Raw genomic sequence first — 288,358 nt, 5'->3', positions numbered from 1 at the left:
GATGGATGCGTTATGTAGGATGTGATGGATACGTTATGTAGGATGTGATGGATACGTTATGTAGGATGTGATGGATACGTTATGTGGGATGTGATGGATACGTTATGTGGGATGTCATGGATATGTTATGTGGGATGTGATGGATATGTTATGTGGGATGTGATGGATGTGTTATGTGATGGATACGTTATGTGATGGATACGTTATGTGATGGATGCGTTATGTGGGTTGTGATGGATATGTTATGTGGGATGTGATGGTTATGTGGGATGTGATGGATATGTTATGTGGGATGTGATGGATATGTTATGTGATGGATATGTTATGTGGGATGTGATGGATACGTTATGTGGGATGTGATGGATATGTTATGTGATGGATTTGTTATGTGGGATGTGATGGATATGTTATGTGGGATGTGATGGATGCATTATGTGATGGATACGTTATGTGGGATGTGATGGATATGTTATGTGATGGATATGTTATGTGGGATGTGATGGATACGTTATGTGGGATGTGATGGATACGTTATGTGATGGATTTGTTATGTGGGATGTGATGGATATGTTATGTGGGATGTGATTGATGCGTTATGTGATGGATACGTTATGTGGGATGTGATGGATGCGTTATGTGATGGATACGTTATATAGGATGTGATGGATATGTTATGTGGTATGTGATGGATGCGTTATGTAGGATGTGATGGATATGTTATGTGGGATGTGATTGATGCGTTATGTGATGGATACGTTATATAGGATGTGATGGATATGTTATGTGGGATGTGATGGATGCGTTATGTGGGATGTGATGGATACGTTATGTGGGATGTGACGGATGCGTTATGTGATGGATATGTTATGTGGGATGTGACGGATATGTTATGTGATGGATACGTTATGTGGGATGTGATGGATATGTTATGTGGGATGTGATTGATACGTTATGTGGGATGTGATGGATGCATTATGTGATGGATACGTTATGTGGGATGTGATGGATGAATTATGTGATGGATACGTTATGTGGGATGTGATGGATGAATTATGTGATGGATATGTTATGTGGGATGTGATGGATATGTTATGTGGGATGTGATGGATATGTTATGGATATGTTATGTGGGATGTGATGGATATGTTATGTGATGGATACGTTATGTGGGATGTGATGGATGCATTATGTGATGGATATGTTATGTGGGATGTGATGGAGACATTATGTGATGGATTAGTTACAGTTGAAGTCGAAAGTTTACATACACTTAGGTTGGAGTCATTAAAACCCGTTTTTCAACCACTCCACACAATTATTGTTAACTTCTTGAGAATACAGGGGGTGCTGTTTCGCATTAGCATAATTGCCTCTACAGACTAAACTGCCTCTTATTCAATTATTGCTGTTACTATATGCATATAACCATATAGCATTGGATAGAAAACAAGCTATGGTTTCTAAAACCGTTCCAATTGAGTCTCTGAGTCAAACACAGATCATTTCACAGCACTTTCCCTGAGCCAGAAAAAGATTGCAAGATGTGTATGCTCACTTCAAAGCTCTGCCTATATATGGTCACGCGACCTATGACCCGAATGACACTTCCTTCTTCTTCCTCTGGGTGTCTGGAAGACGTCAGAGGAGAAATTTTTTGTTTATCTTGTACTGACGTGAAATAAGATCTATTTCTTTAGCGTGACCGACAACTTCCGGTTTCTGAGATGCGCGTTTTCAGAGGTGGCATTGTCTTTTGTTATGCTGACGTTACGGATGAAAACTATCTCCGTGTCGAAGTTTGTTTGATACATGTGACCATATCACCGTAATGTATGTTTTTTCAATATAGTTTAATCAGATTATTAGAATTTTTTCGGGAGTTTTGCCGTGTTCCGTTCTTTGAGTTTTTTAACTTTGGACATGGACCGTGCCAGTCGACCAGTACCCAGGCTAAATGAAGAGGGGAAGTTGCCATTGTGAATGGATTGAACGACTCATCAGGACTAAGGACACCTTGATCAACATTCTGATGAAAGACCAGCAATAGTAAGACCCAATTTACGATGTTATTTCATATATCTGTCGTGCATGTGAACTGGTCGCGCGCGTCCAGCTGGTTTTGGCTGGCCTGGTTATGCTAATTAGCTAGTTATGCTAATTTCGCTATAAAACATTTAAAAAATCTGAAATATTGTTTGGATTCACCAGATGTTGGGCTTTCAATGTCTGTACGCTGTGTATTTTTTCTGAAATGTTTTAAGACAAGTAATTAGTTATATAACGTTGGTCTCTGTAATTGTTCTAGCTGCATCAGCACTATATCAGATTGCAGCTGCAATGTAGAACTGTGATTTATACCTGAAAAATGCACATTTAAAAAAAAAAAACTATGCTATACCATAAATATGTTATCAGACTGTCATCTTAAGAATTTTTTTGTTGGTTAGTGGCTATCAATATCTTAGTTTAGCCGAATTGGTGATAGCACCTGATGGAGTAAGAAACTGTTGGAGTAAGAAAATGGTGTCATTTTGCTAACGTGTTTAGCTAATAGATTTACATATTGTGTCTTCCCTGTAAAACATTTAAAAAATCTGAAATGGTGGTTTTATTCACAAGATCTGTGTCTTTCATTGGGTGTCTTGGACTTGTGATTTAATGATATTTAGATGCTACTATTTAATTGTGACGCTATGCTAGCGATGCTAATCAGTGTGGGGGGTGTGGGGGGTGCTCCCGGATCCGGGTTAGGTACTCTGTAGAGGTTTTAACAAACTATGGTTTTGACAAGTCGGTTAGGACATCTACTTTGTGCATGACAAGTCATTTTTCCAACAATTGTTTACAGACAGATTATTTAACTTATAATTCACTGTATCACAATTCCACTTGGTCAGAAGTTTACATACTAAGTTAACTATGCCTTTTAAACAGCTTGGAAAATTCCAGAAAATGATGTCATGGCTTTAGAAGCTTCTGATAGGCTAATTAACATAATTTGAGTCCATTGGAGGTGTACCTGTGGATGTATTTCAAGGCCTACCTTCAAACTCAGTGCATCTTTGCTTGACATCATGGGATAATCTAAAGAAATCAGCCAAGACCTTAGAAAAAAAATTGTAGGCCTCCACAAGTCTGGTTCATCCTTGGGAGCAATTTCTAAACGCCTGAAGGTACCACGTTCATCTGTACAAACAATAGTACGCAAGTATAAACACCACGGGACCACGCAGCCGTCATACCGCTCAGGAAGGAGACGCGTTCTGTCTCCTAGAGATGAACGTACTTTGGTGCAAAAAGTGCAAATCAATCCCAGAACAACAGCAAAGGACCTTGTGAAGATGCTGGAGGAAACAGGTACAAAAGTATCTACAGTGGGGAGAACAAGTATTTGATACACTGCCGATTTTGCAGGTTTTCCTACTTACAAAGCATGTAGAGGTCTGTCATTTTTATCATAGGTACACTTCAACTGTGAGAGATGGAATCTAAAACAAAAATCCAAAATCCCATTGTATGATTTTTAAGTAATTAATTTGCATTTTAAAAGTGCCAGGCACTTTTGGAACTTGTTCTATTGGTCCCGTCGCAACAGGCAAACTCAATCGAGCACAGATATAGGATTTGAAATGATTTTGAATAGTAAGGAACCCAAGTCTACTCTCTATTGCCTATCCATTACATCATGTTTGATTTGTGTTTTTGATGGGCATCAAATAACCTTGGAGGGAACAATGTCACAGAGGTCGATGTACTTCATTGAAACTGAATGACCTCAGAGACAAGCCCTTTTAACCAAAGGGGGAGCGAAAAGAGAAGCCCTTTTAACCAAAGGGGGAGTGAAAAGAGAAGCCCTTTTAACCAAAGGGGGAGTGAAAAGAGAAGCCCTATTCACCAAAGGGGGAGTGAAAAGAGAAGCCATATTCACCAAAGGGGGAGTGAAAAGAGAAGCCCTATTCACCAAAGGGGGAGTGAAAAGAGAAGCCCTTTTCACTAAAGGGGGAGTGAAAAGAGAAGCCCTATTCACCAAAGGGGGAGTGAAAAGAGAAGCCCTATTCACCAAAGGCAGACTCGTTACGATTAATTAAATAAACCATCCCCACCAACAGTATACACATACAGAGCACTCACATGTTCAGCTTGAATTGTTCTGCCTAGTCCTACTGTCTATCCCAGAATGAATTGTTCTGCCTAGTCCTACTGTCTATCCCAGAATGAATTGTTCTGCCTAGTCCTACTGTCTATCCCAGAATGAATTGTTCTGCCTAGTCCTACTGTCTATCCCAGAATGAATTGTTCTGCCTAGTCCTACTGTATAACCCAGAATGAATTGTTCTGCCTAGTCCTACTGTCTATCCCAGAATGAATTGTTCTGCCTAGTCCTACTGTATAACCCAGAATGAATTGTTCTGCCTAGTCCTACTGTATAACCCAGAATGAATTGTTCTGCCTAGTCCTACTGTCTATCCCAGAATGAATTGTTCTAACTAGTCCTACTGTCTATCCCAGAATGAATTGTTCTGCCTAGTCCTACTGTCTATCCCAGAATGAATTGTTCTGCCTAGTCCTACTGTCTATCCCAGAATGAATTGTTCTGCCTAGTCCTACTGTATAACCCAGAATGAATTGTTCTGCCTAGTCCTACTGTCTATCCCAGAATGAATTGTTCTGCCTAGTCCTACTGTATAACACAGAATGAATTGTTCTGCCTAGTCCTACTGTATAACCCAGAATGAATTGTTCTGCCTAGTCCTACTGTATAACCCAGAATGAATTGTTCTGCCTAGTCCTACTGTCTATCCCAGAATGAATTGTTCTGCCTAGTCCTACTGTATAACCCAGAATGAATTGTTCTGCCTAGTCCTACTGTATAACCCAGAATGAATTGTTCTGCCTAGTCCTACTGTATAACCCAGAATGAATTGTTCTGCCTAGTCCTACTGTATAACCCAGAATGAATTGTTCTGCCTAGTCCTACTGTCTATCCCAGAATGAATTGTTCTGCCTAGTCCTACTGTATAACCCAGAATGAATTGTTCTGCCTAGTCCTACTGTATAACCCATAATGAATTGGTCTGCCTAGTCCTACTGTATAACCCAGAATGAATTGTTCTGCCTAGTCCTACTGTATAACCCAGAATGAATTGTTCTGCCTAGTCCTACTGTCTATCCCAGAATGAATTGTTCTGCCTAGTCCTACTGTATAACCCAGGTTGAATTGTTCTGCCTAGTCCTACTGTATAACCCATAATGAATTGTTCTGCCTAGTCCTACTGTATAACCCAGAATGAATTGTTCTGCCTAGTCCTACTGTCTATCCCAGAATGAATTGTTCTGCCTAGTCCTACTGTCTATCCCAGAATGAATTGTTCTGCCTAGTCCTACTGTCTATCCCAGAATGAATTGTTCTGCCTAGTCCTACTGTATAACCCAGAATGAATTGTTCTGCCTAGTCCTACTGTATAACCCAGAATGAATTGTTCTGCCTAGTCCTACTGTATAACCCAGAATGAATTGTTCTGCCTAGTCCTACTGTCTATCCCAGAATGAATTGTTCTGCCTAGTCCTACTGTATAACCCAGAATGAATTGTTCTGCCTAGTCCTACTGTATAACCCAGAATGAATTGTTCTGCCTAGTCCTACTGTATAACCCAGAATGAATTGTTCTGCCTAGTCCTACTGTATAACCCAGAATGAATTGTTCTGCCTAGTCCTACTGTCTATCCCAGAATGAATTGTTCTGCCTAGTCCTACTGTATAACCCAGAATGAATTGTTCTGCCTAGTCCTACTGTATAACCCATAATGAATTGGTCTGCCTAGTCCTACTGTATAACCCAGAATGAATTGTTCTGCCTAGTCCTACTGTATAACCCAGAATGAATTGTTCTGCCTAGTCCTACTGTCTATCCCAGAATGAATTGTTCTGCCTAGTCCTACTGTATAACCCAGGTTGAATTGTTCTGCCTAGTCCTACTGTATAACCCAGGTTGAATTGTTCTGCCTAGTCCTACTGTATAACCCAGAATGAATTGTTCTGCCTAGTCCTACTGTCTATCCCAGAATGAATTGTTCTGCCTAGTCCTACTGTCTATCCCAGAATGAATTGTTCTGCCTAGTCCTACTGTCTATCCCAGAATGAATTGTTCTGCCTAGTCCTACTGTATAACCCAGAATGAATTGTTCTGCCTAGTCCTACTGTATAACCCAGAATGAATTGTTCTGCCTAGTCCTACTGTCTATCCCAGAATGAATTGTTCTGCCTAGTCCTACTGTATAACCCAGAATGAATTGTTCTGCCTAGTCCTACAGTATAACCCATAATGAATTGTTCTGCCTAGTCCTACTGTATAACCCAGAATGAATTGTTCTGCCTAGTCCTACTGTATAACCCAGAATGAATTGTTCTGCCTAGTCCTACTGTATAACCCAGAATGAATTGTTCTGCCTAGTCCTACTGTCTATCCCAGAATGAATTGTTCTGCCTAGTCCTACTGTCTATCCCAGAATGAATTGTTCTGCCTAGTCCTACTGTCTATCCCAGGTTGAATTGTTCTGCCTAGTCCTACTGTATAACCCAGAATGAATTGTTCTGCCTAGTCCTACTGTATAACCCAGAATGAATTGTTCTGCCTAGTCCTACTGTATAACCCAGAATGAATTGTTCTGCCTAGTCCTACTGTCTATCCCAGAATGAATTGTTCTGCCTAGTCCTACTGTATAACCCAGAATGAATTGTTCTGCCTAGTCCTACTGTCTATCCCAGGTTGAATTGTTCTGCCTAGTCCTACTGTATAACCCAGAATGAATTGTTCTGCCTAGTCCTACTGTATAACCCAGAATGAATTGTTCTGCCTAGTCCTACTGTATAACCCATAATGAATTGTTCTGCCTAGTCCTACTGTATAACCCAGAATGAATTGTTCTGCCTAGTCCTACTGTATAACCCATAATGAATTGGTCTGCCTAGTCCTACTGTATAACCCAGAATGAATTGTTCTGCCCAGTCCTACTGTATATCCCAGAATGAATTGTTCTGCCTAGTCCTACTGTATAACCCAGAATGAATTGTTCTGCCTAGTCCTACTGTCTATCCCAGAATGAATTGTTCTGCCTAGTCCTACTGTCTATCCCAGAATGAATTGTTCTGCCTAGTCCTACTGTATAACCCATAATGAATTGTTCTGCCTAGTCCTACTGTATAACCCATAATGAATTGTTCTGCCTAGTCCTACTGTATAACCCAGAATGAATTGTTCTGCCTAGTCCTACTGTCTATCCCAGAATGAATTGTTCTGCCTAGTCCTACTGTCTATCCCAGAATGAATTGTTCTGCCTAGTCCTACTGTCTATCCCAGAATGAATTGTTCTGCCTAGTCCTACTGTATAACCCAGAATGAATTGTTCTGCCTAGTCCTACTGTCTATCCCAGAATGAATTGTTCTGCCTAGTCCTACTGTATAACCCAGAATGAATTGTTCTGCCTAGTCCTACTGTATAACCCAGAATGAATTGTTCTGCCTAGTCCTACTGTCTATCCCAGAATGAATTGTTCTGCCTAGTCCTACTGTATAACCCAGAATGAATTGTTCTGCCTAGTCCTACTGTATAACCCAGAATGAATTGTTCTGCCTAGTCCTACTGTATAACCCATAATGAATTGGTCTGCCTAGTCCTACTGTATAACCCAGAATGAATTGTTCTGCCTAGTCCTACTGTATAACCCAGAATGAATTGTTCTGCCTAGTCCTACTGTCTATCCCAGAATGAATTGTTCTGCCTAGTCCTACTGTATAACCCAGAATGAATTGTTCTGCCTAGTCCTACTGTATAACCCAGAATGAATTGTTCTGCCTAGTCCTACTGTCTATCCCAGAATGAATTGTTCTGCCTAGTCCTACTGTATAACCCAGAATGAATTGTTCTGCCTAGTCCTACAGTATAACCCATAATGAATTGTTCTGCCTAGTCCTTCTGTATAACCCAGAATGAATTGTTCTGCCTAGTCCTACTGTATAACCCAGAATGAATTGTTCTGCCTAGTCCTACTGTATAACCCAGAATGAATTGTTCTGCCTAGTCCTACTGTCTATCCCAGAATGAATTGTTCTGCCTAGTCCTACTGTCTATCCCAGAATGAATTGTTCTGCCTAGTCCTACTGTCTATCCCAGAATGAATTGTTCTGCCTAGTCCTACTGTATAACCCAGAATGAATTGTTCTGCCCAGTCCTACTGTATAACCCAGAATGAATTGTTCTGCCTAGTCCTACTGTCTATCCCAGAATGAATTGTTCTGCCTAGTCCTACTGTATAACCCAGAATGAATTGTTCTGCCTAGTCCTACTGTATAACCCAGAATGAATTGTTCTGCCTAGTCCTACTGTCTATCCCAGAATGAATTGTTCTGCCTAGTCCTACTGTCTATCCCAGAATGAATTGTTCTGCCTAGTCCTACTGTCTATCCCAGAATGAATTGTTCTGCCTAGTCCTACTGTATATCCCAGAATGAATTGTTCTGCCTAGTCCTACTGTCTATCCCAGAATGAATTGTTCTGCCTAGTCCTACTGTATAACCCATAATGAATTGTTCTGCCTAGTCCTACTGTCTATCCCAGAATGAATTGTTCTGCCTAGTCCTACTGTATAACCCAGAATGAATTGTTCTGCCTAGTCCTACTGTCTATCCCAGAATGAATTGTTCTGCCTAGTCCTACTGTATAACCCAGAATGAATTGTTCTGCCTAGTCCTACAGTATAACCCATAATGAATTGTTCTGCCTAGTCCTACTGTATAACCCATAATGAATTGTTCTGCCTAGTCCTACTGCATAACCCATAATGAATTGGTCTGCCTAGTCCTACTGTATAACCCAGGTTGAATTGTTCTGCCTAGTCCTACTGTATAACCCATAATGAATTGTTCTGCCTAGTCCTACTGTATAACCCATAATGAATTGTTCTGCCTAGTCCTACTGTATAACCCATAATGAATTGGTCTGCCTAGTCCTACTGTATAACCCAGGTTGAATTGTTCTGCCTAGTCCTACTGTATAACCCACAATGAATTGTTCTGCCTAGTCCTACTGTATAACCCAGAATGAATTGTTCTGCCTAGTCCTACTGTATAACCCAGAATGAATTGTTCTGCCTAGTCCTACTGTATAACCCAGAATGAATTGTTCTGCCTAGTCCTACTGTATAACCCAGAATGAATTGTTCTGCCTAGTCCTACTGTATAACCCAGAATGAATTGTTCTGCCTAGTCCTATTGTATAACCCAGAGGAGAAGCAAAATGTTTTTTTATATCACATTGTGAGGAAGATATCTTTGCACAGTAACTGCCTTCAACAAGTACAATGTGTATAATTAGACCCTAATTAACAGCTATAGTCCCAAAGCAAAATATGCTAAATATGTGTCATCACATTCAAAAGCATCTATACAGGTCAGATTATACAGCATTAATAATCTATTCTATACAGGTCAGATTATACAGCACTAACAATCTATTTTATACAGGTCAGATTATACAGCATTAATAATCTATTCTATACAGGTCAGATTATACAGCACTAATAATCTATTTCATACAGGTCAGATTATACAGCATTAATAATCTATTCTATACAGGTCAGATTATACAGCATTAACAATCTATTTTATACAGGTCAGATTATACAGCATTAATAATCTATTCCATACAGGTCAGATTATACAGCATTAATAATCTATTCTATACAGGTCAGATTATACAGCATTAATAATCTATTCTATACAGGTCAGATTATACAGCAGTAGCAATCTATTTTATACAGGTCAGATTATACAGCATTAATAATCTATTCTATACAGGTCAGATTATACAGCATTAATAATCTATTCTATACAGGTCAGATTATACAGCATTAATAATCTATTCTATACAGGTCAGATTATACAGCACTAATAATCTATTTCATACAGGTCAGATTATACAGCACTAATAAACAGCAGACTCCTACAGGGATAAAAGAAGCGAAGAGAAGAAGTTGACAGAAATAACAATAGACAACTCTAATGTGTTGTCAGCTGATATACTGGGTCCAGATGAAACGTGTCAGGTTGTTGTCGAGATGGAGCGGTGAGGAGCGACCAGGACTGGCTCGACGCCCACGCTTTATCTTTCAATCCACGGCTTCCTTCAAAATTATTTCTGCCGCTTTTCAAAAGTCACACGAAAAAGCTTCTAAAATTAAATCAGGCGGAACGTAGCGAGGCTAAAACAAGTGAAATAACAAGCTGGTTTGATATCTCAAAAGACAGTGAAAGGTTTTGTTCAAGCCTTAAAGACAGACACATGCAGAAAGCAACAGAATAAGTGATACGGCTTGGTACGAAGTTGATCCGCCACAAAAGATGAGAATTCAGAGATAAAATGGAAAACAACTAACAGTTGGTTAAATGAGGACTGGACACACTAGTATTGTATAGTGTCTAGTATTGTCGAGTGCATAGTATTGTATAGCGTATAGTATTGTATAGTGTCTAGTATTATTAAGCGCATAGTATTGTATAGTGTAGAGTATTGTATAGTGTCTAGTATTGTATAATGTATTGTATAGTATCTAGTATTGTATTGTGCATAGTATTGTATGATGTATAGTATTGTGTAGTATTGTAGAGTATAGAGTATTGTATGGTGTCTAGTATCGTATAGTGTATAGTATTGTATAGTGCATAGTATTGTATCGTATTGTACAGAGCAGAGTATTGTATGGTGTATAGTATTGTACAGTGTAGAGTATTGTATGGTGTCTCGTATTGTATGGCGTCTAGTATTGTATAGTGTCTACCATCAGGTCTAGTAGTGTATAGTGACTACCATCAGGTCTAGTATTGTATAGTGACTAGTATTGTATAGTGTCTAGTATTGTATAGTGTCTAGTATTGTATAGTGTCTACCATCAGGTCTAGTATTGTATAATGTCTAGTATTTTATAGTGCCTAGTATTGTATAGTGTCTAGTATTGTATAGTGTCTAGAATTGTATAGTGTCTAGTATTGTATAGTGTCTAGTATTGTATAGTGTCTAGTATTGTATAGTGTCTAGTATTGTATAGTGTCTAGTATTGTATAGTGTCTAGTATTGTATAGTGTCTAGTATTGTATAGTGTCTAGTATTGTATAGTGACTAGTATTGTATAGTGACTACCATCAGGTCTAGTATTGTATAGTGTCTAGTATTGTATAGTGTCTAGTATTGTATAGTGTCTAGTATTGTATAGTGTCTAGTATTGTATAGTGTCTAGTATTGTATAGTGTCTAGTATTGTATACTGTCTACCATCAGGCCTAGTATTGTATAGTGTCTACCATCAGGTCTAGTATTGTATAGTGTCTAGTATTGTATAGTGTCTACCATCATGTCTAGTATTGTATAGTGTCTAGTATTGTATAGTGTCTAGTATTGTATAGTGTCAACCATCAGGTCTAGTATTGTATAGTGTCTACCATCAGGTCTAGTATTGTATAGTGTCTAGTATTGTTTAGTGACTAGTATTGTATAGTGTCACCATCATGTCTAGTATTGTATAGTGTATAGTATTGTATGGTGTCTAGTAATGTATAGTATCAACCATCAGGTCTAGTATTGTATAGTGTCTAGTATTGTTTAGTGACTAGTATTGTATAGTGTCACCATCATGTCTAGTATTGTATAGTGTATAGTATTGTATGGTGTCTAGTAATGTATAGTGTCAACCATCAGGTCTAGTATTGTATAGTGTCTAGTATTGTTTAGTGACTAGTATTGTATAGTGACTACCATCAGGTCTAGTATTGTATAGTGACTACCATCAGGTCTAGTATTGTATAGTGACTACCATCAGGTCTAGTATTGTATAGTGTCTAGTATTGTTTAGTGACTAGTATTGTATAGTGTCACCATCATGTCTAGTATTGTATAGTGTATAGTATTGTATGGTGTCTAGTAATGTATAGTGTCAACCATCAGGTCTAGTATTGTATAGTGTCTAGTAATGTTTAGTGACTAGTATTGTATAGTGACTAGTATTGTATAGTGACTACCATCAGGTCTAGTATTGTATAGTGTCTAGTATTGTATAGTGTCTAGTATTGTATAGTGTCTAGTATTGTATAGTGTCACCATCAGGTCTAGTATTGTATAGTGTCTAGTATTGTATAGTGTCACCATCAGGTCTAGTATTGTATAGTGTCACCATCAGGTCTAGTATTGTATAGTGTCTAGTATTGTATTGTGTCTAGTATTGTATAGTGTCTAGTATTGTATAGTGTCTAGTATTGTATAGTGTCTAGTATTGTATAGTGTCTACCATCGTGTCTAGTATTGTATAGTGTCTACCATCGTGTCTAGTATTGTATAATGTCTAGTATTGTATAGTGTCTAGTATTGTATAGTGTCTAGTATTGTATAGTGTCTAGTATTGTATAGTGTCTAGTATTGTATAGTGTCTAGTATTGTATAGTGTCTAGTATTGTATAGTGTCTAGTATTGTATAGTGTCTAGTATTGTATAGTGTCACCACCAGGTCTAGTATTGTATAGTGTCATCATCAGGTCTAGTATTGTATAGTGTCTAGTATTGTATAGTGTCTTGTATTGTATAGTGTCTAGTATTGTATAGTGTCTACCACCATGTCTAGTATTGTATAGTGACTAGTATTGTATAGTGTCTAGTATTGTATAGTGTCTACCATCATTTCTAGTATTGTATAGTGTCTAGTATTGTATAGTTTCTAGTATTGTATACTGTCTACCAGCGGGCATAGTATTGTATAGTGTATACCATCAGGTAAAGTATTGTATAGTGTCTAGTATTGTATAGTGTCACCATCAGGTCTAGTATTGTATAGTGTCTAGTATTGTATAGTGTCTAGTATTGTATAGTGACTAGTATTGTATAGTGTCACCATCAGGTCTAGTATTGTATAGTGTCTGGTATTGTATAGTGTCTAGTATTGTATAGTGTCTAGTATTGTATAGTATTGTATAGTGTCTACCATCAGGTCTAGTATTCTATAGTGTCTAGTATTGTATAGTGTCTAGTATTGTATATTGTCTACTATTGTACTGTGTCACCATCAGGTCTTGTAATGTATACTGTCTACCATCAGGTAAAGTATTGTATAGTGTCTACTATCAGGTATAGTATTGTATAGTGTCTTGTATTGTATAGTGTCTAGTATTGTATAGTGTCACCATCAGGTCTAGTATTGTATAGTGTCTAGTATTGTATAGTGTCTAGTATTGTATAGTGACTAGTATTGTATAGTGTCACCATCAGGTCTAGTATTGTATAGTGTCTGGTATTGTATAGTGTCTAGTATTGTATAGTGTCTAGTATTGTATAGTATTGTATAGTGTCTACCATCAGGTCTAGTATTCTATAGTGTCTAGTATTGTATAGTGTCTAGTATTGTATATTGTCTACTATTGTACTGTGTCACCATCAGGTCTTGTAATGTATACTGTCTACCATCAGGTAAAGTATTGTATAGTGTCTACTATCAGGTATAGTATTGTATAGTGTCTAGTATTGTATAGTGTCTAGTATTGTATAGTGTCTAGTATTGTATAGTGTCCAGTATTGTATAGTGTCCAGTATTGTATAGTGTCTAGTATTGTATAGTGTCTAGTATTGTATAGTGTCTAGTATTGTATAGTGTCTAGTATTGTATAGTGTCTAGTATTGTATACTGTCTACCATCAGGCCTAGTATTGTATAGTGTCTAGTATTGTATAGTGTCTACCATCATGTCTAGTATTGTATAGTGTCTACCATCAGGTCTAGTATTGTATAGTGTCTAGTATTGTATAGTGTCTACCATCATGTCTAGTATTGTATAGTGTCTAGTATTGTATAGTGTCTAGTATTGTATAGTGTCAACCATCAGGTCTAGTATTGTATAGTGTCTACCATCAGGTCTAGTATTGTATAGTGTCTAGTATTGTATAGTGTCTAGTATTGTATGGTGTCTAGTATTGTATAGTGTCAACCATCAGGTCTAGTATAGTATAGTGTCTAGTATTGTATAGTGTCTAGTATTGTATGGTGTCTAGTATTGTATAGTGTCTACCATCATGTCTAGTATTGTATAGTGTCTAGTATTTTATAGTGTCTAGTATTGTATAGTGTCTAGTATTGTATACTGTCTACCATCAGGCCTAGTATTGTATAGTGACTACCATCAGGTCTAGTATTGTATAGTGTCAACCATCAGGTCTAGTATTGTATGGTGTCTAGTATTGTATGGTGTCTAGTATTGTATAGTGTCTAGTATTGTATAGTGTCTACCATCAGGTCTAGTATTGTATAGTGTCTAGTATTGTATAGTGTCTAGTATTGTATAGTGACTAGTATTGTATAGTTTCTAGTATTGTATACTGTCTACCAGCGGGCATAGTATTGTATAGTGTATACCATCAGGTAAAGTATTGTATAGTGTCTAGTATTGTATAGTGTCACCATCAGGTCTAGTATTGTATAGTGTCTAGTATTGTATAGTGTCTAGTATTGTATAGTGACTAGTATTGTATAGTGTCACCATCAGGTCTAGTATTGTATAGTGTCTAGTATTGTATAGTGTCTAGTATTGTATAGTATTGTATAGTGTCTACCATCAGGTCTAGTATTCTATAGTGTCTAGTATTGTATAGTGTCTAGTATTGTATATTGTCTACTATTGTACTGTGTCACCATCAGGTCTTGTAATGTATACTGTCTACCATCAGGTAAAGTATTGTATAGTGTCTACTATCAGGTATAGTATTGTATAGTGTCTAGTATTGTATTGTGTCACCATCAGGTATATTATTGTATAGTGTCAAGTATTATATAGTGTCTACCATCAGATCTAGTATTGTATAGTGTCTAGTATTGTATAGTGACTACCATCAGGTCTAGTATTGTATAGTGTCTACCATCAGGTCTAGTATTGTATAGTGTCTACAATCAGGTCTAGTATTGTATAGTGTCTAGTATTGTATAGTGTCGACCATCAGGTCTAATATTGTATAGTGTCTACAATCATGTCTAGTATTGTATAGTGTCTAGTATTGTATAGTGTCTAGTATTGTATAGTGTCTAGTATTGTATAGTGTCTAGTATTGTATAGTGTCTAGTATTGTATAGTGTCTAGTATTGTATAGTGTCTAGTATTGTATAGTGTCTAGTATTGTATAGTGTCTAGTATTGTATAGTGTCTAGTATTGTATAGTGTCACCATCAGGTCTAGTATTGTATTGTGTCACCATCAGGTCTAGTATTGTATAGTGTCTTGTATTGTATAGTGTCTAGTATTGTATAGTGTCTACCATCAGGTCTAGTGTTGTATAGTGTCTAGTATTGTATAGTGTCTGGTATTGTATAGTATATAGTATTGTATAGTGTCACTATCAGGTCTAGTATTGTATAGTATCTAGTATTGTATAGTGTCTAGTATGGTATAGTGTATAGTATTGTATAATGTCTAGTATTGTATAGTGTCTAGTATTGTATAGTGTCTAGTATTGTATTGTGTCTAGTATTGTATAGTGTCTAGTATTGTATAGTGTCTAGTATTGTATAGTGTCTAGTATTGTATTACTATCAGGTCTAGTATTGTATAGTGTCTACCATCAGGTCTAGTATTGTATAGTGTCTAGTATTGTATACTGTCTACCATCAGGTCTAGTATTGTATAGTGTCTAGTATTGTATAGTGTATAGTATGGTATAGTGTGTAGTCTTGTATAGTTTGTAGTATAGTATAGTGTCTAGTATTGTATAGTGTCTAGTATTGTATAGTGTCTAGTATTGTATAGTGACTACCATCAGGTCTAGTATTGTATAGTGTCTAGTATTGTATAGTGTCTAGTATTGTATAGTGACTACCATCAGGTCTAGTATTGTATAGTGAATACCATCAGGTCTAGTATTGTATAGTGTCTACCATCAGGTCTAGTATTGTATAGTGTGTAGTCTTGTATAGTGTCTAGTATAGTATAGTGTCTAGTATAGTATAGTGTTGGCATGACTTTTTTCCTCTCTCTATCCTACTGATGTGACATTAGAAAACCCCTTGGTTAACATAGAGATTCTGGGAACATCAGAAGGTGGGGGGAAATTAACTATATTCTGGTAATCCGACCAATTGAACATATGCGGTGGTACTTAATGAATATGATGTCAGTTCGGTTGTCATCTGAGACATTCTCATCAATGATAGGATGACATAAACTCTACAGTGGAAAGTCTACACATCAGAGTTATCGGATTCACATGGAATTGTTGTCCAATTTAAATGTTTGAATATGAAATTATTCGTGATGGGATGAAATGTGATTTTAGCTTCTACAATGTGAGAATTGGGTTTTCATGAGTGAATTAGGCCCGACTCAGTGGCCCGCCCACGTGAAGAGACATTATGAAACACACCCCTTTTCTCCCTCCACTATATAAGCCCTTGATGAAAATGTAACCTCCTGTTCCAAGTACGTGAGGTCTGCAGCCTTTTGCGTTAAAAGGACTAACATGTCAACTAAAGAACAAAGCCAACCTCAGCGTGAGCTTTGGTTGCGAATGGTATGAACTTTGAACTCTTATTCACTACAGAAGTGATACCTCCTAGCCGTTGAGTTAGCAACAGCAGCTGCAAACGTGGGCTAGGAAAGAACAGACAGAGTGTCCCGTCTACCACACAATGACGTTACTACAATGTATTCAACTTACCACCAGAGACATTCTTCAAAGGACAAAGGACTCGGTTGGGCAACACGGCCTTCCATCTACCACCAACCTACTGAAGCGCAGCTCAGAGTAAATATTTATTGCATTTTCCTTTTCCAAATGGGCGGTAATTTAGAATGCATAAGATACTGTATTTACGATAGAGTAGCTGCCTACGGCCCGATAGAGATATCGCTTCTCTCTTTGTTCTCCAGTCTTCCCGCTCTTTCACTCAAACCCAGCCCCCTTTTCTTTGTGTAACCAAATGTCATATCTGTTCCGTCCACTAGGGACGTTTTCCTTTATGACGTAATTTGTAATCAAGGTATGATTCATTCTGTGTATATGTAATTCTGTGTGATTAGTTAGGTATTTAGTAAATAAATAATTAAACCCAACTTTGTATTGCTGATTCAACTTGTTAGCCAGGGTTCGTGAAGATAACCAAGAATTTACAACTTTCAGATGAGACTGAAATAAGGTGACGATTAACATTGACTGCTATTGATGTAAAATATTACTAGGTCTTTCAGAGTTTATTCGGAAGATAACTGCTCTATAAATATTATTTTGTGGTGCCCCGACTTTCTAGTTAATTACATTTACATGATTAGCTCAATCAGGTAATATTAATTACGGAGAAAGGATTTTATAGAACAGCATGTCTTATCACTTAATCCGGCATAGCCAAAGACATGACAGTGTCTAGTATTGTATAGTGTCTACCATCAGGTCTAGTATTGTATAGTGTCTAGTATTGTATAGTGTCTAGTATTGTATAGTGTCTAGTATTGTATAGTGTCTAGTATTGTATAGTGTCTACCATCAGGTCTAGTATTGTATAGTGTCTAGTATTGTATAGTGTCTAGTATTGTATAGTGTCTAGTATTGTATAGTGTCTACCATCAGGTCTAGTATTGTATAGTGTCTAGTATTGTATAGTGTCTAGTATTGTATAGTGTCTAGTATTGTATAGTGACTACCATCAGGTCTAGTATTGTATAGTGTCTAGTATTGTATAGTGTCTAGTATTGTATAGTGACTACCATCAGGTCTAGTATTGTATAGTGTCTACCATCAGGTCTAGTATTGTATAGTGTGTAGTCTTGTATAGTGTCTAGTATAGTATAGTGTCTAGTATAGTATAGTGTTGGCATGACTTTTTTCCTCTCTCTATCCTACTGATGTGACATTAGAAAACCCCTTGGTTAACATAGAGATTCTGGGAACATCAGAAGGTGGGGGGAAATTAACTATATTCTGGTAATCCGACCAATTGAACATATGCGGTGGTACTTAATGAATATGATGTCAGTTCGGTTGTCATCTGAGACATTCTCATCAATGATAGGATGACATAAACTCTACAGTGGAAAGTCTACACATCAGAGTTATCGGATTCACATGGAATTGTTGTCCAATTTAAATGTTTGAATATGAAATTATTCGTGATGGGATGAAATGTGATTTTAGCTTCTACAATGTGAGAATTGGGTTTTCATGAGTGAATTAGGCCCGACTCAGTGGCCCGCCCACGTGAAGAGACATTATGAAACACACCCCTTTTCTCCCTCCACTATATAAGCCCTTGATGAAAATGTAACCTCCTGTTCCAAGTACGTGAGGTCTGCAGCCTTTTGCGTTAAAAGGACTAACATGTCAACTAAAGAACAAAGCCAACCTCAGCGTGAGCTTTGGTTGCGAATGGTATGAACTTTGAACTCTTATTCACTACAGAAGTGATACCTCCTAGCCGTTGAGTTAGCAACAGCAGCTGCAAACGTGGGCTAGGAAAGAACAGACAGAGTGTCCCGTCTACCACACAATGACGTTACTACAATGTATTCAACTTACCACCAGAGACATTCTTCAAAGGACAAAGGACTCGGTTGGGCAACACGGCCTTCCATCTACCACCAACCTACTGAAGCGCAGCTCAGAGTAAATATTCATTGCATTTTCCTTTTCCAAATGGGCGGTAATTTAGAATGCATAAGATACTGTATTTACGATAGAGTAGCTGCCTACGGCCCGATAGAGATATCGCTTCTCTCTTTGTTCTCCAGTCTTCCCGCTCTTTCACTCAAACCCAGCCCCCTTTTCTTTGTGTAACCAAATGTCATATCTGTTCCGTCCACTAGGGACGTTTTCCTTTATGACGTAATTTGTAATCAAGGTATGATTCATTCTGTGTATATGTAATTCTGTGTGATTAGTTAGGTATTTAGTAAATAAATAATTAAACCCAACTTTGTATTGCTGATTCAACTTGTTATCCAGGGTTCGTGAAGATAACCAAGAATTTACAACTTTCAGATGAGACTGAAATAAGGTGACGATTAACATTGACTGCTATTGATGTAAAATATTACTAGGTCTTTCAGAGTTTATTCGGAAGATAACTGCTCTATAAATATTATTTTGTGGTGCCCCGACTTTCTAGTTAATTACATTTACATGATTAGCTCAATCAGGTAATATTAATTACGGAGAAAGGATTTTATAGAACAGCATGTCTTATCACTTAATCCGGCATAGCCAAAGACATGACAGTGTCTAGTATTGTATAGTGTCTACCATCAGGTCTAGTATTGTATAGTGTCTAGTATTGTATAGTGTCTAGTATTGTATAGTGTCTAGTATTGTATAGTGTCTAGTATTGTATAGTGTCTAGTATTGTATAGTGTCTACCATCAGGTCTAGTATTGTATAGTGTCTAGTATTGTATAGTGTCTAGTATTGTATAGTGTCTAGTATTGTATAGTGTCTAGTATTGTATAGTGTCTACCATCAGGTCTAGTATTGTATAGTGTCTAGTATTGTATAGTGTCTAGTATTGTATAGTGTCTAGTATTGTATAGTGACTACCATCAGGTCTAGTATTGTATAGTGTCTAGTATTGTATAGTGTCTAGTATTGTATAGTGACTACCATCAGGTCTAGTATTGTATAGTGAATACCATCAGGTCTAGTATTGTATAGTGTCTACCATCAGGTCTAGTATTGTATAGTGTCTAGTATTGTATAGTGTCTAGTATTGTATAGTGTCTAGTATTGTATAGTGTCTAGTATTGTATAGTGTCTAGTATTGTATAGTGTCTAGTATTGTATAGTGTCTAGTATTGTATAGTGTCTAGTATTGTATAGTGTCTACCATCAGGTCTAGTATTGTATAGTGTCTAGTATTGTATAGTGTCTAGTATTGTATAGTGTCTAGTATTGTATAGTGTCTAGTATTGTATAGTGTCTACCATCAGGTCTAGTATTGTATAGTGTCTAGTATTGTATAGTGTCTAGTATTGTATAGTGTCTAGTATTGTATAGTGACTACCATCAGGTCTAGTATTGTATAGTGTCTAGTATTGTATAGTGTCTAGTATTGTATAGTGACTACCATCAGGTCTAGTATTGTATAGTGAATACCATCAGGTCTAGTATTGTATAGTGTCTACCATCAGGTCTAGTATTGTATAGTGTCTACCATCAGGTCTAGTATTGTATAGTGTCTACCATCAGGTCTAGTATTGTATAGTGTCACCATCAGTGTGTAATGGTTATGGCTCCATACAGTAATGTAACCATGGTTATCTCCACCAGTGTGCCTGTCTGGATGATAGTCCTAGTTCTCTGCTGGGGTGAGAACGTGCTCCCATCCACCATAGAAGACCGTTGATGAGCCTCTCTAGTCTTGTATAGAGTGTATCATTATCATAATGGCTACAGTACACACCCAGAACCAAGCACCTAAACATGGCTGTCTGCACCGCTGTGCTTTCTTCCTCCATACCAGTAAAACAGGAGACGAGCCCTCCATTTCAACAGCCAATCAAACTCAGTCACATCAAACGTGAACGCCTGTCTGTTCGTCAGTAGTACCCATCTCATCTCAACTTCCATTAGAAGCAACACTCTGGCTTTTGATAACCTCACTATGACAATGCTGTGGAGTTGCAGGGAGGCGTTGTATTGTGAGGCGTTGATCTTACCAGTAACACTGACAGATTGGTGTCAGCTTTCTGAGAGTTTAACACACTAACACAGGGCCACAACTCCTCATCGCCTCTCAGGGTTACAGTTCCTCACCACCTGTAGGGTTTAACACAGGGCCACAACTCCTCATCACCTGTAGGGTTACAGTTCCTCATCACCTGAGAGTTTAACACACGAACACAGGGCCACAACTCCTCATCACCTGAGAGTTTAACACACTAACACAGGGCCACACCTCCTCATCACCTCTCAGGGTTACAGTTCCTAATCACCTGTAGGATTACAGTTCCTTATCACCTGTAGGGTTACAGTTCCTTATCACCTGAGAGTTTAACACACGAACACAGGGCCACAACTCCTCATCACCTCTCAGGGTTACAGTCCCTCATCACCTGTAGGGTTACAGTTCCTCATCACCTGAGAGTTTAACACACGAACACAGGGCCACAACTCCTCATCACCTGAGAGTTTAACACACTAACACAGGGCCACACCTCCTCATCACCTCTCAGGGTTACAGTTCCTCATCACCTGTAGGATTACAGTTCCTTATCACCTGTAGGGTTACAGTTCCTTATCACCTGAGAGTTTAACACACGAACACAGGGCCACAACTCCTCATCACCTCTCAGGGTTACAGTTCCTCATCACCTCTCAGGGTTACAGTCCCTCATCACCTGTAGGGTTACAGTTCCTCATCACCTGTAGGGTTACAGTTCCTTATCACCTGAGAGTTTAACACTAACACAGGGCCACAACTCCTCATCACCTCTCAGGGTTACAGTCCCTCATCACCTGTAGGGTTACAGTTCCTCATCACCTGTAGGGTTTAACACAGGGTTACAGTTCCTCATCACCTGTAGGGTTACAGTTCCTCATCACCTGTAGGGTTACAGTTCCTCATCACCTGTAGGGTTTAACACAGAGTTACAGTTCCTCATCACCTGTAATGTTTAACACAGAGTTACAGTTCCTCATCACCTGTAGGGTTTAACACAGAGTTACAGTTCCTCCTCACCTGTAGGGTTTAACACAGAGTTACAGTTCCTCATCACCTGTAGGGTTTAACACAGAGTTATAGTTCCTCATCACCTGTAGGGTTTAACACAGAGTTACAGTTCCTCATCACCTGTAGGGTTTAACACAGGGTTATAGTTCCTCATCACCTGTAGGGTTTAACACAGAGTTATAGTTCCTCATCACCTGTAGTGTTTAACACAGAGTTACAGTTCCTCATCACCTGTAGGGTTACAGTCCCTCATCACCTGTAGGGTTTAACACAGAGTTATAGTTCCTCATCACCTGTAGGGTTTAACACAGAGTTACAGTTCCTCATCACCTGTAGGGTTTAACACAGAGTTACAGTTCCTCATCACCTGTAGGGTTTAACACAGAGTTATAGTTCCTCATCACCTGTAGGGTTACAGTTCCTCATCACCTGTAGGGTTTAACACAGGGTTACAGTTCCTCATCACCTGTAGTGTTACAGTTCCTCATCACCTGTAGGGTTACAGTTCCTCATCACCTGTAGGGTTTAACACAGAGTTACAGTCCCTCATCACCTGTAGGGTTACAGTCCCTCATCACCTGTAGGGTTTAACACAGAGTTACAGTTCCTCATCACCTCTCTCTTTCTCCAAGGTCCACACATCACTATGTTTTAGTGGAGAGAATGAAGAATGGATGAAGTCAGAGAGAGAGAGACATGGCATCTCAGAGAGAGAGAGAGAGACATGGCATCTCAGAGAGAGAGAGAGACATGGCATCTCAGAGAGAGAGAGAGACATGGCATCTCAGAGAGAGAGAGAGAGAGAGACATGGCATCTCAGAGAGAGAGAGAGATTAGGTTTAAAAATAAGCTCAACTGGACACCTTAATGAGGCAGTGAATGAACTGAGAGAGAAAGCACGCAGGGCATTCTACGCCATTAAAAAGCTAATTCAAATTGAAATAGCTATTAAAATTTGGCTAAAACTAATTGAATATGTCATTGAACCAATTGCGCTCTACGGCAGCGAGGTGTGGGGTCCACTTGCAAAACAAGATTTCATCAAATGGGACAAACACCCCATTGAAACCCTGCATGCAGAGTTCTGCAACACTGTACATCGCCATAATATGACATTTGAAAAGTCTATTCCTCTGAAACATTTTCATTTTTATTGTTTATTAGCTGTTTCACTTGCTTTGGATATGTAAACTTATGTTTCCCATGCTAATAAAGCCCCTTGAATTGATAGAGAGAGTGAAGGCATCTCAGAGAGAGAGAGACAGAGACAGAGACAGAGACAGAGACAGAGAGAGAGGGAGAGGGAGAGCGACGGAGAGAGAGAGAGAGAGAGAGAGCGACGGAGAGAGAGAGAACTGGTCTTTGCTTTTTAGCCAGGAGGGGTAAGAGGAGGGGTAACAGGAGGGGTAACAGGAGGGGTAACAAGAAGGGTAAGAGGAGGAGTAACAGGGGTAACAGGAGGAGTAACAGGAGGAGTAATAGGGGTAACAGGAGGAGTAAGAGGAGGGGTAACAGGAGTGGTAACAGGAGGAGTAATAGGGGGGGTAACAGGAGGAGTAACAGGAGGGGTAACAAGAGGGGTAAGAGGAGGAGTAACAGGGGTAACAGGAGGAGTAGCAGGAGGAGTAAGAGGGGTAACAGGAGGGGTAAGAGGAGGGGTAACAGGAGGAGTAATAGGGGTAACAGGAGGGGTAACAGGAGGAGTAAGAGGAGGGGTAACAGGAGTGGTAACAGGAAGAGTAAGAGGAGGAGTAAAAGGAGGGGTAAGAGGAGGGGTAAGAGGAGGGGTAACAGGAGGGGTAAGAGGAGGGGTAAGAGGAGGGGTAAGAGGAGGAGTAAGAGGAGTGGTAACAGGAGGGGTAACAGGAGGGGTAACAGGAGGGGTAACAGGAGGGGTAACAGGAGGGGTAACAGGAGGGGTAACAGGAGGGGTAAGAGGAGGAGTAATAGGGGTAACAGGAGGAGTAACAGGAGGGGTAACAGGAGGGGTAACAGGAGGAGTAACAGGAGGGGTAACAGAAAGGGGTAACAGGAGGAGTAAGAGGAGGGGTAACAGGAGGGGTAACAGGAGAAGTAAGAGGAGTAACAGGAGGAGTAACAGGGGTACCAGGAGGGGTAACAGGAGGAGTAAGAGGAGGAGTAACAGGAGAAGAACAGGAGGGGTAAGAGGAGGGGTAACAGAAAGGGGTAACAGGAGGAGTAACAGGAGGAGTAACAGGAGGGGTAACAGGAGGGGTAACAGGAGGAGTAACAGGAGGAGTAACAGGAGGGGTAACAGGAGGGGTAACAGGAGGGGTAACAGGAGGGGTAACAGGAGGAGTAACAGGAGGAGTAACAGGAGGAGCAACAGGAGGAGTAACAGGAGGAGTAACAGGAGGAGTAACAGGAGGGGTAACAGGAGGAGTAACAGGAGGGGTAATAGGGGGGGTAACAGGAGGGGTAATAGGGGGGGTAACAGGAGGAGTAACAGGAGGGGTAACAGGAGGGGTAGGAGGAGGAGTAACAGGAGGGGTAGGGGGAGGAGTAACAAGAAGGGTAAGAGGAGGAGTAACAGGGGTAAGAGGGGTAACAGGAGGGTTAAGAGGAGGGGTAACAAGAAGGGTAAGAGGAGGGGTAACAGGAGGAGTAATAGGGGTAACAGGAGGAGTAACAGGAGGAGTAACAGGAGGAGTAACAGGAGAGGTAACAGGAGGGGTAATAGGGGGGGTAACAGGAGGAGTAACAGGAGGGGTAGGAGGAGGAGTAACAGGAGGGGTAGGGGGAGGAGTAACAAGAGGGGTAAGAGGAGGAGTAACAGGGGTAACAGGAGGAGTAGCAGGAGGAGTAAGAGGGGTAACAGGAGGGGTAAGAGGAGGGGTAACAGGAGGAGTAATAGGGGTAACAGGAGGGGTAACAGGAGGAGTAAGAGGAGGGGTAACAGGAGTGGTAACAGGAAGAGTAAGAGGAGGAGTAAAAGGAGGGGTAAGAGGAGGGGTAAGAGGAGGGGTAAGAGGAGGGGTAAGAGGAGGGGTAAGAGGAGGGGTAAGAGGAGGAGTAAGAGGAGTGGTAACAGGAGGAGTAACAGGAGGGGTAACAGGAGGGGTAACAGGAGGGGTAACAGGAGGGGTAACAGGAGGGGTAACAGGAGGGGTAAGAGGAGGAGTAATAGGGGTAACAGGAGGAGTAACAGGAGGGGTAACAGGAGGGGTAACAGGAGGAGTAACAGGAGGGGTAACAGAAAGGGGTAACAGGAGGAGTAAGAGGAGGGGTAACAGGAGGGGTAACAGGAGAAGTAAGAGGAGTAACAGGAGGAGTAACAGGGGTACCAGGAGGGGTAACAGGAGGAGTAAGAGGAGGAGTAACAGGAGAAGAACAGGAGGGGTAAGAGGAGGGGTAACAGAAAGGGGTAACAGGAGGAGTAACAGGAGGAGTAACAGGAGGGGTAACAGGAGGGGTAACAGGAGGGGTAACAGGAGGAGTAACAGGAGGGGTAACAGGAGGGGTAACAGGAGGGGTAACAGGAGGAGTAACAGGAGGAGCAACAGGAGGAGCAACAGGAGGAGTAACAGGAGGAGTAACAGGAGGAGTAACAGGAGGGGTAATAGGGGGGGGTAACAGGAGGAGTAACAGGAGGGGTAACAGGAAGGGTAGGAGGAGGAGTAACAGGAGGGGTAGGGGGAGGAGTAACAAGAAGGGTAAGAGGAGGAGTAACTGGGGTAAGAGGGGTAACAGGAGGGTTAAGAGGAGGGGTAACAAGAAGGGTAAGAGGAGGAGTAACAGGGGTAAGAGCGGTAACAGGAGGGGTAACAGGAGGGGTAACAGGAGGGTTAACAGGAGGGGTAAGAGGGGTAACAGGAGGGGTAACAGGAGGGGTAACAGAAAGGGGTAACAGAAAGGGGTAAGAGGGGTAACAGAAAGGGGTAACAGGAGGAGTAAGAGGAGGGGTAACAGGAGGAGTAACAGGAGGGGTAACAGGAGGAGTAACAGGAGGAGTAACAGGAGGAGTAACAGGAGGAGTAACAGGAGGAGTAACAGGAGGAGTAACAGGAGGGGTAACAGGAGGAGAAACAGGAGGAGTAACAGGAGGGGTAACAGGAGGGGTAACAGGAGGGGTAACAGGAGGGGTAACAGGAGGAGTAACAGGAGGAGTAACAGGAGGAGTAAGAGGGGTAACAGGAGGGGTAACAGGAGGGGTAACAGGAGGAGTAACAGGAGGAGTAACAGGAGGAGTAACAGGAGGAGTAACAGGAGGAGTAACAGGAGGGGTAACAGGAGGGGTAACAGGAGGAGTAACAGGAGGGGTAACAGGAGGGGTAACAGGAGGGGTAACAGGAGGGGTAACAGGAGGAGTAACAGGAGGAGTAACAGGAGGAGTAACAGGAGGGGTAACAGGAGGGGTAATAGGGGGGGTAACAGGAGGAGTAAGAGGAGGGGTAACAGGAGGAGTAAGAGGAGGGGTAACAGGAGGAGTAACAGGAGGGGTAACAGGAGGGGTAACAGGAGGAGTAAGAGGGGGGGTAACAGGAGGGGTAACAGGAGGGGTAAGAGGAGGAGTAACAGGAGGGGTAACAGGAGGAGTAACAGGAGGGGTAACAGGAGGAGTAACAGGAGGAGTAACAGGAGGGGTAACAGGAGGGGTAACAGGAGGGGTAACAGGAGGGGTAACAGGAGGGGTAACAGGAGGGGTAACAGGAGGGGTAACGGGGGGGTAACAGGAGGAGTAACAGGAGGGGTAACAGGAGGAGTAAGAGGAGGGGTAACAGGAGGAGTAACAGGAGGGGTAACAGGAGGAGTAAGAGGAGGGGTAACAGGAGGGGTAACAGGAGGGGTAACAGGAGGGGTAACAGGAGGGGTAACAGGAGGGGTAACAGGAGGGGTAACAGGAGGGGTAACAGAAAGGGGTAACAGAAAGGGGTAAGAGGGGTAACAGAAAGGGGTAACAGGAGGAGTAAGAGGAGGGGTAACAGGAGGAGTAACAGGAGGGGTAACAGGAGGGGTAACAGGAGGAGTAACAGGAGGAGTAACAGGAGGAGTAACAGGAGGGGTAACAGGAGGGGTAACAGGAGGGGTAACAGGAGGGGTAACAGGAGGGGTAACAGGAGGGGTAAAAGGAGGAGTAACAGGAGGGGTAACAGGAGGAGTAAGAGGGATAACAGGAGGGGTAACAGGAGGGGTAAAAGGAGGGGTAAGAGGAGGGGTAACAGGAGGGGTAACAGGAGGGGTAACAGGAGGGGTAACAGGAGGAGTAACAGGAGGAGTAACAGGAGGGGTAACAGGAGGAGTAACAGGAGGGGTAACAGGAGGGGTAACAGGAGGAGTAACAGGAGGAGTAACAGGAGGAGTAACAGGAGGGGTAACAGGAGGAGTAACAGGAGGGGTAATAGGGGGGGTAACAGGAGGAGTAAGAGGAGGGGTAACAGGAGGGGTAACAGGAGGGGTAACAGGAGGGGTAACAGGAGGAGTAACAGGAGGGGTAACAGGAGGGGTAACAGGAGGGGTAACGGGGGGGTAACAGGAGGAGTAACAGGAGGGGTAACAGGAGGAGTAAGAGGAGGGGTAACAGGAGGAGTAACAGGAGGGGTAACAGGAGGAGTAAGAGGAGGGGTAACAGGAGGGGTAACAGGAGGGGTAACAGGAGGGGTAACAGGAGGGGTAACAGGAGGGGTAACAGGAGGGGTAACAGGAGGGGTAACAGAAAGGGGTAACAGAAAGGGGTAAGAGGGGTAACAGAAAGGGGTAACAGGAGGAGTAAGAGGAGGGGTAACAGGAGGAGTAACAGGAGGGGTAACAGGAGGGGTAACAGGAGGAGTAACAGGAGGAGTAACAGGAGGAGTAACAGGAGGGGTAACAGGAGGGGTAACAGGAGGGGTAACAGGAGGGGTAACAGGAGGGGTAACAGGAGGGGTAACAGGAGGAGTAACAGGAGGGGTAACAGGAGGAGTAAGAGGGATAACAGGAGGGGTAACAGGAGGGGTAAAAGGAGGGGTAAGAGGAGGGGTAACAGGAGGGGTAACAGGAGGGGTAACAGGAGGGGTAACAGGAGGAGTAACAGGAGGAGTAACAGGAGGGGTAACAGGAGGAGTAACAGGAGGGGTAACAGGAGGGGTAACAGGAGGAGTAACAGGAGGAGTAACAGGAGGAGTAACAGGAGGGGTAACAGGAGGAGTAACAGGAGGGGTAATAGGGGGGGTAACAGGAGGAGTAAGAGGAGGGGTAACAGGAGGAGTAAGAGGAGGGGTAACAGGAGGAGTAACAGGAGGAGTAACAGGAGGGGTAACAGGAGGGGTAACAGGAGGGGTAAGAGGAGGGGTAACAGGGGGGGTAACAGGAGGGGTAACAGGAGGGGTAACAGGAGGAGTAACAGGAGGAGTAACAGGAGGAGTAACAGGAGGGGTAACAGGAGGAGTAACAGGAGGGGTAACAGGTGGGGTAACAGGAGGGGTAACAGGAGGAGTAACAGGAGGAGTAACAGGAGGGGTAACAGGAGGAGTAACAGGAGGGGTAACGGGGGGGGTAACAGGAGGAATAACAGGAGGGGTAACAGGAGGAGTAAGAGGAGGGGTAACAGGAGGAGTAACAGGAGGGGTAACAGGAGGGGTAACAGGAGGAGTAAGAGGAGGGGTAAAAGGAGGAGTAACAGGAGGGGTAACAGGAGGGGTAACAGGAGGGGTAACAGAAAGGGGTAACAGGAGGAGTAAGAGGAGGGGTAACAGGAGGAGTAACAGGAGGAGTAAGAGGAGGGGTAACAGAAAGGGGTAACAGGAGGAGTAAGAGGAAGGGTAAGAGGAGGGGTAACAGAAAGGGGTAACAGGAGGAGTAAGAGGGGTAACAGGAGGAGTAAGAGGAGGGGTACCGGGAGGGGTAACAGGAGGAGTAAGAGGAGGGGTAACAGGAGGAGTTACAGGAGCAGTAACAGGAGGGGTAACAGGAGGGGTAACAGGAGGGGTACCAGGAGGGGTAACCGGAGGAGTAATAGGAGGAGTAACAGGAGGAGTAATAGGAGGAGTAACAGGAGGAGTGATAGGGGTAACAGGAGGAGTAATAAGAGTAACAGGAGGAGTAATAAGGGTAACAGGAGGGGTACCAGGAGGGGTAACAGGAGGAGAACAGGAGGAGTAAAAGGAGGGGTAACAGGAGGAGTAACAGGAGGAGTAACATGATGATTAACAGTAGGGGTAAGAAGGGTCACAGGAGGGGTAACAGGAGGAGTAAGAGGAGGGGTAACAGGAGGGGTAACAGGAGGAGTAACAGGAGGAGTAAGAGGAGGGGTAACAGGAGGAGTAACAGGAGGGGTAACAGGAGGGGTAACAGGAGGAGTAATAGGGGTAACAGGAGGAGTAATAAGGGTAACAGGAGGGGTACCAGGAGGGGTAACAGGAGGAGAACAGGAGGAGTAAAAGGAGGGGTAACAGGAGGAGTAACAGGAGGAGTAACATGATGATTAACAGTAGGGGTAAGAAGGGTCACAGGAGGGGTAACAGGAGGAGTAAGAGGAGGGGTAACAGGAGGGGTAACAGGAGGAGTAACAGGAGGAGTAAGAGGAGGGGTAACAGGAGGAGTAACAGGAGGGGTAACAGGAGGGGTAACAGGAGGAGTAACAGGAGGAGTAACATGATGAGTAACAGTAGGGGTAAGAAGGGTCACAGGAGGGGTAACAGGAGGAGTAAGAGGAGGGGTAACAGGAGGGGTAACAGGAGGAGTAAGAGGAGGGGTAAGAGGAGGGGTAAGAGGAGGGGTAACAGGAGGAGTACCAGGAGGGGTAAAAGGAGGGGTAACAGGAGGGGTAACAGGACGAGTACCAGGAGGAGTAACAGGAGGGGTAAGAGGAGGGGTAAGAGGAGGGGTAAGAGGAGGGGTAACAGGAAGAGTACCAGGAGGGGTAAGAGGAGGGGTAAGAGGAAGAGTACCAGGAGGAGTAACAGGAGGGGTAACAGGAGGGGTAAGAGGAGGGGTAACAGGAGGAGTACCAGGAGGAGTACCAGGAGGGGTAACAGGAGGGGTAAGAGGGGTAACAGGATGAGTAAGAGGAGGGGTAACAGGAAGAGTAACAGGAGGAGTAACAGGAGGGGTAACAGGAGGGGTAACAGGAGGAGTAAGAGGAGGGGTAACAGGGGGGGTAACAGGAGGGGTAACAGGAGGGGTAACAGGAGGAGTAACAGGAGGAGTAACAGGAGGAGTAACAGGAGGAGCAACAGGAGGGGTAACAGGAGGAGTAACAGGGGGGGTAACAGGAGGAGTAACAGGAGGGGTAACAGGAGGAGTAAGAGGAGGGGTAACAGGAGGAGTAACAGGAGGGGTAACAGGAGGGGTAACAGGAGGGGTAACAGGAGGAGTAAGAGGAGGAGTAACAGGAGGAGTAACAGGAGGGGTAACAGGAGGGGTAACAGGAGGGGTAACAGGAGGGGTAACAGGAGGGGTAACAGAAAGGGGTAACAGGAGGAGTAAGAGGAGGGGTAACAGGAGGAGTAACAGGAGGAGTAAGAGGGGTAACAGAAAGGGGTAACAGGAGGAGTAAGAGGAAGGGTAAGAGGAGGGGTAACAGAAAGGGGTAACAGGATGAGTAAGAGGGGTAACAGGAGGAGTAAGAGGAGGGGTACCGGGAGGGGTAACAGGAGGAGTAAGAGGGGTAACAGGAGGAGTTACAGGAGCAGTAACAGGAGGGGTAACAGGAGGAGTAACAGGAGGGGTACCAGGAGGGGTAACCGGAGGAGTAACAGGAGGAGTAACAGGAGGAGTAACAGGAGGAGTGATAGGGGTAACAGGAGGAGTAATAAGGGTAACAGGAGGAGTAATAAGGGTAACAGGAGGGGTACCAGGAGGGGTAACAGGAGGAGAACAGGAGGAGTAAAAGGAGGGGTAACAGGAGGAGTAACAGGAGGAGTAACATGATGAGTAACAGTAGGGGTAAGAAGGGTCACAGGAGGGGTAACAGGAGGAGTAAGAGGAGGGGTAACAGGAGGAGTACCAGGAGGGGTAAAAGGAGGGGTAACAGGAGGGGTAACAGGACGAGTACCAGGAGGAGTAACAGGAGGGGTAAGAGGAGGGGTAAGAGGAGGGGTAAGAGGAGGGGTAACAGGAGGAGTACCAGGAGGGGTAAAAGGAGGGGTAACAGGAGGGGTAACAGGACGAGTACCAGGAGGAGTAACAGGAGGGGTAAGAGGAGGGGTAAGAGGAGGGGTAAGAGGAGGGGTAAGAGGAGGGGTAAGAGGAGGGGTAACAGGAAGAGTACCAGGAGGGGTAAGAGGAGGGGTAAGAGGAAGAGTACCAGGAGGAGTAACAGGAGGGGTAACAGGAGGTGTAACAGGAGGGGTAACAGGAAGAGTACCAGGAGGGGTAACAGGAGGGGTAACAGGGGAAGTAAGAGGAGGGGTAACAGGAGGAGTACCAGGAGGGGTAAGAGGAGGGGTAACAGGAGAGGTAAGAGGGGTAACAGGATGAGTAACAGGAGGTGTAACATGAGGAGTAACAGAGGTAACAGGAGGAGTAACAGGAGGAGAAACAGGAGGAGTAACAGGAGGAGAAACAGGAGGAGTAACAGGGGTAACAGGAGGAGTAACAGGAGGGTTAACAGGAGGGGTAACAGGAGGGGTAACAGGAGGGGTAACAGGAAGAGTAAGAGGAGTAACAGGAGGTGTAACAGGAGGGGTAAGAGGAGGGGTAAGAGGAGGGGTAAGAGGAGGGGTAACAGGAGGAGTAACAGGAGGGTTAAGAGGAGGGGTAACAGAAAGGGGTAACAGGAGGAGTAAGAGGAGGGGTAACAGGAGTAGTAAGAGGAGGGGTACCAGGAGGGGTACCAGGAGGGGTAACAGGAGGGGTAACAGGAGGGGTAACAGAAAGGGGTAACAGGAGGAGTAAGAGGAAGGGTAAGAGGAGGGGTAACAGAAAGGGGTAACAGGAGGAGTAAGAGGGGTAACAGGAGGAGTAAGAGGAGGGGTACCAGGAGGGGTAACAGGAGGAGTAAGAGGAGGAGTAACAGGAGGAGTTACAGGAGGAGTAACAGGAGGGGTAACAGGAGGAGTAACAGGAGGGGTACCAGGAGGGGTAACCGGAGGAGTAATAGGAGGAGTAACAGGAGGAGTAATAGGAGGAGTAACAGGAGGAGTGATAGGGGTAACAGGAGGAGTAATAAGGGTAACAGGAGGAGTAATAAGGGTAACAGGAGGGGTACCAGGAGGGGTAACAGGAGGAGTAATAAGGGTAACAGGAGGGGTACCAGGAGGGGTAACAGGAGGAGAACAGGAGGAGTAAAAGGAGGGGTAACAGGAGGAGTAACAGGAGGAGTAACATGATGAGTAACAGTAGGGGTAAGAAGGGTCACAGGAGGGGTAACAGGAGGAGTAAGAGGGGTAACAGGAGGAGTAAGAGGAGGGGTGACAGGAGGAGTAACAGGAGGGGTAACAGGAGGGGTAACAGGAGGAGTAATAGGGGTAACAGGAGGAGTAATAAGGGTAACAGGAGGGGTACCAGGAGGTGTAACAGGAGGAGAACAGGAGGAGTAAAAGGAGGGGTAACAGGAGGAGTAACAGGAGGAGTAACATGATGAGTAACAGTAGGGGTAAGAAGGGTCACAGGAGGGGTAACAAGAGGAGTAAGAGGAGGGGTAACAGGAGGGGTAACAGGAGGACTAACAGGAGGACTAACAGGAGGGGTAAGAGGAGGGGTAAGAGGAGGGGTAAGAGGAGGGGTAAGAGGAGGGGTAACAGGAGGGGTACCAGGAGGGGTAACAGGAGGGGTAACAGGAGGGGTAACAGGAGGGGTACCAGGAGGGGTACCAGGAGGGGTAACAGGAGGGGTAACAGGAGGGGTAACAGGGGAAGTAAGAGGAGGGGTAACAGGAGGAGTACCAGGAGGAGTACCAGGAGGGGTAACAGGAGGGGTAGGAGGAGGGGTAAGAGGAGGGGTAAGAGGAGGGGTAACAGGAGGGGTAACAGGAGGGGTAAGAGGGGTAACAGGATGAGTAACAGGAGGTGTAACAGGAGGTGTAACAGGAGGTGTAACAGGAGGTGTAACATGAGGAGTAACAGGGGTAACAGGAGGAGTAACAGGAGGAGAAACAGGAGGAGTAACAGGGGTAACAGGAGGAGTAACAGGAGGGTTAACAGGAGGGGTAACAGGAGGGGTAACAGGAGGGGTAACAGGAGGGGTAACAGGAAGAGTAAGAGGAGTAACAGGAGGTGTAACAGGAGGGGTAAGAGGAGGGGTAAGAGGAGGGGTAAGAGGAGGGGTAAGAGGAGGGGTAAGAGGAGGGGTAACAGAAAGGGGTAACAGGAGGAGTAAGAGGAGGGGTAACAGGAGGAGTAAGAGGAGGGGTACCAGGAGGGGTAACAGGAGGAGTAACAGGAGGGGTAACAGGAGGGGTAACAGGAGGGGTAAGAGGAGGGGTAAGAGGAGGGGTAACAGGAGGGGTACAAGGAGGGGCACAAGGAGGAGTAACAGGAGGAGTAACAGGAGGGGTAACAGGAGGAGTAACAGGAGAAGTAACAGGAGGAGTAATAGGGGTAACAGGAGGAGTAATAGGGGTAACAGGAGGGGTAACAGGAGGAGTAATAGAGGTAACAGGAGGAGTAATAAGGGTAACAGGAGGGGTACCAGGAGGGGTAACAGGAGGAGAACAGGAGGAGTAACAGGAAGAGTAACATGATGAGTAACAGTAGGTTTAAGAAGGGTCACAGGAGGGGTAACCGGAGGAGTAAGAGGAGGGGTAACAGGAGGAGTAAAAGGAGGGGTAACAGGAGTAGTAACAGGAGGGGTAACAGGAGGGGTAACAGGAGGGGTAACAGGATGAGTACCAGGAGGGGTAACAGGAGTGTTAAGAGGGGTAACAGGAGGAGTAACAGGAGGTGTAACAGGAGGTGTAACAGGAGGTGTAACAGGAGGAGTAACAGGAGGAGTAACAGGGGTAACAGGAGGAGAAACAGGAGGAGTAACAGGAGGGGTAACAGGAGGGGTAACAGGAGGGGTAACAGGAGGGGTAACAGGAGGGGTAACAGGAGGAGTAACAGGAGGGGTAACAGGAGGAGTAACAGGGGGGGTAACAGGAGGGGTAACAGGAAGAGTAAGAGGAGTAACAGGAGGGGTAACAGGAGGAGTAAGAGGAGGAGTAAGAGGAGGGGTAACAGGAGGGGTAACAGGAGGGGTAACAGGAGGGGTAACAGGAGGGGTAACAGGAGGGGTAACAGGAGGGGTAACAGGAGGGGTAACAGGAGGGGTAACAGGAAGAGTAAGAGGAGTAACAGGAGGGGTAACAGGAGGGGTAACAGGAGGGGTAACAGGAGGAGTAAGAGGAGGAGTAAGAGGGGTAAGAGGAGGGGTAACAGGAGGAGTAAGAGGATTAACAGGATGGGTAACAGAAGACGTAACAGGAGGGGTAACAGGAGGAGTAACAGGAGGGGTAACAGGAGGGGTAACAGGAGGAGTAACAGGAGGAGTAACAGGAGGGGTAACAGGAGGAGTAAGAGGGGTAACAGGAGGGGTAACAGGAGGGGTAAAAGGAGAGGTAAAAGGAGGGGTAAAAGGAGGGGTAACAGGAGGAGTAACAGGAGGAGTAACAGGAGGGGTAACAGGAGGGGTAACAGGAGGGGTAACAGGAGGAGTAACAGGAGGAGTAACAGGAGGAGTAAGAGGGGTAACAGGAAGGGTGTAACAGGAGGAGTAACAGGAGGAGTAATATGGGTAACATGAGGAGTAACAGGAGGGGTAGGAGGAGTAACAGGGGTAAGAGGAGGGGTAACAAGAAGGGTAAGAGGAGGAGTAACAGGGGTAAGAGGAGGGGTAACAAGAAGGGTAAGAGGAGGAGTAACAGGGGTAAGAGGGGTAACAGGAGGGGTAAGAGGAGGGGTAACAGGAGGAGTAAGAGGAGGGGTAACAGGAGGGGTAACAGGAGGGGTTAACAGGAGGGGTAAGAGGGGTAACAGAAAGGGGTAAGAGGAGGGGTAAGAGGGATAACAGGAGTGGTAACAGGAGGGGTAACAGGAGGAGTAACAGGAGGAGTAACAGGAGGAGTAACAGGAGGGGTACCAGGAGGAGTAACAGGAGGAGTAACAGGAGGGGTACCAGGAGGAGTAACAGGAGGAGTAACAGGAGGAGTAACAAGAGGAGTAACAGGAGGAGTAACAAGAGGAGTACCAGGAGGGGTAACAGGAGGAGCAACAGGAGGGTTACCAGGAGGAGTAACAGGAGGAGTAACAGGAGGAGTAAGAGGAGGGGTAACAGAAAGGGGTAACAGGAGGAGTAAGAGGAGAGGTACCAGGAGGGGTAACAGGTTTAACAGGAGGAGTAACAGGAGGAGTAACAGGAGGAGTAACAGGAGGGGTAACAGGAGGGGTAACAGGAGGAGTAACAAGAGGAGTAACAGGAGGAGTAACAAGAGGAGTACCAGGAGGGGTAACAGGAGGAGCAACAGGAGGGTTACCAGGAGGAGTAACAGGAGGAGTAACAGGAGGAGTAAGAGGAGGGGTAACAGAAAGGGGTAACAGGAGGAGTAAGAGGAGAGGTACCAGGAGGGGTAACAGGTTTAACAGGAGGAGTAACAGGAGGAGTAACAGGAGGAGTAACAGGAGGGGTAACAGGAGGGGTAACAGGAGGAGTAACATGAGGAGTAACATGAGGAATAACATGAGGGGTAACAGGAGGGGTAACAGGAGGGGTAACAGGAGGGGTAACAGGAGGGGTAACAGGAGGGGTAACAGGAGGGGTAACAGGAGGGGTAACAGGAGGGGTAACAGGAGGGGTAACAGGAGGAGTAACAGGAGGGGTAACAGGAGGGGTAAGAGGAGGGGTAACAGGAAGAGTACCAGGAGGAGTAACAGGAGGGGTAACAGGAGGGGTAACAGGAGGGGTAACAGGAGGGGTAACAGGAGGGGTAACAGGAGGGGTAACAGGAGGAGTAACAGGAGGGGTAACAGGAGGAGTAACAGGAGGGGTAACAGGAGGGGTAAGAGGAGGGGTAACGGGAAGAGTACCAGGAGGGGTAACAGGGAAGTAAGAGGAGGGGTAACAGTAGGAGTACCAGGAGGGGTAACAGGAGGGGTAACAGGAGGGGTAACAGGAGGGGTAGGAGGAGGGGTAAGAGGAGGGGTAACAGGAGGGGTAAGAGGGGTAACAGGATGAGTAACAGGAGGTGTAACAGGAGGTGTAATAGGAGGTGTAATAGGAGGTGTAACATGAGGAGTAACAGGGGTAACAGGAGGAGTAACAGGAGGAGAAACAGGAGGAGTAACAGGGGTAACAGGAGGAGTAACAGGAGGGTTAACAGGAGGGGTAACAGGAGGGTTAACAGAAGGGGTAACAGGAGGGGTAACAGGAGGAGTAAGAGGAGTAACAGGAGGAGTAACAGGAGGTGTAACAGGAGGGGTAACAGGAGGGGTAAGAGGAGGGGTAAGAGGAGGGGTAACAGGAGGGGTAACAGGAGGAGTAACAGGAGGAGTAACAGGAGGAGTAAGAGGAGGGGTAACAGAAAGGGGTAACAGGAGGAGTAAGAGGAGGGGTAACAGGAGGAGTAAGAGGAGGGGTACCAGGAGGAGTAACAGGAGGGGTAACAGGAGGGGTAACAGGAAGAGTAAGAGGAGGGGTAACAGGAGGGGTAACAGGAGGGGTAAGAGGAGGAGTAAGAGGAGTAAGAGGGGTAACAGGAGGGGTAACAGGAGGGGTAACAGGAGGGGTAACAGGAGGGGTAACAGGAGGGGTAACAGGAGGGGTAACAGGAGGGGTAACAGGAGGGGTAACAGGAGGGGTAACAGGAGGGGTAACAGGATGGGTAACAGAAGACGTAACAGGAGTTGTAACAGGAGGGGTAACAGGAGGAGTAACAGGAGGAGTAACAGGAGGGGTAACAGGAGGAGTAACAGGAGGAGTAACAGGAGGGGTAACAGGAGGAGTAAGAGGGGTAACAGGAGGGGTAACAGGAGGGGTAACAGGAGGGGTAACAGGAGGGGTAAAAGGAGGGGTAACAGGAGGGGTAAAAGGAGGGGTAACAGGAGGGGTAACAGGAGGGGTAACAGGAGGAGTAAGAGGAGGGGTAACAGGAGGAGTAACAGGAGGAGTAACAGGAGGAGTAAGAGGAGGGGTAACAGGAAGGGTGTAACAGGAGGAGTAACAGGAGGAGTAATATGGGTAACATGAGGAGTAACAGGAGGGGTAGGAGGAGGAGTAACAGGGGTAAGAGGAGGGGTAACAAGAAGGGTAAGAGGAGGAGTAACAGGGGTAAGAGGGGTAACAAGAAGGGTAAGAGGAGGAGTAACAGGGGTAAGAGGGGTAACAGGAGGGGTAAGAGGAGGGGTAAGAGGAGGGGTAAGAGGAGGAGTAAGAGGAGGGGTAACAGGAGGAGTAAGAGGAGGGGTAACAGGAGGGGTTAACAGGAGGGGTTAACAGGAGGGGTAAGAGGGGTAACAGAAAGGGGTAACAGGAGGGGTAACAGGAGGAGTAACAGGAGGGGTAACAGGAGGGGTAACATGAGGGATAACATGAGGGATAACATGAGTGGTAACAGGAGGGGTAACAGGAGGAGTAACATGAGGGATAACAGGAGTGGTAACAGGAGGGGTAACAGGAGGGGTAACAGGAGGAGTAACAGGAGGAGTAAGAGGTGGGGTAACAGGAAGGGTGTAACAGGAGGAGTAACAGGAGGAGCAATATGGGTAACATGAGGAGTAACAGGAGGGGTAGGAGGAGGAGTAACAGGGGTAAGAGGAGGGGTAACAAGAAGGGTAAGAGGAGGAGTAACAGGGGTAAGAGGAGGGGTAACAAGAAGGGTAAGAGGAGGAGTAACAGGGGTAAGAGGGGTAACAGGAGGGGTAAGAGGAGGGGTAACAGGAGGAGTAAGAGGAGGGGTAACAGGAGGGGTAACAGGAGGGGTTAACAGGAGGGGTAAGAGGGGTAACAGAAAGGGGTAACAGGAGGGGTTAGAGGAGGGGTAACAGGAGGGGTAACAGGAGGGGTAACAGGAGGGGTAACATGAGGGATAACATGAGGGATAACATGAGTGGTAACAGGAGGGGTAACAGGAGGGGTAACATGAGGGATAACAGGAGTGGTAACAGGAGGGGTACCAGGAGGGGTACCAGGAGGAGTAACAGGAGGAGTAACAGAAGGGGTACCAGGAGGAGTAACAGGAGGGGTACCAGGAGGAGTAACAGGAGGGGTAACAGGAGGGGTAACAGGAGGGGTAACAGGAGGGGTAACAGGAGGAGTAAGAGGGGTAACAGGAGGGGTAACAGGAGGGGTAACAGGAGGGGTAACAGGAGGGGTAACAGGAGGGGTAACAGGAGGGGTAAAAGGAGGGGTAACAGGAGGAGTAACAGGAGGGGTAACAGGAGGGGTAACAGGAGGGGTAACAGGAGGGGTAACAGGAGGGGTAACAGGAGGAGTAACAGGATGAGTAAGAGGAGGGGTAACAGGAAGGGTGTAACAGGAGGAGTAACAGGAGGAGTAATATGGGTAACATGAGGAGTAACAGGAGGGGTAGGAGGAGGAGTAACAGGAGGGGTACCAGGAGGGGTACCAGGAGGAGTAACAGAAGGGGTACCAGGAGGAGTAACAGGAGGGGTACCAGGAGGAGTAACAGGAGGGGTAACAGGAGGAGCAACAGGAGGGGTACCAGGAGGAGTAACAGGAGGAGTAAGAGGAGGGGTAACAGAAGGAGTAAGAGGAGGGGTAACAGAAAGGGGTAACAGGAGGAGTAAGAGGAGGGGTATCAGGAGGAGTAACAGGAGGAGTAACAGGAGGAGTAACAGGAGGGGTAACAGGAGGGGTAACAGGAGGGGTAACAGGAGGGGTAACAGGAGGGGTAACAGGAGGAGTAACAGGAGGGGTAACAGGAGGGGTAACAGGAGGGGTAACAGGAGGGGTAACAGGAGGAGTAACAGGAGGAGTAACAGGAGGGGTAACAGGAGGGGTAACAGGAGGAGTAACAGGAGGAGTAACAGGAGGGGTAACAGGAAGAGTAAGAGGAGTAACAGGAGTGGTAACAGGAGGGGTAACAGGAGGAGTAAGAGGAGGAGTAAGAGGAGGAGTAAGAGGAGGAGTAAGAGGAGGGGTAACAGAAAGGGGTAACAGGAGGAGTAAGAGGAGGGGTATCAGGAGGAGTAACAGGAGGAGTAACAGGAGGAGTAACAGGAGGGGTAACAGGAGGGGTAACAGGAGGGGTAACAGGAGGGGTAACAGGAGGGGTAACAGGAAGAGTAAGAGGAGTAACAGGAGGGGTAACAGGAGGGGTAACAGGAGGGGTAACAGGAGGAGTAAGAGGGGTAACAGGAGGAGTAACAGGAAGGGTAACAGGAGGGGTAACAGGAGGAGTAAGAGGAGGAGTAAGAGGAGGAGTAACAGGAGGAGTAACAGGAGGAGTAACAGGAGGGGTAACAGGAGGAGTAACAGGAGGGGTAACAGGAGGGGTAACAGGAGGAGTAAGAGGGGTAACAGGAGGGGTAACAGGAGGGGTAACAGGAGGGGTAACAGGAGGGGTAACAGGAGGGGTAACAGGAGGGGTAACAGGAGGGGTAAAAGGAGGGGTAAAAGGAGGGGTAACAGGAGGGGTAACAGGAGGAGTAAGAGGAGGAGTAAGAGGAGGGGTAACAGGAGGGGTAACAGGAGGGGTAACAGGAGGAGTAACAGGATGAGTAAGAGGAGGGGTAACAGGAAGGGTGTAACAGGAGGAGTAACAGGAGGAGTAATATGGGTAACATGAGGAGTAACAGGAGGGGTAGGAGGAGGAGTAACAGGGGTAAGAGGAGGGGTAACAAGAAGGGTAAGAGGAGGAGTAACAGGGGTAAGAGGAGGAGTAACAAGAAGGGTAAGAGGAGGAGTAACAGGGGTAAGAGGAGGGGTAACAAGAAGGGTAAGAGGAGGAGTAACAGGGGTAAGAGGGGTAACAGGAGGGGTAAGAGGAGGGGTAACAGGAGGGGTAAGAGGGGTAACAGAAAGGGGTAACAGGAGGGGTAAGAGGAGGGGTAACAGGAGGAGTAACATGAGGGATAACAGGAGTGGTAACAGGAGGGGTAACAGGAGGGGTAACAGGAAGGGGTAACAGGAGTAACAGGAGGGGTAACAGGAGGAGTAACAGGAGGGGTAACAGGAGGGGTAACAGGAGGAGTAACAGGAGGAGTAACAGGAGGGGTACCAGGAGGAGTAAGAGGAGGGGTACCAGGAGGGGTAACAGGTGTAACAGGAGGAGTAACAGGAGGGGTAAAAGGAGGGGTAAAAGGAGGAGTAACATGAGGGGTAACAGGAGGGGTAACAGGAGGGGTAACAGGAGGGGTAACAGGAGGAGTAACAGGAGGAGTAACAGGAGGGGTAACAGGAGGGGTAACAGGAGGGGTAACAGGAGGAGTAACAGGAGGGGTAACAGGAGGGGTAACAGGAGGGGGAACAGGAGGAGTAACAGGAGGGGTAACAGGAGGGGTAACAGGGGGAGTAACAGGAGGGGTAAGAGGGGTAACAGGAGGGGTAACAGGAGGAGTAACAGGGGTAACAGGAGGGGTAACAGGAGTAACAGGAGGGGTAACAGGAGGGGTAACAGGAGGAGTAAGAGGAGTAACAGGAGGTGTAACAGGAGGGGTAACAGGAATAGTAAGAGGAGAAACAGGAGGGGTAACAGGAGGAGTAACAGGAGGAGTAACAGGATGGGTAACAGAAGACGTAACAGGAGGGGTAACAGGATGGGTAACAGAAGACGTAACAGGAGGGGTAACAGGAGGGGTAACAGGAGGAGTAACAGGAGGAGTAACAGGAGGGGTAACAGGAGGAGTAACAGGAGGAGTAACAGGAGGGGTAACAGGAGGAGTAAGAGGGGTAACAGGAGGGGTAACAGGAGGGGTAACAGGAGGGGTAACAGGAGGGGTAACAGGAGGGGTAACAGGAGGGGTAACAGGAGGGGTAACAGGAGGGGTAACAGGAGGGGTAACAGGAGGGGTAACAGGAGGAGTAAGAGGAGGGGTAACAGGAGGAGTAACAGGAGGAGTAACAGGAGGAGTAAGAGGAGGGGTAACAGGAAGGGTGTAACAGGAGGAGTAACAGGAGGAGTAATATGGGTAACATGAGGAGTAACAGGAGGGGTAGGAGGAGGAGTAACAGGGGTAAGAGGAGGGGTAACAAGAAGGGTAAGAGGAGGAGTAACAGGGGTAAGAGGGGTAACAAGAAGGGTAAGAGGAGGAGTAACAGGGGTAAGAGGGGTAACAGGAGGGGTAAGAGGAGGGGTAAGAGGAGGGGTAAGAGGAGGAGTAAGAGGAGGGGTAACAGGAGGAGTAAGAGGAGGGGTAACAGGAGGGGTTAACAGGAGGGGTTAACAGGAGGGGTAAGAGGGGTAACAGAAAGGGGTAACAGGAGGGGTAACAGGAGGAGTAACAGGAGGGGTAACAGGAGGGGTAACATGAGGGATAACATGAGGGATAACATGAGTGGTAACAGGAGGGGTAACAGGAGGAGTAACATGAGGGATAACAGGAGTGGTAACAGGAGGGGTAACAGGAGGGGTAACAGGAGGAGTAACAGGAGGAGTAAGAGGTGGGGTAACAGGAAGGGTGTAACAGGAGGAGTAACAGGAGGAGCAATATGGGTAACATGAGGAGTAACAGGAGGGGTAGGAGGAGGAGTAACAGGGGTAAGAGGAGGGGTAACAAGAAGGGTAAGAGGAGGAGTAACAGGGGTAAGAGGAGGGGTAACAAGAAGGGTAAGAGGAGGAGTAACAGGGGTAAGAGGGGTAACAGGAGGGGTAAGAGGAGGGGTAACAGGAGGAGTAAGAGGAGGGGTAACAGGAGGGGTAACAGGAGGGGTTAACAGGAGGGGTAAGAGGGGTAACAGAAAGGGGTAACAGGAGGGGTTAGAGGAGGGGTAACAGGAGGGGTAACAGGAGGGGTAACAGGAGGGGTAACATGAGGGATAACATGAGGGATAACATGAGTGGTAACAGGAGGGGTAACAGGAGGGGTAACATGAGGGATAACAGGAGTGGTAACAGGAGGGGTACCAGGAGGGGTACCAGGAGGAGTAACAGGAGGAGTAACAGAAGGGGTACCAGGAGGAGTAACAGGAGGGGTACCAGGAGGAGTAACAGGAGGGGTAACAGGAGGGGTAACAGGAGGGGTAACAGGAGGGGTAACAGGAGGAGTAAGAGGGGTAACAGGAGGGGTAACAGGAGGGGTAACAGGAGGGGTAACAGGAGGGGTAACAGGAGGGGTAACAGGAGGGGTAACAGGAGGGGTAAAAGGAGGGGTAACAGGAGGAGTAACAGGAGGGGTAACAGGAGGGGTAACAGGAGGGGTAACAGGAGGGGTAACAGGAGGGGTAACAGGAGGGGTAACAGGAGGGGTAACAGGAGGAGTAACAGGATGAGTAAGAGGAGGGGTAACAGGAAGGGTGTAACAGGAGGAGTAACAGGAGGAGTAATATGGGTAACATGAGGAGTAACAGGAGGGGTAGGAGGAGGAGTAACAGGAGGGGTACCAGGAGGGGTACCAGGAGGAGTAACAGAAGGGGTACCAGGAGGAGTAACAGGAGGGGTACCAGGAGGAGTAACAGGAGGGGTAACAGGAGGAGCAACAGGAGGGGTACCAGGAGGAGTAACAGGAGGAGTAAGAGGAGGGGTAACAGAAGGAGTAAGAGGAGGGGTAACAGAAAGGGGTAACAGGAGGAGTAAGAGGAGGGGTATCAGGAGGAGTAACAGGAGGAGTAACAGGAGGAGTAACAGGAGGAGTAACAGGAGGGGTAACAGGAGGGGTAACAGGAGGGGTAACAGGAGGAGTAACAGGAGGGGTAACAGGAGGAGTAACAGGAGGGGTAACAGGAGGGGTAACAGGAGGGGTAACAGGAGGGGTAACAGGAGGAGTAACAGGAGGAGTAACAGGAGGGGTAACAGGAGGGGTAACAGGAGGAGTAACAGGAGGAGTAACAGGAGGGGTAACAGGAAGAGTAAGAGGAGTAACAGGAGTGGTAACAGGAGGGGTAACAGGAGGAGTAAGAGGAGGAGTAAGAGGAGGAGTAAGAGGAGGAGTAAGAGGAGGGGTCACAGGAGGGGTAACAGGAGGGGTAACAGGAGGAGTAACAGGAGGAGTAACAGGAGGAGTAACAGGAGGGGTAACAGGAGGAGTAACAGGAGGAGTAACAGGAGGGGTAACAGGAGGGGTAACAGGAGGGGTAACAGGAGGGGTAACAGGAGGGGTAACAGGAAGAGTAAGAGGAGTAACAGGAGGGGTAACAGGAGGGGTAACAGGAGGGGTAACAGGAGGAGTAAGAGGGGTAACAGGAGGAGTAACAGGAAGGGTAACAGGAGGGGTAACAGGAGGAGTAAGAGGAGGAGTAAGAGGAGGAGTAACAGGAGGAGTAACAGGAGGAGTAACAGGAGGGGTAACAGGAGGGGTAACAGGAGGGGTAACAGGAGGGGTAACAGGAGGAGTAAGAGGGGTAACAGGAGGGGTAACAGGAGGGGTAACAGGAGGGGTAACAGGAGGGGTAACAGGAGGGGTAACAGGAGGGGTAAAAGGAGGGGTAAAAGGAGGGGTAACAGGAGGGGTAACAGGAGGAGTAAGAGGAGGAGTAAGAGGAGGGGTAACAGGAGGGGTAACAGGAGGGGTAACAGGAGGAGTAACAGGATGAGTAAGAGGGGTAACAGGAAGGGTGTAACAGGAGGAGTAACAGGAGGAGTAATATGGGTAACATGAGGAGTAACAGGAGGGGTAGGAGGAGGAGTAACAGGGGTAAGAGGAGGGGTAACAAGAAGGGTAAGAGGAGGAGTAACAGGGGTAAGAGGAGGAGTAACAAGAAGGGTAAGAGGAGGAGTAACAGGGGTAAGAGGAGGGGTAACAAGAAGGGTAAGAGGAGGAGTAACAGGGGTAAGAGGGGTAACAGGAGGGGTAAGAGGAGGGGTAACAGGAGGGGTAAGAGGGGTAACAGAAAGGGGTAACAGGAGGGGTAAGAGGAGGGGTAACAGGAGGAGTAACATGAGGGATAACAGGAGTGGTAACAGGAGGGGTAACAGGAGGGGTAACAGGAAGGGGTAACAGGAGTAACAGGAGGGGTAACAGGAGGAGTAACAGGAGGGGTAACAGGAGGGGTAACAGGAGGAGTAACAGGAGGAGTAACAGGAGGGGTACCAGGAGGAGTAAGAGGAGGGGTACCAGGAGGGGTAACAGGTGTAACAGGAGGAGTAACAGGAGGGGTAAAAGGAGGGGTAAAAGGAGGAGTAACATGAGGGGTAACAGGAGGGGTAACAGGAGGGGTAACAGGAGGGGTAACAGGAGGAGTAACAGGAGGAGTAACAGGAGGGGTAACAGGAGGGGTAACAGGAGGGGTAACAGGAGGAGTAACAGGAGGGGTAACAGGAGGGGTAACAGGAGGGGGAACAGGAGGAGTAACAGGAGGGGTAACAGGAGGGGTAACAGGGGGAGTAACAGGAGGGGTAAGAGGGGTAACAGGAGGGGTAACAGGAGGAGTAACAGGGGTAACAGGAGGGGTAACAGGAGTAACAGGAGGGGTAACAGGAGGGGTAACAGGAGGAGTAAGAGGAGTAACAGGAGGTGTAACAGGAGGGGTAACAGGAGGGGTAACAGGAATAGTAAGAGGAGAAACAGGAGGGGTAACAGGAGGAGTAACAGGAGGAGTAACAGGATGGGTAACAGAAGACGTAACAGGAGGGGTAACAGGAGGGGTAACAGGAGGAGTAACAGGAGGGGTAACAGGAGGGGTAACAGGAGGGGTAACAGGAGGGGTAACAGGAGGGGTAACAGGAGGGGTAACAGGATTAACAGGATGGGTAACAGAAGACGTAACAGGAGGGGTAACAGGAGGAGTAACAGGAGGGGTAACAGGAGGGGTAACAGGAGGGGTAACAGGAGGAGTAAGAGGATTAACAGGATGGGTAACAGAAGACGTAACAGGAGGGGTAACAGTTGGGGTAACAGGAGGAGTAACAGGAGGGGTAACAGGAGGGGTAACAGGAGGGGTAACAGGAGGGGTAACAGGAGGGGTAACAGGAGGAGTAACAGGAGGAGTAACAGGAGGAGTAACAGGAGGAGTAACAGGAGGAGTAACAGGAGGAGTAAGAGGGGTAACAGGAGGGGTAACAGGAGGGGTAAAAGGAGGGGTAAAAGGAGGGGTAACAGGAGGGGTAACAGGAGGGGTAACAGGAGGGGTAACAGGAGGAGTAAAAGGAGGAGTAAAAGGAGGAGTAAAAGGAGGAGTAAGAGGAGGGGTAAGAGGAGGAGTAACAGGAGGGGTAACAGGAGGAGTAACAGGAGGGGTAACAGGAGGAGTAACAGGAGGGGTAACAGGAGGAGTAACAGGAGGAGTAACAGGAGGAGTAAGAGGAGAGGTAACAGGAAGGGTGTAACAGGAGGAGTAACAGGAGGAGTTATAGGGGTAACATGAGGAGTAACAGGAGGGGTAGGTGGAGGAGTAACAGGGGTAAGAGGAGGTGTAACAAGAAGGGTAAGAGGAGGAGTAACAGGGGTAAGAGTAGGGGTAACAAGAAGGGTAAGAGGAGGAGTAACAGGGGTAAGAGGGGTAACAGGAGGGGTAAGAGGAGGGGTAACAGGAGGAGTAACAGGAGGGGTAACAGGAGGAGTAACAGGAGGGGTTAACAGGAGGGGTAAGAGGGGTAACAGAAAGGGGTAACAGGAGGGGTAAGAGGAGGGGTAACAGGAGGGGTAACAGGAGGAGTAACATGAGGGATAACAGGAGGGGTAACAGGAGGGGTAACAGGAGGGGTAACAGGAGGGGTAACAGGAGGGGTAACAGGAGGGGTAACAGGAGGGTTAACAGGAGGGGTACCAGGAGGGGTACAAGGAGGGGTAACAGGAGGGGTAACAGGAGGAGTAACAGGAGGGGTAACAGGAGGAGTAAGAGGGGTAACAGGAGGGGTAACAGGAGGGGTAACAGGAGGAGTAACAGGAGGAGTAAAAGGAGGAGTAAAAGGAGGAGTAAGAGGAGGGGTAACAGGAGGGGTACCAGGAGGAGTAACAGGAGGGGTACCAGGAGGAGTAACAGGAGGAGTAACAGAAGGGGTACCAGGAGGAGTAACAGGAGGAGTAACAGAAGGGGTACCAGGAGGAGTAACAGGAGGAGTAACAGGAGGGGTACCAGGAGGAGTAACACGAGGGGTACCAGGAGGAGTAAGAGGAGGAGTAACAGGAGGAGTAAGAGGAGGGGTAACAGAAGGAGTAAGAGGAGGGGTAACAGAAAAGGGTAACAGGAGGAGTAAGAGGAGGGGTACCAGGCGGGGTAACAGGTGTAACAGGAGGAGTAACAGGAGGGGTAACAGGAGGGGTAACAGGAGGGGTAACAGGAGGGGTAACAGGAGGAGTAACAGGAGGGGTAACAGGAGGGGTAACAGGATGAGTAACAGGAGGGGTAACAGGAGGGGTAACAGGAGGAGTAACAGGAGGAGTAACAGAAGGGGTAACAGGAGGGGTAACAGGAGGGGTAACAGGAGGAGCAACAGGAGGAGTAAGAGGAGGGGTACCAGGAGGAGTAAGAGGAGGGGTACCAGGAGGAGTAAGAGGAGGGGTACCAGGAGGAGTAAGAGGAGGAGTAACAGGAGGGGTAACAGGAGGGGTAACAGGAGGAGTAACATGAGGGGTAACAGGAGGAGTAACATGAGGGGTAACAGGAGGAGTAACAGGAGGGGTAACAGGAGGAGTAACAGGAGGAGTAACAGGAGGAGTAACAGGAGGGGTAACAGGAGGGGTAACAGGAGGGGTAACAGGAGGGGTAACAGGGGGAGTAACAGGAGGGTTAACAGGAGGGGTAAGAGGGGTAACAGGAGGGGTAACAGGAGGGGTAACAGGAGTAACAGGAGGGGTAACAGGAGTAACAGGAGGGGTAACAGGAGGGGTAACAGGAGGAGTAACAGGAGGAGTAACAGGAGGGGTAACAGGAGGAGTAACATGAGGGGTAACAGGAGGAGTAACAGGAGGGGTAACAGGAGGAGTAACAGGAGGGGTAACAGGAGGGGTAACAGGAGGGGTAACAGGAGGGGCAACAGGAGGAGTAACAGGAGGGGTAACAGGAGGGGTAACAGGGGGAGTAACAGGAGGGTTAACAGGAGGGGTAAGAGGGGTAACAGGAGGGGTAACAGGAGGGGTAACAGGAGTAACAGGAGGGGTAACAGGAGGGGTAACAGGAGGAGTAAGAGGAGTAACAGGAGGTTTAACAGGAGGGGTAACAGGAGGGGTAAAGAAGAGTAAGAGGAGTAACAGGAGGGGTAAGAGGAGGAGTAACAGCAGGAGTAACAGGAGGAGTAAGAGGATTAACAGGATGGGTAACAGGAGGAGTAAGAGGAGACGTAAGAGGAGGGGTAACAGGAGGAGTACCAGGAGGGGTAAAAGGAGGGGTAACAGGAGGGGTAACAGGAGGAGTAACAGGAGGAGTAACAGAAGGGGTACCAGGAGGAGTAACAGGAGGAGTAACAGGAGGGGTACCAGGAGGAGTAACACGAGGGGTAACAGGAGGGGTAACAGGAGGAGTAACAGGAGGGGTACCAGGAGGAGTAACAGGAGGAGTAAGAGGAGGGGTAACAGAAGGAGTAAGAGGAGGGGTAACAGAAAAGGGTAACGGGAGGAGTAAGAGGAGGGGTACCAGGAGGGGTAACAGGTGTAACAGGAGGAGTAACAGGAGGAGTAACAGGAGGGGTAACAGGAGGAGTAACATGAGGGGTAACAGGAGGGGTAACAGGAGGAGTAACAGGAGGAGTAACAGGAGGGGTAACAGGAGGGGTAACAGGATGAGTAACAGGAGTAACATGAGGGGTAACAGGAGGAGTAACAGGAGGAGTAACAGGAGGAGTAACAGGAGGAGTAACAGGAGGAGTAACAGGAGGGGTACCAGGAGGAGTAAGAGGGGTACCAGGAGGAGTAAGAGGAGGGGTACCAGGAGGGGTAACAGGTGTAACAGGAGGAGTAACAGGAGGAGTAACAGGAGGGGTAACAGGAGGGGTAACAGGAGGAGTAACATGAGGGGTAACAGGAGGGGTAACAGGAGGGGTAACATGAGGAGTAACAGGAGGAGTAACAGGAGGAGTAACAGGAGGGGTAACAGGAGGGGTAACAGGAGGGGTAACAGGAGAGTAACAGGAGGGGTAACAGGAGGGGTAACAGGGGGAGTAACAGGAGGGGTAACAGGGGGAGTAACAGGAGGGGTAACAGGAGGGGTAACAGGAGGGGTAAGAGGGGTAACAGGAGGGGTAACAGGAGGAGTAACAGGGGTAACAGGAGGGGTAACAGGAGTAACAGGAGGGGTAACAGGAGGGGTAACAGGAGGAGTAAGAGGAGTAACAGGAGGTGTAACAGGAGGGGTAACAGGAGGGGTAAAGAAGAGTAAGAGGAGTAACAGGAGGAGTAACAGGAGGAGTAAGAGGATTAACAGGAGGAGAAACAGGAGGAGTAAGAGGATTAACAGGATGGGTAACAGGAGGAGTAAGAGGAGACGTAAGAGGAGGGGTAACAGGAGACGTAAGAGGAGGGGTAACAGGAGGAGTACCAGGAGGGGTAAAAGGAGGGGTAAAAGGATGGGTAAGAGGGGTAACAGGAGGAGTAAGAGGGGTAACAGGAGGAGTAAGAGGAGGGGTAACAGGAGGAGTAAGAGGAGGGGTAACAGGAGGGGTAAGAGGAGGGGTAAGAGGAGGGGTAAGAGGGGTAACAGGAGGGGTAACAGGAGGAGTAAGAAGAGGGGTAACAGGAGGAGTAAGAAGAGGTGTAACAGGAGGGGTAACAGGAGGAGTAACAAGAGGGGTAACAGGAGGAGTAAGAGGAGGGGTAACAGGAGGAGTAAGAGGAGGGGTAACAGGAGGGGTAAGAGGAGGGGTAACAGGAGGGGTAAGAGGGGTAACAGGAGGGGTAACAGGAGGAGTAAGACGAGGGCAACAATACACATCATACGTGCCAACCTGTAATGATAACAGTAACAGACCATTAGACTATGGTTTCATAATGCTACAGCAGATTTAACTCAGGATGTCTGTGTGCTCTGGCTTGATGCTGGACAAAGGGTCCAATACACCAGGTCATTAGTTACTTCAATATGACTATTATGAGTCCCTGCTGTCTGTTTCTTTGTGCTGCCAGACAACTGGAATGAGGTCAGGATAACTGCCCAGAGCAGAGCTCAGAGAGACACTCGTCTTAGGTACTGTTCTCTGAGAGAGCAGAAAGAAAGAAAGAAATAGAGAGAGAACAGCCACAGAACCGTGTCTGTGATAAGGCTGACAACACTGCAGGCTAGATCAGCTTTAACACCCTGTAGGCTACTGTCAGCCATCTTGTAAAAGCTTGAGAAACCTCCAGAGGATGCTTTGAAAGTGATGGAGGATTCCGGAACACTAGAACACTGGCCGCTCTCCATTTTTAACAGACAACTACATCCACTTTACAGCCATTTTAACAGACAAGTATAGCCAAGTACAGGCACTTTAAGGCAATACTATCAGACATGGGCTCTATAAATATTCTCACCCACTAACAGGTTGTGAGAGGAGTGCTAGGGGAAAACGCACAACTCCTCCTGTAAATGTTTGAGACAGCTTTCTAGTCCTCCATTTTCTGAATGTATGCTACTGGATGAAACTAAACCCTTACTGATCAAGTAGGTGCTTCTGTTCCAAACTAAAGATGCATCTCATTTCTGAGACCACTGACTGTAAGGTGGTGCTCTTTGTCACGGTCCTTCTGGACAGATATTTGTCATGGTCCTTCGGGACAGATATTTGTCACGGTCCTTCGGGACAGATATTTGTCACGGTCCTTCGGGACAGATATTTGTCATGGTCCTTCTGGACAGATATTTGTCATGGTCCTTCGGGACAGATATTTTTCATGGTTCTTCAGGAACAGATATTTTTCATGGTCCTTCGGGAACAGATATTTGTCATGGTCCTTGAAGAGGTGGGAACAATAGTCCTGGGACATGATCAGTAGGGACAGAGTGTAGTTGGCAGCCTCTAGAGAAAAGGAATCTATTGAGGAGCTCAACCTGGTCTAGACTGCAGCTTTACGGAGATAAGCTTTAGTTCCTGCTCTCTTCTGGCTTCGGCCTTAGCAGTTAACCAGTCCTTTATCCCTTCAGAAGTTCTCTATTGGCCTTAGCAGTTAACCAGTCCTTTGTCCCTTCAGAAGATCCCTATTGGCCTTAGCAGTTAGCCAGTCCTCTGTCCCTTCAGAAGTTCCCTATTGGTCTTAGCAGTTAGCCAGTCCTCTGTCCCATCAGAAGTTCCCTATTGGCCATCCTCTGTTCCTCTCCCTTTTTAAAAGACAAAATCAAATCGAATGTAAAACCAGTAAAAACACAGCACAACACAAATATTCAAGAAAAACAATTACATTCCTCAATAAGTAGCTCCCCAATCAATAATCTAAATTGCCCGAGCAGCACCAGAAATCCAGTTGTAATCTATTTTGTAGTTTGTTCCAGTAATGAGGTGCTTTTAATCTAAAAGCATTTTTACCTAGTTCAGTACCCGAGGCACTTCAAGAGTTAGTGAAGGGGTTTGGTATCTCAAGATTTTATATTTTAACAGCAAAGTTAGGTAAGTTAATCAAATGTATTTCTAAAGTCCTTTTTACATCAGCCGATGTCACAACGTGCTGTACAGAAACACAGCCGAAAACCCCAAACACAGCAAGCAATGCAGACGGTAACTCAGAAGCTTGTATGGTAGAGTTTTGTTGACAAAAGGGGAATAATGAAGTGACCAACGGGACTTTAAGGAGGACAAACCAAACCTTTTGATACAGGATGCAGTGATGAGTTTTAAAAACGGTCATCTGTGGTAAAACAAATGGTGCTGTGGTAGATGGCATCCAATGGTTTAAGAGTAGTGGCTGCTGCAACCTGGTAAATGGTGCTGTGGTAGACGGCATCCCAATGGTTTAAGAGTAGTGGCTGCTGCAACCTGGTAAATGGTGCTGTGGTAGATGACATCCCAATGGTTTAAGAGTAGTGGCTGCTGCAACCTGGTAACTGGTGCTGTGGTAGATGGCATCCCAATGGTTTAAGAGTAGTGGCTGCTGCAACCTGGTAAATGGTGCTGTGGTAGATGGCATCCCAATGGTTTAAGAGTAGTGGCTGCTGCAACCTGGTAAATGGTGCTGTGGTAGATGGCATCCCAATGGTTTAAGAGTAGTGGCTGCTGCAACCTGGTAAATGGTGCTGTGGTAGATGGCATCCAATGGTTTAAGAGTAGTGGCTGCTGCAACCTGGTAAATGGTGCTGTGGTAGACGGCATCCCAATGGTTTAAGAGTAGTGGCTGCTGCAACCTGGTAAATGGTGCTGTGGTAGATGACATCCAATGGTTTAAGAGTAGTGGCTGCTGCAACCTGGTAAATGGTGCTGTGGTAGACGGCATCCCAATGGTTTAAGAGTAGTGGCTGCTGCAACCTGGTAAATGGTGCTGTGGTAGATGACATCCAATGGTTTAAGAGTAGTGGCTGCTGCAACCTGGTAAATGGTGCTGTGGTAGATGGCATCCCAATGGTTTAAGAGTAGTGGCTGCTGCAACCTGGTAAATGGTGCTGTGGTAGATGGCATCCAATGGTTTAAGAGTAGTGGCTGCTGCAACCTGGTAAATGGTGTTGTGGTAGATGGCATCCCAATGGTTTAAGAGTAGTGGCTGCTGCAACCTGGTAAATGGTGCTGTGGTAGATGGCATCCCAATGGTTTAAGAGTAGTGGCTGCTGCAACCTGGTAAATGGTGCTGTGGTAGATGGCATCCCAATGGTTTAAGAGTAGTGGCTGCTGCAACCTGGTAAATGGTGCTGTGGTAGATGGCATCCCAATGGTTTAAGAGTAGTGGCTGCTGCAACCTGGTAAATGGTGCTGTGGTAGACAACATCCAATGGTTTAAGAGTAGTGGCTGCTGCAACCTGGTAAATGGTGCTGTGGTAGACAACATCCAATGGTTTAAGAGTAGTGGCTGCTGCAACCTGGTAAATGGTGCTGTGGTAGACGGCATCCAATGGTTTAAGAGTAGTGGCTGCTGCAACCTGGTAAATGGTGTCACCATAGACCAGAACTGGCTGGAAAGTCGACTGTACATTCTGCTTTCTGCTATTTAGGAAGAGATGAGATCGATAATAAAAAAAATAAGCCCATATTAAATGTTTGCTTTTTAACTAGATCCGTATGTTTTTTAAAACATTAGATTTTTGTCAATACAGACGCCCAGATATTTATAGAGGCGAACCCGATCGATGGGCGAACCGTCCAATGAATAAATATGTAGTCCATCAAACATTTTTGCGAGAACTACAGAACATAGATTTAGTCTTGCCCGCATTGAGTAGTTTTATACCAACCAGGGCGTTCTGTTAGGTAACAAGGTCAGATTGAAGATCTAACATAGCCTGTTCAACAGTTGGAGCAACGGCATAAGTAACAGTCTAGTCTGCATACAGATACATATTACACGTTAACAGATTGACTATTTATATAAATAATAGTGGTCTAAGAGAACAGGTCCCAATACTGACCCCTGCAGTACACATTTTGTAATATCCAGGAAACTAGACTTGACACCAACAAAAATCACACATTGTGTCTTGTCTGAAATAATTCTCGAACCCCTTGCAAGAATCCTGATCCAGACCTATTTCATCCAGTCCTATTTCATCCAGACCTATTTCATCCAGGCCTATTTCATCCAGGTCTATTTCATCCAGACCTATATCATCCAGACCTATTTCATCCAGGCCTATTTCATCCAGACCTATTTCATCCAGGCCTAATTCATCCAGGTCTATTTCATCCAGACCTATTTCATCCAGACCTATTTCATCCAGACCTATATCATCCAGACCTATATCATCCAGACCTATTTCATCCAGACCTATTTCATCCAGACCTAATTCATCCAGACCTAATTCATCCAGGCCTATTTCATCCAGACCCATTTCATCCAGACCTATTTCATCCAGGTCTATTTCATCCAGGCCTATTTCATCCAGGCCTATTTCATCCAGACCTATTTCATCCTGGCCTATTTCATCCAGACCTATTTCATCCAGGCCTATTTCATCCAGGCCTATTTCATCCAGGCCTATTTGTCAGACCTATTTCATCCAGGCCTATTTCATCCAGGCCTATTTGTCAGACCTATTTCATCCAGGCCTATTTCATCCAGGCCTATTTGTCAGACCTATTTCATCCAGGCCTATTTGTCACACCTATTTCATCCAGGCCTATTTCATCCAGGCCTATTTGTCAGACCTATTTCATCCAGGCCTATTTCATCCAGGCCTATTTCATCCAGGCCTATTTCATCCAGGCCTATTTCAGTCAGCCGTTGAATGAGTAATAGTCAAGTGTCAAAGGCCTTGGAAAAGTCTATAAATAATGCAGCACAATGGTTTGTACCATAAAAACAACTTAGCACATCATCTAGAACGAGCGTCGCAGCTGAATCGTTGCTACAGGGCCTTCAGAAAGCATTCATAACCCCTTGACTTATTCCACAGTGTTGTTACAGTCTGAATTCAAAATTAATTAAATAGTTTTTTTCCGCATCCATCTACACGCAATACCTCATAATGACAAAGCGAAAACATGCTTAGATTTTTTTTGCAAATGTATTGAAAATGAAAAACCGAAATACCTTATTTACATAAGTATTCAGACCCTTTGCTATGAGACACAACATTGAGAGAATGCCAAGAGTGTGCAAAGCTGTCATCAAGGCAATGGGTGGCTACTTTGAATAATCTAAAATCTAAAATATATTTTGATTTGTTAAACACTTTTTTGGTTACTACATGATTTCATGTGTAATATTTCAGAGTGTTGATGTCTTCACTATTATTCTACATGTAGAAAAGAGTAAAAAATAAAGAAAAACCCTTGAATGAGTATGGGTGTCCAAACTTTTGACTGGTACTGTAAGTATTCAGACCCCTGAGTCAATACTTTGTAGAAGCACCTTTGGCAGTGATTACAGCTGTAAGTCTTTCTGGGTAAGTCTCTGAGAGCTTTCCACACTTGAATTTTGCAATATTTGACCCATTATTCTTCAAGAAAATTCGTCAAATTGGTTGTTGATCATTGCTAGACAACCATTTTCAGGTCTTAACATAGATTTTCAAGTACATTCAAGTCAAACGTGTAACTCAGCCACGCAGGAACATTCACTGTCCTCTTGGTAAGCAAGTCCAGTGTAGATTTGGCCTTGCGGTTTAGGTTATTGTCCTGCTGAAAGATGAATTCGTCTTCCAGTGTCTGATGTGCAAGGGAAAGGGGGAAGTCAGTTGTACAACTGACTGCCTTCAACTGAAATGTGTCTTCCGCATTTAACCCTCTGAATCAGAGAGCCGACAACCAGGTTTTCCTCCAGGATTTTGTCTGAGCTTAGCTCCATTCCGTTTCTTTTTTTTATCCTGAAAAATTCCCAAGTCCTTAACGATTACAAGAATACCCATAAAATGACACGGCCACCACTATGCTGTAAATATGGAGAGTGGTACTCAGTAATGTACTGGATGTGCTGTAATGGATCTGCCCCAAACATTGCACTTTGTATTCAAGACAAAGCTATTTGCTTTGCCACATTTTTTGCAGTATTACTTTAGTGCCATGTTGTAAACAGGATGCATGTTTTGTACAGGCTTTGTTCTTTTCCCTCTGTCATTTAGGTTAGTATCGTGGAGTAACTACAATGTCAGTTTCCTCCTATCACAGCCATTAAACTCTAACTGTTTTCATGGTGAAATCCCTGTGCTGTTTCCTTCCTCTCTGGCAACTAAGTTAGGAAGGGCGCCTGTATCTTTGTAGTGACTGGGTGCATTGACACACCATCCAAAGTGTAATTAATAACTTCACCTTGCTCAAAGGGATATTTCAAATCTGATTTAAAAAATAAAATAAATAGGTGGCGTTCTTTGCGAGGCACTGAAAAACCTCCCTGGTCGTTGTGGTTGAAATTAACTGCTTGACTGAAAGACCTTACAGATAGATAATTGTGTGGGGGGTACAGAGATTAGGTAGTCATTCAAAAATCATATTAAACACTATTATTGCGCACAGAGTGAGTGAACTTAGTTGGGCTTGCCATAACAAAGGGGTTGAATAGTTATTGACTCAAGACATTTCAACTTTTCATTTTTAATTAATTTGTAAAAATGTCTAAAAACATAATTCCACTTTGACATTATGGGGTATTGTGTTTAGGACAGTGACATCTCAATTGAATCCATTTTAAATTCAGGCTGTGTGAATACTTTCTGTAGGTACTGTGTGTATCAAGCAGATCAGAGCAGAAGTACTGATTTGGAATCAGGTTTGATCATAATGAATAAGATTACATGTGTAACAGTTTAACTTTACGTCCTTCCCCTCGCCCACACCCGGGCTCAAACCAGGGACCCTCTGCACACATCAACAACAGTCACCCACAAAGCATCGTTACCCCTCGCTCCACAAAGGCCAGATCCGGCCCTTGCAGAGCAAGTGGAACTACTACTTCAAGGTCTCAGAGCAATTGACGTCACTGATTGAAAGGCTATTAGCGCGCCCCACTGCTAACTAGCTAGCCATTTCACATCCGTTACACATGGACAGGGAAAACCAGATCCTAGATCAGCACTCCTTCTCTAAAACACTTGATCCAGTGCATTTGGAAAATATTCACAACCCTTGACTTTTTCCACATTCCACATTGTTACAGCCTTATTCTAAAATGGAGTAAATCGTTTTTTCCTCATCAGTCTACACACAATTTATGTTATTACAAAGCAAAAACAGGTTTTTACACATTTTTGTAAATGTATTACAAATGAACTGAAATACCTTATTTACATTTAGTATTCAGACCCTTCGCTATGAACCTCGAAATTGAGCAGGTGTATCCTGTTTACATTGATCATTCTTGATACGTTTCTACAACTTGGTTGGAGTCCACCTGTGGTAAATTTTATGAATTGGACATAATTTGGAAAGGCACACACCTGTCTATATAAGGTCCCAGTTGACAATGCATGTCAGAGCAAAAACCAAGCCATGAGGTCGAAGGAATTGTCCGAAGAGCTATGAGACAGGAATATGTCGAGGCACAGATCTGGGGAAGGATACCAAAATGTCTGCAGTATTGAAGGTTCCCAAGGACACAATGGCTTCAATCATTCTTAAATGGAAGAAGTTTGGAACCACCAAGACTCTTCCTAGAGCTGGCCGCCTGGCCAAACTGAGCAATCGGAGTAGAAGGGCCTTGGTCAGGGAGGTCACCAAGAACCCAATGGTCACTCTGACAGAACTCCAGAGTTCCTCTGTGGAGATGGTTGTCCTTCTGAAAGGTACTCCCATCTCTGCAGCACTCCACCAATCAGGCCTTTATGGTAGAGTGGCCAGACGGAAAGCACTCCTCAGCAAAAGCTCGATTGGAGTTTGACAGCCCGATTGGAGTTTGCCAAAAGGCACCTAAAGGACTCAAACCAGTAGAAACAAGATTCTATGGTCAGATGAAACCAAGATTGAACTCTTTGGCCTGAATGCTAGTCATCACGTCTGGAGGAAACCTCACACCATCCCTACGGTGAAGCATGGTGGTGGCAGCATCATGCTGTGGGGATGTTTTTCAGTGGCAGGGACTGGGAGACTAGTCAGGATCAAGGCAAAGATGAACAGAGCAATGTACAGAGAGATCCATGATGAAAACCTCAGACTGGGGTGAAGGTTCACCTCACAAAAGTACAACGAACCTAAGCCCACAGTCAAGACAATGGAGGAGTGGCTTTGGGACAAGTCTCTGAATGTCCTTTAGTGGCCCAGCCAGAGCCTGGACTTGAACCCAATCAAACATCTCTGGAGAGACGTGATAATAGCTGTGCAGCAACGCTCCCCATCCAACCTGACAGATCTTGAGGATCTTCAGAGAAGAATGGGAGAAACTCCCCAAATACAGGTGTGCTAAGCTTGTAGCGTCATACTCAAGAAGACTCGAGGCAGTAATCGCTGCCAAAGGTGCTTCAACAAAGTACTGAGTAAAGTGTGTGAATACTGACGCAAACGGGATGTTTTTTATAAATTAGCAAAAATATATAAAAACCCATTTTGGGACTTTCATTATGAGGTATTGTGTGTTGATTGATGAGGGGGGAAAAACGATTTAATCCATTTCAGAATAAGGCTGTAACATTACAAAATGTGGAAAAAGTTAAGGGGTCTGAATACTTTCCGAATGCACTGTACATACGGGCCCAGGTCATAAAACCAGACTGGTGCACATTTAGAAGAGAATGACAATTTAAAAGCTGAGAGTTGGCCAGCGATTCTAAAAGTTTGGAAAGGAAAGTTACCTTGGAAATTGGACGGTAGTTACCATTAAACCCAGCCTCAGTGCCTTCTCACTGGAGCATCTGTCTCAGACTGCCCATGGTCTGTTGCTCCCAGGGGGGGAGATGCAGAGCCTAATACCCCAGCTCAGTGCACTGTTCCCTTCCTGGCTACCTGCTGACGACCCCCTCATCGGTCTGGAGGGGAGAGATAAGGACCGGCTTAGCTTCTCTGAGTCTGAAGTCACACTTCCTATCAACCATACATGTGGTATATACAGGTGTCTTAGTCACTGTCTGCTTCTGAAATGGCACTATATAGAGAACAGGGTGCAAACACTGGTCAAAAGTAGTGCACTATATAGGGAATAGGGTGCAAACTCTGATCAAAAGTAGTGCACTATATAGGGAATAGGGTGCAAACTCTGATCAAAAGTAGCGCACTATATAGGGAATAGAGTGCAAACTCTGGTCAAAAGTAGCGCACTATATAGGGAATAGAGTGCAAACACTGGTCAAAAGTAGTGCACTATATAGGGAATAAGGTGCAAACTCTGGTCAAAAGTAGTGCACTATATAGGGAATAGGGTGCAAACTCTGGTCAAAAGTAGCGCACTATATAGGGAATAGGGTGCAAACTCTGGTTAAAAATAGTGCACTATATAGGGAATAGGGTGCCACTTGGGATGTGACCACTACTCACTTATTATAAAGCTAGGAAGTGAACTCTCCAGTCAAACTATCTGCCAATCAGTTAACATGTTGGAGCTACTGGTGTGCTGAGGGAGCTCACCTGGACAGACATGACACAGCCATCTGCTCAACTACAGCCCCATGAATACAATAGCTTTTCCTGGAATTGTCAGAGGACTCAAAACACCAATAATATATGATTTTCATACGACTTACCGGTTATAAAAATAGTCGCCCACTTATATATACACTGCTCAAAAAAATAAAGGGAACACTTAAACAACACAATGTAACTCCAAGTCAATCACACTTCTGTGAAATCAAACTGTCCACTTAGGAAGCAACACTGATTGACAATAAATTTTACATGCTGTTGTGCAACTGGAATAGACAACAGGTGGAAATTATAGGCAATTAGCAAGACACCCCCAATAAAGAATATATTGGGCTACTGTTATCACATGGAAACATAAGATGTTGTACAGTGATATTTGCATCAACATACATTGTTTAATGTAATTCCACATACATATACACACATGTATATATATAATTGTTACCAATAATCTTTTGGTTCAACCCTAATGCATAATAAGCATTATCAACATGGGTAACATATTGGGTGTACGCTGATAACCTGTAGAAAGAATATACTGATTTTTTAAATACTTGTTCATAAGAAGTGTCTGAGATCTAAGTCAATAATTCAGACCACTAGGGGTCAATGTTTTTAGACAGGATATCCAGTAGGCCTCCCTCTGTAGTAGTAGGACCTCCATGTTACCTCCTCTACTCAGTAGTAGTAGGACCTCCATGTTACCTCCTCAGTAGTAGTAGGACCTCCATGTTACCTCCTCTCCTCAGTAGTAGTAGGACCTCCATGTTACCTCCTCTCCTCAGTAGTAGTAGGACCTCCATGTTACCTCCTCTACTCAGTAGTAGTAGGACCTCCATGTTACCTCCTCTCCTCAGTAGTAGTAGGACCTCCATGTTACCTCCTCTCCTCAGTAGTAGTAGGACCTCCATGTTACCTCCTCTCCTCTGTAGTAGTAGGACCTCCATGTTACCTCCTCTGTAGTAGTAGGACCTCCATGTTACCTCCTCTACTCAGTAGTAGTAGGACCTCCATGTTACCTCCTCAGTAGTAGTAGGACCTCCATGTTACCTCCTATCCTCAGTAGTAGTAGGACCTCCATGTTACCTCCTCTCCTCAGTAGTAGTAGGACCTCCATGTTACCTCCTCTCCTCAGTAGTAGTAGGACCTCCATGTTACCTCCTCAGTAGTAGTAGGACCTCCATGTTACCTCCTCTCCTCTGTAGTAGTAGGACCTCCATGTTACCTCCTCTGTAGTAGTAGGACCTCCATGTTACCTCCTCTGTAGTAGTAGGACCTCCATGTTACCTCCTCTCCTCAGTAGTAGTAGGATCTCCATGTTACCTCCTCTCCTCTGTAGTAGTAGGACCTCCATGTTACCTCCTCTGTAGTAGTAGGACCTCCATGTTACCTCCTCAGTAGTAGTAGGACCTCCATGTTACCTCCTCTCCTCTGTAGTAGTAGGACCTCCATGTTACCTCCTCTCCTCAGTAGTAGTAGGACCTCCATGTTACCTCCTCTCCTCAGTAGTAGGACCTCCATGTTACCTCCTCAGTAGTAGTAGGACCTCCATGTTACCTCCTCTCCTCTGTAGTAGTAGGACCTCCATGTTACCTCCTCAGTAGTAGTAGGACCTCCATGTTACCTCCTCTCCTCAGTAGTAGTAGGACCTCCATGTTACCTCCTCTACTCAGTAGTAGTAGGACCTCCATGTTACCTCCTCTCCTCAGTAGTAGTAGGACCTCCATGTTACCTCCTCTCCTCAGTAGTAGTAGGACCTCCATGTTACCTCCTCTCCTCAGTAGTAGTAGGACCTCCATGTTACCTCCTCTCCTCAGTAGTAGGACCTCCATGTTACCTCCTCTACTCAGTAGTAGTAGGACCTCCATGTTACCTCCTCAGTAGTAGTAGGACCTCCATGTTACCTCCTCTACTCAGTAGTAGTAGGACCTCCATGTTACCTCCTCTACTCAGTAGTAGTAGGACCTCCATGTTACCTCCTCTCCTCAGTAGTAGTAGGACCTCCATGTTACCTCCTCAGTAGTAGTAGGACCTCCATGTTACCTCCTCAGTAGTAGTAGGACCTCCATGTTACCTCCTCTGTAGTAGTAGGACCTCCATGTTACCTCCTCTCCTCTGTAGTAGTAGGACCTCCATGTTACCTCCTCTCCTCAGTAGTAGTAGGACCTCCATGTTACCTCCTCAGTAGTTGTAGGACCTCCATGTTACCTCCTCTCCTCAGTAGTAGTAGGACCTCCATGTTACCTCCTCAGTAGTAGTAGGACCTCCATGTTACCTCCTCTCCTCAGTAGTAGTAGGAACACCATGTTACCTCCTCTGTAGTAGTAGGACCTCCATGTTACCTCCTCTTCTCAGTAGTAGTAGGACCTCCATGTTACCTCCTCTCCTCAGTAGTAGTAGGACCTCCATGTTACCTCCTCAGTAGTAGTAGGACCTCCATGTTACCTCCTCTGTAGTAGTAGGACCTCCATGTTACCTCCTCTGTAGTAGTAGGACCTCCATGTTACCTCCTCTGTAGTAGTAGGACCTCCATGTTACCTCCTCTACTCAGTAGTAGTAGGATCTCCATGTTACCTCCTCTCCTCAGTAGTAGTAGGATCTCCATGTTACCTCCTCTACTCAGTAGTAGTAGGACCTCCATGTTACCTCCTCTACTCAGTAGTAGTAGGACCTCCATGTTACCTCCTCTACTCAGTAGTAGTAGGACCTCCATGTTACCTCCTCTACTCAGTAGTAGTAGGACCTCCATGTTACCTCCTCTACTCAGTAGTAGTAGGACCTCCATGTTACCTCCTCTCCTCAGTAGTAGTAGGACCTCCATGTTACCTCCTCTCCTCAGTAGTAGTAGGACCTCCATGTTACCTCCTCAGTAGTAGTAGGACCTCCATGTTACCTCCTCTCCTCAGTAGTAGTAGGACCTCCATGTTACCTCCTCTCCTCAGTAGTAGTAGGATCTCCATGTTACCTCCTCTCCTCTGTAGTAGTAGGACCTCCATGTTACCTCCTCTCCTCAGTAGTAGTAGGACCTCCATGTTACCTCCTCTCCTCAGTAGTAGTAGGACCTCCATGTTACCTCCTCTACTCAGTAGTAGTAGGACCTCCATGTTACCTCCTCTCCTCTGTAGTAGGACCTCCATGTTACCTCCTCTACTCAGTAGTAGTAGGACCTCCATGTTACCTCCTCTCCTCAGTAGTAGTAGGACCTCCATGTTACCTCCTCAGTAGTAGTAGGACTTCCATGTTACCTCCTCTACTCAGTAGTAGTAGGATCTCCATGTTACCTCCTCTGTAGTAGTAGGACGTCCATGTTACCTCCTCTACTCAGTAGTAGTAGGATCTCCATGTTACCTCCTCTACTCTGTAGTAGGATCTCCATGTTACCTCCTCTGTAGTAGTAGGACTTCCATGTTACCTCCTCTCCTCAGTAGTAGGACCTCCATGTTACCTCCTCTCCTCAGTAGTAGTAGGACCTCCATGTTACCTCCTCTACTCTGTAGTAGTAGGACCTCCATGTTACCTCCTCTCCTCAGTAGTAGTAGGACCTCCATGTTACCTCCTCTACTCAGTAGTAGTAGGACCTCCATGTTACCTCCTCTCCTCAGTAGTAGTAGGACCTCCATGTTACCTCCTCTACTCTGTAGTAGTAGGACCTCCATGTTACCTCCTCTCCTCAGTAGTAGTAGGACCTCCATGTTACCTCCTCTACTCAGTAGTAGTAGGACCTCCATGTTAACTCCTCTCCTCAGTAGTAGTAGGACCTCCATGTTACCTCCTCAGTAGTAGTAGGACCTCCATGTTACCTCCTCTGTAGTAGTAGGATCTCCATGTTACCTCCTCTACTCAGTAGTAGTAGGACCTCCATGTTACCTCCTCTACTCAGTAGTAGTAGGACCTCCATGTTACCTCCTCTCCTCAGTAGTAGTAGGACCTCCATGTTACCTCCTCAGTAGTAGGATCTCCATGTTACCTCCTCTCCTCTGTAGTAGTAGGACCTCCATGTTACCTCCTCAGTAGTAGTAGGACCTCCATGTTACCTCCTCTGTAGTAGTAGGACCTCCATGTTACCTCCTCAGTAGTAGTAGGACCTCCATGTTACCTCCTCTGTAGTAGTAGGACCTCCATGTTACCTCCTCTCCTCAGTAGTAGTAGGACCTCCATGTTACCTCCTCAGTAGTAGTAGGACCTCCATGTTACCTCCTCTGTAGTAGTAGGACCTCCATGTTACCTCCTCAGTAGTAGTAGGACCTCCATGTTACCTCCTCTGTAGTAGTAGGACCTCCATGTTACCTCCTCTCCTCAGTAGTAGTAGGACCTCCATGTTACCTCCTCTGTAGTAGTAGGACCTCCATGTTACCTCCTCTCCTCTGTAGTAGTAGGACCTCCATGTTACCTCCTCTCCTCAGTAGTAGTAGGACCTCCATGTTACCTCCTCTCCTCAGTAGTAGTAGGACCTCCATGTTACCTCCTCTGTAGTAGTAGGACCTCCATGTTACCTCCTCTCCTCTGTAGTAGTAGGACCTCCATGTTACCTCCTCAGTAGTAGTAGGGCCTCCATGTTACCTCCTCTGTAGTAGTAGGACCTCCATGTTACCTCCTCTGTAGTAGTAGGACCTCCATGTTACCTCCTCTGTAGTAGTAGGACCTCCATGTTACCTCCTCTACTCAGTAGTAGTAGAACCTCCATGTTACCTCCTCTCCTCAGTAGTAGTAGGACCTCCATGTTACCTCCTCAGTAGTAGTAGGACCTCCATGTTACCTCCTCTACTCAGTAGTAGTAGGACCTCCATGTTACCTCCTCTCCTCAGCAGTAGTAGGACCTCCATGTTACCTCCTCTCCTCAGTAGTAGGACCTCCATGTTACCTCCTCTCCTCAGTAGTAGTAGGACCTCCATGTTACCTCCTCTCCTCTGTAGTAGTAGGACCTCCATGTTACCTCCTCAGTAGTAGTAGGATCTCCATGTTACCTCCTCTACTCAGTAGTAGTAGGACCTCCATGTTACCTCCTCTACTCAGTAGTAGTAGGACCTCCATGTTACCTCCTCAGTAGTAGTAGGACCTCCATGTTACCTCCTCTACTCAGTAGTAGTAGGACCTCCATGTTACCTCCTCTCCTCTGTAGTAGTAGGACCTCCATGTTACCTCCTCTCCTCAGTAGTAGTAGGACCTCCATGTTACCTCCTCTACTCAGTAGTAGTAGGACCTCCATGTTACCTCCTCTCCTCTGTAGTAGTAGGACCTCCATGTTACCTCCTCTCCTCAGTAGTAGTAGGACCTCCATGTTACCTCCTCTACTCAGTAGTAGTAGGACCTCCATGTTACCTCCTCTCCTCTGTAGTAGTAGGACCTCCATGTTACCTCCTCTACTCAGTAGTAGTAGGACCTCCATGTTACCTCCTCTCCTCTGTAGTAGTAGGACCTCCATGTTACCTCCTCTCCTCAGTAGTAGTAGGACCTCCATGTTACCTCCTCTCCTCTGTAGTAGTAGGACCTCCATGTTACCTCCTCAGTAGTAGTAGGACCTCCATGTTACCTCCTCAGTAGTAGTAGGACCTCCATGTTACCTCCTCTACTCAGTAGTAGTAGGACCTCCATGTTACCTCCTCTGTAGTAGTAGGACCTCCATGTTACCTCCTCAGTAGTAGTAGGAACTCCATGTTACCTCCTCAGTAGTAGTAGGACCTCCATGTTACCTCCTCAGTAGTAGTAGGACCTCCATGTTACCTCCTCAGTAGTAGTAGGACCTCCATGTTACCTCCTCTCCTCAGTAGTAGTAGGACCTCCATGTTACCTCCTCTCCTCAGTAGTAGTAAGACCTCCATGTTACCTCCTCAGTAGTAGTAGGACCTCCATGTTACCTCCTCTACTCAGTAGTAGTAGGACCTCCATGTTACCTCCTCAGTAGTAGTAGGACCTCCATGTTACCTCCTCAGTAGTAGTAGGACCTCCATGTTACCTCCTCAGTAGTAGTAGGACCTCCATGTTACCTCCTCAGTAGTAGTAGGACCTCCATGTTACCTCCTCTACTCAGTAGTAGTAGGACCTCCATGTTACCTCCTCTACTCAGTAGTAGTAGGATCTCCATGTTACCTCCTCTCCTCAGTAGTAGTAGGACCTCCATGTTACCTCCTCTACTCAGTAGTAGTAGGACCTCCATGTTACCTCCTCTCCTCAGTAGTAGTAGGACCTCCATGTTACCTCCTCTCCTCTGTAGTAGTAGGACCTCCATGTCACCTCCTCTCCTCTGTAGTAGTAGGACCTCAATGTTACCTCCTCAGTAGTAGTAGGACCTCCATGTCACCTCCTCTACTCAGTAGTAGTAGTACCTCCATGTTACCTCCTCAGTAGTAGTAGGACCTCCATGTTACCTCCTCAGTAGTAGTAGGACCTCCATGTTACCTCCTCTCCTCAGTAGTAGTAGGACCTCCATGTTACCTCCTCTACTCAGTAGTAGTAGGACCTCCATGTTACCTCCTCTCCTCAGTAGTAGTAGGACCTCCATGTTACCTCCTCTACTCAGTAGTAGTAGGACCTCCATGTTACCTCCTCTCCTCTGTAGTAGTAGGACCTCCATGTTACCTCCTCAGTAGTAGTAGGACCTCCATGTTACCTCCTCAGTAGTAGTAGGACCTCCATGTTACCTCCTCTACTCAGTAGTAGAACCTCCATGTTACCTCCTCTCCTCAGTAGTAGTAGGACCTCCATGTTACCTCCTCTCCTCAGTAGTAGTAGGACCTCCATGTTACCTCCTCAGTAGTAGTAGGACCTCCATGTTACCTCCTCTACTCAGTAGTAGTAGGACCTCCATGTTACCTCCTCAGTAGTAGTAGGACCTCCATGTTACCTCCTCTACTCAGTAGTAGTAGGACCTCCATGTTACCTCCTCAGTAGTAGTAGGACCTCCATGTTACCTCCTCTCCTCAGTAGTAGTAGGACCTCCATGTTACCTCCTCTCCTCAGTAGTAGTAGGACCTCCATGTTACCTCCTCTCCTCTGTAGTAGTAGGACCTCCATGTTACCTCCTCTCCTCTGTAGTAGTAGGACCTCCATGTTACCTCCTCTACTCAGTAGTAGTAGGACCTCCATGTTACCTCCTCTCCTCAGTAGTAGTAGGACCTCCATGTTACCTCCTCTCCTCTGTAGTAGTAGGACCTCCATGTTACCTCCTCAGTAGTAGTAGGACCTCCATGTCACCTCCTCAGTAGTAGTAGGACCTCCATGTTACCTCCTCTACTCAGTAGTAGTAGGACCTCCATGTTACCTCCTCTCCTCTGTAGTAGTAGGACCTCCATGTTACCTCCTCAGTAGTAGTAGGACCTCCATGTTACCTCCTCTACTCAGTAGTAGTAGGACCTCCATGTTACCTCCTCAGTAGTAGTAGGACCTCCATGTTACCTCCTCTGTAGTAGTAGGACCTCCATGTTACCTCCTCTCCTCTGTAGTAGTAGGACCTCCATGTTACCTCCTCTACTCAGTAGTAGTAGGACCTCCATGTTACCTCCTCTCCTCTGTAGTAGGACCTCCATGTTACCTCCTCAGTAGTAGTAGGACCTCCATGTTACCTCCTCTCCTCAGTAGTAGTAGGACCTCCATGTCACCTCCTCTCCTCAGTAGTAGTAGGACCTCCATGTTACCTCCTCTCCTCAGTAGTAGTAGGACCTCCATGTTACCTCCTCAGTAGTAGTAGGACCTCCATGTTACCTCCTCAGTAGTAGTAGGACCTCCATGTTACCTCCTCTCCTCAGTAGTAGGACCTCCATGTTACCTCCTCTACTCAGTAGTAGTAGGACCTCCATGTTACCTCCTCAGTAGTAGTAGGACCTCCATGTTACCTCCTCTGTAGTAGTAGGACCTCCATGTTACCTCCTCTCCTCTGTAGTAGTAGGACCTCCATGTTACCTCCTCTACTCAGTAGTAGTAGGACCTCCATGTTACCTCCTCTCATCTGTAGTAGGACCTCCATGTTACCTCCTCAGTAGTAGTAGGACCTCCATGTTACCTCCTCTCCTCAGTAGTAGTAGGACCTCCATGTCACCTCCTCTCCTCAGTAGTAGTAGGACCTCCATGTTACCTCCTCTACTCAGTAGTAGTAGGACCTCCATGTTACCTCCTCTCCTCAGTAGTAGTAGGACCTCCATGTTACCTCCTCAGTAGTAGTAGGACCTCCATGTTACCTCCTCAGTAGTAGTAGGACCTCCATGTTACCTCCTCTACTCAGTAGTAGTAGGACCTCCATGTTACCTCCTCAGTAGTAGTAGGACCTCCATGTTACCTCCTCTACTCAGTAGTAGTAGGACCTCCATGTTACCTCCTCTACTCAGTAGTAGTAGGACCTCCATGTTACCTCCTCTACTCAGTAGTAGTAGGACCTCCATGTTACCTCCTCTCCTCAGTAGTAGTAGGACCTCCATGTTACCTCCTCAGTAGTAGTAGGACCTCCATGTTACCTCCTCAGTAGTAGTAGGACCTCCATGTTACCTCCTCTCCTCAGTAGTAGTAGGACCTCCATGTTACCTCCTCTGTAGTAGTAGGACCTCCATGTTACCTCCTCTCCTCTGTAGTAGTAAGACCTCCATGTTACCTCCTCTCCTCAGTAGTAGTAGGACCTCCATGTTACCTCCTCTCCTCTGTAGTAGTAGGACCTCCATGTTACCTCCTCTACTCAGTAGTAGTAGGACCTCCATGTTACCTCCTCTCCTCTGTAGTAGTAGGACCTCCATGTTACCTCCTCTCCTCAGTAGTAGTAGGACCTCCATGTTACCTCCTCTCCTCAGTAGTAGTAGGACCTCCATGTTACCTCCTCTCCTCTGTAGTAGGACCTCCATGTTACCTCCTCTCCTCAGTAGTAGTAGGACCTCCATGTTACCTCCTCTCCTCAGTAGTAGGACCTCCATGTTACCTCCTCAGTAGTAGTAGGACCTCCATGTTACCTCCTCTCCTCAGTAGTAGTAGGACCTCCATGTTACCTCCTCTCCTCAGTAGTAGTAGGACCTCCATGTTACCTCCTCTCCTCAGTAGTAGTAGGACCTCCATGTTACCTCCTCTCCTCAGTAGTAGTAGGACCTCCATGTTACCTCCTCTCCTCAGTAGTAGTAGGACCTCCATGTTACCTCCTCTACTCAGTAGTAGTAGGACCTCCATGTTACCTCCTCTACTCAGTAGTAGTAGGACCTCCATGTTACCTCCTCAGTAGTAGTAGGACCTCCATGTTACCTCCTCTCCTCAGTAGTAATAGGACCTCCATGTTACCTACTCTCCTCAGCAGTAGTAGGACCTCCATGTTACCTCCTCTCCTCAGTAGTAGTAGGACCTCCATGTTACCTCCTCAGTAGTAGTAGGACCTCCATGTTACCTCCTCAGTAGTAGTAGGACCTCCATGTTACCTCCTCTCCTCAGTAGTAGTAGGACCTCCATGTTACCTCCTCAGTAGTAGTAGGACCTCCATGTTACCTCCTCTCCTCAGTAGTAGTAGGACCTCCATGTTACCTCCTCTACTCAGTAGTAGTAGGACCTCCATGTTACCTCCTCTCCTCTGTAGTAGTAGGACCTCCATGTTACCTCCTCAGTAGTAGTAGGACCTCCATGTGACCTCCTCTCCTCAGTAGTAGTAGGACCTCCATGTTACCTCCTCAGTAGTAGTAGGACCTCCATGTTACCTCCTCAGTAGTAGTAGGACCTCCATGTTACCTCCTCTCCTCTGTAGTAGTAGGACCTCCATGTTACCTCCTCTCCTCAGTAGTAATAGGACCTCCATGTTACCTACTCTCCTCAGCAGTAGTAGGACCTCCATGTTACCTCCTCTCCTCAGTAGTAGTAGGACCTCCATGTTACCTCCTCAGTAGTAGTAGGACCTCCATGTTACCTCCTCAGTAGTAGTAGGACCTCCATGTTACCTCCTCTCCTCAGTAGTAGTAGGACCTCCATGTTACCTCCTCAGTAGTAGTAGGACCTCCATGTTACCTCCTCTCCTCAGTAGTAGTAGGACCTCCATGTTACCTCCTCTACTCAGTAGTAGTAGGACCTCCATGTTACCTCCTCTCCTCTGTAGTAGTAGGACCTCCATGTTACCTCCTCAGTAGTAGTAGGACCTCCATGTGACCTCCTCTCCTCAGTAGTAGTAGGACCTCCATGTTACCTCCTCAGTAGTAGTAGGACCTCCATGTTACCTCCTCAGTAGTAGTAGGACCTCCATGTTACCTCCTCTCCTCTGTAGTAGTAGGACCTCCATGTTACCTCCTCTCCTCAGTAGTAGTAGGACCTCCATGTTACCTCCTCAGTAGTAGTAGGACCTCCATGTTACCTCCTCTACTCAGTAGTAGTAGGACCTCCATGTTACCTCCTCAGTAGTAGTAGGACCTCCATGTTACCTCCTCTACTCAGTAGTAGTAGGACCTCCATGTTACCTCCTCAGTAGTAGTAGGACCTCCATGTTACCTCCTCTACTCTGTAGTAATAGGACCTCCATGTTACCTCCTCTACTCAGTAGTAGTAGGACCTCCATGTTACCTCCTCTACTCAGTAGTAGTAGGACCTCCATGTTACCTCCTCAGTAGTAGTAGGACCTCCATGTTACCTCCTCTCCTCAGTAGTAGTAGGACCTCCATGTTACCTCCTCAGTAGTAGTAGGACCTCCATGTTACCTCCTCTCCTCAGTAGTAGTAGGACCTCCATGTTACCTCCTCAGTAGTAGTAGGACCTCCATGTTACCTCCTCTCCTCTGTAGTAGTAGGACCTCCATGTTACCTCCTCTCCTCAGTAGTAGGACCTCCATGTTACCTCCTCAGTAGTAGTAGGACCTCCATGTTACCTCCTCTCCTCAGTAGTAGTAGGACCTCCATGTTACCTCCTCAGTAGTAGTAGGACCTCCATGTTACCTCCTCTACTCAGTAGTAGTAGGACCTCCATGTTACCTCCTCTCCTCAGTAGTAGTAGGACCTCCATGTTACCTCCTCTACTCAGTAGTAGTAGGACCTCCATGTTACCTCCTCAGTAGTAGTAGGACCTCCATGTTACCTCCTCTACTCAGTAGTAGTAGGACCTCCATGTTACCTCCTCTCCTCAGTAGTAGTAGTAGGACCTCCATGTTACCTCCTCTACTCAGTAGTAGTAGGACCTCCATGTTACCTCCTCAGTACTAGTAGGACCTCCATGTTACCTCCTCTACTCAGTAGTAGTAGGACCTCCATGTTACCTCCTCTCCTCAGTAGTAGTAGGACCTCCATGTTACCTCCTCTACTCAGTAGTAGTAGGACCTCCATGTTACCTCCTCTACTCAGTAGTAGTAGGACCTCCATGTTACCTCCTCTCCTCTGTAGTAGTAGGACCTCCATGTTACCTCCTCTACTCAGTAGTAGTAGGACCTCCATGTTACCTCCTCTACTCAGTAGTAGTAGGACCTCCATGTTACCTCCTCTCCTCAGTAGTAGTAGGACCTCCATGTTACCTCCTCTACTCAGTAGTAGTAGGACCCCCATGTTACCTCCTCTCCTCTGTAGTAGGACCTCCATGTTACCTCCTCTACTCAGTAGTAGTAAGACCTCCATGTTACCTCCTCAGTAGTAGTAGGACCTCCATGTTACCTCCTCAGTAGTAGTAGGACCTCCATGTTACCTCCTCTCCTCTGTAGTAGTAAGACCTCCATGTTACCTCCTCAGTAGTAGTAGGACCTCCATGTTACCTCCTCTACTCAGTAGTAGTAGGACCTCCATGTTACCTCCTCTACTCAGTAGTAGTAGGACCTCCATGTCACCTCCTCAGTAGTAGTAGGACCTCCATGTTACCTCCTCTCCTCTGTAGTAGTAGGACCTCCATGTTACCTCCTCAGTAGTAGTAGGACCTCCATGTTACCTCCTCAGTAGTAGTAGGACCTCCATGTTACCTCCTCTCCTCAGTAGTAGTAGGACCTCCATGTTACCTCCTCTACTCAGTAGTAGTAGGACCTCCATGTTACCTCCTCAGTAGTAGTAGGACCTACATGTTACCTCCTCAGTAGTAGTAGGACCTCCATGTTACCTCCTCTACTCAGTAGTAGTAGGACCTCCATGTTACCTCCTCTCCTCAGTAGTAGTAGGACCTCCATGTCACCTCCTCTCCTCAGTAGTAGTAGGACCTCCATGTTACCTCCTCAGTAGTAGTAGGACCTCCATGTTACCTCCTCAGTAGTAGTAGGACCTCCATGTTACCTCCTCTCCTCAGTAGTAGTAGGACCTCCATGTTACCTCCTCTACTCAGTAGTAGTAGGACCTCCATGTTACCTCCTCTCCTCAGTAGTAGTAGGACCTCCATGTTACCTCCTCAGTAGTAGTAGGACCTCCATGTTACCTCCTCTACTCAGTAGTAGTAGGACCTCCATGTTACCTCCTCAGTAGTAGTAGGACCTCCATGTTACCTCCTCTACTCAGTAGTAGTAGGACCTCCATGTTACCTCCTCAGTAGTAGTAGGACCTCCATGTTACCTCCTCTACTCTGTAGTAATAGGACCTCCATGTTACCTCCTCTACTCAGTAGTAGTAGGACCTCCATGTTACCTCCTCTACTCAGTAGTAGTAGGACCTCCATGTTACCTCCTCAGTAGTAGTAGGACCTCCATGTTACCTCCTCTCCTCAGTAGTAGTAGGACCTCCATGTTACCTCCTCAGTAGTAGTAGGACCTCCATGTTACCTCCTCTCCTCAGTAGTAGTAGGACCTCCATGTTACCTCCTCAGTAGTAGTAGGACCTCCATGTTACCTCCTCTCCTCTGTAGTAGTAGGACCTCCATGTTACCTCCTCTCCTCAGTAGTAGGACCTCCATGTTACCTCCTCAGTAGTAGTAGGACCTCCATGTTACCTCCTCTCCTCAGTAGTAGTAGGACCTCCATGTTACCTCCTCAGTAGTAGTAGGACCTCCATGTTACCTCCTCTACTCAGTAGTAGTAGGACCTCCATGTTACCTCCTCTCCTCAGTAGTAGTAGGACCTCCATGTTACCTCCTCTACTCAGTAGTAGTAGGACCTCCATGTTACCTCCTCAGTAGTAGTAGGACCTCCATGTTACCTCCTCTACTCAGTAGTAGTAGGACCTCCATGTTACCTCCTCTCCTCAGTAGTAGTAGGAACTCCATGTTACCTCCTCTACTCAGTAGTAGTAGGACCTCCATGTTACCTCCTCAGTAGTAGTAGGACCTCCATGTTACCTCCTCTACTCAGTAGTAGTAGGACCTCCATGTTACCTCCTCTCCTCAGTAGTAGTAGGACCTCCATGTTACCTCCTCTACTCAGTAGTAGTAGGACCTCCATGTTACCTCCTCTACTCAGTAGTAGTAGGACCTCCATGTTACCTCCTCTCCTCTGTAGTAGTAGGACCTCCATGTTACCTCCTCTACTCAGTAGTAGTAGGACCTCCATGTTACCTCCTCTACTCAGTAGTAGTAGGACCTCCATGTTACCTCCTCTCCTCAGTAGTAGTAGGACCTCCATGTTACCTCCTCTACTCAGTAGTAGTAGGACCCCCATGTTACCTCCTCTCCTCTGTAGTAGGACCTCCATGTTACCTCCTCTACTCAGTAGTAGTAAGACCTCCATGTTACCTCCTCAGTAGTAGTAGGACCTCCATGTTACCTCCTCAGTAGTAGTAGGACCTCCATGTTACCTCCTCTCCTCTGTAGTAGTAAGACCTCCATGTTACCTCCTCAGTAGTAGTAGGACCTCCATGTTACCTCCTCTACTCAGTAGTAGTAGGACCTCCATGTTACCTCCTCTACTCAGTAGTAGTAGGACCTCCATGTCACCTCCTCAGTAGTAGTAGGACCTCCATGTTACCTCCTCTCCTCTGTAGTAGTAGGACCTCCATGTTACCTCCTCAGTAGTAGTAGGACCTCCATGTTACCTCCTCAGTAGTAGTAGGACCTCCATGTTACCTCCTCTCCTCAGTAGTAGTAGGACCTCCATGTTACCTCCTCTACTCAGTAGTAGTAGGACCTCCATGTTACCTCCTCAGTAGTAGTAGGACCTACATGTTACCTCCTCAGTAGTAGTAGGACCTCCATGTTACCTCCTCTACTCAGTAGTAGTAGGACCTCCATGTTACCTCCTCTCCTCAGTAGTAGTAGGACCTCCATGTCACCTCCTCTCCTCAGTAGTAGTAGGACCTCCATGTTACCTCCTCAGTAGTAGTAGGACCTCCATGTTACCTCCTCAGTAGTAGTAGGACCTCCATGTTACCTCCTCTCCTCAGTAGTAGTAGGACCTCCATGTTACCTCCTCAGTAGTAGTAGGACCTCCATGTTGTCTCCTCTACTCAGTAGTAGTAGGACCTCCATGTTACCTCCTCAGTAGTAGTAGGACCTCCATGTTACCTCCTCAGTAGTAGTAGGACCTCCATGTTACCTCCTCAGTAGTAGTAGGACCTCCATGTTACCTCCTCTCTTCAGTAGTAGTAGGACCTCCATGTTACCTCCTCTACTCAGTAGTAGTAGGACCTCCATGTTACCTCCTCTCCTCAGTAGTAGTAGGACCTCCATGTTACCTCCTCAGTAGTAGTAGGACCTCCATGTTACCTCCTCTCCTCAGTAGTAGTAGGACCTCCATGTTACCTCCTCTCCTCAGTAGTAGTAGGACCTCCATGTTACCTCCTCTCCTCAGTAGTAGGACCTCCATGTTACCTCCTCAGTAGTAGTAGGACCTCCATGTTACCTCCTCTACTCAGTAGTAGTAGGACCTCCATGTTACCTCCTCTACTCAGTAGTAGTAGGACCTCCATGTTACCTCCTCTACTCAGTAGTAGTAGGACCTCCATGTCACCTCCTCTCCTCAGTAGTAGTAGGACCTCCATGTTACCTCCTCAGTAGTAGTAGGACCTCCATGTTACCTCCTCAGTAGTAGTAGGACCTCCATGTTACCTCCTCTACTCAGTAGTAGTAGGACCTCCATGTTACCTCCTCTGTAGTAGTAGGACCTCCATGTCACCTCCTCTCCTCAGTAGTAGTAGGACCTCCATGTTACCTCCTCTGTAGTAGTAGGACCTCCATGTTACCTCCTCTCCTCAGTAGTAGTAGGACCTCCATGTTACCTCCTCAGTAGTAGTAGGACCTCCATGTTACCTCCTCAGTAGTAGTAGGACCTCCATGTTACCTCCTCTGTAGTAGTAGGACCTCCATGTCACCTCCTCTCCTCAGTAGTAGTAGGACCTCCATGTTACCTCCTCTGTAGTAGTAGGACCTCCATGTTACCTCCTCTACTCAGTAGTAGTAGGACCTCCATGTTACCTCCTCTCCTCATTAGTAGTAGGACCTCCATGTTACCTCCTCTCCTCATTAGTAGTAGGACCTCCATGTTACCTCCTCTACTCAGTAGTAGTAGGACCTCCATGTTACCTCCTCAGTAGTAGTAGGACCTCCATGTTACCTCCTCTACTCAGTAGTAGTAAGACCTCCATGTTACCTCCTCAGTAGTAGGACCTCCATGTTACCTCCTCTCCTCAGTAGTAGTAGGACCTCCATGTTACCTCCTCAGTAGTAGTAGGACCTCCATGTCACCTCCTCTCCTCAGTAGTAGTAGGACCTCCATGTTACCTCCTCAGTAGTAGTAGGACCTCCATGTTACCTCCTCTCCTCAGTAGTAGTAGGACCTCCATGTTACCTCCTCAGTAGTAGGACCTCCATGTTACCTCCTCTCCTCAGTAGTAGTAGGACCTCCATGTTACCTCCTCAGTAGTAGTAGGACCTCCATGTTACCTCAGTAGTAGGACCTCCATGTTACCTCCTCTCCTCAGTAGTAGTAGGACCTCCATGTTACCTCCTCAGTAGTAGTAGGACCTCCATGTTACCTCCTCAGTAGTAGGACCTCCATGTTACCTCCTCTCCTCAGTAGTAGTAGGACCTCCATGTTACCTCCTCAGTAGTAGTAGGACCTCCATGTCAACTCCTCTCCTCAGTAGTAGTAGGACCTCCATGTTACCTCCTCAGTAGTAGGACCTCCATGTTACCTCCTCTCCTCAGTAGTAGTAGGACCTCCATGTTACCTCCTCAGTAGTAGGACCTCCATGTTACCTCCTCTCCTCAGTAGTAGTAGGACCTCCATGTTACCTCCTCTGTAGTAGTAGGACCTCCATGTTACCTCCTCAGTAGTAGTAGGACCTCCATGTTACCTCCTCAGTAGTAGTAGGACCTCCATGTTACCTCCTCAGTAGTAGTAGGACCTCCATGTTACCTCCTCAGTAGTAGTAGGACCTCCATGTTACCTCCTCTGTAGTAGTAGGACCTCCATGTTACCTCCTCAGTAGTAGTAGGACCTCCATGTTACCTCCTCAGTAGTAGTAGGACCTCCATGTTACCTCCTCTCCTCAGTAGTAGTAGGACCTCCATGTTACCTCCTCTCCTCAGTAGTAGTAGGACCTCCATGTTACATCCTCTGTAGTAGTAGGACCTCCATGTTACCTCCTCAGTAGTAGTAGGACCTCCATGTTACCTCCTCAGTAGTAGTAGGACCTCCATGTTACCTCCTCAGTAGTAGTAGGACCTCCATGTTACCTCCTCTACTCAGTAGTAGTAGGACCTCCATGTTACCTCCTCAGTAGTAGTAGGACCTCCATGTTACCTCCTCAGTAGTAGTAGGACCTCCATGTTACCTCCTCTCCTCAGTAGTAGTAGGACCTCCATGTTACCTCCTCTCCTCTGTAGTAGTAGGACCTCCATGTTACCTCCTCAGTAGTAGTAGGACCTCCATGTTACCTCCTCTACTCAGTAGTAGTAGGACCTCCATGTTACCTCCTCAGTAGTAGTAGGACCTCCATGTTACCTCCTCTCCTCTGTAGTAGTAGGACCTCCATGTTACCTCCTCTCCTCTGTAGTAGTAGGACCTCCATGTTACCTCCTCTGTAGTAGTAGGACCTCCATGTTACCTCCTCTACTCAGTAGTAGTAGGACCTCCATGTTACCTCCTCAGTAGTAGTAGGACCTCCATGTTACCTCCTCTCCTCAGTAGTAGTAGGACCTCCATGTTACCTCCTCTACTCAGTAGTAGTAGGACCTCCATGTTACCTCCTCTCCTCAGTAGTAGTAGGACCTCCATGTTACCTCCTCAGTAGTAGTAGGACCTCCATGTTACCTCCTCTCCTCAGTAGTAGTAGGACCTCCATGTTACCTCCTCTCCTCTGTAGTAGTAGGACCTCCATGTTACCTCCTCAGTAGTAGTAGGACCTCCATGTTACCTCCTCTACTCAGTAGTAGTAGGACCTCCATGTTACCTCCTCTGTAGTAGTAGGACCTCCATGTTACCTCCTCTCCTCTGTAGTAGTAGGACCTCCATGTTACCTCCTCTACTCAGTAGTAGTAGGACCTCCATGTTACCTCCTCTCCTCAGTAGTAGTAGGACCTCCATGTTACCTCCTCTCCTCAGTAGTAGTAGGACCTCCATGTTACCTCCTCAGTAGTAGTAGGACCTCCATGTTACCTCCTCAGTAGTAGTAAGACCTCCATGTTACCTCCTCAGTAGTAGTAGGACCTCCATGTTACCTCCTCAGTAGTAGTAGGACCTCCATGTTACCTCCTCAGTAGTAGTAGGACCTCCATGTTACCTCCTCTCCTCAGTAGTAGTAGGACCTCCATGTTACCTCCTCAGTAGTAGTAGGACCTCCATGTTACCTCCTCAGTAGTAGTAGGACCTCCATGTTACCTCCTCTACTCAGTAGTAGTAGGACCTCCATGTTACCTCCTCTACTCAGTAGTAGTAGGACCTCCATGTTACCTCCTCTACTCAGTAGTAGTAGGACCTCCATGTTACCTCCTCTACTCAGTAGTAGTAGGACCTCCATGTTACCTCCTCTACTCAGTAGTAGTAGGACCTCCATGTTACCTCCTCTCCTCAGTAGTAATAGGACCTCCATGTTACCTCCTCTACTCAGTAGTAGTAGGACCTCCATGTTACCTCCTCTACTCAGTAGTAGTAGGACCTCCATGTTACCTCCTCTCCTCTGTAGTAGTAGGACCTCCATGTTACCTCCTCAGTAGTAGTAGGACCTCCATGTCACCTCCTCTGCTCAGTAGTAGTAGGACCTCCATGTTACCTCCTCTCCTCTGTAGTAGTAGGACCTCCATGTTACCTCCTCAGTAGTAGTAGGACCTCCATGTTACCTCCTCTACTCAGTAGTAGTAGGACCTCCATGTTACCTCCTCAGTAGTAGTAGGACCTCCATGTTACCTCCTCTCCTCTGTAGTAGTAGGACCTCCATGTTACCTCCTCTCCTCTGTAGTAGTAGGACCTCCATGTTACCTCCTCTGTAGTAGTAGGACCTCCATGTTACCTCCTCTACTCAGTAGTAGTAGGACCTCCATGTTACCTCCTCAGTAGTAGTAGGACCTCCATGTTACCTCCTCTCCTCAGTAGTAGTAGGACCTCCATGTTACCTCCTCTACTCAGTAGTAGTAGGACCTCCATGTTACCTCCTCAGTAGTAGTAGGACCTCCATGTTACCTCCTCTCCTCTGTAGTAGTAGGACCTCCATGTTACCTCCTCAGTAGTAGTAGGACCTCCATGTTACCTCCTCTACTCAGTAGTAGTAGGACCTCCATGTTACCTCCTCTACTCAGTAGTAGTAGGACCTCCATGTTACCTCCTCTACTCAGTAGTAGTAGGACCTCCATGTTACCTCCTCTCCTCTGTAGTAGGACCTCCATGTTACCTCCTCTCCTCTGTAGTAGGACCTCCATGTTACCTCCTCTACTCTGTAGTAGGACCTCCATGTTACCTCCTCTACTCAGTAGTAGTAGGACCTCCATGTTACCTCCTCAGTAGTAGTAGGACCTCCATGTTACCTCCTCTCCTCAGTAGTAGTAGGACCTCCATGTTACCTCCTCTCCTCAGTAGTAGTAGGACCTCCATGTTACCTCCTCTCCTCTGTAGTAGGACCTCCATGTTACCTCCTCTCCTCTGTAGTAGGACCTCCATGTTACCTCCTCTCCTCTGTAGTAGTAGGACCTCCATGTTACCTCCTCTACTCAGTAGTAGTAGGACCTCCATGTTACCTCCTCTCCTCAGTAGTAGTAGGACCTCCATGTTACCTCCTCTACTCAGTAGTAGTAGGACCTCCATGTTACCTCCTCTCCTCTGTAGTAGTAGGACCTCCATGTTACCTCCTCTACTCAGTAGTAGTAGGACCTCCATGTTACCTCCTCAGTAGTAGTAGGACCTCCATGTTACCTCCTCTCCTCTGTAGTAGTAGGACCTCCATGTTACCTCCTCAGTAGTAATAGGACCTCCATGTTACCTCCTCTACTCAGTAGTAGTAGGACCTCCATGTTACCTCCTCTCCTCAGTAGTAGTAGGACCTCCATGTTACCTCCTCAGTAGTAGTAGGACCTCCATGTCACCTCCTCTCCTCAGTAGTAGTAGGACCTCCATGTTACCTCCTCAGTAGTAGTAGGACCTCCATGTTACCTCCTCAGTAGTAGTAGGACCTCCATGTCACCTCCTCTCCTCAGTAGTAGTAGGACCTCCATGTTACCTCCTCAGTAGTAGTAGGACCTCCATGTTACCTCCTCTCCTCAGTAGTAGTAGGACCTCCATGTTACCTCCTCTACTCAGTAGTAGTAGGACCTCCATGTTACCTCCTCAGTAGTAGTAGGACCTCCATGTTACCTCCTCTCCTCAGTAGTAGTAGGACCTCCATGTTACCTCCTCTACTCAGTAGTAGGACCTCCATGTTACCTCCTCTGTAGTAATAGGACCTCCATGTTACCTCCTCAGTAGTAGTAGGACCTCCATGTTACCTCCTCTCCTCAGTAGTAGTAGGACCTCCATGTTACCTCCTCAGTAGTAGTAGGACCTCCATGTTACCTCCTCAGTAGTAGTAGGACCTCCATGTTACCTCCTCTGTAGTAGTAGGACCTCCATGTTACCTCCTCTCCTCAGTAGTAGTAGGACCTCCATGTTACCTCCTCAGTAGTAATAGGACCTCCATGTTACCTCCTCAGTAGTAGTAGGACCTCCATGTTACCTCCTCAGTAGTAGTAGGACCTCCATGTTACCTCCTCTGTAGTAGTAGGACCTCCATGTTACCTCCTCTCCTCAGTAGTAGTAGGACCTCCATGTTACCTCCTCTACTCAGTAGTAGTAGGACCTCCATGTTACCTCCTCTACTCAGTAGTAGTAGGACCTCCATGTTACCTCCTCAGTAGTAGTAGGACCTCCATGTTACCTCCTCTGTAGTAGTAGGACCTCCATGTTACCTCCTCTCCTCAGTAGTAGTAGGACCTCCATGTTACCTCCTCAGTAGTAATAGGACCTCCATGTTACCTCCTCAGTAGTAGTAGGACCTCCATGTTACCTCCTCTCCTCTGTAGTAGTAGGACCTCCATGTTACCTCCTCTCCTCAGTAGTAGTAGGACCTCCATGTTACCTCCTCAGTAGTAGTAGGACCTCCATGTTACCTCCTCAGTAGTAGTAGGACCTCCATGTTACCTCCTCTGTAGTAGTAGGACCTCCATGTTACCTCCTCTCCTCAGTAGTAGTAGGACCTCCATGTTACCTCCTCAGTAGTAATAGGACCTCCATGTTACCTCCTCTGTAGTAGTAGGACCTCCATGTTACCTCCTCTCCTCAGTAGTAGTAGGACCTCCATGTTACCTCCTCAGTAGTAGTAGGACCTCCATGTTACCTCCTCTCCTCAGTAGTAGGACCTCCATGTTACCTCCTCAGTAGTAGTAGGACCTCCATGTTACCTCCTCAGTAGTAGTAGGACCTCCATGTTACCTCCTCAGTAGTAGTAGGACCTCCATGTTACCTCCTCAGTAGTAGTAGGACCTCCATGTTACCTCCTCAGTAGTAGTAGGACCTCCATGTTACCTCCTCTCCTCAGTAGTAGTAGGACCTCCATGTTACCTCCTCAGTAGTAGTAGGACCTCCATGTTACCTCCTCAGTAGTAGTAGGACCTCCATGTTACCTCCTCAGTAGTAGTAGGACCTCCATGTTACCTCCTCAGTAGTAGTAGGACCTCCATGTTACCTCCTCAGTAGTAGTAGGACCTCCATGTTACCTCCTCTCCTCAGTAGTAGGACCTCCATGTTACCTCCTCTACTGAGTAGTAGTAGGACCTCCATGTTACCTCCTCAGTAGTAGTAGGACCTCCATGTTACCTCCTCTCCTCAGTAGTAGTAGGACCTCCATGTTACCTCCTCTCTTCAGTAGTAGTAGGACCTCCATGTTACCTCCTCTCCTCAGTAGTAGTAGGACCTCCATGTTACCTCCTCTGTAGTAGTAGGACCTCCATGTTACCTCCTCTCCTCAGTAGTAGGACCTCCATGTTACCTCCTCAGTAGTAGTAGGACCTCCATGTTACCTCCTCAGTAGTAGTAGGACCTCCATGTTACCTCCTCAGTAGTAGTAGGACCTCCATGTTACCTCCTCTCCTCAGTAGTAGGACCTCCATGTTACCTCCTCAGTAGTAGTAGGACCTCCATGTTACCTCCTCAGTAGTAGTAGGACCTCCATGTTACCTCCTCAGTAGTAGTAGGACCTCCATGTTACCTCCTCTCCTCAGTAGTAGTAGGACCTCCATGTTACCTCCTCTCTTCAGTAGTAGTAGGACCTCCATGTTACCTCCTCTCCTCAGTAGTAGTAGGACCTCCATGTTACCTCCTCTGTAGTAGTAGGACCTCCATGTTACCTCCTCTACTCAGTAGTAGTAGGACCTCCATGTTACCTCCTCAGTAGTAGTAGGACCTCCATGTTACCTCCTCAGTAGTAGTAGGACCTCCATGTTACCTCCTCTACTCAGTAGTAGTAGGACCTCCATGTTACCTCCTCTCCTCTGTAGTAGTAGGACCTCCATGTTACCTCCTCTCCTCAGTAGTAGTAGGACCTCCATGTTACCTCCTCAGTAGTAGTAGGACCTCCATGTTACCTCCTCAGTAGTAGTAGGACCTCCATGTTACCTCCTCAGTAGTAGTAGGACCTCCATGTTACCTCCTCTCCTCAGTAGTAGGACCTCCATGTTACCTCCTCAGTAGTAGTAGGACCTCCATGTTACCTCCTCAGTAGTAGTAGGACCTCCATGTTACCTCCTCAGTAGTAGTAGGACCTCCATGTTACCTCCTCTCCTCAGTAGTAGTAGGACCTCCATGTTACCTCCTCTCTTCAGTAGTAGTAGGACCTCCATGTTACCTCCTCTCCTCAGTAGTAGTAGGACCTCCATGTTACCTCCTCTGTAGTAGTAGGACCTCCATGTTACCTCCTCTACTCAGTAGTAGTAGGACCTCCATGTTACCTCCTCAGTAGTAGTAGGACCTCCATGTTACCTCCTCAGTAGTAGTAGGACCTCCATGTTACCTCCTCTACTCAGTAGTAGTAGGACCTCCATGTTACCTCCTCTCCTCTGTAGTAGTAGGACCTCCATGTTACCTCCTCTCATTGGTAGAGCAACATGCTCAACGCTTGTGTATTTGAGGGAGGAGATGGGATGGTTCGCTTCCACAAAGTGAGCTGCTACTGGATGGATATTCAGTGTTCTTCCACCTGATTGAGCTGCTACTGGATGGATATTCAGTGTTCTTCCACCTGATTGAGCTGCTACTGGATGGATATTCAGTGTTCTGACACCTGATTGAGCTGCAGTGTTCAGCTATGCGTTGTTTCAGACGGCTTACAACAGCTGGTAGTCTTAGCTATATTATTAATACTGGCGCTTGCTATGAGCCATCTGGCGGTCTCACGATGTGTGAAGTTGTACTTCATTTGTAAAGTGCTATTTTTTCCCACACAATTTGCAGGCTTTCAAACATGCACAGCCAATTCACCAGCACATATATCCATAACTCACAAGTAGTTTGTTACAAAACCACGATAGCACCTATAGCTCTCATTAAAAAAAAACTTAACCCAGAGAAAATAAAGTATTTAGAAAAGTTTTCATATCTGATCTCATTTTATTCTTCAAGGCGAGGCCAACAGAATCCTTGTATTTTGGTTTCACATTTCTGGGTGACAGGAGGGCAGGCATGCAGAGTTAGGGGCCTCAGGCTGTAGCCTAGAAAGTGACATAGCAACTGAGGTCATTTCCTATGGGACAAGGATATGAACATCTTCACGCTGATTTTTGCTACAAACGCTATGAACCCTGAACAGACTAGTGATACTGTTTCATTCAGACGGTCCTATTCAGATGCTGAATCTCAGGCACTGATTGGTACCCTGTGCACTACTTTTGACCAGAGCCCTAGGCTAAGTAGTGCACTGCGTAGAGAATAGGGTGCCATTTGGGAAGCGGGCTCTATTTCTAGGAACGACTCCAAATCTCTTACAACAACAAGAGACACCAGAGAGAACAGCACGTCAGCTGAGAGCCAACAGATTCATTGTCGCATCGGTAAATAACTAACCTGAAAATGTTCTGTTGTCTCACTGTTACATCAAGCCTTTGAATGAGCGGTATTCATTGGATTGGAAAACAAAAAAAAGGTATATAGTTGTCCATTTGTGTCGGTGTAAAATAGGGAACATAATAAAAGGGACATTATGGTTCATTTTGTTACATTTCTAGCCACAGGATATGTGGAACTGTGAACAGACTGACGCCAGTTGAGACATGGAGAGAACCTCAATTGTTTTCCTTGATTCTTCGCATCATCTCTTCTCACCTTCTTAAAACCCATTGGATGAGAAGGTAAGAGTTCCCTCCCCATCTGACCATTTCATCCAATGCGTGTTGAGAAGGAAGCGAGGATGCTAGAAATCAAGGAAATGCCATTGAGCTCCTCCCATAGACGGCCGTCAGGACTGGGAGAGACTCCTGAACAGAGAGGAGATGGATACTGATACTCCTATCACAGTAAGCAATACAAAGACGAGTCATGAAATTCAGGTTCTTTAAAAGATTTCAAAACATAATTGGTTGTCAAAGACGGTATCAAATATATATACACAGTACAAACTGCTGAAATATACAAATCTGTACACAGAAAGCTTCAGGTGCGAACAGTCTTCCAGCATTACTGTTTCTGATAAATCACTTGAAGGCTAAGAGCTTCAACCAAGCAACATAATCAATGACTACATCAACTCCTTTACAATCTTCCTCTCAGAAGACGTGTCAATGTTAAACACATCAAGAACCATATTCACTACGTTTTGGGAGGCGAATAAGCAAACAGATGATATAAATGAGTACATAGAAGTAAGTCTGTCTGTATATGTTGACAAAGGCCTCATGGTTGGCTTAGCATACACTCTACATCATTGTAAAAACGTTGCTGTAAGGTTGGGTGTTTGACGAAGCAACTTCTGGGAACCTCCAGTCCAGAGGAACATACATATATATATATATATATATAAAATATATGTGTACATATATTATCACCATGCCAACCCACACATTCTAGTATGATTAACAATATGGATTCAGAAACAAAGTACATTTTTCAACATAAATCATGTCTCTTTCAGTCTTACCAAATCAGATGTCAGTAAGGCAGCTGCATTGAAAAACACTGAGTGGACAAAACATTAAGAACACCTTCGTACTGTTGAGTTGCATCCCTCCCCTTTTGCCCTCAGAACAGCCTCAATTCGTCGAGACATGGACTCTACAAGGTGTTGAAAGCGTTCCGCAGGGATGCTGGCCCATGTTGACTCCAATGTTTCCCACAGTTGTGTCAAGTTGGCTGAATGTCCTTTGGATGGTGGACCATTCTTGATACACACAGGAAACGGTTGAAAAACCCAGCAGCGTTGCAGTTCTTCACACACTTAAACCGGTGTGCCTAGCGCCTACTTACCATACCCAGTTCAAAGGCACTTAAATATTTTGTCTTTGCCCTCTGAATGGCACACAATCCATGTCTAAAGGCTTAAAACTCCTTCTTTAACCCTGTCTCCTCTCCTTCATCTACACTGATTGAAGAGGATTTAACAAGTGACATCAATAAGGGATCATAGCTTTCACCTGGATTCACCTGGTCAGTCTACGTTATGTAAAGATCAGGTGTTCTTAATGTTTTGCACACTGTGTATAATCCATGTCAATGGGCTGCAGGGCAGAGAATCCTTTTCAGTTGGTAGAGGACAGTGGCCTTGAGATAATACAACCACATCTTTGTGAAATAGTTATAATTGAGTTACACCTACTGCAGGGCTCCTATTAGCTGAATACTACAGTGAAATATAATAAGCCCTGTTTATATAAAACCTTATCCATTCCTCAGCCCTTCCACCTCTATTTAAATGTCAACTACTTCAGCATTACATTTGACTATTCACACGAGTCAGGAGCGATTAACAAGTCAAGATTAACAAGGCAATAAGGAGCAATCTGCTGAACACTAAATACCTTGGAGTCAGGGGCAATCTGCCGAACACTAAATACCTTGGAGTCAGGGGCATTAAGGAACAATCTGCTGAACACTAAATACCTTGGAGTCAGGGGCAATCTGCTGAACACTAAATACCTTGGAGTCAGGGGCAATCTGCTGAACACTAAATACCTTGGAGTCAGGGGCAATCTGCTGAACACTAAATACCTTGGAGTCAGGGGCAATCTGCTGAACACTAAATACCTTGGAGTCAGGGGCATTAAGGAACAATCTGCTGAACACTAAATACCTTGGAGTCAGGGGCAATAAGGAGCAATGTGCTGAACACTAAATACCTTGGAGTCAGGGGCAATCTGCTGAACACTAAATACCTTGGAGTCAGGGGCAATAAGGAACAATCTGCTGAACACTAAATACCTTGGAGTCAGGGGCAATAAGGAGCAATCTGCTGAACACTAAATACCTTGGAGTCAGGGGCAATCTGCTGAACACTAAATAACTTGGAGTCAGGGGCAATAAGGAACAATCTGCTGAACACTAAATACCTTGGAGTCAGGGGCAATCTGCTGAACACTAAATACATTGGAGTCAGGGGCAATACGGAACAATCTGCTGAACACTAAATACCTTGGAGTCAGGGGCAATCTGCTGAACACTAAATACCTTGGAGTCAGGGGCAATCTGCTGAACACTAAATACCTTGGAGTCAGGGGCAATCTGCTGAACACTAAATACCTTGGAGTCAGGGGCAATCTGCTGAACACTAAATACCTTGGAGTCAGGGGCAATCTGCTGAACACTAAATACCTTGGAGTCAGGGGCAATAAGGAACAATCTGCTGAACACTAAATACCTTGGAGTCAGGGGCAATCTGCTGAACACTAAATACCTTGGAGTCAGGGGCAATCTGCTGAACACTAAATACCTTGGAGTCAGGGGCAATCTGCTGAATATTAAATACCTTGAGTCAGGGGCAATAAGGAACAATCTGCTGAACACTAAATACCTTGGAGTCAGGGGCAATAAGGAGCAATCTGCTGAACACTAAATACCTTGGAGTCAGGGGCATTAAGGAGCAATCTGCTGAACACTAAATACCTTGGAGTCAGGGGCAATCTGCTGAACACTAAATAGCTTGGAGTCAGGGGCAATCTGCTGAACACTAAATACATTGGAGTCAGGGGCAATACTGAACAATCTGCTGAACACTAAATACCTTGGAGTCAGGGACAATCTGCTGAACACTAAATACCTTGGACTCAGGGGCAATCTGCTGAACACTAAATAGCTTGGAGTCAGGGGCAATCTGCTGAACACTAAATAGCTTGGAGTCAGGGGAAATCTGCTGAACACTAAATACCTTGGAGTCAGGGGCAATAAGGAACAATCTGCTGAACACTAAATACCTTGGAGTCAGGGGCAATCTGCTGAACACTAAATACCTTGGAGTCAGGGGCAATCTGCTGAATATTAAATACCTTGAGTCAGGGGCAATAAGGAACAATCTGCTGAACACTAAATACCTTGGAGTCAGGGGCAATAAGGAGCAATCTGCTGAACACTAAATACCTTGGAGTCAGGGGCAATCTGCTGAACACTAAATACCTTGGAGTCAGGGGCAATACGGAACAATCTGCTGAACACTAAATACCTTGGAGTCAGGGGCAATCTGCTGAACACTAAATACCTTGGAGTCAGGGGCAATCTGCTGAACACTAAATACCTTGGAGTCAGGGGCAATCTGCTGAACACTAAATACCTTGGAGTCAGGGGCAATCTGCTGAACACTAAATACCTTGGAGTCAGGGGCAATCTGCTGAACACTAAATACCTTGGAGTCAGGGGCAATCTGCTGAACACTAAATACCTTGGAGTCAGGGGCAATCTGCTGAACACTAAATACCTTGGAGTCAGGGGCAATCTGCTGAATATTAAATACCTTGAGTCAGGGGCAATAAGGAACAATCTGCTGAACACTAAATACCTTGGAGCCAGGGGCAATCTGCTGAACACTAAATACCTTGGAGTCAGGGGCAATAAGGAGCAATCTGCTGAACACTAAATACCTTGGAGTCAGGGGCAATCTGCTGAACACTAAATAGCTTGGAGTCAGGGGCAATCTGCTGAACACTAAATACATTGGAGTCAGGGGCAATACGGAACAATCTGCTGAACACTAAATACCTTGGAGTCAGGGGCAATCTGCTGAACACTAAATACCTTGGAGTCAGGGGCATTAAGGTGCAATCTGCTGAACACTAAATACCTTGGAGTCAGGGGCATTAAGGAGCAATCTGCTGAACACTAAATACCTTGGAGTTCGGGGCATTAAGGAACAATCTGCTGAACACTAAATACCTTGGAGTTCGGGGCATTAAGGAACAATCTGCTGAACACTAAATACCTTGGAGTCAGGGGCAATCAGGAGCAATCTGCTGAACACTAAATAGCTTGGAGTCAGGGGCAATCTGCTGAACACTAAATAGCTTGGAGTCAGGGGCAATCTGCTGAACACTAAATAGCTTGGAGTCAGGGGCAATCTGCTGAACACTAAATACCTTGGAGTCCGGGGCAATAAGGAGCAATCTGCTGAACACTAAATACCTTGGAGTCAGGGTCAATCTGCTGAACACTAAATACCTTGGAGTCAGGGGCATTAAGGAGCAATCTGCTGAACACTAAATACCTTGGAGTCCGGAGAAATAAGGAGTAATATCCTAAACTCAAAGACCAACCTCGAACAAGAAAAATTAGATGATTAACAGACAGAGAATCATTACAAAAATGATTTGATTTGCAAAACTTCCTTTAAATGAATACCTCTTGGGCTCTATTATAAAGATACTACCCCGAGAAGCCGTTTCCTATCTCTCCTCTGTCTGTGAGGTGGAAGAGAGGCAATCCACCTTTTTCACTAGGCTGTGAGCCCCATCTCAGCCACCAGAGCCAACTCTCTCACTGGACGAGAGACTACTGTTAGCCAGGCTGGCTACGATAGGTAGGCTAATTTGTAAACGTCACGCGCTGCGTCCCGTAAGTGTATGTTGTTGCCGCTGGAGCTGTAGTCAGAGACTAAGTCCTGCTGGTCGTCTGACGGTGTAGAAGGTTCGGGAGAGTCTGGTCTGTCCGTTCGCTCAGTGTCCTCTGACTGGGATGATGACTCAGTGTCTGTGCTGTTGAATCCAAGGATCTCAACCACTGAGTTGGGCAAATCCTACACAGATAATAAACATCAGATTAAAGATCTGGTTAGAACCATAGGTCAATAACAAGGTGTTGAAGTGTTAGCTATGAATATAGGTACAATCGAATCTGAGTTCAGTAAGGGTTTCAGAATACAGGCACAGACATTCTGAAGGTATCTACTGTTCTGCCATGGAGTTGGACACATCCTACAAGGATATCATCAGAAGAAACTATTAAAAATGTGTGTCAGACCGTTTAATGAGGTTTAGTTTCAACTGGATTTATTCACACACCCGTGGTATATAGTTATACCACCAAGTTGGGGAAAACTATAGTTTTCTTATTTTCATAAAATAAATACAAATAAATATCAAAAACATATATGTCACAGATAGGTTTTTTGAATGTGGGTTAGATTCAACTGCATTCATTCATACCCCCTGTGTGTTTCTACCACCGTTGGGTTAAATTCTATAAAGATATTGTCGGAATAAACAAAAAAGTTAAAACCCCCTTCACACCCTTCTACTGGAAACTGCACAAACCAAATTGTATCCCACTTCCTTTCCCTCTCCACACTCGGCAAACCCTCCATTATGTACTATGGTCCTTCGAGCCGGATGAGTGAGCTTCTCAAAACCCATGCATGTATTTCAGAATATACTGGAAGCACAAACGTTCTGAAGATAGATGTCCTTTCTATGGAGACATACCTTACAGCTCTGCAGCTGCAGGCATATAGCTTCAGCTTTGTTGAGGATGGCCCCGATGTCCAGGTTCATCGACAGTTCATTTATGAGCTGGAAAGAAGAGGACATTCTTTGATTAGTGACTTGCTAAAGCAGAGATGGGTAACTGACGGCCAGCGGGCAGATCAGTACAACATACACTACCGTTCAAAACTTTGGGGTCACTTGAAAACCTCCTTGTTTTTTTGTCCATTTAAAATAACATCAAATTGATCAGAAATACAGTGTAGACACTGTTAATGTTGTAAGTGACTATTGTTGCTGGAAACGGCTGATTTTTAACGGAATATCTAAATAGGCCCGTTATCAGCAACCATCACTCCTGTGTTCCAAAGGCACGTTGTTTGAACTAATCCAAGTTTATCATTTTAAAAGGGCTAATTGATCATTAGAAAACCCTTTTGCAATTATGTTAGCGCAGCTAAAAACTGTTGAACTGATAAAAAAAAGCAATAAAACTGGCATTCTTTAACTTCTTCGGGGTAGGGGGCAGCATTTTCACTTTTGGATGAATAGCATGCCAAAATTCAACTGCCTGCTACTCATCCCCAGAATATAAGATATGCATATTATTAGTAGATTTTGATAGAAAACACTCTGAAGTTTCTAAAACTGTTTGAATCATGTCTGTAAGTATAACAGAACTTATGTAGCAGGCAAAACCCCGAGGACAAACCATTCAGATTTTTTTTCTCTTTTTTTTTTAAAGTCACTGTCTTTCAATGAGATTTCATTAGGACACCAGATTTCTAAGGGACTTCTTTGCAGTTCCTACCGCTTCCACTGGATGTCACCAGTCTTTGGAAATTGGTTGAGGTTATTCCTTTGTGTAATGAAGAAGTACGGCAATCGTAAATGAGGGTCACTTGAAGTAAATTGTTTGAGAGAGGCACATTACCAAAAAAGTTGCGTCAGTTTGTTTTCTTTTTGTATTGAACACAGATCATCCCGTCTTCAAATTGATCGATTATTAACATTTCAAAATACCTAACGTTGTATTACAAAAGTAGTTTGAAATGTTTTGGTAAAGTTTACATGTAACTTTTGATATATTTTGTAGTGACGTTGCGCAAGTTGGAAGCTGTGTTTTTCTGGATGAAACGCGCCAAATAAATTGACATTTTGGCGACTCCGAGATGGAGTCAAGAGGCGACTCCGGGATGCTGGCCTTCTAGGCAGAGTTGCAAAGAAAAAGTGATCTCAGGCTGACCAATAAAAATAAAAGATTAAGATGTGCAAAAGAACACAGACACTGGACAGAGGAACTCAATGTTGACGTTGAGACTAGTGTTTTGGGTAGCGAAATAAAAAAAATCGAAGCGTAGGCATAGTCCCACTTCTAAAACAGGGAGCTATCGGACATGGGAAGAATGAGTGTAAAGTAGGAATGGACGCTATACAAGCGTTTCCATCTTTTTCAAAAGAGCAATAACAAATCCTCTTGAGAGCCGCGGGACAGGAACATTTTACATAGCGGTGTTTGATCAATGAAGGGGACATGTGGGATTTAATTACAAAATGAATGAGAAACACCAGTCTCTATTCTATTTTACCATTGCTTAATGAGATACCATTATTTCCTGTTGGAGTTATGACTTGCCTAGTTAAATAAAGGTTAAATAAATAAAAAATTATCAAGAATTGTAATGCTAAGATGATTGGGTATTCAAATGTTTTTATTGCAGTGTTTGTTTTTGAATCACAATGTGAATCATGTGTTCCATGTGGAAACTACCAGTGTCCTGGGGTCCTGCTCTTTGGGTAAATATACAAATGTATTATGTTCAGTCTGCATATAGAAAGAAAAAGATAAGTTAATGAGGGTTGACAGTTACCCCAAATGGATTGTGATGTGTGTATGGCTGATTTCATGAAATGGACTGTGATGTGTGTATTGCTGATTTCATGAAATGGACTGTGATGTGTGTATGGCTGATTTCATGAAATGGACTGTGATATGTGTATTGCTGATTTCATGAAATGGATTGTGATATGTGTATTGCTGATTTCATGAAATGGATTGTGATATGTGTATTGCTGATTTCATGAAATGGATTGTGATATGTGTTGAACTAAACTGTTGATCTGATCTGTCCTCTCTTTAGGTTATCATGGAAGGTGACGTCAGATGGTGTCTTAATGCATGTAGGAATCATTTGGCCACAAACAGTGTGTGTGAACCTCAAAACCCTCCCAAACCGGCTGAAGAAACAGCCACAAAGGCGTTCAATGTGACAGTGACCTTTAACACTTATCCGTGTCCGAGCCAAACCTGGGTACGGTTGGCAGGGACGCTGAGACCGCGCATGTGGAGTGAGCATGGAGAACATAAATTTTTCTCATGCTAACGTGCTGATGGGAGAAATTGACCAGACAGAATGGTGATAGTGGCTCAGGTGAGAGACTTATATTAGTGGGAAAAACATTACTTTACATTGAAAATCGGGACATTATCAAGGGTCATCAAATGTGACAGGCAAGAGTTACATGAGTTACATGTGCCGTAGGGAAGATGAACTGCAACGCTATCTGAAGACACGCTAGTGCCGGGAGAAGGGAGGTCTACACACTGCAAACAATTTGGACTAAGTACGCATTGAGATAGCGATCTCTCATTACCGGGCCACTCGCGACAGGAAAACAGGGTCAAAGGGGAGCTGTAATGAGAAGAGTTATTACCGGCAATACAAGTTCCCATTTATAAATGTACATATTAACCGTGTTGAGAAGACTCGAAGTAAAGCACTAAGGACTGTCATTCTACATTTGGGTTGGTTCATATATAAAAATGTTTTAGTTAGGATTCGGCTACAGCGAGAGAGAGTTGTTCTCAAACTGGAGGAGTGGGGGACACTGCTAAAATGTATTAGTTAGGATTCGGCTACAGCGAGAGAGAGTTGTTCTCAAACTGGAGGCGTGGGGGACACTGCTAAAATGTTTTAGGCCCTGGGAGGATCTAGAAACCTTATCTTTAAGTGTCCTCCGAAAGGGAGGTATTGGAGAACTCACTGGATGACAGCGTGGGTTTCTTAACCATGTCATCAGAATATTCATGTTAAATCGCATCAATACATAGAGATTGCTGGATGATACGGTATAATTAATTGCATACAAGGTTCATAGTCTTGTGTCTTGCGATAACAGCCAAGGATGAAAATGAAGGAGACGGTATGGAGACCAGTATCACATGGCCATAGAGCGTAACGGATGGACGGTTCTGTCCCCAGTCCTAGTAGCATCAAGGGTGGGGTGAATTATTAAACAGACTCTTTCTCTCTTCCCTGTTCAAGTAAATATGTTTTTAGGTGTCGTGGAACAAAAGACTGATCATTGTTCCAGAGGAGGAACTGATGTATATTGACTAATTGATTTAGGAATGTTTTAGTAGGTTTATAACTGTAGAAGTGCACTAGGAGTAGTGACTAGTGCACTAGGAGTAGTGCCTAGTGCACTATGAGTAGTGACTAGTGCATTGGGAGTAGTGACTAGTGCACTGGGAGTAGTGACTAGTGCACTGGGAGTAGTGACTAGTGCACTGGGAGTAGTGACTAGTGCACTAGGAGTAGTGACTAGTGCATTAGGAGTAGTGACTAGTGCATTGGGAGTAGTGACTAGTGCATTGGGAGTAGTGACTAGTGCACTAGGAGTAGTGACTAGTGCATTGGGAGTAGTGACTAGTGCATTGGGCGTAGTGACTGGTGCATTGGGAGTAGTGACTAGTGCATTAGGAGTAGTGACTAGTGCACTATGAGTAGTGACTAGTGCACTATGAGTAGTGACTAGTGCACTATGAGTAGTGACTAGTGCACTATGAGTAGTGACTAGTGCATTAGGAGTAGTGACTAGTGCACTATGAGTAGTGACTAGTGCACTATGAGTAGTGACTAGTGCACTATGAGTAGTGACTGGTGCATTAGGAGTAGTGACTAGTGCACTAGGAGTAGTGACTAGTACATTGGGAGTAGTGACTAGTGCATTGGGAGTAGTGACTAGTGCATTGGGAGTAGTGACTAGTACATTAGGAGTAGTGACTAGTGCATTAGGAGTAGTGACTAGTGCATTAGGAGTAGTGACTAGTGCATTAGGAGTAGTGACTAGTGCATTGGGAGTAGTGACTAGTGCATTAGGAGTAGTGACTAGTGCATTAGGAGTAGTGACTAGTGCATTAGGAGTAGTGACTAGTGCACTAGGAGTAGTGACTATTGTATTACGGGTTAGATGGAATGATATATTGCTTCTTCACCTGCACATGCTTCTTCACCTGCATTCTAGCTGTTTGGGGTTTTAGGCTGGGTCTCTGTACAGCACTTCGAGATATTAGCTGATGTACGAAGGGCTATATAAAATAAACTTGATTGATTGATGAGTAGTGACTAGTGCATTGGGAGTAGTGACTAGTGCATTGGGAGTAGTGACTAGTGCACTGGGAGTAGTGACTAGTGCACTGGGAGTAGTGACTAGTGCACTAGGAGTAGTGACTAGTGCATTAGGAGTAGTGACTAGTGCATTGGGAGTAGTGACTAGTGCACTAGGAGTAGTGACTAGTGCATTGGGAGTAGTGACTAGTGCACTAGGAGTAGTGACTAGTGCATTGGGAGTAGTGACTAGTGCATTGGGAGTAGTGACTAGTGCATTAGGAGTAGTGACTAGTGCACTATGAGTAGTGACTAGTGCACTATGAGTAGTGACTAGTGCATTAGGAGTAGTGACTAGTGCATTAGGAGTAGTGACTAGTGCATTAGGAGTAGTGACTAGTGCATTAGGAGTAGTGACTAGTGCACTATGAGTAGTGACTAGTGCATTGGGAGTAGTGACTAGTGCATTAGGAGTAGTGACTAGTGCATTGGGAGTAGTGACTAGTGCATTGGGAGTAGTGACTAGTACATTAGGAGTAGTGACTAGTGCATTAGGAGTAGTGACTAGTGCATTAGGAGTAGTGACTAGTGCATTGGGAGTAGTGACTAGTGCATTAGGAGTAGTGACTAGTGCATTAGGAGTAGTGACTAGTGCATTAGGAGTAGTGACTAGTGCACTAGGAGTAGTGACTAGTGCATTAGGAGTAGTGACTAGTGCATTAGGAGTAGTGACTAGTGCATTGGGAGTAGTGACTAGTGCATTGGGAGTAGTGACTAGTGCACTAGGAGTAGTGACTAGTGCACTAGGAGTAGTGACTAGTGCATTGGGAGTAGTGACTAGTGCACTAGGAGTAGTGACTAGTGCATTGGGAGTAGTGACTAGTGCATTAGGAGTAGTGACTATTGTATTACGGGTTAGATGGAATTATATATTGCTTCTTCACCTGCACATGCTTCTTCACCTGCATTCTAGCTGTTTGGGGTTTTAGGCTGGGTCTCTGTACAGCACTTCGAGATATTAGCTGATGTACGAAGGGCTATATAAAATAAACTTGATTGATTGATATATGTGTAAATGTATCTGTAGCAGGAGGTGAGGTACATGAGGCCTGTGTTTGAGACTGAATGTTTACATCAGACTGTTAAGTGAGATGGAATGTGATGGGGGTGATAGAATGGTATCATCCACAGAGGCTGTGTATGTTGTTACAGGAGACGGCTCGTAGGAGAGGGAGGACAGCTAACTGTGCCCAATATAGGGACTATTGCACAGACCCAGGACATGTTGACAGTAGCAGAGATCGTGTTGGCATTTCAGACACTATGGTAAACTTTCCAGAAACCTGTGAGGTTGTTAGGTCCAACGTCATTACTCTCCGTCCTCATTTCTAACAGCCGGCGACCACTTGACAGATTACATGCAGTAGTTATTGTCAGGACAGTCGCTGTAGAGACAGTAATTGAAGGAGGTTAACGTCAGAGGTCATGTTAGTAGTAACAGTAATTGAAGGAGGTTAAGGTCAGAGGTCATGTTAGTAGTAACAGTAATTGAAGGAGGTTAACGTCAGGGGTCATGTTAGTAGTAACAGTAATTGAAGGAGGTTAAGGTCAGGGGTCATGTTAGTAGTAACAGTAATTGAAGGAGGTTAAGGTCAGAGGTCATGTTAGTAGTAACAGTAATTGAAGGAGGTTAAGGTCAGGGGTCATGTTAGTAGTAACAGTAATTGAAGGAGGTTAAGGTCAGGGGTCATGTTAGTAGTAACAGTAATTGAAGGAGGTTAAGGTCAGGGGTCATGTTAGTAGTAACAGTAATTGAAGGAGGTTATAGTCAGGGGTCATGTTAGTCGTAACAGTAGTTTCTCTCAGGACAGTAATTGAAGGAGGTTATAGACCAGAGGTCATGTTAGTCGTAACAGTAATTGAAGGAGGTTAAGGTCAGAGGTCATGTTAGTAGTGACAGTAATTGAAGGAGGTTATAGACCAGGGGTCATGTTAGTAGTAGCAGTAAGTGAAGGAGGTTATAGACCAGGGGTCATGTTAGTAGTAGCAGTAAGTGAAGGAGGTTATAGACCAGGGGTCATGTTAGTAGTAGCAGTAAGTGAAGGAGGTTATAGACCAGGGGTCATGTTAGTAGTAGCAGTAAGTGAAGGAGGTTAAGGTCAGGGGTCATGTTAGTAGTAGCAGTAAGTGAAGGAGGTTATAGACCAGGGGCCATGTTAGTAGTAGCAGGGGTTACTTTAGTATCATTGCTGGAATATCAGTTTATGAGGACTCATGCCACATGGCTTGGTAGCTGGTAACTGGGGGACCGATGGGAGTACTGGGGGCTGTTATTCACCTCACAGACTAGTGATCTGACCACAATGGGAGAGTCTATGTTATCAGGAAATGACCGGTGCGTTGCAGTGTGTATATTTCCCAGGTGAAAGAGGCACATGAGGAGCAGGAGATAACCGAGGGCACGTGCTGGATTCTGGAGATTGAGTGTACATCAAGATACACCAGGCGGGACCAGTTGGGACAGCGTTGGTCTGGTCCACAGTACTCCTTACAGCAGCTGCAGTGGTAAAGATGGTCATGTCTCTGTAGCAGGGGGAGGGGGTGTTGGGACAGCGTTGGTCTGGTCCACACAGTACTCCTTACAGCAGCTGCAGCGGTAAAGATGGTCATGTCTCTGTAGCAGGGGGAGGGGATGTTGGGACAGCGTTGGTCTGGTCCACACAGTACTCCTTACAGCAGCTGCAGCGGTAAAGATGGTCATGTCTCTGTAGCAGGGGGAGGGGATGTTGGGACAGCGTTGGTCTGGTCCACACAGTACTCCTTACAGCAGCTGCAGCGGTAAAGATGGTCATGTCTCTGTAGCAGGGGGAGGGGGTGTTGGGACAGCGTTGGTCTGGTCCACACAGTACTCCTTACAGCAGCTGCAGTGGTAAAGATTGTCATGTCTCTCCTCAATGGGTTTACAGTTCTCCCGTGAAGTGAGGTCCAGTTGCATAACGTGTGAGCTTGAAAACGCCATGACAGAGGAAGTGGAGCTAATGAGAGAGAAAGACTAGATTCCACTGTAGACACGCAGATGGGTTGGGTCTGGGAGCTACTTTAAACACCATAGTTGGGTTGGGTTAGCTGCTTTATTGGTTAATGGATCAGATGAAAGTTAAGATGGTGGGGTAACTGTACTCTAAACAACATGTTGGAGGCATTAATGTGAAAGTATATCCAGTCCTGAGTTACCTCAAGAGGATGTAGCGTTGATTAGGGATACACACCTGCCTATCAGGTGACCTGCCTATCAGGTGACCTGCCTATCAGGTGACCTGCCTATCAGGTGGCAAAGAAAGAGATGGGGAGCAAAGTGAGGATGACAAGGCTTGGGAACACCTCTCGGAACCTGTGGTCTGACGGTGAAGACTGGGCGAAAGCATGAGGAGGCTTTTTAGGGCTTTCATTTCTGCAGAATCCAGCAGAAAAGTGTCCTGAAGACAAAGTCATGCGAAGAGAGAGTGGGAAATGTCATGTTGTCATGCATATATATATAATTGTGCATAACTTAACACGTTGTTAATGCTGTTGTGGTGTTTATATTTACTTTGCAAGTCTTGTGCTATAACTCTCTTAGGAACCAGAAGGAGAAAGTTGAAACAGAAGTCACCAGCTCCAGTGGACAAGTTATTATCAGTGTTGTGTAATAAATGGAAGAGAGTGTTTGGTGTGATCATAGAACAGAGGCCACGAGTCTCTGAGTTTATAAACCTCACTGTGAATGAGAATTACGTTCATTTTTTGTTTGTGTTTTATTATCATTGTTTTTCCATTTATAAAGTAATTTCTAAGTGTATGATATCAGATGTTCAAAAAAGGGGGTACTGATAGGTTTCTGAGCTTGAATGAATGCTTGGAAGGAGCTGAGTGCAGGGGAAACGATCACGTGGCAGTACAGATAAGAGGAACCGTTTAAGGCCCAGATCACTCAGCTCCCTGCCAGGCAATGATGCAATGTTTGGCGATAACGAGGAGACTCCATCCATAGTGGGGAATGTATACTACCACGGGTGAAACCATGGCTTTGTCTAATGCAGCTGTATTGACCCTCTGGTAAGAATAAACTTGGTTTAAAGCTTTCATAGTGACCGTTGAGTTAACTCTGAGAATTAGAACCTAACAGCTACGTAGATATTCCCTAAAAAAAACTCAAATCTGCTACAATAGTCATTTACAACATTAACAATGTCTACACTGTATCTCTGATCAATTTGATGTTATATTAAAATGGACAAAAAAAAAATATGCTTTTCTTTCGAAAACAAGGACATTTCTAAGTGACCCCAAACTTCTGAACGGTAGTGTATATATTTTTTGGGGGGGTGGGAACTCACTGTTGAGAGTTTTTTTTGGGGGGGGGGGGGGGGGGGGGGGGGACTCACTGTTGAGAGGTATTTTTTTGGGGGGGGGAAACTCACTGTTGAGAGGTATTTTGGAGGGTGGGAACTCACTGTTGAGAGGTGTTTTTTGGGGTGGGAACTCACTGTTGAGAGGTGTTTTTTGGGGGGGGGTGGGAACTCACTGTTGAGAGGTGTTTTTTGGGGGGGGTGGGAACTCACTGTTGAGAGGTATTTTGGGGGGGGAAACTCACTGTTGAGAGGTATTTTGGGGGGGGAAACTCACTGTTGAGAGGTATTTTGGGGGGGGGAACTCACTGTTGAGAGGTATTTTGGGGGGGGGGAACTCACTGTTGAGAGGTATTTTGGGGGGGGGGACTCGCTGTTGAGAGGTATTTGGGGGGGGGGAACTCGCTGTTGAGAGGTATTTTGGGGGGGGGGGGAACTCGCTGTTGAGAGGTATTTTGGGGTGGGGGGGAACTCGCTGTTGAGAGGTATTTTGGGGGGGGGAACTCACTGTTGAGAGGTATTTTGGGGGGGGGAAACTCACTGTTGAGAGGTATTTTGGGGGGGGGAACTCGCTGTTGAGAGGTATTTTGGGGGGGGAACTCGCTGTTGAGAGGTATTTTGGAGGGTGGGAACTCACTGTTGAGAGGTATTTTGGAGGGTGGGAACTCACTGTTGAGAGGTATTCTTTTGGGGGGGGGAACTCACTGTTGAGAGGTATTATTGGGGGGGGGGACTCACTGTTGAGAGGTATTATTGGGGGGGGGGGGGGACTCACTGTTGAGAGGTATTATTGAGGGGGGACTCACTGTTGATAGGTATTATTGGGGGGGGGGGGGGACTCACTGTTGAGAGGTATTTTGGGGGGTGGAACTCACTGTTGAGAGGTATTTTTTTGGGGGGGGGTGGGAACTCACTGTTGAGGTATTTTTTTGGGGGGGGTGGGAAGTCACTGTTGAGAGGTATTTTTTTGGGGGGGGGTGGGAAGTCACTGTTGAGAGGTATTTTGGGGGAGGGGGAAACTCACTGTTGAGAGGTATTTTGGGGGAGGGGGAAACTCACTGTTGAGGTATTATTGGGGGGGGGACTCACTGTTGAGAGGTATTATTGGGGGGGTGACTCACTGTTGAGAGGTATTATTGGGGGGGTGACTCACTGTTGAGAGGTATTATTGGGGGGGGTGACTCACTGTTGAGAGGTATTTTGGGGGGGGGGGGGGACTCGCTGTTGAGAGGTATTTTGGAGGGTGGGAACTCACTGTTGAGAGGTATTTTGGAGGGTGGGGGAACTCACTGTTGAGAGGTATTTTGGAGGGTGGGGGAACTCACTGTTGAGAGGTATTCTTTTGGGGGGGGGGGACTCACTGTTGAGAGGTATTATTGGGGGAGACTCACTGTTGAGAGGTATTATTGGGGGGGACTCACTGTTGAGAGGTATTATTGGGGGGGACTCACTGTTGAGAGGTATTATTGGGGGGGGGGGGTGGGAACTCACTGTTGAGAGGTATTTTGGGGGGTGGGAACTCACTGTTGAGAGGTATTTTTTTTTGGGGGGGGGGGGACTCACTGTTGAGAGGTATTTTTGGGGGGGGGGGACTCACTGTTGAGAGGTATTTTTGGGGGGGGGGGGGGGGACTCACTGTTGAGAGGTATTATTGGGGGGGACTCACTGTTGAGAGGTATTATTGGGGGGGGGGGGGACTCACTGTTGAGAGGTATTATTGGGGGGGGGTGGGAACTCACTGTTGAGAGGTATTATTGGGGGGGGGGGGGGGGACTCACTGTTGAGAGGTATTATTGGGGGGGGGGGGGGGGGGAACTCACTGTTGAGAGGTATTTTGGGGGGTGGGAACTCACTGTTGAGAGGTATTTTTTGAGGGGGGGACTCACTGTTGAGAGGTATTTTTTTTGGGGGGGGGGGACTCACTGTTGAGAGGTATTTTTGGGGGGGGGGACTCACTGTTGAGGTATTTTTTTGGGGGGGGGGGGACTCACTGTTGAGAGGTATTATTGGGGGGGACTCACTGTTGAGAGGTATTATTGGGGGGGGGGTGGGAACTCACTGTTGAGAGGTATTATTGGGGGGGGGTGGGAACTCACTGTTGAGAGGTATTTTGGGGGGTGGGAACTCACTGTTGAGAGGTATTTTGGGGGGTGGGAACTCACTGTTGAGAGGTATTTTTTGAGGGGGGGGACTCACTGTTGAGAGGTATTTTTTGGGGGGGGGGGGGGACTCACTGTTGAGAGGTATTTTTTTGGGGGGGACTCACTGTTGAGAGGTATTATTGGGGGGGACTCACTGTTGAGAGGTATTATTGGGGGGGGGGGTGACTCACTGTTGAGAGGTATTATTGGGGGGGGGGGGACACTCACTGTTGAGAGGTATTATTGGGGGGGGGGTCTCACTTTGAGGTATTTTGGGGGGGGACTCACTGTTGAGAGGTATTATTGGGGGGGACTCACTGTTGAGAGGTATTATTGGGGGGGACTCACTGTTGAGAGGTATTATTGGGGGGGGGGGAACTCACTGTTGAGAGGTATTATTGGGGGGGGGGAACTCACTGTTGAGAGGTATTATTGGGGGGGGGACTCACTGTTGAGTTATTATTGGGGGGGGCTCACTGTTGAGTTATTATTGGGGGGGGTTCACTGTTGAGAGGTATTATTGGGGGGGGGGGTGACTCACTGTTGAGAGGTATTATTGGGGGGGGGTGACTCACTGTTGAGAGGTATTATTGGGACGGGACGGGACGGACTCACTGTTGAGAGGTATTATGGGGGGGGGGGGGGCTCACTGTTGAGAGGTATTATTGGGGGGTGGGAACTCACTGTTGAGAGGTATTATTGGGGGGGTGGGAACTCACTGTTGAGAGGTATTATTGGGGGGGGACTCACTTTTGAGAGGTATTATTGGGGGGGACTCACTGTTGAGAGGTATTATTGGGGGGGGACTCACTGTTGAGAGGTACACAAGGTGCCATTCATACATTTGGTTGTACATCAGCAGTTTCTCTCATGTCAGTCAGTAACCACGTTTCCATCCACAGATTTAATGCAAGTAAAGTCATACTGAATAAAACAAATAAATCACAACATCTATGATGGAAACAGGAAGTTTCGGTACAATTATATAAATAAGACACAATTTGTTCGGTAAAATGTATTGTGAGAAATGGCGGCGGAAACGCCTTTATGCGTAAATATTGATGTAATAACCATCATATCTGCGTAAACGTGGAGTCACGTGATGGCTGATCCTCCAACTACGACTCGGGAAACCGTGCAGTTTTATTAGGCTACAGATGAAATAAGAGATGAACTTCACAGGGTGGTGAAAGTGTACAGTGATATTGATGCTCCTTTCGATAGTCACTCAATTAGACCATGTCATCAAAACAAATATTTGATTGCTAAGTATTATTATTTTATTTATTTTTAGGGGGCAGATCAGCTTTAATACTGCAGATAGATTGTGGCTTCTATCAATGCCGTTGTCTGCATCATTTCCACTCCACCATTTTGGTTACGACATGATTCTATACAAGTTATTTCAAAAGTTTTGATGTCTTCACTATTATTCTACAATGTAGAAAATATATTTTTTAAATAAAGAAAAACACTTGAATGAGTAGGTGTGTCCAAACTTTTGACTGGTACTGTATGGGGCAGCAGGTAGCCTAGTGGTTAGGCCAGGTAGCCTAGTGGTTAGGCCAGGTAGCCTAGTGGTTAGGCCAGGTAGCCTAGTGGTTAGGCCAGGTAGCCTAGTGGTTAGGCCAGGTAGCCTAGTGGTTAGAGTGTTGGACTAGTAACCGAAAGGTTGCAAGATCGAATCCGAGCTGACAAGGTAAAAATCTGTCATTCTGCCCCTGAACAAGGCAGTTAACCCACTGTTCCTAGGCCGTCATTGAAAATAATAATTTGTTCTTAACTGACTTGCCTAGTTAAATAAAAGGTCAAATGAATTAATAATGACAAAAAACAGTTTAGAATGTAAATGTATTAAGAATAGAAACTTGCGGTCGATTTGGGGCTGTTAGTCACTCTCTCACTGCAAACATTTCTTTCCATCCCATGGCAAAATGTGTAAAATTGTGTAAAACTTTTTCTCTCCACTTTCAAGCAGCTAAAAAAGAGTTGCCTGCAAGGTGGCTGGGGCCCCCAATAAAATGTTGCTTAGGGCCTCCAAAATGCTAGAGCCAGCCCTGACCGCATGTGTGGATATGGATGTGGGTATGCAGCCCAGCGAGCCACTGCGGCTCCTCGTGATGAGTTCAGATGTTTTTGGTGGCCCCCACCCCATGGAAGTTGCCCGTCCCTCTGTGCTAAAGTGATGACATGGATAAACACTTCAACACTGAATACCATTTTCAGTTGACTCCTTTAACACAAAACAGACAGTGTGTTCTGTGTGGATATAACACGTGTGTTGTAATGCGACTAGGCAGTGAGAGCCTGTTAGTTAGAAGAACACATGCTCCTGCTAGGTGATAATTAACTGCTTCCTTCAGTCATCATAAAACACAGTGTAAAGCCCATTCTCTCTCTCCATGTTCCTCTCTCTCCCCACTCGTTCCCTCTCTTCCTACTTTCTCTCCCTCACTCCCTAAAAGTCCCCCCTCGCTCTCCCCACTCTCTTTCTCCCCCTATCTACTGCCCCCTCCCTCCCACCTGGTGTTGTAGCTACTGTATAGATAGATAGAGCCTGCAAGGTCTCCATGGTTACCATCACTAGCTGTCTACCAACTGCAGAAAGAACAGCTGTGATCACAACAGGAAGTAACCTCAAGGTAAAATGTTGAATGATTTAAATGGTTCTTAGCATCCTTACAGGCCATCATGTATATGACACAGTCAAGATAACTCCAGATTACATCAGACTACATTTCTAGAGAGATTACCAGACCTGCCATTAGTCATTTTCAACATACAAACACACTAAACATGCACTAAAACAATCCCATTCCACTACTGAGAAAACGGGGGAGAAAACTAGTTCTATGGTTTTCATTGACCGTCATCAGTACATTTAGATGGAGGCGGAGTCAAATTCTGCCAGCCTACATTTACATGGAGGAGGGGTCCAATTCTGCCAGCCTACATTTAGATGGAGGAGGAGTCAAATTCTGCCAGCCAATTATTTAGATGGAGGAGGAGTCAAATTCTGCCAGCCAATTATTTAGATGGAGGAGGAGTCAAATTCTGCCAGCCTACATTTAGGCTTTTAATAGAGAGTGGTTGAACACCACTAAAAGACAGAGGGGACCAGACATCAATGTGTCTGTGGTGCTGTCCCCACTTTCCTCCCCCACTCTCCTCCCCCACTCTCCTCCCCCACTCTCCTCCCCCACTCTCCTCCCCCACTCTCCTCCCCCACTCTCCTCCCCCACTCTCCTCCCCCACTCTCCTCCCCCACTCTCCTCCCCCACTCTCCTCCCCCACTCTCCTCCCCCACTCTCCTCTCCCACTCTCCTCTCCCACTCTCCTCTCCCACTCTCCTCTCCCACTCTCCTCTCCCACTCTCCTCTCCCACTCTCCTCTCCCACTCTCCTCTCCCACTCTCCTCTCCCACTCTCCTCTCCCACTCTCCTCTCCCACTCTCCTCTCCCACTCTCCTCTCCCACTCTCCTCTCCCACTCTCCTCTCCCACTCTCCTCTCCCACTCTCCTCTCCCACTCTCCTCTCCCACTCTCCTCTCCCACTCTCCTCTCCCACTCTCCTCTCCCACTCTCCTCTCCCACTCTCCTCTCCCACTCTCCTCTCCCACTCTCCTCTCCCACTCTCCTCTCCCACTCTCCTCTCCCACTCTCCTCCCCCACTCTCCTCTCCCACTCTCCTCTCCCACTCTCCTCTCCCACTCTCCTCTCCCACTCTCCTCTGATAGGAGTTAAAAGGACCCTTTTTATTTTAAGAGGTAGGGCAGGTCATATTTAGTATAATGTTGAGCCAACCAGCCTTGCACACACACAGAGACAGATACAAGTGAACACACATACAACATGTAAGAACACACACCTTGAGGATCTCATTGAAGCCGTATTGTTCCTCCATTATCTGGTGTTTCTCTGAGTCCAGGATGGCACAGCACACCAGCAGGTGGAAGTTCTGGCATGGCAGCCCAGTCCACATTACCTGAAGCCAACCCAGAGACAATCAGAGTCAGTGTGTGTGTGTTACAGTATCTGCATCATTATGTCTGATAAATCAAACTAATTGTTGTGATTCTGTGAAACATAATTAAATGAATGCTAATTGGCTTGTGTATCCTCGCAATGCCTCTGGACGAATGGAGAGATGATGAAATGAAAACTAAACTACGGGCCCTTTAAATCAGGTTACTGATTCATCTCCGGGGAGTTAAGAGGAGGAGGGGGAGGAGGAGGAGAGACTGAGGAGCAGCAGGACCAGAGAGTCAGGGGACAGAGAGAGGAGGAGGAGGAGGAGAGCAGGACCAGAGAGTCAGGGGACAGAGAGAGGAGGAGGAGGAGGAGAGCAGGACCAGAGAGTCAGGGGTCAGAGAGAGGAGGAGGAGGAGGAGAGCAGGACCAGAGAGTCAGGGGACAGAGAGAGGAGGAGGAGGAGGAGCAGCAGGACCAGATAGTCAGGGGTCAGAGAGAGGAGGAGGAGGACCAGAGAGTCAGGGGACAGAGAGAGGAGGAGGAGGAGAAGGAGAAGGAGAGCAGGACCAGAGAGTCAGGGGACAGACGGAGGAGGAGGAGAGCAGGACCAGAGAGTCAGGGGACAGAGAGAGGAGGAGGAGGAGGAGCAGCAGGACCAGAGAGTCAGGGGACAGAGAGAGGAGGAGGAGGAGGAGCAGCAGGACCAGAGAGTCAGGGGACAGAGAGAGGAGGAGGAGGAGGAGCAGCAGGACCAGAGAGTCAGGGGACAGACGGAGGAGGAGGAGGAGGAGAGCAGGACCAGAGAGTCAGGGGACAGAGAGAGGAGGAGGAGCAGCAGGACCAGAGAGTCAGGGGACAGAGAGAGGAGGAGGAGCAGCAGGACCAGAGAGTCAGGGGACAGAGAGAGGAGGAGGAGGAAGAGAGCAGGACCAGAGAGTCAGGGGACAGACGGAGGAGGAGGAGGAGGAGAGCAGGACCAGAGAGTCAGGGGACAGAGAGAGGAGGAGGAGGAGGAGAGCAGGACCAGAGAGTCAGGGGACAGAGAGAGGAGGAGGAGGAGGAGAGCAGGACCAGAGAGTCAAGGGACAGAGAGAGGAGGAGGAAGAAGAGAGCAGGACCAGAGAGTCAGGGGACAGAGAGAGGAGGAGGAGAGCAGGACCAGAGAGTCAGGGGACAGATGGAGGAGGAGGAGAGCAGGACCAGAGAGTCAGGGGACAGATGGAGGAGGAGGAGAGCAGGACCAGAGAGTCAGGGGACAGACGGAGGAGGAGGAGGAGGAGAGCAGGACCAGAGAGTCAGGGGTCAGAGAGAGGAGGAGGAGGACGAGGAGAGCAGGACCAGAGAGTCAGGGGTCAGAGAGAGGAGGAGGAGGACGAGGAGAGCAGGACCAGAGAGTCAGGGGACAGAGAGAGGAGGAGGAGGAGGAGAGCAGGACCAGAGAGTCGGGGGACAGAGAGAGGAGGAGGAGAGCAGGACCAGAGAGTCAGGGGTCAGAGAGAGGAGGAGGAGGAGGAGAGCAGGACCAGAGAGTCAGGGGACAGAGAGAGGAGGAGGAGGAGGAGCAGCAGGACCAGAGAGTCAGGGGACAGAGAGAGGAGGAGGAGCAGCAGGACCAGAGAGTCAGGGGACAGAGAGAGGAGGAGGAGGAGGAGCAGCAGGACCAGAGAGTCAGGGGACAGACGGAGGAGGAGGAGGAGGAGAGCAGGACCAGAGAGTCAGGGGACAGAGAGAGGAGGAGGAGGAGGAGGAGAAGGAGAGCAGGACCAGAGAGTCAGGGGACAGAGAGAGGAGGAGGAGGAGGAGCAGCAGGACCAGAGAGTCAGGGGACAGAGAGAGGAGGAGGAGGAAGAGAGCAGGACCAGAGTCAGGGGACAGAGAGAGGAGGAGGAGGAGGAGAGCAGGACCAGAGAGTCAGGGGACAGAGAGAGGAGGAGGAGGAGAGCAGGACCAGAGAGTCAGGGGACAGAGAGAGGAGGAGGAGGAGATCAGGACCAGAGAGTCAGGGAACAGAGAGAGGAGGAGGAGGAGGAGAGCAGGACCAGAGAGTCAGGGGACAGATGGAGGAGGAGGAGAGCAGGACCAGAGAGTCAGGGGACAGAGAGAGGAGGAGGAGGAGGAGGAGGAGGAGGAGATCAGGACCAGAGAGTCAGGGGACAGAGAGAGGAGGAGGAGGAGGAGGAGGAGGAGATCAGGACCAGAGAGTCAGGGGACAGAGAGAGGAGGAGGAGGAGGAGATCAGGACCAGAGAGTCAGGGGACAGAGAGAGGAGGAGGAGGAGGAGATCAGGACCAGAGAGTCAGGGGACAGAGAGAGGAGGAGGAGGAGGAGAGCAGGACCAGAGAGTCAGGGGACAGAGAGAGGAGGAGGAGGAGGAGAGCAGGACCAGAGAGTCAGGGGACAGAGAGAGGAGGAGGAGGAGAGCAGGACCAGAGAGTCAGGGGACAGAGAGAGGAGGAGGAGGAGAGCAGGACCAGAGAGTCAGGGGACAGAGAGAGGAGGAGGAGGAGAGCAGGACCAGAGAGTCAGGGGACAGAGAGAGGAGGAGGAGGAGAGCAGGACCAGAGAGTCAGGGGACAGAGAGAGGAGGAGGAGGAGGAGGAGGAGGAGAGCAGGACCAGAGAGTCAGGGGACAGAGAGAGTAGGAGGAGGAGATCAGGACCAGAGAGTCAGGGGACAGAGAGAAGAGGAGGAGGAGGAGAGCAGGACCAGAGAGTCAGGGGACAGATGGAGGAGGAGGAGGAGGAGGAGAGCAGGACCAGAGAGTCAGGGGACAGAGAGAGGAGAGCAGGACCAGAGAGTCAGGGGACAGAGAGAGGAGGAGGAGGAGGAGAGCAGGACCAGAGAGTCAGGGGACAGAGAGAGGAGGAGGAGGAGGAGGAGGAGAGCAGGACCAGAGAGTCAGGGGACAGAGAGAGGAGGAGGAGGAGGAGGAAGAGAGCAGGACCAGAGAGTCAGGGGACAGATGGAGGAGGAGGAGAGCAGGACCAGAGAGTCAGGGGACAGAGAGAGGAGGAGGAGGAGGAGGAGATCAGGACCAGAGAGTCAGGGGACAGAGAGAGGAGGAGGAGGAGATCAGGACCAGAGAGTCAGGGGACAGAGAGAGGAGGAGGAGGAGGAGAGCAGGACCAGAGACTCAGGGGACAGAGAGAGGCCACTGATTGATCAAGTGCTCACTGTAATGACTGATTGGTCTCTTTGATTGATTGGCTGGATTGACTGTGTGGGCTGATCGATCATTAGAGAACAGCCGATTGATTAACGGTAAACGCCTTGAAATGTCTGACGCACCTCCCAAAGACGCAGGACATCAGGGAAACTCAGTTCTCTCTTGAAGCGAATCAGGAGCCAGCGGAAGCAGAAGTACAGGTGACCAGAGTCCTGGGCCACTGTAAGACGGACACATACACACGAGGTTAGCAGAAGTACAGGTGACCAGAGTCCTGGGCCACTGTAAGATGGACACACACACACAAGGTTAGCAGAAGTACAGGTGACCAGAGTCCTGGGCCACTGTAAGATGGACACACACACACACGAGGTTAGCAGACGTACAGGTGACCAGAGTCCTGGGCCACTGTAAGATGGACACACACACACACACGAGGTTAGCAGACGTACAGGTAGCCTCTGCAACACCATAAGGTTAGAATGAAGGGAACCCGACAACATCTGAGGTATTGTCTTTAGACATCATGAGCTTAAAAGCCATTGGCATCGATCCAACCATCCCTGAGAGGGTTAAATCCACTCTGAACGTGTCAGAGTTGTGAGCATCTCTGATCAAGGAGCTGCAGGAAGATCAATAGTGAGGAAGTGGAGACTCGTAAATTAAAGTCAACCAATCATAGACCTTAAGCCTCCTACGTCCCCTCTCCATATCTTCTTTCTCTCCTTCACCCCCCCCCCCCTCCCACCCACACACCCCAAAAAAGACAATCACGTCCATCACCGTCATCCTCTTCCTGTCCTCAATCTAACCTTTCCTGCTCAAATTAAAGCGATAAATAACACATTTCATTTACATATTATTGAATTTACTTGGTTTATTGTTCTTGGAAGGTCTCTAAATAACAGAGGAGCCGTTGTTTTCCGGCGAGGTAACGAACAGCACACCACTTTTAGTACGGTGGCTGAGCGAGCCCAAATTAATCAAGAAAATTAATGACTATAAAGTATGCGGGTGATAAATCACCATCGTCCCAATCAGACTGCAGCGTTAGCGCTAGCTGCATTTAAAACAGCCTAATTCAAAACAAACTTATCAGGGTCTGTTTAGGGATGCAGCTGACCCCTACGACCTCTAGCAAATAGGAAAGACATTCCAAACAGAACACACCATATTTATCTCATTAGGAAGACTTAGTCAAACTTGGGAAAAAAACTCTTGTTTTTCTCTCGAAGACAAATGTGGCGTCGTCACCTGAGAGAGAAAATCACACGGGTAATATTTCATTGGCTCGATCGAGATGATTATCTAGTACACTTATGATGAGGATGCATGTGATCCGTTGTCACGGCGAACGTTCGATTCTGTGGACTCTAAATGGTAGTAAATGGGAGTTATTCATTGGACAGGGACTGGACTACCCGGACTCCAATAATGGACGCTAAACTTAATTTTCTGTAAGGATTTTTTTTTTTAAGCATGCCCTGTTTGTGTGTTCCCCTCACCCAGGTAGTTACAGAAGGACAAGTCCAGTAGTCATAGCAGTGTGTGTGTGTGTGTTCCCCTCACCCAGGTAGTTACAGAAGGACAAGTCCAGTAGTCATAGCAGAGTGTGTGTGTGTTCCCCTCACCCAGATAGTTCCAGAAGGACCGGTCCAGTAGTCATAGCAGTGTGTGTGTGTGTGTGTGTGTGTGTGTGTGTGTGTGTGTGTGTGTGTGTGTGTGTGTGTGTTCCCCTCACCCAGATAGTTACAGAAGGACAAGTCCAGTAGTCATAGCAGTGTGTGTGTGTGTGTGTGTGTGTTCCCCTCACCCAGGTAGTTCCAGAAGGACAGGACCAGTAGTCGTAGCAGAGTGTGTGTGTGTTCCCCTCACCCAGATAGTTCCAGAAGGACAGGTCCAGTAGGCGTAGCAGTGTGTGTGTGTGTGTGTGTTCCCCTCACCCAGATATTTCCAGAAGGACAGGTCCAGTAGTCATAGCAGTGTGTGTGTGTGTGTGTGTGTGTGTGTGTGTGTGTGTGTGTGTGTGTGTGTGTTCCCCTCACCCAGATAGTTCCAGAAGGACAGGTCCAGTAGGCGTAGCAGTGTGTGTGTGTGTGTGTGTGTGTGTGTGTTCCCCTCACCCAGATAGTTCCAGAAGGACAGGTCCAGTAGTCATAGCAGTGTGTGTGTGTGTGTGTGTGTGTGTGTGTGTGTGTGTGTGTGTGTGTGTGTGTGTGTGTGTGTGTGTGTGTGTGTTCCCCTCACCCAGGTAGTTCCAGAAGGACAGGTCCAGTAGTCATAGCAGTGTGTGTGTGTGTGTGTGTGTGTGTGTGTGTGTGTGTGTGTGTGTGTGTGTTCCCCTCACCCAGGTAGTTCCAGAAGGACAGGTCCAGTAGGCGTAGCAGTGTGTGTGTGTGTGTGTGTGTGTGTGTGTGTGTGTGTGTGTGTGTTCCCCTCACCCAGATAGTTCCAGAAGGACAGGTCCAGTAGGCGTAGCAGTGTGTGTGTGTGTGTTCCCCTCACCCAGATAGTTCCAGAAGGACAGGTCCAGTAGGCGTAGCAGTGTGTGTGTGTGTGTTCCCCTCACCCAGATAGTTCCAGAAGGACAGGTCCAGTAGGCGTAGCAGAGTGCTGAGTTGGATCAGCTGAGTCTTCATACCCTGCATCTGCTCCTCAAAGTTCTGGTGCTGAGAATGTAGACAGAATCGAAATACATTCACACGATATAGACGACATGATCGACACTATGTGGACACCTGCTGGTCAAACATCTCATTCTAAAATAATGGACATTAACATGGAGTTGGTCCCCCCTTTAGCTGCTTTAACAGCCTCCACTCTTCTGGGAAGGTTTTCTACTAGATGTTGGAACATTGCTGCTATAACAGCCTCCAGTCTTCTGGGAAGGTTTTCTACTAGATGTTGGAACATTGCTGCTATAACAGCCTCCACTCTTCTGGGAAGGTTTTCTACTAGATGTTGGAACATTGCTGCTATAACAGCCTCCACTCTTCTGGGAAGGTTTTCTACTAGATGTTGGAACATTGCTGTGGGGGACTTGGTTCCACTCAGCCACAAGAGCATTAGTGAGGTTAGGCACTGATGTTGGGCGATTAGGCCTGGTTCGCAGTCCAATTCATCTCAAAGGTGTTCGATTGGGGGTTGAGGTCAGGGCTCCGTGCAGGCCAGTCAAGTTCTTCCCATATCGATCTTGACAAACCATTTCTGTATGGACCTCGCCTTGTGCACGGGGGCATTGTCATGCTGAAACAGCAAAGAGCCTTCCCCAAACTGTTGGAAACACAAAGTTGGAAGCACAGAATCATCCAGAATGTCATTGTATGCTGTAGTGTTAGATTCCCCTTCGCTGTAACTACGGAGCCTCGCCGAAACCATGAAAAACAGCCCCAGATCATTATTCCTCCTCCTCCACACTTTACAGGTGTCACTACGCACGGAGCAGGTCGTGTTATCTTGGCATCTGCCTAACCCAGATTCGTCCGTCGGACTGCCAGATGAACCGCGATTCATCACTCCAGACAATGCGTTTCCAACGCTTGGCATTGCGTTATGGTGATCTTAGGCTTGTGTGCGGCTGCTCTGCCATGGAAACCAATTTCATGAAGCTCGACGAACAGTTCTTGTGCTAATGTTTCTTCCAGAGGCCGTTTGGAACTCGGTAGTGAATGTTGCAACCGAGGAGTGATGATTTTTACGTGCTTCAGCACTCGGCGGTCCCATTCTGTGAGCTTGTGTGGCCTACCACTTTGCACGCTGAGCCGTTGTTGCTCCAAGACATTTCCACTTCACAATAACATCACTTAAAGTTGACCGGGGCAGCTCTAGCAGGGCTGCCGAACTGACTTGTTGGAAAGGTGTCATCCTATCACGGTGCCACGTTGAAAGTCACTGAGCTCTTCAGTAGGTCCATTCTACTGTCAATGTTTGTTTATGGAGATTGCATGGCTGTGTGCTCATTTTTATACACCTGTCAGAATCGGGGGTGGCTGAAATAGCCGAATCCACTGATGTGAAGGGGTGTCCACATACTGCTGTATATAGAGTTTATACAGTAATACAGACAGATGAATTAGGGATCCTGTTAAAGCAAAAACATGTTGATGACAGTCAATCGTCCGGTCAGCCTGTCATCCAACCAGTCGGCCAGTCATTCAGCCAGCCAGTAATTCAGCCAGCCAGCCAGCCAGCCAGTAATTCAGCCAGCCAGAAACCCAGCCAGCCAGCAAGCCAGTAATTCAGCCAGCCAGAAACCCAGCCAGCCAGTCATTCAGCCAGCCAGTCATTCAGCCAGCCAGTCGGCCAGCCAGTCATTCAGCCAGCCAGAAACCCAGCCAGCCAGTCATTCAGCCAGCCAGTCATTCAGCCAGCCAGTCGGCCAGCCAGTCATTCAGCCAGCCAACCAGTCACATAACACCATATTGATGCTCTCTATTCCTCAATCTCCAGCTTTCCTTTTACCTTCCTCACTAACAAGTTGCTATGTGGCAGGTGTTTAAATCAATAACCCTGATGTAGCCGTGTTTAATGTATTAATGAGTGGGATGACAGCTACAGTGCTGAGATGACATGGTCTTTGGGTTTCCTTTGAATAACAAGGGCCGGTCAGGTACAAGACCATTCAGCCGAGTAATAATAACATGATTGCTGTTTACCCTAACCTCTCTGTGTGTGTGTGTGTGTGTGTGGCTGTTTACCAGAGTAGACCAGCCCTGGGCTACAGTACCTATAAAGCTATGACTGGATAATGAACACAAAATCCCCTTTAAATGACTTCAGCAGCTATGTGAAGGTAAGAATAGAGGAAATAGGATGGTGTCGTGACAGACAGGAGGCTGGGCGGTGTCGTAACAGAGAACAGACGGGAGGCTGGGCGGTGTCGTAACAGAGAACAGACGGGAGGCTGGGCGGTGTCGTAACAGAGAACAGACGGGAGGCTGGGCGGTGTCGTAACAGAGAACAGACGGGAGGCTGGGCGGTGTCGTAACAGAGAACAGACGGGAGGCTGGGCGGTATCGTAACAGAGAACAGACGGGAGGCTGGGCGGTGTCGTAACAGAGAACAGACGGGAGGCTGGGCGGTGTCGTAACAGAGAACAGACGGGAGCCTGGGCGGTGTCGTAACAGAGAACAGACGGGAGGCTGGGCGGTGTCGTAACAGAACAGACAGGAGGCTGGGCGGTGTCGTAACAGAATAGACAGGAGGCTGGGCGGTGTCGTAACAGAATAGACAGGAGGCTGGGCGGTGTCGTAACAGAGAAAAGACAGGAGGCTGGGCGGTGTCGTAACAGAACAGACAGGAGGCTGGGCGGTGTCGTAACAGAGAACAGACGGGAGGCTGGGCGGTGTCGTAACAGAGAACAGACGGGAGGCTGGGCGGCGTCGTAACAGAGAACAGACGGGAGGCTGGGCGGCGTCGTAACAGAGAACAGACGGGAGGCTGGGCGGCGTCGTAACAGAGAACAGACGGGAGGCTGGGCGGCGTCGTAACAGAGAACAGACGGGAGGCTGGGCGGTGTCGTAACAGAGAACAGACGGGAGGCTGGGCGGTGTCGTAACAGAGAACAGACGGGAGGCTGGGCGGTGTCGTAACAGAGAACAGACGGGAGGCGTCGTAACAGAGAACAGACGGGAGGCTGGGCGGCGTCGTAACAGAGAACAGACGGGAGGCTGGGCGGCGTCGTAACAGAGAACAGACGGGAGGCTGGGCGGTGTCGTAACAGAGAACAGACGGGAGGCTGGGCGGTGTCGTAACAGAACAGACAGGAAGCTGGACGGTGTTGTAACAGAACAGACAGGACGGTGTTGTAACAGAACAGACAGGAAGCTGGACGGTGTTGTAACAGAACAGACAGGAAGCAGGACGATGTTGTAACAGAACAGACAGGAAGCTGGACGGTGTTGTAACAGAACAGACAGGAAGCTGGACGGTGTTGTAACAGAACAGACAGGAAGCTGGACGGTGTTGTAACAGAACAGACAGGAAGCAGGACGGTGTTGTAACAGAACAGACAGGAAGCAGGACGGTGTTGTAACAGAACAGACAGGAAGCAGGACGGTGTTGTAGGTTGTATAATAAGACAGAAAAAAACTAATTCAGAACACAAATCATAGAGCTGGAGTGACATCAAAAAGCGTGAGGGCTCTGCCCAGCTATTGGTGGAGGCTATGAGAGAGTGGTCTTGGATGCATCCTTTGTGAAATGCACCATGGGAACCCAGCGTGGTCAGGTAATCAGGTCACACTCTACCAACACTTCCCTAGTTGGCCTCCGTCTCTCGTTAAACAGGAAGAACTGTGCTGTCATATACCTACAGAGGTCAGTGAAGGTCTCACCCACAGACATCCAATGACTAGAATGGACATCCTCATTTAATTTGCTTTGGTGTGAGGGGCTTTGTCCATTCTAGTAATTATATTTCTATGTGACGTATGTTCTAATAATTCAGATGTTCTCCGTTTTACCCATCTGGTCCATGAAGGAGACAAATCACTAGAAGATTATGTCCCTGCTAGTTTATCAAGCCTATTTCTATGGTCGTATTACATTATGTCTGTTCTAGTATATCTAGTTCTATGTTGTCAGTCTCACCATCTGGTCCATGAAGGAGACAAAGCACCAGAAGGCGTCCACCTCGTTCTCCATCACATAGAGGATCGGAGACAGCAGGTCACTCATACCCTGGACATAGCCTGGTGACAGAGAGAAAAGAACCCGCTTTAGCCAGCCAGCCAGCCAGTCAGCCAGCCAGTCAGCCAGCCAGTCAGCCAGCCAGTCAGCCAGCCAGTCAGCCAGCCAGTCAGCCAGCCAGTCAGTCAGCCAGCCAGCCAGCCAGTCAGCCAGCCAGTCAGCCAGCCAGTCAGCCAGCCAGTCAGTCAGCCAGTCAGCCAGTCAGCCAGTCAGCGCCTGGTGGTGACAGAGAGGATTTGAAAGAGTTCTGGAGAGCTTTCATACCAACACAATCTTGACCAAAGGAGGTTGGTGGCACCTTAATCAGGGAGGACTGGCTCGTGGTAATGGCTGGAGCGGAATAGGTGGAATGGTATCAAATACATCAAACACATGGTTTCCATGTGGTTGATGCCATTCCATTCGCTCCGTTCCAGCCATTCTTATGAGCCGTCCTCCCCTCAGCAGCCTCCTCTGATCACGTCTGGTGCTGAGTGGCATGTAGTATTTATTGTTGGTGAATCCTCAGTCACAACGCAAGAGAGGCTGAGTACATGCAGTTTGTCTTACCCGGGTCAAAGTCATTCAGTATGACAAGCGTGGTCTTACCCAGGTCAAAGTCATTCAGAATGACAAGCGTGGTCTTACCCAGGTCAAAGTCATTCAGTATGACAAGCGTGGTCTTACCCAGGTCAAAGTCATTCAGAATGACAAGCGTGGTCTTACCCAGGTCAAAGTCATTCAGAATGACAAGCGTGGTCTTACCCAGGTCAAAGTCATTCAGAATGACAAGCGTGGTCTACCCGGGTCAAAGTCATTCAGAATGACAAGCTTGGTCTTACCCAGGTCAAAGTCATTCAGAATGACAAGCTTGGTCTTACCCAGGTCAAAGTCATTCAGTATGACAAGCGTGGTCTTACCCAGGTCAAAGTCATTCAGTATGACAAGCGTGGTCTTACCCAGGTCAAAGTCATTCAGAATGACAAGCGTGGTCTTACCCAGGTCAAAGTCATTCAGAATGACAAGCGTGGTCTTACCCAGGTCAAAGTCATTCAGAATGACAAGCTTGGTCTTACCCGGGTCAAAGTCATTCAGTATGACAAGCGTGGTCTTACCCGGGTCAAAGTCATACAGTATGACAGCGTGGTCTTACCCAGGTCAAAGTCATTCAGAATGACAAGCGTGGTCTTACCCAGGTCAAAGTCATTCAGAATGACAAGCGTGGTCTTACCCAGGTCAAAGTCATTCAGAATGACAAGCGTGGTCTTACCCAGGTCAAAGTCATTCAGTATGACAAGCGTGGTCTTACCCAGGTCAAAGTTATTCAGTATGACCAGCGTGGTCTTACCCAGGTCAAAGTCATTCAGAATGACAAGCGTGGTCTTACCCAGGTCAAAGTCATTCAGTATGACAAGCGTGGTCTTACCCAGGTCAAAGTCATTCAGTATGACAAGCGTGGTCTTACCCAGGTCAAAGTCATTCAGTATGACAAGCGTGGTCTTACCCAGGTCAAAGTCATACATGCAGTAGGTCATGAGGACATCGTGCAGCAGAATCAGTCCTGGGTTGTCTGGTCCTTCATAGAAAGGGTTGGTCCTGTCTGTCCTGTTCACGTCTTTCTCTGTGGAGGAAATCAACAGTCACAGGCCTTAGAATCCCCTTTATTCACCAAATACATTTGGATGTAGAGGATTTGACTCAGTGAAACGGTGCTGCTACAGGGTTACAGACAGACAATAACAGACTAAATATATAGATGTAGAGTTTACACCATCCATCGTGACGGACTGACAAAGTTTATCTGTCCAGTTTACTTCTGTCTCTGTAGAGGGAACTAACAGCCACCAGTATTCATAAAGAATAGGAGGGTCTTTCTCTGTAGAGGGAACTAACAGCCACCAGTATTCATAAAGAATAGGAGGGTCTTTCTCTGTAGAGGGAACTAACAGCCACCAGTATTCATAAAGAATAGGAGGGTCTTTCTCTGTAGAGGGAACTAACAGCCACCAGTATTCATAAAGAAGAGGAGGGTCTTTCTCTGTAGAGGGAACTAACAGCCACCAGTATTCATAAAGAATAGGAGGGTCTTTCTCTGTAGAGGGAACTAACAGCCACCAGTATTCATAAAGAAGAGGAGGGTCTTTCTCTGTAGAGGGAACTAACAGCCACCAGTATTCATAAAGAAGAGGAGGGTCTTTCTCTGTAGAGGGAACTAACAGCCACCAGTATTCATAAAGAAGAGGAGGGTCTTTCTCTGTAGAGGGAACTAACAGCCACCAGTATTCATAAAGAATAGGAGGGTCTTTCTCTGTAGAGGGAACTAACAGCCACCAGTATTCATAAAGAATAGGAGGGTCAGATGACATGGACAGAAGGAACCTGATCGTAGATCAGCACTCCCAACTCAGAGACGCTTTATGAATACAGGCCCCGACTTCACCACTGGTCTGGTCTGCCCGATTGTCCTCAGACAAAAAGTTTACTACCAGGAGTTGAAATCAGAAATGGAACCAGCAGCACTTCAACAGTTCAGCATTTCTCCGTGCCAGCCGCCGCTCATTTCCATATTCATTTCAGCTGACATTTACAGAGAGCACACAACTCTAACCCTGTTACAACCGGAGCCTAATTTCAATCCTTTGAATAGAAGGGGGGAGCGACTCAGAGAGGGAGAGAGAGAGAATAAAGAGACGGAGAGAACAGAAATGCCAAGTCCATTGAGGAGCCAGCCAGATCCAGTATGGATCATTCCTCAACGATCAGGAGGAGATGAGATCCCATTACCTGGCTGACATGGGCCCTGTCCCAAATGACAACCTACTGCCTATTTAGTGCACATAGGGCTCAGGTCAAAAGTAGTGCACTACATACAGGGTATAAGATGTCATTTGGGACGCAGCCACGGGGCTGGGTTCTACAGGCTGACGACGCTGATGGAATATTGAATAAATAAAACACGGGGTTGATCCGATGGGAGCCAGATTGATTCCAGTCTCAGCTCAGACTTCAAGTAGCTAAACTAGGGAAGGTGTCACACTTTATTTCAAATGGTTTTGCTGAGCAGTTTGGGGTTCAGACCCGGACAAATGTGGCCAACTTTTGTTCTTCACTGGCTGTGGGGGGGGGGGGGGGAGTTGCTGACTGAGGCTGTTGGAACAAGGGGTCTAACTCTTTAACATATTGGAAAAGTCTACTGTTTGTCACAGTGCCCATTGTTCAAACCACGTAACCATCCTACTGTCAGACCAATAGAATCAAATAGAATACAACTATTGTCCATCGGTTAGAAGGGAAAACTGGCTTCTGGCTTCCCCAACAACCCCAGACAGAGACCCCCAGACAGAGACCCCAGACAGAGATCAAGGGTCAGCAGCAGCGCCCCTGGATGAAGAGGAATCGTAGGGGGTTAAGTCCCTTGATCAAGGGCACAATGGCAGGATATGTTACATGGGATGAAAGCCTTTTGGCTGATGGTCTAACGGCCAGGCTATTATCTGGTGACTAACATTTTGTTAGAAGTGATGATGATGATGATGGTGATTACCTATTAGACTCCTGACTAACATTCTGTTAGAAGTGATGATGATGGTGATTACCTATTAGACTCCTGACTAACATTCTGTTAGAAGTGATGATGATGGTGATTACCTATTAGACTCCTGACTAAAATTCTGTTAGAAGTGATGATGATGATGGTGATTACCTATTAGACTCCTGACTAATATTCTGTTAGAAGTGATGATGATGATGGTGATTACCTATTAGACTCCTGACTAACATTCTGTTAGAAGTGATGATGGTGATTACCAATTAGACTCCTGACTAACATTCTGTTAGAAGTGATGATGATGATGGTGATTACCTATTAGACTCCTGACTAAAATTCTGTTAGAAGTGATGATGATGATGGTGATTACCTATTAGACTCCTGACTAATATTCTGTTAGAAGTGATGATGATGATGGTGATTACCTATTAGACTCCTGACTAACATTCTGTTAGAAGTGATGATGATGATGGTGATTACCTATTAGACTCCTGACTAACATTCTGTTAGAAGTGATGAAGACGATGGTGATTACCTATTAGACTCCTGACTAACATTCTGTTAGAAGTGATGATGATGGTGATTACCTATTAGACTCCTGACTAACATTCTGTTAGAAGTGATGATGATGATGGTGATTACCTATTAGACTCCTGACTAACATTCTGTTAGAAGTGATGATGAAGATGATGATTACCTATTAGACTCCTGACTAACATTCTGTTAGAAGTGATGATGAAGATGATGATTACCTATTAGACTCCTGACTAATATTCTGTTAGAAGTGATGATGATGATGATGGTGATTACCTATTAGACTCCTGACTAACATTCTGTTAGAAGTGATGAAGACGATGGTGATTACCTATTAGACTCCTGACTAACATTCTGTTAGAAGTGATGATGATGATGGTGATTACCTATTAGACTCCTGACTAACATTCTGTTAGAAGTGATGATGATGATGGTGATTACCTATTAGACTCCTGACTAACATTCTGTTAGAAGTGATGATGAAGATGATGATTACCTATTAGACTCCTGACTAACATTCTGTTAGAAGTGATGATGATGATGGTGATTACCTATTAGACTCCTGACTAACATTCTGTTAGAAGTGATGATGAAGATGATGATTACCTATTAGACTCCTGACTAACATTCTGTTAGAAGTGATGATGAAGATGATGATTACCTATTAGACTCCTGACTAACATTCTGTTAGAAGTGATGATGAAGATGATGATTACCTATTAGACTCCTGACTAACATTCTGTTAGAAGTGATGATGATGGTGATGAAGATTACCTATTAGACTCCTGTGGTCTCTAAACATGCTGTTGTGTTTCTCCTGCTCCTCACTCACTGACTTCCACTGGAGCTTCATACGGAAGTACTCATCCCTGAGGATGAGAAGAGAGGATGAGAAGAGAGGGGGAATAAGTACTCATCCCTGAGGATGAAAAGAGAGGATGAGAAGAGAGGGTTAATAGGTACTCATCCCTGAGGAAAGAGGATGAGGAGAGAGGGGGAATAAGTACTTATCCCTGAGGAAAGAGGATGAGGAGAGAGGGGGAATAAGTACTTATCCCTGAGGAAAGAGGATGAGGAGAGAGGGGGAATAAGTACTTATCCCTGAGGAAAGAGGATGAGGAGAGAGGGGGAATAAGTACTTATCCCTGAGGAAAGAGGATGAGGAGAGAGGGGGAATAAGTACTTATCCCTGAGGAAAGAGGATGAGGAGAGAGGGGGAATAAGTACTTATCCCTGAGAAAAGAGGATGAGGAGAGAGGGGGAATAAGTACTTATCCCTGAGGAAAGAGGATGAGGAGAGAGGGGGAATAAGTACTTATCCCTGAGGAAAGAGGATGAGGAGAGAGGGGGAATAAGTACTTATCCCTGAGGAAAGAGGATGAGGAGAGAGGGGGAATAAGTACTTATCCCTGAGGAAAGAGGATGAGGAGAGAGGGGGAATAAGTACTTATCCCTGCGGAAAGAGGATGAGGTGAGAGGGGGAATAAGTACTTATCCCTGCGGAAAGAGGATGAGGAGAGAGGGGGAATAAGTACTTATCCCTGAGGAAAGAGGATGAGGAGAGAGGGGGAATAAGTACTTATCCCTGAGGAAAGAGGATGAGGAGAGAGGGGGAATAAGTACTTATCCCTGAGAAAAGAGGATGAGGAGAGAGGGGGAATAAGTACTTATCCCTGAGGAAAGAGAGGAAAGTAAAGGAGTGAGACAGGAAATATTTCACATTACATTAGGTGATAGAGGGGGAAAAATCGTGCTACATATCGCAATATTACTTTGGACCATATTATAGATACCTTGACTCCAAGTAAAAAATATATAAGTGTATATATTGTTAGATTTTGCTAGGTAGTGTTAGCTAGCGCTAGTTCGCTTTACCTGTGCCAAAACACTGGTATTTTGTCCTATAGCTTGTTCTCCATCTTATTTTAAAAAGCCCAGTACAGTCAAAATCTTGATTTCTGTCTTTAAATATATATTTCCACACTATGAAGTTGGAATAATATTGTGAAAGTTATAATGCCATTTTAGTGTAAGAGCTGTTTGAAAAGACCGCCTGAAATTTCAGCCTGTTTTGGTGGGATGGAGTTTTGACCTTAAAATTGGTTAATAGACCAATAAGATAGAGAGTTCCAAACCTCTCTGCCAATAACAGCTCGTTTTCAGTTTCCCCCTCACTCAGACTACTTCCAGAACGTCCTGGCTAAATTCTTCCTTGAGAAGAACATTTTTTGGTTTCTTTTTGCCCAATTCAGTTTAAAACAATCACAGTAAGGTACATCATTGTTTCCCAGAAATAATTTGATATTGAGACAACAAAAAACAGTTGCATTGGACCTTTAAATAGTGACCCAACGTGTTTTCAGTACTTATTTCCATGACTGATCAAAAAGACAATTAGTTCGCAATATGTTTGGAACATCAAATCGCAAATATCGAATCGTAATACATATAGAATCAACACATAAGTATCGTGATCATATCGTATCGTGATCATATCGTAATCATATCGTGATCATATCGCATCGTATCGTGATCATATCGTATCGTGAGGTCCCTGACAATTCCCAGCCCTCATTCAGGGTGTGTTGACTGTGTGACGTTTAAACAGAATAGTAAGGACCACATCCCTTCAGCTGGTTTTCAACATAACCAGGTGCTGTGCTATGAGAACTAGTACTCTCGTCATACAGTGCCCTCAACGCCATCTGAACTGAAACATTTGTTTTCAAACTGAAATGTATTAGTCATTCTTAAATACAAGTCATATTACTTGTAAATGTAAAGCGTACTGATTCATAAAACGTTGTGAAGATCTCTCTATGAGCACAAAGACAACATGAAGTGAGAGTTGTTGGGTTTTCCTGTCCTAGTATTATATCAACAGTGCTGTTATGATGCAGATCTGACAGAGAGCATGTGTCAACCATGGAGGAGCTCCCAGTCTCCTAATGAGTAGGAGTGTCTCTTTCACGTTTTCCTCCTAATGAGTAGGAGTGTCTCTCTCACGGTTTCCTCCCAGTCTCCTAATGAGTAGGAGTGTCTCTCTCACAGTTTCCTCCCAGTCTCCTAATGAGTAGGAGTGTCTCTCACGGTTTCCTCCCAGTCTCCTAATGAGTAGGAGTGTCTCTCACAGTTTCCTCCCAGTCTCCTAATGAGTAGGAGTGTCTCTCTCACGGTTTCTTCCCAGTCTCCTAATGAGTAGGAGTGTCTCTCTCACGGTTTCCTCCCAGTCTCCAAATGAGTAGGAGTGTCTATCTTACGTTTTCCTCCCATGTCTCCTAATGAGTAGGAGTGTCTCTCTCACAGTTTCCTCCCAGTCTCCTAATGAGTAGGAGTGTCTCTCTCACAGTTTCCTCCCAGTCTCCTAATGAGTAGGAGTGTCTCTCTCACGGTTTCCTCCCAGTCTCCCAATGAGTAGGAGTGTCTCTCTCACGGTTTCCTCCCAGTCTCCTAATGAGTAGGAGTGTCTTACGTTTTCCTCTCGGTCAGACGACTCCTCTCCTCCTGGGTGCTCTCCCAGGGGAAGTAGCCCAGCAGAAACTTCCATCCCTCCTTCCTCAACACATGACACAGACCCTAGGAGGGACGGAGAGACAGAAAGAGGGATGGGGAGGGAGAGAGAGAAAGTATGAGAGGAGAGACGGACAGCTTTTATTTCCACAGTCCTACAGTAAGTAACAAACAAAACAGGCCTAACAGAGCTATTCCAGTTTCAACTCAGCCTTCGACTTCCAACTGTTGCGTCAGAGAGAGAGGCGATGTCGGGAGACAAAACAATCTCTGAAACGCGGCAGACCCCCACTTCTATATCCTTCATGTAGAGAGACTACAGAGAGGCATCAGATACTGCCTTTTTAATGAGTGTTCTGCCTCACTGCTCAAGGCCACAGCCACAGGCCATAGACTCACAATGTAGTATGGATGAGCTACTGTAGCTAGCTCTGTCAAGGATGAACAGTATATGTAGGAATTAAAAGCACTGATGGGTTTGTGCTGTTGCTACTCTCTTAATTAACAGCAGAGGGCGTGTGTGTGGTGTGTGTGAGATACAGAGACTGTCCCGTTTGATCATGTGTTTCAGTCTGTTACATCCTGGTGTTTCAGTGTTACATCCTGGTGTTTCAGTGTTACATCCTGGTGTTTCAGTGTTACATCCTGGTGTTTCAGTGTTACATCCTGGTGTTTCAGTGTTACATCCTGGTGTTTCAGTGTTACATCCTGGTGTTTCAGTGTTACATCCTGGTGTTTCAGTGTGTTACATCCTGGTGTTTCAGTGTGTTACATCCTGGTGTTTCAGTGTGTTACATCCTGGTGTTTCAGTGTGTTACATCCTGGTGTTTCAGTGTTACATCCTGGTGTTTCAGTGTAACATCCTGGTGTTTGTGTGTTACATCCTGGTGTTTGTGTGTTACATCCTGGTGTTTGTGTGTTACATCCTGGTGTTTCAGTGTGTTATATCCTGGTGTTTCAGTGTGTTATATTCTGCTGTATTTAGTTGGTTCCTGGTGTTTCAGTGTGTTATATTCTGCTGTATTTAGTTGGTTCCTGGTGTTTCAGTGTGTTATATCCTGGTGTTTCAGTGTGTTATATTCTGCTGTATTTAGTTGGTTCCTGGTGTTTCAGTGTGTTATATCCTGCTGTATTTAGTTGGTTCCTGGTGTTTCAGTGTGTTATATCCTGGTGTTTCAGTGTGTTATATTCTGCTGTATTTAGTTGGTTCCTGGTGTTTCAGTGTGTTATATCCTGGTGTTTCAGTGTGTTACATCCTGGTGTTTCAGTGTGTTATATCCTGGTGTTTCAGTGTGTTATATCCTGGTGTTTCAGTGTGTTATATCCTGGTGTTTCAGTGTGTTATATCCTGCTGTATTTAGTTGGTTCCTGCTGTTTCAGTGTGTTATATCCTGCTGTATTTAGTTGGTTCCTGGTGTTTCAGTGTGTTATATCCTGGTGTTTCAGTGTGTTACATCCTGGTGTTTCAGTGTGTTATATCCTGCTGTATTTAGTTGGTTCCTGGTGTTTCAGTGTGTTATATCCTGGTGTTTCAGTGTGTTATATCCTGGTGTTTCAGTGTGTTATATCCTGCTGTATTTAGTTGGTTCCTGGTGTTTCAGTGTGTTATATCCTGGTGTTTCAGTGTGTTATATCCTGGTGTTTCAGTGTGTTATATCCTGGTGTTTCAGTGTGTTATATCCTGCTGTATTTAGTTGGTTCCTGGTGTTTCATTGTGTTATATCCTGCTGTATTTAGTTGGTTCCTGGTGTTTCAGTGTGTTATATCCTGGTGTTTCAGTGTGTTATATCCTGCTGTATTTAGTTGGTTCCTGGTGTTTCAGTGTGTTATATCCTGGTGTTTCAGTGTGTTATATCCTGCTGTATTTAGTTGGTTCCTGGTGTTTCATTGTGTTATATCCTGCTGTATTTAGTTGGTTCCTGGTGTTTCAGTGTGTTACATCCTGGTGTTTCAGTGTGTTATATCCTGGTGTTTCAGTGTGTTATATCCTGGTGTTTCAGTGTGTTATATCCTGGTGTTTCAGTGTGTTATATCCTGGTGTTTCAGTGTGTTACATCCTGGTGTTTCAGTGTTACATCCTGGTGTTTCAGTGTGTTATATCCTGGTGTTTCAGTGTGTTATATCCTGGTGTTTCAGTGTGTTATATCCTGGTGTTTCAGTGTGTTATATCCTGGTGTTTCAGTGTGTTATATCCTGGTGTTTCAGTGTGTTACATCCTGGTGTTTCAGTGTGTTACATCCTGGTGTATTTAGTTGGTTCCTGGTGTTTCAGTGTGTTATATCCTGGTGTTTCAGTGTGTTATATCCTGGTGTTTCAGTGTGTTATATCCTGGTGTATTTAGTTGGTTCCTGGTGTTTCAGTGTGTTATATCCTGGTGTTTCAGTGTGTTATATCCTGGTGTTTCAGTGTGTTACATCCTGGTGTATTTAGTTGGTTCCTGGTGTTTCAGTGTGTTACATCCTGGTGTTTCAGTGTGTTATATCCTGGTGTTTCAGTGTGTTACATCCTGGTGTTTCAGTGTGTTATATCCTGGTGTTTCAGTGTGTTACATCCTGGTGTTTCAGTGTGTTATATCCTGGTGTTTCAGTGTGTTATATCCTGCTGTATTTAGTTGGTTCCTGGTGTTTCAGTGTGTTATATCCTGCTGTATTTAGTTGGTTCCTGGTGTTTCAGTGTGTTATATCCTGGTGTTTCAGTGTGTTATATCCTGGTGTTTCAGTGTGTTATATCCTGCTGTATTTAGTTGGTTCCTGGTGTTTCATTGTGTTATATCCTGCTGTATTTAGTTGGTTCCTGGTGTTTCAGTGTGTTATATCCTGGTGTTTCAGTGTGTTATATCCTGGTGTTTCAGTGTGTTATATCCTGGTGTTTCAGTGTGTTATATCCTGCTGTATTTAGTTGGTTCCTGGTGTTTCAGTGTGTTATATCCTGGTGTTTCAGTGTGTTATATCCTGGTGTTTCAGTGTGTTACATCCTGGTGTTTCAGTGTGTTATATCCTGGTGTATTTAGTTGGTTCCTGGTGTTTCAGTGTGTTATATCCTGGTGTTTCAGTGTGTTATATCCTGCTGTATTTAGTTGGTTCCTGGTGTTTCAGTGTGTTATATCCTGCTGTATTTAGTTGGTTCCTGGTGTTTCAGTGTGTTATATCCTGCTGTATTTAGCTGGTTCCTGGTGTTTCAGTGTGTTATATCCTGCTGTATTTAGTTGGTTCCTGGTGTTTCAGTGTGTTATATCCTGCTGTATTTAGTTGGTTCCTGGTGTTTCAGTGTGTTATATCCTGGTGTTTCAGTGTGTTATATCCTGGTGTTTCAGTGTGTTATATCCTGGTGTTTCAGTGTGTTATATCCTGGTGTTTCAGTGTGTTATATCCTGCTGTATTTAGTTGGTTCCTGGTGTTTCAGTGTGTTATATCCTGGTGTTTCAGTGTGTTACATCCTGGTGTTTCAGTGTGTTATATCCTGGTGTTTCAGTGTGTTATATTCTGCTATATTTAGTTGGTTCCTGGTGTTTCAGTGTGTTATATCCTGGTGTTTCAGTGTGTTATATCCTGGTGTTTCAGTGTGTTATATCCTGGTGTTTCAGTGTGTTATATCCTGGTGTTTCAGTGTGTTATATCCTGCTGTATTTAGTTGGTTCCTGGTGTTTCAGTGTGTTATATCCTGCTGTATTTAGTTGGTTCCTGGTGTTTCAGTGTGTTATATCCTGGTGTTTCAGTGTGTTATATCCTGGTGTTTCAGTGTGTTATATCCTGGTGTTTCAGTGTGTTATATCCTGGTGTTTCAGTGTGTTATATCCTGGTGTTTCAGTGTGTTACATCCTGGTGTTTCAGTGTGTTACATCCTGGTGTTTCAGTGTGTTATATCCTGCTGTATTTAGTTGGTTCCTGGTGTTTCATTGTGTTATATCCTGCTGTATTTAGTTGGTTCCTGGTGTTTCAGTGTGTTATATCCTGGTGTTTCAGTGTGTTATATCCTGGTGTTTCAGTGTGTTACATCCTGGTGTTTCAGTGTGTTACATCCTGGTGTTTCAGTGTGTTATATCCTGGTGTTTCAGTGTGTTATATCCTGCTGTATTTAGTTGGTTCCTGGTGTTTCTGTGTGTTATATCCTGGTGTTTCAGTGTGTTATATCCTGGTGTATTTAGTTGGTTCCTGCTGTTTCAGTGTGTTATAACCTGCTGTATTTAGTTGGTTCCTGGTGTTTCAGTGTGTTATATCCTGCTGTATTTAGCTGGTTCCTGGCCCCACGTGTTCCTTACCCCTTTGAATATGGTCTGTTTGAGGTATGAGATGTTCCTCATGCGTCCCTCAGGGTCCATGTTGGTGTTCCACTCTTCAGCCCCAACAGGCTCCCTACGCCGGACCGCTGGCCGCACGCCAAGATCAATCTACCAGAGAGGAAGAGTATGGAAATACTGCATTACCTACGCATGTTACTGCTACACCAATAACACACCAGAGAGAGAGAGAGAGGGAGGGGACAGATATCAAATTAGCAAAATACCTTGTCAATCTAAGAATTTAAACAAAGGCATTAACAACGTAAAAACTCAGTGACTCAAAAACTCATAGCCTGGCAATAAACACACCATAGAAAACATGGAAGGTCAGACTTATTGACCATAGCCTGGCTATAGAGACACATGGAAGGTCAGACTTAGTGACCATAGCCTGGCTATAGAGACACATGGAAGGTCAGACTTAGTGACCATAGCCTGGCTATAGAGACACATGGAAGGTCAGACTTAGTGACCATAGCCTGGCTATAGAGACACCATAGAAAACATGGAAGGTCAGACTTAGTGACCATAGCCTGGCTATAGAGACACATGGAAGGTCAGACTTAGTGACCATAGCCTGGCTATAGAGACACATGGAAGGTCAGACTTAGTGACCATAGCCTGGCTATAGAGACACATGGAAGGTCAGACTTAGTGACCATAGCCTGGCTATAGAGACACCATAGAAAACATGGAAGGTCAGACTTAGTGACCATAGCCTGGCTATAGAGACACCATAGAAAACATGGAAGGTCAGACTTAGTGACCATAGCCTGGCTATAGAGACACATGGAAGGTCAGACTTAGTGACCATAGCCTGGCTATAGAGACACATGGAAGGTCAGACTTAGTGACCATAGCCTGGCTATAGAGACACCATAGAAAACATGGAAGGTCAGACTCAGTGACCATAGCCTGGCTATAGAGACACATGAAAGGTCAGACTTAGTGACCATAGCCTGGCTATAGAGACACCATAGAAAACATGGAAGGTCAGACTTAGTGACCATAGCCTGGCTATAGAGACACCATAGAAAACAAGCTGGTCCTGGGGCTCTGTTCACAAACACCAACAGACCCCACAGAGCACCAGGACAACAGCACAATTAGACCCAACCAAATCATGAGAAAACAAAAAGATGACTATTTTCACTGTGTCCAGTAATTAACAAAAAAACAGAGCAAACTAGAACACTATTTTGCCCTAAACAGTGAGTACACAGTTGCAGAAAACGAGGTGGAAACTGAGCTGCACTTCCTAACCTCCTGCCAAATGTATGACCATACTAGAGACACATATTTCCCTCAGATCACACAAATCCACAAAGCCAATTTTGATAAACTCTCATATCTACTGGGTGAAATTCCACAGTGTGCCATCACAGCAACAAGATGTGTGACCTGTTGACACAAGAAAAGGGCAACCAGTGAAGAACAAACACCATTGTAAATACAACCCATATTAAAATGTTAATTTATTTTCCTTTCAGTATTAACCATTTGCACATCATTACAACACTGTTTATAGACATATGTTTACTGTAAATTGTTTATCTATTTCACTTGCTTTGGCAATGTTAACATATGTTTCCCATGCCAATAAAGCCGAGAAAGAGAGAGAGACAGAGAAAGAGAGAGATAGAGAGAGAGAGAGGAAGAAAGAGAGGAGAGAGAGAGAGAGAGAGAGAGAGAGAAAGAGAGAGACAGGATAAGGGGTGTCAAGTCCAAGTCATGAGGGTCACGACCCCATTGAAATCGAACAGAACCCCAAGCTCTGGCTGGACCACTCGTTATGTTGTGGCCGTTTTAAATGGAAATCATTTAAAACACTATTTCTAATGTGTGTGTGTGTGCGTCATATATAAAACTGTGTCCAGCACTAGCCTACACACACACACACACATGTCCAATTGACAGCTGTGTGATGTTCTGTTTGCCAGGCCAACAGCCTGGTACAGTACCTACTACATTCTGTCCTCATTTCAGCCACTTAAGTCAATTGAACAGTTCTGCTCAGAGAGATAGAAGAAGCGGATTCAGCCAGGAAGAAAGACAGACTAACTAAAGCCTAAGCTACGAAGCGGAGAACTGTTTCCATGGGGACAGGGCTGATAAGAGGGGGGGGGGGGGGGAGGATGGACTGTAAATAGGAGTCAATAATTCATGAGCTTTGTGATAAGCAGGGATGTGTGTGTGTGTGTGCGCGTGTGTGTGTGCATGCATGCAGCACCATAACTGTCCAACATCCAGCCAGCTAATACACAATATAACACTATTTTGTTAAGCCTTCATTGGAAAATAACTAGGAAGAGATTTAGGAATAACTTTTCTCATGTCTGTGAAAATATTTTGCTGAAGGTGTGGGTTGTATAAACAGCACAAGAGAGAGTCCACGAAGCTTCTACATACAGTGGATTCAGATAGTACTCAGAGCCGTCGACTTTCTCCACATTTTGTTACATTACAGCCTTATTCTAAAATGGATTATATCATTTTTTCCCCCTCATCAATCTATACACAATACCCCATAATGAAAAAGCAAAAACAAGTTTTTGTATTTTTTTATTATTTAAAAATAACGCTGACATTTCACATTTCCATAAGTATTCAGACCCTTTACTCAGTACTTTGTTAAAGCATCTTTGTCAGCGATTACAGCCTTGAGTCTTCTTGGGTATGATGCTACAAGCTTGGCACACCTGTATTTGGGGAGTTTCTCCCATTCTTCTCTGCAGATCCTCTCAAGCTCTGTCATGTTGGATGGGGAGCGTCGCTGCACAGATATTTTCATGTCTCTCCAGGAGATGTCTGGGCTCTGGCTGTGCCACTCAGACATTCAGAGACTTGTCCCGAAGACACTCCTGCATTGTCTTGGCTGTGTGCTTATGAGTCCTCCTGTTGGAAGGTAAACCTTCGCCCCAGTCTGAGGTCCTGAGTGCTCTGGAGCAGGTTTCATCAAGGATCTCTCTGTAGGATCTCTGCTCCGTTCATCCTTCCCTCGATCCTGACTAGTCTCCCAGGCCCTGCCGCTGAAAAACCTCCCCACAGTATGATGCTGCCATCCCCATGCTTCACCGTAGGGATGGTGCCAGGTTTCCTCCAGACGTGATGCTTGGCATTCAGGCCAAAGAGTTCAATTTTGGTTTCATCAGACCAGAGAATCTTGTTTCTCATGGTCTGAGAGTCCTTTACGTACCTTTTGGCAAACTCCAAGCGGGCTGTCATGTGCTGAGGATTGGCTTCTGTCTGACCACTCTACCATAAAGGCCTGATTGGTGGAGTGCTGCAGAGATGGTTGTCCGTCTGGAACCGTGGAACTTTGTCAGAGTGACCATCGGGTTCTTGGTCACCTCCCTGACCAAGGCCCTTCTCCCCCATTTGCTCAATTTGGCCGGGGCGGCCAGCTCCTGGAAGAGTCTTGGTGGTTCCAAACTACTTCCATTTAATAAATGATGAAGGCCACTGTGTTCTTGGGGACCTTCAAGGCTGCATATCTGATCAACTTCGTATAGTGTGGCTCTTTATACAGAGGTTGTTTTAAAAGGTAAAGCAGCATATTTACACTATTGATCGTCCTCCCTCTTTTCTAATGATTTCCACAAGGTAATAAAGTGGCCAGCCAGGAGGGTCATGTAATCAAAATCTAATTAAAAACAATCTGGCGTGCGTTGCATTCCTCCGCGACTCTGAGGTTACACTCTGCATCATCAGCCAATACAAGTGTGTGTGTGTGTGTGTGTGTGTGTGTGTGTGTGCGCGAGAGAAAGAGGTCTAATTTATATACTCACCACAGATCTATTTAAATAATGTATAAACCTTTATTTAATCCAGGTAGATTGAGAACACATGGCGCTTGCAATGCCAAGGGTCGTTGGTTAGATTTTCGCTGGAGCCTCCCATATGTTAAATGTATGCACACGACTATAAGTCTGTTTTGATAAAAGCATCTGCTAAATGGGATAGGGGATACGTAGACAGTTGAGGAAAACAGTCCTGATGTTGAAAGGGGAGACCTAGTCAGCTGTACAACTGAATGTCATCAACCAAAATGTGTCTTCCTCATTTAACCCTCTGAATCAGAGAGGTGGGGGGCATTAATCCACATCGTCGCTGCTCAACAACAGAACGGCAGATTTGTCCACCTTGCCGGCTCGAGGATTGGAACCAGCGACCTTTCTGTTACTGGCCCAACGCTCTTAACCGCTACCTGCTGCCTCACAGCATATATTATTACAGCCTGCCCGTTCCACATGAGGTTTAATAATAACAGTAATCATATGAATAATAAATAAAAGTGCACTATGTATTATTCATATATTGATTACTGAGAACACGTTCTCTATTACAGTAACACCAAGATTGTTTTTAGAACCAGGAGGTGATACAGACCTACCGATGTCCCCACTCTGTCCCACAGGTCCTACCGATGTCCCCACTCTGTCCCACAGGACCTACCGATGTCCCCACTCTGTCCCACAGGTCCTACCGATGTCCCCACTCTGTCCCACAGGTCCTACCGATGTCCCCACAGGTCCTACCGATGTCCCCACAGGTCCTACCGATGTCCCCACAGGTCCTACCGATGTCCCCACAGGTCCTACCGATGTCCCCACTCTGTCCCACAGGTCCTACCGATGTCCCCACAGGTCCTACCGATGTCCCCACTCTGTCCCACAGGTCCTACCGATGTCCCCACTCTGTCCCACAGGTCCTACCGATGTCCCCACTCTGTCCCACAGGCCCTACCGATGTCCCCACTCTGTCCCACAGGCCCTACCGATGTCCCCACGCTGTCCCACAGGCCCTACCGATGTCCCCACGCTGTCCCACAGGCCCTACCGATGTCCCACAGGCCCTACCGATGTCCCCACTCTGTCCCACAGGTCCTACCGATGTCCCCACTCTGTCCCACAGGTCCTACCGATGTCCCCACAGGTCCTACCGATGTCCCCACAGGTCCTACCGATGTCCCCACAGGTCCTACCGATGTCCCCACAGGTCCTACCGATGTCCCCACTCTGTCCCACAGGTCCTACCGATGTCCCCACAGGTCCTACCGATGTCCCCACTCTGTCCCACAGGTCCTACCGATGTCCCCACTCTGTCCCACAGGTCCTACCGATGTCCCCACTCTGTCCCACAGGCCCTACCGATGTCCCCACTCTGTCCCACAGGCCCTACCGATGTCCCCACGCTGTCCCACAGGCCCTACCGATGTCCCCACGCTGTCCCACAGGCCCTACCGATGTCCCACAGGCCCTACCGATGTCCCCACGCTGTCCCACCGATGTCCCCACGCTGTCCCACCGATGTCCCCACGCTGTCCCACCGATGTCCCCACGCTGTACCACCGATGTCCCCACGCTGTACCACCGATGTCCCCACGCTGTACCACCGATGTCCCCACGCTGTACCACCGATGTCCCCACTCTGTACCACCGATGTCCCCACTCTGTACCACCGATGTCCCCACTCTGTACCACCGATGTCCCCACTCTGTACCACCGATGTCCCCACTCTGTACCACCGATGTCCCCACTCTGTACCACCGATGTCCCCACTCTGTACCACCGATGTCCCCACTCTGTACCACCGATGTCCCCACTCTGTACCACCGATGTCCCCACTCTGTACCACCGATGTCCCCACTCTGTACCACCGATGTCCCCACTCTGTACCACCGATGTCCCCACTCTGTACCACAGGCCCTACCGATGTCCCCACTCTGTACCACAGGCCCTACCGATGTCCCCACTCTGTACCACAGGCCCTACCGATGTCCCCACTCTGTACCACAGGCCCTACCGATGTCCCCACTCTGTACCACAGGCCCTACCGATGTCCCCACTCTGTACCACAGGCCCTACCGATGTCCCCACTCTGTACCACAGGCCCTACCGATGTCCCCACTCTGTACCACAGGCCCTACCGATGTCCCCACTCTGTACCACAGGCCCTACCGATGTCCCCACTCTGTACCACAGGCCCTACCGATGTCCCCACTCTGTACCACAGGCCCTACCGATGTCCCCACTCTGTACCACAGGCCCTACCGATGTCCCCACTCTGTACCACAGGCCCTACCGATGTCCCCACTCTGTACCACAGGCCCTACCGATGTCCCCACTCTGTACCACAGGCCCTACCGATGTCCCCACTCTGTACCACAGGCCCTACCGATGTCCCCACTCTGTACCACAGGCCCTACCGATGTCCCCACTCTGTACCACAGGCCCTACCGATGTCCCCACTCTGTACCACAGGCCCTACCGATGTCCCCACTCTGTCCTACAGGCCTACCGAGAAACAAAGTTCAAACAATATTTAAGTGGATTTCTCATTTCCAGCCGTTTCTGAGAAGCACAGCGAGTGTGACATTTTGCCGTTCCACTCTGGGTGCCATTCCACTGAGTGGGTTGTGTGTGGTGACTATTCCTATGTTTAGCAAAGCACATGTCATCCAACGTCACACTCAACCACACCTGTGGAGAGGAGAGGCTAGCTAGCAGAGCAGGTTGCCTTGGCAACGCTGAGAGCAGAGGGTCTCTTCTAATTAAAACAGAGAGGCAATTAGAGAGGAACTGGGTGGCTGTTAACACAACCTCCTGGTTTAATGGAGACAGACGGTAGAGCTGTGTCTGTGTGAGGAAAAAGGGAACTTTGTCTGAGCATCCCATCTAGCCAGTCTGCACTGGTCCTGGCTGAGAGTCCCATCTAGCCAGTCTGCTCGGGTCCTGGCTGAGAGTCCCATCTAGCCAGTCTGCACTGGTCCTGGCTGAGAGTCCCATCTAGCCAGTCTGCTCGGGTCCTGGCTGAGAGTCCCATCTAGCCAGTCTGCTCGGGTCCTGGCTGAGAGTCCCATCTAGCCAGTCTGCTCGGGTCCTGGCTGAGAGTCCCATCTAGCCAGTCTGCTCGGGTCCTGGCTGAGAGTCCCATCTAGCCAGTATGCTCGGGTCCTGGCTGAGAGTCCCATCTAGCCAGTCTGCTCGGGTCCTGGCTGAGAGTCCCATCTAGCCAGTCTGCTCGGGTCCTGGCTGAGAGTCCCATCTAGCCAGTCTGCTCGGGTCCTGGCTGAGAGTCCCACCTAGCCAGTCTGCTCGGGTCCTGGCTGAGAGTCCCATCTAGCCAGTGAGACAGGTGGGCACTAGGCAGTAAGCAGCCGTGCTTCACAGATTACTACAGTAGGTCATATTGATGTGGTTCTGGAGACGTTAAACACGGTGAGATCACCTGTATGCGTTTCCTAAGCCTGTCTTTATCTGCAAGACAGGTCAAATCAAATCAAAGTTTGTCACGTGCGCCGAACACAGGTGTAGACCGTACAGTGCTATGCTTACTTACAGGCTCTAACCTGCAAAAAAAAGGTATTAGGTGGACAATAGATAAGTAAAGAAATAAAAACAACAGTAAAATGACAGTGAAAAATAACAGTAGAGAGGCTATAAAAGTAGCGAGGCTACATACAGGCACCGGTTAGTCGGGCTGATTGAGGTAGTATGTACATGTAGATATGGTTAAAGTGACTATGCATATATGATAAACAGAGAGTAGCAGTAGCGTAGAGGGGTTGGCGGGTGGCGGGACACAATGCAGATAGCCCGGGTAGCCAATGTGCGGGAGCACTGGTTGGTCGGCCCAATTGAGGTAGTATGTACATGAATGTATAGTTAAAGTGATTATGAGTAGCAGCAGCGTAAGAGGGGTTGGGGGGGCACACAATGCAAATAGTCCAGGTAGCCATTTGATTACCTGGTCAGGAGTCTTATGGCTTGGGGGGTAAAAACTGTTGAGAAGCCTTTTTGTCCTAGACTTGGCACTCCGGTACCGCTTGCCATGTGGTACTAGAGAGAACAGTCTATGACTGGGGTGGCTGGGGTCTTTGACAATTGTTAGGGCCTTCCTCTGACACCGCCTGGCGTAGAGGTCCTGGATGGCAGGCAGCTGTCCCAAATGGCAGGCGCTTCCTGCTTTAATTTTTGCTTGTAAGCAGGAGGATAGAGTTGTGGTCGGATTTACCAAATGGAGGGCGAGGGAGAGCTTTGTACGCGTCTCTGTGTGTGGAGGACAGGTGATCTAGAATTTTTCTTCCTCTGGTTGCACATTTAACATGTTGATAGAAATTTGGTTGAACTGATTTAAGTTTCCCTGCATTAAAGTCTCCGGCCACTAGGAGCACCGGCTCTGGGTGAGTGGTTTCCTATTTGCTTATTTCCTTATACAGCTGACTGAGTGCAGTCTTAGTGCCAGCATCTGTGGTGGTAAATAAACAGCCACGAAAAGTATAGCTGAAAACTCTCTAGGCAAGTAGTGTGGCCTGCAATTTATCACAATATATTCTACTTCAGGCAAGCAAAATCTAGAGACTTCCTTAGATTTCGTGCACCAGCTGTATACAAATACGCACAGACCCCCCCCCTACCCCTCGTTTTACCAGAGTGTGCTGTTCTATCTAGCCGGTGCAGCGTGTATCCCGCTAGCTGAATATCCATGTCGTCATTCAGCCACGATTCCGTGAAACATAGGATATTCATGATCGTACCTCGTCTAATTTATTGTCCAATGATTGCACGTTGGCGAGTAATATTTACGGTAACGGCAGCTTTCCCACGCACCTTCTGCGGATCCTTACAAGGCATCCCGCTCTGTGTCCTCTGTACCTGCGTCTCTTCCTCTTGCAAATAACGGGGATGTTGGCCTTGTCGGGTGTTCGGAGAATGTCCTGTGCGTCTGCTTGTTGAAGAAAATAATCTTTGTCTAATCCGAGGTGAGTGATCGCTGTCCCGATATCCAAAAGCTCTTATTTGCCGTAAGATACAAATAACGCAGGAAAAAAACACAAATGCCCAATTGGTTGGGCGCCTGTAATACTGCTGCCATTTCTTCCGGCGCCATTTTCCAGTTCCAGTGTGTGTGTGTGTGTGTGTGTGTGTGTGTGTGTGTGTGTCAGTATGTGTGTGTGTGTTAGAGTATGTACGTTCATTCCCAGTGTCTACTCTGACTCACCCTGGTGATAACCTCAAAGCCTGGTTCCTCCAGCTGGTTGATGTCCAGTCCTGGTATGGACTCATTCAGCAGGTCAGCCACCTCCCCGACGGGCCTCTGCTGCAGTAGCTCCGTGTCTGGACCCCGGAACGCATCAAACAGGTAGTTGGTCACCTTGGAGAAACCACCCAGCGTAGTGGTGACTGGGTCCTGAGAAAACCTCTGTTGGGTAGGTGGGAGTAAGAGGGGGAGATGGGAAGAGAGGAAGGAGAGAGTTGATTGGGGGAGAGAGGGAGTAAAAGCGGAACAGGGGAGAGAGGAGAGAAGAGATGGAGAGGAGGAGGAGAGGAGGAGAGGAGGAGAGACAGTTGATTGGGGGAGAGAGGGAGTAAAGCGGAACAGGGGAGAGAGAGAGAAAGGAAAAAGGAAGAGGATTGCGGGGACGAGAGAGGAGAAGGAGAGAGAAGAGGAGGAGAAGGAGAGGAGAGAGGAGGAGGAGGAGGAGAGAAGGGGGAGAGGAGAAGGAGAGGGGAGGTGAGAGAAGGAGAGAGGGAGAGAAGAAGGAGAGAGGGGAAGAAGGAGAGGAGGAGGAGAGATGGAGAGGAGGAGAAGAGAAGGAGAGAGATGACAGGGGTCATGAAGGAGGTCATTGTTAACGCTGTGGCACCAGACAGATGTATTTTAGCTGCCGTCTCATTATAAGCACTTTAAGAGGACAAGAGCTTATTTTAGCTACGCTATTTTCACCTCATCACAGGTGTGAAATGTTACCTTTGGAAGTGCCCACAGCTAGATGACTTATTGCACATTTGAACTTTTGATTTTCATCAAAAGCAACGGAGAAAGCATCTCGAGAGCACAACAGGTCATCATCTCAGACTCCCAACCTAGTACCATCCCCAGACCCCCCCGCTGCCTGAAACACCTCCAACTCTCCAGACTGCGTACTCTGACTATGAAGAAGTAAAAGCCTACAATATCACATCACCAAGAAAACTAATGCTTTTCAAGGCCTCATTTTTTTTTTATTCTCTCGCTACAAAAGTACGACAAGAATCAAAGACTTGAGAAAAGAGGCCAATCCATTTCTCCTGCCGTTGGTTACCGGCCGGCTGAGACGCTGCTCATTCATCTTTGCAATTGGATTTTTTTTAAGAGTCGCATTAGAAAACAATATTCCAGCAGCGTTAACCCCTTTGTGAAGAGAGACCACCCAACGGAATTAGCAAGTCAAGGCTCATTAGCTTCTCCTCCACAATCCCTGCTTTACTAAATGGCTCCTGTAATACTGATATTGGGCAGGAGAGAGAGAGAGGAGGCTGGGCCGGGGAGGGAGGCACCGTGAACCTTAATGATAATGAGTACAGTACTCTCACTCAGCCTCGGCAGCCAACCTAATGTCTATGAGTACAGTACTCTCACTCAGCCTCGGCAGCCAACCTAATGTCTATGAGTACAGTACTCTCACAGCCTCGGCAGCCAACCTAATGTCTATGAGTACAGTACTCTCACTCAGCCTCGGCAGCCAACCTAATGTCTATGAGTACAGTACTCTCACTCAGCCTCGGCAGCCAACCTAATGTCTATGAGTACAGTACTCTCACTCAGCCTCGGCAGCCAACCTAATGTCTATGAGTACAGTACTCTCACTCAGCCTCGGCAGCCAGCCTAATGTCTAGGAGTACAGTACTCTCACTCAGCCAGGCAGCCTCGGCAGCCAGCCTAATGTCTAGGAGTACAGTACTCTCACTCAGCCAGGCAGCCTCGGCAGCCAACCTAATGTCTACGAGAACAGTACTCTCACTCAGCCTCGGCAGCCAACCTAATGTCTACGAGTACAGTACTCTCACTCAGCCTCGGCAGCCAACCTAATGTCTATGAGTACAGTACTCTCACTCAGCCTCGGCAGCCAACCTAATGTCTATGAGTACAGTACTCTCACTCAGCCTCGACAGCCAGCCTAATGTCTATGAGTACAGTACTCTCACTCAGCCTCGGCAGCCAGCCTAATGTCTATGAGTACAGTACTCTCACTCAGCCTCGGCAGCCAACCTAATGTCTATGAGTACAGTACTCTCACTCAGCCTCGACAGCCAACCTAATGTCTATGAGAACAGTACTCTCTCAGCCTCGGCAGCCAACCTAATGTCTATGAGTACAGTACTCTCACTCAGCCTCGGCAGCCAACCTAATGTCTATGAGTACAGTACTCTCACTCAGCCTCGGCAGCCAACCTAATGTCTATGAGTACAGTACTCTCACTCAGCCTCGACAGCCAACCTAATGTCTATGAGAACAGTACTCTCTCAGCCTCGGCAGCCAACCTAATGTCTATGAGTACAGTACTCTCACTCAGCCTCGGCAGCCAACCTAATGTCTATGAGTACAGTACTCTCACTCAGCCTCGGCAGCCAACCTAATGTCTATGAGAACAGTACTCTCTCAGCCTCGGCAGCCAACCTAATGTCTATGAGTACAGTACTCTCTCAGCCTCGGCAGCCAACCTAATGTCTATAAGTACAGTACTCTCACTCAGCCTCGGCAGCCAACCTAATGTCTATGAGTACAGTACTCTCACTCAGCCTCGGCAGCCAACCTAATGTCTATGAGTACAGTACTCTCACTCAGCCTCGGCAGCCAACCTAATGTCTATGAGAACAGTACTCTCACTCAGCCTCGGCAGCCAACCTAATGTCTATGAGTACAGTACTCACTCAGCATCGGCAGCCAACCTAATGTCTATGAGTACAGTACTCACTCAGCATCGGCAGCCAACCTAATGTCTATGAGTACAGTACTCTCACTCAGCCTCGGCAGCCAACCTAATGTCTATGAGATGTCGCTGCTATTCCATAACGTGCAGTCGGGATCTAAAACAATGTGCCACTACAGTCAGGCCTGTTATCTGCCCACAACGCATTACCAGACGCCGTTAAAAACGTGTCCCGGTTGGTTTGGCGAGAGCAGAGGCACGGCCCACTGTTAATTATAAAGGACAACACTAAGACCTGCGCTGACGGAGGTTATATTTCAAACAGGAAAAAGATTTGTATTACAAGAGTCAAAATGTCAACGAGAAGGACAATAGATAAATGATAAGCAATTAAAAGTCCCTGAGGCGACCTAAAAACAACTCCTGCCAACTATTCCCTCTGTCTGCCGGCCATGTAGCCTGGTGCTGATGGCGTACAAAGTTTATTACCCAGTTCTCCCCTATTCAGAGCATGTACCCCCCCCCCCCCCTGTAACCATCCTTTATTATCCAGTTCTCCTCTAATCAGAGCATGTACCCCCCCCTGTAACCCCCATCCTTTATTACCCAGTTCTCCTCTAATCAGAGCATGTACCCCCCCCCCCCCCCCTGTAACCCCCATCCTTTATTACCCAGTTCTCCCCTATTCAGAGCATGTACCCCCCCCCCCCCCTGTAACCATCCTTTATTATCCAGTTCTCCTCTAATCAGAGCATGTACCCCCCCTGTAACCCCCATCCTTTATTACCCAGTTCTCCTCTAATCAGAGCATGTACCCCCCCCCCCCCCCCCTGTAACCCCCATCCTTTATTACCCAGTTCTCCCCTATTCAGAGCATGTACCCCCCCCCCCCCCCTGTAACCCCCATCCTTTATTACCCAGTTCTCCCCTATTCAGAGCATGTACCCCCCCCCTGTAACCCCCATCCTTTATTACCCAGTTCTCCCCAATTCAGAGCATGTACCCCCCCCCCCCTGTAACCCCCATCCTTTATTACCCAGTTCTCCCCTATTCAGAGCATGTACCCCCCCCCCCCCCTGTAACCTCCATCCTTTATTATCCAGTTCTCCCCTATTCAGAGCATGTAACCCCCCCCCCCCTGTAACCTCCATCCTTTATGACCCAGTTCTCCCCTATTCAGAGCATGTACCCCCCCCCCCCCCCCTGTAACCTCCATCCTTTATTATCCAGTTCTCCCCTATTCAGAGCATGTAACCCCCCCCCCCCCCCCCCCCCCCCCGTAACCACCATCCTTTATGACCCAGTTCTCCCCTATTCAGAGCATGTACCCCCCCCCCCCCCCCTGTAACCCCCATCCTTTATTACCCAGTTCTCCCCTATTCAGAGCATGTACCCCCCCCCCCCCTGTAACCCCCATCCTTTATTAACCAGTTCTCCCCTATTCAGAGCATGTAACCCCCCCCCCTGTAATCCCCATCCTTTATTACCCAGTTCTCCCCTATTCAGAGCAAGACTGCGCCCCAAATGGCACCCTATATAGTGCACTACTTTAGACCAGAGCCCTATTCCCTATATAGTGCACTACTTTAGAGCAGAGACCTATTCCCTATATAGTGCACTGCTTTAGACCAGAGCCCTATTCCCTATATAGTGCACTACTTTAGACCAGAGCCCTATTCCCTATATAGTGCACTACTTTAGTCCAGAGCCATATTCCCTATAGAGTGCACTGCTTTAGACCAGAGCCCTATATAGTGCACTACTTTAGACCAGAGCCCCATTCTCTATATAGTGCACTACTTTAGACCAGAGCCCTATTCCCTATATAGTGCAATACTTTAGTCCAGAGCCCTATGGACTATAAAGGGGATAGGGTGCCATTTCTCCTACCCAGGCTTTCAGAGAGGCCTCATGAAACAAACCAACAAAATGTGCTGCTCTCATTAAGTCACTGCCCTGCTCAGAACAAACTCATTAAAATAACAGCAGAATTGTTCTGAGAACCCTGAGACAGTATAGAGGCCGGCTGGGAGGAGGAGGCAGGCGTAGACTAGGGTGTGAGGAGGCAGGCGTAGACTAGGGTGTGAGGAGGCAGGCGTAGACTAGGGTGTGAGGAGGCAGGCGTAGACTAGGGTGTGAGGAGGCATGCGTAGACTAGGGTGTGAGGAGGCAGGCGTAGACTAGGGTGTGAGGAGGCAGGCGTAGACTAGGGTGTGAGGAGGCAGGCGTAGACTAGGCTGTGAGGAGGCAGGCGTAGACTAGGGTGTGAGGAGGCAGGCGTAGACTAGGGTGTGAGGAGGCAGGCGTAGACTAGGGTGTGAGGAGGCAGGCGTAGACTAGGGTGTGAGGAGGCAGGCGTAGACTAGGGTGTGAGGAGGCAGGCGTAGACTAGGGTGTGAGGAGGCAGGCGTAGGCTAGGGTGTGAGGAGGCAGGCGTAGGCTAGGGTGTGAGGAGGCAGGCGTAGGCTAGGGTGTGAGGAGGCAGGCGTAGGCTAGGGTGTGAGGAGGCAGGCGTAGGCTAGGGTGTGAGGAGGCAGGCGTAGGCTAGGGTGTGAGGAGGCAGGCGTAGACTAGGGTGTGAGGAGGCAGGCGTAGACTAGGGTGTGAGGAGGCAGGCGTAGACTAGGGTGTGAGGAGGCAGGCGTAGACTAGGGTGTGAGGAGGCAGGCGTAGACTAGGGTGTGAGGAGGCAGGCGTAGACTAGGGTGTGAGGAGGCAGGCGTAGACTAGGGTGTGAGGAGGCAGGCGTAGACTAGGGTGTGAGGAGGCAGGCGTAGACTAGGGTGTGAGGAGGCAGGCGTAGACTAGGGTGTGAGGAGGCAGGCGTAGACTAGGGTGTGAGGAGGCAGGCGTAGACTAGGGTGTGAGGAGGCAGGCGTAGACTAGGGTGTGAGGAGGCAGGCGTAGACTAGGGTGTGAGGAGGCAGGCGTAGACTAGGGTGTGAGGAGGCAGGCGTAGACTAGGGTGTGAGGAGGCAGGCGTAGACTAGGGTGTGAGGAGGCAGGCGTAGACTAGGGTGTGAGGAGGCAGGCGTAGACTAGGGTGGGAGGAGGCAGGCGTAGACTAGGGTGGGAGGAGGCAGGCGTAGACTAGGGTGTGAGGAGGCAGGCGTAGACTAGGCTGTGAGGAGGCAGGCGTAGACTAGGCTGTGAGGAGGCAGGCGTAGACTAGGCTGTGAGGAGGCAGGCGTAGACTAGGGTGTGAGGAGGCAGGCGTAGACTAGGCTGTGAGGAGGAGGCAGGTGTAGACTAGGCTGTGAGGAGGAGGCAGGTGTAGACTAGGCTGTGAGGAGGAGGCAGGTGTAGACTAGGCTGTGAGGAGGCAGGTGTAGACTAGGCTGTGAGGAGACAGGTGTAGACTAGGCTGTGAGGAGGCAGGCGTAGACTAGGGTGTGAGGAGGCAGGCGTAGACTAGGGTGTGAGGAGGCAGGCGTAGACTAGGGTGTGAGGAGGCAGGCGTACCCTAGGGTGTGAGGAGGCAGGCGTAGACTAGGGTGTGAGGAGGCAGGCGTAGACTAGGGTGTGAGGAGGCAGGCGTAGACTAGGGTGGGAGGAGGCAGGTGTAGACTAGGCTGGGAGGAGGCAGGTGTAGACTAGGCTGGGAGGAGGCAGGTGTAGACTAGGGTGTGAGGAGGCAGGCGTACCCTAGGGTGTGAGGAGGCAGGCGTAGACTAGGGTGTGAGGAGGCAGGCGTAGACTAGGGTGTGAGGAGGCAGGCGTAGACTAGGCTGTGAGGAGGCAGGCGTAGACTAGGGTAGAGGAGGCAGATGTAGACTAGGGTAGAGGAGGCAGATGTAGACTCGGGTGTGAGGAGGCAGGTGTAGACTCGGGTGTGAGGAGGCAGGTGTAGACTCGGGTGTGAGGAGGCAGGCGTAGACTAGGGTGTGAGGAGACAGGTGTAGACTAGGGTAGAGGAGGCAGATGTAGACTAGGGTGTGAGGAGGCAGGTGTAGACTAGGGTAGAGGAGGCAGATGTAGACTAGGGTGTGAGGAGGCAGGTGTAGACTAGGGTGTGAGGAGGCAGGTGTACCCTAGGGTGTGAGGAGGCAGGCGTAGACTAGGGTGTGAGGAGGCAGGCGTAGACTAGGGTGTGAGGAGGCAGGCGTAGACTAGGGTGTGAGGAGGCAGGCGTAGACTAGGGTGTGAGGAGGCAGGCGTAGGCTAGGGTGTGAGGAGGCAGGCGTAGGCTAGGGTGTGAGGAGGCAGGCGTAGACTAGGGTGTGAGGAGGCAGGCGTAGGCTAGGGTGTGAGGAGGCAGGCGTAGACTAGGGTGTGAGGAGGCAGGCGTAGACTAGGGTGTGAGGAGGCAGGCGTAGACTAGGGTGTGAGGAGGCAGGCGTAGACTAGGTTGTGAGGAGGCAGGCGTAGACTAGGTTGTGAGGAGGCAGGCGTAGACTAGGGTGTGAGGAGGAGGCAGGCGTAGACTAGGGTGTGAGGAGGAGGCAGGCGTAGACTAGGGTGTGAGGAGGAGGCAGGCGTAGACTAGGGTGTGAGGAGGCAGGCGTAGGCTAGGGTGTGAGGAGGCAGGCGTAGACTAGGGTGTGAGGAGGCAGGCGTAGACTAGGGTGTGAGGAGGCAGGCGTAGGCTAGGGTGTGAGGAGGCAGGCGTAGACTAGGGTGTGAGGAGGCAGGCGTAGACTAGGCTGTGAGGAGGCAGGCGTAGACTAGGCTGTGAGGAGGCAGGCGTAGACTAGGGTGTGAGGAGGCAGGCGTAGACTAGGGTGTGAGGAGGAGGCAGGTGTAGACTAGGCTGTGAGGAGGAGGCAGGTGTAGACTAGGCTGTGAGGAGGAGGCAGGTGTAGACTAGGCTGTGAGGAGGCAGGTGTAGACTAGGCTGTGAGGAGACAGGTGTAGACTAGGCTGTGAGGAGGCAGGCGTAGACTAGGGTGTGAGGAGGCAGGCGTAGACTAGGGTGTGAGGAGGCAGGCGTAGACTAGGGTGTGAGGAGGCAGGCGTACCCTAGGGTGTGAGGAGGCAGGCGTAGACTAGGGTGTGAGGAGGCAGGCGTAGACTAGGGTGTGAGGAGGCAGGCGTAGACTAGGGTGGGAGGAGGCAGGTGTAGACTAGGCTGGGAGGAGGCAGGTGTAGACTAGGGTGTGAGGAGGCAGGCGTACCCTAGGGTGTGAGGAGGCAGGCGTACCCTAGGGTGTGAGGAGGCAGGCGTAGACTAGGGTGTGAGGAGGCAGGCGTAGACTAGGGTGTGAGGAGGCAGGCGTAGACTAGGCTGTGAGGAGGCAGGCGTAGACTAGGGTAGAGGAGGCAGATGTAGACTAGGGTAGAGGAGGCAGATGTAGACTCGGGTGTGAGGAGGCAGGTGTAGACTCGGGTGTGAGGAGGCAGGTGTACCCTAGGGTGTGAGGAGGCAGGCGTAGACTAGGGTGTGAGGAGACAGGTGTAGACTAGGGTAGAGGAGGCAGATGTAGACTAGGGTGTGAGGAGGCAGGTGTAGACTAGGGTAGAGGAGGCAGATGTAGACTAGGGTGTGAGGAGGCAGGTGTAGACTAGGGTGTGAGGAGGCAGGTGTACCCTAGGGTGTGAGGAGGCAGGCGTAGACTAGGGTGTGAGGAGGCAGGCGTAGACTAGGGTGTGAGGAGGCAGGCGTAGACTAGGGTGTGAGGAGGCAGGCGTAGGCTAGGGTGTGAGGAGGCAGGCGTAGGCTAGGGTGTGAGGAGGCAGGCGTAGGCTAGGGTGTGAGGAGGCAGGCGTAGACTAGGGTGTGAGGAGGCAGGCGTAGGCTAGGGTGTGAGGAGGCAGGCGTAGACTAGGGTGTGAGGAGGCAGGCGTAGACTAGGGTGTGAGGAGGCAGGCGTAGACTAGGGTGTGAGGAGGCAGGCGTAGACTAGGTTGTGAGGAGGCAGGCGTAGACTAGGTTGTGAGGAGGCAGGCGTAGACTAGGGTGTGAGGAGGAGGCAGGCGTAGACTAGGGTGTGAGGAGGAGGCAGGCGTAGACTAGGGTGTGAGGAGGAGGCAGGCGTAGACTAGGGTGTGAGGAGGCAGGCGTAGGCTAGGGTGTGAGGAGGCAGGCGTAGACTAGGGTGTGAGGAGGCAGGTGTAGACTAGGGTGTGAGGAGGCAGGCGTAGGCTAGGGTGTGAGGAGGCAGGCGTAGACTAGGGTGTGAGGAGGCAGGCGTAGACTAGGCTGTGAGGAGGCAGGCGTAGACTAGGCTGTGAGGAGGCAGGCGTAGACTAGGGTGTGAGGAGGCAGGCGTAGACTAGGGTGTGAGGAGGCAGGCGTAGACTAGGGTGTGAGGAGGCAGGCGTAGACTAGGGTGTGAGGAGGCAGGCGTAGACTAGGGTGTGAGGAGGCAGGCGTAGACTAGGGTGTGAGGAGGAGGCAGGCGTAGACTAGGGTGTGAGGAGGAGGCAGGCGTAGACTAGGGTGTGAGGAGGAGGCAGGCGTAGACTAGGGTGTGAGGAGGAGGCAGGCGTAGTCTAGGGTGTGAGGAGGAGGCAGGCGTAGACTAGGGTGTGAGGAGGAGGCAGGCGTAGACTAGGGTGTGAGGAGGAGGCAGGCGTAGGCTAGGCTGTGAGGAGGCAGGCGTAGACTAGGCTGTGAGGAGGCAGGCGTAGGCTAGGGTGTGAGGAGGCAGGCGTAGGCTAGGGTGTGAGGAGGCAGGCGTAGACTAGGGTGTGAGGGGGCAGGCGTAGGCTAGGATGTGAGGGGGCAGGCGTAGGCTAGGGTGTGAGGAGGCAGGCGTAGGCTAGGGTGTGAGGAGGCAGTTGTAGGCTAGGGTGTGAGGAGGCAGGCGTAGACTAGGGTGTGAGGAGGAGGCAGGCGTAGACTAGGCTGTGAGGAGGCAGGCGTAGACTAGGGTGTGAGGAGGAGGCAGGCGTAGACTAGGGTGTGAGGAGGCAGGCGTAGACTAGGGTGTGAGGAGGCAGGCGTAGGCTAGGGTGTGAGGAGGCAGGCGTAGGCTAGGGTGTGAGGAGGCAGGCGTAGGCTAGGGTGTGAGGAGGCAGGCGTAGACTAGGGTGTGAGGAGGCAGGCGTAGACTAGGGTGTGAGGAGGCAGGCGTAGACTAGGGTGTGAGGAGGCAGGCGTAGACTAGGGTGTGAGGAGGCAGGTGTAGACTAGGGTGTGAGGAGGCAGGCGTAGACTAGGGTGTGAGGAGGCAGGCGTAGACTAGGGTGTGAGGAGGCAGGCGTAGACTAGGGTGTGAGGAGGCAGGCGTAGACTAGGGTGTGAGGAGGCAGGCGTAGACTAGGGTGTGAGGAGGCAGGTGTAGACTAGGGTGTGAGGAGGCAGGCGTAGACTAGGGTGTGAGGAGGCAGGTGTAGACTAGGGTGTGAGGAGGCAGGTGTAGACTAGGGTGTGAGGAGGCAGGTGTAGACTAGGGTGTGAGGAGGCAGGCGTAGACTAGGGTGTGAGGAGGCAGGCGTAGACTAGGGTGTGAGGAGGCAGGCGTAGACTAGGGTGTGAGGAGGCAGGTGTAGACTAGGGTGTGAGGAGGCAGGTGTAGACTAGGGTGTGAGGAGGCAGGTGTAGACTAGGGTGTGAGGAGGCAGGCGTAGACTAGGGTGTGAGGAGGCAGGCGTAGACTAGGGTGTGAGGAGGCAGGTGTACACTAGGGTGTGAGGAGGCAGGCGTAGACTAGGGTGTGAGGAGGAGGCAGGCGTAGACTAGGGTGTGAGGAGGCAGGTGTACACTAGGGTGTGCCGGTTGTACCGTAATAAGTCCGAAGGTGGCATCATCTAGCAGGTTCTCAAAGGACTGGGACATAGCTCTGCTCTGGGGGCTGACCTGGAGGAGAGAGGCATCTGTGGTAGACCTAATGGGGAGGACAGAAAGAAAGAAATTAGAATTAGTGAGATATGACAGAGAATAGAGGAGGAAAGTTAAATCTTCAGAGTGTCTGTATCATGGACTCATCATGAGACTAGTCTGGAAGAGAAGCTCCAGGAGTCGGTGGTTTCAGGGGAGCAACTTTGGTTTTAGAAGTGGGGGGGGGGGGGGGGTGACAATTATTTTTCCACTCCAAACAGCCTACCCGACCACTCGGAGGCATCCGCACGGTCCTAAAGCACACTTTTGCTTCTTTTTGAATTACATTCCAAATGATAAAATCCCACGCCCCCAGTGAAAGTTGGGTCTCTGGTCTCAGGGAACAAGCGTGTCCAGTATTGGATTCTGCCACTACAGAATCCAATATTGTGACAACCACTTAACAGTCCTTCACTAAGCTGTACTCAGATCCACCCTGTAGACTACTACAGAAGTCCATAACAGTCCTTCACTAAGCTGTACTCAGATCCACCCTGTAGACTACTACAGAAGTCCTTCACTAAGCTGTACTCAGATCCACCCTGTAGACTACTACAGAAGCCCATAACAGTCCTTCACTAAGCTGTAGTCAGATCCACCCTGTAGACTACTACAAGTCACAGAACTTAACTGTGTGTTAGTGTCTGGCTGATGTGTGGAGTAGACTACTTCTAGTGCTAACAGCCCCACAGCCAGTGGTACTGTCCCAAATGGCACCCTATTCCCTTTATAGTCCACAGGGCTCTGGTCAAAAGTAGTGCACTATATAGGAAACAGGCTGCCATTTGGGACGTGGGGAGAGTCTTTTCTATGGTTAAGATGATACCAACTAGGACTTGTTCCTCCATGAATTATTGAAGAGCTCCATTGATTTTTCATGGAAATTGAATAGTGACTCTTAACAGACTAAACATGTAACAGGTAAAAAAAAACACCAGGTCTGACAATGGTTGCTTCACATCGGGGCGTAGCACGGGGAAACACTGTCTGCTTAGTTCAGTAACATCCCTGTACTATAGTAGGTAGGCTCAGTGACTAGTGTTATGCATATCATATACAGTGGGTTCAGACAGGGGCTGCGTCCCAAATGTAGGGCCCTACAAAGATCTGCGTTGTGGAGAACGGGATCACGGAATCCAGACATTAAAACGCAATTCAACAATATTAAAACATTTAACTATTGAAGCTAGTAGGACATCACCTACAATGTATTGAAGCTAGTAGGACATCACCTACAATGTATTGAAGCTAGTAGGACATCACCTAAATGAGTTGAAGCTAGTAGGACATCAGCTACAATGTGTTGAACTTCTAGAAAATTCCATAATCTTCCCAAAATGATCATAAAACATGAACAAGATAAGTCAGTGATGAATAAATTCCTGCAACTTCCTGAAGAGGCCAGGACACAGGAACGCCCCTGTCTGTGTGTGCCCGTTTGTCTACCACTTTCTGTAGCCGTTAGCAATGATGCTAATGAAAAATAAACAAATATAAAAAAACGCCATCTGGCAAAATGGTAGCCTATTCCCTTTATAGTGCACTTCTTGGAAAAAGAGGTACACTATATAGGGAATAGGGTCACATTTGTGACAGTAGTGTGATGCAGAGTTAATTAGCTTGTTTGAATAGTCCTGCAACCCCAGAAAACCAACTACACAGTTATTAAGGCGTGCAACTCATTAAAAACCTCTGCCAGCTGTAATATACTCTGTGATTTTAATATTCAGAGTTATTTAAAATAAACATCAACTGTGCTCAGTTTGGCTCATTAAAAGCAGAGGAGAGAGTGAGGCTCCGTCTCAAACGACAAACCCGTTCCCTAAAAAGTACTTTAGAAAGTAGTGCACTTCATAGGGAATAAGGTGCCATTTATAGGGGTATAACGGGTGGCCTATTTTCACTCCGGCCAGGAGAGAAAATGAGGACAGAGACAGGCGGGTCGAGGATTACACAGTGAAGAACAATAGGAAGGTCATTCTGTAACTCCTCCAGACTCCTGGTGCCAATTCAGTGACATGGAAACATTCCTAATTGATATTTGGGAAAAAGGTTGATTACAAATGAAAGCTGATAGTAATGGCCTTTTATCTGTGGATCAGTATTCCTATACTAGGATGGAATCAAATGCGTAATTATAACTTCATAACAAATCATGCAAATAATTATGTACATTTAACAGGTATATGTTAATGTATTGAGCAACGATTATGCATTTTTGTTGTTGTCATTAAGTTAAATTACGAAAATCGCTATTTAACAAGCTATCCGACTAGCTCACATTAGCCAGCTAGCTATACATTTATCTTGCTATATATGGAAGGTAGACATTTGAATGAATTGTCATTTGTGTTGTTTGAAAGGCCCAGTGTGGTTCAAATCCAGTGTTTTATATCGTACAACTGATGTTTTATATCATATTGTACAAGAGCTGATGAAACTAACACTGTAAAAGAGTGAAAACATGTGATCAGTTTTATTTCCTGATCGTTTCCCGTTGAAAACAACCTATCCACAGGACCAGCAGGTTGGCATGGGCGGGAGTCTCGGCTTTCCATGGTGACGTCACAATGCGGTAGATTGGTTAATAGACCAATAACAAAGAGAGTTCCAAACCTCTCTGCCAATAAAAGCTAGTTCTGTTTTCCCCTCCTCACTTAGATCCCTCCCAGGGAATTCTTGCCTGAGAAATTTTATTTTTGTCCATTTTAAAAATGGAAAATTATTATAGTATGGTACTTCCATAACCCAGCAAACCAAGCGGTCATCTTGTGAACCAGTGGATGTAAAAGAATCTAGCTAAAAGCATTTACTACAAATTAAATGAACAATGTGTAAGCTTGCCTTGCTGTTCTTTAAAACCTTTTTCAAAGTCAAACACTAGTCATTGTTCTTTATTGTAGTCAAGTTAGAGATTGAAGATGTTTGTGAAAATATAGCTTATTGTGTAGTGGATGATGAAAAGATAAACATGCCTATGGAGCTGTGTGGCCCATCTGTATGGACCCTAAAACGTTTGGTATAAATAATAGTTCAGAACACTGGTTTTGATTGCTCCAACTGGTTAATCATTAATCCCATAGAAATTGCAGAAATTACAGAGTGAAGGAAATGCCACTGTCAAACTGCTATTATGAAATGAAAGTCCTGCTTCATTACCCCTCCACATTGAACCACAGCTACATTACCACTCCACATTGAACCACAGCTACATTACCACTCCACATTGAACCACAGCCAGAGGACAGCTACATTACCACTCCACATTGAACCACAGCCAGAGGACAGCTACATTACCACTCCACATTGAACCACAGCTACATTACCACTCCACATTGAACCACAGCTACAGTACCACTCCACATTGAACCACAGCTACAGTACCACTCCACATTGAACCACAGCTACATTACCACTCCACATTGAACCACAGCTACATTACCACTCCACATTGAACCACAGCTACATTACCACTCCACATTGAACCACAGCTACATTACCACTCCACATTGAACCGCAGCCAGAGGGCAGCTACATTACTACTCCACATTGAACCACAGCTACATTACCACTCCACATTGAACCAGACAGAGGACAGCTACATTACCACTCCACATTGAACCACAGCTACATTACCACTCCACATTGAACCAGACAGAGGACAGCTACATTACCACTCCACATTGAACCACAGCTACATTACCCCTCCACATTGAACCACAGCCAGAGGACAGCTTCATTACTACTCCACATTGAACCACAGCCAGAGGACAGCTACATTACTACTCCACATTGAACCACAGCCAGAGGACAGCTACATTACTACTCCACATTGAACCACAGCCAGAGGACAGCTACATTACTACTCCACATTGAACCACAGCCAGAGGACAGCTACATTACTACTCCACATTGAACCACAGCCAGAGGACAGCTACATTACTACTCCACATTGAACCACAGCCAGAGGACAGCTACATTACTACTCCACATTGAACCACAGCCAACCACAGCCAGAGGACAGCTACATTACTACTCCACATTGAACCACAGCCAGAGGATGACTACATTACCACTCCACATTGAACCACAGCTACATTACCACTCCACATTGAACCACAGCCAGACAGCTACATTACCCCTCCACATTGAACCACAGCCAGAGGACAGCTACATTACTACTCCACATTGAACCACAGCCAGAGAACAGCTACATTACCACTCCACATTGAACCACAGCCAGAGAACAGCTACATTACCACTCCACATTGAACCAGCCAGAGAACAGCTACATTACTACTCCACATTGAACCACAGCCAGAGGACAGCTACATTACTACTCCACATTGAACCACAGCCAGACAGCTACATTACCACTCCACATTGAACCAGCCAGAGAACAGCTACATTACTACTCCACATTGAACCACAGCCAGAGGACAGCTACATTACTACTCCACATTGAACCACAGCCAGAGGACAGCTACATTACTACTCCACATTGAACCACAGCCAGAGGACAGCTACATTACTACTCCACATTGAACCACAGCCAGAGGACAGCTACATTACTACTCCACATTGAACCACAGCCAGAGGACAGCTACATTACAACTCCACATTGAACCACAGCCAGAGGACAGCTACATTACAACTCCACATTGAACCACAGCCAGAGGACAGCTACATTACCACTCCACATTGAACCAGCCAGAGAACAGCTACATTACTACTCCACATTGAACCACAGCCAGAGGACAGCTACATTACAACTCCACATTGAACCACAGCCAGAGGACAGCTACATTACAACTCCACATTGAACCACAGCCAGAGGACAGCTACATTACTACTCCACATTGAACCACAGCCAGAGGACAGCTACATTACCACTCCACATTGAACCACAGCCAGAGGACAGCTACATTACTACTCCACATTGAACCACAGCCAGAGGACAGCTACATTACCACTCCACATTGAACCAGACAGAGGACAGCTACATTACTACTCCACATTGAACCAGACAGAGGACAGCTACATTACTACTCCACATTGAACCACAGCCAGAGGACAGCTACATTACAACTCCACATTGAACCAGACAGAGGACAGCTACATTACTACTCCACATTGAACCACAGCCAGAGGACAGCTACATTACCACTCCACATTGAACCACAGCCAGAGGACAGCTACATTACTACTCCACATTGAACCACAGCCAGAGGACAGCTACATTACAACTCCACATTGAACCACAGCCAGAGGACAGCTACATTACAACTCCACATTGAACCACAGCCAGAGGACAGCTACATTACTACTCCACATTGAACCACAGCCAGAGGACAGCTACATTACCACTCCACATTGAACCACAGCCAGAGGACAGCTACATTACTACTCCACATTGAACCACAGCCAGAGGACAGCTACATTACCACTCCACATTGAACCAGACAGAGGACAGCTACATTACTACTCCACAATGAACCAGACAGAGGACAGCTACATTACCACTCCACATTGAACCAGACAGAGGACAGCTACATTACTACTCCACATTGAACCAGCCAGAGAACAGCTACATTACCACTCCACATTGAACCACAGCCAGAAGATGACTACATTACTACTCCACATTGAACCACAGCCAGAGGACAGCTACATTACAACTCCACATTGAACCGCAGCCAGAGGACAGCTACATTACTACTCCACATTGAACCACAGCCAGAGGACAGCTACATTACTACTCCACATTGAACCACAGCCAGAAGATGACAACATTACCACTCCACATTGAACCACAGCCAGAGGATGACTACATTACTACTCCACATTGAACCACAGCCAGAGGACAGCTACATTACTACTCCACATTGAACCACAGCCAGAGGACAGCTACATTACTACTCCACATTGAACCACAGCCAGAAGATGACTACATTACCACTCCACATTGAACCACAGCCAGAGGATGACTACATTACCACTCCACATTGAACCACAGCCAGAGGACAGCTACATTACTACTCCACATTGAACCACAGCCAGAGGACAGCTACATTACTACTCCACATTGAACCACAGCCAGAGGACAGAAACATTACAACTCCACATTGAACCACAGCCAGAGGACAGCTACATTACAACTACACATTGAACCAGACAGAGGACAGCTACATTACTACTCCACATTGAACCACAGCCAGAGGACAGCTACATTACAACTCCACATTGAACCAGACAGAGGACAGCTACATTACTACTCCACATTGAACCACAGCCAGAGGACAGCTACATTACCACTCCACATTGAACCAGACAGAGGACAGCTACATTACTACTCCACATTGAACCACAGCCAGAGGACAGCTACATTACAACTCCACATTGAACCAGACAGAGGACAGCTACATTACTACTCCACATTGAACCACAGCCAGAGGACAGCTACATTACCACTCCACATTGAACCACAGCCAGACAGCTACATTACTACTCCACATTGAACCAGACAGAGGACAGCTACATTACTACCCCATATTGAACCACAGCCAGAGGATGGCTACATTACCACTCCACATTGAACCACAGCCAGAGGACGGCTACATTACTACTCCACATTGAACCACAGCAACAGTACCACTCCATATTGAACCACAGCCAGAGGACAGCTACATTACCACTCCACATTGAACCACAGCCAGAGGACAGCTACATTACCACTCCACATTGAACCACAGCCAGACAGCTACATTACCACTCCACATTGAACCACAGCCAGAGGACAGCTACATTACTACTCCACATTGAACCACAGCCAGAGGACAGCTACATTACTACTCCACATTGAACCACAGCAACAGTACCACTCCATATTGAACCACAGCCAGAGGATAACTACATTACTACTCCACATTGAACCACAGCAACAGTACCACTCCACACTGAACCACAGCCAGAGGACAGCTACATTACCACTCCACATTGAACCACAGCCAGAGGACAGCTACATTACCACTCCACATTGAACCACAGCCAGAGGACAGCTACATTACCACTCCACATTGAACCACAGCCAGACAGCTACATTACCACTCCACATTGAACCACAGCCAGAGGACAGCTACATTACTACTCCACATTGAACCACAGCAACAGTACCACTCCACATTGGACCACAGCCAGAGGACAGCTACATTACCACTCCACATTGAACCACTGCCAGAGGACAGCTACATTACTACTCCACATTGAACCGCAGCCAGAGGACAGCTACATTACTACTCCACATTGAACCGCAGCCAGAGGACAGCTACATTACTACCCCACATTGAACCACAGCCAGAGGATGACTACATTACTACTCCACATTGAACCACAGCCAGAGGATAGCTACATTACTACTCCACATTGAACCACAGCCAGAGGACAGCTACATTACTACTCCACATTGAACCACAGCAACAGTACCACTCCACACTGAACCACAGCCAGAGGACAGCTACATTACCACTCCACATTGAACCACAGCCAGAGGACAGCTACATTACCACTCCACATTGAACCACAGCCAGACAGCTACATTACCACTCCACATTGAACCACAGCCAGAGGACAGCTACATTACTACTCCACATTGAACCGCAGCCAGAGGACAGCTACATTACTACCCCACATTGAACCGCAGCCAGAGGATGACTACATTACCACTCCACATTGAACCACAGCCAGAGGACGGCTACATTACTACTCCACATTGAACCACAGCCAGAGGACAGCTACATTACTACTCCACATTGAACCACAGCCAGAGGACAGCTACATTACTACTCTACATTGAACCACAGCCAGAGGACAGCTACATTACCACTCCACATTGAACCACAGCCAGAGGATGACTACATTACCACTCCACATTGAACCACAGCCAGAGAACAGCTACATTACCACTCCACATTGAACCACAGCCAGAGGATGACTACATTACCACTCCACATTGAACCACAGCCAGAGAACAGCTACATTACCACTCCACATTGAACCACAGCCAGAGGACAGCTACATTACCACTCCACATTGAACCACAGCCAGAGGATGACTACATTACCACTCTACATTGAACCACAGCCAGAGGATGACTACATTACCACTCCACATTGAACCACAGCCAGGGGATGACTACATTACCACTCCACATTGAACCACAGCCAGAGGACAGCTACATTACCACTCCACATTGAACCACAGACAGAGGATGACTACATTACCACTCCACATTGAACCACAGCCAGAGAACAGCTACATTACCACTCCACATTGAACCACAGCCAGAGAACAGCTACATTACCACTCCACATTGAACCATAGCCAGAGGATGACTACATTACCACTCTACATTGAACCACAGCCAGAGGATGACTACATTACCACTCTACATTGAACCACAGCCAGGGGATGACTACATTACTACTCCACATTGAACCAGACAGAGGACAGCTACATTTCTACCCCATATTGAACCACAGCCAGAGGATGGCTACATTACCACTCCACATTGAACCACAGCCAGGGAATGCGTACATTACCACCTCACACTGAACCACAGCCAGAGGATGACTACATTACCACTCTACATTGAACCACAGCCAGAGGATGACTACATTACCACTCTACATTGAACCACAGCCAGAGGATGACTACATTACCACTCTACATTGAACCACAGCCAGAGGATGACTACATTACCACTCTACATTGAACCACAGCCAGAGAATGCGTACATTACCACCTCACATTGAACCATAGCCAGAGGATGACTACATTACCACCTCACATTGAACCACAGCTACATTACTACTCCACATTGAACCACAGCCAGGGAATGCGTACATTACAGGCACATCGTTGTTTTGCGGTTCTCATTTGTTTCTCATATGGTAAGTATGTGTTGTTGCATGAGAACTACAGTATGAGGAAAGCCATTACTGCCGTCAGTACTGGCATTGAGAAAAACACAATGCTCGTCTTCAATGAACTGCGAGGTAAGCAATCCTGTGGCGGCTTCTGCTGTGCATGAGTGATGTCCCATTCCATAGGGCTATTTATCTCTCACTACGACTAAACGCTCCGTCTGAGGGACACTCCCCCACCGAGGGACACTCAAAAACGAGGGGAGGGCTAAGAGGGGTTATTGGAATTGAGAGTCTCTCCCTCTCGCGTCTCCCCCCCCGAACCCCCTCCCAATTGGTCCTAAGAGACCAGTAGACTAGTCTGACACAGGAGGTGGAAGGTAAGAAAAGGTCACACACCAACACAATGTAGCCACACACACAGAACACACTGCAACTCACAGCATTAGCATAGAAATGGTGTTGAAACACACCGGTTAAAACCGTCCCATTGAAGGGGAGAGAAGCCTTTAACAGCCCATCACAGCACGGCAGCATCTAGGAAGGAATAAACTACAATAGCAGCTCCCCGCATGCAAATAAATCACACAGCCTTCGTCTCAAATGGCACCCTACCCCATATATAGAGCACTAACTCCTACCAGAGCCCCTCTATATAGGGGACAGTGTGGTGTTTGGGACACAGACACGGTGTGAAGGCGGTTATTATTGTTACTAGAGAGGGGAAACGGCTGCTAAAGGCCACTGAGAAACTGTCTAACAAAACACCTGATAGATGAACAGACAGTGGTGTGATTCTGTTGGACACATACAGGGCTGAGACTGGCCCAAATGGCACCCTATTCCCTGTTACCTGCACTACATTAGACCAGAGCCCTACTCCCTGTTACCTGCACTACATTAGACCAGAGCCCTATTCCCTGTTACCTGCACTACATTAGACCAGAGCCCGATTCCCTGTTACCTGCACTACATTAGACCAGAGCCCTACTCCCTGTTACCTGCACTACATTAGACCAGAGCCCTATTCCCTGTTACCTGCACTACATTAGACCAGAGCCCTATTCCCTGTTACCTGCACTACATTAGACCAGAGCCCGATTCCCTGTTACCTGCACTACATTAGACCAGAGCCCTTGTCCCTGTTACCTGCACTACATTAGACCAGAGCCCTATTCCCTGTTACCTGCACTACATTAGACCAGAGCCCTATTCCCTGTTACCTGCACTACATTAGACCAGAGCCCTATTCCCTGCACTACATTAGACCAGAGCCCTATTCCATATTCCCTGTTACCTGCACTACATTAGACCAGAGCCCTATTCCCTGTTACCTGCACTACATTAGATCAGAGCCCTATTCCCTGTTACCTGCACTACATTAGACCAGAGCCCTATTCCCTGTTACCTGCACTACATTAGACCAGAGCCCTATTCCCTGTTACCTGCACTACATTAGACCAGAGCCCTATTCCCTGTTACCTGCACTACATTAGACCAGAGCCCTATTCCCTGTTACCTGCACTACATTAGACCAGAGCCCTATTCCCTGTTACCTGCACTACATTAGACCAGAGCCCTATTCCCTGTTACCTGCACTACGTTAGACCAGAGCCCTTGTCCCTGTTACCTGCACTACATTAGACCAGAGCCCTTGTCCCTGTTACCTGCACTACATTAGACCAGAGCCCTATTCCCTGTTACCTGCACTACATTAGACCAGAGCCCTATTCCCTGTTACCTGCACTACATTAGACCAGAGCCCTATTCCCTGCACTACATTAGACCAGAGCCCTATTCCATATTCCCTGTTACCTGCACTACATTAGACCAGAGCCCTATTCCCTGTTACCTGCACTACATTAGACCAGAGCCCTATTCCCTGTTACCTGCACTACATTAGACCAGAGCCCTATTCCCTGCACTACATTAGACCAGAGCCCTATTCCCTGTTACCTGCACTACATTAGACCAGAGCGCCATTCCCTGCTCTACATTAGACCAGAGCCCTATTCCCTGTTACCTGCACTACATTAGACTAGAGCCCTATTCCCTGCACTACATTAGACCAGAGCCCTATTCCCTGTTACCTGCACTACATTAGACCAGAGCCCTATTCCCTGCACTACATTAGACCAGAGCCCTATTCCCTGTTACCTGCACTACATTAGACCAGAGCCCTATTCCCTGCACTACATTGGACCAGAGCCCTATTCCCTGCACTACATTAGACCAGAGCCCTATTCCCTATTCCCTGCACTACATTAGACCAGAGCCCTATTCCCTATTCCCTGCACTACATTAGACCAGAGCCCTATTCCATGTTACCTGCACTACATTAGACCAGAGCCCTATTCCCTGTTACCTGCCCTACATTAGACCAGAGCCCTATTCCCTGTTACCTGCACTACATTAGACTAGAGCCCTATTCCCTGTTACCTGCACTACATTAGACTAGAGCCCTATTCCCTATTCCCTGCACTACATTAGACTAGAGCCCTATTCCCTTTTACCTGCACTACATTAGACCAGAGCCCTATTCCCTGTTACCTGCACTACATTAGACCAGAGCCCTATTCCCTGTTACCTGCACTACGTTAGACTAGAGCCCTATTCCCTATACTACATTAGACTAGAGCCCTATTCCCTGCACTACATTAGACTAGAGCCCTATTCCCTATTCCCTGCACTACATTAGACTAGAGCCCTATTCCCTGTTACCTGCACTACATTAGACCAGAGCCCTATTCCCTGTTTACTGCACTACATTAGACCAGAGCCCTATTCCCTGCACTACATTAGACTAGAGCCCTATTCCCTGTTTAATGCACTACATTAGACCAGAGCCCTATTCCCTATTCCCTGCACTACATTAGACCAGAGCCCTATTCCCTGCACTACATTAGACCAGAGCCCTATTCCCTGTTACCTGCACTACATTAGACCAGAGCCCTATTCCCTGTTACCTGCACTACATTAGACCAAACCGTGTACACTGAGTCAACACAGTCCTGGTTACTGTACCAAACCGTGTACACTGAGTCAACACAGTCCTTGTTACTGAACCAAACCGTGTACACTGAGTCAACACAGTCCTGGTTACTGTACCAAACCGTGTACACTGAGTCAACACAGTCCTGGTTACTGTACCAAACCGTGTACACTGAGTCAACACAGTCCTTGTTACTGCACCAAACCGTGTACACTGAGTCAACACAGTCCTGGTTACTGTACCAAACCGTGTACACTGAGTCAACACAGTCCTGGTTACTGCACCAAACCGTGTACACTGAGTCAACACAGTCCTGGTTACTGTACCAAACCGTGTACACTGAGTCAACACAGTCCTGGTTACTGAACCAAACCGTGTACACTGAGTCAACACAGTCCTGGTTACTGTACCAAAACCGTGTACACTGAGTCAACACAGACCTGGTTACTGAACCAAACCGTGTACACTGAGTCAACACAGACCTGGTTACTGTACCAAACCGTGTACACTGAGTCAACACAGTCCTGGTTACTGTACCAAACCGTGTACACTGAGTCAACACAGACCTGGTTACTGTACCAAACCGTGTACACTGAGTCAACACAGTCCTGGTTACTGCACCAAACCGTGTACACTGAGTCAACACAGTCCTGGTTACTGCACCAAACCGTGTACACTGAGTCAACACAGACCTGGTTACTGAACCAAACCGTGTACACTGAGTCAACACAGTCCTGGTTACTGAACCAAACCGTGTACACTGAGTCAACAGTCCTGGTTACTGTACCAAAACCGTGTACACTGAGTCAACACAGACCTGGTTACTGAACCAAACCGTGTACACTGAGTCAACACAGACCTGGTTACTGAACCAAACCGTGTACACTGAGTCAACACAGACCTGGTTACTGTACCAAAACCGTGTACACTGAGTCAACACAGACCTGGTTACTGAACCAAACCGTGTACACTGAGTCAACACAGACCTGGTTACTGAACCAAACCGTGTACACTGAGTCAACAGTCCTGGTTACTGTACCAAAACCGTGTACACTGAGTCAACACAGACCTGGTTACTGAACCAAACCGTGTACACTGAGTCAACAGTCCTGGTTACTGCACCAAACCGTGTACACTGAGCGCTGGCCAACAGGACACATTCACATCAATACTGTGATGGATACAGTCACGCCTTCATAAAACATAATATGTTGTAAACAATATCAGCAGTAACACCAGTTGATGAGACTGCCAATAATAATCATATGAATTAAACTAGGCTACCGGTACTCATAAGGGACATACAGAGCATTCAGAAAGTATTCAGACCCCGTGATTTTTAACCACCAAGACTCTTCCTAGAGCTGGCCGCCCGGCCAAACTGAGCAATCAGGGGAGAAGGGCCTTGGTCAGGGAGGTGACCAAGAACCCAATGGTCACTCTGACAAAGCTCCAGAGTTCCTCTGTGGAGATGGGAGAACCTTCCAGAAGGACAACCAACTCCGCAGCACTCCACCAATCAGGCCTTTATGCTAGAGTGGCCAGACGGAAGCCAATCCTCAGTTAAAAGGCACATGACAGCCTGGTTGGAGCTTTCCAAAAGGCACCTAAAGACTCTCAGACCATGAGAAACAAGATTCTCTGGTCTGATGAAACCAAGATTGAACTCTTTGTCCTGAATGCCAAGTGTCACGTCTGGAGGAAACCTGGCACCATCCCTACGGTGAAGCATGGTTGGGGCAGCATCATGCTGTGGGGATGTTTTTCAGTGGCAGGGACTGGGAGACTAGTCAGGATCGAGGGAAAGATGAACAGAGCAAAGTACAGAGAGATCCATGATGAAAACCTGCTCCAGGGCGCTCAGGACCTCAGAATAGGGCGATGGTTCAACTTCCAACAGGACAACGACCCTAAGCACACAGCCAAGACAATGCAGGAGGGGCTTCAGGACAAGTCTCTGAATGTCCTTGAATGGCCCAGCCAGAGCCCGGACTTGAACCCGATCGAACATCTCTGGAGAGACCTGAAAATAGCTGTGCAGCGACGCTCCCCATCCAACCTGACAGAGCTTGAGAGGATCTGCAGAGAAGAATGGGAGAAACTCCCCAAATACAGGTGTGCCAAGCTTGTAGTGTAAAAACCAAGAAGACTCAAGGCTGTAATCGCTGCCAAAGGTTATTCAAAAAAGTACCGTGTAAAGGGTCTGAATACTTACGTAAATTATATTTTAAATGTTTTATACATTTGAAAAAAAAGTCTAATAAACAGTTTTTGCTATGTCATTATGGGGTATTGTGATGTCATTATGGGGTATTGTGATGTCATTATGGGGTATTGTGATGTCATTATGGTGTATTGTGTGTAGATTGATGAGAAAAAAATTAAAAAAAAGAAGTGAATCCATATTAGATTAAAGCTGTAACGTAACAAATTGTAGGAAAAAGTGAAGGGGTCTGAACACTTTCTGAATGTACCGTACATATATTATCAGAATACTAACTGGATACAGTCACAGTTGATGAGTTATTATACAAGGTGCTGCACTGATGACGTGAAACAACATCTTCTAGTAGCCTACAGACAACGAAGAAGAACAGCTGTTCACGTGATGACATCACTGGGGCGGAGCTTCCTGCCATCAAGGACCTGTATACCAGGCGGTGTCAGAGGAAGGCCACCCAAGTCGATGACTGTTCTCTCTGCTACCACACGGCAAACGGTACCAATGTCTGGAAGCAACAGGATTCTGAACAGCTTCTATCCCCAAACCATAAGACTGCTAAACAAGAGACACACACACTGAACTCTACCCACATGCTGACACACACAGCTCACACCCCAACACACACACACAGTTCACACCCCAACACACATACTGACCCCACACACACACACACTCGCTTTCACCACATATGCTGCTACCACCGTCTATTATCTATCCTGTTGCCTAGTCACTTTACCCCTACCTAAATGTACATATCCACCTCAATTACCTAGTACCTCTGCACATCAACTCAGTACTGGTACTTCCTGTATATAGCCATGTTATTACCTGGTACTTCCTGTATATAGCCATGTTATTACCTCATACCCGTTTACATCAAATCAGTACTGGTACTTCCTGTATATAGCCATGTTATTACCTGGTACTTCCTGTATATAGCCATGTTATTACCTCATACCCGTTTACATCAAATCAGTACTGGTACTTCCTGTATATAGCCATATTATTACCGCATACCCCTCTACATCAACTCAGTATTGGTACTTCCTGTATGTAGCCATGTTATTTTTACTCACTGTGTATTTATGCCTCGTGTCATGTTCTACATTTTTTATGTTCAACTCTGCGTTGTTGGTAAAATGGCCCGTCAGGAAGCATTTCACTGTTAGTCTACACCTGTTGTTTACGAAGCATGTGACAAATAAACATTTGATGTGATGAAGTACTACAGATGCTTTTCAAAACTGGTTGAACGGCCATTTAAACCCTGCAGGCACCTGCAACTTACTACAAGTAGAATAAATTACCCTTGCCGAGAATTACTTGCCTCCAACCAAATTCATTAGAATTTTGAATAATTTGGTCCAGCCCATTTTTTAGTTGGAAGTGAAAAATCTTAATAAAAAAATATAGATATTTTTTTATTTAACTAGGCAAGTCAGTTAAGAACAAGTTATTTTTTTACAATGGCGGCCTACCCCGGCCAAACACGGACGACGCTTGGGCCAATTGCGCGCTGCCCTATGGGACTCCAAATCACAGCCGGATGTTATACAACCTGGATTTCGAACCAGGGAATGTAGTGACGCCTCTTGCACTCAGATGCAGTACCTTAGACCGCTGCGCCGTTCGGGAGCCCTGAATTTCAGTTTCGGTTACATTTTTTGGGGGTCCTGTGCCAGATGTAAATCAAACAAATAAATGTGGGAACACCATTAGATTGGTGAATTCTGACATATGTTAGAAGAAATGGTGAATTGTGTAATGATATTCATATATTTGACTGCAACTGAATGGACTGACTTCCATAGAGCCTGAATCCCTCTAGTGGTGAATATAGGAATTACACTGACACCCTCTTAATTTACCATCATACGCAAGGATACAGTTTAACCTCGCTTTCTGGCCATTATATCTGTTAACAAAGGTGCAGAGGAACCTACAGGGGGATAACAGCAGAGAGGGACCTACAGGGGGATAACAGCAGAGAGGAACCTACAGAGGGATAACAGCAGAGAGGAACCTACAGAGGGATAACAGCAGAGAGGAACCTACAGGGGGATAACAGCAGAGAGGACCCTACAGGGGGATAACAGCAGAGAGGACCCTACAGGGGGATAACAGCAGAGAGGAACCTACAGGGGGATAACAGCAGAGAGGAACCTACAGGGGGGGATAACAGCAGAGAGGAACCTACAGGGGGATAACAGCAGAGAGGAACCTACAGGGGGATAACAGCAGAGCGGAACCTACAGGGGGGATAACAGCAGAGAGGAACCTACAGGGGGATAACAGCAGAGAGGAACCTACAGGGGGATAGCAGCAGAGAGGAACCTACAGGGGGATAACAGCAGAGCGGAACCTACAGGGGGGATAGCAGCAGAGAGGAACCTACAGGGGGATAACAGCAGAGAGGAACCTACAGGGGGATAACAGCAGAGAGGAACCTACAGGGGGATAACAGCAGAGAGGAACCTACAGGGGGATAACAGCAGAGCGGAACCTACAGGGGGGATAACAGCAGAGAGGAACCTACAGGGGGATAACAGCAGAGAGGAACCTACAGGGGGATAGCAGCAGAGAGGAACCTACAGGAGGGATAACAGCAGAGAGGAACCTACAGGAGGGATAACAGCAGAGAGGAACCTACAGGGGGATAACAGCAGAGAGGAACCTACAGGGGGGATAGCAGCAGAGAGGAACCTACAGGAGGGATAACAGCAGAGAGGAACCTACAGGGGGATAACAGCAGCGAGGAACCTACAGGGGGATAACAGCAGAGCGGAACCTACAGGGGGATAACAGCAGAGAGGAACATACAGGGGGTTAACAGCAGAGAGGAACCTACAGGGGGATAACAGCAGAGAGGAACCTACAGGGGGGATAGCAGCAGAGAGGAACCTACAGGGGGATAACAGCAGAGAGGAACCTACAGGGGGATAACAGCAGAGAGGAACCTACAGGGGGATAACAGCAGAGAGGAACCTACAGGGGGATAGCAGCAGAGAGGAACCTACAGGGGAGGGACAACAGCAGAGAGGAACCTACAGGGGGATAACAGCAGAGAGGAACCTACAGGGGGATAACAGCAGAGAGGAACCTACAGGGGGATAACAGCAGAGAGGAACCTACAGGGGGATAGCAGCAGAGAGGACCCTACAGGAGGGATAACAGCAGAGAGGAACATACAGGGGGATAACAGCAGAGAGGAACCTTCAGGGGGGATAACAGCAGAGAGGAACCTACAGGGGGATAAAAGCAGAGAGGAACCTACAGGGGGATAACAGCAGAGAGGAACCTACAGGGGGATAACAGCAGAGAGGAACCTTCAGGGGGGATAACAGCAGAGAGGAACCTACAGGGGGATAGCAGCAGAGAGGAACCTACAGGGGGATAACAGCAGAGAGGAACCTACAGGGGGATAACAGCAGAGAGTAACCTACAGCGGGATAACGGCAGAGAGGACCCTACAGGGGGATAATTAATGTATTCTTCCTTCTTCAGAGTTAACCATGTACCTGTTGTGACTGTCCGTGATAAACATGAGACTTGAGATCCACTCTAGCCTCTCCCCCCCCCCCCCCCCCCCACTCCCTCTAGCCTATCCCCCCCCCCCACTCCCTCTAGCCTCTCCCCCCCCCCACTCACTCTAGCCTCTTCCCCCCCCCCCCACCCACTCTAGCCTCTTCCCCCCCCCCCACTCACTCTAGCCTCTTCCCCCCCCCCACTCACTCTAGCCTCTCCCCCCCCCCCACTCACTCACTCTAGCCTCTCCCCCCCCCCCACTCACTCACTCTAGCCTCTCCCCCCCACACTCTAGCCTCCCCCCCCCACACTCTAGCCTCTCCCCCCCCACACTCTAGCCTCTCCCCCCCCACACTCTAGCCTCTCCCCCCCCACACTCTAGCCTCTCCCCCCCCACACTCTAGCCTCTCCCCCCCCACACTCTAGCCTCTCCCCCCCCACACTCTAGCCTCTCCCCCCCCACACTCTAGCCTCTCCCCCCCCACACTCTAGCCTCTCCCCCCCCACACTCTAGCCTCTCCCCCCCACACTCTAGCCTCTCCCCCCCCACACTCTAGCCTCTCCCCCCCCACACTCTAGCCTCTCCCCCCCACACTCTAGCCTCTCCCCCCCACACTCTAGCCTCTCCCCCCCCACCCTCTAGCCTCTCCCCCCCACCCTCTAGCCTCTCCCCCCCACCCTCTAGCCTCTCCCCCCCACACTCTAGCCTCTCCCCCCTCACAGCATGCGTGTTTCTAGTTATATCTTTCTCTCTACATAGTTGGAAAAGGTAAACCCTAAAGTAAGCATTTCAATGTCTAAACCTGCCTGTTGTTTAGGAAAGCATGTGACAAATAAAATGCATTACATTTTTAGTTTTTAACTGAACCTGGCAGAGCGGAAGCTGAACAGAAACCACTTTCAGGATGTGTACCAAATGGCACCCTATTCCCTATATAGCGCACTACTTTCTACCAGGGCTCATAGGACTCTGGTCAAAAGTAGTGCACTATATAGGGAATAGGGTGCCATTTGGGACATATTCTCAGTTTCAACGCCTGTTCACATGCTGCCACAGAACTAACCAGACCACCTGGTGTGTGGGCGCCGGGTCACTTTGTTTCTTACAGCAGAATAGTCTACATCTGGCTGGGGGGGGGGGGGGGGTTCATACTTTCCTACAAGCACTCATCTCCAGCACTGGGAAAGACTTTCAATTCTGGAGCGCGGTGTGTTCTGGAGTGTATCTGTCCAGGGCGTGACAACTCTGCTCGGTCCACTAGTGACTGTCTGTATAACCTGTGATTGTGTTCTGGACTGTATCTGTCCAGGGCGTGACAGCTCTGCTCGGTCCACTAGTGACTGTCTGTATAACCTGTAATTGTGTTCACCATGGAACTGGGCTTGGGCCTTGGCTGACATAGGATAGTGGCCCTTTGAGGAACACAAAGATCACCACATACCCAGTGTTACCAGCGGCAGTACATACAACACTCCCTCACCGGGCCCCGCTCCCTCACCGGGCCCCGCTCCCTCACCGGGCCCCGCTCCCTCACCGGGCCCCGCTCCCTCACCGGGCCCCGCTCCCTCACCGGGCCCCGCTCCCTCAGTTCTGTCTTTGAGAGACTAAGTTGAGTGTGTTTATGTACTCTGTGAGCAACATGTATATTTACTGTCTGGTCTAGGTACTCTGTGATCAGTATGTATATTTACTGTCTGGTCTACGTACTCTGAGCAGCATGTATATTTACTGTCTGGTCTACGTACTCTGTCAGCAGTATGTATATTTACTGTCTGGTCTACGTACTCTGTCAGCAGTATGTATATTTACTGTCTGGTCTAGGTACTCTGTGATCAGTATGTATATTTACTGTCTGGTCTACGTACTCTGTGATCAGGATGTATATTTACTGTCTGGTCTACGTACTCTGTGATCAACATGTATATTTACTGTCTGGTCTACGTACTCTGAGCAGCAGCATGTATATTTACTGTCTGGTCTACGTACTCTGAGCAGCATGTATATTTACTGTCTGGTGTACGTACTCTGATCAGCATGTATATTTACTGTCTGGTCTACGTACTCTGTGATCAGCATGTATATTTACTGTCTGGTCTACGTACTCTCTGATCAGTAGGTATATTTACTGTCTGGTCTACGTACTCTGTCAGCAGTATGTATATTTACTGTCTGGTCTAGGTACTCTGTGATCAGTATGTATATTTACTGTCTGGTCTACGTACTCTGTGATCAGGATGTATATTTACTGTCTGGTCTAGGTACTCTGTGATCAGCATGTATATTTACTGTCTGGTGTACGTACTCTGATCAGCAGCATGTATATTTACTGTCTGGTCTACGTACTCTGAGCAGTATGTATATTTACTGTCTGGTCTACGTACTCTGTGAGCAGCATGTATATTTACTGTCTGGTCTACGTACTCTGAGCAGCATGTATATTTACTGTCTGGTCTACATACTCTGATCAGCATGTATATTTACTGTCTGGTCTACGTACTCTGTCAGCAGCATGTACTTCCTGAGACAGTCCAGGAAGTCTTCACTACCTCCCTGGTGAAAGTGCAGGGCAGGCAGCTCCACCCCCATGTTGCGGTCTCTGAGGGTGAACACCAGGTAGGACCAGCCCTCCTCCTTCACCCTGACCGAGGCCAGGTCACTGAGACGGAAGAACAGCCGGGAACCCTTACTCTTCTCTGGGATGGGAGCGGGTTTAGGAGGAGCACCTGGAGAGAGAGGGAGAGAGAGGGGTTTAGATACAGGATATACACAGACATAGAAACACACACAATGAGGTGAGGGAGAGAGGGAGAGGGGTTTAGATACAGGATATACACAGACATAGAAACACACACAATGAGGTGAGGGAGGGAGAGAGAAGGAGAGAGGTTTAGATACAGGATATACACAGACATAGAAACACACACAATGAGGTGAGGGAGAGAGAAGGAAAGAGGTTTAGATACAGGATATACACAGACATAGAAACACACACAATGAGGTGAGGGAGGGAGAGAGAAGGAAAGAGGCTTAGATACAGGATATACACAGACATAGAAACACACACAATGAGGTGAGGGAGGGAGAAGGAGAGAGGTTTAGATACAGGATATACACAGACATAGAAACACACACAATGAGGTGAGGGAGGGAGAGAGAGGGGTTTAGATACAGGATATACACAGACATAGAAACACACACAATGAGGTGAGGGAGAGAGGGAGAGGGGTTTAGATACAGGATATACACAGACATAGAAACACACACAATGAGGTGAGGGAGGGAGAGAGAAGGAAAGAGGCTTAGATACAGGATATACACAGACATAGAAACACACACAATGAGGTGAGGGAGAGAGAAGGAGAGAGGCTTAGATACAGGATATACACAGACATAGAAACACACACAATGAGGTGAGGGAGGGAGAGAGAGAGAGGCTTAGATACAGGATATACACAGACATAGAAACACACACAATGAGGTGAGGGAGAGAGGGAGAGGGGTTTAGATACAGGATATACACAGACATAGAAACACACACAATGAGGTGAGGGAGGGAGAGAGAAGGAAAGAGGCTTAGATACAGGATATACACAGACATAGAAACACACACACATAATGAGGCGGGAAAGAGGGAGGGGGGGGGGGGGTTTAGATACACAACACTACGCATGTACACACACACACACACACAGAAGAGACACACACAATGAGAGTATGTGTGTGTATTCTCTCTAGGGGTTTTCCTAATGCAGAGAGACAAGCAACACAACGTCCGTGCCACACTTCATCTAGAGTTGTATAGATCCATGTGTAATGCTTTTTAATTTGACACTCTTGACATTTAAATGTCTGCAGAGCAGGAAGTAGCAGGAGGCCTGATTAATCCCCAGGGGCCTGCTGGAGAAGATTGATCGTACTGTGGGGAAACTGAAGCAATTAGTCTCCTCTCCTCCAACCAACTTAATCACGGTCGCTCCGCTAAAGCAGCTTCTGGACGTTACGAGGGGAGGCGTTTTGGAATTCCAGCCAGAGGGGGAGAAATGATATATGTATATATACACACACACACACATATATGATAGAGACTGCTGCACGCTTAACCTTGTTTAGTCTTGCCAGGAAGAACCACAGAACGGCAAGGCCAATAACAACAATTATGTTGCATTGTGGTTCCAGTACTAGACTTGACAGTTCAAAGAAACCAGACATGTTTCATTGCAGTAGGATACAGGTAATGACAATATATCAGCTGGACAGGTAATGAATAGTGACATTTTGGCTCTCCATAGAGGAAGCATGATGATGCTAAATCATTGATATGTTCTCCATGACTTCCCCTGACTAAATAAAAAGGTTTAAAAAAATGGCCATTCTACCGTGGCTTGCTCTGTTCTAGGTTGCTCTGCTGTGTTCTAGGTTGCTCTGCTGTGTTCTAGGGTGCTCTGCTGTGTTCTAGGGTGCTCTGCTGTGTTCTAGGGTGCTCTGCTGTGTTCTAGGGTGCTCTGCTGTGTTCTAGGGTGCTCTGCTGTGTTCTCTCCCACTCACCTTCTCCATTGTTGCTGGGTTTCTTCCTGAACTGAACAGTGTGAACCATGTCCCACTCGGTCTCACAGCTCAGCTGGTGCTCCACCTGCCTGGGTGGGTGGTCTCCTGGGTCTTGGCTCGGACCCTGGTGCCGCTGGCCCCATTCAAACACGGAGCTAGACTCCTGGGAGAGAGAATACAGGTACTCAGACCCACCCACATACGGTACTATATACACTACACACACCTACCCATATACTGTACTATCTACACTACTGTCCAAAAGTTTGGGGTCACTCAGAAATGTCCTTGTTTTCCATGAAAACATACCTGAAATTAGTTGCAAAATGAATAGGCAATATAGTCAAGATGTTGACAAGGTTATAAATAATGATTTTTAATTTAAATAATAATTGTGTCCTTCAAACTTATCTTTTGTCAAAGAATACTCCATTTGCAGCAATTACAGCCCTGCAGACCTTTGGCATTCTTGTTGTCAATTTGTTGAGGTAATCTGAAAAGATTTCACCCCATGCTTCCTGAAGAACCTCCCACAAGTTGGATTGGCTTGATGGGTACTTCTTACGTACCATACGGTCAAGCTGCTCCCACAACAGCTCAATAGGGTTGAGATCCAGTGACTGCTGGCCACTCCATTATAGACAGAATACCAGCTGACTGCTTCTTCCCTAAATAGTTATTGCATAGTTTGGAGCTGTGCTTTGGGTCATTGTCCTGTTGTAGGAGGAAATTGGCTCCAATTAAGCGTCGTCCACAGGGTATGGCATGGCGTTGTAAAATGGAGTGACAGCCTTCCTTCTTCCAAGATCCCTTTTATCCTGTACAAATCTCCCCCTTCACCACCAAAACACCCCCCAGACCATCACATTGCCTCCACCATGCTGACAGATGGCGTCAAGTACTCCATCATCTTTTCAGCGTCTCATGAATGTTCTTCTTTGTGATCCGAACACCTCAGACTCGTATTCATCGGTCCCTAACACTTTTTCCCCAAAATCTTCCTCTGTCCAGTGTCTGTTCTATTTCCCATCTAAATCTTTTCTTTTTAATTGGCCAGTCTGAGATATGGCTTTTTCTTTGCAACTCTGCCCCTAGAAGGCCAGCATCCTGGAGTCGCCTCTTCACTGTTGACGTTGAGACTGGTGTTTTGCGGGTACTATTTACTGAAGCTGCTAGTTGAGGACATGCGAGGCGTCTGTTTCTCAAACTAGACACAAATGTACTTGCCCTTTTGCTCAGTTGTGCACCGGGGCCTCCCACTCCTCTTTCTATTCTGGTTAGAACCAGTTTGTACTGTTCTGTGAAAAGGGTTTTCTAATGATCAATTAGCCTTTAAAAATGATACATTTGGATTAGCGAACACAATGTGTCATTGGAACACAGGAGTGATGGTTGCTGATAAATGGGCCTCTGTACGCCTATGTAGATATTCCATAAAAAAACTGCCATTTTTTGAAATGTCTAAGTGACCCCAAAATGTTGTACTATCTATATACAGTACACACACCCATATACAGTACTATATATATATATATACAGTACTATATATATATATATATATATAGTACATAGTTCTGGCTGGCTGAGTGGCTGGCTGTGTAGGTAGTGGTACAGATATATACAGAAAAGGCTGGAAATACTATGAGAGAGGCTATTCAAATTAAACGGGTTTTGAAAGAGAATAGGGGATGTTTTTTTCCTCCACAGAGAATCTAACGGACAGACATCTGTCCTGAGTGGCTGATGGAGAGAGGAGAGTTTCTATGAAGAGATGAGCTAGCCATGTGTGTTCATCACGACCGGGATGAACCATTTTAGATTCAGGATATACTTCAGGGCTTTGGTTTCCTGTTGCATCTCTGCTATCAGGGTTTTCATTTCAGTCAGAGATCACTAGAACATCTTTATTCTAGTGCAGCAGAGAAACAGAGACAGGAAACATGAAGCGATGCTGCTGTCACATGACCAAGGTGATTGGAGCCAGAGTGTGGTTTGACAGTCATCATCGAGCTCTCAAGACAACTGATGTGTCACCATGGATACAGCCAAGCCAACATATAGAATGTGGAGTGTTGTCATCCTAATCGTGACTAATGTTCCCTTTAAGAGAAGCACGAGATTGAACTTCACTCAACTTTAGAGAGTTTTCCCCCCTTTAGTTAACACTATCAACGTTTCCCTTCACTGTGGGAATTGTGATCGAGGCAATGCGTTATTAGCCACTTTCAACGCAACATCCCGAAACAAAACGAATTGTGCAAGACTTGGTAGGCAAAACTAACTATGCAAGAGATTTGTTTTTTGTAGGCAGAACACATCGGTGTGTGATTCTATTGCATTGACAGGCACCACTCAGCCCGTACTCTACATAGACCGGTGGCATAACCAATCAGAGCTCTAGTAGGCCTATATATACACACAATTATAAACTGGGCGGTTCAAGCCCTGAAAGCTGATTGGCTGACAGCCGTGGTATATCAGACCGTATACCACGGGTATGACAAAACATTGTTTTACTGTTCTAATTACGTTGGTATTAGCCCAGTTATAGATCATCTGTAGTCAGCAATAGGGGAGTGGTTGCTTCCTGCAAGACCACAAAACCTGTACATTTCTAGACATCTTTGAAACGTGAGTCAGGTAAAGAGCTTTTTTTTTTTTGTCTTAAAAGGGGCAGTGTTGTATTTTAAAACAGGCTTGAATAAGCTAAGTATCCAATAGGCAGAGGGTAGTATAATTTGTCTGATTCTCTGTAATAATGTTGGAATAATAATAATGCATTTTATTTTGTAAAGTGGTTTCTTGCATCAAACACCATTTCCAGTCACCTCCTTGTCTAAAGGACAAGTGGATAAAACAGGTTCATGTCAAGCCCTGGGTGTATTTTGTTCAAATGTCGGTCTACATTGAACACCACACATTGGCTGCTACTGTAGGCTGAACGATAGAACAGCTATTTCCATGTTAAACATATTGCACTGTGTCTGTATTATCAGCACCAGCCAACAGTTGTGGCCGAGCCAATTAGCAGTGTTTCTATATGAATTTACCAGTAAGATTGATAAGAGTCCAAATCTTGATAGTATTCTAACATATGTACATGTGTACACTTTGTTTATGATGACCTGAAACAAGGAATATTAAATTAAAAAAGATATGTAAATAAAGTCTAACCTTGGCAGCACACAGCATGGCAGAGTGGTCGACATCTTCCATGGGTTTATATTCCAGCACTATGTCTCCACCCTGGTAGAAATGACGAGAAGGAATGTTCAGTCTGATCTGTGGACATTATAACAGGGAAGGATACATCTCATTCTGTTCTATAATGACATACCTGGTCCAGGACGCGCAGGGATCCTGAAGTGAGAGAATCATGATCCTCACTCCTTTCTGGGTTGGTGTGTATAAAAACTCCATCATGCTCATATAGAACCTGAGAGAGAACGAGGGAAATACATTCAGAGATTAATACAACTCATTGTGTGTTGTTGTTGGAGACTTGGTAAACGAATAGGCCGAATGTACCTAGCTAGCTAACTGCATCCAAATCAAGTGACGTTTCCATGTGACAATGTAATGGGATACATTTGCTGTATTGTTTATGATTTTGCTGGCGACTCTTTGGACATTGACCAATTTCACATTCTTTCACCGTTCTACCTTTTCAGGAGTGTGATGTTGTGGCTAGCTAGGTAGCTGGCTCAACCAACTTCCTGACAACTTTTAAACTGTTTTGCATGTTTGTTTTGGTGGTTGCTAATACAACAAGTTAGCTCAACTTGTCACTATGAAAGCTAACAACACGAGCCTGTTGGTATTCTGGAAGTCGACAGTTTTACAAGTAACTTCTTATGACCGCAAACCACTTTGTTTCACATGAAACTACTCTGCCAACTAGACAGGCAACTTCTACTAGCTAACGTTAGCTGTCAAGTGTCGACAATGGCTTGTTCAACTTCTAGCCAACTGATTTCGGTTAAATATTTACAAAACCTCACAGACAACATGATCCATTGACAATGCGAACAAAACAAAGCACATTAAAAAATACGAAATGCCACAAATCTGTTTTCTCAGCACCTTGAAGCCCGCTGAAGTCGCCATGTCGCCTGTCTCAGCTGACGACGACGACGTAGTAGGACAGCTCACGTGTTTCCAGTTGTGGGAGGGGGGAAGAATAAATAACTAAATACTCGTCATTGGGTGTTGCTGAATCCGTTTTTCACATTTATTTTTATTTCACCTTCATTTAACCAGGTAGGCTAGTTTAGAACAAGTTCTCATTTACAACTGCGACCTGGCCAAGATAAAGCAAAGCAGTTCGACACAAAACAACAACACAGAGTTACACATGGAATAAACAAACATACAGGCAATAATACAGTAGGAAAAAAGTATATATGATCTTTGACACGTTCATTATAAACCAACGACGTAATTAACGAGATCATTGACATAGTTGAGTGTATCTCGCATACAACAGAGATTATTAATTGAACTGTTTATTGTTCAAGCTTCCACTTCCGTAAACATCCGCCAGGGAACATTAGCGTTAACAGGGGTGTAGTCATTATCCCGATTCTGTTGCAAAACGTTTCGTAAACGGAACGAAACGGGGAGGGACCTACCTTAATCTGTCCAATAGAATCTCTCGGTTTTTTTGCAACTGTTTGGGCTAAGGATTACACCCAGCAGTAAAAGTGGGAGGTGGTACCTTTGGACTTTGTCATAGGATGTTGTTTAATGTTTCATTTAGGGCTATTATTCCAGACAAAGGTTGAAAAACCCTGTACACATTCAGTCAAACCATCAAATCAAAGTGTATTTGTCACATGTACCGAGTACAACAGGTGTAGGTAGCACCTTACAATGAAATGCTTACTTACAAGCCCTTAACAAACAATGCAGTTTAATGAAAAAATAAGTGTTAAGAATTACTTACTAAAATAAACTGAAGTAAAAAAATTATAATAATAACAAAATAGAAAAATAACAAATAATTAAAGAGCAACAATAAAATAACTAGCAAGGCTATGTACAGGGGGTACCGGTCAAAGACTGGTGTCATACCTTAAGCGAGTAGGTGATAAAATCCACTCTCTCTCTTCAATTCAAAGGGATTTATTGGCATGGGAAACATGTTTACATTGCCAAAGCAAGTGAAATAGATAATGAACAAAAGTGAAATAGACAATAATAAACAACAAAAGTTTAAAAGGAATAGAGACATTTCAAATGTCATATTATGGCTATGTACAGTGTTGTAACGATGTGTAAATAGTTAAAGTACAAAAAGGAAAATAAATAAGTATAAATATGGGTTATATTTCACTTCACTGGTTGCCCTTTTCTTGTGGCAACAGCTCACAAATCTTGCTGCTGTGATGGAACACTGTGGTACTGTATTTCAACCAATAGAAATGGGAGTTTATCAAGATTGGATTGTTTTCAAATTCTTTGTGGGTCTGTGTATCTGAGGGAAATATATGTGTCTCTAATATGGTCATACATTTGGCAGGAGGTTAGGAAGTGCAGTTCGGTCTCCACCTCATTTTGTGGGCAGTGTGCACATAGCCTGTCCTCTCTTGAGAGTCAGGTCTCTATCAATAGCAAGGCTATGCTCACTGAGTCTGTGCATAGTCAAATCCTTCCTTCATCTTGGGTCAGTCACAGTGGTCAGGTGGTCACTGTGAACTCTCTGTTTAGGGCCAAACAGCATTATACTTTTCTCTGTTTTTTCTTGGTTGGTGAGCGGACCCCAGACCTCACAACCATAGGGCAATGGGTTCTATAACCGATTCAAGTATTTTTTCCCAGATCCTAATTGGGATGTCAAATTTGATGTTCCTTTTGATGGCATAGAAGGTCCTTCTTGCCTTGTCTCTCAGATCGTTCACAGTTTCGTGGAAGTTACCTGTGGTGCTGATGTTTAGGCCAAGGTATGTAATCGTTTTTGTGTGCTCCAGGTCAACAGTGTCTAGATGGAATTTGTATTTGTGGTCCTGGCGACTGTACCTTTTTTGGAACACCATTATTTTTGTCTTATTTATGCTGCAACAGTTTATGTGTCGGGGGGGCTAGGGTCGGTCTGTTATCTCTGGAGTACTTCTCCTGTCTTATCCGGTGTCCTGTGGGAATTTAAGTATGCTCTCTCTAATTCTCTCTTTCTCTCTTTCTTTCTCTCTCTCGGAGGACCTGAGCCCTAGGACCATGCCTCAGGACTACCTGGCCTGATGACTCCTTGCTGTCCCCAGTCCACCTGGCCGTGCTGCTGCTCCAGTTTCAACTGTTCTGCCTGCGGCTATGGAACCCTGACCTGTTCACCCAACGTGCTACCAGTCCCAGTCCTGCTGTTTTCAACTCTCTAGAGACAGCAGGAGCGGTAGAGATACTCTCAATGATCAGCTATGAAAACCCAACTGACATTTACTCCTGAGGTGCTGACCTGTTGCACCCTCGACAACTACTGTGATTATTATTATTTGACCCTGCTGGTCATCTATCAACATTTAAACATCTTGGCCATGTTCTGTTATAATCTCCACCCGGCACAACCAGAAGAGGACTGGCCACCCCTCATAGCCTGGTTCCTCTCTAGGTTTCTTCCTAGGTTCTGGCCTTTCTAGGGAGTTTTTCCTAGCCACCGTGCTTCTACACCTGCATTGCTTGCTGTTTGGGGTTTTAGGCTGGGTTTCTGTACAGCACTTTGTGACATCAGCTGACGTATGAAGGGTTTTATAAATACATTTGATTGATTGATTTACTGTCAGGACCCAGGTCTGTCAGAATCTGTGCAGAATATCTAGGTGCTGCTGTAGGCCCTCCTTGGTTGGGGACAGAAGTACCAGATCATCAGCAAACAGTAGACATTTGACTTCAGATTCTAGTAGGGCGAGGCCGGGTGCTGCAGACTGTTCTAGTGCCCTCGCCAGCTCATTAAGATATATGTTGAAGAGGATTGGGATCAAGCTGCATCCCTGTCTCACCCCCTGGCCCTGTGGAAAGAAATGGGTGTGTTTTATGCCTGTTTTAACCGCACACTTGTTGTTTGTGTACATGGATTTTATAATGTTGTACGTTTTTCCCCCAACACCACTTTCCATAAATGTGTATAGCTGACACTCATGCCAAATTGAGTCAAAAGCTTTTTTGAAATCAACAAAGCATGAGAAGACTTTTGTTGTGTTTTGTTTGTCAATAAGGTGGTGCATGGTGAATATGTGGCCTGTCGTACGGTAATTTGGTAAAAAGACAATTTGACATTTGCTCAATAACTTGTTTTCACTGAGGAAATGTAGGAGTCTGCTGTTAGTGATAATGCAGAGAATTTCCCAAGGTTACTGTTGACACATATCTCACTGTAGTTATTGGGTTCGGATTTGTCTCCACTTTTGTGGATTGGGGTGATCAAGTACTTGGTTCCAAGTTTTAAGAAAGATGCCAGAGCTGAGGACGATGTTAAAGAGTTTAAGTATAGCGAAGTGAAATTTGTGGCCTGTATAATTTATAATTTCATGTAGGATACCATCGACACCACAGGCCTTTTTGGGTTGGAGGGTTTTTATTTTGTCCTGTAGTTCATTCAAGGTAATTGGAGAATTCAGTGGGTTCTGGTAGTCTTTAATAGCTGACTAATATTTTCTATTGTTCATGTGTGTTTTTTTGCTGTTTGTTCTTTGTTTTAAAAACAATATTTTGCGAAGTGGTTAACCCATACATCTCCATTTTGGATAGATAACTATTTTGTGTTTTCCAATTTTCCCAGAATTGGTTAGAGTCTATGGATTCTTCAATTACATTGAGCTGATTACTGACGTGCTGTTCCTTCTTTTTCCTCCGTGTATTGCTGTATTGTTTTAGTGATTCACCATAGTGAAGGCGTAGGCTCAGGTTATCTGTATTGTTTTAGTGATTCACCATAGTGAAGGCGTAGGCTCAGGTTATCTGTATTGTTTTAGTGATTCACCATCGTGAAGGCGTAGGCTCAGGTTATCTGTATTGTTTTAGTGATTCACCATAGTGAAGGCGTAGACTCAGGTTATCTGTATTGTTTTAGTGATTCACCATAGTGAAGGCGTAGACTCAGGTTATCTGTATTGTTTTAGTGATTCACCATAGTGAAGGCGTAGGCTCAGGTTATCTGTATTGTTTTAGTGATTCACCATAGTGAAGGCGTAGGCTCAGGTTATCTGTATTGTTTTAGTGATTCACCATAGTGAAGGCGTAGGCTCAGGTTATCTGTATTGTTTTAGTGATTCACCATAGTGAAGGCGTAGGCTCAGGTTATCTGTATTGTTTTAGTGATTCACCATAGTGAAGGCGTAGACTCAGGTTATCTGTATTGTTTTAGTGATTCACCATCGTGAAGGCGTAGGCTCAGGTTATCTGTATTGTTTTAGTGATTCACCATCGTGAAGGCGTAGACTCAGGTTATCTGTATTGTTTTAGTGATTCACCATCGTGAAGGCGTAGGCTCAGGTTATCTGTATTGTTTTAGTGATTCACCATAGTGAAGGCGTAGGCTCAGGTTATCTGTATTGTTTTAGTGATTCACCATAGTGAAGGCGTAGGCTCAGGTTATCTGTATTGTTTTAGTGATTCACCATAGTGAAGGCGTAGACTCAGGTTATCTGTATTGTTTTAGTGATTCACCATCGTGAAGGCGTAGACTCAGGTTATCTGTATTGTTTTAGTGATTCACCATCGTGAAGGCGTAGGCTCAGGTTATCTGTATTGTTTTAGTGATTCACCATCGTGAAGGCGTAGACTCAGGTTATCTGTATTGTTTTAGTGATTCACCATAGTGAAGGCGTAGACTCAGGTTATCTGTATTGTTTTAGTGATTCACCATAGTGAAGGCGTAGGCTCAGGTTATCTGTATTGTTTTAGTGATTCACCATAGTGAAGGCGTAGGCTCAGGTTATCTGTATTGTTTTAGTGATTCACCATAGTGAAGGCGTAGGCTCAGGTTATCTGTATTGTTTTAGTGATTCACCATAGTGAAGGCGTAGGCTCAGGTTATCTGTATTGTTTTAGTGATTCACCATAGTGAAGGCGTAGGCTCAGGTTATCTGTATTGTTTTAGTGATTCACCATCGTGAAGGCGTAGACTCAGGTTATCTGTATTGTTTTAGTGATTCACCATCGTGAAGGCGTAGGCTCAGGTTATCTGTATTGTTTTAGTGATTCACCATCGTGAAGGCGTAGGCTCAGGTTATCTGTATTGTTTTAGTGATTCACCATCGTGAAGGCGTAGGCTCAGGTTATCTGTATTGTTTTAGTGATTCACCATCGTGAAGGCGTAGGCTCAGGTTATCTGTATTGTTTTAGTGATTCACCATAGTGAAGGCGTAGACTCAGGTTATCTGTATTGTTTTAGTGATTCACCATAGTGAAGGCGTAGACTCAGGTTATCTGTATTGTTTTAGTGATTCACCATCGTGAAGGCGTAGGCTCAGGTTATCTGGGTCTCTGTGTTTTTGGTTAGATATTTTTCTCAATTCATTTCTTGGGATTTTGCACTTTTCATCAAACCATTTGTCATTGTTGTTCATTTTCTTAGTTTGTTTGTTTGAAATGTTTAGATTTAATAGTGAAGCTATTTAGGCTTTCTACTGCCAAGTTTACACCTTCGCTATTGCAGTGAAACGTTTTGTCCAGGAAGTTGTCTAAAAGGGATTGAATTTGTTGTTGAGGAATTACTTTCTGGTAGGTTTCTACACTACTTTCCTTCCATCTACAGCATTTCCTAATAGTATGCAGTTTGTTCGGCTTTGATGCCTCATGATTGAATATTGCTCTGTTCAAATAGAATGTGATTTTGCTGTGATCTGATAGGGGAGTCAGTGGGTTCTCTCTTTCTCCTCTCTCTCTTTCTAATGTATAATTTAGTGCATCTTGTTCTCACTTAATAGCAAATTAAAGCTGGAAATGCTCCATTTACAGACCAGCTCACACATTTACCTCTTCTGGCTCCTGTAAGACCTCTTTGTCTTCACAGAAGAGAGATAGAAGTGGGAGAAATAGTGTGAGAGTTAGAGAGAGAGACAGAGGGAGAAGGAGTCTCTGGGATGGATGAGGCTAATATTTCAGCAGAGACAGAGGGAGAAGGAGTCTCTGGGATGGATAAGGCTAATATTTCAGGAGAGACAGAAGGAGAAGGGGTCTCTGGGATGGATGAGGCAAATATTTCAGGAGAGACAGAGGGAGAAGGAGTCTCTGGAATGGATGAGGCTAATATTTCAGGAGAGACAGAGGGAGAAGGAGTCTCTGGGATGGATGAGGCTAATATTTCAGGAGAGACAGAGGGAGAAGGAGTCTCTGGAATGGATGAGGCTAATATTTCAGGAGAGACAGAGGGAGAAGGAGTCTCTGGAATGGATGAGGCTAATATTTCAGGAGAGACAGAGGGAGAAGGAGTCTCTGGGATGGATGAGGCTAATATTTCAGGAGAGACAGAGGGAGAAGGAGTCTCTGGAATGGATGAGGCTAATATTTCAGGAGAGACAGAAGGAGAAGGGGTCTCTGGGATGGATGAGGCTAATATTTCAGAGGAGACAGAAGGAGAAGGTGTCTCTGGGATGGATGAGGCTAATATTTCAGGAGAGAAGGAGAAGGTGTCTCTGGGATGGATGAGGCTAATATTTCAGGAGAGAAGGAGAAGGGGTATCTGGGATGACCCCTGGATGAGTCTGAAGGGAAGTGTGTATCACCTTCTCATAAACCGTTCTAACTCACCACTCAGTCTGTTCCCACTGGAGGCTACAGCAGTCAGTAATAACATTCTAAGTTCAAGTCCAGACACTCCGTGAAGAACTGCTCGGTCTCTGGTTCACTCAACCACAAACATGATGATGACTCCCACAGTTAGACAGAGGACGAGTGCAGTTTCGTATATGATTAAAAATGAATACTCTCTCCATGGTGCCCTCCTACACACGCACGGACACGCACGAGCACGAATACACACACACACACACACACACACACACACACACACACACACACACACACACACACACACACACCGACTAACGTCTTTAAAAACACAGGTCACTGTTTTCATGAGGTTATTGATGTCATTCTGTAAAAAGTGTCAGTGAACTTCTCCAGGAAACCTGGCAAGTAGTTTTCCTGGTGTGATGTCACCACCTTGGTCTGTGTTCACGGTTCCCATTAGTTATCCTGGTGTGATGTCACCACCTTGGTCTGTGTTCACGGTTCCCATTAGTTTTCCTGGTGTGATGTCACCACCTTGGCCTGTGTTCACGGTTCTCATTAGTTTTCCTGGTGTGATGTCACCACCTTGGTCTGTGTTCACGGTTCCCATTAGTTTTCCTGGTGTGATGTCACCACCTTGGTCTGTGTTCACGGTTCCCATTAGTTTTCCTGGTGTGATGTCGCCACCTAGTGGTCTTATGTATTATTAGCTTCTAACCAGTACAGCAAGAGGAGGATGCCGTTTGGCATTTATTGTCATGAACCTTGCCCTAGAGGCAGCCTGCAGAGTGTTCACTAGCTGGCAGAGCCACAAAGTCATAAAATATCAATTTTAACCTAAAATTAACCACACTGCTAACCCTAATGACTAATCCCAAACTTAAAAGAAGACCAAGAAGCAAATGTTTGTTTTCATGAACTTTTACAATATAGCCTATTTTGACTTTACTGCTGGCCCATCTAATGAAAATCACGCAAGTTCTGCCTCCAGGGCAAGATTAATGACAATAAACGTCAACCTGCGAGGAGGATGGGTCTCCTCCCGTCTGAGGGAGAATCTCAAATGCATACTCCTCGTGTCGTCTCTCTCCTCTTCTCCTTCTCAAAACACATTGGGAAAAAGCTAGAGGTCCTTCCCCTCTGATCTTCTCCTCCAATGGGTTTTGAGAAGGAGCCGAGGAGAAATTAAGTTTCTCCCTGACTCTTGTTCCTCTCAAGGTTTCTTCCTTCTAAGGAGATGTTTACTTGTCACTATACTGCTGCTTGCACAGGGATCTAGGCCGGCTTACGGTAAAAGCACTTTGTGACTGATGATATAGAAAGGGATTTATGGATGTAATTTGATTTGTCCCAGAGGGCAATTGGTTTTGCAGCAGGTAAGGACGAGACATGTAAAAAAAACATGTAAAATCCACATAGATCACAATGATACACCATGACAACAACACAATGATACACCATGACAACAACAAAATGATACACCATGACAACAACACAATGATACACCAAGACAACAACACAATGATACACCATGACAACAACACAATGATACACCATGACAACAACAAAATGATACACCATGACAACAACACAATGATACACCAAGACAACAACACAACGATACACCATGACAACAACACAACGATACACCATGACAACAACACAACGATACACCATGACAACAACACAACGATGCACCATGACAACAACACAATGATACACCATGACAACAACACAATAATACACCATGACAACAACACAATGATACACCATGACAACAACACAATGATACACCATGACAACAACACAATGATACACCATGACAACAACACAACGATACACCATGACAACAGCACAACGATACACCATGACAACAACACAATGATACATCATGACAGCAACACAATGATAAACATAGGCAACAGCACAATGATACACCATGACAACAACACAATGATACACCATGACAACAACACAATGATAAACAAAGACAACTGCACAATGATACACCATGACAACAACACAATGATACACCATGACAACAACACAATGATACACAAAGGCAACAACACAATGATACACAAAGGCAACAACACAATGATACACCATGACAACAACACAATGATAAACAAAGACAACAGCACAATGATACACCATGACAACAACACAATGATACACCATGACAACAACACCATGATATGCCATGAAAACAACATAATGATACACCATGACAACAACACAATGATAAACAAAGACAACAGCACAATGATACACCATGACAACAACATAACGATACACCATGACAACAACACAATGATACACCATGACAACAACACCATGATACACCATGAAAACAACACAATGATACACCATGACAACAACACAATGACACAAAATGGCAACAACACAATGACAACAACACCATTATACACACTGACAACAACACAATGACGCACAAATATAACGACAACAACACAATGACAACACATAACCGGATAGAAACCAACATCACATAACCAGATAAAAACCATCACATAACCAGATAAAAACCAACACATAACCAGATAAAAACCATCACATAACCAGATAAAAACCAACACATAACCAGATAAAAACCAACACATAACCAGATTAAAACCATCACATAACCAGATAAAAACCAACATCACCTAACCAGATAAAAACCATCACATAACCAGATAAAAACCAACATCACCTAACCAGATAAAAACCAACATCACCTAACCAGATAAAAACCATCACATAACCAGATAAAAACCATCACATAACCAGATAAAAACCAACACATAACCAGATAGAAACCAACACATAACCAGATAGAAACCAACACATAACCAGATAGAAACCATCACATAACCAGATAAAAACCATCACATAACCAGATAATAACATCACATAACCAGAAAAAAACACCATCACATAACCAGATAAAAACCACCATCACATAACCAGATAAAAACCACCACATAACCAGATAAAAACCATCACACAACCAGATAAAAACCACCACATAACCAGAATAAAACCATCACATAACCAGATAAAAAACATCACATAACCAGATAAAAACCATCACATAACCAGATAGAAACCAACACATAACCAGATAGAAACCAACACATAACCAAATAAAAACCATCACATAACCAGATAAAAACCATCACATAACCAGATAATAACCATCACATAACCAGATAAAAACCACCACATAACCAGATATAAACCAACACATAACCAGATAAAAACCAACATCACATAACCAGATAAAAACCATCACATAACCAGATAAAAACCATCACATAACCAGATAAAAACCATCACATAACCAGATAATAACCATCACATAACCAGATAAAAACCACCATCACATAACCAGAGAAAAACCACCACATAACCAGATATAAACTAACACATAACCAGATAAAAACCATCACATAACCAGATAAAAACCATGACATAACCAGATAAAAACCATCACATAACCAGATAAAAACCATCACATAACCAGATAAAAACCAACACATAACCAGATAAAAACCAACACATTACCAGATAAAAACCAACATCACATAACCATATAAAAACCACCACATAACCAGATAAAAACCATCACATAACCAGATAAAAACCACCATCACATAACCAGATAAAAACCATCACATAACCAGATAAAAACCAACACATAACCAGATAATAACCATCACATAACCAGATAAAAACCACCATCACATAACCAGATAAAAACCATCACATAACCAGATAAAAACCAACATCACCTAACCAGATAAAAACCATCACATAACCAGATAAAAACCATCACATAACCAGATAAAAACCAACACATAACCAGATTGTTCAAATCATTGCCTGGCTAGCTCAGTGGGTGGAGCCTGATCTCTTCATCTCAGTGTCGTTGGTTCAAGCTCCCCGTTGGATGATCATTTCCTTTGGGGTTGTCAGGGAACCTAGAGGTTAGGGAAGCGGACCAGTAACGATCCAATTCTGGTCGGAAGTGGGCCGGCAACTGAAGAGTTGCAGGTATCAATAACCTAGATGCAAACACCTGTCGTTGTGCCTTTGAGCAAGGCAATTAACCCCTGAAATGCTCAACGGATGCAGTAGTACGGCTGCCCTCTGTTCCAATCTCTGTATATACAGGGCTGCCCTCTGTTCCAATCTCTGTATATACAGGGCTGCCCTCTGTTCCAATCTCTGTATATACAGGGCTGCCCTCTGTTCCAATCTCTGTATATACAGGGCTGCCCTCTGCTCCAATCTCTTTATATACGGGGCTGCAATCTGTTCCAATCTCTGTATATACAGGGCTGCCCTCTGTTCCAACCTCTGTATATACAGGGCTGCCCTCTGTTCCAACCTCTCCAATCTCTGTATATACAGGGCTGCCCTCTGTTCCAATCTCTGTATATACAGGGCTGCCCTCTGTTCCAATCTCTGTATATACAGGGCTGTCCTCTGTTCCAACCTCTGTATATACAGGGCTGTCCTCTGCTCCAATCTCTTTATATACAGGGCTGCCCTCTGCTCCAATCTCTTTATATACAGGGCTGCCCTCTGTTCCAACCTCTGCATATACAGGGCTGCCCTCTGTTCCAATCTCTGTATATACAGGGCTGTCCTCTGTTCTAACCTCTGTATATACAGGGCTGCCCTCTGTTCCAATCTCTGTATATACAGGGCTGCCCTCTGTTCCAATCTCTGTATATACAGGGCTGCCCTCTGTTCCAATCTCTGTATATACAGGGCTGCCCTCTGTTACAATATCTGTATATACAGGGCTGCCCTCTGTTACAATCTCTGTATATACAGGGCTGCCCTCTGTTCCAATCTCTGTATATACAGGGCTGCCCTCTGTTCCAATCTCTGTATATACAGGGCTGCCCTCTGCTCCAATCTCTTTATATACGGGGCTGCAATCTGTTCCAATCTCTGTATATACAGGGCTGCCCTCTGTTCCAACCTCTGTATATACAGGGCTGCCCTCTGTTCCAACCTCTCCAATCTCTGTATATACAGGGCTGCCCTCTGTTCCAATCTCTGTATATACAGGGCTGCCCTCTGTTCCAATCTCTGTATATACAGGGCTGTCCTCTGTTCCAACCTCTGTATATACAGGGCTGTCCTCTGCTCCAATCTCTTTATATACAGGGCTGCCCTCTGCTCCAATCTCTTTATATACAGGGCTGCCCTCTGTTCCAACCTCTGCATATACAGGGCTGCCCTCTGTTCCAATCTCTGTATATACAGGGCTGTCCTCTGTTCTAACCTCTGTATATACAGGGCTGCCCTCTGTTCCAATCTCTGTATATACAGGGCTGCCCTCTGTTCCAATCTCTGTATATACAGGGCTGCCCTCTGTTCCAATCTCTGTATATACAGGGCTGCCCTCTGTTACAATATCTGTATATACAGGGCTGCCCTCTGTTACAATCTCTGTATATACAGGGCTGCCCTCTGTTCCAATCTCTGTATATACAGGGCTGCCCTCTGCTCCAATCTCTGTATATACAGGGCTGCCCTCTGCTCCAATCTCTGTATATACAGGGCTGCCCTCTGCTCCAATCTCTGTATATACAGGAATGCCCTCTGTTCCAATCTCTGTATATACAGGGCTGCCCTCTGTTCCAATCTCTGTATATACAGGGCTGCCCTCTGCTCCAATCTCTGTATATACAGGGCTGCCCTCTGCTCCAATCTCTGTATATACAGGGCTGCCCTCTGCTCCAATCTCTGTATATACAGGGCTGCCCTCTGCTCCAATCTCTGTATATACAGGGCTGCCCTCTGCTCCAATCTCTGTATATACAGGGCTGCCCTCTGCTCCAATCTCTGTATATACAGGGCTGCCCTCTGTTACAATCTCTGTATATACAGGGCTGCCCTCTGTTACAATCTCTGTATATACAGGGCTGCCCTCTGTTACAATCTCTGTATATACAGGGCTGCCCTCTGCTCCAATCTCTGTATATACAGGGCTGCCCTCTGTTCCAATCTCTGTATATACAGGGCTGCCCTCTGTTCCAATCTCTGTATATACAGGGCTGCCCTCTGTTCCAATCTCTGTATATACAGGGCTGCCCTCTGTTCCAATCTCTGTATATACAGGGCTGCCCTCTGTTCCAATCTCTGTATATACAGGGCTGCCCTCTGTTCCAATCTCTGTATATACAGGGCTGCCCTCTGTTCCAATCTCTGTATATACAGGGCTGCCCTCTGTTCCAATCTCTGTATATACAGGGCTGCCCTCTGTTCCAATCTCTGTATATACAGGGCTGCCCTCTGTTCCAATCTCTGTATATACAGGGCTGCCCTCTGCTCCAATCTCTGTATATACAGGGCTGCCCTCTGTTCCAATCTCTGTATATACAGGGCTGCCCTCTGCTCCAATCTCTGTATATACAGGGCTGCCCTCTGCTCCAATCTCTGTATATACAGGGCTGCCCTCTGCTCCAATCTCTGTATATACAGGGCTGCCCTCTGCTCCAATCTCTGTATATACAGGGCTGCCCTCTGCTCCAATCTCTGTATATACAGGGCTGCCCTCTGCTCCAATCTCTGTATATACAGGGCTGCCCTCTGCTCCAATCTCTGTATATACAGGGCTGCCCTCTGCTCCAATCTCTGTATATACAGGGCTGCCCTCTGCTCCAATCTCTGTATATACAGGGCTGCCCTCTGCTCCAATCTCTGTATATACAGGGCTGCCCTCTGTTACAATCTCTGTATATACAGGGCTGCCCTCTGTTACAATCTCTGTATATACAGGGCTGCCCTCTGTTACAATCTCTGTATATACAGGGCTGCCCTCTGCTCCAATCTCTGTATATACAGGGCTGCCCTCTGTTCCAATCTCTGTATATACAGGGCTGCCCTCTGTTCCAATCTCTGTATATACAGGGCTGCCCTCTGTTCCAATCTCTGTATATACAGGGCTGCCCTCTGTTCCAATCTCTGTATATACAGGGCTGCCCTCTGTTCCAATCTCTGTATATACAGGGCTGCCCTCTGTTCCAATCTCTGTATATACAGGGCTGCCCTCTGTTCCAATCTCTGTATATACAGGGCTGCCCTCTGTTCCAATCTCTGTATATACAGGGCTGCCCTCTGTTCCAATCTCTGTATATACAGGGCTGCCCTCTGTTCCAATCTCTGTATATACAGGGCTGCCCTCTGCTCCAATCTCTGTATATACAGGGCTGCCCTCTGTTCCAATCTCTGTATATACAGGGCTGCCCTCTGCTCCAATCTCTGTATATACAGGGCTGCCCTCTGCTCCAATCTCTGTATATACAGGGCTGCCCTCTGCTCCAATCTCTGTATATACAGGGCTGCCCTCTGCTCCAATCTCTGTATATACAGGGCTGCCCTCTGCTCCAATCTCTGTATATACAGGGCTGCCCTCTGCTCCAATCTCTGTATATACAGGGCTGCCCTCTGCTCCAATCTCTGTATATACAGGGCTGCCCTCTGCTCCAATCTCTGTATATACAGGGCTGCCCTCTGCTCCAATCTCTGTATATACAGGGCTGCCCTCTGTTCCAATCTCTGTATATACAGGGCTGCCCTCTGTTCCAATCTCTGTATATACAGGGCTGCCCTCTGTTCCAATCTCTGTATATACAGGGCTGCCCTCTGTTCCAATCTCTGTATATACAGGGCTGCCCTCTGTTCCAATCTCTGTATATACAGGGCTGCCCTCTGCTCCAATCTCTGTATATACAGGGCTGCCCTCTGCTCCAATCTCTGTATATACAGGGCTGCCCTCTGCTCCAATCTCTGTATATACAGGGCTGCCCTCTGCTCCAATCTCTGTATATACAGGGCTGCCCTCTGCTCCAATCTCTGTATATACAGGGCTGCCCTCTGTTCCAATCTCTGTATATACAGGGCTGCCCTCTGCTCCAATCTCTGTATATACAGGGCTGCCCTCTGCTCCAATCTCTGTATATACAGGGCTGCCCTCTGCTCCAATCTCTGTATATACAGGGCTGCCCTCTGCTCCAATCTCTGTATATACAGGGCTGCCCTCTGCTCCAATCTCTGTATATACAGGGCTGCCCTCTGCTCCAATCTCTGTATATACAGGGCTGCCCTCTGCTCCAATCTCTGTATATACAGGGCTGCCCTCTGCTCCAATCTCTGTATATACAGGGCTGCCCTCTGCTCCAATCTCTGTATATACAGGGCTGCCCTCTGCTCCAATCTCTGTATATACAGGGCTGCCCTCTGCTCCAATCTCTGTATATACAGGGCTGCCCTCTGTTCCAATCTCTGTATATACAGGGCTGCCCTCTTTTCCAATCTCTGTATATACAGGGCTGCCCTCTGTTCCAATCTCTGTATATACAGGGCTGCCCTCTGCTCCAATCTCTGTATATACAGGGCTGCCCTCTGTTCCAATCTCTGTATATACAGGGCTGCCCTCTGTTCCAATCTCTGTATATACAGGGCTGCCCTCTGTTCCAATCTCTGTATATACAGGGCTGCCCTCTGTTCCAATCTCTGTATATACAGGGCTGCCCTCTGTTCCAATCTCTGTATATACAGGGCTGCCCTCTGTTCCAATCTCTGTATATACAGGGCTGCCCTCTGTTCCAATCTCTGTATATACAGGGCTGCCCTCTGTTCCAATCTCTGTATATACAGGGCTGCCCTCTGTTCCAATCTCTGTATATACAGGGCTGCCCTCTGTTCCAATCTCTGTATATACAGGGCTGCCCTCTGCTCCAATCTCTGTATATACAGGGCTGCCCTCTGTTCCAATCTCTGTATATACAGGGCTGCCCTCTGCTCCAATCTCTGTATATACAGGGCTGCCCTCTGCTCCAATCTCTGTATATACAGGGCTGCCCTCTGCTCCAATCTCTGTATATACAGGGCTGCCCTCTGCTCCAATCTCTGTATATACAGGGCTGCCCTCTGCTCCAATCTCTGTATATACAGGGCTGCCCTCTGCTCCAATCTCTGTATATACAGGGCTGCCCTCTGCTCCAATCTCTGTATATACAGGGCTGCCCTCTGCTCCAATCTCTGTATATACAGGGCTGCCCTCTGCTCCAATCTCTGTATATACAGGGCTGCCCTCTGTTCCAATCTCTGTATATACAGGGCTGCCCTCTGTTCCAATCTCTGTATATACAGGGCTGCCCTCTGTTCCAATCTCTGTATATACAGGGCTGCCCTCTGTTCCAATCTCTGTATATACAGGGCTGCCCTCTGTTCCAATCTCTGTATATACAGGGCTGCCCTCTGCTCCAATCTCTGTATATACAGGGCTGCCCTCTGCTCCAATCTCTGTATATACAGGGCTGCCCTCTGCTCCAATCTCTGTATATACAGGGCTGCCCTCTGCTCCAATCTCTGTATATACAGGGCTGCCCTCTGCTCCAATCTCTGTATATACAGGGCTGCCCTCTGTTCCAATCTCTGTATATACAGGGCTGCCCTCTGCTCCAATCTCTGTATATACAGGGCTGCCCTCTGCTCCAATCTCTGTATATACAGGGCTGCCCTCTGCTCCAATCTCTGTATATACAGGGCTGCCCTCTGCTCCAATCTCTGTATATACAGGGCTGCCCTCTGTTCCAATCTCTGTATATACAGGGCTGCCCTCTGTTCCAATCTCTGTATATACAGGGCTGCCCTCTGCTCCAATCTCTTTATATACGGGGCTGCAATCTGTTCCAATCTCTGTATATACAGGGCTGCCCTCTGTTCCAACCTCTGTATATACAGGGCTGCCCTCTGTTCCAACCTCTCCAATCTCTGTATATACAGGGCTGCCCTCTGTTCCAATCTCTGTATATACAGGGCTGCCCTCTGCTCCAATCTCTCCAACCTCTGTATATACAGGGCTGCCCTCTGTTCCAACCTCTCCAATCTCTGTATATACAGGGCTGCCCTCTGCTCCAATCTCTGTATATACAGGGCTGCCCTCTGCTCCAATCTCTGTATATACAGGGCTGCCCTCTGCTCCAATCTCTGTATATACAGGGCTGCCCTCTGCTCCAATCTCTGTATATACAGGGCTGCCCTCTGTTCCAATCTCTGTATATACAGGGCTGCCCTCTGTTCCAATCTCTGTATATACAGGGCTGCCCTCTGTTCCAATCTCTGTATATACAGGGCTGCCCTCTGTTCCAATCTATGTATATACAGGGCTGCCCTCTGTTCCAATCTCTGTATATACAGGGCTGCCCTCTGTTCCAACCTCTGTATATACAGGGCTGCCCTCTGTTCCAATCTCTGTATATACAGGGCTGCCCTCTGTTCCAATCTCTGTATATACAGGGCTGCCCTCTGTTCCAATCTCTGTATATACAGGGCTGCCCTCTGTTCCAATCTCTGTATATACAGGGCTGCCCTCTGTTCCAATCTCTGTATATACAGGGCTGCCCTCTGTTCCAATCTCTGTATATACAGGGCTGCCCTCTGTTCCAATCTCTGTATATACAGGGCTGCCCTCGGCTCCAATCTCTGTATATACAGGGCTGCCCTCTGCTCCAATCTCTGTATATACAGGGCTGCCCTCTGCTCCAATCTCTGTATATACAGGGCTGCCCTCTGTTACAATCTCTGTATATACAGGGCTGCCCTCTGTTACAATCTCTGTATATACAGGGCTGCCCTCTGCTCCAATCTCTGTATATACAGGGCTGCCCTCTGTTCCAATCTCTGTATATACAGGGCTGCCCTCTGTTCCAATCTCTGTATATACAGGGCTGCCCTCTGTTCCAATCTCTGTATATACAGGGCTGCCCTCTGTTCCAATCTCTGTATATACAGGGCTGCCCTCTGTTCCAATCTCTGTATATACAGGGCTGCCCTCTGTTCCAATCTCTGTATATACAGGGCTGCCCTCTGTTCCAATCTCTGTATATACAGGGCTGCCCTCTGTTCCAATCTCTGTATATACAGGGCTGCCCTCTGTTCCAATCTCTGTATATACAGGGCTGCCCTCTGCTCCAATCTCTGTATATACAGGGCTGCCCTCTGTTCCAATCTCTGTATATACAGGGCTGCCCTCTGCTCCAATCTCTGTATATACAGGGCTGCCCTCTGCTCCAATCTCTGTATATACAGGGCTGCCCTCTGCTCCAATCTCTTTATATACAGGGCTGCCCTCTGCTCCAATCTCTGTATATACAGGGCTGCCCTCTGCTCCAATCTCTGTATATACAGGGCTGCCCTCTGCTCCAATCTCTGTATATACAGGGCTGCCCTCTGCTCCAATCTCTGTATATACAGGGCTGCCCTCTGCTCCAATCTCTGTATATACAGGGCTGCCCTCTGCTCCAATCTCTGTATATACAGGGCTGCCCTCTGTTCCAATCTCTGTATATACAGGGCTGCCCTCTGTTCCAATCTCTGTATATACAGGGCTGCCCTCTGTTCCAATCTCTGTATATACAGGGCTGCCCTCTGTTCCAATCTCTGTATATACAGGGCTGCCCTCTGCTCCAATCTCTGTATATACAGGGCTGCCCTCTGCTCCAATCTCTGTATATACAGGGCTGCCCTCTGCTCCGATCTCTGTATATACAGGGCTGCCCTCTGCTCCGATCTCTGTATATACAGGGCTGCCCTCTGCTCCGATCTCTGTATATACAGGGCTGCCCTCTGTTCCGATCTCTGTATATACAGGGCTGCCCTCTGCTCCGATCTCTGTATATACAGGGCTGCCCTCTGCTCCGATCTCTGTATATACAGGGCTGCCCTCTGCTCCAATCTCTGTATATACAGGGCTGCCCTCTGCTCCAATCTCTGTATATACAGGGCTGCCCTCTGCTCCAATCTCTGTATATACAGGGCTGCCCTCTGCTCCAATCTCTGTATATACAGGGCTGCCCTCTGCTCCAATCTCTGTATATACAGGGCTGCCCTCTGCTCCAATCTCTGTATATACAGGGCTGCCCTCTGCTCCAATCTCTGTATATACAGGGCTGCCCTCTGCTCCAATCTCTGTATATACAGGGCTGCCCTCTGCTCCAATCTCTGTATATACAGGGCTGCCCTCTGTTCCAATCTCTGTATATACAGGGCTGCCCTCTTTTCCAATCTCTGTATATACAGGGCTGCCCTCTGTTCCAATCTCTGTATATACAGGGCTGCCCTCTGTTCCAATCTCTGTATATACAGGGCTGCCCTCTGTTCCAATCTCTGTATATACAGGGCTGCCCTCTGTTCCAATCTCTGTATATACAGGGCTGCCCTCTGTTCCAATCTCTGTATATACAGGGCTGCCCTCTGTTCCAATCTCTGTATATACAGGGCTGCCCTCTGTTCCAATCTCTGTATATACAGGGCTGCCCTCTGCTCCAATCTCTGTATATACAGGGCTGCCCTCTGCTCCAATCTCTGTATATACAGGGCTGCCCTCTGCTCCAATCTCTGTATATACAGGGCTGCCCTCGGCTCCAATCTCTGTATATACAGGGCTGCCCTCGGCTCCAATCTCTGTATATACAGGGCTGCCCTCGGCTCCAATCTCTGTATATACAGGGCTGCCCTCTGCTCCAATCTCTGTATATACAGGGCTGCCCTCTGTTACAATCTCTGTATATACAGGGCTGCCCTCTGTTACAATCTCTGTATATACAGGGCTGCCCTCTGTTCCAATCTCTGTATATACAGGGCTGCCCTCTGTTCCAATCTCTGTATATACAGGGCTGCCCTCTGCTCCAATCTCTGTATATACAGGGCTGCCCTCTGCTCCAATCTCTGTATATACAGGGCTGCCCTCTGCTCCAATCTCTGTATATACAGGGCTGCCCTCTGCTCCAATCTCTGTATATACAGGGCTGCCCTCTGTTCCAATCTCTGTATATACAGGGCTGCCCTCTGCTCCAATCTCTGTATATACAGGGCTGCCCTCTGCTCCAATCTCTGTATATACAGGGCTGCCCTCTGCTCCAATCTCTGTATATACAGGGCTGCCCTCTGCTCCAATCTCTGTATATACAGGGCTGCCCTCTGCTCCAATCTCTGTATATACAGGGCTGCCCTCTGCTCCAATCTCTGTATATACAGGGCTGCCCTCTGCTCCAATCTCTGTATATACAGGGCTGCCCTCTGCTCCAATCTCTGTATATACAGGGCTGCCCTCTGCTCCAATCTCTGTATATACAGGGCTGCCCTCTGCTCCAATCTCTGTATATACAGGGCTGCCCTCTGCTCCAATCTCTGTATATACAGGGCTGCCCTCTGCTCCAATCTCTGTATATACAGGGCTGCCCTCTGCTCCAATCTCTGTATATACAGGGCTGCCCTCTGCTCCAATCTCTGTATATACAGGGCTGCCCTCTGCTCCAATCTCTGTATATACAGGGCTGCCCTCTGTTCCAATCTCTGTATATACAGGGCTGCCCTCTGTTCCAATCTCTGTATATACAGGGCTGCCCTCTGTTCCAATCTCTGTATATACAGGGCTGCCCTCTGTTCCAATCTCTGTATATACAGGGCTGCCCTCTGTTCCAATCTCTGTATATACAGGGCTGCCCTCTGTTCCAATCTCTGTATATATAGGGCTGCCCTCTGTTCCAATCTCTGTATATACAGGGCTGCCCTCTGTTCCAATCTCTGTATATACAGGGCTGCCCTCTGTTCCAATCTCTGTATATACAGGGCTGCCCTCTGTTCCAATCTCTGTATATACAGGGCTGCCCTCTGTTCCAATCTCTGTATATACAGGGCTGCCCTCTGTTCCAATCTCTGTATATACAGGGCTGCCCTCTGTTCCAATCTCTGTATATACAGGGCTGCCCTCTGCTCCAATCTCTCCAACCTCTGTATATACAGGGCTGCCCTCTGTTCCAACCTCTCCAATCTCTGTATATACAGGGCTGCCCTCTGCTCCAATCTCTATATATACAGGGCTGCCCTCTGCTCCAATCTCTGTATATACAGGGCTGCCCTCTGCTCCAATCTCTGTATATACAGGGCTGCCCTCTGCTCCAATCTCTGTATATACAGGGCTGCCCTCTGCTCCAATCTCTGTATATACAGGGCTGCCCTCTGTTCCAATCTCTGTATATACAGGGCTGCCCTCTGTTCCAATCTCTGTATATACAGGGCTGCCCTCTGTTCCAATCTCTGTATATACAGGGCTGCCCTCTGTTCCAATCTATGTATATACAGGGCTGCCCTCTGTTCCAATCTCTGTATATACAGGGCTGCCCTCTGTTCCAATCTCTGCATATACAGGGCTGCCCTCTGTTCCAACCTCTGTATATACAGGGCTGCCCTCTGTTCCAATCTCTGTATATACAGGGCTGCCCTCTGTTCCAATCTCTGTATATACAGGGCTGCCCTCTGTTCCAATCTCTGTATATACAGGGCTGCCCTCTGTTCCAATCTCTGTATATACAGGGCTGCCCTCTGTTCCAATCTCTGTATATACAGGGCTGCCCTCTGTTCCAATCTCTGTATATACAGGGCTGCCCTCTGTTCCAATCTCTGTATATACAGGGCTGCCCTCTGTTCCAATCTCTGTATATACAGGGCTGCCCTCTGTTCCAATCTCTGTATATACAGGGCTGCCCTCTGTTCCAATCTCTGTATATACAGGGCTGCCCTCTGTTCCAATCTCTGTATATACAGGGCTGCCCTCTGTTCCAATCTCTGTATATACAGGGCTGCCCTCTGTTCCAATCTCTGTATATACAGGGCTGCCCTCTGTTCCAATCTCTGTATATACAGGGCAGCCCTCTGCTCCAATCTCTGTATATACAGGGCTGCCCTCTGCTCCAATCTCTGTATATACAGGGCTGCCCTCTGTTCCAATCTCTGTATATACAGGGCTGCCCTCTGTTCGAACCTCTGTATATACAGGGCTGCCCTCTGTTCCAACCTCTCCAATCTCTGTATATACAGGGCTGCCCTCTGCTCCAATCTCTGTATATACAGGGCTGCCCTCTGTTCCAACCTCTGTATATACAGGGCTGCCCTCTGTTCCAACCTCTGTATATACAGGGCTGCCCTCTGTTCCAACCTCTGTATATACAGGGCTGCCCTCTGTTCCAACCTCTGTATATACAGGGCTGCCCTCTGTTCCAACCTCTGTATATACAGGGCTGCCCTCTGTTCCAACCTCTGTATATACAGGGCTGCCCTCTGTTCCAATCTCTGTATATACAGGGCTGCCCTCTGTTCCAATCTCTGTATATACAGGGCTGCCCTCTGTTCCAATCTCTGTATATACAGGGCTGCCCTCTGCTCTAATCTCTGTATATACAGGGCTGCCCTCTGCTCTAATCTCTGTATATACAGGGCTGCCCTCTGCTCCAATCTCTGTATATACAGGGCTGCCCTCTGTTCCAACCTCTGTATATACAGGGCTGCCCTCTGTTCCAATCTCTGTATATACAGGGCTGCCCTCTGTTCCAATCTCTGTATATACAGGGCTGCCCTCTGTTCCAATCTCTGTATATACAGGGCTGCCCTCTGTTCCAATCTCTGTATATACAGGGCTGCCCTCTGTTCCAATCTCTGTATATACAGGGCTGCCCTCTGTTCCAATCTCTGTATATACAGGGCTGCCCTCTGTTCCAATCTCTGTATATACAGGGCTGCCCTCTGTTCCAATCTCTGTATATACAGGGCTGCCCTCTGCTCTAATCTCTGTATATACAGGGCTGCCCTCTGCTCTAATCTCTGTATATACAGGGCTGCCCTCTGCTCCAATCTCTGTATATACAGGGCTGCCCTCTGTTCCAATCTCTGTATATACAGGGCTGCCCTCTGTTCCAATCTCTGTATATACAGGGCTGCCCTCTGTTCCAATCTCTGTATATACAGGGCTGCCCTCTGTTCCAATCTCTGTATATACAGGGCTGCCCTCTGTTCCAATCTCTGTATATACAGGGCTGCCCTCTGTTCCAATCTCTGTATATACAGGGCTGCCCTCTGTTCCAATCTCTGTATATACCGGGCAGCCCTCTGCTCCAATCTCTGTATATACACGGCTGCCCTCTGCTCCAATCTCTGTATATACAGGGCTGCCCTCTGTTCCAATCTCTGTATATACAGGGCTGCCCTCTGTTCGAACCTCTGTATATACAGGGCTGCCCTCTGTTCCAACCTCTCCAATCTCTGTATATACAGGGCTGCCCTCTGCTCCAATCTCTGTATATACAGGGCTGCCCTCTGTTCCAACCTCTGTATATACAGGGCTGCCCTCTGTTCCAACCTCTGTATATACAGGGCTGCCCTCTGTTCCAACCTCTGTATATACAGGGCTGCCCTCTGTTCCAACCTCTGTATATACAGGGCTGCCCTCTGTTCCAATCTCTGTATATACAGGGCTGCCCTCTGTTCCAATCTCTGTATATACAGGGCTGCCCTCTGCTCTAATCTCTGTATATACAGGGCTGCCCTCTGCTCTAATCTCTGTATATACAGGGCTGCCCTCTGCTCCAATCTCTGTATATACAGGGCTGCCCTCTGTTCCAATCTCTGTATATACAGGGCTGCCCTCTGTTCCAATCTCTGTATATACAGGGCTGCCCTCTGTTCCAATCTCTGTATATACAGGGCTGCCCTCTGTTCCAATCTCTGTATATACAGGGCTGCCCTCTGTTCCAATCTCTGTATATACAGGGCTGCCCTTTGTTCCAACCTCTGTATATACAGGGCTGCCCTCTGTTCCAACCTCTGTATATACAGGGCTGCCCTTTGTTCCAATCTCTGTATATACAGGGCTGCCCTCTGTTCCAATCTCTGTATATACAGGGCTGCCCTCTGTTCCAACCTCTGTATATACAGGGCTGCCCTCTGTTCCAACCTCTGTATATACAGGGCTGCCCTCTGTTCCAACCTCTGTATATACAGGGCTGCCCTCTGTTCCAACCTCTGTATATACAGGGCTGCCCTCTGTTCCAACCTCTGTATATACAGGGCTGCCCTCTGTTCCAACCTCTCCAATCTCTGTATATACAGGGCTGCCCTCTGTTCCAATCTCTGTATATACAGGGCTGCCCTCTGTTCCAACCTCTGTATATACAGGGCTGCCCTCTGTTCCAACCTCTGTATATACAGGGCTGCCCTCTGCTCCAATCTCTGTATATACAGGGCTGCCCTCTGTTCCAACCTCTGTATATAAAGGGCTGCCCTCTGTTCCAACCTCTTCATACAAAAGAAAATTGCTCTACCTGTTTTGCATGTTATTTTGTCATTAATACGTGTCACATATCAGTTTGCAAAAAAAAGATAATTGAGGTAATGAAGCTGTATACAAACATGGTGTCTTCATGTTTTCTTGGCAGCTCCAAAACGCGGGTGTTTCAGCTCAGTGCTTTCTGCCTAGCCCAGGACCTCCACATCCGCCATCTTCACCTGTGGGATCATCTGAGACCAGCCACCTGGATAGCTGATGAAACTGAGGAGTATTTATGTCTGTAAGAAAGCCCTTTTGTGGGGAAAAACTCTGATTCTGATTGGCTGGGCCTGGCTCCCCAGCTGTGCCCCCTGCCCAGTCATGTGAAATTCATAGATTAGGGCCTAATGAATTCATTTCAATTGACTGATTTCCTTATTATGAGCAGTAGCTCCGTAAAATAGTTGAAATTGTTTCATGTTGTATTTCTACTTTAGTTCAGTATATACATATAAAACACGTAAGGATCATGTAACATGTTATGTTTCTTACTACATAATGGACGTTGAAGTCAGATTTATTTTTCAAATTATGTAAATTGCCCTTTTTTTCTGTTTGTAATTTAATTTTTAATTTTTGTTTCTTGTTTGGTTTATGATATTTAAAAAGAAGAAGACATCATGATATTATTACTAACCAATAGATATTCTTGACTTATTGTTTTGTTGATTTTATTTAATATTAGATCAGTTGTTTCTCAATGTACCATCTGGCTTCTAAGAGTGAAGAGAAACCAATGATAAATGATAACCAGTTTTTTATGCACTACTTTACCTCCCAAAAAATAAAAGAAATCATTTAACTGAAATATTATTTAGTCGTTATCTTTCTTAAATTGGAGAAGAACATTTCTTTAAGCATTAGACAAAACATGGAGGACACTACCCAACTTCCCATTCTGTCTCATTGATCAAACAAATGATTTATAAAATCATTCAGTAGTCAGTTCTTAAGAAGAGAATCAGGTCTACACTTTCATTCTTCCACAAAGCAGCACAAAGATTGCATCACCCGATCCGGTCCGTACAAAAATAACTGAATAACTCAAGCTTAATACATCCTGTTGGACTGGTTGGTTCTGATTCTGACGCGTTGGGTTAAATGATGAAGACACAAGATTGTTTGTTTTTCACCTTGTTATCAATGCTTAGTTCACACAAAAAGCCATAAACATTGTGATGTCATAGTACTATATGTCATCAAATCATTCCAAAGCAGTAGGATTCAGCTGTGGAAGGAACTGTTTTCTACGTGAAGAGCAGAAAGCCAGAGAAGGTGCTGTGGTGATTCTTGTCATCAAAGACGTTAAATTCTGCCACCAGACGAGTGTAGACCTCATCTCCTGCATCCAACTGCAGTGTGACACCATTGGATCCACCGTCCTCGGAGTCTGAAACGTCATCGGTCACAGTCACCATTAGAAGTTCGTTTTTAAACAGCGACACTCTTCTCCCCTTGCTGGAGGTTGTAAAGGCAGTGTATGTGAAGTAGTAGACTCCATTAACCGGTGCTCTGAAGATACCCGTCACCGGACTGTAAGCCTCACCAATATTGTTGAAGACATGTTTGTAGACCAGGATGACATCATCACTATTTGGTCCTTTGGATTCAGACAGCGAGGCTGAGAAGGCCACCTTCGGTCTCTCTCTGTTCTCTCTCTTCAGTTCCTCCACGCTGGCTGCCATCTCATTCAGTTTGGTGCTCTGTTGAGCCACAATGGCTCTCAGCTCCTGGAGCAGGACTCTCTGTTCCTCCACCTGGCTCTCGCTGACCCTCAGTGTGGTTTCCATAAAGATTGGCTTCTTGGCATGGTCTGTAATGTGAAAAACCTGATGCTCAGAGAGACAGCTGCAGAGAACAAACAGCAGAACCACGAAGGTCCTCATCGTTCAGATCAACTCTGGGATCCTTTGGTATCAAACACCTAAACTCAAGAATTATATACAGATGAACAGTGAACCATTTACTCAGTCATTTATTGTTAATACTTAACTGTCCTTGGATAGGTGCCGACGTTGCGTGTTCTGGTGTTTAAGTTCAAAGTCTTTATTGATCCCCTGGCAGACAGTAAACACTCTCTGAAATACTTGGTGTGTTAACAGAATTCTTTATATTAAGAGAATGAAACGAACATATGTCTTATAAAAAGATATGTACGATGTAGAGTGCAGAAAGTCAGTTACAGACATGCTCCAGTACTTTGGCAACTAAGAAAGTCTTTTTCTAAACCTCCCTCTTTGGGCTGGATGTGTCCATATATAGGTAATACATGCTTAATCTGTGAGCAGAATTACTTTACCTCAATTAACCATCAAATCCCTAGTTTAAAAGCAACTGTTTTTTAAAATACATTTCCCCCAACGTGGGCCAGCCTCCTAGCAGTTATAGCCAATGAGCGTCAGCCTCTCGCACGTTTCTTGTTAACAAACTATAGTTTTGGCAAGTCGGTTAGGACATCTACTTTGTGCATGACAAAAGTAATTTTTCCAACAATTGTTTACAGTCAGATTATTTCACTTATAATTCACCGTATCACAATTCCGGTGGGTCAGAAGTTTACATACACTAAGTTGACTGTGCCTTTAAACAGCTTGGAAAATTCCAGAAAATTATGTCATGACATTAAAAGCTTCTGATTGACATCATTTAAGTCAATTGGAGGTGTACCTGTGGATGTATTTCAAGGCCGACCTTCAAACTCAGTGCCTCTTTGCTTGACATCGTGGGAAAATCAAAAGAAATCAGCCAAGACCTCAGAAAAAAAATTGTACACCTCCACAAGTCTGGTTCATCCCTGGGAGCAATTTCCAAACGCCTGAAGGTACCACATTCATCTGTACAAACAATAGTACGCAAGTATAAACACAATGGTACTACGCAACCATCATACCGTTCAGGAAGGAAACGAGTTCCTAAAGATGAACGTACTTTGGTGCAAAAAGTACAAATCAATCCCAGAACAACAGCAAAGGACCTTGTCAAGATGCTGGAGGAAACAGGTACAAAAGTATCTATATCCACAGTTAAACGAGTCCTATTTTGACATAACCTGAAAGGCCGCTCAGCAAGGAAGAAGCCACTGCTCCAAAACCGCCATAAAAAAGCCAGACTACAGTTAACCTGTTGAGGATGGGGGCGCTGTTGTGACTATTTATGCTAATCGTGTAATTTTTGAAACGGCTTCCCACAAAATCCTTGATCGTACAATATGCATATTATTATTATTATTGGATAGAAAACAGTCTATAGTTTCTATAGGAGTTGAAATTTTGTCTCTAAGTGGAACAGAGCCCATTCTACAGCAATTTCCCTGACATGGAGTCAGATTTCAGAAATTTTGGCCCCTGATCTGGAGTCAGTTAAAAGGGCACTGTTATTGCTATGAGTATACGGACACTGCTTACGTCTTCCCCTGGATGCCTTTACGTGATGACGATTTGAATGGGGTCGATTGCGCGTTCACAGGCACTACAAATTAAAAAACCCTGAGGCTAGTCACTCTTTTCTTGGTACGTCATGCGCCTAGAGGACACCGACCCGCACCTTTTCCAAGCATTAGTGGAGGGAGTAATATTACTCGGGTCATGTTTCTACTCGTTATGGGAAGTTAAAAACATCATAAGGTAGTTAATTTAAAGCGTTTTATAGCAATTTATATCCGTTTAGTGCGATTTTGGGACATTTATTTCTGAAACGCTGTGAATTGCTGGGCACGCTTCCAGTTCATCCCGAACGCAGTTGGCATTTCCACATGGCAAGAGGACAGCTTTCCACCAAAAGACGATTACTCCCAAGAAAGGATCCTTTGCCCAAGATACTGATGGAAGAACAGCTCAAAGTAGGACATTTTTATTATGATAAATCGTGTTTCTGTCGAAAAATGTTAGTGGCTTAGGACGCCATGTTTTTTGACGTAGCTTCGTTTGGCGCAAACTGTATTGAAAAGTAAGGATAATTTTAAAAATGTAATTCCGCGATTGTATTAAGAATTAAATTGTCTATCAATCCCTGTCCACCCTATATTTTTTAGTCACGTTTATGAGTATTTATGTATAAGAGTAGATCACTGTCTAAGTGGCGCACGGACATTTTCTCACCAGCTTGTCTACATTTCACATTGTCTAACCATGATTTTGGTGGCTAAATATAAACATTTTCGATCAAACTCTATATGGATTGTGTAATATGATGTTACAGGAGTGTCATCTGAAGAATTCTGAGAAGGTTAGTGAAAAAAATAATATATTTTGGCGATGTTGACTTTTATCGCTCACTTTGGCTAGAATCAATGCTGGGCTGCTATGTGCTATGTGCTATGCTAATATAACGATTTATTGTGTTTTCGCTGTAAGACACTTAGAAAATCTGAAATATTGTCTGTATTCACAGGATCTGTGTCTTTCGATTTGTGTATGCTGTGTATTTTTACGAAATGTTTGATGATTAGTAAGTAGGTAAACACGTTGCTCAATGTAGTTGTTCCAGTCCATTTGTGACGGTGGGTGCAATTGTAACCTATGCCATCTACCTGAAATATGCACTTTTTTCGAACAAAACCTATCCCATACCATAAATATGTTATCAGACTGTCATCTGGTGAGTTTTTTTCTTGGTTAGGGGCTATAAATATCTTAGTTTAGCCGAATTGGTGATAGCTACTGGTGTTGGTGGACAAATAAAAGATGGTGGATTATGCTAATGTGTTTTTAGGTAATAGATGTACATCTTTACATATTGTGTCTTCCCTGTAAAACATTTAAAAAATCGGACATGTTGGCTGGATTCACAAGATCTGTGTCTTTCATTAGCTGTATTGGACTTTAATGTGTGAAAGTTAAATATTTAAAAAAAAAAATTTTTTTGAATTTTGCGGCTCTGCCTTTTCAGTGGGGGGGGGGGGGGGGGGGGGGGAGTGCCGCTAGCGGCACCCTCATCCTAGACAGGTTAACTGCACATGGGACAAAGATCATACTTTTTGGAGAAATGTCCTCTGCTCTGATGACACAAAAATAGAACTGTTTGGCCATAATGACCATCGTTATGTTTGGAGGAAAAAGGGTGAGGCTTGCAAGCCGAAGAACACCATCCCAACCGTGAAGCACGGGGGTGGCAGCATCATGTTGTGGGGGTGCTTTGCTGCAGGAGGGACTGGTGCACCTCACAAAATAGACGCATCATGAGGAAAGAAAATGATGTGGATATATTGAAGCAAAATCTCAAGACATCAGTCAGGAAGTTAAAGCTTGGTCGCAAATGGTTCTTCCAAATGGACAATGACCTCAAGCATACTTCCAAAGTTGTGGCAAAATGGCTTAAGGACAACAAAGTCAAGGTATTGGAGGGGCCATGACAAAGCACTGACCTCAATCCTATAGAAAATGTGTGGGCAGAACTGAAAAAGCGTGAGCGAGCAAGGTGGCCTACAAACCTGACTCAGTTACACCAGCTCTGTCAGGAGGAATGGGGCAAAATTCAACCAACTTTTTGTGGGAAGCTTGTGGAAGGCTACCCGAAACGTTTGACCCAAGTTAAACAATTTAAAGGCAATGCTACCAAATACTAATTGAGTGTGTGTAAACTTCTGACCCACTGGGAATGTGATGAAATAAAAGCTGAAATAAATAATTCTCTCTACTATTATTCTGACATTTCACATTCTTAAAATAAATTGGTGATCCTAACACCTAAGACATGAAATTTTTACAAGGATTAAATGTCAGGAATTGTGAAAAACTGAGTTTAACTTCTTATGGCTGCAGGGGCAGTATTGAGAAGCTTGGATGAAAGGTGCACAGAGGTGCCCATATTAAACGGCCTGCTCCTTAGTCCCAGTTGCTAATATATGCATATTATTATTCATATTGGATAGAAAACACTCTGAAGTTTCTAAAACTGTTTGAATTATGTCTGTGAGTATAACAGAACTCATATGGCAGGCAAAAACCTGAGAAGTTCCACTTCCTGTTTGAATTGTTTCTGAGGTGTCAGATTTTCAACCATGCTCTCAATTGAAATGACAGTGAGATATAAATGAGTTTTCACTTCCTACGGCTTCCACTAGATGTCAATAGTCAACAGAACTTTGTCTGATGACTCTAATGTGAAAGGGGGCCGAAGGAGACAGGAATGAGTAATCACTTCCACGGGCTGATCACGCATTCACCATGCGCCTTCACATGAGTAGGACGTCCGTTCCACCGCTCTTCTGAAGTCAATCTAATTCTCCGGTTGGAACGTTATTCAAGATGTTAACAACATTCTAAAGATTGATTCAGTACATCGTTTGACATGTTTCTACTGACTGTTACAGAACTTTTGGACATTTCGTCACGTTATAGTGGAGGCGCTTTCTGACTTTAGAATTGTTTACCGAAGGCGCGAACCAAAGTAGCTAATTGGACATAAATAACGGACATTATTGAACAAATCAAGCATTTATTGTGGACCTGGGATTCCTAGGACTGCATTCTGATGAAGTTCATCAAAGGTTTAGGAAACATTTATCATGTATTTTCTGGTTTCTGTTGAGTCCAACATGGCGGCTAATTTGGCTATTGGTCTGAGCTCCGTCTCAGATTATTGCATGATTTGCTTTTTCCGTAAAGTTTTTTTGAAATCTGACACAGCGGTTGCATTAAGGAGAGGTATATCTATAATTCCATGTGTATAACTTGTATTATCATCTATATTTATGATGAGTATTTCTGTTGAAACGATGTGGCTATGCACCATCACTGGATGTTTTTGGAACTAGTGAATCTAACGCGCCAATGTTATAAATATGAACTTTATCAAACAAAACATGCATGTATTGTGTAACATGAAGTCCTATGAGTGTCATCTGATGAAGATAATCAAAGATTAGTGATTAATTTGATCTTTATTTCCACTTTATCTGACTGCTATCTTTCGCTGGATAAATGGCTGTGCCTGTTTGTGGTTTGATGGTCACCTAACATAATCGTTTGTTGTGCTTTCGCTGAAAAGCATATTTGAAATCGGACACTTTGGTGGGATTAACAACAAGAATACCTTTAAAATGATATAAGACACATGTATGTTTGAGGAATTTTAATTATGAGATTTCTGTTTTTTTGAATTTGGCGCCCTGCACTTTATCTGGCTGCTGTCATATCGATCCCGGTAGCGGGATGCAGCCATAAGAAGTTTAAATATATTTGGCTAAGGTGTATGTAAACTTCGGACTTCAACTGTATGTGACGTAGTATGCCATTTCCGGGGACCACTTTTGGCTTGTGAGTGCTACTTTCAGAACCTCTGGCTAAAAAGTATACAAAAGTACCGGAGTATCTCTTTAAGGTGATGATTAATGTCATCATAGACATGATGTCCTGGCTTCAGACTAGTGTATTCATTCGTTCCAATTCATCCCAAAGGTGTTCGATGGGGTTGAGGTCAGGACTCTGTGCAGGCCAGTCAAGTTCTTCCACACCGATCTCAACAAGCCATTTCTGTATGGACCTCGCTTTGTGCACGGGAGCATTGTCATGCTGAAACAGGTTGCCACAAAGTTGGAAGCACAGAACAATCTAGAATGTCATTGTATGCTGTAGAATAAAGATTTCCCTATACTGGAATTAAGGGGCCTAGCCCGAACCATGAAAAACTGCAACAGACCACCACATTTTACAGTTGGCATTATTCATAGAGGCAGGTAGCGTTCTCCTGGCATCCACCAAACACAGATTCGTCCATTGGACTGCCAGATGGTGAAGCGTGATTCATCGCTCCAGAGAACATATTTCAACTGCTCCAGAGTCCAATGGTGGAAAGCTTTACACCACTCCAGCCAACACTTTGCATTGAGCATGGTGATCTTAGGCTTGTGTCCGGCTGCTCGGCCATGGAAACCCATTTCATGAAGCTCCCGACGAACAGTTATTGTGCTGACATTGCTTCTGTAACAGTTTAACTTTAGCCCGTCCGCTCGCCCCGACCCGGGCGCGAACCAGGGACCCTCTGCACACATCAACAACATTCACCCACGAAGCATCGTTACCCATCGCTCCACAAAAGCTGCGGCCCTTGCAGAGCAAAGGGAACCACTACCTCAAGGTCTCAAAGCGAGTGACGTCACCGATTGAAACGCTATTAGCGCGCACCACCGCTAACTAGCTAGCCATTTCATATCGGTTACACTTCCAGAAGCAGTTTGTAACTCGGTAGTGAGTGTTGCAACTGAGGACAGATAATGTTTACGCGTTACGTGCTTCAGCGGTCCCGTTCTGTGAGCTTGTGTGGCCTACCACTTCGCAGCTGAGCCGTTGTTGCTCCTAGACGTTTCCACTTCACAATAACAGCACTTACATTTGAGCGGGGCAGCTCTAGCAGAGCCTACACTTGACGAACTGACTTGTTGGAAAAGTGGCATCCTATGACGGTGCCACGTTGAAAGTGACTGAGCTCTTCAGTAAAGCCATTCTACTGCCAATGAGATTGCATGGCTGTGTGCTCGATGTTATACACTGGACAACAACGGGTGGGGCTGAAATTGCCGAGTCCACTAATTTTAAGGGGATTCACTATATACACAAAAGTATCTCAACAGTCAGCAGAATCACCCATTCGTATGGTTTAAATGACATGGGTATCATCTGAGTGGTGTAAATGGATATTTAGGTAGACTTCCACATTTATTTATATATTTTTTTATTTAACCTTTATTTAACTTGGCAAGTCAGTTAAGAACAAATTCTTATTTACAATGACGGCCTACCCTGGCCAAACCCGGACGACGCTGGGCCAATTGTGCGCCACCCTATGGGACTCATGTAGGACAGACATCCGTCGTGTAGAACAGACATCGTCCGTCGTGTAGAACAGACATCGTCCGTCGTGTAGAACAGACATCGTCCGTCGTGTAGAACAGACATCGTCCGTCGTGTAGTACAGACATCGTCCGTCGTGTAGAACAGACATCGTCCGTCGTGTAGAACAGACATCGTCCGTCGTGTAGAACAGACATCGTCCGTCGTGTAGAACAGACATCGTCCGTCGTGTAGAACAGACATCGTCCGTCGTGTAGAACAGACATCGTCCGTCGTGTAGAACAGACATCGTCCGTCGTGTAGAACGGATATCGTCCGTCGTGTAGAACGGATATCGTCCGTCGTGTAGAACAGACATCGTCCGTCGTGTAGAACGGACATCGTCCGTCGTGTAGTACGGACATCGTCCGTCGTGTAGAACAGACATCGTCCGTCGTGTAGAACAGACATCGTCCGTCGTGTAGAACAGACATCGTCCGTCGTGTAGTACAGACATCGTCCGTCGTGTAGTACAGACATCGTCCGTCGTGTAGTACAGACATCGTCCGTCGTGTAGTACAGACATCGTCCGTCGTGTAGAACAGACATCGTCCGTCGTGTAGAACAGACATCGTCCGTCGTGTAGAACAGATATCGTCCGTCGTGTAGAACAGATATCGTCCGTCGTGTAGAACAGATATCGTCCGTCGTGTAGGACAGATATCCGTCGTGTAGAACAGTGAATTGAATGCATCAGCTATACATTACATTTCCATCTGCTACAATCTGAACATTTCACCTCACTGAATTTTACAATCAGCTGATCGGAGGCAGGAAGCTCTAGCCCCAGAGAATGACGCAGCTCTGATGGCTGCCTGCCTCGTGTGGAACCAGCCAGGCTTCAGACATGGTTGGTTGTAGTTCCTGGAGTGAGAGGAGCTCACCACAGGGACAGACAGGGATTGCAATGTACACGCATACCAATTCTCATGAGCTCCTTCCACACACATTTAAAAGCATTGAATTGGTGTAGGACTATGCATGGGCTAGAGGGAGTTTCCACTATCTCTTACACTAGTCCAAGAACATATTTACATGGAACCAGTATTTAGAGCCACAGCAACAGTAGTGAAAGACCATCATTTACCTGTTACCAGCCTCTAGAACAACCCAAACCATGAAGACTACTTCATTGAAGACTGACCTTGTCAAATGTGTAGGGCAGGGCTGTCCAACCCTGTTCCTGGAGAGCTACACTCCTGTAGGTTTTCCTTTCAACCCCAGTTGTAACTAACCCGATTCAGTTTATCAACCAGCTAATTATTAGAATCAGGTGTGCTAGATTAGGGTTGGAGAGAAAACCTACAGGACAGTAGATCTCCAGGAACAGGGTTGGAGTATAAACCTCGAGGACAGTAGATCTCCAGGAACAGGGTTGGAGAGAACCTACAGGACAGTAGATCTCCAGGAACAGGGTTGGAGTATAAACCTACCAGGACGGTAGATCTCCAGGAACAGGGTTGGAGTATAAACCTACAGGACGGTAGATCTCCAGGAACAGGGTTGGAATATAAACCTACAGGACGGTAGATCTCCAGGAACAGGGTTGGAGTATAAACCTACAGGACGGTAGATCTCCAGGAACAGGGTTGGACAGCCCTGGTGTAGGGGAATCTCTCTTTATCACGGTGTGGATACAGTATGTAGTTCTACCTTGTATGGTTAAGTCTTATGGAGACCAGAGGCTGTAGTGACTGGGTTTAACCAGTCAGCACCGTATGGTTAAGTCTTATGGAGACCAGAGGCTGTAGTGACTGGGTTTAACCAGTCAGCACCGTATGGTTAAGTCTTATGGAGACCAGAGGCTGTAGTGACTGGGTTTAACCAGTCAGCACTGTATGGTTAAGTCTTATGGAGACCAGAGGCTGTAGTGACTGGGTTTAACCAGTCAGCACTGTCTGGTTAAGTCTTATGGAGACCAGAGGCTGTAGTGACTGGGTTTAACCAGTCAGCACTGTATGGTTAAGTCTTATGGAGACCAGAGGCTGTAGTGACTGGGTTTAACCAGTCAGCACTGTCTGGTTTAGTCTTATGGAGACCAGAGGCTGTAGTGACTGGGTTTAACCAGTCAGCACTGTCTGGTTAAGTCTTATGGAGACCAGAGGCTGTAGTGACTGGGTTTAACCAGTCAGCACCGTATGGTTAAGTATTATGGAGACCAGAGGCTGTAGTGACTGGGTTTAACCAGTCAGCAAATTAAATGAAGCTTTTCATCCTGGTGAGGATAAACCAGGGCAGAGTAGCACATCTGGGTTCAAATACTATTCCATATCATTACCAACACTATTCCATGATTACCAACACTATTCCATGATTACCAACACTATTCCATATCATTACCAACACTATTCCATATCATTACCAACACTATTCCATATCATTACCAACACTATTCCATATCATTACCAACACTATTCCATATCATTACCAACACTATTCCATATCATTACCAACACTATTCCATATCATTACCAACACTATTCCATATCATTACCAACACTATTCCATATCATTACCAACACTATTCCATGATTACCAACACTATTCCATATCATTACCAACACTATTCCATATCATTACCAACACTATTCCATATCATTACCAACACTATTCCATATCATTACCAACACTATTCCATATCATTACCAACACTATTCCATATCATTACCAACACTATTCCATGATTACCAACACTATTCCATATCATTACCAACACTATTCCATATCATTACCAACACTATTCCATATCATTACCAACACTATTCCATGATTACCAACACTATTCCATATCATTACCAACACTATTCCATATCATTACCAACACTATTCCATGATTACCAACACTATTCCATATCATTACCAACACTATTCCATATCATTACCAACACTATTCCATATCATTACCAACACTATTCCATATCATTACCAACACTATTCCATATCATTACCAACACTATTCCATATCATTACCAACACTATTCCATGATTACCAACACTATTCCATATCATTACCAACACTATTCCATATCATTACCAACACTATTCCATATCATTACCAACACTATTCCATTTCATTAGCAATACTTTAGCTGTGACTGCGTGTGGAAGTAAAAGTGAAAACCCTGCCTATCTGGCTCAAGCAAACGTTGTTGAATAGTCTTTGAACCCAGGTCTGTAGAGCAGAAACCAATCATGAAGCTCTCCCTGTTTCCCTGCAGAAATCCACCATAGACATGTCATTAAATAACATGAGATCTGGAATGAAGTCTCCCTCCCCGTAGGTCTCCTCTTGGTGTAGCCGGCGCCAGGAGAACTTCTATACATGGTGTTGGTGATCACAGTCCGTTGGTATCGTCTCAGGAAGTTACACTTTTAGAACATGTCCTCCTCCAATCAGAAGCAGTAAACATGTTCTCCTCCAATCAGAAGCAGTAGAACATGTCCTCCTCCAATCAGAAGCAGTAGAACATGTTCTCCTCCAATCAGAAGCAGTAGAACATGTCCTCCTCCAATCATAAGCAGTAGAACATGTTCTCCTCCAATCATAAGCAGTAGAACATGTTCTCCTCCAATCATAAGCAGTAGAACATGTTCTCCTCCAATCATAAGCAGTAGAACATGTTCTCCTCCAATCAGAAGCAGTAGAACATGTTCTCCTCCAATCATAAGCAGTAGAACATGTTCTCCTCCAATCATAAGCGGTAGAACATGTTCTCCTCCAATCAGAAGCAGTACATGACTACCTAACGCTATGTATTCTGAATATGTTTGAGTCTAAGCTGAAAACGGTTGGAGGATGTGTAGTGAAGCTTCAATAGTTTCATTGAAAAGAATGACAATGTATTTGACACCTCTGCGTTGTAAATAGTTATAATTGTTCTATTACAAAACACACGACACTAGCAGTTTAAAAAATTACAATTCCAGAAAGTGTGCTTTCATCCACAATTGTTATTTCATTTTACAATCATTAAGACTATTGTACACTTTCCTACACCTGCGTATCCTTTCCCCAAAGCCTGTAAAAAGCAGATAAAACATCCAACGGTATTCATACTCTTCATCCGTTTTTTGGGTTGTTTTTTTAAATGTATTTGTTGTTGTTGTCATTTACATTTTTCACAGAGAAACTCGTCAAACAGGAAGGAAACGCGGTATAACAAAAGCATCGATAGTGACGGGTGCAAAACACCTGCTGTTTAAATCACAGAGATCAAGAGAAAGGAGGGGAAGAGAGAACTTACTGTTTTTTTTTTGTTATTGAAAAAGCACAATGCATGTATTCATAAAGGGTCTCAGAGCAGAAACGCTGATCTAGGATCAGTTTACTCTTTTAGAACTCAATAAGGTTACAGAGACAGGTGGGACTCCTACCGAGAAGCTTTATGAACACAGGCCAAGAAAAGAGCTGGATGACGGAATCAGAGGGCTTTCACCACTTCACCACCACAGAAGAAGAAGCAGTACCGAGGGCGTGGACACATTTCCATACAACATGTACTTTAGTTTATCAACAATAAAGATCAGGGTTTTTCTCTTCTTTCTCTAAAGTGAAACCAAATGAAGCCTTCAGAGACGGATCACCTCATCATGCACATTATCCTCGCAAAACAAAAAGGCCTAGAAATCTGGGGTATGAGTGTTTATGAGTTATAATGTAGTCTGTTGGTTTGTGTTCATTTCAGAGAGGTGGGGACAGTGTGTGTGTGTGTGTGTGTATTTCACACTAGTGTGTTAGAAGTCCATCTGCTAGTTTGTAGAAAGACAAAGGAGGCAGATTCTTTCCTTTCATGTTCTCTTCACCTCTTCATCACTCAGAGGTCTCATTTGGATGGGTCAGCAGGGGGTGTCAGAAGTCTAATATGGATGGGTCAGGAGGGGGTGTCAGAAGTCTCATACGGATGGGTCAGCTGGGGGTGTCAGAAGTCTCATACGGATGGGTCAGGGGGGGGTGTCAGAAGTCTCATATGGATGGGTCAGGAGGGGGTGTCAGAAGTCTCATATGGATGGGTCAGGAGGGGGTGTCAGAAGTCTCATACGGATGGGTCAGCAGGGGGTGTCAGAAGTCTCATACGGATGGGTCAGGGGGGTGTCAGAAGTCTCATATGGATGGGTCATTAGGGGGTGTCAGAAGTCTCATACGGATGGGTCAGGGGGGGTGTCAGAAGTCTCATATGGATGGGTCAGGAGGGGGTGTCAGAAGTCTCATACGGATGGGTCAGCAGGGGGTGTCAGAAGTCTCATATGGATGGGTCATTAGGGGGTGTCAGAAGTCTCATACGGATGGGTCAGGGGGGGGTGTCAGAAGTCTCATACGGATGGGTCAGGGGGGGGTGTCAGAAGTCTCATACGGATGGGTCAGGGGGGGGGTGTCAGAAGTCACATATGGATGGGTCAGGGGGGGTGTCAGAAGTCTCATACGGATGGGTCAGGGGGGGGTGTCAGAAGTCTCATACGGATGGGTCAGCGGGGGGTGTCAGAAGTCTCATACGGATGGGTCAGCAGGGGGTGTCAGAAGTCTCATACGGATGGGTCAGCAGGGGGTGTCAGAAGTCTCATACGGATGGGTCAGCAGGGGGTGTCAGAAGTCTCATACGGATGGGTCAGCAGGGGGTGTCAGAAGTCTCATATGGATGGGTCAGCAGGAGGTGTCTGAAGTCTCATACGGATGGGTCAGCAGGGGGTGTCAGAAGTCTCATATGGATGGTCAGGAAGGGGCACCAATGAATGAATATTACAGTATAAAGAATAGTATATAAGCCAGCACATTGTTCCATAGAGGGAGAAGTGTAGTGAGTAAAGTGTACGATGACTCAGAGGGAGAACAGCAGTCTTCATGTCATAAGGAGGGAGATGAGAGGGGAGGCTGAGGGCAGAGGCAACAGTCCTGGTTGCTTAAGGGGGGAAAGGGGGAGGATGGGGTAAATTGGGACGTGGAGGTGGGGGGGTAGGTTGGGATGTGGAGGGTGGGGGTTAAGCAGATGAGCAGCAGCCCCCCGCGGCCGTGGCGGCTTGAGGGTCATCGTCCACGATCTGTACGCCCCTTCGTGATGTCGTTGACTGGCTGGCTCCGTTACCCTTCGCCCTCTCCTCTGCTTGGGCCGTCTCCATCATTCCTGTCAACAAAAGATAGACGAGAGGGAGAGTCAATACTGTGGGAGACCAAAGTCCTACCAACAAAAGCTGAAAGTCCTACAACCAAGAAAAGCCAAACATCCTACAAACAAAACCTTTAAGTCCAATCTACAAAATTCAGAAGTACTACCAACAAATATCAAAGTCCTACCAGTTGGTACATCATAATATAAATCGTTTCAAGTATTTTATTTTTGTCTCAACCTGAGCCGTTACACTCATCATCACTATTCCATAACATGTGAGAACGGCTGCTTACTTTTACACAGGTCAAGGAACAGTTCTTCTATTCCCTTGTTTAATTTGGCTGATGTGTGGTAGTGTTTTGCCCCCACGGACTCTGCATACCTGTGAGGAGAGGAATCCACAGAGAAAACAGACCAATCCGTTACACCAATCACCATTCAGTTGTCAACACACAGACAAATGTGCGTTTTTAGTTATCAATATTCCGACCAATCACGTTTAGTTAACATTCAGACCAATCACCATTCAATGACATCGACATTTACAGACAAAAGAAGGCTGTCGACTTCCTGTTTAGACAACGTTATGAAAAGGTACTCCAAAAGCAGCACAGCTCCATAAGCTGATAAGACTGAACACCCCTGCTGTACAAGGAGAAGAGTGACAAAACTAACCCTTCTGCCTCTTCAACTGATACATGTCTCTCCTTCTCCAGATCTACTTTATTACCTAAGAGAAGAACAAAGAGAATCTATTAGTTTAGAGATCACATACTGTATATTTAACATTAGCACCACCAACTGTACGTATAGTAGATTGAAGGCACACTTTATTTAACCAGGAAGAGACCATTGAGGTTAGAACCCTGTCATGTGATGGGGGTGTGACTGCAACAGTCATGTTTAACTCATGATTTACAATGCAGAAGTCATTGACCATCACAAACAATTACACCAGATAGATAGATAGATAGATAGATAGATAGATAGTGTTATATATATGTATATATATTTGCTCAGTGTTTATTATATATATATAACAAAAATATAAAATGCAACATGTAAAGTGTTGGTCCCATAACCTAAAATAAAAGAACGCAGAAATGTTCCATACTGACAAATTTCTCTCAAATTTTGTGCACAAATATATTTACATTCCTGTTTGTGAGCATTTCTCCTTTGCAAAGATAATCCATCCACCTGACAGATGTGGCATATCAATAAGCTGATTAAACTCCATGATCATTACACAGGTGCACCTTGTGCTGGGGACAATAAAGGGCCACAAAAAAAAAATGCAGTTGTCACACAACACAATGTCACAGAAGTTTCAAGTTTTGAGGGAGCGGGCAATTGGCACCACAGCTATTGCCAGGGGATTGAATGTTCATTTCTCTACCATAATTTATGTCTGTAATAAAGTCCTTTTGTGGGGAAAAAATAAATCTGATTGCTCAGTGGATGTGCCTGGCTCCCAAGTGGGTGGGCCTACGCCCTCCCAGGCCAACCTATGGCTGCACCCCTGCCCAGGCCAACCTATGGCTGCACCCCTGCCCAGGCCAACCTATGGCTGCACCCCTGCCCAGGCCAACCTATGGCTGCACCCCTGCCCAGGCCAACCTATGGCTGCACCCCTGCCCAGGCCAACCTATGGCTGCACCCCTGCCCAGGCCAACCTATGGCTGCACCCCTGCCCAGGCCAACCTATGGCTGCACCCCTGCCCAGGCCAACCTATGGCTGCACCCCTGCCCAGTCATGTGAAATCCATAGATTAGAGCCCAATGTATTTATTTAAATTGACCGAATTCCTTATATGAACTGTAACTCAGTAAAATCGTTGCGTTAATATTTTTGTTCAGTATATGGTCATTTCCCCCCCCTAATTTCTGATAGAAAACAATTAAAATAACTTCCTTATGGAAGTTTGTCTAGTTAAGATTAGATCCCATAAATCGGTTGACCAATATGTGATTATTATTATCTGACCCTGCAGGTCATCTATAAACGTTTGAACATCTTGGCCATGTACTGTTATAATCTCCACCCGGCACAGCCAGAAGACGACTGGTCACCCCTCAGAGCCTGGTTCCTCTCTAGGTTTCTTCCTAGGTTCTGGCCTTTCTAGGGAGTTTTTCTTGGCCACTGTGCTTCTACACCTGCATTGCTTGCTGTTTGGGGTTTTAGGCTGGGTTTCTGTACAGCACTTTGAGACATCGACTGATTCAAAAAGGGCTTTATAAATACATTTGATTGATTGACCAATATAAAAATATATATTGTAACGACCCGGTATTGTGTTCTGTGTTTTGGGCTACTGGGCTGCCTGTGCTTGCACCATGATGGGGAGTGAAGGCCGTCGCCGCCGGAGACAGCTGCTGGGATGGCACAACGACCAAGGGAGCAGCCGGGATGACCGGTGGAGTTTCTGCAAGCTTGGAGGAAGACGGAGGAACAGCCCTGCCCCCTGCTGGCCCTCCCGACGGCGACATTCCCACTGTGGGCCCCCCCGACAGCCTCAAAGTACCTGACGCTAAGTCCAACTGAGCCCCACAGTTTTTCAAAAAGTCCATTCCCAGTATACAGGGGTCCTGCACCGCTGCTACCCACACCGGACACCCCACAGTTCTCCCCCCCACAGTCACAGATAGCTGACACTTCCCTAACATGGGGGCTAGCTCCCCCGTGACAGTCCGTAGCTGGACATGGGTCGGCTCCACCCGCACCCCAACAGGTAGTATGTCTGGTCTCACCAGGGTTACTGTAGAGCCCGTGTCGACCAGGGCCAAACATTCCACCCCCTCTACCTTGACGACGACATTGCAGAAGTCCCCAACGGTGGTACGTCCCACCACAACTACCGGACTAGGAAACACGGCGGCAGCTACACCCTGGGGGAGCAGGACCCCACCCTCTTGTCTGCGCTGCTGGGTACCTCCTTTGCTTACAGTGGGTTCGGGGGCGGGGGGGTGGATCCGCGCTGCCCCCTGCGCGAGAACCCGTTGTCGTTTCCCTGGTGACGGGGGAATCTGCCACACTCCCGCTGAATGTGGCCAGGTTGGCCACAACCCCAGCAGACAATAGGAGTTGAGCTGACACTGCGACGTTGCCTTGAGCCCCTCTCCATGACAAGCGAAGCAGTCTTGACCAGCCCGCCCAACTCGTCAACCCACTCTGGCTTTGTGACCCCTGGCACCCCAGCCACCGCTGCTCTCACCTCTGGTTGACTGGTGACTTCCACTCTCACTCCCTCACCCCAGATCAGCTCCCTCTTCCTGGCTATCTCCACTGCAGCCTGCAGAGATGGTGGGTCCGCCATCTGAACATGCTTACCCAGTTCGGTGGAAGAGAGCGCTCTAATAAAACTGTCCCGTGCCAGCTCGTCTTGCACCCCAATCGGCATAGTTGCATAAGCCCGCCTGGTCAGGCTCAGAATACCACTTGCCAACGCCTTTAATGATTCCCCCTGAAGTCTCTTTTTGTTACACAGTTCAATACGCAGCATGTTGGGCTGCGCGTCGCTGCCGAAACGGCCCCCCAATGCCTCCACTAGCGCACCGTAGTCGCCCCTATCGCCCGGGGCTAGCGTTAGCAGGCATTCCGACGCCTCCTCCGCCAGGCTCAGGGCAAGCTGTAACGCTTTCGTCTCGTCAGACCACCTCCCGGCTCTAGCCAACAACTCGAATTGAGTGAAAAAAACTTCCCATTTACCTTGTCCATTGAACTTTGGTAGTTTAGCCGCTACCGTGGCTAATGGCAATAGGTCGCCGCCATCTCTGTTTACCTTAGCAGGCCCAGCCATTTCCGCACCCGGTGACGTCGATATCCCCGTCGCCGTGACGTCAGCTCTCGAGCGATGCGAAGGAAAACCCGCCAGTTCTGCCATCTTGCTGACTGACAATTTAACTCCCGCCATGTGGCTCTCCAGCTTCCCTACGGCAGTCGCCGCCTGACCCTCCCGACCGGGTACCCCCGAGCCCACAACGGACACTTTGTCCGACTCTTCCTTAATTTTCCGCCTCGCCCCAAGCGACATGACCGTAGATGCGAGTCACGCTAAAGCCAACCCGGCCTATACTGAACAGCTAACTCGCCTAGTCACGATCCCGTAGTTCGAAAGCACTTCTGACACCAATGTAATGACCCGGCTGGGTCATAAAGGGAAAAGAGACGGACTCTAGGTGTGCAGGTCAGAACACAGGTTTATTCATAAACTGGGCTATTGTTCCGGCCACAACCCACGCCGCTAAATGCAGAACGTACACAATGTTACCCTGTCGGGTCAAGAGTCACTCTCATAGGAACAGATCAAGGCACGAACAGAAGAGAGAGAACAATGAGACAGTAATCCCTATTTATGCATTTCCAAATCCCGCGGTATTACCCATCATACCCCCCCAACCTTTCCATCTGTCCTGACATATTCAACCCCTGCTAGTAGCCATGAGAACAATAACACACCCACAAACACAGAACACAATACCGGGTCGTTACAATATATACATTTCTGCTCACGGCTCACTGAGCATCATGCAGCTCTACATCACAACGTGAGAGAGAGTAGCCATGGTGGGTTGACAGTGAGTAGTTAGCCACAGCCAGCGACAGCATATTTGAATACGTAAATAAAGTACACTTCACCAAGCAGCAGCCCTGTCCTCATCACATTTTTCACTTCGTTGACGTTAGTTAGGCTTGTAGCTAGCCAGCACGGGTAGTTGGCCTAGCTAGCTAGCAATCTGTGCTACTTGTATACGAACACTAGACTGGTGGCAAAGTGACCTCATCCTTGATACTAAAAGAATACCGTTATTGTCTGGCCCCATTATGTTACTGGGTTTTAGGTCGTTTTTCAGAAATATACAATCTGCAAAAAGCAAGACAGCTGGCGCAGATCTGTCATTCAGGCCATGTGCTTGCATTCATGACGAGATTAGAATGTTAGCCAGTTAGTTAAATTACAACGTGTGTGACTAAAACCAGTGTGGTAAGGATTTTCTAGCATTAAGTTTTTTTTGTCATCAACACATGCCATTAGTTGAAATAATAAATGTTGTATTGAATAAGTGTGTAATTTACATGATGGTTTCAGTAAGAAACCATGTTTCATAATGAACAACTAGCGTGTGCGTGTCATAACAAGCTCTCATTGGGAGGTTACCATGAAGTGTTTCTTTACATGACCTGACATCTAGTGGTGATATTGCGAACTGCATCTCACTGCACTGTGAACAGTGCAGTTTCAGATTGACTTTGAGACCTTGTTAATTAGTGTTTCAGCACAGACACCTCTGTATTCTTATGCACTGCCACAGATAGGTACAACTTAAATATTTGTCTAAGAATGTAAACTGAACAACGGTTTTTGTATTTACTTTCATATTTATTTAGGATATAGTAGCTTTTTGGTTGTTATCTTGTAAACAACAAATAGAATGTTCTTAAATGATGCGTTATTTTTATTATTTCATTAAGAAATCATAATTTTGAGTATCTGTTAAACCTTTAGAACACAATTTGTGAGAAAAAAAGTGTGTTTTTCATTCCACCTCTAAAAAAACAATATATAGAAATCGGTGACTGTTGCCTCCCTAAAATCGGTATCGGACCCAAAAATCCCATATGGGTCGGGCTCTAGTTAAGATATCAATATAAATATTGAGGAGGATGTAACCACAACAATGTCAACCATTATTTCCTCCGTGCAACTCGTCCTGCATTTGAAAGGTTCCACAGCTGCTGGTCGGAGAGAACTTTGTGAACGTCAGGGTTGAAAGTTCTAGGATTTAGTTTTGACATTTCAGAGGGCGAGAGCAATGGGATGTGTTTGGAGCACATTTAGCTGTCTGACAGCTTGTCTTACGTGACTGAAACTTGGAGGCAACAGAATATCCGAGACAATCAAACTATGTACTCGACTCCCTCCATCCTGGCAACATTATAATGAAATTATTAGGATTTCTATTTAATTGCAGGGCCCGTAACTAAACAAAATTCTCTGCGCCCCTTCAAGATCGATCCATTTACAGGGTGAAATGTGACAGACAATAAAATAAGAAGTGTTGAAAAGTGAAAAGTTAGCGATGGTCTGCAATAACTTACCTACTATACATAAACAAATCTCATTCCCCAACATTTTTCTCAATTCTTTGACCCAGTTTTTCACCTACAAAGCAAAAAACATTACATTTCACATTTCATATCGATTTACAGTTCAAGAAAACAAATTTCAACATTAGAACACGAGACACTGATGCAAATTAAATATGAATATGTAAATCAATAGAAAATATTTCAGTAATATATCTGGACATTTCTATGTAACACATTTTTGAAATTATGTTCTTCTCTTCAGAGGCTGTGTTCCTAATAGCACCCTGTTTCCCTATGGGCCCTGGTCAAATGTAGTGCATCGTATAGGGATTAGGGTGCTCTTTGGGACACAGCCCTGCTGTTCTCCCCCCGAGGAGATCATAGCTACCTTCTGGAAAGAGTCCTCATCTGTGATGTCATAGACCAATATGGCTCCGTTGGAGTCTCTGTAGTAGATGGGACCTAAAGCGTGGAACCGCTCCTGACCTGCTGTATCCTGGGGTGGAGAGAGAGAGAGAGAGAGAGAGAGAGAGAGTCCACCGTTCAAGCCTCTGGAAAAAGACCGTTTGAAACACTAACCATGGACAGTGACTGGCTACAGATTGGTGGCAAAAACAACATTACACACAAGGAGGAAGAAACACCTACAAGCCAGACTGATTCAGCCAAATCATGTAAACGATGCATCTCTCCCTGCCTGCAACAGACTGACTCAAATCAAAATGTATGCCAAACTCCTGTTCCTATTGCATCAAATGAGGCAGGACCATATGTTACAGGACAGAGAGATCACTGCAGGACCATGTGTTACAGGACAGAGAGAGATCACTGCAGGACCATGTGTTACAGGACAGAGAGAGATCACTGCAGGACCATATGTTACAGGACAGAGAGAGATCACTGCAGGACCATATGTTACAGGACAGAGAGAGATCACTGCAGGACCATGTGTTACAGGACAGAGAGATCACTGCAGGACCATATGTTACAGGACAGAGAGAGATCACTGCAGGACCATATGTTACAGGACAGAGAGAGATCACTGCAGGACCATGTGTTACAGGACAGAGAGATCACTGCAGGACCATGTGTTACAGGACAGAGAGAGATCACTGCAGGACCATGTGTTACAGGACAAAGAGATCACTGCAGGACCATGTGTTACAGGACAGAGAGAGATCACTGCAGGACCATGTGTTACAGGACAGAGAGATCACTGCAGGACCATATGTTACAGGACAGAGAGATCACTGCAGGACCATGTGTTACAGGACAGAGAGAGATCACTGCAGGACCATATGTTACAGGACAGAGGGAGATCACTGCAGGACCATATGTTACAGGACAGAGAGATCACTGCAGGACCATGTGTTACAGGACAGAGAGAGATCACTGCAGGACCATGTGTTACAGGATAGAGGGAAATCACTGCAGGACCATGTGTTACAGGACAGAGAGATCACTGCAGGACCATGTGTTACAGGACAGAGAGAGATCACTGCAGGACCATATGTTACAGGACAGAGAGAGAGATCACTGCAGGACCATATCATTTCTTCGAGGGGGAACAGGAAGTCAAAGCAGATGAAGGGATCTACATCCTGTTCCCCATATGAGCCCTGGTCAAAAGCAGTGCACCATGTATTTTGGGACCCAGAGGAGTGTCCGACACGCTGAGAGAGAGCAGGCCTTACCCATATGGCCAGGTTCACCCTCTTCCCTGTGATGTTGAGCTTCTTGGTGAGGAAGGAGGCCTGGAAGAGACAAAAACACATTAGTCATGTGTCTGGAGAAACACACACAGTAACAGGCCCTGTTTTAACTGACACATAATAACTAGATTCAGCTCCTATCAACAAGGTGCTGTGAAGAAACACGTAAGACGCACAGGGAGGAACAGGGACAAACATCAGCTGTGACACGGGCCCTGGTGAACAGGGACAGACATCAGCTTTGACACGGGCCCTGGTGAACAGGGACAGACATCAGCTTTGACACGGGCCCTGGTGAACAGGGACAGACATCAGCTTTGACACGGGCCCTGGTGAACAGGGACAGACATCAGCTGTGACACGGGCCCTGGTGAACAGGGACAGACATCAGCTGTGTCACGGACCCTGGTGAACAGTGTCATTGGGAAAACAATCCCCTTTTAGCCCAGTCATCTACCTGGAAAACCATTCACGTGGGGAACACGTTCCTTCTTAGTATGTAACAACTACACTATATACTTTGACAACTTTAGTAAGTTAAGTCATTCTGTTCCCGTCCACAGTAATGATCTGGTTCTAAGTATCTCTGTTGCGGTAACATCATCATCATCATCTCTACATTCTCTTCCTCACTAAGACACAAAGGGATTCCATAATGAAAAGAGCTCTGTTGAGAAGTGAAGACATTTAGTTGAATGGGTGTTCTACTCAGGAAAGGGGAGGCAATAACTTTAGAATTCACCCGACTGTCAGAGGAAAGATTACCAGAAAGGAGATCCTCATTTCTTTCTCAGACTGACATTTCAGCATCTGCCTGCCTCTGAGCTTTAGATTTTTAATAGAACTGACAGTTTGAGAGAGTGAGAGAAACAGATAATGAGTTTTACAATAGCTCAACACAGCATGAAGATACAACAACATCTGCTAATGTCATTAAGACCCAGTCAGATTGACTAGGCAGGCTGAGGACACATTGCATGTCATTAAGGCCCAGTCAGATTGACTAGGCAGGCTGAGGACACATTGCATGTCATTAAGACCCAGTCAGATTGACTAGGCTAGCTGAGGACACATTGCATGTCATTAAGGCCCAGTCAGATTGACTAGGCAGGCTGAGGACACATTGCATGTCATTAAGGCCCAGTCAGATTGACTAGGCAGGCTGAGGACACATTGCATGTCATTAAGACCCAGTCAGATTGACTAGGCAGGCTGAGGACACATTGCATGTCATTAAGACCCAGTCAGATTGACTAGGCAGGCTGAGGACACATTGCATGTCATTAAGACCCAGTCAGATTGACTAGGCAGGCTGAGGACACATTGCATGTCATTAAGACCCAGTCAGATTGACTAGGCTAGCTGAGGACACATTGCATGTCATTAAGGCCCAGTCAGATTGACTAGGCAGGCTGAGGACACATTGCATGTCATTAAGACCCAGTCAGATTGACTAGGCAGGCTGAGGACACATTGCATGTCATTAAGACCCAGTCAGATTGACTAGGCAGGCTGAGGACACATTGCATGTCATTAAGACCCAGTCAGATTGACTAGGCAGGCTGAGGACACATTGCATGTCATTAAGACCCAGTCAGATTGACTAGGCAGGCTGAGGACACATCTGCTAATGTCATTAAGACCCAGTCAGATTGACTAGGCAGGCTGAGGACACATTGCATGTCATTAAGGCCCAGTCAGATTGACTAGGCTAGCTGAGGACACATTGCATGTCATTAAGGCCCAGTCAGATTTACTAGGCTAGTTGAAAACCTCACATAACATTTTCTGAGCTCAACTGACCAAGACACACCCCCAACAACACATAAAACCTCACATTGCAGCCCAGCTCTCAGTCCACCAGCATATGATCACAATCACGTGTTGCTCAGCAGGGTTCTAGAATTCCAGTCAGTCCCCTGTATCCACGGTAACACGCTATCCAGAGAGTACAGTAGAACAGCTCAGTCACGTAGGCTAATCCAGGAAAACCTGAGGATACTGATGGGATTACTAGACCTTGTTAAAAACATTGGGGAGCAGCGGTGATAGCTGCGTCACTACAGATCCTGGTTCGATTCCAGGCTGTGTCACAGCCGACCGAGATCCACGAGGCGGGGCACAATTGCCCCAGCGTCATCCGGATTAGGGGAGGGTTTGGCCACCTGGGATGTCATCGTCCCATCACGCTCCTTGTGGCGGGCCGAGCGCATGCACGGTTGTCAGCTGTACTGTGTTTCCTCCGACACATTGGTGCGGCTGGCTTCCGTGTTAAGAGAGCATTGTGTCAAGAAGCAGTGCGGCTTGGCGGGTTCGTGTTTCGGAAGACGCAAGGCTCTCGACTGTCACCTCTCCCGAGTCCGTAAGGGAGTTGCAGCGATGGGACAAGACTGTAACTACCAATTAGATACTCCGAAATTTGGGATTAAAAGGGGTAAAAAAAATAATATTTGGGGAGCATTTAGATGTTGTTTTTATTTGGATACAGATTCATAACTGATGAATGTCAGGGAAAGTAATCTGAAGACGAAGCCTACTGTGTGAGGTATGATAGTTGGGTATATTATTGACAATCAGTGTTCAGTTCATACATGACGCAACACCTCTCAAATGTTGTCCTGTCGTTATGGTTTTTCTTTCTGCAGCTTATAAGACAAGACAACACAGGCCATTTCCACACGTTTCAGCCAGGCATCCAGACGCCCAGTTAGGGTAGAGACATGTTCAAATGTGCCTTGGTGGAGGATGGCATAAAGGCTGCATATTGGTTCCTGACTCCCTGCCACACAACTAAACCAGTTACCTCCAAAGCATCTGGTTTTCCTCCAAGACAGAAACTAACAATGAAAGTAAAAAGGTGTGAACTCAGACAACATACCGCATCACAATCACAGACAACCTTTCTTCAGCAGGAGGGTATTTTACCCAGGATCCTCTCATTAGCTTCTAGAGCTGACCAGTATCTCTAGTCGGCTCTGGGCAGAGCTAATGACCCGGCTGTCTGCCTGGAGCCTCTGTCTCTCAGCCAGGAACAGCCCAGTGATGACTGACTGACCAATAAAAAGCTTTTTGCTGCTCTGAAGAGGTGGAGACTAACAGAGGAATAAATAAAGTGTCCTGAGGAGAATTGAAGTCTGAGGGAGAGAGAGACAAAGAGCTCTGACAGAGAGAGGAATGAGGTGAGACCAGGGCCGGACCTCTCATTAGGCAAGATTAGGCAGATTGACAAGGGCGACATTTTCTGGGCTCAACTGACCAAGACGCACCCCCAACAACACATAAAACCTCACATAATTCTGCCCAAAAAACAATGACAATTTCTCTCAACCAGTGGCATATTGGCACTGATGCCGCGCTGTGATAAGCAGTGCCCACTTTGTCAACGGCAGGGACACAAAATATTTATCTTGTCCATTACCAGCGTTCCTCTCCAGGGTGCTGTTGGAGAGATTGGTCGCTGCAGCGCTCCACCAACATTACGACAAAAAAACGAATCCAACATAAATGTATCAGATATAGGATAAGGTAGAAAGAGTATGTGGCATTTGCTGTAGCCTTCAGGCTGGAGATAAAATGGATGACAAAGTAATGAGACTGAAACTTTTATAAATCAGTGGTTTCAAGTGGTTACACGCTGATCATAGCGAAAAAGAAAATACTTCTGCATTTCCCGCTGTGTAAACACAATGCAAACAGACTCAGGATATCTCCTCCTGATAAAGTTGGGTAGCTGATATCCACAGGTTAAATAAACAGATTGATTAGTCACAGGAATCAGGACTAATAAAGCCAATGTAACGGCCTGTTTTACAGACGGTGGGCGTAACACACGGATGGACATTCAGAACATTCCATTGAGGGCCGATGTAACAGTACAGCTTCCGTCCCTCTCCTCGCCCCTACCTGGGCTCGAACCAGGGACCCTCTGCACACATAGACAACAGCCACCCTCGAAGCATCGCTCCGCAAAAGCCGCGGCCCTTGCAGAGCAAGGGGAACAACTACTTCAAGGTCTCAGAGCGAGTGACGTCACCGATTGAAACGCTATTAACACACACCCCAGTAACTAGCTAGTCATTTCACATCGGTTACACCAACATGGTAGGCTACACCCCAGTAACTAGCTAGCCATTTGACATCGGTTACACCGACATGGTAGGCTACACCCCACTAACTAGCTAGTCATTTCACATCAGTTACACCGACATGGTAGGCTACAGCCCAGTTACTAGCTAGTCATTTCACATGGGTTACACCGACATGGTAGGCTACACCCCACTAACTAGCTAGCCATTTCACATCGGTTACACCGACATGGTAGGCTACACCCCAGTAACTAGCTAGTCATTTCACATCTGTTACACCGACATGGTAGGCTACACCCCAGTAACTAGCTAGTCATTTCACATCGGTTACACCAACATGGTAGGCTACACCCCAGTAACTAGCTAGTCATTTCACATCGGTTACACCTACATGGTAGGCCACAGCCCAGTAACTAGCTAGTCATTTCACATCTGTTACACCGACATGGTAGGCTACAGCCCAGTAACTAGCTAGTCATTTCACATCGGTTACACCGACATGGTAGGCTACACCCCAGTAACTAGCTAGTCATTTCACATCGGTTACACCGACATGGTAGGCTACACCCCAGTAACTAGCTAGTCATTTCACATCGGTTACACCGACATGGTAGGCTACACCCCAGTAACTAGCTAGTCATTTCACATCGGTTACACCAACATGGTAGGCTACACCCCACTAACTAGCTAGTCATTTCACATCGGTTACACCGACATGGTAGGCTACAGCACAGTAACTAGCTAGTCATTTCACATCGGTTACACCGACATGGTAGGCTACACCCCAGTAACTAGCTAGTCATTTCACATCGGTTACACCGACATGGTAGGCTACACCCCACTAACTAGCTAGTCATTTCACATCGGTTACACCGACATGGTAGGCTACACCCCAGTAACTAGCTAGTCATTTCACATCGGTTACACCGACATGGTAGGCTACACCCCAGTAACTAGCTAGTCATTTCACATCGGTTACACCAACATGGTAGGCTACACCCCAGTAACTAGCTAGTCATTTCACATCGGTTACACCTACATGGTAGGCCACAGCCCAGTAACTAGCTAGTCATTTCACATCTGTTACACCGACATGGTAGGCTACAGCCCAGTAACTAGCTAGTCATTTCACATCGGTTACACCGACATGGTAGGCTACACCCCAGTAACTAGCTAGTCATTTCACATCGGTTACACCGACATGGTAGGCTACACCCCAGTAACTAGCTAGTCATTTCACATCGGTTACACCGACATGGTAGTCTACACCCCAGTAACTAGCTAGTCATTTCACATCGGTTACACCAACATGGTAGGCTACACCCCACTAACTAGCTAGTCATTTCACATCGGTTACACCGACATGGTAGGCTACAGCCCAGTAACTAGCTAGTCATTTCACATCGGTTACACCGACATGGTAGGCTACACCCCAGTAACTAGCTAGTCATTTCACATCGGTTACACCGACATGGTAGGCTACACCCCACTAACTAGCTAGTCATTTCACATCGGTTACACCAACATGGTAGGCTACAGCCCAGTAAGCACGGGTCTTTTTTATGTGCTGTCCGGGACCGCAGTCTTTGTTGTGTTTTACAAAATGGTAGACCTATCACATACATCGCCTTCAGAAAGGATTCAGACCTCTTGACTTTTTCCACATTGTTAGGTTACAGACTTATTCAAAAATTGATTAAATTGTTGGTCCCCCCCCCCATCAATCTATACACAATACCCCATAAAGACAAAGCAAAAACAGTTTTTGAAAGTTTGGCTAATTTATATTTTAAAAATATTTTAAAAAACGGAAATATCACATTTACATAAGTATTCAGACCCTTTACTCTGTACTGTCAGTACTTTGTTGAGGCACCTTTGGCAGCGATAGGCAGTTATTGTAAATAAGAATTTTGTTCTTAACTGACTTGCCTAGTTAAATTTAAAAAACTAGATATAAAACAAATAACTTCCAGGCCGACTGTAATTTGCATTGGTCTCCTACAGCAAACTAGGCAAGGAGACGGGGAAGGTGAGGAAGTGAGTCAGAGACCTTTCAGACAGCAGATATAATGACTACAGCAACCCAAAGAAACCGTTTGTCTCCAAGGAAGCAGAACCACAGCTCAACTCGCTGCCAAATTGATGGTTTAACACATTCATTCATCTGTGGATCTGTTGGCAGATGGTCAGGCTGTGGGCCTCCAACTCTCATGTCTGATTATTTTACAGTACATGCAGCAGCTGGAGTCTACAGGGTCAGCTCAGGTCAACGTCCAAGCTTCCTACAGCGATGTTTAACCTCCTCCAACAATCTGATCCAATCCCCAGGGTCAGCTCAGGTCAACGTCCAAGCTTCCTACAGCGATGTTTAACCCCCTACAACAATCTGATCTAATCCCAAAGGTCAGCTCAGGTCAACGTCCAAGCTTCCTACAGCGATGTTTAACCTCCTCCAACAATCTGATCCAATCCCCAGGGTCAGCTCAGGTCAACGTCCAAGCTTCCTACAGCGATGTTTAACCTCCTACAACAATCTGATCCAATCCCAAAGGTCAGCTCAGGTCAACGTCCAAGCTTCCTACAGCGATGTTTAACCTCCTCCAACAATCTGATCCAATCCCCAGGGTCAGCTCAGGTCAACGTCCAAGCTTCCTACAGCGATGTTTAACCTCCTACAACAATCTGATCCAATCCCCAGGGTCAGCTCAGGTCAACGTCCAAGCTTCCTACAGCGATGTTTAACCTCCAACAACAATCTGATCCAATCCCCAGGGTCAGCTCAGGTCAACGTCCAAGCTTCCTACAGCGATGTTTAACCTCCTCCAACAATCTGATCCAATCCCCAGGGTCAGCTCAGGTCAACGTCCAAGCTTCCTACAGCGATGTTTAACCTCCTACAACAATCTGATCCAATCCCCAGGGTCAGCTCAGGTCAACGTCCAAGCTTCCTACAGCGATGTTTAACCTCCTACAACAATCTGATCCAATCCCCAGGGTCAGCTCAGGTCAACGTCCAAGCTTCCTACAGCGATGTTTAACCTCCTCCAACAATCTGATCCAATCCCCAGGGTCAGCTCAGGTCAACGTCCAAGCTTCCTACAGCGATGTTTAACCTCCTACAACAATCTGATCCAATCCCCAGGGTCAGCTCAGGTCAACGTCCAAGCTTCCTACAGCGATGTTTAACCTCCTACAACAATCTGATCTAATCCCAAAGGTCAGCTCAGGTCAACGTCCAAGCTTCCTACAGCGATGTTTAACCTCCTACAACAATCTGATCCAATCCCCAGGGTCAGCTCAGGTCAACGTCCAAGCTTCCTACAGCGATGTTTAACCTCCTACAACAATCTGATCCAATCCCCAGGGTCAGCTCAGGTCAACGTCCAAGCTTCCTACAGCGATGTTTAACCTCCTACAACAATCTGATCCAATCCCCAGGGTCAGCTCAGGTCAACGTCCAAGCTTCCTACAGCGATGTTTAACCTCCTACAACAATCTGATCCAATCCCCAGGGTCAGCTCAGGTCAACGTCCAAGCTTCCTACAGCGATGTTTAACCTCCTACAACAATCTGATCTAATTCCCTTGAACCATTTCCTTACCAGATCTATTCCTCATCAGATGGATATTGCTCATGGCTCTGTTCCTCAAGTAACAAGTGATGGAATGGAAGACATAGAAGCTTATGGAAAAGCAGGACATGAAAGCTTCCTTTCCAGTCAGGATTGATCTTCATTTCCCTGCCCATTAGACCTATACACTGTACAGTACCAAGGCACAGCCTCTCTCTCATATGCTACTATTAGATCTGATCAATAAAACACACTTAGCATCCATTCTCTATGGAGGTCATTATTGACTGACTGCACCTTGAAGTCACCAAGTAGAAGGGCTGTAAACGGAAACCTCCCATTACATCATGAGGGCCTGTCAACCTGACATTACTACCTCCCATTACATCATGAGGGCCTGTCAACCTGACATTACTACCTCCCATTACATCATGAGGGCCTGTCAACCTGACATTACTACCTCCCATTACATCATGAGGGCCTGTCAACCTGACATTACTACCTCCCATTACATCATGAGGGCCTGTCAACCTGACATTAATACCTCCCATTACATCATGAGGGCCTGTCAACCTGACACCTAAAACCTCCCATTACATCATGAGGGCCTGTCAACCTGACATTAATACCTCCCATTACATCATGAGGGCCTGTCAACCTGACATTAATACCTCCCATTACATCATGAGGGCCTGTCAACCTGACATTAATACCTCCCATTACATCATGAGGGCCTGTCAACCTGACATTAATACCTCCCATTACATCATGAGGGCCTGTCAACGGACACCTAAAACCTCCCATTACATCATGAGGGCCTGTCAACCTGACATTAATACCTCCCATTACATCATGAGGGCCTGTCAACCTGACATTACTACCTCCCATTACATCATGAGGGCCTGTCAACCTGACATTACTACCTCCCATTACATCATGAGGGCCTGTCAACCTGACATTACTACCTCCCATTACATCATGAGGGCCTGTCAACCTGACATTAATACCTCCCATTACATCATGAGGGCCTGTCAACCTGACACCTAAAACCTCCCATTACATCATGAGGGCCTGTCAACCTGACATTAATACCTCCCATTACATCATGAGGGCCTGTCAACCTGACATTAATACCTCCCATTACATCATGAGGGCCTGTCAACCTGACATTAATACCTCCCATTACATCATGAGGGCCTGTCAACCTGACATTAATACCTCCCATTACATCATGAGGGCCTGTCAACGGACACCTAAAACCTCCCATTACATCATGAGGGCCTGTCAACCTGACATTAATACCTCCCATTACATCATGAGGGCCTGTCAACCTGACATTAATACCTCCCATTACATCATGAGGGCCTGTAAACGGACACCTAAAACCTCCCATTACATCATGAGGGCCTGTCAACCTGACATTAATACCTCCCATTACATCATGAGGGCCTGTCAACCTCCCATTACATCATGAGGGCCTGTCAACCTCCCATTACATCATGAGGGCCTGTCAACCTGACATAATTTAGGATATTTCTTGCCATTTAAATCCCTTGGTCTGTGAATCTTCCTGAAATAGCAGCTAGCTCTAACAGGAAGCCTCCTGGCTGCAACACCTCCTGCATCACTTCACACCCCCAGGGTTCAAGTGTTGTTTGAAATCTAAAGATTTTTTTCCCTTTAAAAAAGGAACGATTCACCCATTTTGAATGTTAAATCTCTGAGTTACGTTCTATCTATTCCAGGGGGCATAAGTAGTGCACTATATAGAAGATATGAGGGGCCATTTGGGATGCAGCCCCTCTCCAGCAGAGCCTCGCTCGCCTCTGCAACCTGGATCCATCTAAAGGTATTATTTAAATGCATGCTCGTTCTGAGCGTGATTTCCTGCAAGACAGGAATGTCAGTGTTCTGCCACGGCCGGCGAAGAGCCCGGATCTCAATCCCATTCAGTACGTCTGGGACCTGTTTGATTGGAGGGTGAGGCAGAAATGTCCGGGAACTTGCAGGTGCCTTGGTGGAAGTGTGGGGTAACATCACACAGCAAGAACGGGCAAATCTGGTGCAGTCCATGAGGAGGAGATGCACTGCAGTACTTAATGCAGCTGGTGGCCACACCAGATACTGACTGTTACTTTTGATTTTGACCCCACCTTTGATCAGGGACACATTATTCCATTTCTGTTAGTCACATGTCTGTGGAACTTGTTCAGTTTATGTCTCAGTTGTTGAATCTTGTTATGTTCATAAAAATATTTACAAATATGTTAAGTTTGCTGAAAATAAACGCAGTTGACAGTGAGAGGACGTTTCTTTTTTTGCTGAGTTTAAGTGTTAGGTAAACATTTTAAAATATAAGTAACAAATAATTCAACAGCATCAGTAAAATAACAATAGCGAGGCTATATACAGGGGGTACCGGTACAGAGTCAATGTGGAGGCTATATACAGGGGGTACCGGTACAGAGTCAACGTGTGGGGGCACTGGTTAGTCGAGGTAATATGTACATGTAGGTAGAGTTAAAGTGACTATGCATAGATAATAAACAGAGAGTAGCAGCAGTGTAAAAGAGGGGTCTGGGTAGTCATTTGATTAGCTGTTCAGGAGTCTTATGGCTTGGGGGTAGAAGCTGTGAAGAAACCTTTTGGACCTAGACACCTGGAATAGGGTACCATTTGGTGCAAAGCCTCGTCTCTGCAGTGCTAACCTATTATACCCTACATTTGGCTCACCTGACACTTTCTGCTTACCATCAACACTTAGATAGTATCCTGATACTCTTGGTTGGTCATCAACACTTAGATAGTATCCTGATACTCTTGGTTCGTCATCAACACTTAGATAGTATCCTGATACTCTTGGTTGGTCATCAACACTTAGATAGTGTCCTGATACTCTTGGTTGGTCATCAACACTTAGATAGTATCCTGATACTCTTGGTTGGTCATCAACACTTAGATAGTATCCTGATACTCTTGGTTGGTCACCAACACCTAGTATCCTGATACTCTTGGTTGGTCATCAACACTTAGATAGTATCCTGATACTCTTAGTTGGTCATCAACACTTAGATAGTATCCTGATACTCTTGGTTGGTCACCAACACCTAGTATCCTGATACTCTTGGTTGGTCATCAACACTTAGATAGTATCCTGATACTCTTGGTTGGTCATCAACACTTAGATAGTATCCTGATACTCTTGGTTGGTCATCAACACTTAGATAGTATCCTGATACTCTTGGTTGGTCATCAACACTTAGATAGTATCCTGATACTCTTGGTTGGTCATCAACACTTAGATAGTATCCTGATACTCTTGGTAGGTCATCAACACTTTGTCTTGGTATGGTTCTGTTAAGTTGTCATATCAACAGGTTGTCCAATAAACATGACACTATAATTAGGCTAGGTCCCTCTGCTTGGGGCTGGGCCCAGATAGTACAGCAGAGGACCAGGGGCTGGGCCCAGATAGTACAGCAGAGGACCAGGGGCTGGGCCCAGATAGTATAGCAGAGGACCAGGGGCTGGGCCCAGATAGTATAGCAGAGGACCAGGGGCTGGGCCCAGATAGTACAGCAGAGGACCAGGGGCTGGGCCCAGATAGTACAGCAGAGGACCAGGGGCTGGGCCCAGATAGTACAGCAGAGGACCAGGGGCTGGGCCCAGATAGTACAAATTGCAGGGCCCAGAACCTCTAGTTGCCTGCCAAAATAACCCACTATTTAGATTTAGTGGTCCTGGTTAGCCTGATCCTGGATCTGTTTGTGCCGTCTTGCCAGGCCAACCCTATGTTAATTTCAACCATAAGAGTTGGCAAGACATCACCAACAGATCCAGGAACAAGGTTAACTGCAACCTGCATGGAAAAATAAACTAAAATAGGCCTAGAGCATCCACCTCCAATCCTGATCCATAACACTTAACATTGGGGGATGTGAAACATGCCGGTTAAGCTATTAGCAGCACAGAAGCGTACCCCTCTCATGTGAGCTGGGCTAGATGACGATCCTTTGACCTAGACTTACATCATTACAAATCTCTGGCTGGCTGCTAAGGCCTTGCCACTGACCATGCCTGATCTGCAATACGTCACGTGGTTGTGTAATGTGTGTGTGTGAGAACTAGGCCTATGTGTAAGGAAGAGGGAAAGCAGTTCGATGTGATCTACCTACCCATCGTTCAACTGATCTATCCACTTACCAAGTCTACAGTGGGCCTTCCTACCAGAACTTCCAGTTTAGTGGGCAGACAAAGGTGGGTGATGGTATCAGCAGTAGGATGTCAGTGAAACTGGATCACTGTGTGCTGTTTCCTATTCATTAGGACACACGTTTCGCAACAGAAAAACATGCATTTCAAATTCAGGGAGTCCTTCCCAATTTCTATACATTTTCTCCAGTTTGGTGCCTAATGAATATGACCCAGGAGAGGAGGACAGCCTAGGGCATGGCTGCCTCCCCCAAGGGCACGGCTGCCTCTCCCAGGACAGCCCAGGGCACGGCTGCCTCTCCCAGGACAGCCCAGGGCACGGCTGCCTCTCCCAGGACAGCCCAGGGCACGGCTGCCTCTCCCAGGACAGCCCAGGGCACGGCTGCCTCTCCCAGGACAGCCCAGGGCACGGCTGCCTCTCCCAGGACAGCCCAGGGCACGGCTGCCTCTCCCAGGACAGCCCAGGGCACGGCTGCCTCTCCCAGGACAGCCCAGGGCACGGCTGCCTCTCCCAGGACAGCCCAGGGCACGGCTGCCTCTCCCAGGACAGCCCAGGGCAGGGCTGCCTCTCCCAGGACAGCCCAGGGCAGGGCTGCCTCTCCCAGGACAGCCCAGGGCAGGGCTGCCTCCCCCAGGACAGCCCAGGGCAGGGCTGCCTCCCCCAGGACAGCCCAGGGCACGGCTGCCTCCCCCAGGACAGCCCAGGGCAGGGCTGCCTCCCCCAGGACAGCCCAGGGCAGGGCTGCCTCCCCCAGGACAGCCCAGGGCACGGCTGCCTCCCCCAGGACAGCCCAGGGCACGGCTGCCTCCCCCAGGACAGCCCAGGGCACGGCTGCCTCCCCCAGGACAGCCCAGGGCACGGCTGCCTCCCCCAGGACAGCCCAGGGCACGGCTGCCTCCCCCAGGACAGCCCAGGGCACGGCTGCCTCCCCCAGGACAGCCCAGGGCACGGCTGCCTCCCCCAGGACAGCCCAGGGCACGGCTGCCTCCCCCAGGACAGCCCAGGGCACGGCTGCCTCCCCCAGGACAGCCCAGGGCACGGCTGCCTCCCCCAGGACAGCCCAGGGCACGGCTGCCTCCCCCAGGACAGCCCAGGGCACGGCTGCCTCCCCCAGGACAGCCCAGGGCACGGCTGCCTCCCCCAGGACAGCCCAGGGCACGGCTGCCTCCCCCAGGACAGCCCAGGGCACGGCTGCCTCCCCCAGGACAGCCCAGGGCACGGCTGCCTCTCCCAGGACAGCCCAGGGCACGGCTGCCTCTCCCAGGACAGCCCAGGGCACGGCTGCCTCTCCCAGGACAGCCCAGGGCACGGCTGCCTCTCCCAGGACAGCCCAGGGCACGGCTGCCTCTCCCAGGACAGCCCAGGGCACGGCTGCCTCTCCCAGGACAGCCCAGGGCACGGCTGCCTCTCCCAGGACAGCCCAGGGCACGGCTGCCTCTCCCAGGTCAGCCCAGGGCACGGCTGCCTCTCCCAGGACAGCCCAGGACACGGCTGCCTCTCCCAGGACAGCCCAGGACACGGCTGCCTCTCCCAGGACAGCCCAGGGTATGGCTGCCTCCCCCAGGACAGCCCAGGGTATGGCTGCCTCTCCCAGGACAGCCCAGGGCATGGCTGCCTCCCCGAGGACAGCCCAGGGTATGGCTGCCTCCCCCTGGACATTTCAGGGGAAATGCTGGGTGCTGGAGAGGTTATGGCACACAGGCACTGTGGGGTGGGGGTGTTGGCTTTCAATGAGGGCTTATCACTCAAGTGGATGCTAAACACCTGCTTCTGTATCAAATCTTACGTTGTGATGTCATTATACATGGCAGTTAGGCCTCATTTGCATGTGAAGGATTGGAATCTCTTGAAAGGGACAATATTCTAAACAGTTCAATTCAGCTGTATTGCAAATGGGGGGAAAAGTATAAAAATGTATATTATATAAAAGTGACCTAATAAGAATATTCCCTCAAAAACAACACACATGAGATCATTATAGATTCATTGTTAACTGGCCATTTCAATGACTTCCCAGGGACACACAACAAAAGGATGATTGTTATGCGTGTTTGGGTTTTGTAACACCCCAGAAGCTCCAGTCCAGCATGTAGCCGACTAGACCAGAGAAACACAGACTGTTATTCACACAACGCACCAACCATGATTGAATTATATTACCGGGTTCTGTAGCTTAAAAGATTAATAGGCTAAAACTTATATTCATATTTGAGTGTGATGAAACAAAGCTGGATTACAGCTCTGCATCCCAAATGGCACCATATTCCCTATATAGTGCACTACCTTTGACCATAGAGCCCTGGTCAAAAGTAGTGCACTAAATAGCGAATAGGGTGCCATTTGGGATACTTCTTAGTCATCATGGGACTATGTCCAAACATTGCCTAATCGAGCTGACAGTTTGGACGAGTATTTAAATGAGAGTTAAGAGTCAGTCATGATTAACTAAACCTGAATTCTCTCCAGCTAACGAACTGCAAGTTATTCCCCCCCCCCCCCGTTTCTCCTTTACTGCTCAGCTGAGGAGTGTGTGAACCTAACAGACAGTTACCCAAAACAATAGGCCTGGGTTGTGTTCATTAGGCAACAAACGGAAGGAACAGGACGGAAACGAGGGGACGGACTACTTAACCTGGAGTCCAATAAGAAACACTCACATTTGTGTGTCCTAATGAATACGACCCTAGTTCGTACTCCTTCCTTCCTTCCTCTCTCCTTGTGGGAGGGTCAGGTTACTGCCAAGGCAGCGTTTTCACTAGAAACAAAAGCAACTTGGCTCTGAGGTAGCTGTGCTAGAAAACAGTCACTTTTCTTTTCTGACATGTAGAAACAAGGAGCGAGCCCGTGTGGGAGGGTTTGTTAAAGAGTTTACAATACTGACAGCACAAAGCCAGTGAAGAGCTATTGATTACAATTCAGAGTTAGTCGACGAAACCTTTGGTGCCTTCTAAAAATGGACGGTTGATTAGGTTAACCATACGTAAACATGGGTGATATCTAGGCCTAACTGTTTACATGCAAGACGAAAATTAATGCTAGGGCTATATTTTATCTACACTTCACAGCAGCCTTAACTGTGGAGGTTAAATGACTGTGGTGGCAGGCCAAGTCAATTCAGGACATTTCTCTTCACCTGACCCTTGCTGACCTCTGGACAACGGGAGCGCGTCTAGGCAAGGCAAACAACCTGAGCGCGTCTAGGCCAGGCTAACAACCTGAGCGCGTCTAGGCCAGGCTAACAGCCTGAGCGCGTCTAGGCCAGGCTAACAGCCTGAGCGCGTCTAGGCCAGGCTAACAGCCTGAGCGCGTCTAGGCCAGGCTAACAGCCTGAGCGCGTCTAGGCCAGGCTAACAACCTGAGCGCGTCTAGGCCAGGCTAACAACCTGAGCGCGTCTAGGCCAGGCTAACAACCTGAGCGCGTCTAGGCCAGGCTAACAACCTGAGCGCGTCTAGGCCAGGCTAACAACCTGAGCGCGTCTAGGCCAGGCTAACAACCTGAGCGCGTCTAGGCCAGGCTAACAACCTGAGCGCGTCTAGGCCAGGCTAACAACCTGAGCGCGTCTAGGCCAGGCTAACAACCTGAGCGCGTCTAGGCCAGGCTAACAACCTGAGCGCGTCTAGGCCAGGCTAACAACCTGAGCGCGTCTAGGCCAGGCTAACAACCTGAGCGCGTCTAGGCCAGGCTAACAACCTGAGCGCGTCTAGGCCAGGCTAACAACCTGAGCGCGTCTAGGCCAGGCTAACAACCTGAGCGCGTCTAGGCCAGGCTAACAACCTGAGCGCGTCTAGGCCAGGCTAACAACCTGAGCGCGTCTAGGCCAGGCTAACAACCTGAGCGCGTCTAGGCCAGGCTAACAACCTGAGCGCGTCTAGGCCAGGCTAACAACCTGAGCGCGTCTAGGCCAGGCTAACAACCTGAGCGCGTCTAGGCCAGGCTGACAACCTGAGCGCGTCTAGGCCAGGCTGACAACCTGAGCGCGTCTAGGCCAGGCTAACAACCTGAGCGCGTCTAGGCCAGGCTAACAACCTGAGCGCGTCTAGGCCAGGCTAACAACCTGAGCGCGTCTAGGCCAGGCTAACAACCTGAGCGCGTCTAGGCTAAGCTAACAACCTGAGCGTGTCTAGGCTAAGCTAACAACCTGAGCGTGTCTAGGCTAAGCTAACAACCTGAGCGTGTCTAGGCTAAGCTAACAACCTGAGCGTGTCTAGGCTAAGCTAACAACCTGAGCCCAGTTTCCAGATAGCGATGGAATTTAGGCTTACGAGTGTTTTATCGATGCATCTTTCCTACAACGGCCAAAGTTGTAAAATGTTTCCCAAAACACCATGAAGAGAGAACGGTCACTAAGTGCGTCGTTGAGGCTTGGCTCAGTAGTGTCAAAAGGGTCTAATGCCTAGGATGACCTGAAGACAGGGTTCAGAACAGCTTGGCTCAGTAGTGGGAAAAGGGTCTGAGGCCTAGGATGGCCTGAAGACAGGGTTCAAAACAGCTTGGCTCAGTAGTGTGAAAGGGTCTGAGGCCTAGGATGACCTAAAGACATGGTTCAGAACAGCTTGGCTCAGTAGTGTGAAAGGGTCTGAGGCCTAGGATGGCCTGAAGACAGGGTTCAGAACAGCTTGGCTCAGTAGTGTGAAAAGGGTCTGAGGCCTAGGATGGCCTGAAGACAGGGTTCAGAACAGCTTGGCTCAGTAGTGTGAAAAGGGTCTGAGGCCTAGGATGGCCTGAAGACAGGGTTCAGAACAGCTTGGCTCAGTAGTGGGAAAAGGGTCTGAGGCCTAGGATGGCCTGAAGACAGGGTTCAGAACAGCTTGGCTCAGTAGTGTGAAAAGGGTCTGAGGCCTAGGATGGCCTGAAGACAGGGTTCAGAACAGCTTGGCTCAGTAGTGGGAAAAGGGTCTGAGGCCTAGGATGGCCTGAAGACAGGGTTCAGAACAGCTTGGCTCAGTAGTGTGAAAAGGGTCTGAGGCCTAGGATGGCCTGAAGACAGGGTTCAGAACAGCTTGGCTCAGTAGTGTGAAAAGGGTCTGAGGCCTAGGATGGCCTGAAGACAGGGTTCAGAACAGCTTGGCTCAGTAGTGTGAAAAGGGTCTGAGGCCTAGGATGGCCTGAAGACAGGGTTCAGAACAGCTTGGCTCAGTAGTGGGAAAAGGGTCTGAGGCCTAGGATGGCCTGAAGACAGGGTTCAGAACAGCTTGGCTCAGTAGTGTGAAAAGGGTCTGAGGCCTAGGATGGCCTGAAGACAGGGTTCAGAACAGCTTGGCTCAGTAGTGGGAAAAGGGTCTGAGGCCTAGGATGGCCTGAAGACAGGGTTCAGAACAGCTTGGCTCAGTAGTGTGAAAAGGGTCTGAGGCCTAGGATGGCCTGAAGACAGGGTTCAGAACAGCTTGGCTCAGTAGTGTGAAAAGGGTCTGAGGCCTAGGATGGCCTGAAGACAGGGTTCAGAACAGCTTGGCTCAGTAGTGTGAAAAGGGTCTGAGGCCTAGGATGGCCTGAAGACAGGGTTCAAAACAGCTTGGCTCAGTAGTGGGAAAAGGGTCTGAGGCCTAGGATGGCCTGAAGACAGGGTTCAGAACAGCTTGGCTCAGTAGTGTGAAAAGGGTCTGAGGCCTAGGATGACCTGAAGACAGGGTTCAGAACAGCTTGGGGTTGGCAAGAGTACTACACTACAACTAGCTTACATGACAGTAGAATTATGGGCTGGTGCCAAAGTTCACTCACAGTCTAGTCTGACTGCCTGTAGTGGTCTCTAAGTGGCTCATTTCATGGCTCATTTCAGAGGAAAGGGCAAACATGGCATAATATCTACTAGGGGCTGTCCAGGCAAATCTTCTCGTGTTGTCATTTCGGCTGATGTTTCCATGGCATCAATGGATGTTGACATTTAGGCTAGCCTAGGGTACGTCAACATCGGGACAGATCATGATCATTAATAAAAGATTGAACACTAGGCCTGTGTGTTTACTGGGCTTGTTTAGGCTACCATATTATTTGGACACTAAAGTGGCCTACTAAACTAGGTAAATAGATTGTAAGCAACAGTTTATGACATCGTCATAATCAGTGTTAGGATTAGTTACTTGAAAAAGTAATATTACTTGTTACATTTAACTAAATGTAAATGCATTACTTTACAATATTACTTTGTGTGGAAAGTAATGTGTTATATTACTGTGTTACTTTCATGAGAAAAAAAACCCTCACTGTTTGATAGTGGGAGGGAGCAAGGAAAACCGCTCGCTCGACCAAAGACAGGCTACTTACCAACTCAGGTTTGATCACTAGTTCCTCCTTTGATCTGTGCTGCTGCTTTCTGTTCTAGTCTACAAGTTCTGCCCTATCATATGGGCTGCTTAATTAGCCATTTCCAGTGCCTTCGGAAAGCATTCAGACCCATTGACCTTTCCAAATTTAGTTACGTTACAGCTTTATTCTAAAATGGAGTCAAAAAAAGATATACTCAGCAATCTACACAAAATATCTCATCATGACATCACAATACCCCATCATGACACCACAATACCCCATCATGACATCACAATACCCCATAATGACATCACAATACCCCATAATGACAAAGCCAAAAAACGTTTTTAGAATTTTATGCAAATGTAGCCTTATTTACATAAGTATTCAGACCCTTTGCTATGAGACTCAAAATTGAGCACAGGTGCATCCTGTTTCCAGGATCCACAACACCGGTCATTATAGGCCATCATTATCTATCCATTGAACTTTGTTTTACACTGATCACACATTGTATTTCTCAAACAAACCATTACCTAATAAACTTATATTGTTTTACCTTTATTTAACTAGGCAAGTCAGTTAAGAACAAATTCTTATTTTCAATGACAGCCTAGGAGCAGTGGGTTAACTGCCTTGTTCAGGGGCAGAACGACAGATGTTAACCATGTCAGCTTGGGGATTCGATCTTCCAACCTTTCGTTTACAAGTCCAACGCTCTAACCACTAGGATACCTAGTTGTACAACATATCATTGTCCCCCATGATGAAATCGGGGAGGCAACTGTGGATCTGTCTCCGTCCATTAGTACATTAGTCACACGCAATCTCAGACAGCACTGGCACGATTTTGACAAAACTTGGGTGAAATTATGAGTTTTTCCATAGAGATCCAGCATTCATTAAATGACGCTGATTGGCCCTAGGCGGGAGCTATAGTAATTTCCTGAAACGTGTTGGTCACAAGCCATCTCAATTGGCCCAAGGGGAGGGGAGTGCATGTGGGGGACGGCATGTTTACTGATGCCTTGTTTTCTGTTAATTTAGGTTGTTTGTAAATAGACAATAGTTGACATATTATTCTTGTTTCTAAGTATTGTTTGAGTTTTTTTGTGTGTATAAAAGCCAGCAGCATCCCACCTCTGGAGCTAAGCAGGGTTGGTCCTGGTCGGTCCATGGATGGGAGACCAGATGCTGCTGAAAGTGGTGTTGGAGGGCCAGTAGGAGGCACCATTTCCTCTGGTGTAAAAACAAAAAAAACATATCCCAATGCCCCAGGGCAGTGATTGGGGACATTGCCCTGTGAAGGGCGTCATCTTTCAGATGGGACGTTAAACGGGTATCCTGACTATGTAGTCACTAAAGATCCCATGGCACTTATGGTAAGATTAGGGGTGTTAACCCTCGGTCTCCTAGCTAAAATCTGGCCTTCATACCATCATGGGCCCCTAATCATCCCCAAATTCCAATTGGCTCATTCATCCCCCCCTCCTCTGCCCTGTAACTATGCCCCTGTAAATGAGAATGTGGACTCTTGAAAATGAGAATATGCATCTGAAAAGATTTTATCCTGCAAAATGTCTAATAAATGAATAACAGTCTCTTGCTGCCTATTGTATCTCAGGAAACTGTGCAATGACCACACAGTGAACAGGAAATAAAGCAGGACCAAGGTGGAAATTATAGTTGGTTCACACACAAGCAGTGTCACAACTGTTTTATGCCTGAGCGTGTAGTTTCAAAGGGGGGGCTTTCCAAATATTAAAATGATGTTCGCTGGGAAATAGCAGTTTCAAGTTGGCCATTCAAGACAGGTTTACCACATTTTTACTTTGACCACAGAGGATTGACAGCAAAGAATGACTAATATTCACTTTGCACTGACAAGAGAGACCTACCAGTCAACTGTGAGAGAGTCCACAAGCAAGGGCAAGCTCCCGGAGAGATTATATTGGTATTTGTAATACGGGTGTGATACCAGCCTGTTGGCATCACAGCTGCCCTTTTAACCACAATTACCTTGCTTAGTGGGTGTGAGATTAGAGCACCATCGTCATGAGGAGACTGACTGTAGCCTAGCCTACTGCTGTCAATGAGCTGGCACTGAAAGTCTGTTTACTTAGTCATCACACAATAATAATGTAGGCCTACTACTGTAAACAAAACAATAACAGCACTACTGAAAAAGAGACAATGGTCACCTGACAACTAGGCCTATTGCAATAGGCCTTGAAACAACTGTTTGATACACCGGAACTGCCGATAGGTCGTTATCACAGTGGGAGGAGGGTCCTTCTCCTGCTAGAACAAAAGCAGTACCTGCGGCGTGCCGACCCAGTGGCGACCAACCTATCACAATGCTTGTCAGTGGCCAACAAGTTGACTTTGAGCCAATCAGAGAGCATGTAAAATGTAAAAGTTAACTAAAAGAGGCCATTTTCTCTGTACATCCACGGATGAGCCAATCACACTTCATATGCTACATAGCTAGCTACCATCACACAGCCTAAATACAGACAACACTAAATGCTTCCTCCAAGCCAGCTAACCACTGTAGCTAGTTGACATAATTAAATCACAATGGACTAGCTAATTTCCATGAAACAGCTGCCGAGTTAGTGCAGTGTCCTTAGCTTGCTAGCAATGTTGTGCCAGCTAGCGAATATGCTATGGAGTATGTTATGGAGAGTGAATTAAAATGTTTATTTGTCATCTTGCTAGGTAGTTATCTAGCTGTGGCCATCTGGCTAGTATAAACAAGGGCTTTCTACAAAAAATGGCAACATTAGCGCAGACAGCTTGGATTCTAGACCACAAGCAATACGCACGGATATGCATTGCCAAACAATGCCACTACCACCTTCTGGTTTGGAGTATTTTAACAAGGCTGAGTGGATGACGACTTCCAATGTCGTTGCTGTGTGAACACAAAAGAGATTGAGTGACGACAGTCAGAGGTGCCAAGTACTGTCTCCGGGAATCATTTGACAATCCTACCGGAGTGTCTGAGCTTGAAGAGTCAAAGCTCACTGGCAGTGCAGTAGAGCGCAAACTCTAGTCTAGAGGTCTTCACAAATATACCCGAAACCCATTACCCCGAGAAGGAACTAGGATCTGTGTGAAAATATGTGAAATGCCGACTAAATATGAAATTATACTCGAAGAAGAAAATATCCAGATTAAAATCACTTTTTCTGCGCATGGCAGAGTTGGTTCAGGTTCTTTCAATATATGAATCCCTATCCTCCGCCTGTCTCTGTCTGGCTTGAGCTCTCCCTACAGGGAACTGTCTCTGTCTGGCTTGAGCTCTCCCTACAGGGAACTGTCTCTGTCTGGCTTGAGCTCTCCCTACAGGGAACTGTCTCTGTCTGGCTTGAGCTCTCCCTACAGGGAACTGTCTCTGTCTGGCTTGAGCTCTCCCTACAGGGAACTGTCTCTGTCTGGCTTGAGCTCTCCCTACAGGGAACTGTCTCTGTCTGGCTTGAGCTCTCCCTACAGGGAACTGTCTCTGTCTGGCTTGAGCTCTCCCTACAGGGAACTGTCTCTGTCTGGCTTGAGCTCTCCCTACAGGGAACTGTCTCTGTCTGGCTTGAGCTCTCCCTACAGGGAACTGTCTCTGTCTGGCTTGAGCTCTCCCTACAGGGAACTGTCTCTGTCTGGCTTGAGCTCTCCCTACAGGGAACTTGCGACATTGTTTCAACTGGGCCGCTTGGGCCCTCACTTTCTCCCGTTCCAATGATGCGCTCAGGACAGACAGTTGTATTTGTGCAAAGGATAAGTGTTAAGGTAGCCTATTTTATGACCAGTTTCCAGTGGCGATATGGGTTTCAGAAATATGATGCTAATTCACACCGAGGCACGATGGTTAGGTCTATCAAGAAGGAGTGTTGAAAAGATTTTTTGAATACAGTAAGGAACTATTTGCAATGGAGGCATTGACATACTGTGATGCAAAAAAATACTCAGAAGCTTCGCAGCTCAAGTTATGGTGCGTTAATGAGAAATACTATCAGACATCACCAAATGGAAACTTTTAGACCTATAGGCCTACATCTGCACGCAGGCCAGGTACTTTATGCGTGCTCAAGCAAAATATATTAAAACAAATAGACATTAAAAAGTGTAAACTCAAACAATTAAATAATGAATGTGCACGAATTAGCAGGTGACAGAGCGCATTCTGTAGAGAGATACACAGGTGCATCTCCACCACACACCCTGTCCCTTCTTGTCCCAACATTCTGTAGAGAGACACACAGGTACATCTCCACCACACACCCTGTCCCTTCTTGTCCCAACATTCTGTAGAGAGACACACAGGTACATCTCCACCACACACCCTGTCCCTTCTTGTCCCAACATTCTGTAGAGAGACACACAGGTACATCTCCACCACACACCCTGTCCCTTCTTGTCCCAACATTCTGTAGAGAGACACACAGGTACATCTCCACCACACACCCTGTCCCTTCTTGTCCCAACATTCTGTAGAGAGACACACAGGTGCATCTCCACCACACACCCTGTCCCTTCTTGTCCCAACATTCTGTAGAGAGACACACAGGTACATCTCCACCACACACCCTGTCCCTTCTTGTCCCAACATTCTGTAGAGAGACACACAGGTGCATCTCCACCACACACCCTGTCCCTTCTTGTCCCAACATTCTGTAGAGAGACACACAGGCACATCTCCATCACACACCCTGTCCCTTCTTGTCCCAACATTCTGTAGAGAGACACACAGGTACATCTCCACCACACACCCTGTCCCTTCTTGTCCCAACATTCTGTAGAGAGACACACAGGTGCATCTCCACCACACACCCTGTCCCTTCTTGTCCCAACATTCTGTAGAGAGACACACAGGCACATCTCCATCACACACCCTGTCCCTTCTTGTCCCAACATTCTGTAGAGAGACACACAGGTACATCTCCACCACACACCCTGTCCCTTCTTGTCCCAACATTCTGTAGAGACACACAGGTACATCTCCACCACACACCCTGTCCCTTCTTGTCCCAACATTCTGTAGAGAGACACACAGGCACATCTCCATCACACACCCTGTCCCTTCTTGTCCCAACATTCTGTAGAGAGACACACAGGTGCATCTCCACCACACACCCTGTCCCTTCTTGTCCCAACATTCTGTAGAGAGACACGCAGGTGCCTCTCCACCACACACCCTGTCCCTTCTTGTCCCAACATTCTGTAGAGAGACACACAGGTGCATCTCCACCACACACCCTGTCCCTTCTTGTCCCAACATTCTGTAGAGAGACACGCAGGTGCCTCTCCACCACACACCCTGTCCCTTCTTGTCCCAACATTCTGTAGAGAGACACACAGGTACATCTCCACCACACACCCTGTCCCTTCTTGTCCCAACATTCTGTAGAGAGACACGCAGGTACATCTCCACCACACACCCTGTCCCTTCTTGTCCCAACATTCTGTAGAGAGACACACAGGTACATCTCCACCACACACCCTGTCCCTTCTTGTCCCAACATTCTGTAGAGAGACACACAGGTACATCTCCACCACACACCCTGTCCCTTCTTGTCCCAACATTCTGTAGAGAGACACACAGGTACATCTCCACCACACACCCTGTCCCTTCTTGTCCCAACATTCTGTAGAGACACGCAGGTACATCTCCACCACACACCCTGTCCCTTCTTGTCCCAACATTCTGTAGAGAGACACACAGGTACATCTCCACCACACACCCTGTCCCTTCTTGTCCCAACATTCTGTAGAGAGATACGCAGGTACATCTCCACCACACACCCTGTCCCTTCTTGTCCCAACATTCTGTAGAGACACACACAGGTGCATCTCCACCACACACCCTGTCCCTTCTTGTCCCAACATTCTGTAGAGAGACACACAGGTACATCTCCACCACACACCCTGTCCCTTCTTGTCCCAACATTCTGTAGAGACACACAGGTACATCTCCACCACACACCCTGTCCCTTCTTGTCCCAACATTCTGTAGAGAGACACACAGGTACATCTCCACCACACACCCTGTCCCTTCTTGTCCCAACATTCTGTAGAGACACGCAGGTACATCTCCACCACACACCCTGTCCCTTCTTGTCCCAACATTCTGTAGAGAGACACACAGGTGCATCTCCACCACACACCCTGTCCCTTCTTGTCCCAACATTTTAAATTCTGGATGTCATTTATGAAAATACTAAACAACAAACCAATTATTTTAAATACATCTAAAAACACATGTGCAACATTAACATTCACTGCCAGACAAGTCAAAACTACACAACTAAAATGTGTAAAGTGTTGAAATAAAAGACCCCTGAAAATGTCCATACACACAAAAAGATTCTCAAATTTGTTTCCATCCCTGTTAGTGAGCATTTCTTCTTTGTCAAAATAATCCATCCAGCTAACAGGTGTGGCATATCAAGAAGCTGATTAAACAAGTTCACCTTGTGCTGTGGACAATAAAAGGCCACTAAAATATGTAGTTATGCCACAGAGGTCTCAAGTTGAGGTTATGTGCTACTGGCAAGCAGGAATGTCCACCAAAGATGTTGCATTATTTCATTCCCAGTCATGTGAAATCCATAGATAAGGACCTAATAAATTACTTAAATGAACTTTAACTCGTTAAAATCTTTGAAATTGTTGCGTTGATATTTTTCAGTATATTTTGCTTGCTTTTGTGTAAATAAAACAGCATTTTAAATCTTTTGGTTGCGATACAGACCCTGGTCCATCTCAGATCCAATACTGATTTTGAAGAAGAAGAAATGACTGCGTCCTGTCTTTCTCGGATGGGAATTTCACAGATCCAATTCAGTTTGGAGCTCATTTTCAGGACCCGAGAAGACCACTTCTCTAGTCTCTAAGACTCGAGGCCCACTGGCAGTGCAGCAGTGAACCACCTTCCTATTCAGCTCCTCTCATCATTGCCTTGAGTAATAAACACCCTCTTGGGATGTCCTGGTAGGAAATGACAAGGAGTTATGCTGCCTCTTCTTTCAGGAGAGCAATAAACACAGGCCATTCTAAGTTCATAACTAACCTACCGGTAAGCCAACTTCGCTACAGTTGAACACTTTCCAGAGAGCCAGCAACAGGTTTAACTGTTTGCAGTAATGCAAAGTACAAAGAAATTGCTTAGTACACTAGTTAAGACTGCTTGACAGCAACTGTGATCGTAGAGGATTGAATTTGATACCCTAGTAATGTGTGATTATGTGTCAGCACAATCGTATTGATTCATAGAAGAAGATACGTTTGGTAACAGCACTGGAAAGGCCTACTAGAAACACCTAGAACCCTTATCACGTCCGGCAATTCAAAACAACATATTGTGCAACCTACTGCTATGAGAAGCCCTGTACTTACTGACAGATCCGGTCTGTGTTGTCCATCTCAATGCGATTTTAGGTGTGGAGTAAACTTGCCCTTTCTCTACTCTGCATAAATGCTATGTCATAGTAGTTCATTCCTTGTTCAGTTCAGTCAAGTGTCCTGCAGGGCCACGTTTGGGGCAGCTGGCGAAGCTTTCTGACCACCGGACAGGAAGTTAAACCTGGGTGCTGGTTGTTGTTGTTTTGGTTACTCTGTGAGTGGGCTACTTCCTGTTCATTGGGGCGAATTCACCTCTACCACATTCACGTTGAAAAACACTTGTTTCATGATGAATAGCACCAATGTATAGTTGAGATAAAGCTTTTAGATCGCTTATTTTTAAAGCTGTGACAGTTGGCTACTATGAAAGCTAGCTAACTACAATAGCTATCGGGCGTTAGTCAATTTAGTTGGCAGGCTTATCGTTATTAGAATACATTATCGTTTTCCCAGAATTGTTAGCTAGCTAGCCGTCTTGGTAAACACCCTAAATAACCATGTTGAACAGGTTGCAGTGACTTGTAGTGGACTGCCAGAAACTAGCTAACGTTAGCTAGCTGCGACACAGATGAATGACTGTTGGTGTTAGTGACAGGCTATCACTAGCAGCTAGGGTAACGTTAGCTAGCTCGCCTTTTCTATTTTCTACATAGCACATTTAACCCTTTGTAGTCTGGACAAGATTGAATCACACATCCAGTTAGCCACGTAATCAACGTACCTGAAGTGTGGTGATGTGTTTGTCGTTGAATTTATTTTCACAATACCGCAACACGAGCGATGTCTTGCCGACACAGCCCTCTCCCAACAAAACCACCTTGAAAGAGTAGGTTTTGTTGCCTGCTCCGCCGCCAGCCGCCATGGTGAAATAAATATGATTAGGAATATAAGTAGCCCAGTCGAAGTATCTCCCTCTAATCACATTAGATGACTCAAATCGAAATCAAGAAGTCGAGGACACGAATCCCCTGCGAATCAGAATTGGAACAAATCTCACTCGCCCAGCTCTTGTAGACCAAACTGATTTCCCCCACCCTAAGCTCGCTGGTTCGCTCTGCTCTCCCCTCTCAACCCCTACTAATGGCGTCTCTTTCTACGTCATGCTATGGGATCATATGATGAACTGGACAGCAACAATCGAAAGTGCTGGAGCTGAACAGAGGCTCAGTCTATTTTCCCAATGGATCATCAAGCATAATATATGTTAGAGTAAAGAATACAGAAATTAGGACATTTAGAAAAACTGTAAACAAAATAAGACAGTTTGAAAGACTAAAAGTAAGAAGCCCAGAAGCCAGTATAATAACTCCTGAAAACAGAATATTGTTTTGACTGATAGGTTATCATTATTGTGGTTGGTTGGTTTACCAGGATCATTATCACTGCAAGACCCTCCCGAGTGAGAATAATTTGTCACACATAAATCATGAGGAATCTATTTATCCTCTGAGCCATATGGCAGTGCTGTTTTATTTATGCATTTCTGACAAATCTACTTATTTTCACATAAAATTATCATAATTCTTGAAAGGCTCCCAGAACAAGATGCGGAAATCCCCCATGCTGTACATACACACAGTGAGCGAAGACTTGAATCTTCGTTTCAGAAAGAAGAATGCTTGTTTTGTTCAAACTTGACCCATTTCTGTTTCTACTAGAGACGTAAGGGGTCATTTTCTGAATGTCTACCCTAATCTTAACTAGATAACGATCATACTTCAAAAAATCTAAGGCACTGTTGTGGAAAAGTTAAAACGCCTTTCTTTTAGCAGCTATCGCATAGCAAAAAAAAATTAAGCGCACCAACGACGAGCGGCTCACCGGCCTTGTTCAGGGTCTCATGTGAGTCGCAACGCGCTGGTGGGACTTCTGGTCAAATTGGTATTGAAATGATCTCTAGGACATATCAAACCAAACAGAGCTTCACTACAGCCTTATCCAACACTAGTTACGGTCACAACAAACCTCTTGATTATCACCTTCCAATGGAAAAAACAAACGTAAGACAGGAATTGTCATACATGCCTGATGACTCAGTCACACAAGTCATCTCGTCCATATCAAATATGTTTATTGAAAGCAGTGAGCCAAGTCCTTTTTTTGCTAGTTACATATTGAAAACTGAGCAACATAAAGCCAATGTACAAACAGAATATAAAGTAGTCTACTTAATGTTTTTAAACCATGGAAGTCAACCTGTGCAAAGGGCATACATACAGAACACTTGTTTGAGATAACACCCCCACCACTTAAAGCAGTGTACAATAAACAGCATAAGTCCTCTAAAGTGCAAATAGCATTAAACATTCACAAGAAAAACACAAACAGTGTGATTTAGATGAAGAATATAACAACCCCCCCACATATACACCCATATTAATGAAGAATATAACCCCCCCCCATATATACCATATTACTGAGGAATATAACCCCCCTCCATATACACCATATTAATGAAGAATATAACCCCCCTCCATATACACCATATTAATGAAGAATATAACCCCCCCCCATATATACCATATTACTGAGGAATATAACCCCCCTCCATATACACCATATTACTGAGGAATATAACCCCCCTCCATATACACCATATTAATGAAGAATATAACCCCCCCATATACACCATATTGCATAATGGATCAATAAAGTGTGAGCAGCTTGGTTAGTAAGAACATCTTAAGACAGTATAATGTCAGGAAAGTGTCAATGATTGATTGATCTGACCATCTTAGCAGAGAGAGGAATACCGTAAAGACATCACACTGTACATAAAAAGGTCATTCATTTATTTGCAGTGTTCTCTTTTGCTTCCCGTCTGGGTCTGGGAGATGACGGTCTGGAATCAAGAATAAACAAATGTAAAAATGGCATTTAGACTACACAGCCTGCTCCAGTTACAGAAAGGGGGTAAACTTAATTTAGTCAAATGCACATACTCCAAATGTCAGTCAAATGAAACAAAAACAAATAACATTTGTCTGACAGAGACATTTTAATTATACTTACATGTCCTTGATAGCTTTCTTCATGAGCTGTCTTGTACATGGGGACATCACATTGTCTGTTGGACTCCTTATTGCAGACCTACATTGCCACACAAGGCAATAGAGAAAGAGAGTGAGAGTAGCGCAAGAAAGAGAGCAAGAGAATATATCAAGCAATCATCCAACTAGTGAATGCCAAATTACAGATGAGGTACTTCTTGATGCAATTAAAGCCTTTAAGTCCGGGAAAACTCAAGGGCGGGATGGCATACCAGTGGAGGTATACCAAACCTTTTTTGATATACTCAGAGGACCATTATTAGCATGTTTTAACCACTTCTATATACACATGGTATCAGATACTCAACAAGGTCTGATTACATTATTATTGAAACAGGAGCCATGTGGTATATATAAAGATCCAGTCCATTTAAAAAGAATTGGTGGCCTCTTACACTTCAGTGTTGTGACGCAAAAATTCAAGCAAAATGCTTAGCGCATAGAATTAAAAAAGGTATTGCCAGATATTATTCATCCTAATCAAACAGTTTTTTTTTTGTTTTTTTTACACGGACAATATATTGGAGATAATATAAGAGAAGTACTGGAAACAATAGAACACTATGAAAACCAGGCCTGGTTTCCCAGATTTTTCATAACCGACTTTGAAAAGGCTTTTAATAAAGTACGACTGAAGTTTATATATAAATGCCTGGATTATTTCAATTTTTGAGAATCTTTTATAAAATGGGTTAAAGTTATGTATAGTAACCCTAGGTGTAAAATAGTAAATAATGGCTACTTCTCAGAAAGTTTTTAAAAAAACTGTCAAGAGAGGTAAAACAAGATTGTCCACTATCAGCATATCTATTTATTATTGCCATCGAAATGTTAGTTGTTAAAAAAAATCAGATCCAACAATAATATTAAGGGTTTAGAAATCCAGGGTGTGACGACCCTCTCACTCGGTCTGTCGAAGTTGTAAGAATGTCTCACCCCATGTTCAAGAATGGCCTTTTCCCCACTTTATTCATATTACAACCTCACTTCCGGCTATTTGAAAACGAAATCCTCTCCAAAATATTGTTTTTTTTTTTTTTTTAAACAAGCCATAGAAAATTGGTTGGAATTTCAGTTTAATCCACCAGACAGAACAAATAGTACAACAAAGTGGTTAAACTCAAATATAGTAATTGATAAAAAAATTAAAAAAAATAAAAAGCTGATAAAAATATATAATATTTGTAAATTATATCATAAATAGAACTGGTGGAGTTGTCACATATGCAGCTAACAAAAATGCATGGAAATGTCTGCTCTACCCAAAATTACAACCAACTAATTACAGCACTACCGCAAAAAGGGAAGAGGCAAGTGGAAGCTGGAAAAAGTAATGCAAAGGGTAGCTACTTTGAAGAATCTCAAATATATTTTGATTTGTTTAACTCTTTTTTTGGTTACTACATGATACCATGTGTGTTATTTCATAGTTTTTCTACAATGTAGAAAACAGAAATATAAAGAAGAACCCTGGAATGAATAGGTGTGTCTAAACTTTTGACTGGTACTGTATATGCATTGGTATGTATGCATGTGTATTTGTATTTACAAACAAAATATATGTGGGGGATTGGAAATTATGCAGAACAATTACATTGATGGAAGCTACAATACTAAAGCTGATCTACCCCCTTAAAAAATAAAATATATAACATACCACTAGTTTACAGGCAGCACACCAACATTCCTCCATAGGGGTTTTCACATAAGATCACTTCTTGGATCAATGAAAACTGTCCATCATTTAATTAGATCGGATTTAAAATTCATAAAAAGTATATTACCATACAATTAACGCAGCTTGGGTGTATTTGAACTTAGACTATGTGTGTATAGATGGCCTCCCGAGTGGCGCAGCGGTCTGAGGCACTGCATCTCAGTGCCAGAGGCGTCACTACAGACCCTGGTTTGATCCCGGGATGTATCACAACCAGCCGTAATCGGGAGTCCCATAGGGCGGGCCTTACTTTTTAAAAACCATTTATCGAGCAAACGGAAAGAACAGCAGCTATGTTTGGCTACATACGGACCGTTAGTGGAATTCCCGCCAGAGAGTAACGGTTAATGTGATTGGATGTTTATCATTTGACTAGGCTACATGTATTTGACATTGTGTTGTTATTCCGCTGAACATTAGATGGTTTCATTTTATTTTGGGCAGTGAAACGAGGCTACTCAGGCGAGAAAAAAAACTCACCCAAATGTACAGCCCCGTTGGAAAATATAAATTGACCATTTGAAAATGTGAAGATTTTAAAAAACAACCCTCTGGCTTTGACTAGCTAGAAGGGATTCCAGCTTTTGTCAAATTAACGTCAGATTTTACTTTTGCGTAGCAAGTTAGGAGAACTTACACAGCAGGGTAGTTAAAGGATAATTACAGTAGCAGGTTAGGAGAATTAGGTTAAGAAAAGGGTTACGGTTAGCTAAATTGCTAATAAATATACACTGCTCAAAAAAATAAAGGGAACACTTAAACAACACAATGTAACTCCAAGTCAATCACACTTCTGTGAAATCAAACTGTCCACTTAGGAAGCAACACTGATTGACAATACATTTCACATGCTGTTGTGCAAATGGAATAGACAAAAGGTGGAAATTATAGGCAATTAGCAAGACACCCCCAATAAAGGAGTGATTCTGCAGGTGGTGACCACAGACCACTTCTCAGTTCCTATGCTTACTGGCTGATGTTTTGGTCACTTTTGAATGCTGGCGGTGCTCTCACTCTAGTGGTAGCATGAGACGGAGTCTACAACCCACACAAGTGGCTCAGGTAGTGCAGCTCATCCAGGATGGCACATCAATGCGAGCTGTGGCAAGAAGGTTTGCTGTGTCTGTCAGCGTAGTGTCCAGAGCATGGAGGCGCTACCAGGAGACAGGCCAGTACATCAGGAGACGTGGAGGAGGCCGTAGGAGGGCAACAACCCAGCAGCAGGACCGCTACCTCCGCCTTTGTGCAAGGAGGAGCACTACCAGAGCCCTGCAAAATGACCTCCAGCAGGTCACAAATGTGCATGTGTCAGCATATGGTCTCACAAGGGCTCTGAGGATCTCATCTCGGTACCTAATGGCAGTCAGGCTACCTCTGGCGAGCACATGGAGGGCTGTGCGGCCCCACAAAGAAATGCCACCCCACACCATGACTGACCCACCGCCAAACCGGTCATGCTGGAGAATGGTGCAGGCAGCAGAACGTTCTCCACGCCGTCTCCAGACTCTGTCACGTCTGGTACATGTGCTCATTTGCTCAGTGTGAACCTGCTCTCATCTGTGAAGAGCACAGGGCGCCAAAGGCGAATTTGCCAATATTGGTGTTCTCTGGCAAATGCCAAACGTCCTGCACGGTGTTGGGCTGTAAGCACAACCCCCACCTGTGGACGTCGGGCCCTCATACCACCCTCATGGAGTCTGTTTCTGACCGTTTGAGCAGACACATGCACATTTGTGGCCTGCTGGAGGTCATTTTACAGGGCTCTGGCAGTGCTACTCCTTGCACAAAGGCGGAGGTAGCAGTCCTGCTGCTGGGTTGTTGCCCTCCACGTCTCCTGATGTACTGGCCTGTCTCCTGGTAGCGCCTCCATGCTCTGGAAACTACGCTGACAGACACAGCAAACCTTCTTGCCACAGCTCGCATTGATGTGCCATCCTGGATGAGCTGCACTACCTGAGCCACTTGTGTGGGTTGTAGACTCCGTCTCATGCTACCACTAGAGTGAGAGCACCGCCAGCATTCAAAAGTGACCAAAACATCAGCCAGGAAGCATAGGAACTGAGAAGTGGTCTGTGGTCACCACCTGCAGAATCACTCCTTTATTGGGGGTGTCTTGCTAATTGCCTATAATTTCCACCTTTTGTCTATTCCATTTGCACAACAGCATGTGAAATGTATTGTCAATCAGTGTTGCTTCCTAAGTGGACAGTTTGATTTCACAGGAGTGTGATTGACTTGGAGTTACATTGTGTTGTTTAAGTGTTCCCTTTATTTTTTTTGAGTAGTGTATTTTTATATTAATTTGAGTAAAGCTGAATCCCTTCTAGCCATGACCCTGACTAGGGGCACTCTCCCGTGGGTTATAACTCATCTCTCACATGGTAACCAGAACTCTTTGCAAAGGGGAGAGCTTATTATACCTCAGTGGGTGAATTGAAATGAAGATAATGTATATACTGGCAAGTCACGTCGCCGCTCTAACGGGAGTTGTTGTCCACAAAGCAGCACGGCGGACTGTCTAGCTCCCGCCTGTCCTTGCTTTGGATTGGTGGAATTATTTTTTGGTTGAACAAACTCAACACTCCATACAAACTCCTTACTTGGTGAGCAGAAAAAAACACCACCTGCTGGAGGAAGACAGATTTTCCTCTCTAAATTGAATTGAGGAGGGGAGAAAAATCTGTATATGAGATGCTCATGTCTCCACCCCAAAAATAGAGTACCACAGTATGAATCATAATACCTAGCGGTCCAACAGGGAAATGGTTCTAAATGGTTTTTCACCATTAATTTCTCCTCATAGGGGATTTTAGAAACACGTACAATAAGGGCTGTGTTTCATGTAGGCTTACCCTGGCTTGACGTTTTGATAACAAGTCTCTCGGGACAAGGTGACTTATCAACATATTTGCCTGTATTTACCCCCAACAAATGAAATGCTAAAATTGGCTGCTAATGTGGCTATCATAAAGAACTACAAATGCCATGTTCTGGACGAGACATTCGAATCGAGGCAAAGGTAAGAATCTCTGGATTAACTAACTAAACGTAGTAATGAATAAATTGGCTAAATGTCTTTAAATGCACCTGTTTGCAAAGGTGCCAGCTAGAGATAATGTCCTGGAGCTTGCAGGGATTTGTAGTCTTGCACGATGTCCACTTTGACGCTAAATAACATTTTCAAATCACACAGTATATAGAGCAGTACATATTGAGAAATCACAATGTCCGCGAGAGACTTACATGGTTATCAAAATGTCACGCCAGGGTAAACCTACACAAAACACAGCCCTTATTTGAGTGTTTCTCAAATCCCTCGATTGGAACCATTTCCCTGCTTGACCGCTAGGTTTTATGGGTATTATGACACCTCCACTGAGGGGCTCTCGGGCGGGAAGGAAGGCGACAAGCCACTATTGTAATACACATTGCATAAATGATACTGTATAAAAACTGTAGGTTTAACATGCATTAATCTAACATTCATTCCTACTTTCACAACTTACTTTTCTTGAATTGTCTTTCTTTTCGCCAGGCTTGGTGTCGGCGGCTGTTGATTGTTGTGAGGAGACACCGACTGCAGTGTTTTTCCAGAGCTCATTTTCCCTGCAGAAAGCCATCATGACATTAGCGACAGTTTAGTGTTTTAAGCCATTGTATCCATAGCCAATTATGTAAACATTGTTGTAACTTGCATACAATAACGTACGCTCTAGCGTTGCTGCATGTAATATTGTTAATAATACGAACTGTTAATCGTTGAAATTATGTAATTGATTATACCAAGTACATTTTAATTGTAGCCGTTAAGAACCCACCTTCTTTTTAAAAATGTTATTAGCCACAGTCAAGCAGCAGGAAAAAAGTAGTCAAGGCTTGAGATCCAGTTAGTTTAGTAACGATCAGCTGAGTTCATGTCAAATAGGACGTTTCGAAAGTGGTGCTCCATGACGTATTTCAAATACGCTCCTCTCATTGGTAGTTGCCACGGCACAAGCATAACAAACCCCACCCTCTCAGAAAACATGTTTTGACATATCTCATAATTTATTTTCTCAGTGTACGTTGTGATTTTTTTTGGGGGGGGAAATAAACTCCAAGTCGAATACTTTTAATTATTGTCAAACACATAAAAGCCCTTTTCAAAAGTAGGTAGCCCTATTCTTCAGCATTGTGTGCAGGAGGAACAGGCACTTTTTCTAAATATCAAACACACAGCACCAGACTTCAAGTGTACAGAGAATATCAACATTTTTGTTCAAACTAAGAACTTCTTCGTATATTATTTATTGAGAAGGATTAAAGCGTTCTTTCAAAAGAACAGCGCCCAACGTGGGGCTCGAACCCACGACCCTGAGATTAAGAGTCTCATGCTCTACCGACTGAGCTAGCCGGGCTTGCGTAATTTAAGGAAACTCCCCCTTTACAAACCATGAGGCGCGAACCCTGCCCCCTTCCAGCCCTCTCTTAGAATTCACACAGAACTCGCTCCAAGACTGATGTAATTACACGGCGCGTTCACAAAGCGTCTGAGTAGGAGTGCTGATCTAGAATCAGGTTCCTCCTGTCCATGGCATCTTATTCAATATAAATCTAAACGTAAAACTGATCATATATCAGCAGTGTTACTCTAAAAGGTTTTGTGAATACAGGCCCTGATTCTAGATCAGCTGCTGGTGTAATATGTACTCAGGTCACGGTCCTAGAAAGGGTAATCATCACTGGTAATGTTGCCCTCTCAACATTCATATGATGCAATAAGGCAAAAAATCCATGAAGTATTTATTTCAATGCTAATTGCTTTACAGCATCAATGAATCACTTACCACAGGATGCCGACACTTTATCAAAACAACCATTACAAACCACATTCATAAAGGAGTTTATCAAAACAACCATTACAAACCACATTCATAAAGGAGTTCATCTGGTTATATTATAGGACAGTGTTATGTTTGGGGGGCTGGCGACATAACACTGTCCCTTCTTTCTCTCACCCCATCCCTTCTCTAGTGTAGGGTGTAGGCTTCTCTCACCCCTTCCCTTCTCTAGTGTAGGGTGTAGGCTTCTCTCACCCCTTCTCTAGTGTAGGGTGTAGGCTTCTCTCACCCCTTCCCTTGTGTAGGGTGTAGGCTTCTCTCACCCCTTCCCCATCCCTTCTCTAGTGTAGGGTGTCGGCTTCTCTCACCCCTTCCCCATCCCTTCTCTAGTGTAGGGTGTAGGCTTCTCTCACCCCTTCCCCATCCCTTCTCTAGTGTAGGGTGTCGGCTTCTCTCACCCCTTCCCCATCCCTTCTCTAGTGTAGGGTGTAGGCTTCTCTCACCCCTTCCCCATCCCTTCTCTAGTGTAGGGTGTCGGCTTCTCTCACCCCTTCTCTAGTGTAGGGTGTAGGCTTCTCTCACCCCATCCCTTCTCTAGTGTAGGGTGTAGGCTTCTCTCACCCCTTCTCTAGTGTAGGGTGTAGGCTTCTCTCACCCCTTCTCTAGTGTAGGGTGTAGGCTTCTCTCACCCCATCCCTTCTCTAGTGTAGGGTGTAGGCTTCTCTCACCCCTTCCCTTCTCTAGTGTAGGGTGTCGGCTTCTCTCACCCCTTCCCCATCCCTTCTCTAGTGTAGGGTGTAGGCTTCTCTCACCCCTTCCCCATCCCTTCTCTAGTGTAGGGTGTAGGCTTCTCTCACCCCTTCCCCATCCCTTCCCTAGTGTAGGGTGTAGGCTTCTCTCACCCCTTCCCCATCCCTTCTCTAGTGTAGGGTGTAGGCTTCTCTCACCCCTTCTCTAGTGTAGGGTGTAGGCTTCTCTCACCCCTTCTCTAGTGTAGGGTGTAGGCTTCTCTCATCCCTTCTCTAGTGTAGGGTGTCGGCTTCTCTCACCCCTTCTCTAGTGTATGGTGTAGGCTTCTCTCACCCCTTCCCCATCCCTTCTCTAGTGTATGGTGTAGGCTTCTCTCACCCCTTCCCCATCCCTTCCCTAGTGTAGGGTGTAGGCTTCTCTCACCCCTTCCCCATCCCTTCTCTAGTGTAGGGTGTCGGCTTCTCTCACCCCTTCCCCATCCCTAGTGTAGGCTTCTCTCACCCCTTCCCTTCTCTCACCCTTCTCTAGTGTAGGGTGTAGGTTTCTCTCATCCCTTCTCTAGTGTAGGGTGTAGGTTTCTCTCATCCCTTCTCTAGTGTAGGGTGTAGAGTGTAGGGTGTAGACCTACTCAAGAGTATTACAACAAGTTTAGCAAAAGATTCAATCAATCAAACAGAAAAAACGACTCTCCTATAGTCCATGCACATAATGCATTTTAGTAAACAACTGAAATCTAGATGATTAAACTAAGGTCAACAAATGTATTACCATAAAGACAAACACAGAGTTGTGAGGTTAGTTATAGCATGGTAACTCTATTTCCTTAGACAGCAAGCTACACCATACTAGGTAAAGTATAAAACATTTGTGGCACGACTTCAATACAACAAGCAAAACATTTTTTTGCAAAAAAAAAAATTGTTGACAAAACAGAAATCAGGGAAACGTAAAGAGTTCCTTCCCTAGTGAGGCCAGAAGCTCCATGCAACACCAGGAAGAACCAGAGCTACTATGATGGAAGAGAAGAGGTTAACGCCATTGTTGTCCAGGATAGGCTTCCCACATATCCGCTTAGTTGTCACAGACGCATAGTTAACAACCTTCCCGAGGCTTTCGTCGTAGCCTGGGGAAGAAGGGACATCATACATGTGTAAGAGTGGAGCAGACTTTTTTTTTTAATGCCTGCAATGTTTTAAATTCAAGAAAGACACTTCAAGAACGTGCTAAAATAATGGATATCAAACATCTATACATACTTTTTATTTATTTTTTTAAACATGAAAAAATCCAAATAAATGAATAACATATACAGTGCATTCAGAAATTATTCAGACCGCTTGACTTTTTCCACATTTTGTTACAGCCTTATTCTAAAACATATTCAATGAAGAAGAAAACAACTCAATTTACACACAATATCCCATAACGACAAAGTGAAAACAGGTTTTTAGAATTTTTGCAAATGTATAAAAAAATAAACAAATACCTTATTTACATAAGTATACAGACCCTTTGCTATGAGACTCAAAATTGAGCTCAGGTGCATCCTGTTTCCATTAATCAACCTTGACATGTTTCTACAACTTGATTGGAGTCCACATGTGGTAAATTCAATTGATTGGACATGATTTGGAAAGGAACACACCTGTCTATATAAAGGTCCCACAGTTGACAATTCATGTCAGAGCAAAAACCAAGCCATGAGGTCGAAGGAATTGTCCGCAGCGCTCACAAGGTCATAGCCGTAGAGCCGTAGAGCTCAGAGACAAGATTGTGTCAAGGCACAGATCTGGCGAAGGGTACCAAAAACTGTCTGCAGCATTGAAGGTCACCAAGAGTTTGGAGTTTGCCAAAAGGCACTTAAAAGACTCTTAGACCATGAGAAACAAGATTCTCTGGTCTGATGAAACCAAGATTGAACTCTTTGGACTGAATGCCAAGCGTCACGTCTGGAGGAAACCTGCCACCATCCCTACAGTGAAGCATGGTGGCGGCAGAATCATGATGTGGGGATGTTTTTCAGTGGCAGGGACTGGGAGACTAGTCAGGATTGAGGGAAAGATGAACGGAGTTAAGTACAGAGAGATCCTTGATGAAAACCTGCTCCAGAGAGCTCAGGACCTCAGACTGGGGCGAAGGTTCACCTTGCAACAGGACAACGACCCTAAGCACACAGCCAAGACAACACAGGAGTGGCTTCGGGAAAAGTCTCTGAATGTCCTTTAGTGGCCTAGCCAGACCCCGGACTTGAACCTGATCGAACATCTCTGGAGACCTAAAACAAATAGCTGTGCAGCAACGCTCCCCATTCAACCTGGCAGAGCTTGAGAGGATCTGCAGAGAAGAATGAGAGAAACTCCCCAAATACAGGTGTGCCAAGCTTGTAGCGTCATACCCAAGAAGACTCGAGGCTGTAATCACTGGCAAAGGTGCTTCAAAGTACTGAATAAAAGGGTCTGAATACTTATGTATTCAAATTTCTAAAAAACAGTTTTTGCTTTGTCATTATGGGGCATTGAGTGACTTTTTTTAAATGTAAAAATTAGAATAAGGTTGTAACATAAAATGTGGAAAAAGTCAAGGGGTCTGAATGCACTGTTATATTAATCTATATCTTGAGTTAGCTATGTATACTTTTCCCTGATGATAACGTGAATATCTGATCCCTGATGATAACATTAACTAATCCCTGATGATAACATAACTAATCCCTGATGATAATATTAACTAATCCCTGATGATAACATAACTAATCCCTGATGATAACATAACTAATCCCTGATGATAATAACATAACTAATCCCTGATGATAATAACATAACTAATCCCTGATAATAACATAACTAATCCCTGATGATAACATTAACTCATCCCTGATGATAACATAACTAATCCCTGATGATAACATAACTAATCCCTGATGATAATAACATAACTAATCCCTGATAATAACATAACTAATCCCTGATGATAATAACATAACTAATCCCTGATAATAACATAACTAATCCCTGATGATAACATTAACTAATCCCTGATAATAACATAACTAATCCCTGATAATAACACATTAATAACTAATCCCTGATGATAATATTAACTAATCCCTGATAACATAACTAATCCCTGATGATAATATTAACTAATCCCATATAATAACATAACTAATCCCTGATAACACATAACCAATCCCTGATGATAACATTAACTAATCCCATATAATAACATAACTAATCCCTGATAACACATTAATAACTAATCCCTAATGATAATATTAACAATTCCCTGATGATAATATTAACTAATCCCTGATAATAACATAACTAATCCCTGATAATAACATAACTAATCCCTGATAATAACACATGAATAACTCATCGTTGACAGACCCACCTGAGTACTGCCAGTGTGCTCCCAGGACAGAGTCCAACATGGACCCAATTAGGCCAGCCATGGCTCCATAGACTATGATTGGCCACTGGGGATCAGCCAGGTGCAGGTCACGGACCAATAGGATCTGAGAGATATAGTAAGCCACGCCCACTGCCAGGCCCCCCAGGAAGCTAGCCAGTAGACCCACTGGGGTCACTCCTCCATTGGTCCCTGTGAAAAGAGGAGTTGAACAGTTAACACCCTTTACAACATGTTTCACTAGTCTCATGGGGAGGAGCATTGTTAGGAACAGGATGCAGAAAGACTACACTATTTACAGGAAGTGATGACTGTATCCACTTTGAAACTGTGTCAAAGTCTGTCTCAGAGGCTACAGACTCAACACAAAACACTACCGCCCAACGTGGGGCTCGAACCCACGACCCTGAGATTAAGAGTCTCATGCTCTACCGACTGAGCTAGCCGGGCCTAAGGGTAACTGGAATTCCCCCGCACATAGGCATGTCAAAATGAGTCAGGAACCCCGCCCCTTCCTAGATTTCACATCACCTGCCACAGTCAGTTACTGTCAAGGCTCTTCTTACGCAACACTGTGAATAGTTGTTGGTGGAGAAGCACTGTCAATAGATAAACATTATTTACATTACATTTCAATTAACTGACTCCAACCCTGTCCCCTTTCACATTTCACCCAGTTTTTTATCCTCTTATTCAATGTGTAAAGTTGTTGACTAAACAGTCAGTCAGCAGTTAATTGACTTTCTTTCCAACCAAGCCTCTCGTGTCGGACTAACTGGTGCCCCTGTATATAGCCTCCTTATTGTTCTTTAAGGTTACTTTTTATTTAATTTTTTATTTATTGAGTTAATATATTCTTAACTCTATTTCTTGAACTGCATTGTTGGTTAAGACCTTGTCAGTAAGCATTTCAATGTACATGTTGTATTCGGAGCATGTGACAAATAAAATTTGATTTGATCACAGGGTGTGAACCAACCCTGCCTCGTGGATTTCACCAGTTCTCTATTTCATCACCCTAGTACTTATCCCTCGGGTGATGAAGCTACACAGTCAACAAATACTGGTCATTTATGTAGCATGTGTATTAACCACTACACCTCTAAGGCTGGTTTCCCAGATACCCATTAAGTCCTAGTCTAAAAAGCATGTCCATTTGATATTGTTCATAGGTAGTGCTTTTCAGTCAAGGACTATAATCTGTGTCCAGGAAACTGGCCCCAAGCCTCTGAGGATCAATGGTATCCCAATCAAAAGGACAGCGCCCAACGTGGGGCTCGAACCCACGACCCTGAGATTAAGAGTCTCATGCTCTACCGACTGAGCTAGCCGGGCTTGGAGAGACAATACACTACATCCCAAAATAACACAACTATTAGACCAGGCTGGTAAATAACACACCAGCCCAACATGTAATAACTGTTAGACCAGGTTGGTAAATAACACACCAGCCCAACATGTAATAACTGTTAGACAGGTTGGTAAATAACACACCAACATGTAATAACTGTTAGACAGGTTGGTAAATAACACACCAACATGTAATAACCGTCAGACCAGGTTGGTAAATAACATACCAGCCCAACATGTAATAACTGTTAGACCAGGTTGGTAAATAACACACCAGCACAACATGTAATAACTGTTAGACCAGGTTGGTAAATAACACACCAACATGTAATAACTGTTAGACCAGGTTGGTAAATAACACACCAGCCCAACATGTAATAACTGTTAGACCAGGTTGGTTAATAACACACCAACATGTAATAACTGTCAGACCAGGTTGGTTAATAACACACCAACATGTAATAACTGTCAGACCAGGTTGGTAAATAACACACCAGCCCAACATGTAATAACTGTTAGACCAGGTTGGTAAATGACTAGTCTAGAGACAGTAACAACTCAAACATAATTACCTTCTTTCTACATACAGTCTGTAACTCAAATGGCACCCTATTCCCAATATAGTGCACTGCTTTTGACCAGGGTATTTGTGCCATTTGGACTTAGACATAGTGTGGGGCTGAAAGCCATGGTCCAAAAGGTCTCATGATCCCCCCTGTAGAGAGACAGAGCCTGCCAGACGTAGCCTGAATATGCATAAATCCTTTAACTTCCTGTTAACAAGCCTCATGGCAGCATGACATGACCTTTGATCCTGTCCTATACCCTGATCCTCCACTTGTGATACGACAACGCACCATTACAGAGCATAATACCATTATAAACATTAGTTTAGTTATTACTCGTTACTTATATACAAGTGCCTTCAAAAAGGTTTCAGACCCCTCAGTTTTTCCCACATTTTGTTACATTACAGAGTTATTCTAAAATGGATTAAATGAAAAATCCTCAGCAATCTACACATAATACCCCATAATGACAAAGTGAAAACAGGTATGTAGAAATTGTTCCAAATTTATTTAAAATAAACCCTTGAATGAGCAGGTGAGTCAACTTTTGACTGGTACTGTGTATCATAATATATATATATATATATATATATATATATATATATATATATATATATATATATATATATATATATATATATGTATGTACAGTGGGGAGAACAAGTATTTGATAACCTGCAAAATCGGCAGTGTTTCCTACTTACAAAGCATGTAGAGGTCTGTAAAATTTATCATAGGTACACTTCAACTGTGAGAGACGGAATCTAAAACAAAAATCCAGAAAATCACATTGTATGAATTTTAAGTAATTAATTAGCATTTTATTGCATGACATAAGTATTTGATCACCTACCAACCAGTAAAAATTCTGGCTCTCACAGACCTGTTAGTTTTTCTTTAAGAAGCCCTCTTGTTCTCCACTCATAACTGCACCTGTTTGAACTCGTTACCTGTATAGAAGACACCTGTCCACACACTCAATCAAACAGATTCCAACCTCTCCACAATGACCAAGACCAGAGAGCTGTGTAAGGACATCAGGGATAAAATTGTAGACCTGCACAAGGCTGGGATGGGCTACAGGACAATAGGCAAGCAGCTTGGTGAGAAGGCAACAACTGTTGGCGCAATTATTAGAAAATGGAACAAGTTCAAGATGACGGTCAATCCCCCTCGGTCTGGGGCTCTATGCAAGATCTCACCTCGTGGGGCATCAATGATCATGAGGTAGGTGAGGGATCAGCCCAGAACTACACGGCAGGACCTGGTCAATGACCTGAAGAGAGCTGGGACCACAGTCTCAAAGAAAACCATTAGTAACACACTACGCCATCATGGATTAAAATCTTGCAGCGCACGCAAGGTCCCCCTGCTCAAGCCAGCGCATGTCCAGGACCGTCTGAAGTTTGCCAATGACCATCTGGATGATCCAGAGGAGGAATGGGAGAAGGTCATGTGGTCTGATGAGACAAAAATAGAGCTTTTTGGTCTAAACTCCACTTGCAGTGTTTGGAGGAAGAAGAAGGATGAGTACAACCCCAAGAACACCATCCCAAACATGAAGCATGGAGGTGGAAACATAATTCTTTGGGGATGCTTTTCTGCAAAGGGCACAGGACAACTGCACCGTATTGAGGGGAGGATGGATGGGGCCATGTATCGCGAGATCTTGGCCAACAACCTCCTTACCTCAGTAAGAGCATTGAAGATGGGTCTTCCAGCATGACAACGACCCGAAACACACAGCCAGGGCAACTAAGGAGTGGCTCCGTAAGAAGCATCTCAAGGTCCTGGAGTGGCCTAGCCAGTCTCCAGACCTGAACCCAATAGAAAATCTTTGGAGGGAGCTGAAAGTCTGTATTGCCCAGCGACAGCCCCGAAACCTGAAGGATCTGGAGAAGGTCTGTATGGAGGAGTGGGCCAAAATCCCTGCTGCAGTGTGTGCAAACCTGGTCAAGAACTACAGGAAACGTATGATCTCTGTAATTGCAAACAAAGGTTTCTGTACCAAATATTAAGTTCTGCTTTTCTGATGTATCAAATACTTATGTCATGCAATAAAATGCTAATTAATTACTTAAAAATCATACAATGTGATTTTCTGGATTTTTGTTTTAGATTCCGTCTCTCACAGTTGAAGTGTACCTATGATACATTTTACAGACCTCTACATGCTTTGTAAGTAGGAAAACCTGCAAAATCGGCAGTGTGTCAAATACTTGTTCTCCCCACTGTATGTATGTATGTATGTATTGTACACAAATAAAATTTGATTTGCTCACACATTTATCAGAAGAAAGGCTTTCAAATCAAAAGGTCAGCGCCCAACGTGGGGCTCGAACCCACGACCCTGAGATTAAGAGTCTCATGCTCTACCGACTGAGCTAGCCGGGCTTGGATCACTATATGACACCCCCCACATACAGACCTCACAGGGGGTGACCCAACCCTGCCCACTGACAGATCTCAGGGTGTGAACCAAACCTACCTCTTGGATTTCACCAGTCCTCTATTTCATCACCCTAGTACTAATCCCTCGGGTGATGAAGCTACACAGTCAACAAATACTGGTCATTTATGTTGCATGTGTTTTAACCACTATACCTCTAAGGCTGGTATACCAGACACCCATTAAGTCCTCGTCTAAAAAGCATGCCCATTTGGTATTGTTCATAGGTAGTGCTTTTCAGTCGAGGACTATAATCACGACCCAAGCCTCTGAGGATCAATGGTATCCCAATCAAAAGGTCAGCGCCCAACGTGGGGCTCGAACCCACGACCCTGAGATTAAGAGTCTCATGCTCTACCGACTGAGCTAGCCGGGCTTGGAGATACTATCCACTACATCCCAAAATAACACAACTATTAGACCAGGCTGGTAAATAACACACCAACATGTAATAACTGTTAGACCCGGTTGGTAAATAACACACCAACATGTAATAACTGTCAGACCAGGTTGGGAAATAACACACCAACATGTAATAACTGTTAGACCAGTTTGGGAAATAACACACCAACATGTAATAACTGTCAGACCAGGTTGGTAAATAACACACCAGCACAACATGTAATAACTGTTAGACAGGTTGGTAAATAACACACCAGCACAACATGTAATAACTGTTAGACCAGGCTGGGAAATAACACACCAACATGTAATAACTGTCAGACCAGGTTGGTAAAGAACACATCAACATGTAATAACTGTTAGACCAGGCTGGTAAATAACACACCAACATGTAATAACTGTTAGACCAGGCTGGTAAATAACACACCAACATGTAACAACTGTTAGACCAGGTTGGTAAATAACACACCAGCACAACATGTAATAACTGTCAGACCAGGTTGGTAAAGAACACATCAACATGTAATAACTGTCAGACCAGGTTGGTAAATAACACACCAACATGTAATAACTGTCAGACCAGGTTGGTAAATAACACACCAACATGTAATAACTGTTAGACCAGGTTGGCAAATAACACACCAGCCACACATGTAATAACTGTTAGACCAGGTTGGTAAAGAACACATCAACATGTAATAACTGTCAGACCAGGTTGGTAAATAACACACCAACATGTAATAACTGTCAGACCAGGTTGGTAAATAACACACCAACATGTAATAACTGTCAGACCAGGTTGGCAAATAACACACCAGCCACACATGTAATAACTGTTAGACCAGGTTGGTAAATAACACACCAACATGTAATAACTGTCAGACCAGGTTGGTAAATAACATACCAGCCACGCATGTAATAACTGTTAGACCAGGTTGGTAAATGACTAGTCTAGAGACAGTAACAACTCTCAAACATAATTACCTTCTTTCTACATACAGACTGCAACTCAAATGGCACCCTATTCCCTACATAGTGCACTTCTTTTGACCAGGGTATTTGTGCCATTTGGACTTAGACATAGTGTGGGGCTGAAAGCCATGGTCCAAAAGGTCTCATGATCCCCCCTGTAGAGAGACAGAGCCTGCCAGACGTAGCCTGAATATGCATACATCCTTTAACTTCCTGTTAACAAGCCTCATGGCAGCATGACATGACCTTTGATCCTGTCCTATACCCTGATCCTCCACTTGTGATAGGACAACGCACCATTACAGAGCATAATACCATTATAAACATTAGTTTAGTTATTACTCGTTACTTATATACAAGTGCCTTCAAAATGAATTCAGACCCCTCTGTTTTATCCACATTTTGTTACGTTCCAGCGTTATTCTAAAATGGATTAAATGAAAAATCCTCAGCAATCTACACACAACACCCCATAATGACAAAGTGAAAACAGGTATGTAGAAATTGTTCCAAATGTATTAAAAATAAACCCTTGAATGAGCAGGTGAGTCAACTTCTGACTGGTACTGTGTATAATAATATATGTATGTATGTATGTATGTATGTACGTACGTACATATATAGACAAATAACATTTGATTTGCTCACACATTTATCAGAAGAAAGGCTTTCAAATCAAAAGGTCAGCGCCCAACGTGGGGCTCGAACCCACGACCCTGAGATTAAGAGTCTCATGCTCTACCGACTGAGCTAGCCGGGCTTGGATCACTATATGACACCCCCCACATACAGACCTCACAGGGTCTGAACTAACCCTGTCCACTGACAGACCTCACAGGGCGTGACCCAACCCTGTCCACTGACAGACCTCTCAGGGTCTGAACCAACCCTGCCCACTGACAGACCTCACAGGGTCTGAACCAACCCTGCCCACTGACAGACCTCACAGGGTCTGAACCAACCCTGCCTCTTGGATTTCACCAGTCCTCTATTTCATCACCATAGTACTTATCCCTCGGGTGATGAAGCTACACAGTCAACAAATACTGGTCATTTATGTAGCATGTGTATTAACCACTACACCTCTAAGGCTGGTTTCCCAGATACCCATTAAGTCCTAGTCTAAAAAGCATGTCCATTTGATATTGTTCATAGGTAGTGCTTTTCAGTCAAGGACTATAATCTGTGTCCAGGAAACTGGCCCCAAGCCTCTGAGGATCAATGGTATCCCAATCAAAAGGACAGCGCCCAACGTGGGGCTCGAACCCACGACCCTGAGATTAAGAGTCTCATGCTCTACCGACTGAGCTAGCCGGGCTTGGAGAGACAATACACTACATCCCAAAATAACACAACTATTAGACCAGGCTGGTAAATAACACACCAGCCCAACATGTAATAACTGTTAGACCAGGTTGGTAAATAACACACCAACATGTAATAACTGTTAGACCAGGTTGGTAAATAACACACCAGCCCAACATGTAATAACTGTTAGACCAGGTTGGTTAATAACACACCAACATGTAATAACTGTCAGACCAGGTTGGTTAATAACACACCAACATGTAATAACTGTCAGACCAGGTTGGTAAATAACACACCAACATGTAATAACTGTTAGACCAGGTTGGTAAATAACACACCAACATGTAATAACTGTCAGACCAGGTTGGTAAATAACACACCAGCCCAACATGTAATAACTGTTAGACCAGGTTGGTAAATGACTAGTCTAGAGACAGTAACAACTCTCAAACATAATTACCTTCTTTCTACATACAGTCTGTAACTCAAATGGCACCCTATTCCCAATATAGTGCACTGCTTTTGACCAGGGTATTTGTGCCATTTGGACTTAGACATAGTGTGGGGCTGAAAGCCATGGTCCAAAAGGTCTCATGATCCCCCCTGTAGAGAGACAGAGCCTGCCAGACGTAGCCTGAATATGCATAAATCCTTTAACTTCCTGTTAACAAGCCTCATGGCAGCATGACATGACCTTTGATCCTGTCCTATACCCTGATCCTCCACTTGTGATACGACAACGCACCATTACAGAGCATAATACCATTATAAACATTAGTTTAGTTATTACTCGTTACTTATATACAAGTGCCTTCAAAAAGGTTTCAGACCCCTCAGTTTTTCCCACATTTTGTTACATTACAGAGTTATTCTAAAATGGATTAAATGAAAAATCCTCAGCAATCTACACATAATACCCCATAATGACAAAGTGAAAACAGGTATGTAGAAATTGTTCCAAATTTATTTAAAATAAACCCTTGAATGAGCAGGTGAGTCAACTTTTGACTGGTACTGTGTATCATAATATATATATATATATATATATATATATATATATATATATATATATATATATATATATATATATATATATGTATGTACAGTGGGGAGAACAAGTATTTGATAACCTGCAAAATCGGCAGTGTTTCCTACTTACAAAGCATGTAGAGGTCTGTAAAATTTATCATAGGTACACTTCAACTGTGAGAGACGGAATCTAAAACAAAAATCCAGAAAATCACATTGTATGAATTTTAAGTAATTAATTAGCATTTTATTGCATGACATAAGTATTTGATCACCTACCAACCAGTAAAAATTCTGGCTCTCACAGACCTGTTAGTTTTTCTTTAAGAAGCCCTCTTGTTCTCCACTCATAACTGCACCTGTTTGAACTCGTTACCTGTATAGAAGACACCTGTCCACACACTCAATCAAACAGACTCCAACCTCTCCACAATGACCAAGACCAGAGAGCTGTGTAAGGACATCAGGGATAAAATTGTAGACCTGCACAAGGCTGGGATGGGCTACAGGACAATAGGCAAGCAGCTTGGTGAGAAGGCAACAACTGTTGGCGCAATTATTAGAAAATGGAACAAGTTCAAGATGACGGTCAATCCCCCTCGGTCTGGGGCTCTATGCAAGATCTCACCTCGTGGGGCATCAATGATCATGAGGTAGGTGAGGGATCAGCCCAGAACTACACGGCAGGACCTGGTCAATGACCTGAAGAGAGCTGGGACCACAGTCTCAAAGAAAACCATTAGTAACACACTACGCCATCATGGATTAAAATCTTGCAGCGCACGCAAGGTCCCCCTGCTCAAGCCAGCGCATGTCCAGGACCGTCTGAAGTTTGCCAATGACCATCTGGATGATCCAGAGGAGGAATGGGAGAAGGTCATGTGGTCTGATGAGACAAAAATAGAGCTTTTTGGTCTAAACTCCACTTGCAGTGTTTGGAGGAAGAAGAAGGATGAGTACAACCCCAAGAACACCATCCCAAACATGAAGCATGGAGGTGGAAACATAATTCTTTGGGGATGCTTTTCTGCAAAGGGCACAGGACAACTGCACCGTATTGAGGGGAGGATGGATGGGGCCATGTATCGCGAGATCTTGGCCAACAACCTCCTTACCTCAGTAAGAGCATTGAAGATGGGTCTTCCAGCATGACAACGACCCGAAACACACAGCCAGGGCAACTAAGGAGTGGCTCCGTAAGAAGCATCTCAAGGTCCTGGAGTGGCCTAGCCAGTCTCCAGACCTGAACCCAATAGAAAATCTTTGGAGGGAGCTGAAAGTCTGTATTGCCCAGCGACAGCCCCGAAACCTGAAGGATCTGGAGAAGGTCTGTATGGAGGAGTGGGCCAAAATCCCTGCTGCAGTGTGTGCAAACCTGGTCAAGAACTACAGGAAACGTATGATCTCTGTAATTGCAAACAAAGGTTTCTGTACCAAATATTAAGTTCTGCTTTTCTGATGTATCAAATACTTATGTCATGCAATAAAATGCTAATTAATTACTTAAAAATCATACAATGTGATTTTCTGGATTTTTGTTTTAGATTCCGTCTCTCACAGTTGAAGTGTACCTATGATACATTTTACAGACCTCTACATGCTTTGTAAGTAGGAAAACCTGCAAAATCGGCAGTGTGTCAAATACTTGTTCTCCCCACTGTATGTATGTATGTATGTATTGTACACAAATAAAATTTGATTTGCTCACACATTTATCAGAAGAAAGGCTTTCAAATCAAAAGGTCAGCGCCCAACGTGGGGCTCGAACCCACGACCCTGAGATTAAGAGTCTCATGCTCTACCGACTGAGCTAGCCGGGCTTGCATCACTATATAACACCCCCCCCCCCACATACAGACCTCACAGGGGGTGACCCAACCCTGCCCACTGACAGATCTCAGGGCGTGAACTAAACCTACCTCTTGGATTTCACCAGTCCTCTATTTCATCACCCTAGTACTTATCCCTCGGGTGATGAAGCTACACAGTCAACAAATACTGGTCATTTATGTTGCATGTGTTTTAACCACTATACCTCTAAGGCTGGTTTCCCAGACATCCATTAAGTCCTCGTCTAAAAAGCATGCCCATTTGATATTGTTCATAGGTAGTGCTTTTCAGTCGAGGACTATAATCTGTGTCCAGGAAACTTGCCCCAAGCCTCTGAGGATCAATGGTATCCCAATCAAAAGGTCAGCGCCCAACGTGGGGCTCGAACCCACGACCCTGAGATTAAGAGTCTCATGCTCTACCGACTGAGCTAGCCGGGCTTGGAGATAAAATCCACAACATCCCAAAATAACACAACTATTAGACCAGTTTGGGAAATAACACACCAGCCCAACATGTAATAACTGTTAGACCAGGTTGGTAAATAACACACCAAGATGTAATAACTGTTAGAGCAGGTTGGTAAATAACACACCAACATGTAATAACTGTTAGAGCAGGTTGGTAAATAACACACCAGCCCAACATGTAATAACTGTTAGAGCAGGTTGGTAAATAACACACCAGCCCAACATGTAATAACTGTCAGACCAGGTTGGTAAATAACACACCAACATGTAATAACTGTCAGACCAGGTTGGTAAATAACATGTAATAACTGTTAGACCAGGTTGGTAAATGACACACCAACATGTAATAACTGTTAGACCAGGCTGGTAAATAACACACCAGCCCAACATGTAATAACTGTTAGACCAGGTTGGTAAATGACACACCAACATGTAATAACTGTTAGACCAGGTTGGTAAATAACATGTAATAACTGTTAGACCAGGTTGGTAAATGACTAGTCTAGAGACAGTAACAACTCTCAAACATAATTACCTTCTTTCTACATACAGTCTGCAACTCAAATGGCACCCTATTCCCTACATAGGGCACTACTTTTGACCAGGGTATTTGTGCCATTTGGACTTAGACATAGTGTGGGGCTGAAAGCCATGGTCCAAAAGGTCTCATGATCCCCCCTGTAGAGAGACAGAGCCTGCCAGACGTAGCCTGAATATGCATACATCCTTTAACTTCCTGTTAACAAGCCTCATGGCAGCATGACATGACCTTTGATCCTGTCCTATACCCTGATCCTCCACTTGTGATAGGACAACGCACCATTACAGAGCATAATAACACCATTATAAACATTAGTTTAGTCGTTACTCGTTACTTATATACAAGTGCCTTCAAAAAGTATTCAGACCCCTTGGTTTTTTCCACATTTTGATACGTTCCAGCGTTATTCTAAATTGGATTAAATTAAAAATCCTCAGCAATCTACACATAATACCCTATAATGACAAAGTGAAAACAGGTATGTAGAAATTGTTCCTAACTTTTTATTTTTTTTAAACCTTGAATGAGTAAGTGAGTGAACTTTTGACTGGAACTGTGTTTCATATGTATGTATGTATGTATGTATGTATGTATGTATGTATGTATGTATGTATGTATGTATATACACAAATAAAATTTGCTCACACATTTATCAGAAGAAAGGCTTTCAAATCAAAAGGTCAGCGCCCAACGTGGGGCTCGAACCCACGACCCTGAGATTAAGAGTCTCATGCTCTACCGACTGAGCTAGCCGGGCTTGCACCACTATATGACACCACCCAAATACAGACCTCACAGGACGTGACCCAAACCTGCCCACTGACAGACCTCACCAGGTCTGAACTCTCTCTCTCCATATCAGTACCAGTCAAAAGTTGACACCTACTCATTCCAAGGTTTTTCATCATTTTTTACTATTTTCTACATTGTAAAACAATAGTGAAGACAAATTCTGAAATAACACATATGGAATCATGTAGTATATTTTATATTCTTCAAAGCAGCCACCATTTGCTTTGAAAGCTTTGCACACTCTTGGCATTCTCTCAACCAGTTTCATGAGGAATGATTTTTCAACAGTCTTGAAGGAGTTCCCACATATGCTGAGCACTTGTTGGCTGCTATTCCACTCTTTTTCCTTTTCCACTCTGCAGTCCCTCATCCCAAACCATCTCATTGGGGTTGAGGTCAGATAATTGTGGAGGCCAGATCATCTGATGCAGCACTCCATCATTCTCCTTCTTGGTCAAAAACCCCTTACACAGCCTGGAAGTGTGTTTTGGCTCATTGTCCTGTTGAAAAACAAAATGTTAGTCCCACTAAGCGCAAACCAGATGGGATGGCGTATCGCTGCAGAATGCTGTGGTAGACATGCTGGTCAAGTGTGCCTTGAATTCCAAATAAATCACAGACAGTGTCACCAGCAAAGCACCCCCACACCACCTCTTCCATGCTTCACGGTGGGAACCACAGATACAAAGATCATCTGTTCACCTACTCTGCGTCTCACAAAGACACGGCGGTTGGAACCAAACATCTTAAATTTGGACTCTTTAGACCAAAAAACAGATTTCCACCGGAATCTAATGTCCATTGATCGTATTTCTTGGCCCAAGCAAGTCTCTTCTTATTATTTGTGTCCTTTAGTAGTGGTTTCTTTGCAGCAATTCAACCATGAATGCCTGATTCACACAGTCTCCTCTGAACAGTAGATGTTGAGATGTGTCTGTTACTTGAACTCTGTGAAGCAGTTATTTGGGCTGTAATCTGAGGTGCAGTTAACTGTAATGAACTTCTCCTCTGCAGCAGAGGTAACTCTGGATCTTCCTTTCCTGTGGCGGTCCTCACGAGAACCAGTTTCATCATAACGCTTGATGGTTTTTGCGACTGCACTTGAAGAAACTTTCAAAGTTCTTGACATTTTCAAGAATTGACTGACCTTCATGTCTTAAAGTAATGATGGACTGTTGTTTCTCTTCGCTTATTTGAGCTGTTCCTGCCATAATATGGACTTGGTCTCACACCAAATAGGGCTAACTTCTGTATACTAGGGCGATCTTCCTTTTCACAATACAACTGATTGGCTCAAACGCATTAAGAAGGAAAGAAATTCCACAAATTAACAAGGGACACCTGGTAATTGAAGTGCATTCCAGGTGACTACCTCATGAAGCTGGTTGAGAGAATGCCAAGAGTGTGCAAAGCGGTCATCAAAGCAGTGTGGCTACTTTGAAGAATCTCAAATATAAAATATATTTGTTTAACACCACATGATTCCATGTGTGTTATTTCATAGTTTGTCTTCACTTATTCTAAATTGTAGAAAACAGTAAAAATAAAGAAAACCCTGGAATGAGTAGGTGTCCACATTTTTGACTAGCATACATACATACATACATACATACATACATACATACATACATACATTACCTTTCAAAAGTTTGGGGTCACTTAGAAAGGTCCTTGTTTTGAAAGAAAAGCAAAAAAATTGTCCATTAAAATAACATAAAATTGATCAGAAATACAGTGTAGACATTGTTAATGTTGTAAATGACTATTGTTGCTGGAAACAGCTGATTTTTAATGGAATATCTACATAGGCGTATCTCAGACTGACCAAAGAAATAAAAGAATAAGATTGTGTTCTTTTGCCCATCTTAATCTTTTATTTCTTTGGCCAGTCTGAGATATGGCTTTTTCTTTGCAACTCTGCCTAGAAGGCCAGCATCCCGGAGTCGCCTCTTCACTGTTGACGTTGAGACTGGTGTTTTGTGGGTACTATTTAATGAAGCTGCCAGTTGAGGACTTGTGAGGCGTTCGTTTCTCAAACTAGACACACTAATGTACTTGTCCTCTTGCTCAGTTGTGCACCGGGGCCTCCCACTCCTCTTTCTATTCTGGTTAGAGCCAGTTTGCGTTGTTCTGTGAAGGGAGTAGTACACAGCGTTGTACGAGATCTTCAGTTACTTGGCAATTTCTCGCATGCAATAGCTTTCATTTCTCAGAACAAGAATAGACTGAAGAGTTTCAGAAGAAAGGTCTTTGTTTCTGGCCATTTTGAGTCCTTAATCGAATCCACAAATGCTGATGCTCCAGATACTCAACTAGTCTAAAGGCCAGTTTTATTGCTTCTTTAAAATCAGCACAACAGTTTTTAGCTGTGCTAACATATAATTGCAAAATAGTTTTCTAATGATTAATTAGCCTTTTAAAATTATAAACTTGGATTCGCTAACACAACGTGCCATTGGAACACAGGAGTGATGGTTGCTGATAATGGGCCTCTGTAGATATTCCATTATGATTTTTATTATTATTTTATTATACACTGCTCAAAAAAATAAAGGGAACACTTAAACAAGACAATGTAACTCCAAGTCAATCACACTTCTGTGAAATCAAACTGTCCACTTAGGAAGCAACACTGAATGACAATACATTTCACATGCTGTTGTGCAAATGGAATAGACAAAAGTTGGAAATTATAGGCAATTAGTAAGACACCCCCAAAAAAGGAGTGATTCTGCAGGTGGTGACCACAGACCACTTCTCAGTTCCTATGCTTCCTGGCTGATGTTTTGGTCACTTTTGAATGCTGGCGGAGCTCTCACTCTAGTGGTAGCATGAGACGGAGTCTACAACCCACACAAGTGGCTCAGGTAGTGCAACTCATCCAGGATGGCACATCAATGCGAGCTGTGGCAAAAAGGTTTGCTGTGTCTGTCAGCGTAGTGTCCAGAGCATGGAGGCGCTACCAGGAGACAGGCCAGTACATCAGGAGACGTGGAGGAGGCCGTAGGAGGGCAACAACACAGCAGCAGGACCGCTACCTCCGCCTTTGTGCAAGGAGGTGCACTGCCAGAGCCCTGCAAAATGACCTCCAGCAGGCCACAAATGTGCATGTGTCAGCATATGGTCTCACAAGGGGTCTGAGGATCTCATCTCGGTACCTAATGGCAGTCAGGCTACCTCTGGCGAGCACATGGAGGGCTGTGCGGCCCAACAAAGAAATGCCACCCCACACCATGACTGACCCATCGCCAAACCGGTCATCCTGGAGGATGTTGCAGGCAGCAGAACGTTCTCCACGGCGTCTCCAGACTCTGTCACATGTGCTCATGTGCTCAGTGTGAACCTGCTTTCATCTGTGAAGAGCACAGGGCGCCAGTGGCGAATTTGCCAATCTTGGTGTTCTCTGGCAAATGCCAAACGTCCTGCACGGTGTTGGGCTGTAAGCACAACCCCCACCTGTGGACGTTGGGCCCTCATACCACCCTCATGGAGTCTGTTTCTGACCGTTTGAGCAGACACATGCACATTTGTGGCCTGCTGGAGGTCATTTTGCAGGGCGCTGGCAGTGCACCTCCTTGCACAAAGGCGGAGGTAGCGGTCCTGCTGCTGGGTTGTTGCCCTCCTACGGCCTCCTCCACGTCTCCTGATGTACTGGCCTGTCTCCTGGTAGCGCCTCCATGCTCTGGACACTACGCTGACAGACACAGCAAACCTTTTTGCCACAGCTCGCATTGATGTGCCATCCTGGATGAACTGCACTACCTGAGCTACTTGTGTGGGTTGTAGACTCCGTCTCATGCTACCACTAGAGTGAGAGCACCGCCAGCATTCAAAAGTGACCAAAACATCAGCCAGTAAGCATAGGAACTGAGAAGTGGTCTGTGGTCACCACCTGCAGAATCACTCCTTTTTTGGGGGTGTCTTGTTAATTGCCTATAATTTCCACCTTTGGTCTATTCCATTTGCACAACAGCATGTGAAATTTATTGTCAATCAGTGTTGCTTCCGAAGTGGACAGTTTGATTTCACAGAAGTGTGATTGACTTGGAGTTACATTGTCTTGTTTAAGTGTTCCCTTTATTTTTTTGAGCAGTGTATATATTTTTAAATCAGCCGTTTCCAGCTACAATAGTAATTTACAACATTAACAATGTCTACACTGTATTTCTGATCAATTTGATGTTATTTTAAATGGATCATTAAAAAAATATATATTAAACAAGGACATTTCTAAGTGACCCCAAACTTTTGAATGGTAGTGTACATACACACACACTCTAAGGCCCTTTACGTAGGTGATGACCCTGGGTTTGGTCTGACTGAGGAAGGGCCTCACCTCTGATGCCCAGGTGTGTGTGTACCTGTAGGGACCTCTCTCCAGGAGGTGATGAGGCGGGGTTTGGTCTGACTGAGGACGGGCCCCACCTCTGATGCCCAGGTGTCCCCCGTAGAGCAAGCCAAGGCCCCCAGCAGAGACAGACACATCCAGGAGGCTGAGTACTGCTTCCCAAAGTCCACCGGCATCTCCCCTGGACCCACCTGATTAGAACCAGGACCACACAATGGAAATAACCTCAGATGAGTGATAGATGTAAGGTTGGCTCACTTGGCTGAGGCAGCTGTTATATGTATTCAAATATATAATGAATTGATTGACCTCGATCATATACAGCAGGGCCAGCTCTGTGGGGACACCACCGTTACAGAACACCTGTATCCAGTTCCTCTGACCACCTGGAGGGCAAAGGGGACACACGTTAAAATGATAGTTCACCTCCAAAATGTTTCACTTCCTTTTGACTTCCCTGGGGGTGGCTTTCTTTGTTAAATAAGCTACACTTCAAAAAAAGGTGAACTATCCCTTTAAGATCAAATGACTTACGCAGGTGTTTGTATGTTTAGAAAACAGATATCACTGACTGAGGCAGACTAAGCCATCCAGTAGCAGGCTGTTGCTTACTGGAGTGTGGCCTGACTGGGGTGTGGACTGAATGTCTCTAGAGAGTCATTTAGACTAGCTGCTGGTCTAGCTACTGGTCTAGCTACTGGTCTAGCTACTGGTCTAGCTACTGGTCCCTAGCTACTGGTCCCTAGCTACTGGTCCCTAGCTACTGGTCCCTAGCTACTGGTCCCTAGCTACTGGTCCCTAGCTACTGGTCCCTAGCTGCTGGTCTAGCTGCTGGCCTAGCTACTGGTCTAGCTACTGGTCTAGCTACTGGTCCCTAGCTACTGGTCCCTAGCTACTGGTCCCTAGCTACTGGTCCCTAGCTACTGGTCCCTAGCTACTGGTCCCTAGCTACTGGTCCCTAGCTACTGGTCCCTAGCTACTGGTCCCTAGCTACTGGTCCCTAGCTACTGGTCCCTAGCTACTGGTCCCTAGCTACTGGTCCCTAGCTACTGGTCCCTAGCTACTGGTCCCTAGCTGCTGGTCCCTAGCTGCTGGTCCCTAGCTGCTGGTCCCTAGCTGCTGGTCCCTAGCTACTGGTCCCTAGCTACTGGTCCCTAGCTACTGGTCCCTAGCTACTGGTCCCTAGGTACTGGTCCCTAGCTACTGGTCCCTAGCTACTGGTCCCTAGCTACTGGTCCCTAGCTACTGGTCCCTAGCTACTGGTCCCTAGCTACTGGTCCCTAGCTACTGGTCCCTAGCTACTGGTCCCTAGCTACTGGTCCCTAGCTACTGGTCCCTAGCTACTGGTCCCTAGCTACTGGTCCCTAGCTACTGGTCCCTAGCTACTGGTCCCTAGCTACTGGTCCCTAGCTGCTGGTCCCTAGCTGCTGGTCTAGCTGCTGGTCTAGCTGCTGGTCTAGCTGCTGGTCTAGCTGCTGGTCTAGCTGCTGGTCTAGCTGCTGGTCTAGCTACTGGCCTAGCTGCTGGCCTAGCTACTGGTCTAGCTGCTGGTCTAGCTGCTGGTCTAGCTACTGGTCTAGCTACTGGTCTAGCTACTGGTCTAGCTGCTGGTCTAGCTGCTGGTCTAGCTACTGGTCTAGCTACTGGTCTAGCTGCTGTAACTCGTTACCTTCTTTATAGTCAGAGTCTAGCTTCTTCTTGACCTCTTCTTTCCAGCGTGTCAGCTTGGAGGAGGTGATGAAGAAAGCCAGCAGGGCGGAGAAGAAACTCATGTTGGCCATGGTGAGGATGAAGCCGACCAGCAGGGCTGTAGGGACAGGGAACAAGAGCATGAAAACAATGCAACTCTAACACACGTGCCTGATTCCAGATCTGTTTGTACTTGTTTATAGCCAACACTTTTGGCCGTTGTTACGACCACGTGTTTGTTTGACATAACAACAGCCACAGGAGCTGGCTCTAACAGATCTGGGACCAGGTTACAAACTAGGGTCTAACTACCTTATCAGAACATCTACTCTCGCCGTATAATGTTTGAGAAAATCCTGATCAAAGTGGCCATTTTATGCCCTTTTTAGACCTACTGTATATATGCCTCCTGTAAGACCTTATGATCTGTGAACTGTACACGATACAGACATCATGTTGTCAATATACTCCTTATAGTGTACCATATGGAGTATGTCTTGAATATGAAATACATGTCTGTTTGTTTTGTTTTTTTTAACATTCATTTATTCAACATTAAATATTCATATAGAATATCTGAAAAGTACGTTTTTTTGATTTAGTTCATTTTAAGACATTGTTTGGAACAATATACTCTACAAATACATCACATTACCAGAGTGGGCTCTCTGATAATTTAAGTTATGATACATTTTATGAACACCACTAACACAGTGAATGGGAAAATGGATTCAAAAAGAACTCCCTCTGCTGGTGATTTGCTGAATGTGCAATCATGTGATTGGTTAATGACCTATAATGTACATTTCTATGTATAAAATGGGTTATATCTTAAAGTACCAGAGAATCCAATCCGAAATTTGACATCTTTGAAGAGTATATTGTTGAATTAATATTCATATTTTTGTTATGTTGGGTAAAGTAAATGCGGTAACATTTATTTCTGAATCTAGATGTACTTCATATTTGAGAGGACACTATAATGAGTATATTGACTCCAAGATGTTGTCTGTATCATGTACGGTTCAAGGGTCATAGGGTCTTACAGGAGGCATGTATAGGTTTAAAAAGAGCCTAAAATTAACAATTCCCTCATGATTTTCTCAAAAATAGTTTGTGATACAAATGTCAAAATAACCTTCCTCACAGATTCTATGTGAGAATTGCCAGAACAATCTGCTATACCAAATATATTTCTAGGCTATTCTGCTGTGGAATGTACCAATTAGTACATGAATAGACTGCTTCAGTCAGTTGAATAATGTGACTCAGCCCAGACCCTGATTAAAACAATGGTGACTAATTAATTCCTCCCAGATCCAGATCACTACATCACGAGGACTGCTGATGGCCTGGCTAATGTGTGACTGGCGTCAGGAGCAACCGCTCTCCTCACACGCGTACGCCTGGGGCTGCTGGAACTGTGTGGAATGCATCTTAGAATGAATCATAGCATTAAAACAGAGAACAGAGACCCCTAAAGGTTAAAGTGATACTTGGGATTCTGGCAATGAGGCCCTTTATCTACTTCACCAGAGTCCGATGGACTCGCGGATAACATTTGTATGTCTCCGTGTCCAGTATAAAGGAAGTTAGATGTAGATAGCACATTGCCTGGAAGCATATGGGTGATGCTAGTTAGCGTTGGCTCACGAAACTACATGTAACTTCCTTCATACTGGACACGGAGATAATCAGAAAGTTTGGACACCTTCTCATTCCAGGGTGGCAACTTTGAAGAATCTAAAATATTATTTAGATTTGTTTAACACTGTCTTGGTTACTACATGATTCCATATGTGTTATTTTATAGTTTTGATGTCTTCACTATTATTCTACAATGTAGAAAATAGTAAAAATAAAGAAAAACCCTGGAATGAGAAGGTGTCCAATCTTTTGACTAGTACTGTATACTTAATAGTATTATATAGTGCATTCGGAAAGTATTCAGACCCCTTGACTTCTTCCACATTATCCTAAAATGGATTTAAACATTTTAAAATATACACACATTACCCCATAATCACGAAGTGAAAACAGGTTTAGAATTTTTGCAAATGTATTATTCATTTTTAAATAATACCTTATTTACATATTCAGACCACAGTAAAAAGTACATGACAGCCCTCTCAGAGTTTTCCAAAAGGCACCTAAAGACTCTCAGACCATGAAAAACAAGATTCTCTGGTCTGATGAAACCAAGATTGAACCCTTTGGCCTGAATGTCAAGCGTCACGTCTGGAGGAAACCTGGCACCATGGATGTTTTTTTAGCATCAGGGACTGGGAGACTAGTCAGGATAGAGGGAAAGATGAACGGCGCAGAGTACAGAGAGATCCTTGAAGAAAACCGCTCTGGAGCGCTTACAACCTCAGACTGAGGCGAAGGTTCACCTTCCAACAGGACAACGACCCTAAGCATACAGCCAAGACAACGCAGGAGAGGCTTTGGGACAAGTCTCTGAATGTCCTTGAGTGGGCCATCCAAAGTCCGGACTTTAACCCGATCGAACATCTCTGGAGAGGCCTGAAAATAGCTGTGCAGCGACGCTCCCCATCCAACCTGATAAAGCTTGAGAGGATCTGCAGAGAAGAATGGGAGAAACGCCCCAAATACAGGTGTGCCAAGCTTGGAGCGTCATACCCAAGAAGACTTGAGGCTGTAATCGCTGGCAAAGCTTTAACAAAGTACTCAGTAAAGGGTCTGAACAACTATGTAAATGTGATATGTTTTTTACATTTTTATCAAATGTGCAAAAATGTCTAAAAACCTGTTTTTGGTTTGTCATTATTGTGATGTCATTATGGGTTATTGTGATGTCATGATGAGGTATTGTGTTTGTAGATTGAGGAAAAAAACGATTTAATCAATTTTAGAATAAGGCTGTAAAGTAACAAAATGTGAAAAATCAAGGGGTCTGACTACTTTCTGAATGCACTGTAGATACTGAATAGTATTATACAGTAGATATATAGATACTGAATAGTATTATACAGTAGATATATAGATACTGAAACGTATTATACAGTAGTTATATAGATACTGAATATTATTATACAGTAGATATATAGATACCGAATATTATTATACAGTAGTTATATAGATACTGAATAGTATTATACAGTAGATATATAGATACTGAATATTATTATACAGTAGATATATAGATACTGAATATTATTATACAGTAGATATATAGATACTGAATAGTATTATACAGTAGATATATAGATACTGAATAGTATTATACAGTAGATATATAGATACTGAATAGTATTATACAGTAGATATATAGATACTGAATAGTATTATACAGTAGATATATAGATACTGAATAGTATTATACAGTAGTTATATAGATACTGAATATTGTTATACAGTAGTTATATAGATACTGAATAGTATTATACAGTAGTTATATAGATACTGAATATTGTTATACAGTAGTTATATAGATACTGAATAGTATTATACAGTAGTTATATAGATACTGAATATTGTTATACAGTAGTTATATAGATACTGAATAGTATTATACAGTAGTTATATAGATACTGAATATTGTTATACAGTAGTTATATAGATACTGAATAGTATTATACAGTAGATATATAGATACCGAATATTGTTATACAGTAGTTATATAGATACTGAATAGTATTATACAGTAGATATATAGATACCGAATATTGTTATACAGTAGTTATATAGATACTGAATAGTATTATACAGTAGTTATATAGATACTGAATAGTATTATACAGTAGATATATAGATACCGAATATTATTATACAGTAGTTATATAGATACTGAATAGTATTATACAGTAGATATATAGATACCGAATATTGTTATACAGTAGATATATAGATACTGAATAGTATTATACAGTAGTTATATAGATACTGAATAGTATTATACAGTAGTTATATAGATACTGAATAGTATTATACAGTAGATATATAGATACTGATATTAGCATACAGTACATATATAGATACTGAATAGTATTATACAGTGGATATATAGATACTGAATATTAGCATACAGTACATATATAGATACTGAATAGTATTATACAGTAGATATATAGATACCGAATATTGTTATACAGTAGTTATATTGATACTGAATAGTATTATACAGTAGTTATATAGATACTGAATATTGTTATACAGTAGTTATATAGATACTGAATAGTATTATACAGTAGATATATAGATACTGAATATTAGCATACAGTACATATATAGATACTGAATAGTATTATACAGTAGATATAGATATCATAACATGAGAGGTACAGTATGTATAATTGGAATTTAATACAAACTCTCACACTATATAAAAAGTATTTATTAATTGACCTCATCAAAGTAGTAGTGGTGGTAGTAGTAGTAGTAGTAGTAGTAGTAGTAGTGGTGGAGGTAGTAGTAGTAGATCATGTGGTCTTACCTCTCCAATGGAGGAGGGGGTAGCTCCTATCAGCTGTTGCAGTACTAGTAGTAGTAGTAGTAGTAGTAGTAGTATATACAGTTGAAGTCAGAAGTTTACATACACCTTAGCCAAATACATTTAAACTCAGTTTTTCACAATTCCTGACATTTAATCCTGACAATAATTTGGAAGTAGGCTTGGGGTCGTTGTCCATTTGGAAGACCCATTTCCAACCAGGCTTTAACTTCCTGATTGATGTCTTGAGATGTTGCTTCAATATAACCACATAATTTTCCTTCCTCAAGATGCCATCTATTTTGTGAAGTGCACCAGTCCCTCCTGCAGCAAAGCACCCCCACAACATGATGCTGCCACCCCTGTGCTTACATTTACATTTTACATTTTAGTCATTTAGCAGACGCTCTTATCCAGAGCGACTTACAAGTACATACATTCATACGTTTTTTGTACTGGCCCCCCGTGGGAATCGAACCCACAACCCTGGCGTTGCAAGCGCCATGCTCTACCAACTGAGCCACACGGGGTCACACGGGGAGCCACACGGGGTCAGTTGCTTCACGGTTAGGATGGTGTTCTTCGGCTTACAAGCGTCCCCCTTTTTCCTCCAAACATAACGATGGTCGTTATGGCCAAACAGTTCTATTTTTGTTTCATCAGACCAGAGAACATTTCTCCGGAAAATACGATCTTTGTCCCCATGTGCAGTTGCAAACCGTAGTCTGTCTTTTTTAATGCCGGTTTTGGAGCAGATGCTTCTTCCTTGCTGAGTGGCCTTTTAGGTTATGTCGATATAGGACTCGTTTTACTGTGGATATAGATACTTTTGTACCTGTTTCCTCCAGCATCTTCACAAGGTCCTTTGCTGTTGTTCTGGTATTGATTTGCACTTTTCGCACCAAAGTACGTTCATCTCTAGGAGACAGAACGCATCTCCTTTCTGAGCAGTATGATGGCTGCGTGGTCCCGTGGTATTTATACTTGCGTACTATTGTTTGTACAGATGAATGTGGTACCTTCAGGCGTTTGGAAATTGCTCCCAAGGATGAACCAGACTTGTTGAGGTCTACAATTTTTTTTCTGAGGTCTTGGCTGATTTCTTTTGATTTTCCCATGACGTCAAGCAAAGAGGCACTGGGTTTGAAGGTAGGCCTTGAAATACATCCACAGGTACACCTCCAATTGACTCAAATTATGTCAATTAGCCTATCAGAAGCTTCTAAAGCCATGACTTAATTTTCTGGAATTTTCCAAGCTGTTTAAAAGGCATAGTTAACTTAGTGTATGTAAACTTCTGACCCACTGGAATTGTGATACAGTGAATTATAAGTTAAATAATCTGTCTGTAAACAATTGTTGGAAAAATGTAGATGTCCTAACCGACTTGCCAAAACTATAGTTTGTTAACAATAATTGTGTGGAGTGGTTGAAAAACGAGTTTTAATGACTCCAACCTAAGTGTATGTAAACTTCCGACTTCAACTGTAATGTGGTCTTACTTCTCCAAGGGAGGAGAGGGTAGCTCCTATCAGCTGTTGTTGTACTCGTAGTAGTAGTAGTAGTAGTAGTATATAATGTGGTCTTACTTCTCCAAGGGAGGAGGGGGTAGCTCCTATCAGCTGTTGTTGTCGTGGTAGTAGTAGTAGTAGTAGTAACAATCATTTTTATGGGAGCATCATTTGTGGAGAATATTTATTTGACCCAGACAATTAGTAACAGCATCATGATGATCTGTTTAGCATGATGACATCACAGGCGAAAGAAACCGATGACTGATCATAACAGAAACCAGTATTGAATCACAGTCTGATTTGGCAAACAAAAGCTGGACATGCCAGTGCTTCCCCTATATTCAATTAGCAGCGGCGGGCCGCCACACCAAAAAAAATATGAGTACGGTAAAAACGTTTTCAGTGTGAACTTAAAACGACTAAACCCAGATATAAAGGATGTTGAAAAGATAATGTAGCTATATCTTTTTAAATAAGATCATCTTTGAGAACTAACCATCACCAAAATAAAAACTAGACAGTCAGAGAGAATCTAAAATGTTAAAAATGTCATGGCATGGGGCCCCAATAGATTTGTTTTAAGAACGTTTTAGTTATACGGCATAAGCCATGGCAAAATGTGTAGAATTCCAGGAAATTATCTTTTTTTTTTTTAAATACCAAAAATTCTCAGCCCCATGAAAGTGTATAATTGCAAGAAACTCTTTTAAAAACTGTGGCCACGCCCACTACCACACCCAGAAGCATTATTATCTACTTGCTACAGTGTATTGTTGTTGCGTGTCAGATTTAAGCTGGTTCGTGTTGGGTTTGTTCTTTCAGCCGTTTCTGCGTTGTTTCTCAGTAGACAGGGGCAATACGTTTTCAGGTAGAGGCGTTTGAACTTAGTGCTGCTTAAGCAGTACACAATTGGGTCCACTAGACAATCCATGTGGGAAAAAACTATGAAACCATCATAGACCTGAACAGCTATATTCTCAGCATTTTGTAAATCCATGGCTCTGACAATCAACAGAACAATTCTAGCTATGGTACAAGGCAGGAAACAGAAAGAAAAGACCAGAATGACAGAGGTGACCAGAAACACTGCTCGACGCAGCTTGGTCGTGTCACCTACTGTCTTCTTTTTGAGTCTGTTGACAATGCAGACCGTGCAGTACACCAACACAAAGAAAGGGATGAGAATCTGGGTGAAAAACACAACCTCTCTCAGAGTGTCAGTGATGTCCCCATGACTGCTACAGCAGCCAGTCTTCAGCATGGTGGGGATTGTCAAAGGGAGCAGTACTAGCCAGATGATGACAGATATATAAGGGGACTTTTTGAGGACAAAGTCCTTGTTCCCAGGATGAACCACGTTGAAGTAGCGATCGAGTGAAATGACAGCCAGGAAGCCGATACTGGCGCCTCGGTTCAGGAACAGCATGAAGAGCATGGCTTTGCAGATGTTTCCATCCACACTCTGCCGCTCTCCGTGAAGGAAGTTGTACGCGTTCACTGGCAAACAGCCGAGCAGAAGAAGGTCAGCCAACACGAGATTGAACAGGAAAAGGTTGTTGGAGTCCCGCTTCCAGAACTCCAGCTTGAAGATGAAGAGGTAAAGCACTGAGAGGTTAAGAGGCAGAGCCAGGGTGAACTCCACAATCATCACAGAGGCGTAAAATGTGTACAAGGGCAGATTATCCGCTGTGCAGTTATCATTCAGAAGATCCTCTTCCATAATATGAACTGTCAAAACCTGTCCCGTTTACAGTCAAAGTCTGATCCTGTCCGAATCCTTAAGAAGGAAAAGCAGTCCTCCAGAGTCCTCACCGCCAAGTGAGTCTGTTTAAGGGAAGGGAAGCAAGCTCCTATTCCGTGTGCAGACTTGGTGAAACTGAAGGACTGTATTTCAGTCTGGAAGTAATACCCCCCAGGCAGCAGTTGTAAATTGTTCAGACTTGTTGGTTGAGCACCTTCCATTCCTGAGTAGGCGAGTCACCACAGGACCAATAGATAAGCAGCTGGTCCCATGAGGGATTAAGGATATAGTGGAAGACATTGCATCAACACACAACAACTATTTTTTCCCATATTTGTCATATTGGGGCGGCAGGGTAGACTAGTGGTTAGAGCGATGGGCCAGTAACCGAAAGGTAGCTGGATCGAATCCCCGAGCTGACAAGATAAAAAAATCTGTCGTTACGCCCCTGAACAAGGCAATTAACCCACTGTTCCTAGGCCGTCATTGTAAATAATATTTTTTTTCTTAACTGACTTGCATGGTTAAATTATATATCTGCATATAAGTGACCTTTTTCCTTTGCTACATATTTCCTTGTAACTCCCTGCTGAATTCCTACATGAAGTAGGCCTAGGTAAGTGCAGGGGCGTGCTGCTGGTTACACAACACATCCGTGGGAATTCAAATGGAGTTGAGGCTGTCATAACACGTCTTGATTGATTAAACACACAGAACTACAAGGTGAAGACACAGGCACTTCTTAGCTGGAAGTCATAGAAAACCTCATGAGCAGGAAGGTTTTATTTTGATTCATTGATTTCTTGTTCTAATGTTTGTTTACCTCCCAGGGCGCCGCTGTGGTCCAGACTCCTCTTCTTCAGGGCCCGTGTGGTGAGAGTCAGAGGAACCAGGATGGAGAACAACCATCGCCATGGAGACACCGGCTGGAGAGTGCCTGGAATGACAGAAGGTCCAGGACTCAGCTATACACACAGGTACGCATTGAATTAGGTTATAGCTCTAGATAATAGTGTTTCATCAAGCAGTGCTTCCTCCTCTTGAACAAACATCTACTACTGAAACCAGCTCTCCTTGTCTATACTCTGGAATGAGGTGAATAGAAGCCTCTCTCTTTTAGGCAGGGGGGCAACAGAGCTAGGTGAGGAGGGGGGGGGGGCAACAGAACTAGGCAGGGGGTGCAACAGAGCTAGGTGGGGGGGGGGGGGGGGCAACAGAACTAGGTGGGGGGGGGGGGGGGGGGGGGGGCAACAGAACTAGGTGGGGGGGGGGGGGGGGGCAACAGAACTAGGCAGGGGGTGCAACAGAACTAGAAAGGGGGGCCCATCTTGTTTATATAGTGTTGAGAGAAAGTTTCCAACCTTTAGCACGGTCTCTATTTCTGCAACAAAACATGTTCTCCCCTCTTACGGGTAACGGTGAGAGCATGTTTTGCAGCCTCTAAACTTCTCACTCATCCGTATTCATGATTCATTCGTGTTTTTTTCTTAATCATGGCACTATCAGGATTAATTTAGAAGTGTTCTGAAGCATCTTCTATAGTTACTTATATATGGGATCAAATACTACACTGTTGACTACTTTAATCCACTTTGAGCTCATTAATCTAGAGATTCACATACTTTTTCCCACAAAGAAATGAAATGTTGGATCAAATTTCTCAATAAAGAAATTCAAAAGTACAATTGTTTTTGTGTTATTTGTTTAATCAGATTAACTTGATCTATTATTAGGAGTAGGACTTAGATGAAGATCTGATTACATTTTAGGGCACATTTATGCAGAAAAAATATATATTTTAAAGGGTTAACAAACTTTTTATAAACCAACAATGGTAGGGAAAACACTGGACATTACTGACAAGGTGTGTGTGAGCATGTGCACACAAGTGTGTCTTACCATAATATGTGCTGGCTGTGATGGAAATGATCCAGAAGAAGAGGGAGATGGCCAGGGTGGCACACAACACAATCATATCAGTCATCATCTTCAGGTATTCTTTCATTTGTATCTCATCCTCAAAAATCATTGTGGAAGAAGTGAATAGAACCTGTGGAAGTCAACGACATTACCTTAGGCACTTGTTTAGTTATATGACAGATGGCTTACTGGGGACAGTTAGTAGCCTGGTTTAAGGTCTGTTTGTACTGTCTTGCCAACTCCTGTGGGCACATTGACACACCAGGCAGATCTGGGACCAGGCTAGTCTAGGCAGACGCTGGTGGGCTTTATGGATCTCCATCATAAACCCACTAACAGCTGCCCAGGCTAGGTAGGACCAGGCTAGGTAGGACCAGGCTAGGTAGGACCAGGCCATTACCCCTAAAAACGTATGACTGACCGGACAGCGCCATATGTCGCTAGCCAACTAGCTAACTAACGTTAGATGTCTACTGGTGTGGAACTAGCAGCTAGCCATCAAGCTAATAGGTCAGAAAGTGGGATAAAGAAAATAGCGTAAAGGTTGGACCTGAAGTAGCCGAAGCCATGGCTTGTGTATCCTGCTTCTTCCATTGTGGACAAGTGCCAAAACAACTAGCTCATGTAACGTGTCCCTATAAGATAACTTAGCGAGATGAGACGATTCACAGCTGTCACAGTACTGTAGCGTAGTCAGATTTCAAAACACAGGATTCGTTGTTCATCTTCTGTGGATGTTTTATGGCGGTTGGAAACCAACTTTAAGGTACATTACCGCCACCAACTGGACTGGAGTGTGGTCCAAAGACAGGGAATGTCTAAATCCTACCCAATTTTCTCAACTCCCTAAGAAAACGTAATGCATAATGAAATACTACATTCCCTTATGATTTCCCCAGCAGTTCACTTTCATTGTTGACTGAGAACTGGATGTGGATTTAAAGAAATACATGCGTATTTCCGCTAATCTGTCAGATTAAAGCTTCAGTGCTCATATTTCACAAAAATAAATGATTCACCAAACACAAATCCATCAATACGTTTGAGTAATAAATACAAAATCAAATATATTATTCAACGTTTATGTGATTTGTTTCACTATTAGGATATCCATGTATTACTTACATACATTAAAACATCATGAATTTCAGGGGCCTCATGTATCAACCATGTGCAGGCACAAATCTGTGCATAAACCATGCGTGGGATCATTTCCACGCAAAGTGTGAGATTTATCAATATGAACGTTTGCTTGAGTGTGACTGAGTAAATTTACGCACAGCCATAAACACGCATAGGCACAGTGCCAAGTGGTGGATTAAGGGAACTGCTTGTCAAGCGTGTGGAAAATATATGTTGGAAATGTGTGAAATTTTTCCGAGGAATAATTACAGAATTTTTCGATTGAATTGTATTTCAATTGTGAATTCATGCAACACATATTGACAGGCTATATATAATTTGACCACATCAGTGCATTTTTTATGATAATAATCCATATAATGTACAGTAATATGGTAAATTAGAGGCAAGTGTTAAAGTTAAACCATTGTAGAAATACTATAAAAGACTGAGATAATGGAAATCAAATGAGAGATGGCTTATCATGCGCTGTTAGAAGATCTGGCACACACTTCATTTCTCAGAGCGCGTTTTTAGAGACCGGTGGTACTTTTTACATAAAGTACAGATTGGTTTATCAGATATCGTTCCCCACAGAATTTGTTCTTAACTGACTTGCCTAGTTAAATAAAGGTTAATTAATATATACATATATATATTTATATATATAGGGGGCCTAATTTATCAATATTGCTAGAAACTATTCTAAAATACTACTTATGAACGGAATGTAGAATGTTCCTACGCATAGAAAAAGTGTGATTTGTTTATTTTGTTCATTTATTTTATATAAAATAAATAAACAAATCACAATTTTTCTATGCGTAGGAACATTCTACATTCCGTTCATAAGTAGTATTTTAGAATAGTTTCTAGCAAAATTGATAAATGAGGCCCCTGACATTTTATAAAGAGTGTAAACCAGGCATGTTATAGTGGCTAGCGTGGCACATGGAGATGTGTGAAACTTACTCCTTAGCCTAGGTGTCCCGCTTGCATCGCCTCATTAGCTAGCTGTTGCGGTAACATGACCGTTCTTTTAATGGAAGAAGGCTGAGGTCCCGAGTTCGCGTCAGATGTGGATCGAATCCGAGGAAGTGGTACTAGCAAAGCAAGTACCGAGACAACCTTTGCACTAGCCTATTTTACATGTTTAATATACTTATGTACAATTAATTCACCTGTGTGTCAGTATCAATTAATTCACCTGTGTGTCAATAAAAGAGTAGTCATTAGCAGGCATTGGCTATTACTGCGATTTCATAAAACGATAAACTTTCAGTTCCAGGGAGTGGAGTGGTCTTCTGTTAAAATAAAAGCTAAACATAACACTCTTTCTTTACAAACAAACTCACCACCCATAGTTTACCATCAAAGTACAATAGTGTGTACACTATAAAGCATTATGGTTAAAAGCCCTTGTTACCTACCCAAATATAACGAAATTGTCTGCTGGTCGAAAATCCTCTATCACTACCTTCTGAAATCAAACAGTCATAATGACTTTTTATTGAAGCGGACTTGAATTCACCCTGAATCAAAAAGCATGTCAAATAATTTGTCGAATGACGTGATATCAAGAAGCCCCCGCCACTGACTGAGGACTCTTTGATTGAGCCCTATAATACCAGGAAACTTCATAGCTGTTTTCCTGTAATACCAGGAAACCACGGCTTCACAGTGGTGTGTTGGTTCCAACAGTTCAACCACACGGACATTATCTCAGAAGTATGTCGTTAAAATATTTATTAGTTCCACTTATTATTTTCAATGCCTTCTAGAAAGACGAACTGAAAGACATACATTATATTTATATACATTCATAAAGGGGTTTAGACCGTATCTAAGTCAGAGTAGTAACCACGTCTGTTCCGTGGGACATCTGTGGGGGTAATTCTTACAACATGAATTAAGGAATAGGTCTATCAGATTTGCAAATCCCGCCTGATAAAGCCCCAGGCTGGACATACTAATTAAGTAATAGGTCTATCAAAGTTGAAAACCACCCGAAAAACCCCAATGGACCGAGACTAATTAATGAATAGGCCTATCAGAGTTACAAAAGACCCAATAAAACCCCAGGCCTGGGCCTAGACAACAGTGGACTATTTCAAGAGTAGAACAGGATACCTGTAGTTACAATATCCGCCCAGCAGAGGGGGATCTCACCCCACTTTAAATCACATCAACCCATGATCAATGAAAACACTCAATTCAGATTTCCGTCCAGATTTCAACCCATGTATTCTGCTCAGTCGAGAACATCAATATAAAGGATATGACAGACACACATTATACTCATAATGACTAAGTACTCTCAAGCAGTTGGCGTTTAAGTGATAATGCCCGAGAAGCTGGTGTTTGGAGGATATATTGACACGGGGGTGTAGTTCGTCGAGGGCCGGCAAACCATGCCAATATATCCTCCAAACACCGGCATTATCACTTTTATACAATGGGTTAGCAACATATTCAAATAATGATTGACGTATTTTCATTAAAAACATTATTTGTATTAATTTATTCATACTATTTCATCCTTCTACAAGATATAGTCCCAACACAAATCTAGGGTTGTTGGTACCTAAACCGGCTGGTCGTTCGTTCTATCGTTTCGGTTGCCAGACACACGACCCAATCGTTAAGTCTTTATGTCTGTATCTATGGACGTTACCCAGTCGTTCCTTCTAAAAGTTCCATTCCATACTGGCGGGCAAAGTTCTTATCCCGTGCTAGCTAGCTAGCTAGCCAACTACGGCTAATTTACAGTCACGTCAAACAGTGCAGCCAGAATAATAACAGTAGCTTCATTTGCATTTGTTTAAGCAACATTTATTTGGATACATCAATAACAATGAGCTAATGAGGCGCGATTTGGCCTGGCATAGAAAATGTGTTCTCTCGTCAGGACTGTGTTGTTCAGAAGAGCTAGCTAACAACACAACTAACAACACAACTAACAACACAGCTAACACAGCTAACAACACAGCTAACAACACAGCTAACACAATCACTTCAAACTGAAGATGGAAAGTCTGAAAACTAGCTGCACTTCGTTTCGTTTGACCTTTTTTCAATTGACATTTCTTTCCAGATATCCATCAAAATGATGCCAGCTGATTCCTGATTTTGACTGGCTGATAGACCAGGTAGCTACTGTATTTGGTTAACTATTGTAACGGTGTTCTCCAGCTGTTCCCATGGGAGGCGATCCCTTCCAGCCAGGATCTCCTCCCATGTGTAGCAACCTTTACCGTCCAAAACATCCTCCCATGTCCATTCCTCCTTCTTGCGCTGTCCCTTCCTCCCGTTACACCGCTGCTTGGTTCTGGTTATTTGGTGGGTGGTTCTGTAACGGTGTTCCTCCTCCTCTTCAACCGAAGAGGAGGAGTAGTGATTCGACCAAGGCGCAGCGGGTTGTGAATACATAATGATTTATTTACAAGACGAACTAAACACACGAAGAACACTTGATATATTACAAAACAACAAAACGATGTAGACAGACCTGGACGACGCACTTACATGAAACACGAAGAAATCACGAACAGGAAAAATTACTACACAAAATGACGAACGCACGAAACAGTCCCGTATGGTGTAACATAGACACAGACACAGGAGACAACCACCCACAACGAACACTGTAAAACAACCTACCTAAATATGACTCTCAATTAGAGGAAAACGCCAAACACCTGCCTCTAATTGAGAGCCATACCAGGCAACCCTTAAACCAACATAGAAACAGAAAACATAGAATGCCCACCCAAACTCACGTCCTGACCAACTAACACATACAACAAACTAACCGAAATAGGTCAGGAACGTGACAACTATTTAACTAGCTATTTATCAGTCTTATGGCTTGGGGGTAGAAGCTGTTCAGGCTTCTGTTGGTTCCAGGCTTGGTGCATCGGTACCGCTTGCTGTGAGGTAGCTGAGAGAACACTCTATGACTTGGGTGGCTGGAGTCTTTGACAATTTTTAGGATCTTCCTCTGACACCTTGTCTTGTATAGAAGTTCTGGATGGCAGGGAGCTCGGCCCCAGTGATGTACTGGGCCATACGCACTGCCCTCTGTAACGTCTTGCAGTCAGACGCCAAGCAGTTGCCATACCAAGAGGTACAGAAGTATAACTTTTTGAGGATCTGAGGGCCCCATGCCAAATGTTAGCAGCCTCCTGAGGGGAGAAGAGATGTTGTCATGCCTTCTTCACGACTGTGTTGGTGTGTGTGGACCATGACAATTCCTTAGTGATGTGGACACCGAGTCAACAATCTCTTATGTGTGGACCATGATAATTCATTAGTGATGTGTATACCGAGTCAACAATCTCTTATGTGTGGACCATGATAATTCATTAGTGATGTGGACACCGAGTCAACAATCTCTTATGTGTGGACCATGATAATTCCTTAGTGATGTGGACACCGAGTCAACAATCTCTTATGTGTGGACCTTGATAATTCATTAGTGATGTGGACACCGAGTCAACAATCTCTTATGTGTGGACCATGATAATTCATTAGTGATGTGGACACCGAGTCAACAATCTCTTATGTGTGGACCTCCAACCATCTTTGTGGTAACATTTGAAAGTTTACATTTCAATTATATTCCCATTTTAGTACATTAATCAGGCGAAACGTGACACCAACCCTTTATTCAAGAGCATGTTGTGTCTCAACTGATGGTGGGCCCAACACAAAAACCTAAGATGATGTAAAATAGTGACTAAGCTACAACATATGTGAATATGAAAACAAATCGA

The 288,358-nt window shown here is 45.9% G+C and overlaps 5 protein-coding genes and 10 non-coding genes across 20 annotated transcripts; all 15 read right to left on the bottom strand.

Annotated features, from left to right (window-relative positions):
* Positions 1-81,560: 81,560 nt before the first annotated feature.
* Positions 81,561-169,338, bottom strand: LOC129864865 (TBC1 domain family member 15-like). Of its 5 annotated transcripts, XM_055937157.1 has the most exons (21): positions 169,261-169,338; positions 168,515-168,613; positions 168,352-168,423; positions 165,178-165,340; positions 163,130-163,355; positions 142,874-142,976; positions 132,516-132,716; positions 123,492-123,620; positions 119,196-119,299; positions 116,498-116,592; positions 113,147-113,263; positions 111,565-111,665; positions 107,543-107,642; positions 105,096-105,193; positions 101,704-101,820; positions 86,917-87,003; positions 85,038-86,231; positions 84,541-85,001; positions 84,234-84,269; positions 83,599-84,069; positions 81,561-83,562 (listed from the first exon to the last, which is right to left on the bottom strand). In XM_055937157.1, the coding sequence occupies exons 1-17, from the start codon at positions 169,282-169,284 to the stop codon at positions 86,007-86,009; spliced, it is 2,061 nt and encodes a 686-aa protein (XP_055793132.1). In that variant the 5' UTR covers positions 169,285-169,338; the 3' UTR covers positions 81,561-83,562; positions 83,599-84,069; positions 84,234-84,269; positions 84,541-85,001; positions 85,038-86,006. The 5 variants fall into 5 exon arrangements, with proteins under 5 accessions (XP_055793132.1, XP_055793133.1, XP_055793134.1 ...); XM_055937158.1 differs by lacking the exons at positions 81,561-83,562; positions 83,599-84,069; positions 84,234-84,269 and adding an exon at positions 84,276-84,459 and having other exon boundaries at positions 84,541-86,231; XM_055937159.1 differs by lacking the exons at positions 81,561-83,562; positions 83,599-84,069; positions 84,234-84,269 and having other exon boundaries at positions 84,276-84,586; positions 84,623-86,231.
* Positions 169,339-194,208: 24,870 nt separating this feature from the next.
* LOC129866033 (complement C1q-like protein 2) lies at positions 194,209-194,976 on the bottom strand. The gene has a single exon (XM_055939168.1). The coding sequence runs from the start codon at positions 194,974-194,976 to the stop codon at positions 194,338-194,340; it is 639 nt and encodes a 212-aa protein (XP_055795143.1). The 3' UTR covers positions 194,209-194,337.
* A 10,796-nt stretch (positions 194,977-205,772) lies between these two features.
* Positions 205,773-242,434, bottom strand: LOC129864863 (ras-related protein Rab-21). Its single transcript, XM_055937156.1, has 7 exons — positions 242,058-242,434; positions 215,805-215,864; positions 214,499-214,606; positions 214,120-214,183; positions 208,695-208,749; positions 208,313-208,401; positions 205,773-208,034 (listed from the first exon to the last, which is right to left on the bottom strand). Exons 1-7 carry the CDS (start codon positions 242,196-242,198, stop codon positions 207,892-207,894), a joined length of 660 nt encoding a protein of 219 aa, XP_055793131.1. The 5' UTR covers positions 242,199-242,434; the 3' UTR covers positions 205,773-207,891.
* A 7,993-nt stretch (positions 242,435-250,427) lies between these two features.
* trnak-cuu (transfer RNA lysine (anticodon CUU)) lies at positions 250,428-250,500 on the bottom strand. The gene has a single exon. It is a non-coding gene; the product is annotated as a tRNA-Lys (tRNA).
* A 372-nt stretch (positions 250,501-250,872) lies between these two features.
* Positions 250,873-283,207, bottom strand: LOC129864861 (transmembrane protein 19-like). Of its 2 annotated transcripts, XR_008761262.1 has the most exons (9): positions 283,012-283,207; positions 282,441-282,591; positions 281,365-281,478; positions 272,814-272,951; positions 271,454-271,530; positions 271,158-271,335; positions 255,067-255,276; positions 251,973-252,796; positions 250,873-251,909 (listed from the first exon to the last, which is right to left on the bottom strand). XR_008761262.1 is itself a non-coding variant. In XM_055937154.1 (8 exons), exons 2-8 carry the CDS (start codon positions 282,568-282,570, stop codon positions 252,636-252,638), a joined length of 1,008 nt encoding a protein of 335 aa, XP_055793129.1. In that variant the 5' UTR covers positions 282,571-282,591; positions 283,012-283,207; the 3' UTR covers positions 250,873-252,635. The 2 variants fall into 2 exon arrangements, 1 of the variants encoding a protein (XP_055793129.1); XM_055937154.1 differs by having other exon boundaries at positions 250,873-252,796.
* trnak-cuu (transfer RNA lysine (anticodon CUU)) lies at positions 255,462-255,534 on the bottom strand. Its single transcript has one exon. It is a non-coding gene; the product is annotated as a tRNA-Lys (tRNA).
* Positions 256,347-256,419, bottom strand: trnak-cuu (transfer RNA lysine (anticodon CUU)). Its single transcript has one exon. It is a non-coding gene; the product is annotated as a tRNA-Lys (tRNA).
* Positions 259,325-259,397, bottom strand: trnak-cuu (transfer RNA lysine (anticodon CUU)). The gene has a single exon. It is a non-coding gene; the product is annotated as a tRNA-Lys (tRNA).
* On the bottom strand, positions 259,756-259,828 carry trnak-cuu (transfer RNA lysine (anticodon CUU)). The gene has a single exon. It is a non-coding gene; the product is annotated as a tRNA-Lys (tRNA).
* Positions 261,514-261,586, bottom strand: trnak-cuu (transfer RNA lysine (anticodon CUU)). The gene has a single exon. It is a non-coding gene; the product is annotated as a tRNA-Lys (tRNA).
* On the bottom strand, positions 262,072-262,144 carry trnak-cuu (transfer RNA lysine (anticodon CUU)). Its single transcript has one exon. It is a non-coding gene; the product is annotated as a tRNA-Lys (tRNA).
* Positions 264,911-264,983, bottom strand: trnak-cuu (transfer RNA lysine (anticodon CUU)). Its single transcript has one exon. It is a non-coding gene; the product is annotated as a tRNA-Lys (tRNA).
* Positions 265,361-265,433, bottom strand: trnak-cuu (transfer RNA lysine (anticodon CUU)). The gene has a single exon. It is a non-coding gene; the product is annotated as a tRNA-Lys (tRNA).
* On the bottom strand, positions 266,689-266,761 carry trnak-cuu (transfer RNA lysine (anticodon CUU)). The gene has a single exon. It is a non-coding gene; the product is annotated as a tRNA-Lys (tRNA).
* On the bottom strand, positions 279,128-281,353 carry LOC129864862 (hydroxycarboxylic acid receptor 2-like). The gene has a single exon (XM_055937155.1). It carries the CDS (start codon positions 280,518-280,520, stop codon positions 279,561-279,563), a length of 960 nt encoding a protein of 319 aa, XP_055793130.1. The 5' UTR covers positions 280,521-281,353; the 3' UTR covers positions 279,128-279,560.
* Positions 283,208-288,358: the final 5,151 nt, after the last annotated feature.

This window comes from Salvelinus fontinalis, chromosome 11 (genome assembly GCF_029448725.1).
Source record: "Salvelinus fontinalis isolate EN_2023a chromosome 11, ASM2944872v1, whole genome shotgun sequence".
Lineage (NCBI taxonomy): Eukaryota > Metazoa > Chordata > Actinopteri > Salmoniformes > Salmonidae > Salvelinus > Salvelinus fontinalis.
This window is presented reverse-complemented; position numbering and strand designations above follow the sequence as displayed.

Coding starts and splice junctions, on each gene's coding strand:
- LOC129864865 (XM_055937157.1), bottom strand. CDS start 169,284: ATGGCGACTTCAGCGGGCTTCAAG. Junction 142,977..163,129: donor AAGTACATGCTGCTGACAGA/GTACGTAGACCA, acceptor CCTCCCCATTAG/GTCTACCACAGATGCCTCTC. Junction 86,232..86,916: donor TGCAGCTGCAGAGCTGTAAG/GTATGTCTCCAT, acceptor TTATCTGTGTAG/GATTTGCCCAACTCAGTGGT.
- LOC129866033 (XM_055939168.1), bottom strand. CDS start 194,976: ATGAGGACCTTCGTGGTTCTGCTGTTTGTTCTCTGCAGCTGTCTCTCT.
- LOC129864863 (XM_055937156.1), bottom strand. CDS start 242,198: ATGGCGGCTGGCGGCGGAGCAGGCAACAAAACCTACTCTTTCAAGGTG. Junction 214,607..215,804: donor GGGTGAACCTGGCCATATGG/GTAAGGCCTGCT, acceptor TCTCCACCCCAG/GATACAGCAGGTCAGGAGCG. Junction 214,184..214,498: donor ATGAGGACTCTTTCCAGAAG/GTAGCTATGATC, acceptor TTTGCTTTGTAG/GTGAAAAACTGGGTCAAAGA.
- LOC129864862 (XM_055937155.1), bottom strand. CDS start 280,520: ATGGAAGAGGATCTTCTGAATGATAACTGCACAGCGGATAATCTGCCC.
- LOC129864861 (XM_055937154.1), bottom strand. CDS start 282,570: ATGATTTTTGAGGATGAGATACAAATGAAAGAATACCTGAAGATGATG. Junction 281,479..282,440: donor CACAGCCAGCACATATTATG/GTAAGACACACT, acceptor CTGTCATTCCAG/GCACTCTCCAGCCGGTGTCT. Junction 252,797..255,066: donor AGCACACTGGCAGTACTCAG/GTGGGTCTGTCA, acceptor CTTCTTCCCCAG/GCTACGACGAAAGCCTCGGG.